The 285534-nt window shown below is 44.1% G+C and overlaps 2 protein-coding genes across 5 annotated transcripts; one reads left to right on the forward strand and one right to left on the reverse strand.

Moving 5' to 3' along the window:
• Window positions 1-93505: 93505 nt before the first annotated feature.
• LOC127572747 (transmembrane protein 151B-like) lies at window positions 93506-126288 on the reverse strand. The gene is made up of 3 exons (XM_052020338.1): window positions 125795-126288; window positions 95383-96752; window positions 93506-94860 (listed from the first exon to the last, which is right to left on the reverse strand). Exons 1-3 carry the CDS (start codon window positions 126116-126118, stop codon window positions 94809-94811), a joined length of 1746 nt encoding a protein of 581 aa, XP_051876298.1. The 5' UTR covers window positions 126119-126288; the 3' UTR covers window positions 93506-94808.
• Window positions 126289-131119: 4831 nt separating this feature from the next.
• On the forward strand, window positions 131120-237297 carry rpap1 (RNA polymerase II associated protein 1). Of its 4 annotated transcripts, none has more exons than XM_052016035.1 (26): window positions 131175-131205; window positions 134224-134328; window positions 139339-139547; window positions 140850-140998; window positions 141628-141720; window positions 145872-146052; window positions 146981-147136; window positions 150276-150461; window positions 168261-168376; window positions 169550-169648; window positions 178773-178874; window positions 186226-186393; window positions 190164-190367; window positions 195805-195939; window positions 197158-197337; window positions 200809-200966; window positions 201467-201649; window positions 210219-210417; window positions 213115-213224; window positions 214028-214223; window positions 219891-220037; window positions 220430-220572; window positions 220740-221529; window positions 223957-224136; window positions 232076-232132; window positions 234690-237297. In XM_052016035.1, exons 3-26 carry the CDS (start codon window positions 139361-139363, stop codon window positions 234843-234845), a joined length of 4275 nt encoding a protein of 1424 aa, XP_051871995.1. In that variant the 5' UTR covers window positions 131175-131205; window positions 134224-134328; window positions 139339-139360; the 3' UTR covers window positions 234846-237297. The 4 variants fall into 4 exon arrangements, with proteins under 4 accessions (XP_051872023.1, XP_051872003.1, XP_051871995.1 ...); XM_052016052.1 differs by having other exon boundaries at window positions 223960-224136; XM_052016063.1 differs by lacking the exon at window positions 134224-134328 and having other exon boundaries at window positions 131120-131205; window positions 223960-224136.
• Window positions 237298-285534: the final 48237 nt, after the last annotated feature.

Raw genomic sequence — 285534 nt, forward strand, 5'->3', positions numbered from 1 at the left:
CTCAATCACTTCATGGATGCATTGTTTAAATTGGAAAGATAAGTGGCATTGACGTATCGGAAGAGAATGTGTTGAATTGACGGTACAATGAACATAGAGACATGTCCATACTCTAAGTATTATGAATAAAATATAAAAATCAGCCCCACAGTGGGTTTTCAGCAGCAACTAAGCTACAGTTGGTTCAGTGATACTTGCAATTATGTACTGCTGTGAGAATTTTTGTTTTGGCATTTGAAGAAACAACTGTGCAGTCGGTGTCGTTGGCTGGTTAATGCAGGTAGGAGAGCAGTAAGCACTAAACTGAAGGCCCTCTCAGCTGGATGTAAACAATCCTAGCTGACAAACGGTTGAGTCCTTCCCATTATCTTACCCAATATTTATCCCATAACCAATTTCACAGAGATGATTTGGTCATATATTTCTTTGTCATTCATAGAACTGTGTGAGAACAAATTGGTTACCATGTTTTCTGTAGATCTACAGATGGGTACATTTAAAAAATAATTTATTGGTTGACCACTCCAAGATACTTTAAGGTCATGAAAGAATGATATAAATGCAATTTCCTTTTCTATAAATGGTACCTCGTAGTTGTATCCTTCATGTGTACAGCAGTTTGCAGATCATCATATAACAAAGAATAAATACAACTATTAATCTTAAATCTTTTAATGTTGTTCTTAACCAAGTATTCATTAGGTTTTTTTAAAATGGATTATACTTTGGGATATTGATCGCATAAACTGGGAAAAGCCTCTATTACTAATATTTCACTATCTGCAGTATTTGCATTTGTATTATTTACTAATATTTTAGTTGTGTCCCTTATGTGCTGAACACTCAATTTAAATTGAATCTATATCATCTACAGATCTCTCCATTTTAATCAGAGATGTTCTGTTCAATAAATCTCATCTTAAGTTGCAGAATCCTCCTTGCTTTCTTCATTGAACCACCTCCACTGAATCAATCTTTTTTGAAGGCAGGGTGATGTGCTGATTGTGAACAAATCATTCACCAGTTGAGGGACAAAATAGTCTGCTTCATCTTGTAAGTAAAATACCTCATAGTTTCCTTGATAACACACTGACCAGATTCTTATGTTAGTGATGTTTCATGACCAGTTAGTCATGTTCCTCTGCACTATCTTTGTGCGGTTGGTGAATTCAGGAGTCTATCTGTAACAAATGACTGTTTCTTTCCCTTCAGCTCTGCCTGATCTGCTGAATACTTTCCACATTTCCTGTTTTTCTGATGGAAGTATTTTAGTAAGCAATACAGATTAGCTTTTTTTTTGAAAAGAATCATCACAATTATTCCACCATAAATGAGTGACTGCATCTCCTGAACTTGTAACTCAGCATTTGGCACCAATGTCCCTGAGTAGAAATGTACTGGCATTCCCCAGGTATGTATGGATGCAGCTGGAGCCTTCTCCATGTGTATGACTCACTGTGACGGCCGTGTCCTCCAACCTATCTAACGTGCACACATAACTCAACATACCTAGCTCCTAAATAATAATTATGCGGAGGACATAACTATACAGACACCGCTCGTGCTTAATTTTATTTTATTCTTAGAGACAGGATTTATAAACATTTGGAGAAGCATAGGTTGATTAGGGACAGGCAGCATGGCTTTGTGAGGGGCAGGTCGTGCCTCATGAGCCTGATTGAATTCTTTGAGGATGTGACAAAGCACATTGATGAAGCTAGAGCAGTGGATGTGGTGTATGTGGATTTTAGTAAGGCATTTGATAAGGTTCCTCATGGAAGGCTCATTCAGAAAGTTAGGAGGCATGGGATCCAGTGAAACTTGGCTGTGTGGATTCAGAATTGGCTCACCCATAAAAGACAGAGGGTGGTGGCAGATGGAGCGTATTCTGCTTGGAGGTCAGTGACTAGTGGTGTTCCGCCGAGGGATCTGTTCTGGGACCCCTGCTCTTTGTGATTTTTTAATAAATGACTTGAATGAGGATGTGGAAGGGTGGGTTACTAAGTTTGCTGATGACGCAAAGGTTGGTGGTGTTGTGGATAGTGTGAAAGGTTGCTGTAGATTACAACAAGACATTGATAGAATGCAGAGCTGGGCTGAGAAGTGGCAAATGGAGTTCAACCTGGAAAAGTGTGAAGTGTGAAGTTGGAAGATCGAATCTGAAGGCAGAATACAAGATTAATGGCAGACTCTTAGCAATTGTGGAGGAACGGAGGGATCTTGGGGTCCACGTCCATAGATCCCCCAAGGTTGTGGCACAGGTTGATAGGGTTGTGAAGAAGGCGTATGGAGTGTTGGCGAGTCTTGGCCTTCATTAGTCGGGGGATTGAGTTCAAGAGCCACGAGGTAATGTTGCAGCTCTATAGAACTCTGGTTAGACCACATTTGGAGTACTGTGTTTGGTTCTGGTCGCCTCATTATTGGAAGGATGTGGAAGCTTTAGAGAGGGTGCAGAGGAGATTTACCAGGATGCTGTCTGGATTGGAGAACATATCTTATGAGCATAGGTTGAGTGAGCTTGGGCTTTTCTCTTTGGAGAGAAGGAGGATGAGCGGTGACTTGATAGAGGTGTACAAGATGATAAGAAGCATAGATCGAGTGGACAGTCAGAGACTTTTTCCCAGGGTGAAAATGGCTAACATGAGGGGACATAATCTTAAGGTGATTGCAGGAAGGTATAGGGGGGATGTTAGAGGTAGAAGCATAGAGAAACATAGAAAACCTACAGCACAATTCAGGCCCTTCGGCCCACAAAGCTGTGCCGAACATGTCCCTACCTTAAAGACCCATAGTCTTCTATTTTTCTCAGCTCCATGTACCTATCCAAAAGTCTCTTAAAAGACCCTATCGTATCCGCCTCCATCACCGTTGCCGGTAGCCCATTCCACGCACTCACCACTCTCTGAGTAAAAAACTTACCGCTGACATCTCCCCCATACCTACTCCCCAGCACCTTAAACCTATGTCCTCTTGTGGCAACCATTTCAGCTCTAGGAAAAAGCCTCTGACTATCTACCCAATCAATGCCTCTCATCATCTTATATACCTCTATCAGGTCCCCCCTCATCATCCGTCGCTCCAAGGAGAAAAGGCCAAGTTCCCTCAACCTGCTTTCATAACGCATGCTCTGCAATCCAGGCAGCATCGTTGTAAATCTCCTCTGCACCCTTTCTATGACTTCCACATCCTTCCTGTAGTGAGCACAGTACTCCAAGTGGGGTCTGACCAGGGTCCTATATAGCTGCAGCATTACCTCTTGGCTCCTAAATTCAATTCCATGGTTGATGAAGGATACTACACCAGATGCCTTTTTAATCACAGAGTCAACCTGTGCAGCTGCTTTGAGCGTCCTATGGACTCAGACCCCAAGATCCCTCTGATCCTCCACACTGCCTAGAGTCCTACCGTTAATACTATTCTCTGCCATCATATTTGACCTACCAAAATGAACCATTTCACACTTATCTGGGTTGAACTGCATCTGCCACTTCTCAGCCCAGCTTTGCATTCTATCTATGTCCCGCTGTAACCTCTGACAGCCCTCCACACTATCCACAACATCTGCAACCTTTGTGTCATCCGCAAACTTACTAACCCATCCCTCCACTTTCTCATCCAGGTCGTTTATAAAAATCACAAAGAGTAAGAGTCCCAGAACAGATCCCTGAGGTATACCACCAGTCACCGACCTCCATGCAGAATATGACCCTTCAACAACCACTCTTTGCCTTCTGTGGCCAGCTAGTTCTGGATCCACAATGCAATATCCCCTTGGATCCCATGCCTCCTTACTTTCTCAATAAGCCTTGCATGGGGTACCTTATCAAATGCCTTGCTGAAATCCATATACACTACATCTACTGCTCTCCCTTCGTCTATGTGTTTAGTCACATCCTCAAAAAAAAATTCAATCAGGCTCGTAAGGCAGGACATGCCCTTAACAAAGCCATGCTGACTATTCTTAATCATATTATACCTCTCCAAATGTTCATAAATCCTGCCTCTCAGGATCTTCTCCATCAGCTTACCAACCATTGAAGTAAGATTCACTGGTCTATAATTTCCTGGGCTATCTCTACTCCCTTTCTTGAATAAGGTAAGTTTTTTACACAGACAGTGGTGGATATATGGAACGCACTGCCGACAGAGGTTGTGGGGGCAGATACATTAGGGACATTTAAGAGACTCTGAGATAGCCACGTGAATGATAGAAAGATGGGAGGGCTCTGTGGGGGGGGGATGGGGGAGGATTAGATAGATCTTAGAATAGGATAAAATGTCAGCACAACATCATGGGCTGAAGGACCTGGACTGTGCTGTAATGTTCTATGTTCTGAAACATCATTGAGCTTTGGTGAAATTAAGGAAAGAGTGTCGAGTAACTTTAACCTCTGGAAACAGGGTGGGTGAAGATGCTGTGAATCACAGAGTCATACAGCATGTAAAGGGGTCCTTTGACCCACCAACTCTGCATCAACCATTTACAACAATCATAAAGTCATAGAGCTACACAGCATGGAAAACAGGCCCTTTGGCCCAACTTGTCCATGCTAACCAAGATGCCCATCTACGCTAATCCCATTTGCCCATGTTTGGCCCATATCCCTCTAAACCTTTCCTATCCATGTACCTGTCCAAATGTCTTTTAAATGTTGTAATTGTACCCGCCTCTACCACCTCCTCTGACAGCTCCTTCCCTATTAGCACCATCCTCTGTGGGAAAAAGTTACCCCTCAGATCCCTTTTAAATCTTTCCTCTCTCACTTTAAACCTATAACCTCTAGTTTTGGACTACCCTACCCTGGGGAGAACACTCTGGCTATTCAACCTGTCTCTGCCCCTCATCATTTTATAAACCTCTATAAGGTCACCCCTCAGCCTCCTGTGCTCCAGGGGGAGAAAGGTCGCAGCCTATCCACCCTCTCCTTTTTACTCAACCACTCCAGTTCTGGTAACATCATCATAAATCTTTTTTTGTACCCTTTCCAATCCTACATTAATCCCATTTTAATCTCCCTACATTCCTATCAACTCTTGCAGATTCTACCACTCACCTAAACACAGGGAACAATTCACAGTGGCCAAATAACCAACCAACCCCGTTCAAATTTAGTATGTTTTACCTTTAGCAGAGGTGTTGAAGGGAGTGGGTGAATGAGCTGTGCCGCTCCTATCTTGTTACAACTGTTCCAGCTTTAACACAGGACAGCTGAAGGAAGGTGGGGGCTGATCAATGGAAGGTGTGAGTGCCTTTCCAGTGCCTATGGTGCAAGAAGAACAGGCATACTTACCCAATCCATCAAGGTACCTTATTAACTTCACCTTAATTTCACCCCCCCCCCCCCCCCCCCCACGACACCCTTAATGGTTTTATTTGTGGCCAAAATATCTCTTTCTTGGACCAACCTCATGCTCTCCATGGATCCTGCCCCTGCTCACAATGCCCTCTACTCTACTCCCTATACACTCAGGACTGTGTGGCCAGATTCTGCTCTAACTCCATCTACAAGTTTGCAGATGATACCACCGTTGTAGGCCGTATCTCAGACAGTGATGAGTCAGAGTACAGGAAGGAGATAGAGAGCTTAGTGGAATGGTGTCATGACAACAACCTTTCCCTCAATGTCAACAAAACAAAAGAGCTGGTCATTGACTTCAGGAAAGGGGGCGTTGTACATGCACCTGTCTACATCAATGGTGCTGAGGTCGAGAGGGTTGAGAGCTTCAAGTTCCTGGGAGTGAACATCACCAACAGCCTGTCCTGGTCAAATCACGAAGAAGCCATGGCCAAGAAAGCTCACCAGTGCCTCTACTTCCTGAGGAGGCTAAAGAAATTTGGTTTGCCCCCTTTGACTCTCACCAACTTTTACAGATGCGCCATAGAAAGCATGCTATCTGGATGTATCACGGCTTGGTACGGCAACTGCTCTGCCCAGGACCACAAGAAACTGCAGAGAGTTGTGGACACAGCCCAGCGCATTATGGACACAGCCCAGCGCATTATGGACACCAGCCTCCCCTCCTTGGACTCTGTCTTCACCTCTTGCTGTCTTGATGAAGCAGCCAGCATAACCAAAGACCCCACCCTCCTGGGACTGGGCTGACAAGTGGCAGATGGAGTTCAATCCGGAGAAGTGTGAGGTGGTACACTTTGGAAGGACAAACTCCAGGGCAGAGTACTGGGTGAATGGCAAGGTACTTGGCAGTGTGGAGAAGCAGAGGGATCTGGGGGTTCATATTCACAGTTCATTGAAAGTTGCCTCACAGGTGGAAAGAGCAGTTAAGAAGGCCAATGGGATGTTGGCTTTCATAAGTCGCGGGATTGAGTTTAAGAGCCGCGAGGTGATGATGCAGCTTTACAAAACTCTAGTTAGGCCACACTTAGAGTACTGTGTTCAGTTCTGGTCGTCTCATTATAGGAAGGATGTGGAGGCATTGGAGAGGGTGCAGAGGAGATTTACCAGGATGCTGCCTGGATTGGAGAGTATTGAATATGAGGAGAGGCTTAAGGTGCTAGGGCTTTATTCACTGGAAAGGAGGAGGATAAGAGGAGACATGATAGAGGTATATAAAATATTGAGAGGAATAGATAGAGTAGACAGTCAGCGCCTCCTTCTCAGGGCACCAATGCTCAAGACGAGAGGTCATGGCTTTAAGGTTATGGGTGGGAGGTTCAGGGGAGATGTCAGAGGGAGGTTTTTCACCCAGAGAGTGGTTGGTGCATGGAATGCACTGCCTGGGGTGGTGGTGGAGGCAGATACATTGAACAGGTTCAAGAGCTTGTTGGATAGGCATATGGAGGAATGTGAGATAGAGGGATATGTGGGAGGAAGGGGTTAAGTAGTGTGAGGGTGGTCTGATGGACGGCACAACATGGTGGGCCGAAGGGCCTGTTTTGTGCTGTATGGTTCTATGGTTCTATGGTTCTCTCCTCTTCCATCGGGTAGAAGATACAGGAGCCTGAAGGCATGTACCACCAGACTTAAGGAGAGCTTCTACGCCACTGTGATAAGACTATTGAACAGTTCCCTTATACGATGAGATAGACTACGACCTCACGATCTACCTTGTTGTGACCTCACACCTTATTGCACTGCGCTTTCTCTGTAGCTGCGACACTTTACTCCGTACTGTTATTGTTTTTACCTGCACTACATCAATGCACTCTGTACTGACTCAATGTAACTGCACTATGTAATGAATTGACCTGTACAATCGGTTTGTAAGACAAGCTTTTCACTGTACCTTGGTACAAGTGACACTAATATACCAATACCAATGATATCCTTCATCCCAGTCTCGCATCTCATTCTTTCCCCAAATGACGTCTCCCTGACCCTCAGTTTCTCTCTCCTTTACACTCCTTGGCAGCCAGCTTCTTAATCATAGATTCACAGAATCATACAGCACAGAAACGGGCCCTTTAGCCTAGCATGTACATGATGCCCATCAAGTACTCAACTATACTCATTTCATTTACCAGTACTTGATCCATAGCCTACTATGCCTTGGCTAGTCAGATGCTCGTCCAGGTGCTGCTTACATTTTGTGAGATCCTTTGTCTTCACCGCTCTCAGAATCAGAAATCAGGTTTATTATCACTGACATGTCATGAAATTTGTTGTTTTTCTGTAGCAGTACGGTGCAAGGCATAAAAATTAATATAGTGAGAAAAATAAATAGTGGAAAAGAGGAATAACGAGGAAGTGTTCATGGGTTCATGGACCGTTCAGAAATCTGATGGCAGAGGGGAAGAAGCTGTTCCTAACATTGAGTGTGGGTCTTCAGGCTCCTGTACCTCCTCCCCGATGGTAGTAACACAAAGAGGGCATGTCCTGGGTGGTGAGGATCCGGATGGTGGGGGTCCTTAATGATGGATACTGCCTTCTTGAGGCAACCAGATGTTCCAATCAGGTAATATGCGAATGGGAAACAAAAGCCAAAAGTGTTGCATGAATCCCACGATTAAATTTGGCAAGAGCCAACAAATACTTGCTCTCCCAGGTTTCCTGAGCACAAAATGGTCCTCCAATTCTTTACTGCATATCCTTCCACTCCCCATTGCTACCTCCTCCATCACTTTTCAGCCCCATGCAGCATGGAAAACAGGCCCTTCGGCACATCTTGTCCATGCCAACCAAGTTGCCTAACTGAGCTACTCCCATTTGCCTGTGTTTGGCCCATATCCCTTTAAACCTTTCCTGTCCATGAACCTGTCCAAGCGCCTGTTAAGTGTCATAAAAGGCACTCTACCACCTCTACCCGCCTCTACTACTTCCTCTGGCAGCTCATTCCATTACTCACCACCCCCTGTGTGGAAATAATTGTCCCTCAGGTCCCTTTTAAATCTGTCCCCTCTCACTTTAAACCTATGCCCTCTAGTTTTGGACTCCCCTACCCTGGGGAAAAAAGACTGGGGCTATTTATGTGCAAGAGAGAGAAATGTTAAAACATGAGAATGTGTGCTTGAACAAAGAGGGGGCTAGGAGAGAGAGATGTGGTAACAGAGTGGAAGAGAAAAAGAAAGAAGAAAGACAAAGCTGGGAAGGAAAGAATGAGATACTGATGAAGACAGAATGGGGAGGGAGAGGGAGTGGGAATAGGTACTAAAATGGAAACAGGAATTTGGATTAAAAGCTAAAAAGAGAGAGAAACTTAAACAATACTTAAAGAGGGATTCTATGGAAGAAAACCCAACATATAGCTGAACAAGATGTGGTAAAGTTGAGAGGAAATGTTGACACAAACACACAACTTTGCTAATTAATAACTGTCTAGGATACACTTAATGTAATGCCACAGCACTAATCTGTCATTTTCTCTGGGCTGGAATGATCACTTTGTGATCTATTGCACAAATAATAGTTACAAAGCAAGTTCCTGTCATACGCTAAAAACAATAAATTAGGACAACATTAGGAGTCAAGAGTGCTGAGTTTCCTGTGTGATTAGAACCTGTGCAACTTGTATCTACTGAATGTAATCATGTAGAGTGAAAGGCAACAATACAAATTGACTTCTCTGTCAACAGATGTAATAAATCATAACACTTACGGTGATGTTTTTAAAATTTTTGACTCCAGGCTAAAATACAGCTTGTTTTGATAGCTTTCCTATTGATGCCCCTGGTTATATGTGACTTGTTAAAATTGATTTCCAATGTATTCTGAATGTTTAACTGAGGAAAAGTTGCAATGTAGGAGGCACCATCTTTTGGATGAGATTTTAACCTAAGGATCTGCCTGCCCTCTGAGGTAGATAGAAGATCTCATGCCTTTATATCAAATAAGGGTGAGAACGTTCTTCTTGCTGTGCTGTGTAACATTTAATCTGCACCCAGCATCGCTGTTTAGTTTTTAATCACATTGTGCAAACTTGCTGAGTGCAAATTGGTAGCTATGTTTCCAACATTCTGACTGTGGCTACATTTCAAGAGTGCTTTATTGGCTGTAAAGTGCGTGGACTCGAGGTTTGAAGCACTAGAGTGTGGCAGTAGACTACATGGTCAAGGAATGCCCTGAGCTTGATCTCCAATTTCTGCTGAGTTCTGATCTGACAGGTCTTGCTGTGAGGATGTTACAATGTGAATTCTATTTGTCCAGACCACACTGGCAGAAAACAAGATCTTAATTTCTTCTCACTCACTGAAGCATTGGTCATTGTTGGGAGTGTATATGTGGGAGCTTTGGGCAGGTCATCAGTGCTCTTCTCAAGTCCAGCTGCAGTTACATAAGATAAGGTATCTTTATTAGTCGCATGTACATCGAAACACACAGTGAAATGCATCTTTGCATAGATTGTTCTGGGGGCAGCCTGCAAGTGTCGCCACGTTTCCGGCAGCAACATAGCATGCCCACAACTTCCTAACCTGTACGTCTTTGGAATGTGGGAGGAAACTGGAGCACCCGGAGGAAACCCACACAGACACGGGAGAACGTACAAACTCCTTACAGACAGCGGCCGGAATTGAACCCGGGTCACTGGTGCTGAATAGCGTCATGCTAACCGCTACACTACCATGCTGTCCACACTATTTTCTACTGACCCCAGTGCCTCGGGTTCCATTGACTGTGAGCAAAAGCAAGATTAGCGCCTGGCAAAAGATGAAGCTTTGTTGGTCCATTTCAAAATCCAACAGATGGTATGATCTAGAGAATTGCTTGCTTTTATCTATATTCTCATTAAAATTTCACAAAGCAGACGGTGATTATGGTCTCTTTTACTAATATGCAGAAGTTAGGCTTGTCATTAGATTAGTTAATTTCTGTAAATTGTTGCCAATTCTTTACATAAATCATGCAAGAAGCTGCAAACAACTGGACACTTAATGCGTGATAACTTCACAATATCAGTCAAAAACTATAAAATCTGCCTTTTTTATTCTCTCTCTCTTTGGGTACATTTCCTTTCTCTTGTGTTTCCTTATATTATGTTGTTTCAAGGAATTCCTTGGGACAGAGAAAGCTTGTTTGGCCCAAAGTGCCAGTGCTGGGTCTTTGAAAATGTTTTCTCAATAGATTCCCTCCACCATTCATTCACCACAGCCCTGTAAGTACTTTCTCAAATATAATTAATAAGTTTCCCTTTTTTTAATATCCATTGTCTGTATCATTTCCAGATGATAACACCTGGTTTCTTTTAAGGATTATAGTAAATCTCTGTTCCTCGGCTACCAGCTTCACCGGCAGTCACCCCACCTTATCAGGTTTCTCCGTTCTAGTAAATCCCATCTGTCTCCTCTCCAAGGCCTCAACGTCCTTCCTAGAGGGTAAATTCCTAAACTGGCACAGTATTCCAGCTGATGTCTAACCAGTGATTTGGAAAATTTTAATTTCCCTTCCCTTTTTTCTTGCTCTGAACTTCTTAGTAAGCAGTCAGTGGTCTTAGCTCAACACTTTACCCTAGCAACACGGATGAGATTTTGGAACTTGGTGTATGGAAGATTCTGATATCCTGTCTATAGCTCACAAGTCCCTGGCACATGCAGTCGAATTTATGTGCACCATCCCCAGACAGCACCTTAACTGAATAAATACTCCAGGATATCTCTAGAGAAACCATATTGTGTACATTGGAAGAAAATAAATTGTATTCATTTTGCTATTTTATCACATGCTTTGAGCAAAATCCCAAGTTGCTTCATAAAATGAAGTACTTCAGAAAACAACAACTATTAAGTAAGCATAAATGTGGAAGCGATGGGAAATGAGGGTGTAGGTTTCATAGAATCATAGAAACAAATAGCACAGAAGCAGGGTCTCTGGGCCCACCTTGTGCATGCCCACCATGGTGCCTATCTATACTAATCTCATTCGCCTGTATTAAGCCTGTATTTGTTTCCTGTCCACATACCTGTCCAAATGCCTTTGAAACATTGTAATTGTATCTGCCTCCACTATCTCCTCTGGTAGTTTGTTCCGATATTGAGCACCCTAGTGTGAGGAACCTAGCCCTCAGATTTCCTTTAAATGCCTTCCCTCTCACCTTAAGCCTGTGCCCTCTAGTTCTATGCTCCCCTGCCCTGGGAAAAAGATTCTGACTATCCACCCAATCTATGCCCTTCATAATTTTATAAACTTCTACAAGGTCACTCCTCAGCCTCCTTCATTCCAGTGGGAATAAACCCAACTTATCCAACCTCTCCTTATAACTAACAGCTCTCCATTCCAGGCAACATCCAGGTGAATGTCTCCTGCAGGCTCTCTATTGCTGTCAACTCCTTCCTGCAGCATGGTGATCAGAAATGTACACTATACTCTTGCGTTTAACCAATGTTTTGTACAGCTGCAACATAACGTCACAACTCTTGTACTCAGTGCTTTGGCCTTTGAGGAAAAGCATACCAAATGCCGTTTTTCACCATCCTAACCACCTGTGTTGCCACTTTCAGGGAGCTACGGACATGCAATTTGTATGTATTGCTTGGGGAGCAACACAAGGATGAGACAGATAGGGTGATGGGGAGTGGAATTTTGCACAGGATGGCGTGACAGGGTTTGTGGACTCAATTGAAATTTTGGAACGAGGAGGATGGTGGAAAGGGCAAAGTTCCAAGGGCTTTCAGAGGTGCCAAGACAAGGAAAAACACAGAAAAATCTTATTTAGCACCTTCATTATATGTCAAGGTAATTTTCAGGCATTACAGGCATTTGGAAATAAGTACATCAAAGAATGATGCTGACAAACATCTCAATACACGTCTCTGCAAGAAGTGAGAAGATCCAACCTTATTACGTTGGAGACAACAGATAATCTCCTTAAGGAAGTTTCTCAGAATCAAGGATGATTTGCTTCCACTTTGGTTATGTGGGTTTTGAGGCGGCTGAGGAGGCCATGTTGGGAACAGCTGACTGTTCCCCAGATGGAGGAGGAGGTAGCTGAAAAGGTGGGCAGTTTGTGAGGGGGTACACTCCTGCTGCAGCTTGCGCAGTGCCTCTGTCTGGTCCCTGTGCATGGCCTCGAGGTACTCCATACCATCTCCACTTTGAGCAGTTACGGGCCAGAGGTTCTCGGGAGTCAGTGAAGATGACTACTTCCTTGAATCCTTTCCTCTGTCCACCCATTAATCACCTCCCACAGCAATCTTGGAGTTGAATGTCTGTTTCAGGAGGCTGTATGAGGAGCAGATTCAGACTATGGGTGTGAATATGATGTTGGTGCAGTGGTTAAGCTCCTGGAACAGTAATCCAGAGTCTTGGACTAACAACCCAGAGACCCAAGTTCAAATCCCATCATGCAGTTATGAAATTTAATTTAATAATGATGGCCACAAAACTACCCAACTGTCTTACCACCCATCTGGTTCACCTCCAGGGTGGAAATCTGCCATCCTTAATGAATGTGGTCTATATGTGACTCTACACCCATCAACGTGATTGACTCTTAATTACTCCTCTGAAATGGTCGAATAAATCACTCAGTTGGATCACAACTGCTACACTGAATCAGAGAAAGAATAAACCTAGATGGACCACCCACTATCGATTTTAGCACCAAATTCATAGACAGTGAAGTCGCTCCCACCCCATTTGATCTTGCAAGATACTAACGACAAACATCAGGGACAGGTGTCTGCATTAGAGAGCTGTCCCATCGTCAAGTCAAGCAATCAGCTTAATAGAGTCATGCTCACAGAGTCATAGTTTGTATACAACATGCCAAACTCCTCCGTCACAAACCGGGATACTTGTCCTAAACCCTTTGCCAGAACTGGGAAAGGAAGAATATAGAAGTTAGGTCTGGGATGGATGGCCAGAACAAAGCAAGTAGTTAACAGCCACTAACTGCCACTTTGAAGTCATTTGGTCTCACCATGGCAGAGTTATTCCCTTTGTTTTACCCATTCCCCCACTACCTTCCCTCCTACTGAAAACAAACTTGTTTTCTCCTTTCCCAGTTATAACAAAGAATCTTGGAACATTAACTATTTCTCTTTCCACAGATGCTGCCTGACCTGCTGAGTATTTCCGGTGTTTTCTGCTTTAGATTTCATTATCATTCTTTCAGATTTCCAGCATCTGCAATCTTTTCATTTACACACTTGTTCTCCCACAGGCAGCAGACGTGGTGGCACAGTAGTGGGAGGAAGCAGACCTGCAACTCCATCAAACTCCATGAGGTTTCCTGGCAGCATATCACACATAAGCAGGGAATATTTCTTCTGATTATAAACTGATGTCCTCACCATCACTCAGTGAAGAACAAAATCCCTCAGTGAGGAACTGACTCCCACTGACCGTCACTCGGTGAGGAACTCACTCCTGCTTGCTGTCGCTCGGTGAGGAACTCACTCCTGCTCACTTAGTGAAGAACTCACTCCTATAAACCATCACTCAGTGAAGAACTCACCCCTGCCCAACTTCACACAATCGGGAAGACAAAATCTTCTTCTGATTGAGGACCAAAATCCTGTTGACCACTCAGTGAGGAACACAATCTTGTTCAGACACTCTCAGTGATCCCCTCAGTCACTAAAGTACACAATTGTGCTTACTTTTGCTATGCAAGGACCACAATCTTGCTCTTTTTCACTGAATAGGAAACTCAATCCCTTTCCTCTTCACTCAGTGAATAATAAAACAGATAGGGAAGAAAGAACCAAGTGTAATAGCTGAAAATTGGGAAGCATGAGAGATTAACTGTATTAAATCTGAAAACACATTGGTAATGGGACAAGTAATAGAGCAAAAGCTGAAATTCAGAGATGTTAAAAGGATAATTGTAAAATCATCACTAGTAGCTGCAAAATTGTGTGGTTTTTAATAGGAGAAATTGATAATCACACTGATTCTGGTTGGCTAAATTTGATGTTGATTATTATAGCTGCTACAAAAATAATAAGAATAAAACCAGACATATCATAGAGGTTTGACCCAGGCATTGGAGCTGGGCTCTACACAAGAGTGTGCTCAGCCCAGCTGAGCTTGCAAAATCCCTGACACAAGCATCTGGCAGAATGCCTAAACTGGAAGAGCTGATAGGAATGTCCATTTTCCTTGCATTGCTACTACCGCTGTTTAAAGCAGATGGATTAGGATTTGACATGCATGAGATTCCCTACAGCATTAACAACTGTTGATCTGCATTCCACTATAATCTAACCTGGTGCATCCCCTGCTCCATCGTTACCTTCAAGTCAATTCTCGCTCAATGAGAAGGCAAGAGCATGTTGCGGTGTACCTGGAGGGCCTTGAAGCGACAGCAAGAGTTAGATCATGCTAGATAGCAGAAGCAGCATGCTTTAGGCAGTGTTTACCATCTATATCAACTTGCAAAGCCTTCTACACCACTGCCAAGTCTGCACGCCTTAACCATCTGAAAAGACAAGGACAAGTAGGCCATGGGAAAGTCTCCACCTCCACTGGTTTGGAGATATATTGCCGTTCCTTCATGTCATTTGGGTCAAATTCTCACATTGGGGGAATCCCTGCAGTAGCTGAACAAAGTGGCTCTTTCCCAAGGCAACTAAAACTTGGCATTGAACGCTAGCCTTGTCAGAAGTATCTACAAACTGTGAATGAATCAATCAAATAAATGAATAAATAAATTAAATACATGTACAAATAAAGATCTTGCAAAGTCTTGGTTTCCTGTTCATTTTAGATCAGGATTTCAAACCCCGCATCCTGTAAGTCATCAAGACTGCTTATATCTGCCCCCGCATTATAGCTCACCTCGACCCACAGCTCAGTGCCTTTGTAATCTATTACTTTATTATCTCTTTAGCATAGAAGGATTCAGGTTTACTTTGTATATTGTATTTGCAGATACAATTACAATATTTAAAAGGTGTTTGGACAGCTACTTCGATAGGAAAGGTATAGAGGGATACAGAACTAATGAGGGCAAATGGGGTTAATGTTGATAGGTCAGCAAGGATGAAATGAACTGAAAGGGCCCATTTCTGTGCTGTATGATTCTGTGAGTGAGGAGGAAACTTAAGCACAAGCCTCCAGAATTCACTGAGGACCAAGCCTGTCCTCCTTTAGGAGCAGTCCTTTAATATGTTCCTGGGCCTAACCTTCCTTGCTGTGGAGTCTCATGAGTTCAACAAACTCTTTTGTTCTTGCTGCATTCGGATAGTTTCCATTGCAAGACCCAGCTCCTTTTGACTATTATTTTGGAAACAGAACAATGAATGAAGTAGCATGTATCGTTGTTCACCATTTACCCCTGGCAATGCACAGCAAACAGTTTGGGATGCAGTCCACTGGTCTCTCTGAATGGTGGGAAATGCTAAATCAGTTTATATATTTCAACTAAAGCATGTTTACATTAATTGGAAATCAATTCATCATCATGGAGAAATCAAGTCTTAAACATGGATTGGTACTTTAATTTTGAAATTATAAATTTATTTAATCAAATATATAATCCGTGTCCTTTAACAACATGCTGAAAGAACATTACATTGGAAAACTTGAGACCCCTCTGCATAGAGTTCAGTAGGAAGGGGGGAAGGGGTAAATATTGCAAAGAACAAGTTTATATGTAGGGAGACCAAGTGAAAATAGAACTGGCCCAGGTAGCTTCTTACAACATGTAAAACAAGCAAATTTATTTTCTTTGGCATAAGGCTTGGAGAAAATCTCAGTGCTTTATCAATGGTTCAATGATCAGTGTTAATCCTATTGTATGGCAAACAAAATATACAACTTTGTCTACAGTCCCGTTTTGTGCAATGTCAGGTATTGGCAGTGGGGCCCATACACTACCATTTGGATCCATACTGAACATACAAAATGGGGCTGGTAAAGTAAGGTGGAGGCTGCATTTCATCCTTTAGGAAGTTCATCTGTTTTCTTTACGCCTGCTGAGTACACACGTTTGTAAGCACAGCCCTCACTGAGATCAACCAAACTGACATGTGCCAAAGATCAAAACAGTGACACAAGGTAAGCCCCCTAAAGTACTTCAACCCCTGCTGACTTGGAAGACAACAGCTATCAACTATATACATTACTACATACAGAGGTGGTGGGTATATACTGTATTACTGCATACAGAGTTAGTGGGGCTTACAGACTGCCAGAGGGGACAACAGTGGGAATTGTAGCCTGACAATGTGTGCCAGACATTGCCTGTAGGATGGCCAGACCGTCAGTGGAGACCCATGGTCAATAGGAATCACAGACTCCCAGTGAACCCCTCATTCTGCATGGGAAGAACATGAGAGTGCAAGGGTCACAGGGCAAAGAATGGAGAAATAGTAAGGAAGGCATCATCATAATTTTCCATCAACCTGAGCAGACTGCTACATCACAGGTGGCATACTGACTCTGCTAAAAGAGCTGCTGCCTCACAGCTCCGGCGACTCAAATTCAATCTTGTCCTTGGGTGCCGTCTGTGGGGAGTTTGCATATTCTCTCTATGACCGCACGGGGCTTCCTGTGTGTGGTCAGGTTTCCTCTCACACTCGAAAGAAATGCTGGTTGATGGGTTAATTGGGCACCATAGATTTCCCACAGCATGTAGATAAATGGTAGAACCTAGAGGAGAAATGTGGGAAAATACAATGGCTTAGGGTAGGATTAATGTAAAAGGGTGCTTGATAGTCAGTGCAGACTCAGTGGGCCAAAGGGACTATTTTCATGCTGGATTGCTCTATAGCTATGACTTAACTAAATAGTTGCGAAACCTAACAATGAATTGAACATACCTAATTACACTTGCATGATACAATGTCAGTGAAAGAAGCCAATAAAAAAGACTCAGCAGTGGATTCTTGAAACCACTTTTCGCCAAACCTGGTACCTCGGAAAAGTGTATCATGTAATAATGAACCAACTGTGTAAATATCCAACAACTGAGAGTTTCAAAGTGTTGCAGATCTTTGTCTCTTACACTATGCAGCAAGGCACAGGGACAATGCAGTTCCCTGTCACAGACTGTGATGCAGGTGGAGGGCAGCTCAATGCCATGCTATGTGTGCACACACTGAGACATTGTTTTTATTGCTGTGTCACCAGCAAGCCTAGTATTTATTATCCCCTTCCTCTTTGCCCTTGAACTGATTGCTTGCTGGGCCATTTCACTGGCCAATTAAGTGTCAACCACTGCGGGTCAGGAATGACAAGTTATCCAGGCAAGTGATGGTCAGGAGATTTCCATCCCTGAAGCCTGTGTGATAGTTTCACAGTCACTACTAATCACACAGTTTTGTATTTCAGATTTACTTAATTAATGAACGACTTTCTTAGTTTCTCACTCTCTGGATCATTTCCCCAGGATTCTGAATCATAAGTGTAGTGGTATTATTGTTATGCACCATGTCACCTTGTACAGGGCAGCACAACGTAACCCAGTGTGCACGCTGAGACATGGTTGTGGCTCAACTCATTGTATTAGCACTGCTGCCTTTGGATCTTCATTGCGTTAATGTTGGTGGAGAAAAATGCACTGCTTAGACCGAACTAACATTAAATATTATACAGGTGGCAACATGTGCTAATGTTATAAGAAGAGGTCAGCAATTCGTAACCATCCGTGGTTAACTATTAGGGTTGCCAATATTTTAAGACATTATGGAATAACAATTGAAGAATAGTCTGGCTTGATTTGCCTGGAGCCCAGTTCTGGACACTCAGCTAAAGTTTTATTGATGGGCCTATTAGGAGAGAGGGGAGGTGCTGGCAGGTTAGATACACACTACCAGATTTCCAACCCTGCTTCGGCTGTCCGGGAGGCTTAGTGGTTCTTCAATGAAAACCACCTAAACTACTGTGCCTGGACCAAATAATTGATAGGGACATCCACATCCACCTAATGCCAGACCTTGGGACAGAAATGCAAGGGGGGCGGAGGAGGAAGAGAAAGGGGTGGGGGGGGGGGGGAAGAAAGAGAGAGAGAGGGAGAGCGAGAGAGAGAGAGAGAGAATTGGGGAGGGGGAGCAGGAGAGTTAGAGGAGAGGGGGAGCAGGAAAGAGGGAGCGAGCTGGAGAGAGGGGGGAGGGGAAGAGGGGAAAGAGAGAGAGAGTTGGGGTAGAGAGAGAAGGTGAGGGGGAGAAGGAAGGAGAGAGAGGAAAAAAGAGCAGGACAGAGGGGAGAGGAGCAAGAGAGAGCAGCAAGGGAGAGGATTAGGACAGAATGAAGCATGTGTGCAGGGTATGGGAGATAGCTGAACAGGAGCAGGAGTGGGAAAGAATGGAGATAGAAAGGAAAATTGGGAGCAAAAGAGAGGAAGAGGAGAGAATAACAGGGAAGGAGAATCAGAGAACAGAAAGGAGCAGAAGTTGGTGTAGCATATTTTCTTACAACATAGAATGAGGCCATTCAGCCTACCAAGCCTGTGCTGTTCTCAGAGCAATCCCATCCGTCCCACTTCACCACTTATTACATGGTAACCCATTTATTCTGACATCTCCATCACCTCCCTGATTCCCCAATCACCCACAACCCAAGGGGTAATTTACAATGGCCAATGAACTTACCAACCAGCACTTCTTTGGGACTTTGGGGGAAATCAGACCAGCTGGGGGAAACCCATGTGATCACAGGGAGAACGTGCAAACTCCACACGGAAAGCTCTGGAGATCACCATATTGCACTGGAGTTGCTGGAGCTGTAAGCAGCAGCACCACCGTGCTACAGATGAGAGGAGCGCAACAAAGATGGTGGCAGAACAAAGAGGAACCAGGAGGGAGGGAGAGAAGGGAGTGAGGAACGGGAGATAGGAAGCAGCAGGGATGGGGAGTTGGTGAGAAGGGAAAAAAAGGAGAGGGAGGGGAGAGCAGGAAAGATTGGAGCTGCAGAGGCTGGAAGAGGAAAAGAGAAGAACAAAGGAAGGAAAAGGAGCAAAGAGGAGCTGGGGAGAGAAGGCAGCAGGTTGTGATACCTTACATTCCTTTCCATATAACCACTGCCCTCCACATCTTTTTGCCCCTCGTGCCCTGAAGCTGGTTCCCAGTCAGCAACCTACTAACCATTATGTCTCCCGATAGCAAGACCCAGACAACAGACCGACACTGATTAATGTTCACACTACTCATATATCAGGCAACATCTCCAGCAGGAAATGGTTTAACTGCTTTCCATGCCATTCATCACCATTACGGACATACACTCCACTGTCAACATCATGGGAACCACTATTTACCAGAAACTTTATTGATCAACCATGTAATTATTGAGACTACAGTCAGGGGCAGAATCTCTGCCAGAAAATGACTCACCTCACCTCAGCTTAACTCCAACACTTTTGGGAATGGTGATCGAATGCCCTCTACTTGCCTGGATGAGCACAGTGCCAATTACACTTGAAACTTGACACCATTGGCCCTCTTGCTTGGCACCCATCCACCATTCAGTGCTTCCAGCACCAGTGAACCCTGGCTGCTGTGTACACCACATGTACTAAGCACTGCAGCAACTCACCCAGGCTACTCTGACAGCACCTCCATCACCGTAACCTCTACCACCAACCTGCATATCCCCCTCAGCGTCACACACCATCCTGACTTGGAAATACATTTACATCCCGCCAACACTGAGTGGTGCAGCAACTAACCTTTGCATATCTCCCATCAATTCAGCTTTCCCCAGTTCCTGTGCATTGGAGTTTCCATACGAGGCCATGATGCAGCCAGTCAGAATGCTTTCCACTGTACATCTTTCCATCACGTACAGCTCTCCCCATCGTCGAGGACATTTACAAGAGCCAATGTCTCAGGAAGGCGATGTCCATCATTAAAGACCCCGACTATCTGGGCCATGCCCTCTTCCCGATGCTGCCTTCAAGCAGGAGGTAAAAAAGCCTGAAGACCTACACCTCAAGCTTCAACAACATCTTCTTCCCCACTCCCATCAGGTTCTTGAAATGACCTGAAAAACCCTAACACTACCTCAGACTACATTTCTTTTTTTTCTCTCTCACCTTGCACTAATGTCGTCATGTTTATTTTGTACATTTTTGTCATGTAAATTATGTATAATTTATGTTAATTTAAGTTTCAGTTAATTTATGTTTGTCATGTTTGTAATTGTACCCAGCTGCTGCTGCAAAAAGCTAATTTTCAAGGCATTTATACCCTGGGTATGTACGCCCGTGACAACAAACTTGAAGTTGAACCCAGTCATCATTAAGCAAATTACAAAGTGCCTTTGGATCCACCAACGAACAGTGGGCGAGAAGAGAAAATGCTTCAAATGAATTCATAGAAGGGTTCTGAAAGATGAACCTTCACAACGTAACATTGTCGAAAGCGCAAATATGTGCAAAACTGATTGTCTCTTCTCGACCTCTGACCACTTCTACACAGTGCAACTCATGAATTCAGCAGAGACAGGGTGCCTGGATTCTGCCCTGAGTGCTGGAGTCCATGAAAGCATCATCATCGCCAGCCTTGCCATTGGGAATTGAGGCATATTCCCCAGTACCGACTGGGCTTTTTGGGAACACTGGGGGATTGCAGGGGCAGTGCTGGTGGGATACGAGGATCAAGTAAGAGGGGAACTTCCCTCCTTCATGTCCACCTCCGCGATCCCCCTCATGGGTCCATTGCACATCACTGCACCAATGTTTAGGTGAACAGTTTGCTGCTCATCAGGAAGGTCCTATGAGGTCAGGCTGGAGCTACCTGTTGCCCTATTTATGACAGCACACACGTTTAGCATCCAGAGTCTGCAAGGCCATGATCGAGGGTTGCAAGGGCTCACTTGATTGCAACCTGTGTCATAACATAAGAACAGGAGTGAGGTTGCTCCAGTGAGCTTGCTCCACTAGTCAACAAGATCACAGCAGATCTTCTACCTCAGCACCATTTTCCTGCCCTATCCCCACGTCACTTGATTCCTCTAACATCCTGATATCTATTGATCTCAGTTTTGAATGCAATCAGTGACTCCACAACCCTCTGGGGTAAGGAGTTCCAAAGGTTCACCACCAACAGTGTGGAGAAATATCTCTTCAATTCAGTCTGAAATGGCCTACCCTTTATTTTGAGACTGTGACCTCTGGTTTTAGATTCCAGGGAAAACATCCTTTGCTTATCTACCCAGTCAAACCTGCAAGAATTCTGTATGTTTCAATGAGATCAACTCTCATTCTTCTATATTCTATAGAATAGAGGCCAAATCTACTCTATCTCTCCTCATGAGACAAATGCACCATCACTGGAGCAAATCTGATGAATTATAGAAAGTCATAGAGTCAGACAACAGGGAAACAGGCCCTTTGGCCCATCAAGTCTGTGCTGACCATCAAACACCCATTTACACTAATCTTACATTTATCCCTTTTTAAAAACATTTCCCCCAAACCTACCACTCAGCTACACACTTGGACCAATTAACCTACCAACCTACACGTCGTTGGGATATGGGAAGAATCCAGAGCGGCCGGAGGAAACCCACGTCATCACAGGGAGAATGTGCAAACTCCACACAGGCAGCACTGGAGGTCAGGATTGGAACCAGGTCACTGGAGTAGTGAGAGAGTGGCTCTACTAGATGCGCCAGCGAGCAGCCCTCTGTCTGTGGCAGGTATGTATATCTTTTTTTGGCTAGGGAGACTAAAATTGCACACAATATTCCAGGCGCAGTCTCACCAAGGCCCTAAATAACTGTGGTCAGATGCTTCAAGGAGCTGGACACCCTGTCGACGCAAGACATATCAGAACACTTTGCTGCATCTTCCCACTCGTGCCTGAGGCAGATTCCTACAGTTACCCTGCTGTGGCGGTAAGTGTGCTTGGAAGGCTGGCCAGTACTTCGCATGTTGCTTGCTGCTGTCGAACAGCCCCCAGATCCCAGCATCGGTGCCCAGCCAAGCAGAACTTCGGGTGGCCTGTGTCATCTGACGCAGGGTCTTCAGTGCAGCCCCTGAGTCCACCACCTGCCCCCCGCTGACTGAAGACTGAGTCACCAGGTGAAGCCTCAACCACGTATGAGTGTGTGAGCTGGTGCGTGGTTCACCGACTATAATGATGCACTCTCAGAGGAATTTTCAGCTGTGACCTCCGTAGCCCCTTGCTGGACAAATTAAAGCCCTGGAAAAGAGTTATAGTGTAGTACAGCATGGAAACAGGCTCAACTTGTCCACGCTGACCATGGTGCCCTCCAAACTGGTCCCATGTGCCTGCGTTTGGCCCGTATCCCTCTAAACCCCTCCTATTCCATGTAGTTATCCAAATACCTTTTAAATGTTGTTATTGTACCCACCTCAACTACTTCCTCTGGCAGCTCGTTCCATATACCCACCACCCTCTGCTTGAAGAAGTTGCCCCTCAGCTCCCTTTTAAATCTTTCCCCTCTCACCTTAAACCTAAGCCTCGAGTTTTAGTTCCCCTTCCCTAGGAAAAAGACTATGCACATTCACCCTATCTATTCCCATCAAGATTTTATACACCTCTATAAGGTCACCCCTCAATCTTCTACATTCCATTGAATAAAGTCCTAGCCTGCCCAACCTCTCCCTATGACTCAGGCCCTCAAGTCCTGGCAGCATCCTCGTAAATCTTCTCTGCATTCTTTCCAGTTCAATGACGTCTTTCCTATAACAGGGCGACTAAAACTGTACAAATACTCCGAGTGTGGTCTCACCAATGTCATTGTACCACTGCAACATAACGTCCCAACTCCAATACTTAGTGGCCTGACTGATGAAAACCAGCATGCCAAACACCACCTTCACCACCCTGTCTACCAGTCTCACAGATAGACAGGGAAAGTTATACTAGTCCCAGCAAAGCCAAGTATGTTATAGGTTAGAGTGGACTACAGAGTTAGGAAGAGAGGAATTGCATAAGACTGAGTTTTAAAATCAGACCATTGCTTAGTCCGAAGCTGGAGTAGGCCATAGTGAAGGGGTTGGTGCAGATGAGATGAGAATTTTTAATGGCCTCAGATTTACAGAGGGGAGGACAAGGGAGACCTGTCACAAAAACCTTGGAATAATAAAGTCTAGCCAATGCATGGAGGAGTGTTTCAGCAGCAATAGTGTGAGGTAGGGAAGCTTATTATCTTACAAAGTGATCAGTTTTCACTTTTTGTTGAAATCACCCACAGGTCTGGTGGCTGGATGACAAGGGGGCCAGTGATATCTAACTGTGTCGCTGAGTTCCCATCTTCATGTCTCTGATGCACACTGCTCTGCAGCACCTCGTCCTCTGCAGCTGGTAGGCGGAGTATTTTGCAGTGGGATACCACATCCCCTCCCCCTGCTCTCTGGTGAAAGGGACAACAGCAGACTGGTGAGTGACTCAAATGGGGGTGGGGGGAGGTATGGACCCTTGGATGTAATGCATTTGATGAGGATTGGTGGCAATTAAAATGCAGAAGGGTAAGGGACAGCGGTGGGTTGAATGGGGATGGGAGAAAGTGTGAAAAAAGATGAATGAGTGCAATAGCAAGGTGTGTAGGTTGGAGGAGTGAGGTGATGGTGTATGCATGACAAGGTGAAATGAGAGGGTGGGGTGATAAGCATAGCAGGATGCACAACAGGAAGGGGTTTAATCTGAAAGCAGTCTCCACACATACACAGATAACACTGAGCTTTATCATAGCATCACCTCTATTGACTTGTCCACCGTCACTAATTTGTCTTGATAAGCAGAAATTTCCTCCAATGAGGGAAGACCATTGTCTTAAGCCCCTGTAACAGACTCCATTCCTCAGGCACTGATTTATCCCTCTTCCTGGCAGTGTCTGAAACTGACACCAAGATGATGAAATTTCAGGTTCTTATCTAACCAGGAGGAGAACTCCTGATTTTATATGCACACCGTTACAAAGCCTACCTTTTCCCATGCGTAAAACATTGGCCAGCTCTGCCCTACCTCACAACATCTGCTGCTGAAGCATTTCTCCTTGCATTAGCTGGACTTTACTGGTCTCCCTGATCCTACCCACTGTGAACTTGAGGTCTTCCAAAACTCTGCTGCCTAACCTGCACCGACCCATTCACCATTGCCATTGGGAATTGGTTTATTATTGTCACATGTACCGAGGTACAGGGAAAAACTTTGTATTGCGTACCGTTTGTACAGATCATTTCACCACATCAATACATTGAAGTAGTACATGGGAAAAGCAATAACAGAATGCAGAATAAAGTGTTACAGTTACAGAGAAGGTGCAGTGCAGGCAGACAATAAGGTGCAAAGCCATGACGAGGTAGATTGTGAGGTCAAGAGTCCATCTTATTGTATGAGAGGTCCATTTAACAGTCTTATAACAGTGGAATAGAAGCTGTCCTTGAGCCTGGTGGTGCGTGCTTTCAGGCTTTTGCATCTTCTGCCTGATGGGAGGGGAGAGAAGATGGGCTCCAGGTTAAGCATTCATTCAATCTTAAAACCCACCATTGTTCAAATATCTCCATGTCACCCCCCCTCCCCCCTTCCCATCTCAGCCTATAGGCCTCTTAGATATCAGCGCTCCTCAGTTCTGGCCTCCTGATATCCCCAATTAATTTACCATTATTGGCTGTGCCTTCCAACCCTTTTTACTGCACCTTTTCTCTCTTCCTTTACCAAGATGGTTGTCTGACCCGTCATCTCGTGTTATATGGTATCCATTTTTCATTTGATGACATTCCTGTGAAGTTCCCTGGGGGTGTTTTTTCACTACTTTAAAGGAACTACATAAATGAAAGTTGCTGTAGGTGAATGTACAACTGAACTTACCTCACCTGAACTGGTCAGATCATTAAATAGTGCTTCCTTCACTGAATCCAGAAGTGTAGCAAAACCCTCCTGCTGCTGATATTCTGTGCATCTTCAACCACACCTTCTCAGAAGTTTCTTCCCACCAGTACAGGAGAAGAATGTCTCTCTTGTCTCCTTGCTGTCCCCTACAGCCAATCAAGGAGGTATCAGTGAAGAAGGGTGCAGCCTTTAAGTGCCCTGAGTCCACAGTCATAACTTGTCTTCACTGGGTCCCACTTTAAAGCTCCTCCAAATCCCATTGGTGGGTGGGCCCTTAAACTACCGGAACAGAGATCACACTGTGGGGGCTATGATATGTGTCCTCCCATGTAGTTGATACCAGATCTGATGATAAGTAGAGTTGCTTTAACTATAAAGCTACTGACAGAAATGGTGAACTTTTGGGTTTCCCTCTTTTGCACTCTCCACCCCACCCACTCCACTGCCAGGCTCCTTGTACACCTCCCAGTTAATGTCTGGGCCCATAACTCAATGACCTGGGTTTATTTTTTAAGCAGTTTCAACACCTTATCCTTCAAGTTCAAAAACAACAGCGTGGGTCCATGAGTTTTTATCATTAATATCAATCAAAGACCTCAAATCCAGTTTTGGCAGAAGAAATAACAAAATGCCATTTACTCAAGAGCTGTTAATGCAAATACATATGTCATAGAGTCATACAGGGCAGAAACAGGCCCTTCGGCCCAATTGGTCCATGCTGACCAAGATGGCAGTCCAAGATAGTCACAGTTGCTGGTGTTTGGCCCATATCCTTCCAAACCTTTCCTATCCATGTACCTGTCCAACTGTCTTTTAAATGTTATTATCGTACCTGTCTCAACCACTTCCTTTCATAAACGGATCACCCTCTGTGTAAAAAAAGTGGCCCCCCCAAGTTCCCATTAAATCTTTCCCCTTGCTGTGTTGCCTCTGGTACATGACTTTCAAACACTGGCTTTGCTGAATAGATATCCAGAAAGCACATCAAAAGGTGGTGAAAGATTATTTAAACAGAGCTGAGTAGTGAACCAAGACATTAGCTCAGAAATAAGTATAAACACTCAAGGGCCCCTTTAAATCCCTCTGCTCAGCCCTCGACATAAAATTCTCATTAATCTCAAGTGATGCCTGACATCCATCCTTATCATTTTACAGCCCAAAGCATGAGCGTGTACACTAGGCTTTCCTCACTCTAGACCTGCAGAACTCCCCCAGAATGTGAAAGTGGAAATATTCCTGTTAAATCACAACCAGAGTTGACCAAGGAAGCAATTAGCACTTGACTGCCAGGAAAACCTCTTGGCCTCCAAAACGCTCTCCAACATATTTCCCTCTCTATCTCACATCACGCCGCAAGGTAGATCACAGACATTTCTAAATGTTAATACCCTAAAATAGCATAAAATAAATCTATAGGGCAACAGAATAATTTAAAATAACAGATGAAAGATTTAAAAGGTCATAGAATCGTATGACACAGATGGACGTCATCATGTCAACACTGGCTCTTTGAAAGAGCTATCTAATTAGTTCCACTGTCCTATTCTTTCCCAGTATCCCTGCAAATCTATCCTTTTTATATACATATTTACTTTCTTCTGGAAACTTTGCACTAAATCTACTTCCATGAACCTTCCAGGTATTAAATTCCACTCACAACAAGGTGTGCAAGAATAAATATCTTTTTCTTTGACACTTACTTTAAATCTGTTTTCAATGATTATTCTTCTGCCAATGGAAACAAGTTCATGTTCAAAAGTCTTTGGATGGGGTGCATGTTTCACATGATGGGCCACATTTTGCTTCTCATTTCTCAGGGTTTGCATCAAACCCTGTGTGATCCCACAGGTCTCGGTGAGCTGGACATCCATGAGGTGGTCCAGAAGGTAGAGATGTGCGTGAGTGATGGTTTTGCCTCAGACGGCAGATCCCAAGGTCTTGCTTCAGGAATGCTCTGTCGGCCTGTAGACAACTTGACCTTTTCAACTGTTTCTAAATGTCTTTGGTAATTGGAGACAATAAGAAACTGTGAAATGGACTCAAAAAAATTAAAAATTATTAAAGATATTTTAATAAATTAATAAATCTATTTAAAACACATTTAACAGACATAATTTAATTTAAAGCATTAGTATTAATGAAAATAAAAAATATCTTCACTTTGCCATTTGTGGCAGTGACCCTATTCAAAGGAATGGGGCTCTGCTAGACGTAACAGCTATGGCTGCTGTGAAGCAGAATAGCCAAGTGCAAAGTATATCCAGCCTCTCAGTTCAGCACAACTGAGTTTAGCAATGGAGAAGGTCAGGTGTGCCTGACCTCTGGTCTTGTTGGAAGTCAGGAACTGGCTGATTCGCACACTGCTATTAACCAATGCTCCCTTCAGAACTAAATCAGAAAATGCTGGAAACACTCAGCAGATCAGGCAACATCTGTGGAAAGAGGAATAGAGTTTCAAAGACCTGAAACGTTAACTCAATTTGTCTGTCCATAGATGCTACCTGACCTTCTGAGGGTTCCAGCATTTTCAATTTTTTTTATCTCAGATTTGTAGTATCTGCAGGTTCCCCGATTTCTCTTCAGAACTGCCAGCTGCTGAGATGCACAATCTGAAGCTGCAACCACACTCACTATTATGTCACATTGAAACACACAGGTGAAATGTGTCTTTTTGCATTACTGAGGACGTGCTGGGGGCAGCCCACAAATGTCGCCACTCTTTCCAGCGCCAACATAGCATGCCCGCAACTTCCTAACCTGTACATCTTTGGAATGTGGGAGGAAACCAGAGCACTTGGAGGAAAACCACACAGACGCAGGGAGAACGTACAAACTCCTTACAGGCAGCGGCAGGAATTGAACCTGGGTCGCTGACGCTGCAATAGCGTTACGCTAACCGCTATGCTACCATGCCACCCTCATGGGACTTCACCTCATGGGATGTTCTGAATTTATGAGAGGACTGTAAAATTCAAGTCCTTTTCATTTACTTTCTTTCAACACCACTAATCAGTGCAGGAGTGGCCATTAGCACAAAGATGTCAACAATTTGAAGTGTGATATCTCCACTTATTCAAGTGATTCTGAAGTGCGTTTAGGGCAGCATTATATACTTTCCTTGCAACTCTTTATGAATTTTGGAACAGCAATGGAACTGGATGCATGGAGGTGCTGGTGGCAAAAGGCAAATTTATCCTCTTTGAGTTTTCAGAGTGCAGCACTTAGAAGGGTAGGGTAAGCTAATATTTCACCATTCTATCTAACCCAAACACTGGACCAGTTCTCCCAGTGACAGTGCAATACAAGAGATCTCATTGGTCTCCCAACCATCTTGGCTTGGAAGTTGGGCTTTGTCAGTCAAAAGTCAGAGCTTTGAAGGAACCACCTGATGTCCTGGAGAAGGGAGAAAAATAAGGGTGTGAGGGCAGGAGAATGAGAGAGAAAAAGAGAGAGGATAAATGGATATACTCTACAAGGCCAGTGGAAGTGGACTCCCTTGCTGATTTCCATTGAGTCCTCAGCATTCTGCCACAAACTTCATTTATCTGTTCACTTCTATCATGAAGTGCTTTGAGAGGTTGGTAATGGCACACATCAACTCCAACCTGCCAGACAACCTGGACCCATTGCAATTCGCCTATCGGCGAAACAGGTCTACAGCGGATGCCATCTCCCTGGCCCTACGCTCAGCTCTGGAGCATCTGGACAGTAAAGACACCTACGTTAGACTATTGTTTATTGAATACAGCTCTGCCTTCAATACAATAATTCCAAGCAAGCTTGTCACCAGACTCTGAGACCTAGGACTCAACACCTCCCTCTGTAACTGGATCCTTGACTTTCTAACAAACAGACCGCAATCAGTGAGGATAGCAGCAATACCTCCGGCATGATTATTCTCAACACCTGGTGCCCCGCAAGGCTGCGTCCTCAGCCCCCTACTCTACTCCCTATACACTCATGACTGTGTGGCCAGATTCTGCTCTAACTCCATCTACAAGTTTGCAGATGATACCACCGTTGTAGGCTGTATCTCAGACAGTGATGAGTTGGAGTACAGGAAGGAGATAGAGAGCTTAGTGGAATGTGTCATGACAACAACCTTTCCCTCAATGTCAACAAAACTAAAGAGCTGGTCATTGACTTCAGGACAGGGGGCGGTGTTCATGCACCTCTCTACAGCAACGGTGCTGAAGTCGATGGGGGTTGAGAGCTTCAAGTTCCTGGGAATGAACATCACCAACAGCCTGTCCTGGTCAAATCACGTGGATGCCACGGCAAGAAAGCTCACCAGTGCCTCTACTTCATCAGGAGGCTAAAGACACTTGTTTTGTCCCTTTGACTCTCACCAACCTTTACAGGTGCACCACAGAAAGCATTCTATCTGGATGTATCACGGCTTGGTACGGCAACTGCTCTGCCCATGACTTCAAGAAACTGCAGAGAGTTGTGGACACAGTCCAGCGCATCACGGACACCAGCCTCCCCTCCTTGAACTCTGTCTTTACCTCTTGTTGTCTTGGTGTAGCAGCCAGCATAATCAAAGACCCCACCCACCCGGGACATTCTCTCTTCTCTCCTCTTCCATCGGGTAGGAGATACAGGAGCCTGAGGGCACGTACCACAAGACTTAAGGACAGCTTCTACCCTACTGTGATAAGACTATTGAACAGTTCCCTTATACAATGAAATGGACTCTGACCTCACGATCTACCTTGTTGTGACCTTGCTCCTTATTGCACTGCACTTTCTCTGCAGCTGTGACACTTTACTCTGTACTGTTATTGTTTTTACCTGTACTACATCAATGCACTCTGTACTGACTCAATGTAACTGCACTATGTAATGAATTGACCTGTATGATCGGTTTGTAAGACAAGCTTTTCACTGTACCTTGGTACAAGTGACACTAATAAACCAATACCAATTTCAGTTTCAAAGATAACTTGGGGGACTGGGGAGAGCTATCACTAGCTGGGGAGGCCTTAAAAGATACCAGGTGACCTCCTGCCCCTACTTTCCACAGGTATTTAGGAGCTAGTGCTGAGGTTCTAATGCATGCTCTAGAACTTGCAGAGATGCAAGAGCCAACGCTGTACATGTTCATGTCAAAACATTTCCTGTTCAATGGTGTGTGATTGAATCACCAGTGGTGGTGCAGTAGATTAATGGATTTATAATCCAGAGACCCAATTTGAAATACAACCATGGCAGTTTTAATCTAGTTAATAAAAAGTAAAGTAAAAGTAAGTAAAAAGTAACGATGATTGTGAAATTACTAGTTCAGTAGGTGTCTTCAGGGTCTTCCATCTTTACCTAGTCTGGTCCATGTGGACACCAGACCCACAGCAATATACTGGAAGTATTCAGCAGGTCAGGGAGCATCTGTAGATGGAGAAGAGAGGATTAATGTTTCTGGTCGATGACCTTTCAACAGAACTAATTACAGTGAATCTAGTGATGTAAAGGGAGAATTTCCTGGTAAGCTGTTGCGAAAGATGCTGTCTGAACAGAAAGCTCACATTCTAGAGCTCTGAGAAGCATGGGATATAAAGGGAGGGTTTCAGTTTGGAGTTATTGTAAATCCAGTAATGTAAAGAGAGCATTCTCTGTCTTGTGTTACTGTGAAACGTACAGGGGGATTTTCCAGTTGGGAGGTACTATACAGAATATACTGAGCTCACTGTTCAGGGCTACTGTGAAACATGCAATGGAAAATGAAAATTTGCACCTCCAGAATCAAATATGCAATTTAAAGAGATTTTCCAGTTGGGAGATACAAGGAAACACAAAATAAAGGGAGAGTTTTCAGATGTATTTTTACTGTCAAACACACAATATGTGAAGAAATAAAAATGGAACCTACTGGAAATACACAGCAGGTCAGTCAGAAGGAAACAGAACTAATATTTCAGGTATAGACTCCGAAATATCTGCTGAAATATCTCAGCAAGCCATCCCGTTCAGGGGCAGTAAATGGTAGACATGCCAACAATCCTTTTATACCAGAAAATGAACCATCACTGTTTAAGTTGAACAGAAAATGAGACAGCAGTCTTTTGAAGCAAGATTCCTTCTCGGAATGAACTGAAAGTAAGCAGGCTGACACGGTCACGTTGTCCTTTTCTTTACCCACCAAATTGTTCTTGACTGCCTGAACGCCGGCAATAATTGGATTTCAAAGGGACCAGAAAGGGAAAATAGTTTGAAAGGCCATGGAAAAGTGGAGGCATAATAGGTGGAATAGGATGAAGAGCTGACAAGGGCAAAATGGGCCAAATGGTCACTTCCATGATTTAAAGCTCTTTGTGTTATTGTATACCTCCACCCTCCACCATTGTAAGCTTCTTATCAATAGTGGCCACACTTAGCCTTTCCTGAAAACCATACCATTACCTTCTGCTGTCATTGCTACAATGAAAACTCTGCTTAAGTAACAACCCCACCCCCGCCCCCACCCCCACCCCAGAATGCTGTCAGGCATGACCTTTAGTCAAATAGTCTCTAATAAGTTGTGTAATTGGATTGTTTATCATGATTAGCCTGTAACAAGTTAAATTGGATTTTTGACATTGCTCTGTGTTGCTGATGAATCATTTCTGACCCCACTAAGCCACGAGTGGCCTAGGGGCTCTTTACTGTCATCATTTGGTGTCTGTACCCATTTATTTTTGGTAAGGTCCACAAAAAGAGGGCACTACAAGCCGAGGTGAAGGACAGTGAGCGAAGAGCGAGAGAGAGAAGGGAAGCAGGACAGACTCTCTGGCCATCAACAAACTCCTACAAAGTTGCATTCTCCAGTCATCCCTGAACTTACTGGTGTAAACTGACTCCAGATGAGCAACACCACCATTTGAAATGTCTAACCTGTTTTTCAAACCCTTCATGGCCTCATCAGCACCCACACCCCTGTCCTCCCCCTCCATTCCCACCACTGTCTTTCAGCCCCACGATCTGATAACTGATCTCTCGCGTATCCTTGACTTTCTTTAGTCTGATAATTGTTAGCTTCAGTAGCCAAGCCCCCGCAGGCTCTGGAATTCCCTCCCAAAACCTCTTCAGCTCTCTTAGTTTCTTTCTTAAAAACACTCCTTAAAGCTTACCTCTTTTGGCACAGATTTAATCACCTACTGTAATATATATAGCTCAGTATCAAATTTTTTCTAATAAGGTCCTTGAGAAGTGGATTGGGTATATTTTGCTATATTAGTGATGCTACATAAATACATTTTTTTGTTGGTGTTGTTAAGAGAAGAGAATAAGAATGGTACAGAAAACGCCTGTCAGTGGGAGACGTGTATGCAATGGGGACGTGTATGCAATGGGGTCCCAAACACAAGAGCACTTGTTCTTCTATATTAGTGATCTGAATAAATGTTGGGTCAAGTTTGTATTTTGGCATCAAAGTTGGCAGTGTGGTTGATAGTGAGGAAAAGATTCCGGGCTGTAGGAAGGTATTAGCGGAATGGATATGTGACACAAAAGGAGCAACTGGAATTCAATCTGCTGCAGAGTGAGGTAATGTAATTGGGGAGGGCAAACTAGGCCAGGTACTGCACGATAATTGGTAGATTACTGAGACATATAGAGGGAAGGGGATATCTTGGGAGTGCCTGGCCACAGATCCCTGGCAGTAGTGGGACAAGTAGATAAGATTGTTAAGGTGTATGGAATGCTTATCTTATCAGCCAAAAACAGAATAAAAGATGGGGAACTCCTGGTAAGACTGTATGAATCAATTTTTAAGCCACAGCTGGAGTACTGCACACAGTTCTGGTCATCACAACATGGGAAAGGTATGAGAAAACTAGAGGTGATAAGGAAGAGATCTGTAAGGAATGGAGAATTATAGCCTGGACTGAAAATCTAAAAAAATACAGATGCTGGTAATCTTAAATAAAAACAGAAAATGCTGGAAATACTCAGCAGGTCAGGCCACATCTGTTGGAAGAGAAACAGAATTAATGCTTCAGGACAAAGACCCTTCGTCAGACAACCTGAAATGTTAACTCTGTTTCTGTTCGCGCAGATGCAGCCTGACCTGCTGAGTATTTCCAGCATTTTCTGCTTTTATTTTAGACTGTCTCAGTTGAGTTGTTTTCCTTGGAACAAAGATTAAGGGAAGATTTAATTGATGTATGAGGGCCTTAGACAGGGCAAACAGAAGGACCTGTTTGCATTGGCAGAGATTTCAATCACCAGTCAACAGAGATTGAAGTAAGTTGAAAGAAGGATTATAATAGGGTTGAGGAAAAATATTTTCATCCTACGAGCAGTGGTGGTCAGGAAATTACAGCCTTAAAGAGGCAGAACCTCTCATCACATTAAAAGATATCTGGATGAGCATGTGAACTGCCATAACTTGAAATGTTACAGACCAAGAGCATGTAAGCCAAGTGCCTCCAACTTTGGCGAGTATGGAGATGACGGGTCAAGTGTACCATCAATACCATTCATGTACCATCAATTTCAATGTGAGTTTGAATTGCATTTTTGACAGATCGTTTAAAGGTGAAGGAAAGATAGCAGGAAGAGGAGTACAAGGTTCCCCAAACATGGTCTGTTTAAAAATCACTGATTTGACAAGTCACTCTTTTGTCACCAGGAAGAATTGGTGAATCAATAACTCGAGGGCATTAGGTTACAAAAACGAGCAAAATGACAGACAGACCTGATGAAATGTTGCTTTACAAAGATAGCTGTTAGAATACTGAATGTCTATTGATACCTGACTATAGTGGGTCAAGTAGATAAGACAGTTAAGGCATATGGGATACTAATCTTAATTGGTCAGGGCACAGAACGAAAGACAAGGAAGTTATGCTAAAATTGTATAAAACTGGGGGTGGAAACAGAATCAAGAAAAGGTTTTAAGAAAACTTTTAAAATTGGTGTTGACGGTGGCTTAGTGTCAGCACTCTCAACTTTGAGTTAGAGGGCCATGGATTCAAAGACCACTTCAGGATTTGAACACAGAGATGCAGGCTGGCACTGCACTGCAACACCGAGGGAGAAAAGTGTACCATAATGAATTTGTATGCTGCATGATGGAATCTTATTAAAAGCCCAATCAAAGTCAAGGCGAGTTTATTGTCATGCGCACAAGTACATGTATGCACAGGTGCAGTGAAAAACTTACGCTGTGCATTCACCAAACGTCCTTCACCAAACTCTGCTGCAACATGAACACATATTAAAAGGGATTAATGCTAACATTAAAGCAACAATTATTGTCCTTGGACCAAAATTACATATGACAGGCAAGCAATCAACAGTTGGTGAAGGGGATGGTGGTGAGAGAGAGGGTGGGAAATGAAGGGAGTAAGAGGACTGGTGATCAGGTATGCAGTGTGCTGGGGGGGGGAGTCAGGATGTCAAAGTCAAGTTTATTGTCATATGCACAAGTTAATATCTGCACAGGCGCAATGAAAAACTTACCTGCAGCAGCATCACAGGCACGTAATAGGACAGCTTTCATGAAACATGCACAAAATTCTTTGGCACATTCTTGTGAGTGCTGTGACTGCTTGTGCTGAAGTATGCCTTAACCGGAGGGTTGAGGCCTTGGCATGAGTTAGAGTGGGCCCCTAACCTTACTTCATCTACTTCAATCACCAGTCTGATTCACCCTCTCCCCACCCCCCAACCAACACCACACTCCAACCTCGTCGCCTGTCTGCTCATTTCCACCACTCCTCCCCACTCCGTCTCTCAGTGCCTGCCTGGTGTATATATTTCTGCTCCATCGACAATAATTGTTGCTTTCATGCTATACCCGCTTTGTACTTTGTCATGTTGTGGCAAGAGTTTGGTGAAGAAAGTTCTGAAGGAGGAACTTCTGGAAGGAGAACTGGATAGCATCTCTTTTGCCAGTCACTGAAATATGGAATTTAGTTACTGTGCCTGAAACCCAGCAACGAACGCTGAGCCAGGCCACTTCGGATTGAGGCAATGGATTATTGCTGGATTAGTGTAAGTGGGTGGTTGATGGTTGGCATGGACTCAATGGGCTGAAGGGCCTTTCTCTCTGCGGTATCTCTCTATGACTCTATAATGGCAAGTGCAGTGCATGTAGAGTGCAGTGAGACAAAAGGCAAGGCAGAGAAAGAGCAGCAAAGGTGGCTCAGATGTTGCAGGTATTGTGGGCTACAATATGAGTGGCTGAGATAAATGCGGCCTGTTTGTGGGACAGTGAGTGATGTGGTTTGGAAAATTAATGTTACCAACACCGCACAGTGAAGGTAGCAGTGAGAGTCTGTGGGGTTGGGATGAATCATGCTGGGAGAGAGCCAGGATCAGATATAGACTGCCAGTGCAGATTTATGTTCCTATAAATTCAGAGACACGAACATCATCTCATTTATTTACGCTCAGTTGCTGGTGCAAGCATGCCATGGGACACTTCAACTTTGATTGGGAAGAATGAGTAATGTCCTACCAAACGAAACCACTTGTCTCAAGGCAATGAGGTCAAAACCAACAGGCCATGTGCTTTCACTGAACACGACCTAACTTTACTGTGGCAGGAGGCAGTGGTGACTCGATTATACGAGGCCATGACAAAGGAGACCATCCCACATCAGAGGAGGAGGTGCCCAATTAGGAAGACTGTCAAGGAGGCTCGTTTGATGGAGATACCAGAGGGCAACAGGCTGCTGGACAATCACATCCAGTGGGCATCAGTGGAGCAGCCAAAAATCTGGAGGATGTTGTTTAGTACACAGAGATTGGACAGTTATTTTGACATTTTGTTTATTTTTTGCTTTCATTTTGAAGAAGGGATATTCCATATATGCCACATGTAATTTCGGTCCATGGACGACAATTGTTCCTTTAATGCTGTCACCTCTTCATGTGTTTCACGTTACCAGCTGCCGGCGGGTGCAGCAATTGGATTTAGTGAGGAAAGATCCCGAAGAAGGCTGTTGCAAAACAGCTGGCAGATCAGCAACTGGCCCTGCAGCTGTTTCATGAATGAAGGACCTTTATTGAGTGTTTAAGTTACCGACTTATCCCAGTATCTTTGCGAGTGGCAGTCTGCCCATCCACTTTCCATCCCCTGGCCTGACCTCCTTCAATCTGTTCATCTATCATTTGCCCCGACTCTCTCCAGCCAGATAGACAACCCTTTCACCCCCGCACACAGACATCTCTCCCATCAATTGTCTGGTTGACCCCAGCCTGATCTGACACACCCTGTGGGGCCCAGTTCTCCCCTCCCCTTCCCCCAATTCTCCTGCCTGTCACTAGTCCTTCGTCCTTCCTTCCATCCATCCATCTGAACGTGTGCCCAACAGGTGGAGTTAAAATCTGCCCCTTCCCAATCACCCTCGCCCTCTCACCAAAACCTTCCATATGTAACCCTGTGTGAAAATAATATCAAGCAGAACATGATTGTCCTGATAGTCAAGGTCCTGACAGGTATACGGTCACCCAGTGATTCTTCACCAATATCAATTGTCGATCGATTGATAATTGCCAAGAGAAAGGATAACAAGTTAAGTTAGAGACTCTTCCTTGAGTGGTTACAATGTTAGTCAAGTCGAGTTTATTATCATGTGCACAAGTACGGTGAGGTACATGTACGAAGAAAAACTTGCTTGCAGCAGCATCACAGGCACGTAAGATAAGATAAGATATATTTACTAGTCACATGTACATTAAAACACACAGTGAAATATATCTTTTTGCGTAGTGTTCTGGGAGCAGCCCGCAAGTGTCGCCACTCTTCCAGCGCCAACATAGCGTGCCCACAACTCCCTAACCTGTACGTCTTCGGAATGTGGGAGGAAACCAGAGCACCCGGAGGAAACCCACACAGACACGGGGAGAATGTATAAACTCCTTACAGACAGTGGCCGGATTTGAACCCGGGTTGCTGGCGCTGTAAAGCGTAATGCTAACCGCTACACCACCGTGTCTGTAGGTACAGACAACACACAGAATATAAAGTATACATAAAATTATACCACACAGTAAAAACGGAATAAAAGACTGTGCAAATGCAAGACCTTAGTGCAAAAAAAAACAAAGACACAATCAAAGACAAGTCCATGAAAACAGGTCCAGGGTAGTGCAAGAGGTGGTCCGTAGTGTTCTGTTGCTGAAGTAGGGTTAGGGTTGTGTAGGTTGGTTCAAGAACCTGGTGGTTGTAAGAAAGTAGCTGTTTCTGAACCTGGCGGTGTGGGACTTCAGACTTCTGTACATCTTGTCTGACGAGGGCATGACCCGGATGGTTGGGATCCTTGATGATAGATGCCGCCTTCCTGAGGCAGCACCCCCTGTAGATGCTTTCAGTGCTGGGGAGAGCTGTGCCCATGATGGACCATGCTGTGTCCACTACTCTCTGCAGCCTCTTGCATTTTCCTGTGCATGGGAATTGCTGTACCAGGCAATGATGCAACCAGTCAGGATATTTTCAACAGTGCATCTTTAGAGGTTAGTTAGAGTATTTGGTGACATGCCAAATCTTCTTAAGCTTCTGAGAAAGTAGAGGCGCTGGTGTGCCTTCTTCATGATTGCATCAGTGTGCTGGGCCCAGGACAAGTCATCCAATATGTTAACACTCAGGAATTTGAAGCTGTTTACTCTCTCCACTTCTGACCCACCAATGAGAACTGGTGAGTGGTCTCCCGACTCTCCCTTTCTGAAGTCACTGCAAAGTCCACTGTCATTGTTCCGATGTCAGCATGGAAATGGCGAGTAGAAGGGCCATATTCTGTCCTGTATAACTTCATGACTGGAGAGTCCATATTCACTTCCTCTGAAGAGAGTTAGCAATTGCAGAAATATTATGGGTTGAAAATGGGCACAAATACTAATGATAGTTGGAGTAATGAAAGCAGTCCTGGGCAGAATGGCTTGTTCCTCTTTTTGTGACTTCCCAGAATCTCCGACAAGCAAATACAAAGTTGTGGAAGTCAAAAGGTACCCTTGGTTTTTGTCATGTGCTGCTGGTACCAGTGTGGCACATTGAATGGTCAAGGCAACACGAGCCCCTCTGGGCTGCCACTTAGTTCCCTGGAGGGTTGCTTAGAGACAGAAGAAGGAACCGAATGATTTTAGAAAACTGCTCGGTTGCTTGCAGAGTCACATTCTGCATTGAGATAAGCAAACACAAATTCCCGGCTTCAGGAAAACACCAGGAGAGCCGCTGCCTCACAGTGCAAGAGACTTGGGCTCAATCCTGACCCCCGGGGCTGTCTGTGCAGAGCTTGCATGTTCTCACTGTGGCTAAGTGTGCTTCCTCTGGGTGCTCCGGTTTCCTCTCACATCCCAAAGACATGCAGATTGGGAGGTTAATTGGCTGCCGTAAATGGTCCCCAGTGTGTGGGTGAGTGGTAGAATTGATGAGAATGTGGGGAGAATGAAAAAGTGAGATTAATGTAGCATTAGTGTAAATGGCTGATTGATGGTGCAGATTCAGTGTGCTGAAGGGCCTGTTTCCGTGCTGTATCTCTCTATGACTTTAATTCTATGATGTTGGACTCAACATGACAAACCTAATAACATGTAGTCAGGTTTGGGCCCAAGAAGGACTCAGCACACTGAGCAAAGCACGCAATCTGCACATTGCAGGAGAACTTAGCTCCTCACACCAGCCTGTGTGTCAACATGGATCACAGTTTAACCTTTTGACTCACTTGAGTTAGACTTAATGTGCTTTTGAAAGGTCTTCTCCAAAGTTTTTAATCCATTGTTCTGAAGCACTCATTAAACCCACCGTTCCCATTTATTCTTATGCCAAGCATGCCTCACATCTTTTGAAGGAACCCCAGCTCTCCCCACAGTGAAGCCTGTCTTTGCAAGGCTCACTTTTCTTCCCCTCTCCTTCTGTCTCTCTTACTCTCTCTCTCTCTCTCTCTCTCTCTCTCTTCTCTCTCTCTCTCTCTCTCTCTCTCTCTCTCTCTCTCTCTCTCTCTCTCCAAGAAAGGAACTGGACTGGTGCCAGTGAAGCCTGCCTCTGAAGGTCTCCTTTATTCTCCCTCAGTCTCTTTTTCACTCGGCTGAGCAAACTGGAGTGATGCCAGCATTTGGTGAGCTTGTGTCTGTCGATTTCTATACCTCCATACCAAGCTGGAGTTGTGCCAATGTGCCTGTTTCTTCAGGTTCAACTTACTCTCCTTTTCCCTCATCCATATCTGCCAGTTCCTATATAATTACATACAACTTGATCAAACAGTAGTTGCCAGCAAGGCTTATGTCTGCGGAGGCCAGTTATTCTCTCCCTGACTCCTACTTACGTAGCTTTTAAAGATAAGAGTCTCACCTGTGTTTTTGTTATTGTTGGACAGGACTACTGCAACATCCTTCTGACTCTGCTCCCATTTTCCATCCTCTGTCAACTTTAGCTCATTCTAAACTCAACTGCACTGAGATCCATCCAAACATCGAAATCTGTGCTTGTTGATCCATGTTGGCCCTTGGTTCACCAACATCACAAATTTCAAAATTGTCATCTTGCGTGCAAGTCCCTTCATGGATCCCCTGATCTCCGTCATTCCCTGCAGACCTGGGAGGCTACAGTCCTCTGGAATCTCTTCATTTCATGTTTGGGATCTTTTCAATAACCTCCACCCTTTGCTGCACCAATGCTGCCTGCTCTCTAGACTCTGTGAGTAGTGGAATTCCCATCATAAACCTCATAAAAACATAGTCACACAGCATGGAAATATGACCTTCAGCCCATCATGTCTATGCTGGCTATCAAGTACCTATCCCACTCTCCAGCGATTGGCCCAAGGCCTTCAATGCCATAGCATTTCAAGTGCACATTTAAGTACTTCACCATCCACTCTGGAAGTGTGTTCCAGATCTCAGCCACCCTCTGGGTGAAAAAGCTTTTCCTCAAATTCTCTCTGAATCTCCTGCCCTTACCTTAAGACTATGCCTCTGGTTATAGATACCTCTGCTATGTGGAAAAGTTTCCCACTTTCTCCCCAGTCGATGCCCCTCATAACTTTGTATATCTCAATCAGATACCCCCTCAATCTTTTCCACTCCAAAGAAAACAAACACAGTCTACCACTCATAACTGAAACGCTCCACCCCAGGGTGCATCCTGGTAAAATGGAGACACAAGCAACTGGTAAATTGGTAAACTATTATCCTTGTTTTGCATGCCATCCATACAGATCATTTCATCAAATCAGTACATTGAGGTAGTACAATGGAAAAGTAATAACAGAATGCAGAATAAAATGTTACAGTTACAGTGCAGGTAGACAATAAGGGGCAAGGCCATGACGAGGTACATTGTGAGGTCAAGAGTCCATCTTATCGTACAAGAGGTCCATTCAATAATCTTATAACAGCAGGATAGAAGCTGTCCTTAAGCATAGTGGTACGAGCTTTCAGGCTTTTGTATCTTCTGCTTGATGGGAGGGGAGAGAAAAGTGAATGTCCGGTGGGGGGGGGGGGGGGGGGGGAGAGGTCTTTGATTATGTTGGTTGCTTTACCAAGGCAGTGAGAAGTGTAGGCAGACACATGGAGGGGTGACTGGTTTTCATGATGTGATAAGCTGTGTCCACAACTCTCTGCTGTTTCTTGCTGTTTTGGACAGAGCAGTTGCCTGCAGATACTGGAATCAGTCCAGGTGAAGGGCCTCGACCCGAAAACTTGACTGTCCATTTCCCTCCACAGATGCTTCCTGACCCGCTGAGTTCCTTCAACATCTTGTTTGATACATCCCAGTAAATCCCTTATCCAGTGCAGTCACATCTTTCCAATAGCATGGCATCCAGATCTGCACACAGCATCTGGCTGTGGTCTAACTAATATTTTATATAGTTGTACATTAACCCACCTGCTTTTATTTTCTATGCCTTAACTCAATCCTCAATTCCTCCTTCTAGGGTGTCTTTAAAACCAATAACTTTGTCCATGATTTTTGGTCACTCCCAATATCTCATGTGGGCTGGTGAGAGTTTTCCTTGCCTGATTTTACTGTTGTGCCTTGTAGATGCCTTATAAGCTTGAAATGATCTTAGATGGTAGCTTAATATCCAGAAATCTGCATATCTCTACTTTTAATGAACTCAATGACTGAGCCTCCACAGCTAATTCCTCTACGATTTAGGGAAAAATTTAATAGCCATGGAGAAAATTCTCAACTACCTAATATCACAGAATGTGAGGAATAAGGCAGAAAGGCCCTGAAACAGTTGTGGTCTATATATTGGGCCCCCTCAATATTTAAGGACTCCTTCACAGTCCTTTCCCTTTCAGATCTATTTCAATCTGATAGTGGGTTCCCTAGAGTCACAAGGAATTAAAGAATGAAGTGTGGGATACCTCTGTGGTGAACTTCGTACAAAACAATAAATTGTGAGGGCAATGAGAAATTGCATTTTCATGAAGATTTAACTTGGAAGACTCATTACTCGTTATAAAATAATTAAAAACAGGAATAAAAAGTATCTGAGATGACTGTAGGGTTTGCTTTCCAACTGAGGGAAAAAGAATCAGGTGATGAAGAATATGCTTGCTTTCCAATTGGGAAGGCGGGAGTGGTGAAGATTGACATGCTTGATGACCAATGGCGAGAGCTTGGAGGCAGGAGGTAGCAAGTCATCCAAGATGGCTCCAGGAATACATCCAGTTGGCATTGACAACGCTGGGCTGGTGTGAAAGATGCCATTCCTGTAGTTGTGATGCTTAACTCCCAGGACCAGGTATGCCAAAGTGGGTGTGAATACCTTTTTCCTAATTCATTCATTTTTTAGACCCAGGGCTCTTTCATGAGGCCAGTATTTATAACTCATCCCTTACTGCCCTCGTGAGGGTAGTGGTGAGCTGCCTTCTTGAATCATTGCAATCATTTTGGCGAAGATACTCCCACAGTGCTGTTAGGTAGGGGGTCGAGGATTTAGAACTGAGAGGGAACAATATTTCCAAGGTGCTATATTTGCAAGTCAAGATGGTGTGTGACTTGGAGGGGAACCTGCAGGTGGTGGTGTAACCATGCACCTGCTGCCCTTGTCCTTCTTGGTGGTAAGGGTCATGACTTTGGAGTTCTGGGGTCAGCAATGCTCTTGGAGCAACCCGACATACTAAACTGATAAAAAGGGGGAATGGGATCTTGTACACTTGGATTGCTAGACCTTCAGGCTGTGATACTCCAGTACCTCCTAGCAGGAATATCAGAGCACATGAGTAATACCACCCCATTAAGTACCCATTGGGAATAATGATGCCCAATACCTGACGTTTCAATACTCCACAGTGAAGGGAACTAGCACCAAGTGTGCAGAAGGGCCACAGGGATTTCCTAACTATTAGCCATGACGTCAGATGTGGTTAGTTACTTCCCATCCCATGCCAAGACGGACATCTATCTGACGTCAATAACTACAATAAGTGATCCTTCATTTTCAGCCAAAGAAGATCCTTCAACAAAGATTCAGAAGTCAAAAAGGTAATGATTTTTAAAAAAGGAATTTCATTTATATCACACTTTTAACCACCTCTAAATGTTCCCTTGAGCTTCACACCCAATGGTTTACTTCTTGAAGAGATTGCTCAGTTTGTGTAGGCACATGTGGCATCTGGTATGTGCATCTCGAGGTCCCACAAAGAGCAAAGGGATCATCACAAGACAACAGTAGACAAGTTGAGAATGGGCACACAAACTGCAATACCCAATCACCCACATCCCTTCCTTGTGGCACAGGCAGAGTATCAGATTTGCTCTGCTTGCTTGTTTCCATGATGGCTGTGTGCTGCCAGCACCACTCTCACGCCAGTAGGGCTTCTGATCCCACAAGGGCCTAGCCCTACTTAAAGACAGTCTGCTCCTTTGAAAGGTTGGGTGTCTTCCAGCTGGAATACGTAATGGGAAGTTTTCAAAGTGTGTGCTGTAGAAGGTTCAACAGTGGTTTCCGTGGTAAAGAAAGTTCCAGAGACGAGAGCTCCTGGTAGAACAGGGGACTCATATTCTCTATCTCCATCCACTCATGAGACCTCTCCAAACTCCAGGTCAGAAGGCAGTGGGAAGAGGTAGAGGACATCAGAATACAGTTGCAGAAACCTTCTCTCTGTGATTTATCACTGCTATCTGCACTGCTTACAATGCAGACCTTGTGACATCAGCAAACTTGGATGTAAGGTTTTTATAAAAAGGTGAACAGCTGAGGCCCAGCAGGAACGAGCCACCAACACTCTGCCAGTCTTAAGTCCCAGCCCATTATCTCTGCTCTCCCACAGCTCAGCCAGTTTCCGAGCCAGGTCAGCCTGTCCATGAGCTACATTGCTAGCCTGAAGTCTCTTGTGAGGGCCTTTATTATTTGACTTTGGGAAGTATATCTAAAATCCACAGACATTTTACTTTCATCGACTTGAGCCACCTTTTCAAAAGTATCAAACTGCTTCGATGGGCTCAATCTACCTTTTACAAATTCATGCTGACTCTCTCTGGTCAACTCAGTGTTGTCGCTCAGTTTTTAATTACAGATTACTAAATTTCCCAGTCACAGATGTTAAGCCAGCAAGTTGGTAATTCATGGTTTGCCTCTCTCACCTTTATTGAATAGCAGAGTGTCATATTCCCATTCTGTAGTTTTACTGCCTGTTTTGTCACCATTACTATTCTTTGTATCTCTGCCAATGTTCAGAACTGCAAGCAACAGACCCTTGTCAATCTTACAGGACAGCAGGACCCCCAGATATAATATATGTGAGTGAGCCCACAGGGAGGTTCAAACACAATGCAATTTTCACATTTTATTACGGTTATGAAAACAAATTATTTTTCCATTTGGTCTTTCAAAAATACGGGTGTTCTATTGTGTTTACCAGTATAATTAAAACAACTATTAACTCAATCACACAAGCCTCACAGCTCCAGTGGCCCAGGTTTAATCCTGACCTTCTGTGCTGTCTGTGTGGAGTTTGCACATCCTCCCCATGATTGCATAGGTTTCCTCCAGGTGCTCCGGTTTCCTCCCACATCCCAGAGACGTGTGGGTTGGTAGGTTAATTGGCCACTATAAACTGCCCCTAGTATGCAGGTGAGTGGTAGAATTTGGCTGGGGGGGGGGGGGCACGGTGGAGGAGTTGGAGTTGATTGGAATGTGGGGAGAATAAAAAGGTATTAGTGTAACTGGGTGCTTGATGCTAGAAACTAAGGGCCAGTTACTGGACTTTATGACTCAATTAATCTTTTTCACCACTCATCAGCCCTAATACCTTTACATTTAGTATTACATAGTCTTTTACCTCTTTCATCATCCACGTTTTATTGACAACTAGAGCTACGGGCTATCAGCTGGTTGTGTCTTTCTACACCTCCTACCATTTTGCTATCATTTTACCCATTAGTAGGTTTCCTCAGCTCACAAGCATAATCTCTTTCTCCTTGCTACCTCATTGAAAACAGGAACTTTTGTAGCTGTTTTACAATTCCCTCTTTGGAATGGTCCATTCATCTCAATCACATTATATTTAATAGTAGGTAAATGTTCACACACCATTAAACTGCTGATTATATTTGGCACCTTTGGCCTGAACATACCATGTTTTAGCACCCCCACACTTCTGACAGAACACAGATGTGTTGAGTGCAAGGACCAGATGTGGTTCACATCTGGTCCGCCAGCTTGACTCCAGCTCTGGCTTGCTTGTAGTCAGGCAAACCCATTCAGGGATTTTTAACTGAACTTATTTTTTAATTATTTGTGTCAGTTTAAAATCTTTTAAAATGTCCCTACCCTTGATATCAGGTAGTATTTGATCAAGTTTGGTGTCAGAAGCCCCGGTAAAACTGAAGTCTGTGACCATCAAGGGGAAATGCTCTCGTGACTGGAATCATACCTTACACAATGGAAGGTGGTTGTAGTTTTTGGAGTTCAATCATTCCAGTTCTGGGACAGACTGAAGGAGTTCCTCAGGGCGATGTCCTAAGCCCAACCACCTTCAGCTGCTTCATCATATCATGAGGTCAGAAGAGGGGATATTCACGATGTTCAATTCCAAATGATTCATGTTGCACGACCAGACGACACTGAGGCATAATTTGATAAGTGGCAAGTAACATCCATGCAATAAAAGTGTCAGGCAATGACAATCTCCTATAAGAGAGGGTCTAACCACCCATCCTTGATGCTCAAAGGTATCAACATCACTGAATCTCCCATTTTCAACATCCTGGGGATCACCAATGACCAACTGGACCAGCCTTATAAATATTGTGGTTATAACTGTAGATCAGAGGCTGGGCATTCTGAGGCAAATGACTCACCCCCCTGACACCCTAAAGCATTTTCACCATCTACAAGGTAGGGGTCAGGGACACAATGGAATGCCAAACCACATGCAACAAACAGGGGTACAGGGGAAAAAGGAGAGGGAGATTGGAATAATGGGATAGATTACCTGGGAGCCAGTATGGACCCGATAGACAGAATGGTCTCCTTCCATTCCACGATAAGTATTGGATACTGCGTTATCAGGGTGTTCAAAGGCTCACAAGAAGAGAGAGAGCTGGAAATGATTCAGGAGGGAATTCCAGTGCAGGGGCCCCAGAACAATGTGCCAACCTTTCTGAATGAAGACCCAGCTTGTTCACATTGGGTAAAACACACCCCTTCCCCATAAACCTCCTGTTGACATCCCAAGCCGCTCCTAGTAAGGCACTGGGCCAGCATGCCAACAAAACTTTTGTCCTTTGTCTTGTGAACCATCGAACAAGATTATATTATTAAAGCCTTATGGCTGTCCTGTATTTCTCTGGTGCCCCCCCCCCCCCCCCACCAAAGAGTTCACGGAACACCAGGTTGGGAACCATCGACCTCGACAGTTAAAAACACAGCCGCTGTATCAGTGTCTTCCCCCATTTAGATACAGGAGATGAGCCAGTTACTGATGCCAACAATGAACGTACAGAGCCACGAGCACCATTTCCCTGCTGTGGGTCGACTCCAAGTTGGTCCCGGCAAATCCTACTCTAAACGTCATTGCAACATACACTTGCAGAGCAGTCAGTCACATGGTACAATTCTTAACGGGGTGCATGGACAACAAAACTCCAATAGTCTGACAACCGATTTTTGAGGAATCCTCATGGTCTGGCATCTGGCTCCATCAGCTGGGAATGTGAGCTGGGGATCTGGTTTGTGGCTGGGGCCAAGGTCCGGACTGTGGACTGGTGTGTGGCTGGAGCTCGGGTTGGGGTTTGGAACATCGGGGGTCAGGAATGTGGGTATGTTTGCGGCTGGAGCTGGGGTCTGGAGTACTTGTATATTTCCTGCTCCCTTTGAATTTATTATACTACTGTGTAAAATATGAAAAAAGCGAAAAAAAATTCTGTTTGAGTATTAAAATTACAAGATTTTCCAATAGTCTGGAAAATTAGCAAGTCTGGCACCACCAAAGTCCCAAAAGTGCTGGATTATCGGAGTTTTACTGTACATAACCTGTGTGTTGCATCCCTTTTTTAATAATGAAATGCAAAAGGAAAAACAAGCATATACAGTAACCTCCAGGAGCTGCGAGCTTTGTTTTGGTACAAAGTCTCCCAGACACTCGCGTGATTGGACTGAGTTTCCAGATCTGGCCTCAACTAATTCTCCCAGAGCCTATCACCAAGTTGTGGTGTTCTCACTCTGCTTGGTCTCCATAGCTGCTTCCTACAAGGAACTCAGCTCCGAGGCCTTCCTGCCATGGTACCCATTCCCACCATCATGTACGCCCTCCCTTCATGACCTCGTACCATCTGGCACGTGCTGTGTGCCAAGCCATGACTGCCTTCTGCTGCTGGGTCTTCACCTTGTAGCAGTGGCAGGTGTTTGAGTTCTGTACTGTAGTAGTGTGTCTGTCTTCTTTTGGTCCCCCTTCCCACCTTCTAGTTGTCTTCCTGCACCATTTTGTACTTCTGGTTTCCCTGTTCCATAAACATCATTTGTGAGTTATGCAGCTAAAGTGAATGTTTGGTTGGAGCAAGCTTAACAAACCCATCATGATAAACCTTCCTTGGTCCCACCTGTCCTACTGTACCAACTCCAGGTATACCTGTGACATATTTCTGGTCTCTACGATGAAACTCACATCATATCTCCACAAAGCAATCATCCAATCTGCATTAGGTTTCTTCTAGATTGGAAGAAGTGCAAGTAGATCACTGCTTTACCTGGAAGGATAGTTTGGGTCTCTGGATGGTGGGAAGGAAAGAAGTAAAAGGACAGGTTGCTTGGGAAAGTGCCACCTCAAGATTGTTGGCTTGTCTCGGGAGGGAATTATACATTGTCCTAGGTCAAGTTGAAATGTCATTGGTTGCCCTTGCACCAACATGCCCTTGTACATTCCTTGCACAGGATTAACCTCATCTGGCTCCACATTGAATTCGACTAGTACTCTGAATCTGATCTCGTCTGCATCCCTGTGCGGCTCACCTTGACTGGTTCTTTGGCAGTTGATGTCCCTTCACCATGCACTGTTTGGAGATTGAATTACTGAATCCACACTGCACACACATGCAGAGGTTCCCCTATGCAGAGGTTTCTGCATCAGCCACTTATGTTGTTGTCCACAATACTTGAAACATCTAAGCCACCCCGGCTAGCACTTTCCCACTCTTGTCTAACTTCTCACCGCACGTACTTCCTGCTGTTGGCCATTCCACATTTCCAGCCGGACCTTGGACATCTGTGTGTCTTTGTATGTCTGAATGCATCTTTTCATGAGCTAACTCTGTCTTATGTAGATGCAGATTCATTCCTCAGCCTGGGCTCCGAGCTTCCTCCCTGTCTCTCCAACATGCTCTCCTCCTTCAAGACTGTACTTCAAGCCTATCTCTGACCATGCCTTTGTGAGCTGTTCTAATAGCCTCCTCTGCGGCTCAGTGTCAAATCTCACCTGATAAAACCCCTGTGAAGATGTTTGGCTCATTTTTATCATGTCCTTTGCAGGTGGTTCTTGAGGATTGAAGGTGACTTGCTTCCACTCCACCTTTGTGAATTCTGAGGTGGCTGATGAGTCCAATGTGGGAACTGAAGACTCTTTCACAGGCAGGAGGTGACTGACAGGCCAGGCAGGTGCAGAGTTTGTTAGGTGGTGCACTCATTTTACCACTTCCGTGGGGCTTCCGTGTGCTCCCAATGCATGGCCTTGAGGTTCTTGATACCATCCTGAATGCTCCTTCTCCATTTTGAGTGGTTATGAGCCAGACGTTCCCAGGAGACAGTGTGAATGTCACACTTTTCTTAAGGAGGCTCCTATGTCCCCCTTAGAAGCTGTTCCTTCAGGCTAGACTGTGGATTTCATAAATAATTCCATTTCAGATGAGAGAATGCTTAAAATCTGGGAAATTGCAATCCCCACTAATAATTGTAGCTCTGTTAATTAAGTAGTAAAGGATTCTCCCTGCTCCTGGTTGTGAGTAGAGATCTGATGATGGCTCTGGGCAGGTTGCAACCTGCTTGCAATGCATCAGATGCACTTGCCAAGTCTCATCTGAGAACTTTGTGCTATGGTGTAACTCCCTGCATTTTTGCCCAGTGAGATACAATGGTGCAGTGGTTAGCTCATAGCTGGGGTATTGCATGCTGTTCCACTCATTACACTATCAGAAGGAGGTGATTGCACTGGAGAGTGTCCAGAGGAGGTTCACCAGGATGCTGCCTGGGATGGAGTGTTTCGGTTATGAGGAGAGACTGGATAGGCTGGGTTTGTAATCCTTGAGACAGGATGCTGAGGAGGGAGCTGATAGAGCATACAAGAGTACGGGAGGCACTGATAGGATAGACATTAAGAACTTTCCCCTGTGACAGAGGTGTCTAAGACCAGAGGGCTTGGATTAAAGTGAAGAGTAGGAGGTTTAGAGGGGATCTGAAGAAGAGGTTTTTCTTCCAGAGGGGGATTGCAATCTGGTATGCACTGCCTGAGAAGGTGGTGGAGGTGGAGACTCCAACACTTAAGAACACTTAAGGACTGAGCACTCGAATTGCCAAGAAACAGAAGGCTACAGACCAAGTGCTGGTACATGGGGTTAGTATAGATAGGTACTTGATGGTCGGCATGGACATGGTGGGTTGAAGGGCCTGTTTCTGTGCTGTATGAACACCTTTGCTTTCACTTCGTATGGTTTACGTGCCAACAACGCATATTTTAAACCCTACCCTCTATTCCTGGTAATCCGGTGGCTTGGGCGACTTTAATTGTTTCATTCTGAACCATCCCAATGGAATCACAGAGCCTGCAATCTCACGGCATCCATCTAGCAGTTAGCTCAATAGGGAGGGATTCCCCACCCCTTTGATGTTCGGTATCCCGGTTCTGGCCTGACCCAGTGTTATCAATCGGCACTCCGGGCGCCATATCTCAGTATCCTCTCCCATTCATTCAGTAAGATTCAGGAGGATAGTCAGTTACTTACTCCAACAAGATACGTTTTTTTAGACAAAAGAACCTACAGAGAGGCAGGTAGCGTTTCCCTACCCCGTGTCTGCTATCACAAAGGCCAAACTAGTTCCAGAAATTCTACCCTATTCTAACATTGCAGCAGAGAGAAGTTGGTCAAGTTGCAATCCTTAAAGGGGTAGACACCTAATATTACACGAATAGGAGGCAGCCAATTGGGGCAGTGTCAGTTGGGTTAACCAAGAGGCCAGAATTGCAGAGATCTCAGAGGGCTGGAGATTACAAGATGGTGCTGGAGCGTGGCGACTCATTGCAAGCTGCTCTCTACAGATCTACTCATTACCCTTACTATAGTCGTTTTACACTTTTAAGTTTAAACTCTATGTCCCTAACTATTACTAATAATGTTCTTTTAAATCTTCTTACAGGGCTGACGATCTTCCGACCTCCAGGATGATGAGATGGACTCTGACCTCACGATCTACCTTGTTGTGACCTTGCACCTTGTTGCGCTGCACTTTCTCTGTAGCTGTGACACTTTGTACTGATACTGTTCTTACCTGTACTACATTAAAGCACTCTGTACTAACTCAATGTAACTGCACTGTGTAATGAATTGACCTGTATGATCAGTATGCAAGACAAGTTTTTCACTGTATCTCAGTACAAGTGACAATAACAAACCAATACCAATACCAATACCAATACCAATACCAATACTGAGCAGGACTAGGACGAGGCCATGATCTGAAAACAAGGATGAGAGTTTTGAGACAAGGGAAAGGAGCTAATGTGGGTCAGGGGACACTGGTGTGTTGGTGAACAATAGGGTTTGTACTAGTGCCTTGACATGTGACAGGTCTTGTGAGAAGCTCTAGGCCATGGGTGTGGCTCCCGTGAGCATTGATTGGGGTTACGTATTACGTGGACTGAGGTGGATGCTGTGCTTTGGTGACGCTGATTCTGTTCCATATGAAGAATTTATGTACCTGTCTTCCTGGTGAGCCTGTTATGTCAGCATGGGTAGGTCATGGAGTCATAGAGTAATACAGCACAGAAACAGGCCCATCAGCCTAACTTGTCCACACTGACCAAGGTGCCCACCAAGCTAGTCCCATTTGCCCGCATTTGGCCCAAATCCCTCTAAGCCTTTCCTATCCATGTACTTATCCACATCTCTTTTAAAAGTTGTTATTGCTCAACCACTTCCTCTGGCAGCTCATTCCATATACACACCATCCTCTATGTGAACAAGTTGCCCCTCAGGTCCCTTTTAAACCTTTCACCTCTCACCTTAAACCTCCAGTTTTAGTTCCCCTTTTCCGGGAAAAAGACTGTGTGCATTCATCCTATCTATACCCCTCATGAGATCACGCCTTAATCTCCTATGTTCCAAAGAATTAGAGTCCTGGCCTGCCCAACCTCTCCCTATGACTCAGGCCCTCAAATCCTGGCAGCATCCTTGTAAATCTTCTATGCATTTTTTCTAGTTTAATTATGTCTTTCCTATAGCAGGGCAACCAAAACCGGTACACAATACTCTGAGTGCAGTCTCACCATGTTGTACAACTGTAATATAATGTCCCAACTCCTGTACTCACTGCCCTGACTGATGGAGGCCAGTGTGCCAAACGCCTTCTTCACCATCCTGTCTGTCTGCGATGCCGATTTCAGAAAACTATGTACTTGTACTTCTAGGCCTCTCTGTTCCACAACATTCCCCAGGACCTGACCATTACTGTATAAGTCTTACCCTGGTTTGACTTCCCAAAGTGCAACACTTCGCATTTATCCAAATTGAAAGCCATTTGCTAATCTTTGGCACACTTACCTTGCTGATCAAGATCCCCCTACAATTTCTGCTAACCTTCTTCACTGTTCATGATACCATCTATTTCAGTATTATCCACAGACTTACTAACCATGCCTTGTATATTCACATCCAAATCGTTTATATAAATAACGAACAACAAAGGTCCTAGCGCTGACCCCTGTGGCACACCATTAGTCACGGGCCTCCAGTCCGAGAAACAACCTTCAACCATCACTCTCTGCTTCTTATCATTGAGCCAATAACAAATCCAATTAACTCTCTCTGCATGGATCCCATGCAGTGTAACCTTCCACGTGGTCCTTTAAAGCAACAGGGGCTGCCACTATCTGCAAGGGGGAGCTCACGTACCAAATTGTGGAATTGTGTTAATTTAGAAAAATAAGTGTGGCTGAAGTAAACTCATGGGAATGGGCAATCATGAGAAGTTAGGGGACAGTGTGAATTGATTATTATTGGACATATATTTTCTGGGGAGAAGAAGCTTCTCATTTTAAAAGCCTCATTGTATTGTAACTATTGAATGCTAAGATTCTGTGCATCCGGCTGCCTTAGTAATGACGGAACATGCTAAGAATGTAAGAATTAAAAGCAGGAGGTCTGATGAAAGGTCATTGACCGTTTCTTTCTCTACAGATGTTGCCTGACCAGCTCCGCATTTCCAGCCTTAACTATTTTAGAGGTAACCCATGCAGCTACTCGTAAGATCTTAGCCACTGTGACAAATACAGTTTTGAGAGGAATGGATGAGGTAGATGTGAAGAGGCTGCTTCCTTGTGGCGGAGTCCAGAATGGGGGCAATGAAAATGAAAAAAAAAATCTGCAGATGCTAGAAATCTGAAATAAAAACACAAACTGCTGGAAACACTCATCAGGTCAGGCAGCATTTGTGGAAAGAGAAACGGTTAACATTTCAGGTCTGGGATATATTGGATTATTGTGTACAGTTTTGGTTGCCCTGTTGTAGGAAAGATTTTATTAAACTAGAAAGAGTGCAGAAAAGATTTACCAGGATGTTGCCTGGACTTGGGGGCCTGAATTACAAGGAGAGTTTGCATGGACTGGGACTTTATTCCCTGGAACGTAGGAGATTGAGGGGTGACCTGATAGAGGTATATAAGATCATGAGGGGCATAGACAGGGTGAAAGCACATAGTCTTTTTTCCAGGGAGGGGGTGCTAAAAACAAGAGGGCATTGGTTTAAGATCAGAGGCGAGAGATTTAAAAGGGACATCATGGGCAGCTTTATCACGCAAAGGGTGGTGCTTGGAATAAGCTGCCAGAAATAGTGGTTGAGGCGGGCACATTATCAATATTCAAAAGCCATCTAGATAAGTACATGGATAGGAGAGGTTTAGAGGGCTATGGGCCAAATGCGGGCAGATGGGACTAGCTCGCTGGGCAACACAGTCGGCGTGGATGTTTTCACTAGCGGGAGAGTCACAAACAAGGGAACATAACCACAACATAAGAGCTGTCATTTAAAACTGAGGTGCGTAGAAACTCTTTCACTCAGAGGGGGGTCAATTTCTGGAATTTTTGGTCCTTGAGGGTGATGGGGGTTGGATCATTAGATGTATTGAAGGTGGAGATAGATAATTATTTGAAAGATCAAGGAATTGAGGTCTTTGGGGAACTGGCACAAAAGAGGAGTTGAGGCCGGCGTACCTTGGCCACGATCATATTGAAGGTGGGACAGTGTTGAGGGGCCTGGTGCCTATTCCTGCTCCTATTTTATTGTGCTCTTGTCTTACTTCTTACACAGTTCCTTAAGATCAAGGACGACTTGCTTCCATTCTGGTTCTGTGTGTGCTGGGGTGGCTGATGAGGCTCATGTGAAAACCACAGCCTCTTCCACTGACAGGGTGGGAGGCTGAGTTGTTATTGAGGTGGTGTGCTCTTTCTGCCACTGACGCAGGCCTTCTGTGTGCTCAACACCATCCCAAACGGCCCTCCTCTGCTTGATCATGGGTCAGAAGTTCCTAGGCGATGTTATATTTCTTCTATGAGGCTTTGAGATTTTTTCTGCGAGGCTTTGAGATTTTTTCCTCTGTCTGCCTAGTAAACTCTTCCCCTGAAACTCTTCCCTTGGAACACAGTGCCTATTTCAGAAGTGTTGGGCATGCAAGCGATGTGAACTGCACAATGTAGCCAACCAAGTGTAACTAGGACCTCAGTACTGGGAATGTTGACCAAGGAGAGGACAATGATGTTGATTTGTTTATCTTTCCAGTAGATCTGGAGGATTTTATGGAGACAGTTGGTGCCAGGAGGTCCAATTGTTCAATTTACCTGCATGTTTATTAATGCTACCCAGAGGAACCATCTCACCCGAAGACCTCCTTACATAAACATTTACCAGTTTCTCACCATTTAAAACATATTGTGCTTTTCTATTCTCTAACCAAAAGGAGGAGTCTAGATTCTTCCCACAATGTTCCCTGTCTGTCACCTTCTCTCCCATTTGCTTGACCTGTCTATGTTCTTACAGAGAATCTTCACATCTCCTGACCGCTCACTTTCCCACTTGGCCTTGGACAATTTGCAAAGCTGGACAAGGTTACAGCAGAGCAATGCATGAAACTCAGGCTCAGCTGCGAGCCCCATGGCAAACCACTACCAGCATTTGGCCGACTTGTTCATTCTTACTCTTCATCGGGCTGCAACATCGGATCCCTGGACAGGGGGTTACGGTGTGACCCAGAGGGTGGGCGATCGCAGAAGCCCCTCAGCTATCAACAAGCCTTCCACCTACTTGCTTATCAGTGCATTGGCTCTCTCACCAGTCCCTCTGCATGCCACTGGGACTGCGAGTTCTTGGCCCCTGTGCAGGTGCAAGGGCATGGGCATGGGGTAGACCCACCCCAACCCCATTGATCCAGGCTCCCTTAAGACTCTTCAGTGTATGTGGCCAAGAGGCGAGAGAACTCACACAGATGCCGGGAAGTAAAGGGTCTCAGTCTGGGATAGGGGTGAGAGTAGGGGCTCTGTGAATGGGAAATAGGGTAGGGGAGGGTCATGTTTGGGTGGAGGTCTGAGGGGAAAGGTTTGGAAGAAGGATGTCTGGGAAGTGAATTGGGAAACAGGGTCTGGAATGGGAGTGTTTTGGGGGGAGGGAAGGGCTTGGAAATGGGGGTGGTGTCTGGGCATTAATGGGGGGTGGGGGAGTGGGAGGTTTCGGAATGGGGAAGGTGTCTGGGTGAGCATCAGGAATTGGGGGGGTATCTGGGGGATGTCTGGGACGGAAAGGCCTTGAACTTGGGTAACTGGAACTGTGAAGCAGTATCACTAACTGCTACACCACTGCACCATCCTGCTATCATTTTCTAAGCCTCGGCTAATAAAGGATTGTTGACTGTCAATTTAAAAGGCTGTGGGCTATTGGACTGTAGTTGAGCAAGTTTTAGGGTGATCAGACATCTCACTAAAGGTGAGCCATTGTGCACAGAATCACTTAATAGCAGGGTGGGAATATAGTATGTTCTGCAAAGTAAAACAGCTGCGCATACGCTATCTATTTTAATTGGGTTGAATGAAACAAAACAAGAACAGTCCTATAATTAATGGTTTATTTCATTTAGCAGAACAGCAATTATATGCATTCAAAGTAAAACTGTCATTAACGTACCAAAGCAAGGGGGTTGTATAGAACTGACAGCACTGGAACAGGCCATTTGGCCCCACAACTTCATGCCAGCATCTACGTTCCTCATGAGCCTCCTCCCAACCTTGTTCATCCAACCCCGGTAGGGTAGCACAGTGGTGTAGCTGGTAGAGCTGCTGTCTCACAGCTCCAGCAAACCATGTTCAATCCTGACCTCCGTACTATTGTGTGGAGTGCAAGGGTTTCCTCTGGTGCTCCAGTTTCTTCCAACATCCCTAAAAAAAAATTTTTCTAAAAAAAAATTGAGTTCAAGAGCCACAAGGTGATGTTGCATCTCTATTGAACTCTGGTTAGACCACACTTGGGGTATTATGTTCAGTTCTGGTCGCCTCTTTATAGGAAGGACGTGGAAGCTTTAAAGAGGTTACAGAGGAGATTTACCAGGATGCTGCCTGGATTGGAGAGCATGTCCTATGAGGATGGGTTGAGTGAGCTAGGGCTTTTCTCTTTGGAGAGAAGGAGAATAAGAGGTGACTTGACGGAAGAGTACAAGATGATGAGGCATAGATCTAGTCGACAGTCAGAGACTTTTTCCCAGGACGACAATGGTTAACATGACAGGACATAATTTTAAGGTGATTGGAGGAGGATATAAGGGGGACGTCAGGGGTAAGTTTTTTACACAGAGAGTAGTGGGTGTGTGGAACGCACTGCCTGCAGAGGTTGTGGGGGCAGATACATTAGGGATGTTTAAGAGACTCTTAGATAGCCACATCAATGATAGAACAATGGAGGGCTATGTGGGAGGGAAGGGTTAGCTAGATCTTAGAGCAGGATAAAAATGTCAGCACAACATTGTGGGCTGAAGGGCCTGTACTGTGCTGTAATGTTCTATGTTCTATATCCCAAAGAGTGCAGATTGATAAGTTAATTGGCTGCTGTAAATTGCCCCTTGGAATAGGGGAGAGAATAAAAAAGGATTAATGTAGGGTTAGTGTAAATGGATGGTTGAGGGTCATCCTGGATTGAGTGGGCCAGAGGGCCTGTTTCCATGCTATATATCTCTATGACTCTGTGAGAATCAGCATGATCTCTTTCACAATAGACTACAATGGAAAAAGAACTTGTTAAATCAAAAAATCTAACGTTATTGAAAAATGCCAATTAATGGCTCCAAGAATATGGTTGCATTTAATTTTTATTAATTGTTTAATGCCAAATTGTATTGATTGAACATGGACGGTTTCTTTTATTACTCACTTCTGGGATATGCCTCGCATTTAAGGCCCATCCTTAATGAGCCTTGAGAAGGCAGTGGTGAGTCATCTTCTTCAAACACTGAATCCTTGTGGTGATGATTCTCCCACTGGGAACTGGAACAAGGCAAAAGAATTGACAACAAATGGGAGCATACTGAGGGGTGTGGAGGAACAGAGAGTTCTCTGGGTGTATATTCACAGATCCTTAAAGGTAGCAAGACCTTAAGGTGGTTAGAAGTTATAAGGGATGCTCTCCTTTATGAGCCGAGGCTTAGAATGTAAGAGCAGGGAGGTGATGCTAAAACATGTGTAACGTGTACATGTTCTGATCACCACATTACAAGAAAGAAGTGATTGCACTGGAGAGGGTGCAGAGGAGATTTACGAGGATGTTATCTAGAAAATCGTAGATCGGAGGACAGACTGGATAGTCCAGGATTGTTTCGACGGAACAGAGTAAGCTGAGGAGAAACTTAATTGACATCTATAAAATGATGAAGGGCCTAAATAAATAGGAAGGACACCTCCTCGTAGCAGATAGGTCAAAAACAAGGGAAGGAGATTTAAAGTAATTGGTGAAATATTCTGAAGGGAGATTAAGATTTTTTTTGTCAGCCAGCAGTGGGGATCTGGAACTCTCTGTGTGGAAGGGTGGTGGAGACGGAAGACCACAGCACACTTAAACAGTACTCATGTGTGGATTTGAAGAGGCACGAGGTGTGGGGCTACACACCCTGTGCAGGGAGGTGGAGTAGAATGGCCTCTTTCTGTGATATAAACTTTCTCTGATTCTTGGTGCTGTTGGGGAGTTCCAGGATTTAGACCCGTGATGACGAAGGAATGGCAATATCTTTCCAAATCAGGACAATGTATGACTTGACGAAGAACCTGCAGATTCTGGTGTTCCTATGAGCCTGCTGCTCTTGTCCCTCTTAGGGTAGAGGATGCATTTTTGGGAGGTGCTGTATGAGTGGCCTGGGTGAGTAACTCCAGTGTATTTTGTGAATGGTACATACTGGCACTGTATGCTGGTGGTAGAGGGAATAGATGTTTAGGGCAGTGGATGGGGTGCCAGTGAACCAGCTTCTTTGTCCTGGATGGTGTCGAGATTCTTGAGAGTTTGTACTGTATTCTTTCAAGGAAGTGGAGAATATTCCATCCGTGCTCCTGAACTATGCCTTGTAGATAGACTATTCCAAGCTCTGTCCCAGCAAGAGATCACCAGGGGGACAGAGAAAACAGTTTGGATATGAACATACAGCACAGGAACAGGCTCATTGGCCCACAATGTCTGTGCTGAACATGATGCCAAATTAAACTAAATCTCTTCTGCCTGCACATGATCCATATCCCTCAATTCCCTGCATATTCAGGTGTCTACCTAAAAGCCCCTTAAACACCAGTATTGTATCTGCTTCCACCACCTCCCCTGGCAGCCCATTCCTGGCACCTACCACTCTCTGTGTGTAAAAAACCTTGTCCCACACATCTCCCTTAAACTTTCCCCCTCTCACCTTAACTGCATGTCCTCTAGTATTTGACATTTCTACCCTGAAGAAAAGATTTCAACTGTCTATCCTGTCTACACCTCTCATAATTTCATAAACTTCTATCAGGTCTCCCCTCAGCCTCCAATGCTCCAGAGAAAACAACCCAAGTTTGTCCAAACTCTCCTTTCAGCTCATACCCTCTAATCTAGGCTGCATCCTCTTCTGTACCCTTTCCAAAGCCTCCACATCCTTCCTGTAATGGGGCAACCAGAAATGCACATAATACTCCAAGTGTGGCCAAACCAAAGTTTTATACAGCTGCAACATGACTTCCTGACACTTATACTCAATGGTCCAACCTATGAAGGCAAGCACGCCATACGCCTTGTTTACCACCTATCTACCTGTGTGGCCAGTTTCATGGAGCTAAGGACTTGGACCCCAAGATCCCTTTGTGTGTTCTCAAAGCCTTGTTGAAAAGTTTTAACAATTCCACTGATACCTGGGAATACCTGACCTATGACTTCTCAAAGTGGAGAAGGAGAATTGAGGATGGTCCTGAGAACCTGAAGCCCATCAACTGGCAGCACACAGAGGCCCAGCGTAAATGGGAGAAGGAGCATAACAGCTTCCTCACCACCTACTTGTTTAAACAACACCTGCCCCACCTGTGACAGAGCCTGTAGTCTCACATCAGGCACCTCAGAACCTACAGAACCAGAGTGGAAGCAGATCATCCAAGGGAATCCCTGCGAGAGATGAAGACATATCCAGTGCGCCATTGCATCAACCAGATGCCCAGGTTTGAGCTACCAGATGCAGTCTTAGTCCTTGTCATTTAACATGAGGGTGCATGATCTCCATTGAGTTTGGACTCCACAACACTGTGCGATGGTCACACCCACTGATTCTTGGATGTCACGTCCGCGATCAGTAGACTGTGAGGATGTAGGTTACTCTATCACCCCCTGTCTGGTAACCCACCTCCAGGACTGAGGTAGCTCTCTTTGTGATTCTACCACCCACCCTCCTGGTGATGACTGTTAAAAGGCCCATTTGGTGCCTTTCCTACCTTAGTGCTTCTCAAGACAGAGGGGGAGCACTGGTCTATTGGCTGAGGAAGGTAATTTTGTCCACGCTTGATCTGATACCATGAGACCTCACAGATCAGTACCCCAACACCTCTCCCTGTTGAAGGCAGCCACACTCTCGGGCCTACCCAGCTGGTTTGCCAGGCAGTGCCCAGGGATTCTGATGGGATGGTGGCTGAAAGCCCTGAAACTGTGAGTATGAAAAGTCGGGAGACACTAGGTGTGAGGCAGCTCTCAAAGTTTTTGGTAAAAGTCCCCAACTACTAGTGAGGATTTGCAGGGTTGACTGGGGTTGGTACATCATTGTCCAGGTCACAGTTGAGAGGTGTCGGATCCGGTTATTTTTGAATCCACAGGTTCTTTCAGGAGTCCAGGAATGAGTTGAAAACAACTTGGTGCTTCACAAAGTTTTATTGGAAAAGTTTAAAACAAAGAAACAGTCACAGAGCACATGGCACTAGCTTTTGTCTCAGAGATGAGCCGAGACAAAAGGAACTAAAGATGAGCTAGGGCCGGGGGGTGGGGGGGTGCAGGGGGCGAAGAGAACAAGAGGAGGATTAACAAAAAGCGGCACCTTTTATACCTGAGATAAGAGACACTCCTTAGCTAACAATAGTCCAATCAGGAAACCTGTTAGATACCTGTGGCGAAACCAACCAATGGGAAACCACATATTCACCTGATGGACAAACCAATAAGCTAGGAAGCGGCCATTCCTTGTGCAGCCATTTGAGGTGTATTAAATATGATACATTTTTTTAAAAACTACTTAAAACAGTCGAATCCAACAGAGGCCTCTCTTCTTTTCCTCCTGCTTTTCTTTTTAGTGCTTTGATGCATTTGAATGACTGGCTGGGCCACAAGGAGATTTGAGCTGCAGCCTCTCCGGATCACCACTCGAGGGACATGATTGCAGTGGCACGCTGCCCTTTGGAGGATGGCATGCTGAAGCTTGTGTCGAGCTGCAGAGTTGCAGATACCTGAGGCTGCTAGTGTCGTTTCCTGAGTGCTGCACACTGCAGCTTCCTCTCTGATCAGCAGGTTCCCACGCCTCTGCCAGGCAATGGACCACGCTTCACCGCAAACTACTTGCAAGCGAGAAACCCACAGGCAAACGGAAGAAGAATCATCGAAGCTTTCAGTTGAGCTATGCTATGAAAGAAGTCTGGCAGTGATTGAAGGGGATGGGAGAACAGGACAGGAACCAGAAGGTGAGCTGTTTTTGGGCTAACTTTGAACAACACTGCTGACCACATCCCAGGGACTTGATGATAGGAGAGCCTGAAACTGGGTGCTAAATGCTGGCATGAAACAGCAGGCACCTCTCAGAGAAGGGGCTGGTAGGTTTCAGGGCTCCCACACAGGTAACTGGTACTGAGCTTAACAGCTCAGGATCGGGGATGCCCGACACATCATCCTGAACTATAGGACAAGAGTGGGAAGGGGAAGTCGAATAATCCTATCAATAATTCATGATTTTAAAAAGAGTTTTTAATGTTGTTCGTTGATTTATTACTTTGTTTTTTTAAAATAAAGGTTAACACTTTTTAACATTTTAATTCTAGATTTACCAGTTTTTAATTGGTTCTGATTGCTGGAGGCATTCAGGTGCATTTAAAGCCCATGACGGCATTGAAAGCAGGCTAAGTTGTGGATGCAAGCTGGCTTTGGTCTCTTGAGGGGTTCTGTGGGCAGCCGGTCATCACTCGAGGTCCCTTGGCCACCCAGGGGCTCACAGGTCAATATCAGGACCAAATGGACAGGCAGGACAGCTCTTGCGGATGTCAGGCATCAGGCCTGTGTCAGTGAAATCTGGGCTACTGAAAGGCAAAACCAGCCCCTCCAGAGAAGAGCCACTCCTCAGGATTGCCTAAAAGGGATCCTAAGATATGACATGATCCCTGAGTTTGAGGTAGAGCCCAAATGTAGGGCTGAGTGTCCTCAATGCTGGGTAATGGGCCCTGGGTGAAGAGAACATCCCTTATTATTGGGGAACAGGCCCTGAGTGAACATCCCCTCGAAACTGAGTAGGGCCCCCTCATGTGAGGGGAATATCCTTCATGCTGGTTCATGGGCTTCCAATTGAAGGGCACATCTCTCATTATTAAGTCATAGACCTTGGAAGGATCACATCCCTTCAATTCTTAGGGAATGAGCCTTCTATTGAGGGTGCATTTCTTGTCATTTCTGGGATAAAAGATGGTCATGAGGTGCCCACCTAGTGCCCAGCTGAGGGAAATATCTGCTCGTTACTGAGTCACAACCGCTCCCAGTGAAGGCCACAAACCACACTATTAGTAATAGACCCTCCTAGTGAGGGGGGGCACTTAACCTCAGTACTTGGTAATGAAGGCACGTACCACCAGACTTAAGGACAGCTTCTACCCCACTGTGATAAGACTATTGAACAATGAGATGGACTATGACCTCACGATCTACCTTGTTGTGACCTCGCACCTTATTGCACTGCACTTTCTCTGTAGCTGTGACACTTTACTCTGTACTGGTATTGTTTTTACCTGTACTACCTCAATGCACTCTGTACTGACTCAATGTAACTGCACTGTGTAATGAATTGACCTGTACAATCAGTTTGTAAGACAAGCTTTTCACTGTACCTTGGTACAAGTGACAATAACAAACCAATACCAATACCAACACCAATGTGCCCCCTAGTGAAGGGTACAATGCTTCATTACAGGGTAATGTGCCCCCTAGTCACAGGTACATTCCCCCATTACAAGGTAACGTGCCCCTTAGTGATGGGTACAATCCCTCATTACAGGGAACTACTCCCCATGGGTTCAGGTACAATCCCTCATTACAGGGAGAAGTGCCCCCTAGTGATGGGTACAACCCCTCATTACAGGGAGAATTGCCCCCTAAGTTAAGGTTATGTGCCCCCGACTCACAGGTATGTTTCCTCATTACAGGATAATCTGCCCCCTAGCGAAGGGTACAATCCCTCATCACAGTGTGATATGTCCCAAAGTGAAGACACAGTCCCTCATTACTGGGTAATGGGCCCTCTAGTGAAGGGCATGTCTCTTCTTAAGCAGGGCGTGAGTTTTGACATCACAGCACCTTGTTGATGATCACAACAGTGATCAACCATTGAGCAACAGTAATGTGCAGGTAGGGCTGGAAATGAACCCACACACCTCTTGCCACCCTTTGTATTCCAAGATTGGTGTGAGGCGGGTTAGGCCCACGAGGCTGATTGTCAGTCAAGAGGAAGCCAGCCGTTTCCTTTTGAGGTAAGGAGCCTTGCAGGATGTGGTCACAGCTCACTTCTGGAGAACTGACTGTAAGTGCTGCAGTAAATGCAGCACCTTAAACTTAGTCGGGCTAAAGGCTGACAGGATGTAACTCAGGGGTTATAAGGGGGAACAAGTAGGCATGGTGTTTTTGGATTTCCAGAAGGCATTTAGAAAGGTGCCACCTAAAAGGTGACTGCACAAGATAAAAACACATGGGATTGGGGGTAATCTATCAAAATGGATCAGAGGATAGCTAGCTAACATAAAACAGATTTGGGATAAATGGTTCATCTTTATATTGGCAAATCAGTAACTAGTGGGCAGCCACAGGAATCAGTTTTAGGGCCTTAACTATTTACAATCTAAAGGGCACTCGGGGACAATCTATTGTTAATGACTTGGGTGAAGGGAGTGAGATTTGTGTAAGCAAATGTTGTTGATGATACAAAGATAAATGGGTTAGTAAGTGGTGGAGGCCACAAAGATCCTGTAAAGGGATATAGATAAGGTAAATGTGTGGGCAGGAAGTCGGCAGGTGGAATATAATGTGAGAAAATGTGAGGTATCCATTTTGGAAGGAGAATGAAAAAGCAAATTATTATTTGAAGGGAGTTAGACTACAAATGTTGCAGTACAGAGGGATCTGGGTTCTCATATACAAAACACAAAGGATTGGCATGTCGGTACAGCATGTAATTAAGAATGTTAATGGAATATTGCAAGGAATATGGAATATAGAAAATAGGTAACTTTTGATGCAATTTAGAGGACAAAGTAGTGCAGCTAATAGAGCCATTGCCTTGTAGCACCTGAAACCCAGGTTTAATCCTGGCTGCAGGTGCCGTCTGTATGGAGTTTGCATCTTCTCCCTGTGACTGTGTGTGTTTCCTCCGGGTGCTCTGGTTTCCTCCCACATCCCAAAGAAGTACTGGTTGTTTGGTTAATTAGCGGCTGTATGTTACCCATTGTGTATAGCTGAGTGGTATAATCTGAGGGGAGATGATGAGAATGTGGGGAGAATGAACCTGATGTCGGATTAATGTAAATGGGTGGTTGATGGTCAGTGTGGACTCAATGGGCTGAAGGGCCTGTTTCTCTGCTGTATCTCTCTATGACTAACTTTACAGGGCACTGCTGAGACCACACTTGGAGGGCTGCAGACCGTTTTGGTTTCCTTATTTAAGGAAGGATGTGCTTGGGTGGAGGCAGGGCAGAGAAGATTCAATAGGTTGATTCCTGAGATGAAGGGGCTGATGTATGACGAGAGGTTGGGCAGGCTGGGCCTATACTCATCGGAGTTTAGAAGAATGAGAGGTGATCTTATTGAAACATATAAGATCCTGAGGGGAATGCTGAGAGATGTTTTCTGCAGGTGGGGGGCATCCAGAATTTGGGGACATAGTTTTAGAATAAGGGATCCCCTATTTAAGATGGAGATAAAGAGAATTTCTTCTTTCAAAGTGTTGCAAATCTCTGGAATTCTCTACCCCAGAGACCTAAGGAGGCAGAGTCATTGAATAGATTAATGACAGATGTCGACAGATAATTGAACAAGGGAGTAAAGGTGTATATGAGGAGAGTGGGGGTATGTGGTGTTGAGACCAAAAGTAAATGAGTCATGATCTTACTGAATGGCAGAGCAGCTTCCAGGGACCAATTGGTCAACATCTGCTCCTGTTTCTTACATTCATGTCTTCTTATGTAAGAAATAGCTGTGAGCACTGGTTATGGTAAAGGCAGTGGGACCAAGGAACATCCCAGCTACAGTACTAAAGACCTATGCTCCAGAACTAGCTGTACCTCTAGCCCAGCTGTTCCAGTGCAGTTAAGGCACTGGCATCTACCCAACAATATGGAACATGGCCCAGGTATGCCCTGTTCACAAAAAAAAAACAAGTCAAACCAGGTTCAACCTGGAAAAGTGTGAAGTGATACACTTTGGAAGATCGGATTTGAAGGCAGAATACAAGGTTAATGGCAGGACCCTTAGCAGTGTGGAGGAACAGAGGGAATTTGGGGTCCACATCCATAGATCCCTCAAGGTTGCTGCGCAGGTCGATAGGGCTGTTAAGAAGGTGTATGGTGTGTTGTCCTTCATTAGTCGGGTACTGAGTTCAAGAACTGTCAGGTAATGTTGCAAGCTCGAAAGAACTCTAGTTAGACCACACACTTGGAATATTGTGTTCAGTTCTGGTCGCCTCATTATAGGAAGGATGTGGAAGCTTTAGAGAGGGTGCAGAGGAGAAATTACCAAGATGCTGCCTGGATTGGAGAGCATGTCTTATGAGGATAGGTTGAGCGAGCTAGGGCTTTTCTCTTTGGAGAGAAGGAGGATGAGAGGTGACTTGATAGAGGTGTACAAGATGATAAGAGGCATAGATCGAGTGGACAGTCAGAGACTTTTTCCCAGGGCAAAATGGCTAACACGAGGGGGCATAATTTCAAGGTGATTGGAGGAAGATATAAGGGGGATGTCAGAGGTAATTTTTTTACACAGAGAGTGATGGGTGTGTGGAACACACTGCCGGCAGAGGTTGTGGGGGCAGATACATTAGGGACATTTAAAAGACCCCTAGATAACCACATGGAGGATAAAAAAAATGGAGGGCTATGTGGGAGGGAAGGGTTAGATAGATCTTAGAGCAGGATAAAATGTTGGCACAACGTCGTGGGCCTAAGGGCCTGTACTGTGTTGTAATGTTCTATGTTCTATGTTCTAAATCCAATTTGACCAATCAGTCTACCCTTAATCATCAGCAAAGCCATGGAAGGTGTGATTGACAATGTCATCAAATGGCACCTACTCACCAATACCTGCGCGCTAGTGGCTTGTTCGGGTTTCGACAGGATCACATCCACTCCAAAGCCTCATCACTGTCTTGCTTCAAACATGGACCAAAGAGCTGAATTCCAGAGGTGAGATGAAAGTGACTGAGTTCCTGGCAGCATTTGAGGGAATGCAGCATCAAGGAGCTGAAATTAATGGGTATCAAGGAGCTGAAATTAATGGGTATCAAGGAGAAAGCACCCCAGTGGTTGGAGTCAGACCTTGCAGAAAGGAAGATGGTTGGTGTTGTCTGGAGGTTGATCATCCCAGCCCCATGTCATCGCTGCAGGAGTTCATCAGAACATTGCCCTAGACTGAAGTATTTTCAGCGGTTCTATCAATCTTCAGCTGTTCTGTCCATCATAAAGACAGAAGATGAAGGTATTCGCTGATGATTGCATGATGTTCTATTCCATTTGCAGCCCCTCAGCACATGAAGTAGTCTGTGCCGGCATGCATTAAAACTAAAAACATTCAAGCATGACTCAGGTGCTGTCTGTGTGGAGTTTGCACGTTTTCCTTGTGAGCACATGAGTTTCTTCTTTTGGTACATGGACAAGAAAGGTTTAGAAGGTTCTGGTCCAAACACGAGCAAATGGGATTAGCTTAGATGGACACCTTGGTCGGCATGGACCAGTTGGGCTGAAGAGTCTGTTTTGGTGCTGTATGACTCTATGAATCAATGGGCTGATAAAGTCTGTCTCTTCCCTCCATTTCGCTGTGCGGCATCAAAGATTGAGCACGTGATTCTGGGAAGGAAAGGAATCTGTCTGGTTGGCAGGATGATGCAGCAGTTAATGCTGCTGCCTCATTGCTCCAGAGACCCAGGTTCAATCCTGACCTCTGGTGTTATCCGTGTGTGGAGTTTGCATGTTCTCCCAGTGATCATTTGGGTTTCTCCCGTGTGCTCCGGTTTCATTCCACATCCCACGTTGGGAGGTTAATTCACCACTCTAAGTTATCCCTAGAGTAGATAAGTGGAAAAGAATCAAAGAGGAGTTAATGGGCATGTGTGAGAGGGAATAAGTTGCAGGATACATAGGAGTAAAAAGAGAGGGGATGGTATTGATGGGATTGTTTGCTAGCATGGAGCCAATGGGCTGAACGGTCTACTTCTGTGTCACAGTCTGGTCTTTGTCTCCTGTTGCACCAAGTATAGAACTTGAATAGAATCTGCTAGCCGCAAGTGCTCTAATTGAGTCCCCATTGATTTCTGAGTGTGGTTTGCCACAACTATCAGCAGCCTGATTTCCCTGTCATACAGAGCAGTTGCATTCTTTGTCTCTCTCAGTGTCCTCAGCACTTCTCTGAACTGTATGCCCAGCAAGGCATTGCTCCTAAGTAAGTGAGATGGTGTAAGTTGGGCCTGTGAGTGTCCCAACAGTTTACTGAGCAGTCTTGCTGCAGTCTCATTATTCACTGCAATGCTCTGGCCTTTTATCTTGACCATAGTATTACGTGGCAGTCTTCACTCAAACCAGTATCTGCGCCATTAAATTTGTATTCTGCTGTTAATTTCTAGTATATTCAGTGAATGTATTTCTCTGTCTCTGGGAAAGATGTGAGCTACAGCTTTCCATGCTCCTGCAAGCCCAAGCAGGTTGTTCTGTTCCATTGCAATTCTACCATCAGACTGGTTTATATTGGCGAACAGGGGCTGTACGTCTTCCCTGACATCTACAGCAGGGCCTCTTGCCTTTTGCTATCTTGAGACATGCGGTTTTCCTACCTCTTGGATTCCTGTGGTTAGCTGGTTTCCTGCCACCCTTCCCCCTCACTTAACAGGTCTTGATGAAGAAGCCACTGACACTGCCATTACAGCCCCTCTTACACACACTATTTCTTGCTTTAGTGTTGAGGGATTCACTCTTTTCCTTTGCCGGGCCTTCATAAGTTGAAGACTCACCAGTTTCACTTGATCAATTCCAGTTCATAGCAGGTATCCATTCTCGTTGCCACTGTGGTGCATCATGAGTTCTTCCATGTAGTCAGGTTGAGAATCGCTGTAACTCACTTAGACAAGGGACACCAAGGAAATACAGTGGTTTATTGAGGTTGTCTAATCTTACTGGACCTGTAGCACAAACAATACTGCAACCAAGTTGGTAACCAAGTGATGTGTATCTTAACCTGCACCAACCACCAAATTTATGGTAATTGATGTACTTAGCAATTAGTAGACACACACCACAATGCCCTGAGATGAAGTTCAGTACCACCCCCTCTATTGTTGGGCTTGCAACATGCAAGTTAAAGATGTTCTAGTGAATTTACTTCAATAATTCTACACTATTGAATGGTCCCCTCTACCTCGTTATGGCCTTGAACCTTATTGTCTGTCTGCACTGCACTTTCTCTGTAACTGCAACACTTTATTCTGCATTCTGTTATTGTTTTTCCCTTGTACTATTTCAGTGCACTGATGTGATGAAATGATCTGTATGGGTGGCATGCAAAACAAAGTTTTTCACTGTACCTCATTACATGTGACAATAATAAAGCAACCTACCAATTTTCCTTCAATGGTCTGTACTCTGTTTACTGTCCCAGTTAACATTAGGGCCGTTGAAATCCCCTGCTATTGTGCCTGCTGCTTTTGCACTTCCCAGAAATTTGGCTGTGTAATTGCTCTTCTGCTTTCCTCTGATATTTTGGGGCCTATACTACACTCCCATCAATGTGATTGTCCATTCTCTATTCTTCAATTCAGCCTACACGGCTTTATTTGTTGATCTTCCTAGAATTTCAGCCTGCCTCATAGCTGCAATTATTTCCTTAACCATTGTTGCTTCACCTCTTCCTATTTTCACCCCCTCATCTATCATGACTAAAACCTTGTGACCATGAATGTTTTAGAGGCTGCTCCTGCCCTTTTTTTAGTCAGGCTTTAGCAATGGCTGCTGTATCATACTCATGACATTGCTCCAGCCACTTATTGTGGTGCACTGTTAAATTCACTGCAATTAACATTTATACCATCATCTGAGGCATAGATATATTGCTCTATTGCAGCATTAAGTTCTATAGATTTTTACAGCATTTTCATAGTACTTCCCAGTATTTGCATAATACCTCCCCATGTCTGACAAAGATGGGACAGGCATGGTAGTGTAGCGGTTAGCGTAACGCTTTACAGTGCCAGTGACCCGAGTTCAATGCCGGCTGCTGTCTGTTAGGAGTTTGTACGTCCTCCTTGTGTCTGCGTGGGTTTCCTCTGGGTGCTCCGGTTTCCTCCCACATTCCAAAAGACGTACGGGTTAGGAAGTTGTGGGCATGCTATGTTGGCGCCAGAAGCGTGGCGACACTTGTGGGCTGCCCCCAGAACACTCTACGCAAAAGGTGCATTTCACTGTGTGTTTTGATATACATGTGACTAATAAAGGTATCTTATCTTATGTTGGCTGCAATTTTCCATGTCTGATGCATTCCACCCTCCCTTGCAAGCCCATGCAAAGTGTCTTATTCTATTTCAATTATAGCAGCGAGCTGTTATAAATAGGCAAATAGAAGCCTTGTGGTTTCCCTGATAACAAAAGCAAGGCCTCCCATCTGCTTTACCTGCGTGCCTCTCTGCTGGTGGTCACCCATTTCCTCTCTGCAAGCCCTTCAGCTGTGAGATGAAAACTTCCAGCATCTGAAATACAGACCTTGATACTTCCTGCATGTGTTATTATCCAGGAAAGGAGAAGCATCTTGGATTTCCCACCTGGTAGAGGATATGCATTCAACAACATTGAAAGCCCTCCATGGCTCTGCTACTAGAATAAGAAAATAAAATCCAACCACCATCTCAGGTCAACTTAATATCTTACTGGTTAAATTGATTGAATGATTGTCTCCTTGCTAAGAATTTCCGCCTGTGAGGATCCAAAGGGTAGTGATGACACAGCCTCAGTCCTTGGACTTGTCCAGCAGGGTGTCAGGTCCTTTGCAGCCTGTGTGGGCAGAAGAGACTGTAGGGAGGATGAGCAAGCTGACTGCAGAACCATGGTACGGGGGGGGTGGGGTGCCATTCATGGTGGGGGAGTGAGGGTGAACATAGTGGTGATAGGGTACAGTATGGATTGGGGGGGGGGGGTAGATGCCTGTTGGTAGAGGGGTAGGTACCTGTTGGGAGGTACTCTGTTGTTGTGAGCATGAATCCCGAGAGCTGTGCTGCCTGCCCACTGCTTGGGTTAAGGATAGCTCCTTCGGGCCAGAGAGGAGCTTGGAGTGGGAGAGAAATGGTCCTGATGTTGTGGTCTGTGTGGGAATCAGTGACACTGTTAGGACAAAGAAGGCAGCTCTGCTGAAGGGATATAAGAAGTTGGTGTCCAAATTAAAAGGCAGAGCCACAAAGATAATAAACTCTGGATTTGCTACCTGAGTCAAGCGCAAACTGGCATAGGGTCAATAAGATCAGAGTTGAATGTGTGACACAGATTTGCATGAGAGAAATGGGTTTTGATTCATGGGGGACTGGAATCAGTCCTGTGAACTGTAATGGGCTTCACTTGAATTGGGTAGGAAATCAAATAACTGGGGCATAGATAAGGTTTCAAACTAAATATTGACTGATTAGTTCTGGTGAGGGGAAATTTAGCAAGTTGATGACAAAGGACAAGGATATTACAACAGTATTAGCCAGGAGCAGTGGAGAGTAGATTGGGAGCGGTTGTTATTGGGTAAGTCTGACATGTAGGAGTTATTTAAAGGCCATCTAGTCAGAATTCAGGACCAACAAACTCTTGTGAGGAAGTAAGACAAGGATGTCAAGGCTCAGGAACTTTGGATGACGAGAGAAGTTGTAAATTTAGACATAAAGAAAAAGGAAGTTTAGGAAACTGAAATCAGACAGGGCCTATGAGGAACATGAAGGAAGCAGGACAGAACTTAAACAGGAAATCAGGAGGACTTAAAGGGACCATGAAATGTCCTTGGTGAATAGAATTAAGAAAAATCCCAAGGCATTTTATACATACTTTCAAAAACAAAAGGGTAGCTAGGGAGTTAAGGACCTCTTAAGGATAAAGGATGGAATTTATGCATGGAGCCAGAGGAAGTGAGTGAGGTAGTAAACAGGTACTTCACATCACTATTCACCAAGGAGAAGGACATGGAGGATAGTGAGATCAGGGAGGGGTATGTGGACGTTCTAGGGCATGTTGACATGTTGAGGACGAAGTGTTGGGTCTTTTGAAGAACATTAAGGTGGATAAGTCCCCAGGGTCTGGATCAATCCCAGGTTACTGAGAGAAGCAAGAGAGGAGATTGCTGGGGACCTGCCAAAGATTTGTGTATTCTCTTCAGCCGCAAGTGAGGTCCCAGAGGACTGGAGAATAGTCAGTGTTGTTCCTTTGTTTAAGAAGGGCAATAGAGACAAACCGGGAAATTGTAGGCCATTGGGCCTTACATCAGTGGTATGGAAATTATTTGAGAAGATTCTTAGGGATAGGATTTGCTCACATCTAGAAAAGCATGGACTGGATAGTCATTATGGCTTTGTGCGGGGGAGGTTATGTTTTATAAACTTAATTGAGTTTTTTGAGGAGGTGACAAAGATGAGGGTAGGGCAGTGGATGTATAGCGGGATCTTAAGATGCAAGGCTAGAACTCCCTGAAAGTAGATAGGGAGGTAAAGAAGGCATATGGCATACTATTCTTCATAGGTGAAGGTGTTGAGTATAAAAGTTGGGAAGTCATGTTGCCAAATTTGGAGTACTGTGTGCAGTTCTAGTTGCCACGTTACAGGAAGGATGTGGAGACTTTGGAGAAGGTGTAAAGGAGGTTCACCAGGATATTGCCTGGATTAGAGTATTAGCTATAAGGAAAGGTTGGATAAACTTGAATTGTTTACTCTGGAGCATTGGGGTTGAGGGGCGACATGATAGAATTATGAAACGCATAGATAGGGTAGAAAGTCAGAGTCTTTTTCCCAGGGTGGAAATGTCTAATACTAGAAGGTTTAAAGTGAGAGGGGGAAGTTTGAAGGAGATTTATGAGGTAAGTTTTTTACACAGAGAGTGGTAGGTGCCTGTGTCACGCTGCCAGGGGTGGTGATGAAGCAGATACGATAGTAATGTTTAAAGAGGCATTTAGACAGGCACATGAACAGATGGGGAGCCATAGACCATGTGCAGGCAGATGGGATTAGTTTACATTGGCATTGTGGTCAGCACAGACATTGTGGGCCAAAGGGCCTGTTTCTGTGCTGTACTATTCTATTATCATATAGTGCAGTTAGCGAAATAGGAAATGCTAAATTGGAAGGGGCAGTGTACGCAAACGTAAAAGTATACCTGCAAATACATTCAGAGGAAAAAATGGTACAAAGACTGAAATGAAGGCTCTTTATAGCATGCACATAACATACATGATAATGTGTTTGAATTAATGGCACAAAGGGAAATAAATAGATATGATTTAATAACCATTACAGAAAGATGTGTTTGTAAAATGACCAAAGTTGTGAAATAAATATTCCAGGATACTTTTAGAAGAGACAGGGAAATTGGAAAAGTGTCTGGGGTAGCTCTGGTGTTAAAGAAAGGGATAAAAGCCACAGAGAGCAAGGAAATGGTAAGGATCTTTGAGTCCTCGTTGTCCACGGGGATGGTGCCAGAGGATTGGAGGGTTGTGAATGTTGTCCCCTTGTTCAAAAAAGGTAATAGGGATAGGCCAGGGAATTATAGACCGGTGAGTCTCACGTCTGTGGTGGGTAAGCTGTTAGAAAGGATTCTAAGGGATAGGATTTATGAACACCTAGAGAATCATGGACTGATTAGGGACAGCCAGCATGGCTTTGTGAAGGGAAGATCTTGCCTCACAAGCCTGATAGAGTTCTTTGAGGAGGTGACCAGGAAGATTGATGAGGGCAGTGCGGTGGATGTGGTTTACATGGATATTAGTAAGGAGTTTGATAAGGTTCCTCATGGTAGGCTTCTTCAGAAGGTCAGAGGCCAAGGGATCCAAGGAAGCTTGGCTGTGTGGATTAGGAATTGGCTTGCATGTAGAAACAGAGGGTTGTGGTGGAAGGAGTGCCCTCGGGTTGGAGGGCAGTGACTAGTGGTGTCCCGCAGGGATCGGTTCTGGGACCTCTACTTCTTGTGATATTTATAGATGACTTAGATGAGGGGGTGGAGGGCTGGGTTAGTAAGTTTGCGGATGACACTAAGATCGGCGGTGTTGTGGATAGTGTGGAGGGCTGTCGGAGCTTACAGAGGGATATTGATAGGATGCAGAGCTGGGCTGACAAGTGGCAGATGGAGTTCAATCCGGAGAAGTGTGAGGTGGTACACTTTGTAAGGACAAACTCCAGGGCAGAGTACTGGGTAAATGGCAAGGTACTTGGCAGTGTGGAGGAGCAGAGGGATCTGGGGGTTCATATTCACAGTTCAATGAAAGTTGCCTCACAGGTGGAAAGAGCAGTTAAGAAGGCCAATGGGATGTTGGCTTTCATAAGTCGCGGGATTGAGTTTAAGAGCCGCGAGGTGATGATGCAGCTTTACAAAACTCTAGTTAGGCCACACTTAGAGTACTGTGTTCAGTTCTGGTCGCCTCATTATAGGAAGGATGTGGAGGCGTTGGAGAGGGTGCAGAGGAGATTTACCAGGATGCTGCCTGGATTAGAGAGTATTGAATATGAGGAGAGGCTTAAGGAGCTAGGGCTTTATTCACTGGAAAGGAGGAGGATGAGAGGAGACATGATAGAGGTATATAAAATATTGAGAGGAATAGCTAGAGTAGACAGTCAGCGCGTCCTTCCCAGGGCACAATGCTCAAGATGAGAGGGCATGGCTTTAAGGTTACGGGTGGGAGGTTCAGGGGAGATGTCAGGGGGAGGTTTTTCACCCAGAGAGTGGTTGGTGCATGGTGCACTGTTGGTGCACTGCCTGGGGTGGTGGTGGAGGCAGATACATTGGACAGGTTCAAGAGCTTGTTGGATAGGCACATGGAGGAGTGTGGGATGGGGGGATATGCGGGAGGAAGGGGTTAGGTAGTGTGAAGGTGGTTTGATGGATGGCACAACATGGTGGGCTGAAGGGCCTGTTTTGTTCTGTATGGTTCTATGGTAACTTGGATCAGAAAGTCAGGAAGTAGAACCACTTTGGGTGGAGCTACAGGGATCACTCACTGATTCACAGGATCCAGAATGGGAAAACAGTGTTAACACCACTCTTGGTACAAACTGAACCTTAGCTTGGTACAGCTGATCATAATAAGAACCTCACTGGGCAGAAGACTCAAACAGTGATGTTAGAGTTAGAGGTTGGTGGTAAAGCTTGGCAGGAAAAGTTAATGAGTTACCAGTTCAGGACTTTAATCATTTGAGTGCTGGGGTGTTGAGTCCCTTTGATCAGAGATGGAACTTGGAATGAAAGGAAGGGACAAAGAGCTGGACTTTTTTGAACTGCAACATGATTGAGCAAAGATTTACTTTTGTCCAGATATTCATTTCACAGCCCACTCATTCAAGTGGTGCCAGTCCATAACGTTAATTATCAGACCTGTGGCTGCAGTTTGTGCACAGCAGGTTCTGTAACTGGGGCACAATGAGGTGATGAAACTGAAAGCAAGGGGACTAAGTCACCACACCCGTTACCCAGCTCTAGAATTAACTATTTATTGAAGAATGAGCCAGACCCTTTTAGGAATGCGTACTGATGAGACAGAAGGTAAATCCTGGACAAAACAAAGCAAAATAAATGGAATAGGCTTAAAAAAAATGACAACATCTCCATGAGAATGACAGCCAGTGTCAGAAACGTTATGAGATGAATAGATGAGAACATGGAGGTCAGGCTGCAATGAGAATTGCACTGGACCAGAATAAGATTTCTTAATAAAATTTATAACCAAACAAGGGTTTGAGTGAAAGGAAAGATCAACTTAGAAGTGAAACTGAAAAGAATAAGCAATAAACATTGCAAGAAAGAAACTGCTACATTATGGCCCCATAGTTATATAATTTCCATACCTGTCTTCATCATAACCCACAACATTCAAACTCTGAATAGCAGTGTTGTCCAGTGGAAATTGCTGATTAATTATTGGGTGATTTTTTTAAATTACCTGCACTAATCTTTGTGGAAAACACTTTGCAAACAACACTGGGTAGATGAAATTTGTGCATGGATACTTATTTAAGGAACATCTGCCATCATTAACTAACCAATGAACTGAAATAGCCAGGCCGATCAAAAAATTCTCACTCCTTTTTTTTGGTCTCACTAATTCATCACCATTTGCTGGATGTACAATCTCACATGACCCCTGGTGATATCTAATACTGTTTCACTTAATAAATCAGGAATAAAGTCTGCATCTGGATCTCAATTAACCACATCCAACTAGAGTGTAATGTATTGGCTCAATCCTGATGAAGTGGCACTCTGTGTCCCAAGGGACCTTTTTTTGGAAACAATGCCTATTTGTAAGATCAAGAGAGAAGACCAGAGCCCGAGAACCTCTTTTGCACATGAAAACATAAAATGACATTGAACAGGGGCCTCTGTCTGCTTGTCCTGGTGCTGCTGGTGAGAATGTTCAAATACCCACTGCCTGCAAAAAGCAGATCCCTGTCACCTCTGCCTTTTGGAGACCCTCAAAGTATTGTCTTTGAACAGACTATTTGGGTGTCGTTCCTGGGAGAGTCATGATGCCAGGCCTTGTGGTCATGGTCCTAGTCTTCCTCCTTCTTTGGCCTCCTTTTGCAAGAAAGCTTTGCCGCTGATTCCGCTCCAACATCTCCTGCCTGTGTTTGGGACCCAGTGCATCCTTAATGAAGGCACTCTTTTAATTAGGTTACAGGCAGTTGGCCTGTCTGTCAGATGGACAGATTTCAGCACCTCCACAAATGTGGATGCCTGGTGAAACAAGCTTAACTTCAATTGTTTCCCCAACATGGGCATAAATGTACTCAGTCCTCGTTTATCCATTGATTTGTTATTTGTGGATCTGCGATCTCACGATGTTGGCCCCAGGCCCTGTCTTGAATGTTTCTCTAACAATTATATCGATATGCAATGCATACATTGAGGAACCAATCATTGTTTAGATAAAAATGGCAATCAGGTTCCGGACCAGTTGTGTAAAGTGGCTCCCTGCTTTGTGACATTCTATTAGAAAAGTTGCAGCCACACCTTGTAATTTCAAAACCAATTCCTGCTTGTAAGTTTCACGAACTTCAATGGAAGTAGTTTGTTAGCTAATATCATTTTCTTTTTGATATTTAAATGTTTTAAAGGGTTATTAATGTATTGTAATGCTTTTAGAATATTATGGAGCATATTTGCATTTATTTGTGGGCTGTATTAGGTACGGTGGAGAGGGCCTGAATGGTTTCTGTATTTTTTGTTACCTGTGGGAAGTCCATGCTCCTATTCTTTGTGGATAATGAAGACAATGTAACAGTTGATCTATTTCAGCAGCATAGTGCAAGAGTTCTTCCTGCTGTTCAGGCCGTCCATGGCCCACAGTGGGATAATTACACACATGTGAATCAATTTCACAGCAGAGGTGTCTGTGGGTGCTGCAGGAAAATTGCCACCATGATCTGCATGCATCATGTGTGTGCATTATATGAATGAACAGTGCAATAGGAACTTGCATTATATGTACTGTCAGGTCACTATCGCATAAGTTGCTCGGTAGAATTCCATATCTCAGCTTTATGTATGAATTACTTGGCTTCGAGGTGAGCTCTTTGCTGGAGTCTTCATCCGTAAATCTAGGCTGGCAGCAAAAGAAGCAAACAATTCCAGTTCCGATGTTGCAATAAATCTGGAAAAGCATTGATGTGAAATGTGAACTATGTTTGTCTCTCTACAGAGGCCGACTGCCTGACTGAGTATAGTTAGCTTTTCTTGCTTTTGGCACAATTAGCAGCTGACAATCCTTCTTCATTTATTTCTGTCAGCTCTACTCTGAACCGATAGCCTGGAGACCTGACCCTGGACAGTCCATCCGTGACCCTATATTGAACAATCTGTCAGGCGACCCTCTGCTGAACATTCAGGTAGATTGTCTAATGCAGAAAAGTTGGACTGACTAAGCTTGTACGTGCTGGATTTTGGAAGAGTGAGAAAGGATGTGATTGAAACACAAAAAGATCCTGTGGGGTCCTGACAGGGTGGATGTGGAGAGGCTGTTTCTTCTTGTGGGAAAGTCTAGAAATAGGGGTTAACTGTTTGAAAGTAAGTTGTCATCCACAAATAAGGGGTCATCCACACAAAAATAAGGGTTCATCAAGACAATGAGATGAGCAGGCTACTTCTTGAGGCATTAGTCTTTGGAACTCTCTTCCTCAAAGGGTGGTGGAAACAAAGTCTCTAAATATTTTTAAGGCAGAGATAGATACATAGATCCTTGATAAATGGAGGGGTGGGGTGATGACAGGTTACTGGGGGTAGGTGGGAATCTGGAATTAAAACTTCAATTAGATCCACCTGAAGTCAGGATCGAACCTGGATCACTGGAGCTGTGCTGACCTTAAGGAGGTATGCATTCAGTTTATCATAAGCCACATATGATACAGGTACGTTCAAGACTGAGAACAACAGATTTTTGCTGGGCAAGGCTATGCAGAGATTGGAACAATAGTTCGATGATAGAGTTCAGCTACTGATGAGTGTGGTTGAGACTCGAGAGACCGATATCCCTCACATTACACCCATGCAAAACGGCAGTGTACTGGTGAGCTGCTGATCTTAGCTCTGCTTTTGGGATATTTATAGTTTCCATATTGACGATGTACAAATGATCAATTCACTTCAGAAGGAATTTATTTCCTAACCACAGTGAAAGAGTGTGCACTTTCACATGCCAAAGATTCAAAAGAAACATCAGTGTCTTGGGAAGGTTTCAGAGAGGGATTCCAATGCATTTGAAGATGAGAAAAGTTTTAAAGACATCAGATTGAACATTTAAATAGACTCACTCAATCCTCCAACATTGGTTTGGTGGAAGAAACTCCAGAGAAATTGGATAAGTGATACTAATGCCAATGTGTATGGATGTTCCTCTGTAGCCAAACAATATAATTGGGAGAATTCCTGTGGAAATTCAAATGCAATGAGTCATGGAATTAAACTTGTTTTTATTGGAGAAAAGACTGAGAGGTATTCAAAATTCAATTCTTTTAAAATGCTATGGGCTATATTTAATGTAAGAAAGCAGGTTGTTTAACTTTATAAGTGCAAAACTAGGCCAGAAGCATTGAGCAAGATTCAAGTTGAGAACTCTTTTTCCCCCAAGAGTGTGGCAGACATTTAGAAATACAACACCATAGAAGCAGTTAATGTTTCATCAATTAATCTCTTTTAACAATGCTAAGAAAATAGCTACACATGTGAGGAAGAAACAAACTAGCCTCAAGGAATGTGGGAACTGGTTCTTAAGTTCTGTGAAAAGGAACACAATTCAACACTCATGCTGTGTTAATTTATTTTTTGAAAAATTAGTACTGAGAAATGGAATTAACCATTTGAGAAATAAACACAGCCAGAGATGATGAAACTAATGGAACAAGGGAATGCTTATAATCTGGAGTTTATGTTGATACTTTAACACCTTAAAATTTAAATTGATGTACTGCAATTTGTATTGATGTAGTGTATATACTACACTGAAGTTGATATCAATTCACTGCAATTTGTACATATACAGTACATTGATTATTATTGAAGTGTCAGAGATGTCTGCCTTGCTGTGCTGGAATTTGTTTATCCATTAGTTGTTATATTGATTCATTGGAGTTTATATTGCTACATGAGAATTCATATTGATTCAATGAAGTTTATAGTGAATCATGTGTTGATATTGATATGAGAGAGCTTATATCACTACACTGCAGTTTATTTTGATATCCTGCAGGTGTTTAGCATTGTTTTGATACCCTGGAGTTTATATTCTACATGAGGGTTCTTGCTGACACATTTATATTAGAATTATAGAATCATAGAGAGCACCAAAACTGGCCTTTCAGCCCATCAGGTCCATGCCAACTATCAACCACCCATTTACACTAATCCTACATTAATCCCAGTGGTTTTTTCAAAACCATTCTCATCAATTCCCCCCAGATTCCACCACTCACTTACACAACAGGGGCAATTTACAGCGGCCATTTAACCTACCAACCTGCATGCCTTTAGGATGTGGGAAGAACTAGGAGCACCTGGAGGAACCCCACACGGTCACAGGAAGAACGTACAAAGAGAGAGGTCAGGATTGAACCTTATTCTCTGGTGCAGTAAGGCTGAGGCCCTACTAGTTGTCCTTATATTGTTGCATTGGTGTATATACTGATACATTAAAAATGATATTGATAAATATGCATTTCTTGAGTGCATCGAACAGCACAGAAAGAAGCCATTTTGTCCATCATGCTGCTGCTATCTCTTTGATAGATCCGTCAAACCAATATCATTCTCTCAAACTTTGCACATAGCCCTGACATGATTTCCTGAGTGCTCAACTCCAAATCTTTAACACATTTCAAAAGGAGCAGTGGTCCCATCACTAACTCCTGCAGGTAGTCACTACTGTACATTTTCCTTCAATCTGAAAACAACTATTCCCCACTTCTCTCTGCTTCTTATCCTTTAGCCAAAGTTGCATTGTTACTGACACTGCTCTCTGATCCCTTGACTTACATGTCTATTACATGACCTTAACGGACATTTTCCAGTGCACATCCAAGTATTGCTTAAATGCAACGAGGGTTTCTTTCTCTACCTCTGTTTCAGGCAGTAAGTTCCAAAGCCTATCACCTTCTGGGTGAAAAATATTTTCTTCATTTCCCCTTTAATACCTCCAGGGATACACTAAATCCTTTCTGAAACAGTGCTCAGAATTGGCCACTGCCTGGACCAGACTTATCCAGGGTACCTGGTCATGGAGCACCCATTGTTAAGGAGGTTGTGCAGTCTCATCCCTTTTCCAAAGGGAAAATGTTATTGTTCCTTGTCCAAGGATGGAACTGGCTCCCCCCAAAATGACACCTGAATCTCACTTTGGTTGTCAGCCCTGGCTGGACATAACCTTGGAGGTGTTGTTGCGTGACCTCCTGCCTTCCAATGTCTCTTCTGCCTTTGGCTACCCCATGTATCTCATTGGCCTTCCAAAGCCAATCACAGAACGAATGGACATTTATTGCTGTTTGATGCTATTCCTCATGCTTTAACATTTTTATAACCAATAAATTTATGGTAAGCAAACATGGCAAATAGAATGTGGTTTGATTGATTTCCCCGTCCAGGTTTGGTCTCCTGCAGCTTCCTGTTGATTATCCATAAAATACTGGAGGCAGTGGGGAGCCCCTGCAGAGTCAGACATCCCTCTCCAGAAATCTCTGCTTCAAACATTCACTTATACAAACTCATATGCACAAACACACATACTCTCACACAAACACACTCACATACACACAATCACTTTTATACACACCCACTTTCACACACACGTGCACACTCACTCTCACACACCCAAACAAACCCACAGGAACACATACACCTACTGAGACACAGACACAGCCACCTACCCACACAGACTCACTCACCTACTCACACATACGCAGATCCATTCACACCCACACATTCACATACACCCAAACACACACTCACAATTAATCTACACACACTCACAGAAGCACACATACCCACACAAACTTACACATTCACACACCCAGAGACACTGACAGACACAAACTCACACTTATTCACACACTCACTCACATGCACAATCAAAGCTATACACAAACTCACACACACACACACAAACACATGCACACACAAAAGCTCACACACAAGTTCATGCACACAGCCATTAACATGCATAATTAAACACACACACACAAAAGCTCATACACAAGTTCATACATGCACACACACATCCATCCACACACATAATTAAACATACACATACAAAAGTTCACATACACACAAAACATATGACAATTAACTTGACTTTGACACACAACACATGGGCACCATAGGGACTGGAGTGATGAAGGGGTTAATCTCCTCGCCTGCATTTTGGGACTTATTCCTGCCTCCCTTCCCACTCCGTCCTGCCACTTCTTCCTTCTCAGCCATCAGTGAGGTGACGCAGAATCACTGCCCTGCGAGGATTGTACATGTCAGTGCAGCCGTCCCGTGCAGACTGGACCGGCTCCGCACAGCCCCACAAACACCTGCCGGCCGAAGAATGACACAGTTAAAAAACAAACCGAGAGCCCTGTTTGTCCATTTGCCCCTCTGGAAATAAATCAGCACCATGCGACCCAGGGGGATGGGGAAAGCAATCTCCCTTGTTTGTTCAATAGATCTACAAAAAAATAAAATTAATCTCTTGGGAGGAGGGGGCGTTGACGCGCTGGCAAAGCTTGCAAGTAAACAAAGTTTGAGCTCGGCAGAGAAGAAACTGAAATATCTCTGGTAAAAGATGCAAACACATGTTCGCTGTCCTACTGGGCTCACCCAACTGCAACTGGGCAAATCCTTGAGGTCATGTCATGTGATTCATAGAGTCATACCGCACAGAAATAGGCCCTTTGGCCCGTTGAGTCCGGGCCAACCATCAGCCACCCAATTACATCAATCCCCTTTTATTCTCCCCGCACTCCCATCAACTCCCCCCAGATTCTACCCTCACTCACACACTAGGGGCAATTTACAGTGGCCAATTAACCCACCACGAGCACCCAACCAGCCAAACGGCACTCTTCCACCCTTTCCCGTACTTTTACATCTAATCAATAAACACGTTCAAGTAAATGAAGGTGCACATAATTCATTCCTACCCTGCTTTCTCTCCCAGACTCAACCAATGTTGTGTTCTGGGGTATTAACCTTCAGCTCCTGGAGACCCCCAGTCTGTCCCGAGGATTTGGCAGCCCACAGGTTTTGTAAGGGTGAGTGGAGTCCAGCCTTTTGAACTGAAGCAGATTGAACATCTGCCCTTGTACTCCAGGGGTTCAGGGCTCATTGCTCAAACATACAGGAGGCCATTCAGCCCATTGGGGCCATGCCACCTCGCAGCTGAGCAATCCCATCAGTCCCATTCCCTTTACTTCCCTGCAGGTTATTCTCTCTCTCACGTACCCATCAGGTCCCCTTCAGTATGACGGACAATTTACAGTGGCCTATTAACCCACCGGCACATCTTTGGGATGTGAGAGGAAACCGGAAGACCGAGGAAACCCACGTGGTCACAGGAAGAAAGTGCAAACTCCACACAGACAGCACCAGAGGTCAGGATTGAACCTGGATCACCGGAGCCATGAGGCAGCAGCTCTACCAGCTGCGCCACTGAACCACTCTGGTAGGTGCCAATTGATTTGCAACAGAATAGGCCCAGATTCAATCCTGGGCTCCTCAAGAAAAGGATGGGTCCTGGCAGAGGTAGAGTCAGGTTCGAGTGTGATTTCCCCCCCCAGAGCCAAATGACCCAGCAATAACCAAGACTAAATTTTCCTGTTTCACTTGTAATTTTAATCCAATGTGGGAGGAACGGTATTTTCTGTGGACCGACTCAAGGCATGGAATTGCTGCCTCACAGCTCCAGGGACTCAATCCTGACCTTCAGAGGCTCCTTGCTCTCTAACCAATATTCTGTCAGACTGATAGGGCAGAGAGTTCCCCTGGGTGAGTGCAGCCAGAGCCAAGGCTGTAGAACAACTGTACTGAGAGGGAGGAGAAACGTCAGGGATTCTGTAGTGATGGGAGCAAACAAGTGTTTCTACAATCACAGATATGATTCCAGGAAGGCAAAATCCATCATCAGGGACCCCCCACCATCTGGGCCATGCCCTCTTTTCGATGCTGCCATTAGGCAGGAAGTACTGGAGCCTGAAGACCCACACCTCAAGGTTCAACAACAGCTTCTTCCCCACTGCCATCAGGTTCTTGAACCATCCTGAAAGCCCCTAACACTACCTGATAAATAAGATAAATATTTCTTTTATCTCTCTCTCAACTTGCACTAATGTCGTAATGTTTATTTTGTACATTTCTGTTGTGTAAGTTGTGTAGTATTTCTCAATTTAAGTTTCCGTTACTTTATGTTTGTCATGTGCTGTGCTGCTGCTGCAAAAAGCTAACTTTCATGGCATTTATACCCTGGGTATGTACGCCCATGACAATAAAATTAAACCTGAAACTTGAAGCTTGAACTTTGCCTCCCTGGTGCCAGGATCAAGGATATGAACTGAGTGCTGGAAAATGGGATCAGTGCAGATGGGTACTTGACGGCCAGTATTGATGTGGTGGGCCGAAGAGCCTGCTTTAGGACTCTCTGACTGTACAATATCAGTTGGTGCAGCAGGATGCTCTGGAGGGAGGGCGGATGAACAGCTGGAGGTCTTGGGTCATAGCAGTACTAACAACACAGGTCATAGAAGGGGTGAGGTCTGACAGGCAGATTTTAAGGAATTAGAAAAGAGATTGAGAAGTGGAGCCTACATGGTAGTAAAAGTGAAAATGCCAGAAATGCTCAGTAGGTCAGGCAGCATCCGTGGAAAGAGAAACAGTTCAGATTCAAAGACCCTTCAGTTGATCTACCTAGATCCTCAAAGGTAGTAATTTCCAGATTACTTCCAATGCCAGGCACCAATGAGAAGAGAAATAGAAGGATAGTGCGGGTGCAGGAGAGAGAACTTCAGATCCCTGGGAAGTTATGACCATCTCCGGGGAAGATGGCTCCTGTACGGATCAGACAGGCTGTACTTCAACAGGGCTGGCACCAATATCCTTGGGGTAGGTCTGCTTCCGATGGTGGGAAGAGTTTAGACCAGCTTGGCAAAAGGATTGTAATGCCTGGGTATGGATCCAAAATGGATAGAAGCAGAACTAGAGATGGAAGGCAGAAAGTTAATGAGAGAGTTTGGAAGGCTGAACAAACAAAGGATGGAAGATAAACTAGAAAGGAGTCTGGCTGTACTTACTGGCATACAACTAAATGCAAGGAGTATAGTGAGGAAGGCAGATGAACCGAAGGAGACACAGGAGACCGCAGATGCTGGAATCTGGAGCAACAAACAATCTGCTGGAGGAACTCAGCGGGTCGAACAGCATCTATGGGAGCAAAAGAACTGTCGATGTTTTGGGTCGAAACCCTGCATCGCAACGATATTGGTCCTGATGCAGTGTTTTGACCTGAAACGTCAACAATTCATTTCCTCCCACAGATGCTGCTCGACCCGTTGAGTTCCTCCAGCAAATTGTTTGTTGCTTCAGATGAGCTGAAGGCACTGATAAACAAGAAGTACATATGATATTGTAGATGTCACTGAGATGTGGCTTAAAGCAGGGCAGAAATGACAATTAAATGTTCTTGGTTACATGGTATTTAGATGAGTGAGAGAAAGGGATAAACAAGGAGGTGGCAACATTGGTTAAAGCAGCAATCACCAGGGATGTGATGTTCGTTGAATCATCAGGTGAGATTTCCTGTGTTGAACTGAAGAACAAGGGGCAAAACACATAGCAGGGAGTGTACTACAAACCTCCAAGCAGGTCAAGGGAAATTTGCAGGTAAATTTCTGACAAGTACAAAAACACTCTGGCAGTTATTGTAGGGGATTTCAGTTCCCCGATAGTAACTGGGATAGAATCACTGATTTGTAGGTAGAGGGAACATATAATTCTAAAACAGAATCCAGCAGAACACCTGTAATGAGCACAGCAAGGGCCAGATGGTGGTGGGGAAGACAATTCGGACTCAGTGGGCCAAAGGACTTGTTTCTGTGCTGTATCTTATCTCTCTATGATTCCATGATGTTTGAGAGGCCAAGAAGTGGCTGGAAAGAATCACCTTGGTGTACTGGGAGTCTGTAGGTCAAAGCATGGAAGTGGAGAGTTTAAAAGGGCTACCGGAGACACAGATTAATCAGGGACAGTCAGCATGGATTTGTTCAGAGTAAGTTGTATAAATCATCCAAATAAACCATCTAAATCCCTCAATTAGATTCCATGCTGTAACTCTCTCCTAAAAGTGAAGAACAAGGGGCAATTGCACAGCAGGGAGTCTGTGTTAAAGCATTGCACTACGTTTCTTAAATAGCCTTGGTAAAATATGGCTTCAAGTCATAATGTTGCTTTCCACTTTGCTGCTTTACCTGCCATTTCCTGACTCAGTTCTAAGAACTTCCAGTTGGGAACATACCTTGCTTATGAGTCATTGCTGCCCTTTAAACTCCCTTCATGGGAAGTGTGATCGTTGTCTTGTTCTTAGTGTTAATAATTTTAATCACTCTGCCAATATGCTCTTTCAGCCTTGCACTTCAAAGAGTGTATGCCAGGCTTTGATTTTCCCAAGTGTAGATAACACAGCTTTGATCAAATGAAATCTACCTCCTATTAAATTGTGAATGAGAAAGCTGAACAGTATCCGTTCATTGAAATGAAGTTTCCCTTACTGTTTTAACATTTTATTATATATGCAGGTCCTCCCCAGGTTATGACAGGGTTCTGTTCATGTGAACTGTTCGTAACCCCAACATTTCGCAAGTCGGAAATGCGGCTGTGAACTGAGCTCCCACAGGGCAGAAGATGCCTGCAGCCCCGCAGCAGCCAGCAAATCCATCCTGCCAGTCTCCCAAACACTTGTTCATGTGTATGGGCTGTACATAAGTCAGGTGTTTGTAACCTAGGGAGGACTTGTATTGTTCCACATTTCACCCTGCAGTTGGTGGGTGGTCTTCTTCCAGGCATCAGTCAGTGCCGCTCCACATCATGTAATGAGGGATGATTAAGTTGCCCAATTTACACCTTTCCTTCAATATTAATTAACACAAGTGAGTCTTGCTAGGAGACACATGAAACTGCAGATGCTGGAATCTGGGGCAACGCACAAAAAGCTGGAGGAGCAGGCAGCATCTATGGAGGGAAAGGACAGCTGAAGTTTCAGGTCGAGGACCTTCATCTGGACTGAAATATTGAGGGGAGTTAGCCAGTATAAAGAGTTGGAGGGAAGGGGTGGAGCAAGAGGGAGCGGGTGATATGTGGATCCAGGTGAGGAGAGGTGATAGGCGGATGGGGGAGGTGACAAGTTTTGCTTGCTTCAGCTTGCAAGCCAGCATGCATCTTATCCTGCACCAAAAGCTGACGCCCACATATTGAAGTTGCTTGGCAGACGATGGCCTGGATTTTGCCATAGATCGAAGAGTGAGACCAGAGTAAATCAGAAGGTATTTTCCATTGGCCACATGTGCACGGTTAATACGCCAATCAGGAAGTAGGTCTGAGTTGCCCTACTTCTCTGGGAGTCCTGTCGCTTGGGTGCCGTGCCATTGATTCAGCACCAATGTTGGGGCAAGCATATGAAGCTGCTGTACTTGCCCGTAAATTAATTAAAAGGGACTTTGGGGGCAACTGCTTCACGCAATGGGTGGTGCGTATTTGGAATGAGCTGCCAGAAATAGTGGTTGAGGCGTGCACATTAGCAACATTTAAAAGCCATCCAGATATGTACATGGATAGGAGAGGTTTAGAGGGCTATGGGCCAAATGTGGGCAGATGGGACTAGCTCACTGGGCAACACAGTCGGCATGTACAAATTGGGCCTAAGGGCCTGTTTCCATCTTGTAACTCTATGACTCTATGACTCTACCCAGCAAGCAAACCATGAAAATTAGGTGTTGCCCATTGAAATGGAAGTAAATTTTTCGGGCTTACATATTATAGTCATTGCCAAACAACTTCTCTGGCACTGAAAATTAGCTTTCACAAACATGGAATCTCAATCCTTCAGATTTCAATTATTTTTAGATATATTTCAATGTTTTCTTCTGCCCATGGTATCCGTATCCTTGCCTTAACCCGGTCTACATTTCCCCCTCTTTATTTCACTTGCTGTGCTTTCTGGCTGTTCCCGCTTCAGGATCCACACACCACGTAACCTTCAGATAGGCGGTACACAGTCGCTTGTCCGCATCCACCCTCTCAGAAGAAGGGCACGGGACTGAGATTGCACAGCAGGATCTCACAGGCTGTGGCGTGACAAAGGCCTGCAATCTGCTTCAGTGAAGGGTATGTATTGGCTCTCTCTCTATTAAATTCCCTAGCTCTCATTTGAACAGTACCATGATTTCTCTCACCTCTAAGATAGAGGACAGACAGTGTCTTAGTTTAGCTATTCCACCTGGAATCGTTGCACTTCCTTTGGTCCTGCAGTGGTGATGGCACTGGATTTTGGCTCAGTGTTCTCAAGTGCCTTGACCTTCAACCTCAGAGGCATGAACAATAGCAATTAGTTCCAGTCAATGCCTCCAATTATCCATTGCTGCCAGTCTAAGTTCCCCGTGGCCATCTCACCTAATGCCAAAGTGGTTTATGCCTGGTAGGGTCCAAAGCAAGAGGACCCATTCCTTCTACCCTTGGAGGTGATGTACCATCTGTGACACTCCCCTGTCTCACCTGAAGCACTGATTCCCTGAAAAGTTAGGACTGGGAGCTGTGGGGAGTATTCCCTTGGCTGATATCAGCTAAATCAACACAGTTGTGAGTGCAAACTTGGGGCCTTTTGATCTCCAGTAGAAGGCGGTGAGTCCAGTTTCTGAGGGAGTGCTCTACTGTTCAACGGCTGCATCTTTCAGATGAGTTGCAAATCTGAGGCCCATCTGCCGTCTCAGATGGATGTTAATGATCCCATGACACCGTTTCCAAGGAAAGTTGCAGCTGTATGAGTGACCATTCTGGCTAATATTTATCCCTTAGCCACCAACACTAAAAATAGATGATTTGGTCATTAACAGAGAATGCTGGAAACACTCAGCAGGTCAGGCAGCATCTGCGGAGAAAGAAACAGATTTAAAATTTCAGGTCAATAACCATTCATCAACTTGAAACACATGGTTTCTAACCTTTCCCAGATCCAAAGGTTATTGAACTGAAGCGTTAACTCTGTTTCTTTTTCCCCACAGAGGCTGCCTGACAAGTGTTTCCAGCATTACTTTTTTTGTTTTTGTTTCAGATTTCCAGCATCTGCAGTTTTTCTTTTTGCTTTAGGATCTGCTCATTAATTCAATACTGTTTGTGGAAACTGCCTGAGTACAGATTGACCACAATACAGCTGTGACTACACTTTAAAAGTATGTAATTGCCTGTTAAGTTCTTAGGGAGAACCTGAGGTTATTACAGGGCATGTATAAATGTAAGTATGTCAGTCTTTTTATTTTCTGCTAATCCATCCTGCAGTGCTGGTAGAAACTGAGGTCACTTTTCCATTGCTTCTTAGTATCCGTGAGAATGTCAGTGCTGGGCATTGACAATCTCACGGATACTAAGAAACAATGCGGATAGGTCTTCTTGATGATCAGAAGGCTGCAAACCCCTTAGTCACCTTAGTGTCAAGCGTGTGCCCCATGTGTGTTGTGACTTCTTCTGCCACCTGGTGGCACCTAGTGTCAAACAAAGCTGTTAATCCGGTGACAAAATTCAGCAAAGAGAACAGCCTGCGTATTTATAGTCTCATGAACCCGTCAAAGATTGGGGCTGGGCCTCAGAATGAAGTAATGGGAAGGGTGCAGAACAGCTTAGTCAAGGAATACTGAATGTGGAGAAGATTTTAAGGGAGGAGTGGAGAAGCAGAGGGTTCCAGGAAAGAAAGGGCGAGGTGTTGGAATAAGGGAATGTACAAGAGATCAGACTGCGAGTTCTCAGAGGATTTTTGGGTTGAGGTTAGAGGGCCACGGAGAAAGACACATTTACAAAGCACCATTCACATTCTCAGTGCGTCAAAAAGCACTTTAAACATAGTTACCTGCTCTTGAGGCCTAGTCTGTGTTGTAGTGCAGGAAACACAACAATCTTTATGCACAGCAAGCCTCCCAAAATACAAGATGAACTAATCTTTCTTTTGGTTGAGGGATAATGATAGTGGTATGTTGGAGAGAACTTTTATGAAGGGCCCTAATTATGAATTCAACTTAGTACAGGTGTTGTTCTGACTCAGCTCTTTCATCCCGGGAGCCCCCTACGGATTCCTGCAGCTCAGTGCTGAAGCAATGCTGCCTTGCCAGTGGTGCCGTGCTCTCAATAGTTCAACCTTGTTAGAGTCCCCAAGGCACCACATGAGGAATAATGAGTTGCCTCTGCACCTGTGCTCCCTAACGTCGGCTGCTTATTCCTTAACTTGCTTGCTGATCTTTCTGTCTGGCTTCATGGAAGTGGTGCAGGACGTTGATGTGGAAGGCTGAATAGCATTGGGATGGAGAATTGAAGTGATAGGATCTCGAGGGTCATGCTTTACAGAGGTATTAGGAAAGAACAGTTTGGATAGAGGAGACAGCATCCTGAGCAGTGGATACAGTGTGCTGAATGCCAAATTGTGATTTCATCTGTCGAGAGTGTGTGAAGCCCTGGCAGAGGGGAGAAGACAAACAGGCCAGGGTTGTAACTTCTATAGCAACAAACAATCTGCTGGAAGAACTCAGCGGGTCAAGCAGCATCTGTGGGAGGAAAGGAGTTGTTGACATTTTGGGGTGAAATCCTGCATCAGGACTTGTATCTTCTGTGTTGGCAAAGGAAGATTCTGTGGGTGTTGGGCTGATTAAAAGGAAGTTCAGGGAAGGCCTGCTTGGCAGTGGTGAGTTCCTCATGACATGGAAGGAGGCCTTTTCAGTCTATGCCAGTTCTTAAATCAATCCTATTCACTCACTGATTGATAGAGGATTAACCACTCAATAGGGAATCTGGTGGAGTGAAAGGTGAAGGCAAAGGGCACTCCATCACACTTCCAAAATGGAATATGTCAAATGTTTGAGGGCCCTTTCAGTCAAGGTAGGGAACTCTTGGTTGAGGAGAAAGACAGGTATGTCCAAAGCACTGGTGTGGAAGGTTGTATTCTCAGAACAGCAGTACAGAAATCAGGAGAATCACTTCTAGTCTTCAAATCTCCACCTGTCCCAACACTCAGTTTTTAGAATCAGAATATAAAATTACAGCTCAGAAGGAAGTCATCCAATGCATTGTGTGTGTTCTGGCTCTTTATAAGACCTGTCATGATTAATCCCAGATCCTCACATTTTTCTTTGCAATTGCTCCTTTCCCTCAGGTCCCTGACCAACTGCCTTCTAAAATTATCCATAGAAACAGCTTCCACCACCTTATCCAGGAGAACATTCCAGCCAACTGGCAGGGTGGATGTTTCTCCTTTGGTCTCTTGGCTTTTTGCATCTAGGTATTGAGCCATTTGTAAGTGGGAGAATTTGGGAGAAATATCTTTTGACTTCCACCAACCTTTATTCGAAAAAGGAGCCTTGTGATGTCTTGGTTCTATTGTTAACATTATGCCCCAACTCCTCTTGATTTCCCCAGCAGGGGAAACGGTGTCTCTGACCCCTCTCCCTCCAATCAATTCCTTCCAACATTTTAATGCCCCAACTGGAATTCTTGACCATGGCTTGTCCTTCTGCATTCCCCTGCTGCCTCTGACCTTCCCTGTGGCATTAACATGGCTTTGCGTTCTTGAAGGCACTGCTGACTTTCCCTGCCTACTTACTCCAATCCTAACTGCAATTCACCCTGTAGTCCAGCTCTCCACAGGTCCTATAGAGGTGGCAAGTCTGCAAAGCATTCCACACCTACACTGCCACCCTACCCACACCTCCGATCTCTCCCCTGGGTCACCCACAAAATCAGTTCTGGCCATCTGCCTCCAGATGAAAACCCACTGTCCTTTTCCTCAGATCATTTCAACCCTCTCTTCCATGTCCAAGCATTGCTCTCTCCACCAGCCACCTACCCTCTTCCAGTGCCCCATCCCCACCCTTGCCACTGACCACAGCCATCCTACTCTATAATTCCCTCTTTCCTCTCTGACAATCTCCCTACCCATTGGGCACCTCTCTCCACTAGTCTTCCCATCTTCTCCTCATTGCCACTTCCCATTGGCCCTACCCCACCCTCTCCCCATTGGTCATACCCCACACTCTCCCCTTGATTACATCCACCTTCTCCAACTGGCTTCCCCACCTATTCTGCAGTTAACAGAACCCAACTATTATCCCCACCTATTCTCACTGACCCTCCCCCCCCCATCCTCTCATTGGCCACCTACACTTTCCCTTTGAGCAGCCCTGCCATCTGTCACTGACCACTCCCCACCACCCTCACCTTACTGAAACCCCCACACTGTCCTCACTGGGATCCCCTCGCTCTTTTCTCCCTGGCTCCCTCTTTCTCCTGGTCTCATCACTATCTCCCCACGGGCCAAGCTACCCCTCTCCTTCTAGCCACCCAATCTCCTCCTCTGGCCATTCCATCCCCCCCTCTCTCTGACCAGCCAACCAACTCCTTCCACTCTCCCACCACCTCCTCATCACCCCCTCCCCATTTCCATTCATACACAGTACTGCCTTCCTGTTAAATGGACTGTGAAGGTTATTGGAAGAAACTGGTATGCTTTCCAATGGCCTGGTTTTCTTTAATGATTTCTCTTTAACCCGCTTGCCTGCAGGTCAGTTCTGTAGAATAGGCAACCCTCCTGTAACTGTGTTGACACCACTCTCCACCCCTCCCTGCATGACTGTGACCCACAGATGAAAGGCGAGTCAAGAATTTTATTTCAAATTTTTTTTATTCCAACAGTATCAGAGTAAGAAAGTGACAGTCGTACGCCAAGGGTGAGGGAGGGTGGGAGGGGTTGAGCAGGAAGACAATAGACCCACCAGCCAGGGGCAGTTACTGAGGGACTGCAAGTCCACGCTGCGGACAAACACGAGACACAAAGCATTCGGATGCTCCGGCATCACTCTGCCTCCTTGGTCCCACCTCTGACATCCATGACTTTCCAAGGAACAAGTGTGGCAAGGTATTTTTTGCATAGTTAGTCCCAGTTCAATATTCCACAGTGTTAACAGTCAAAGGTATTAGGGCTTTGCAAATTTAAACAGGGCAGAATGGCCAAGGTCAGCCCAAAGCAGAGGAAGGAGGGGAAGGTGGCGGGGTGTAGAACTCGCTTCCCATGACTTCAAAGATTCAGAGTGTGACTGAAAAATCTCCAAAATCTTTGCCTCTATCTGCAAAGCACACAGACTCCAGATATAGCAGATTAAGATTTCTCAACTTGATGCTAATCGCTTCCCAGAGATCAAACTCCTTGCTGGAGTGTGGTTTGCCCCATGAGAAATGTGGCTTCCAACAGCCTTCAAAATATGAACCAGGGCTAGAGGCTGACTGTGGGCTCTTCAGCTACAAGCGCCATCACAGTCAAGCCTCATTCTGTTCTCATCTGACCTCCACACATTTGCAAGGACTGGGGTGGGGCAAGGTCATGGAAACTTGGTCCAATTATTACCTTCCTGAGGGCACCAGCCCAGAGAGCCAAACTCTTGGCCCTATGTCAGTTGCATTTCACTGCTCAATGTATAAAAGCACAGCAACCTTCCCTTGCATCCAGCTTCGATCAATCCCACTCCATGTCAGTCAGCATTTGCCTGACAGCCTATAAGTAGTTGTGGGGCTAGAGCCCAGGCAGTCAAAGGGTGGTTTCCTTTGACTGCCTGGGCTTTAGCGGGCTTAAAGCCCAGGCAGTCAAAGGAAACCACCCTCTGCACTTAGGGTGAAGCTTCCCTGTGACATTGGGTTCAAGATGACGTCTGGCACTTGAGCACAAAACCCAGGCTGGCATAAATGGAATGCTGCACAGTCAGAGGTACAGTTTCCCATGCAAGCTACGAAACTGAGGGGTTATCAAGTAAGCAGTGCAGGTGCCTTGGCATTACTCAGTTAAGAGGTGGGGAGTTCATCCTGGTCTTGAGGCTGATATTTAACCCTCAACTCAATATTTAACCCGGATACTGAAAGGCCTCGATAGAGTGGACATGGAGAGGATGTTTCCATTAGTAGGACAGTCTAGAATCTGAGGCTCCCTTTAAAACTGAGATGAGGAGGAATTTCTTCAGTCACAGGGTGGTGAATCTGTGGAATTCACTGCCACAGAGGGCTGTGGAGGCCAAGTCATTGGGTGTATTTAAGGCAGAGATCGGTACCAATCCCTTGATTTGAAAAGGGTTAAAGGTTACAGGGAGAAGGTGGGAGAATGGGGTTGAAAAAAAATCAGCCATGATTGAATGGCGGAGCAGACTCAATGGGCCAAATAGCCTAATTCTGCTCCTATATCTTTTGGTCTTATGGTCAACCATAAGTAGTGCAGTGATTAAGTTATTGGACTAACACCAGACATCGGGACTGACATCAGACGCCTGAACTATTGATCTTGAGAATTGAGTTTAAATCCCATCCCAGCAACTGCAGAATTGAATTCAAGTCATAAATAAATAAATAGATCTGGGATTGAAACAAAACTTGCATCAGTGATGGTTACCATGGAACTACCAGACTTTTGTTAAAAATTAAGCTGGCACACTAATGATAAAGGAAGGAACTCTATGATTTATGTACCCCCAACTGCTCTCTGAAGTGCCTGAATATGCCACTCATTTCAAGGGGTGGTTAGGGATGGGTAATAAATGCTGGTATTGACAGTGATATCCATATTCTGCAAAGAAAATGTATTTATCATGACTGTTTGGCCATCATCTCATTGTTACATAACTATAGGACATTTGCTTTCTCTCTTGGGTCCATGTGGTCAGGTGCAGAGTAAAGGCTCCCTTTACTCTGTTCACACCATAACCCCTTTCATTCCTTCGAGGGCCAATGCTCCCACAACTTTTTAGCAACATGTGGATGTTACTGGGACTGGAGGGCTTGAGTTATAAGGAGAGATTGGATAGGCTGGGATTTTTTTTCCTGGAACACAGAGGCACAGATAAGGTGAATAGTCACAGTCTTTTATCCAGGATCGGGGAGTCAAAAACTAGAGGGCATAGTTTTAAGGTGAGAGGGGAAAGATTTGAAAGGGATCTGAGGGGCAAGTTTTTCCACACAGAGGATGGTGAGTATATGGAACGAGCTGCCAGAAGAAGCTATAGAGGTGAGTACATAGACATTTATTCAGGTAGATGGACAGGAATGGTTTAGAGGGATGTGGGCCAAATGCAGGCAAATGGGACTAGCTCACGTAGACAACTTGGTTGGAGTGGATGAGTTGGGCCGAAGGGCCTGTTTTCATGCTGTATAACTCAATGACTATTTTCATTCCCACTGAACCAAGCAGATAAGGATGTGATGGGCAGTTTTACACACTGCTGTTTAATCCATTGCACTATAGGGTGTACTGAGTGATCTCCAGTTGAAACTAAAGCTGGTCAACATACTGGTGCAGGAAGGATTATTCCAACCTTTTCATAGAGGCTGTCAATGAAATCACTGCTGTAATGTAAGAAACTCCACAGCCAATGTGTGCACAACAGGATTCCATAAGAAGTAATGAAGGGAAAAATAATCTTGGGGTGATATTGGTTGAGGGCTAAATATTGACTGGGTTAACATGGAGAGCTTAAATCCTATTTCCAAAACAGTGCCCTGTGATTGTTTACATACAAATTCGGTTTACACTGCATGTGAAAGATGTCAGATTCAGGCAATGCAGCGCTGGATGTCCGCCAGTCGAGTCAAGAATATTTTTCTCCAGAGTTTGCTTTCAAGAGGTTAATCGATAATTCCAGGAGGCTCTAGGCAGACCTGTGCATGATTCCTGAGCAAGGCAGTGGGAAACCCAGTTAATATTTCACTCACCCTCCCTCCCACCCCCTCAAACCTCTGCAGGGATCCACTGTGCCAATACAGCACTCAACCTCACAACCACTCTGCCTGGAGAAAAATTATTGGTTAGTAAGGACAAGTTTCGCTTGTGTAAATGAGCAATGGCGCTATAAATGCAGCTGAAGGGATATTCCATAAACTTGCTCAGTGTTGTAAGGTTGACAACTGTTCTGCCACCTCTTGTTCTAGCTCTGGAACAGGGCAAGAAGGAGCTCCTCAAGATCTACATCTGCATTCCAAATGCACATTGGTTCCCTAAATATTCCAGTTTAACAGAAATCCAGACAGTCTGAGTTAACCCCAGCTTTTGTGAGATAGAATTCTCAATTTCTGCTTGTCCTGTGTGAACAATATTTAGAGCATATCCAAGAAACTTAGAACTGAGAGGAAGGCTATTTGCCTCATCATATCATCTCTAACAATCCATCCAACGAGCTCCACTCTCTCTGGGCTGACACCAAAGCCTGGGAAATTATTTCCTTTTCAAATACACGCCCAATTTATAAGCAGATGCCAATCTTACTTAATAGCTGAAGATTTACAAATTGAACCCAGTTAATGTGTTCCACTTTGCCACAAGCTCTAGAACCAGGAGTCAGGAGTAGAAGAGTGACAAGCCCAAGATTTAAGGCAGAGGGACATAATATGATGAGATCCAATAGAAGATGGGAATAGGAACTGGAGCTCTTGACGTTTGAGGCGGACCTTAGAATCTTTTCCAGTCCTGTGCTTAACTAAGCTGAATTGCTAATTGAAGAGGTCTCTTGTGTGAGGTCTTCCTTTACGATGTCCTGTTCTTGTGGTATTGTGAGTGAGCTGTGACCCCCATTCACGCAGGGTGAAACCATACCACGTTAAACCAGTGCTTCAATGCAGGCATTACAATGGTGGACAGAGGAACATTATAACAGTGTGACAACTCCCTCCCCCCCTCCCCCACCCTCCAAAGCCACATAAACAGATGAAGGAACAATGTGCAAAGTGACTGCTCCCAGTCTATCTTCAACAATCTGTTCTACAGCATGTGAGAAAGAACAAATGAGAGACATCAGTAGCTTCTCTATGTTCAATGTTACACCACCGACACTTTGGATTGAGTGTCCAGGACCTCAAGCTGTTTGGTGGGATACACACCCAAGTCAGATCAACAGCAGGCTGCTTGTTTGATTGTGTGTTGTTGAGTCCTGCAAATTGTCCATCCATTTCGACCAAAACTCTTAGTTCCTCTGACTGCAATAACATACAAACTGTAAGTCTGCAAATGAACTTACCTTGCCTTGTCTTCACCCATCTGTTGCTGAAAAGATTTTAACCAGAAAACTCCCGTTGGAACCTTTTGGGAGTTAGCATTTGGCCGCTTCTGAAAGAAATCCAGAAATATCTCCCAGTCTTGTAACTCCTGTTGGAGTTCAAATCTGTAGTTGAACCCTATCAACAAGGGGGCACAAACCACAAACCTAGCACTGACCAATCTCAGGGAGAACTAAAGAGATCAAGGATGGTGCACTGCAGAACTAGCTTGATCTTCCAAGGATTGTGATGGAAAACGAAATGACTCATTTTGATATGAGGGGCTTTGTAGACAGGAGGGGAGGTGAACATGAGGTTGGAATGAGCACCGTGAAGGGAGGGTTGGAAAAATTTGGAGAGAGGATCCCAGAATTTGGGAGCTCAGGCAGAAGACGTGATGGGATGAAGTGGGGGGGGGGGGGGGGCTGTAGGGAACGGGAGGGGTGCAGAGATCCCAGAGGACTGCAAGGGGTTGGAAGAGATTACAGAGATGGGGAGTGGGTGTTGTATTTGGGTGGGAGGAAGGGAGACAGGACCAAGCGCGGTGGGTCATAAGGATGTTTCCAGGCAGGAGTTCCGTCGGATATAATACCTGCGGCCGTCCCCCTCTCGGCCCTGGCAGGGCCGGTGGACGATGAGCACAGGGAAGAAGCGGGCGTCGTGGTAGTTGGGCGGGCTGTCGCTGATGGCCAGCTGGCTGGAGTAGGAGCGGCACTGGTCGTCGCGGGCGCGCTCGTTAAGGTTGCTGCTGCGGCTCCGCCAGAGGCCGGTGCGGCCGGAGCCGTGCACCCGGCACAGCGAGAAGCGGCTGGTGTCCAGCGAGAAGCGCGAGTGGCTGCGGCCCACGTTGCGGGAGAAGATGGAGGAGCTGCTGGAGCGGCCGTCGCAGTCGGCCCGCACGATGCCGCAGGTCGAGTAGCCGTTGCAGATGGAGAGCGAGGCCAGGTCCATCAGCACGGCCTCCGAGTAGCTGGGGATGAGCTGGCGGTTGGTGCGGATGTGCCACTCCAGCTCGGTGCTGTCCACCGTGCCCACCCGGGCCACCGGCGAGCACAGGCCCGCCTCGTCACTCGGCGTGGCCGCCGCGTACTCCAGGCCGAAGAGCTTCTCCACGTGGTAGTGCACGTAGGCGGTCCGGTACTCGACCAGCACCCGCAGCGGCCACGACAGCATGAGCAGGCCGGCCGCCCAGAAAGCGTAGTGGGAGATGTACCAGGGCAGGCGGTCGGGGTTGGCGTACACCATCATGTAGTCCTTGAAGTCCACGTTCTTCAGCTGCATGCCCTCCCGGGCCTCCATGTAGTCGTCCAGCCCCTCGATCTCGCTGAAGAAGTGCGCCCGCTGGTTCAGGTAGCAGTTCTCCGACTCGGTGTTGGCGAAGCTGAAGCACTTGGTGAAGCGCAGGCGGGTGGCCGGGTGGCGCTCTAGGCCCAGCAGCTGCTTGGAGACGTCGCGCACGCCGCAGCGGCCGTACTCGAACTCGGCCTCGGCCACATGCGTGTTGACCCGTTCGTGGTACACCTGCGTGGTGGTGTAGGCGTCGCCGTTGCGGTAGCGGGTCACTTGGCGGGTGCGCCGCACGAAGTGGTAGCTGATGGCCTTCCACCAGATGCAAGGGGTGGCCCGCTGCATGCGGCCGATGCGCTCGTACACGCTGTCGATGTCCGCCTTGTGCTGCAGCTCGCTGCGGGCGTGGCAGTGCCAGCACTCCACCAGGTAGACCATGTAGAGCATCGCCAGGAAAGCCAGCGGGATGTACACGTACCCGTTGGAGCAGGGGCTGTCATGGTAGATCATGGACTTGCCCTTCAGGGAGCTGTCGAAGCTGAGTTTGGTGACCCGGGTTAGCTGGCACCAGGCTACAGCCCCCAGGCAGCCATACATCAGGAGTGAGAGGATCAGACACTTCCAGTGTGACTCCCTGCACACAGAGGTACTCAGTGACTGCTTCGCCGGTCTCTGCTGCTCGTGGTCCATCCCAGGAAGCAAGGGGAAACAAGAAATGGAGAATTATTAACGCGGATGGGAGCAGGACACTCATCACCTCAAGCCCACATCCAATCTCTCCGGGCAGCTCTGGTACAATACATTCTATCACTCTACACCATCTGTTCTCCAACCATAGAGTGCCCTCTAACATCCTTACCCTCATTTTATCTCCTGCCTCTCTTGATGATCCTCCATTTCGTCTACCATACTTTGTCCCCATGTAACCCACTGCACTGTAGGCTCACAGGCCTTGCACGAACTACTACATTATGAACTCATTCCATTTACATCTTCTCCCACAGGCCAGGTGATGGCGTCTGTGTCAGGAACCTATCTGTTTGGTCATTACACTAGCTTCATGGATGGCCCATTTCCTGGAAACATTATACGTTTAGTCCCTAAGGTAGCATTAAAAAGCCCCAAACTCTGAACCCAAATTGTTTGTCCTAAACCAACTGCTTCTGAAAATTGCATTGTCTGAAAATTGAACTTTGCAAATATCATGTGTTGGAATTCAAACACAAAAATTGTAGGTGATAGACATCTATAAAAAAACCAGAAAATTCTGGAAACATTCAGCAAGTTAGGCAGCATCTGTGGAAAGAGAAACAGATAACGGTTAGATTCAGTGACACATTTCCTCTGATTATCTCTCCATAAATAAATTCATTTTTAAAAATGTATGCAGAAAAGGCCAGCATTTATTACTCATCCCTGACTGTTCACAAGCAGGTGGTGGTGAGCTGCCTACTTGAACTGCAGCAGTTATACTGGTGGAGGACCTCCCACAGAGCTGTTACACTGTTGGGAGTTCCAGAATTTAGACCTAGCAACAATGAAGGACTGGTTGTATACTTCCAGCTCAGGATGGTGCATGACTTGGAAGGGAACCTGCAGGTGGTGGTGCCCCATGCACCTGCGACCTCTGTTTCTCTTGGTGGTAGAGGTCATGGGTTTGGGAGGTGCTGGCAGAGTAGCCTGGGTGAGTAGTTGCAGCGTATTTTGTAGATGGATCACACTGCAGCCATTGTGCGCCAGTGGTGGAGGGAATGAATACATAGGGTGGTTGTCCAGAATGGTGCTTTTTATGGCACATTCATCCAAGCAACTGGAGAGTATTACATCAAACTCTTGATTTGTGTCTAGCAAATGGTGAAAGGGCTTTGGAGTGTCAGGAGATGAGTTGCCCACTACAGGGTAATTAGCATCTGACCAGCCTTTTAGCCATGGGATTTATGTGGCTGATCCAGTTTAGTTTCTGGTCGTTGGTGTTGATGGTGGGAAAGTTGGCGAAGATAGTGCAAAGGTAGATGGTTAGACTTTCTGGTTGGAGATGGTCATTGCCTGTCAAACGTTACTTCATAGAAGTTTATGAGATTATGAGAGGCACAGATAGACAGCCAGTGTCTTTTTCCCAGGATTGAAATGTGTAATACTAGAGGGCATACATTTAAGATGAGAGGGGTAATTTCAAAGGAGACGTGCAGGGAAAGTTTTTTATACAAGAAGTGGTGGGTGCCTGGGATAGTGGTGGAGGCAAATATGACAGAGGCATTTAAGAGGGTCTTAGATAGGCACATGAATATGTGGAGAATGGAGGGATGTGGACATTGTGTAGGCAGAATGTACTAGTTTAGTTAGGCTGTTAACTACTATTTTAATTAGTTCAGCAAAACATTGTGGGCCAAGGGGCCTGTTCCTGTACTGTACTGTTTTACGTTCTAGTTTGTCAAGGTAATCAAAGGAAACCTAGCACCTTTGTGGGGTCCCTGAGCTCCAGGCACCCACTAACAAAGGGAGACATGGTTAGGTTTTGAATAAGAATTATGTGGGTTGTCCTGTTTGGGATTGAGGTCTGGCTCAGGAACTAGAAGGTGGTATGTAATCCGATTCTGTTGGGTGTCCACTCCATGGGCTGACCAGGATTGATGTGCAACTGGGAGAGAACATGAGCTTCCTAGAAACCCACTGCCCGCACATCTGAACCTCAGTTTGGGGATTTGTTTACTCATGTTCTGGGAATCTCAACAGCAGGTAGCATAGACACTTGAGGTCAGGGGGGCACAGAACTCTTCCGGCCATGTGTGGCCCCACGAAGAGCAAACATCAGTCCTAGAGAGAAGTCGTCATTTACCTGATGACAAAGCATGTTGGACCTTGCCCAATGCATTACAATGATCAGATGTGTCGTGTCTGTGCTCTTGTGGGTTCTTATTGCAGTAACATGCAGAGAGAGCAGTGATATAGAACATTGAACACTATAGCACAGTACAGGCCCTTCGGCCCACAATGTTGTGCCGACATTTTATCCTGCCATAAGATCTATCTAACCCTTCCCTCCCACATAGCCCCCTATTTTTCTATCATTCACATGTCTATCTAAGAGTCTCTTAAATGTCCCTAATGTATCTTCCCCCACAACCTCTGCTGGCAGTGCGTTCCATGCACCCACCACTCTCTGTGTAAAAAACCTTACCCCTGACATCCTCCTTATACCTTCCTCCAATCACCTTAAAATTATGTCCCGTCGTGTTAGCCGTTGTCGCCCTGGGAAAAAGTCTCTGACTGTAGGAGTCAAAAAGAGCTCTAAGAGGTGAGTCTAGATATTTGAGCCTCCTCTTAGGAACTGTGCACTCTCATACACATATGTTCAAATACATCACAAATGATATCACACTTAGTTACATATACTGCACTGAATCCTAGTTTTAAAGAGTGAAACTAGCCATGTTTACAAATTTACAATTTAAATGATTCCCTGATCTTCAAATTCTTTTTGACCTTTATAAAGGAACTGTTGTGGCTTTTATTGATCCTGGAGACTGATAGATGTTGGTGCAGCATCCATCTCTGGACTCACTAAAGGTCAATTTCTTCGGTTGTGTTTTGAGTCTATATCAATAATTGTTAGAATCACTTCAGGAGTATATTCAAACTCACAATCATCCTCACTATACTATCTTGCACTGAGATCTAGTGTTCTAAGTGGAGGTCTCTGACTGTCTCACTGACTCTTACAAGATAATAAGATATCTTTATTAGTCACATGTACATCGAAACACACAGTGAAGTGCATCTTTTGCGTAGAATGTTCTGGGGGCAGCCCGCAAGTGTTGCCGCGCTTCCGGCGCCAACATAGCACGCCCTTAACTTCCTCACCCATACATCTTTAGAATGTGGGAGGAAACCGGAGCACCCAGAGGAAACCCACGCAGACACGGGGAGAACGTACAAACTCCTTACAGACTGTGGCTGGAATTGAACCTGGGTTGCTGGTGCTGTAATAGTGTTATGCTAACGGCTACACTATTGTGCTTGCCCATAGATAATTCTTGGAACGATACATCTCCACAATCTCGCAGGTATTCTACTTCCTCATTTCTGAACCGCCTAATGGTCAAGGTTCATGAACTTTATACTGGAACCTGAATCTCCATTGTTCATAGCCTTCCTTCCACCTTGCCTTCAAGATTCAGCTTAACCAGACTCAAATGTGTCCTAACGCTTCTAAATTAGTATTTCTGCAGGGATGTATTTGTACGTTCTCTGTAAGGATCTGTAAGGATGTATTCTGCAGGGAGTTGAGACATTGATCTATATCTCAGAAGAAAATCTGTGAGATGATACTGGATTTGTCTTCCATAACTTGCTTCCTTAGTGCCCCTTTCACTACATGTACTGATCTAGAGGCTAGATGTTAAGGAGAGGTGAAACAATGTTGATTCCATTTCATTTTAGAAACTGCTCGAATGAAAAATATCTAAATTATGGACTATTACCCAATATAAATTCCACAGGAAGACCAGGTGTTGAAAAAATGTATTTGAATTCTTCCGTAATCCTCAGTGATGGTGCAAGACCCATATGCTTTACCTCAATCTATTTTGAATAGGTGTCCACTCACACCAGGAAGTCAGCCACACCTTCTCATATTTCCTTTCACCACAGGAGGTCCTTTGGCCCATCATCAATATTGGCTCTCAGACCAATCCCATCAGTCCCTTCCTCCACTTATTTCCCTGTAACCGATTCTCTCTTACATGCCTATCAACTTCCCCCTTATTGTCCTGCCATCCCACCTGCACAAGGAGCAATTTACAATGGTCAATTAACATACATCTTTGGGATATGGGAGGAAACCGGAGCACCCACGGGGTCACAGGGAAATCTCACAAACTCCACACAAACAGTACCCATGGGTGGCACAGTAGTACTGCAGAGAGTGTAGCTGTCTCACAACTGCAGTAACATGGGTTCGATTTGAGGTTTTAATTCTTTGAGCCAATCTTTCCTGAACAGAGATGGTTTGTTTGCATAATTGGCCACTGCAACTGGTAACTTTACTTTCTGGCCATAATGTGAATCTCCACATTGATTTGAAGTTTTCAGTGTCTCACCAGAATATGTCTTCAGATTTAGTCTGTTTTTCCCTAATGGTACTTTTCTGCACCTCATAATGTACATATCTCTGCCCATAATCTAGCAGTCAGCAATTTTATTGATGTTCATATCGACATACTGGTCATTAACTTACATTCATTTTAAAATCACTACATTTTCTATTATTACTGCAAATAGTATGCATGCTATTTAACCTTTGTTCTTCAGGCTGACTCATCAGCTTCAGTGTAATACAAACCTCTCCTTTGTAACTCCCTGTTATCAGTGTTTCCCTTTTACTGAGAGCCTACTTGGTTGACATTATTCTGCCTTGCCATCCCAGTCTACCTTTGTACATGGTGGCTATGCGCCCTTTTTACACTCTAAGCAGTTTGTTACTCCAAAATGAGGGTACACTGGTGGTGCAGTGATTAAGTTATTCGACTGGCAATCCACAGCATGGGCTAACATTCCAGAGATTGGGGTTCAAATCCCATCATAATAGCTGTGGAATTTTAATTTAATTTATAGTTTGTTCTAAAGGCAGCACAGTGGTGCAGCTGGTAAAGCCACTGCTTCACAGCTCCAGCAATCAGGCTTCAATCCTGACCACCAGTGCTAGTTTGCACATTCTCCCTGTGACCACGTGGGTTTCCCCCAGGTGCTCTGGTTTCCCTCGTCATTCCAGGAGGTGCGGGCTGGTGGATTAATTGGCCACTGTAAGTTGCCACTAATGTGTCGGTGATCAGTAGAATCTGGGATAGTTGATGAGAATGTGGGGAGAATAAAAAGGGATCATTGTAGGATATACAGTATGTAAGTGGGTGCTTGATGATCGGCATAGACTCTGTGGGCTGAAGGGCCTCTTTCCGTGCTGTATCTCTCCAAGGACAGTCTCCTCTGTGTGGTCTGCATTACATCAGCAGCAAGTTTTCCCACCTATCGTTATGCCAAAGAAGTGGATTTACTGTTGGAGCTCCTGCCATTGAACCATGCACCACATTCACACTGATGTTAGGCACCAACTGAAATCCTGTCACTTTCTGAAGCCATTTCCAACGATTTTCCACAAATGCTCACATATTAAGTCTTGCATCTTGCATATTAAATAATTTAAATGAAACCTGCTGATCCGTTAATCTTGACCTGCAGCTCTTGGATCAGAAGTGTGTCAAAATTACACGAATTCTTTAACAGTACTTTACCAACACTAATGATCTCCCTGACCATTAGTTTCTGGTCCCAACTTTGTAATTTTTTATGATCTCTAAGGGAGCTGGTTCAAAAGTGATTCTGATAACTCCATCACCTCATCAAATGAAACATCTTTGGCCTTGTGTGCATCAGGAGCCCTGTTAAAATGGTGTATGTATCCTTGCCTTGTTCCATCAGTGTGATTACTATCCTACATTCTCGTATGAGTTCATTTTGAGCAGGCACCATTTCACCCTTGCCTTCAATTTCAATACTGTTTTCCCTGAAAAATCAGTTCCACGTAACTGAAGGGCTCTGTCACTTTATTATAAACTTCAAGGCCTGATGAAGCCAGACCAGGTCTGATTTTCCACAAATGCTCACATATTAAGTCTTGCATTTTGCATCTTAAGTAATCTTGACCTGCAGCTCTTGGATCAGAAGTGTGTCAAAATTACACAAATTCTTTAACAGTACTTTACCAACACTAATGATCCCCCTGACCTTTAGTTTCTGGTCCCAACTTTGTAACTTGGGAAAACTTGCTGCCATCTTGCACCATTGCCGTTTTAACAGCTGCAAGGCTTAACTCGACAATCTCAGGCACTTTTAATTCTCCCATGTCTGAGTCTAAACTTGAGTCCCGTCGCTTCCAGTCTGCCTGATGAATCAGTGTGACTGCCTTACCACCACAGGCATACAGTGCTTGATGCCGTCAACAATTTCTCTGTTTTGAGCTGCTTAAAATCTTCTTCAATCCTTACTTGTCACCAGGCAGTATTCCCCTTGTGATCTTGTGCAGTAACGTGTGGAGTGTAATGCACGGGAAACATGGAGACCTCTAAGAGGTGCGTTTAGGTTAGCTGGGGTTCTTAGAGTGTGTATATATATACACATGATCAAATATGTCACAATTGCCATATACTTTTTAAATATACTACATTGTTGGAACAATTTCCCAAACTCTTCTTCCAGTAAACAAGACTCAGCACAGTTGGGATAATTGGATGCCAACTGGATCACAATCTTGATCCGTTCATGGAGGATACTGAAACAAAATTTGGCACTGCCGCTGAAGTAGGTCCTGACGATAGATTACCAGAAGCTTGATCAAAATGAATGCCTTTTAAAATTCTCCCTAAAGGAGAACAGAACAGGGAAGAGAGGATTAGAAAGAGAATTCCGGATCTCAGGGCCTTGGCAGCAAAACGCAAGGCCTGCCGGTGGCGGAAGGATGAAAATCAGGAATACTGATGAGGAGGTAACTAGGTCGACTTAAGAGGCTGCAGGAAATTAGAGAGATGGAGAAGAGTAAGGCCATGGAAGGATCTATCATAAGGACAAGATTTTAAAGTCATTGCTGGGCCAGGGACAGGAGTAGGCTAGCTGGCATAGGGATAGACTGGTAAAAAAAGTTTGGAGTGATTTAAGATGCAGACGGCGTTTTCGAATGAGCAGAAGTTAATGTAACGTGGAAGATAGGAGGCTGGGCCGAGAAACACTGGGTTAGTTGCCTGGAAGTAACAAAGTGTGAGAGTTTCAGCAGCTGAATAGTTGAGACAGGGTGAAGTCTAGTGATGCTATAGAGATGGAATTAGGTGGCCTTGGATTTCACACAAGATCACAAGACAAAGGAGCAGAAGTAGGCCATTCGGCCCATCGAATCTGCTTCATGAGCTAAAATAAAACTATTCCTATCTAACCCCAATTTCCGGCCTTATCCCCATATCCCTTGATACCTTGACTAATTAGATACCTATCAATCTCGTCCCTAAACGCCCCCAATGATTGGGCCTCCACAGCTGTATGTGGCAAAGAATTCCATGATTTCACTACCCTCTGGCTAAAGAAATTTCTCCTCATTTCTGTTTTAAACAGGTACCCTCTAATTCTAAGATTGTGCCCTCTAGTCCTGGACTCACCCACCAGGGGAAACAGCTTAACCACATCTACTCTGTCCAGTCCTTTCAACATTCTAAATGTTTCCATGAGGTCCCCTCTCATTCTTCTATACTCCAATGATTACAGCCCAAGAGCCAACAAACGCTCATCATAAGTAAGCCCTTTCATTTCAGGTTGGGATCTCAACTTGGAGTCAATCACAACACCAAGGTTGTGAAGAGTTTGTTTCAGATGGATGTCTGGGAGAGGAAAAGGAACTAACCACTGTTCTGTTTATCTCCGAGCATCCAACATTACCATTACAATCATTGAAGCAATGAAGATAACAGACCTTACTCTAGAAAATGCTGGGAACAACCAAATCAAAATTGCCGATATTCACTCTTTGGCGTGGGTTCTTTGGTCTGGGTTCTGAGGCTGAGCCCTGCTTCACACACTTCTCCTGATATTTGATTTTGTTTATAACTCCAGTTAACAACTTTAATATTGTCATCTATTCCAAGACTACTCACGGCATCTTATATCAAGTGGCCTACCTCCAAGGGACATTAGGCAAGGCAAGACTAGAGATCCAAACCGATGCTGGTGCCTTTGTGGCCCTAGGTGACTGTGTGATAAGAGGGAGTGAGTGAGCCTGGTGTGAGTGGTGGCGATCGTGATTGGCTGGTGGGGGGCAGGTGGGGTGGGGAGAATGGTGGTGGTTTGCAACATCTTGCATTCTTTAATTGTGGTTGGGACTGAGCTTTTCTGTATCTGCTGGTTCCACATTCAGAGAAAAATTTTATTTATACAGCACAGTAACAGGCCCTTCTGGCCCAAAAAGCCCACACCGCCCAATTACACCCATGTTAACCTACCAACCCGTACGTGTTTGGAATGTGGGAGGAAACCAGACCACCCAGAGGAAACTCACGCAGTCACGGGGAGAACGTATACACTCCTTACAGACAGCAGCGGGAATTGAACCCCGATCGCTGGCGCTGTAATAGCGTTACGCTGACCGCTATGCCACCATGCCACCCAAAGTATATTTAAAGTATTAACAGAAGTATATTTAAAAATCTCATCTTGCGATCACGGCCCCATTATGGACCACCTACCAGAGCCTGTGTGCACCAAGTGTTCCCGATTGCCTCAGTTCCATGCAAAGCCTCGCACAGGCATTAGGTCCTCTTATATTCAAAGGAGCTAATACCTCTTCCTGGCTTGGGTGCTGCACAGTGATTCATAAGTGTCACAGAATTGTAGTTGGGGTACTTAATGAACACCTGCTTCCTGCCCACCATATTGGAGGCTCAGAGGAGGGAGATAAGTGCCAACAGCTGGGCTTTGTGCAGATGGATTTCTTGGCCATTATCTCTGCTTGCAGTGTGGTTGTTGAAACCTTCCACTAGTTGCTGGCTGGCCAGGTTTACTGATTTCTTGCTGAGAAATTTTGAGGTAAATGGTGCAGCTAAGATGTGATTATACCCTTGGAAGGCTCCACAAGGGGGGGCGGTGGGGGAGGGGGAACATCTGTTCTTATTTTCCCTTCATTTTGCTCCAGCTCTGGACATATTACAGTGATCTATGGTTTGTGACTTGTTGAACCTGCCATAGCGTAAATTTCTGCCTCCCAGCAGCTGAATTACTTACAAGACACTTCAGACATTTAGTTGATGGTTATTGACACCTTGCTAAGAATTAGGCCATAAGAACATAGAACAGTACAGCACAGGAACAGGCCCTTTGGCCCACAATGTTGTGCCAAACTAATTAAGCTAATGACATCTAACTAAATGATGATAGGGCAAAGATTTAATAGGAAACTGAGGGGCAACTTTTTCACCATAAGGGTGGTCCATATAAGGAATGAACTGTCAGAAGAAGTGGTTGAAGCAGGTACATTAACAACACTTAAAAGACACTTGGACAGGTACATGGATGGGAAAGGTTTGGAGGGATATGGGCCCAATGCTGGCAAATGGGACTAGCTTAGATGGGCATCTTGGTCAGCATGGACCAATTGGGCTGAAGGTCTTGTTTCCATGCTGTATGACTTTGTGACTCAAAACAAATCCCTTCTGCCTGCATATGGTCCATATCCCTCCATTCTCTGCATATTGATATTCCTATCAAAGAGCTTCTTAAATCCTGCTGTCGTATCTGCCTCCACCACCAACCCCGGCAGCACATTCCAGGTACCTACTACTCTCTCTGTGAAAAAAAAACTTGCCCCGCACATCTCCTTTGATCTTTCCCGCTCTCATCTTAAATGCATGCCCGCTAGTATTAGGCATTTAAACCCTGGGAAAAAGATACTGTCTGTTTGCTCTATCTAATACTTCTCATAATCTTATAAACTTCAGGCCTTCCCTCAGCCTTTTGCTGTTCCAGAGAAAATAACCCTAGTTTGTCCAACCTCTCCTTCTGGCACTAAATTGCAGAGAATTAATTGCCATGGATTGCTTTGTTCCATCTCACAGGGGACAGTGGTACAGTGGTTAAATTATTGGACTAGCATCCATGTTCCTGATTGTTTATCCAGAGATAGTTCAAATCCCATCATGGCAGCTGGAAGATTTAAAGTGATAGAGATTTCTAAAATTATGGGAGATATAGATAGGGTAGATAGAGTCTTTTTCCCAGGGCAGAAATGTCAAATACCAGAGGACATGCATTTAAGGTGAGAGGGTGAAGTTTAAAGGAGATGTGTGGTGCACGTTTTTCCTTTACACAAAGTGTGGTAGGTGCCTGGATTGCACTGCCAGGGATGTGGAGGAAGCAGATACAATAGTGACGGTTAAGAGGCATTTAGACAGGCACATGAACATTGGTAAATTGGTTTATTATTGCCACATGCACCGAGGTACAGTGAAAAACTTTGTTTTGCATACCACCCATACAGATCATTTCATTACCACAGTGCATTGAGGTTGTACAAGATAAAACAATAACAGAATGCAGAATAAAGTGTTACAGTTATAGAGAAAACATGCAGGGAATGGAGGGATATGGATCATGTGCAGGCAGATTGGTTTAATTTAATTTGGCATCATGGTCTGCACAGACATCGTGGACTGAAGGGCCTGTTCTTGTGCTGTACTGTCCTATGTTCTATGATAAAGTAAATCTGAATACAAAGCTAATGACTAATGAAACAACAGTATTTTTATTAAAACCCCATCTGGCTCACTCATGTCCTCCAGGGAAGGAAATCCACTATCTTTACCTGATCTGGCCTGTATGTGACTCTGAATCCATCAATGTGATTGAATCTTAATTGCCTCCTCAGTCCAGGGGCGATTAAGGATGGACAATAAATGCTGGCATTGCCACTGATACCCACCTCCTGTGAATAAAGGATAGAAAGAAACTTCCTGTCTTTTCTTCTGCTTTGCTTGTGATTGGTTTCCCAGGGCTCTTATGTTTCACCAAACTGAGTTGTTTCAAACTCAAACGTGCGTGTGCATCTCTCAAGAATTTTATTCCCATTGAACTCAGACTGCCAGTTCTACTGATCGTTGCACACCACGGAATATGGTTACATAGGAGCAGGAGAAAACCATTCAGCTCTTTAAACCCATTCTGTGATTTAACTGGATCATAACTGCACTGACCTTATACTAACTCTATGTATATTAACTCTGAAACACACCTCAATACCCTCATTCACTAAAAATCCATCACTCTAAGAACTGACAGCTCCATTTAACCCCAAACATCCTTAGCCCTTTTGCGGTTGAGAATTCCAAATGGTTACTTTTGAAAGGAAAGGTACGTTTGATTTTGCTCATAGTTCTAATTATATCACAATAGACAGGGATCTGAATCCTCGTGTTGGATGAAATATCTTTTTTTCCTGTTTACCCTGTTGCAACCCTTAAATATTTGAAGTCCTACCTATTGTAACAGGCCCAAGTTCCATCAACAATGAGGGAAGAGTGTCTCTGCACATTCCATGTGTTGAGACATTTCTAGACTGAACTGAAAACATCGATAAAGATTTTCTCTCATCGATTTATTTCAACTTTGGACATTCAAAGGGAAAACCATTGCAAATGGCAGAAAATGACAAGCTCCAAGAGAATAAAATCAGTCCCAGCTTGTTGTATTTGCAGAGTGCTTATAGCCTCATATATATGTAAAGAGAAGAATTTCAGAGTTATTGTGCTGTTGCCAGTTATATTGACTCTGCAATATCATGGAAAAACTGATGCAAAGTCTTAGCAGGCTAATGATGCTAAATGGTATTTTGTATTAAGTGTGAATTTAGTTAGTCCTGGACCAATGGAAGTTTGCATTTATGTAGCACAAGTGACCCCTACTTCAGAGTGCAACATCGGTGATCTCTTGGAACAAACAATCTGCTGGAGGAACTCAGCAGCATCTGTGGGGGGAAAGGAATAGTTGACGTTGTAGGTTAAAACCATGCATCAGGACTGAGAGTAGAGAGGGAAGATGGCCAGTATAAATCAGATAGTGGGAGTGTTGAGAAAGGGTCTAATAGGTGATCGGTGGACTGGGGGTGGTGGTGTGTGAAGGATGACAGGTGGATCGAGCCAGGTGGGGAGGGGTGGAGTTGGGAGAGAGAGGTAGGTGGATGATAGGTGGAGACAGACAAGGAGAGAATGGGAATCAGTGAGCTGTTCACCAGACCTGTGTAATAACAGAAGTTGCTATGTCACTGGTAGTGACAATAGTGACTGATATCAGTAGTGACAATAGTCACTGACAGTGGAACAATGTGTATTGGTACAGATCACGTTAGGAATTTCTCCATCTTCAGCTGCCACAGCCTTAAAATCTGGAATATCATCCATAAACCTTGTCTTCTTTCTGCTTCCTAACTGCATGGTGTGGCGTAAGACATAACCCTTTGACCAAGCTCTTGCTCACTTGTCAATATGCCTAGATATTGCACTATATGTTATGGATGCTGATTTTGTTGGAATTATGACTGCAAAGCGCCACAGAACTGGGATTAGACCACACTGCATGGAGCACTGAAGGTTACATTGGCCCTGAACTTTTTAACCTCTGGTTCACTTCAGGAGCCGATATTTTCCACATGATTCAAATAGTGGCCCATTCCTGCTTGAAGGTTTTCAAGAAGGCTTTTGGCTAATGAAAAGGGGTATCCATTTTCTTGAATAAAGGTGACTAGGTAGAGAGGCCATGTGGATAATGGAAGTGGTTCACTCAGAGGGAGTGTTTGGGTTCGTGGATGGAGGGATGAAGTAAAGGGCAGGCAGTGCATTTCCTCAGGTTGCAATGGGCAGGTGCAGTGAGAAGGGGAGTGAAAATTGCTGGAGATAGAAGAAAGAACCGGGGAGCTATGGAGGGAGCAGGTGACCCTGAGCTTTGAGATACCCGGATAATGGACTTCTCTGTAAAAATGGTAGGCTGACACTGTGGGTTCCACCAAGGCCCAGACCCTCAGCATCATCTTCACCCTGGGGACAACTAACGAGAAACTAACCAGGACCAGGTAATTATTTACTGTGACCATAGGGGTTCATTGGAGGCTGGGTATCCTACAGCAAGGGGATATCCAGCCTTGTCTCTTGACACTGCAAGACTTTTCAGCATCGAGGTAGGGTAGCAGAATGAGATCTCTGTTTGCTGGATGACTACAATTCCAATCATCAATCATACAGAAGAAATGTACTGAGAACAAAGGGACCTGCTTCATTGTCACCCTCATCAACTACCCTGAACATTCACAACACTCCACCTTTGATCTGTGAAATAGATGGCAGCAACTTGCCAAGGCTTCCCTCAGTATCTGAAACCTCATGGCCTCTGCCACATAGGGCAAGGGCAGCAATCAGAAAGGTACCTCACTCTCTGCATGATGGTATGTAAGTCTCATGCCATCCTGCACCGTTGCTGCATTGTAGTTCAAGAAAAACTCAACTAATGGAACAGTGAGAGTGCCCTCAGTACAAGAAGGGGGCTCCTTACTGCCTTCAACTTTGCAACAAGCAGCAGAAGATCATAGCCAGCAGGAGATCCTCATCACCTTTTCAAGAACGAGTACCAAATGTGGAGTTGCCAGAGATGTCTATATCCACGAACGAATGAAAATAAAGAACAATCTGATTGCCCATAGTAACACAGTGGCCATATTACCTTCTCTTTGTTGGCAATCACCTCAATATCACTTCTGCAAGATCCAACCAAATCAACATGCCACAAATGCTCATGGAACTTGGTGTTTTTTTAATTCATTTTTGGGATCTGGTCATGCCAGCAAGGTCCAGGATTTAGACCCAGTGACGATGAAGGACTGGCAATGTATTTCCAAGTCAGGATGGTGTGCGACTTGGATGGGAACTTGCAGGTGGTGGTGATCTTGTCCTTGTGGGTTTGGGAGGTGCTGTCTGAGCATCCTGGGCAAGTAACTACAGTGCATTTTGTCGATGGTCCACACTGTAGTCACTGTGTGCTGGTGGTGGAGGGAGTGAATGTTCAGGGTGTTGGATGGGGTGCCAATCAAGCGAGCTGTCTTGTCCTGATTGGTGTTGAGCTTCTTGATAGTTTTAGCACTGCACTTATCCAGGCAAGTGAAACATATTCCATCACACTCCTGGCTTGTGCCTTGTAGATGATGGGAATGTCTTGGGGTGCCAGGAGGTGAGTCACTGTGGAATATCCAGCCAATGACCTGCTCTTGTAGCAATGGTGCTTATGTGTCAATTAGTCCGGTTGAGTTTCTGGTCAATGGTGACCTCCAGGATATTGATGGTAGGGGGTGGGGGGGGGAAGCTTGGTGTTAGTAATTCCTGATTCAGTGCAAGTCAGGACACAGAGGGATGATGGATGTATGGACTTGCTGTGAGTTAGGACATGGGTGGCATAGTTTTAAACTACCTTAAGTTTAAGGATGGTGGAGCTTAGGTGAGTGGCCAGCAATAAGCAAGTCCTGAGGCAGTGAAGACACAAGTGAGGAGCCACTCCTTGATGACACATGAACTGAGGCAGACTCAAATGATAGAACTAAACAGTCTGAATAACGGTGTATCAATGTCAAATAGAAAGAGAGCATGAAAGAACCAGCTACATTGTATTAGGGTGACAGATTTCACCAGACTTCTCCGTGTTCCAACTTAAAAACAATTTCACGTGTAGAAGTACCACGTCTTTCATCTGTCATGTACTGAGTTGTTAAACAACGACTAAGTGCTTTCAGATGGTGAACTAATTTCATTGTGCTATTTTCCTAGTGTTCTGAATGCACTGGAATTGAATATTCATTGAATCCTAGAATCATAGCACAGGAGGTTGTCATTCAGTGCCAACTCTCAGAGAGCAGTGCTGCTGGTCCTGCTAATCTGCCTTTTTCTCTCAACCTTGCAGTCCTTTTCCTTCAGGTCCTGATCCAATCCCCTCTTGAAAGCCTGCCTCCATCACCTGGTCAGGCAATGTGTTTCACCCACTACACAAAAAGAAACATTTTTTCATGTCATCTCTGATTCTTTTGACAATTAGCATCCTCTGATTTTAGAATGTTCTACCAGTGAAATCAGTTTCTCTGTAACTTCTTTTTCCAAACTTCCTGTTAGTCTGAACACATCTATCACAACCCCTCACAATCTTCTTTGCTCCAAGGAGAACAAACCCAGCTTCAAAAACCTTGCATCATAAAGTTAACTCTCTCATCCCTAAAACCATCTGCGGAATTTTTTTCTGCACCCCCTCCAACTCCTTCACATCCTTCTACAAGTGTGTTGACCATAATTGAACTCCATAGTCTAGTTAAGGCCACACTATTATTTTATAATGGTCTATCATAACTTGCTGACTTTGGTGACTTTGCTGACTAGGGTGTATGATCAATATATAAAGATCAGGGTACCGTATGCATTGTAATCACTTTCTCAATGTGCCTAATCACTCTCAGACAATCATATACATGTATACTCGGTTCTCTGTAGTCCTCATCTAGAACTGTATCCTATAAAGAGAAAAGTGAAATCAGAGTATTGCTGTATTGCCTCTCCTTCATCTTCCTACCAAAATCTATCACTTTATCCTTTTCTGTATTTAATTTAATTTGGTGTATCTTGTTTACTGCACCTCCAAGATTCATATCATCTGCAAATTTTGAAATAGTCCCCTCTACATTCAAATCTAATAAATATCAGGGAAAACAGTGGTCCCAAGACCAATCCCCTTGGACTACAATGCTGTCTACCTTCCTCCTATCCGGAAAAAATCATTCACTGTTTATTGTCGCTAAGCAAAAGTCACACACATGCTGCTACTGCCCTTTTAATCCAAGGGCTTGAATTCTGCTGATAAGATTACATGGCACTGTGTGAAATTCGTCTTGGATGTCTACTTATACCACATTACCCTCTTCATCACTCTCTGTTGATCTCAAAGAACCCAATCAGGCTAATTAAATATGATTTGTCCTTTATAAATCTGTGCTGTCTTCCAGTGATCAACCCACTTGCATCCAAATGACTGTTAACTTTATCACAGATTATTGTTACTAAGAGCATCTCCACCACAGGGGATTGGCCTCCATTGGCTGGGTTTATCCTTAGTCCCTTTTTTGGACAAGGGTGTAATATTTGTAACCTTGTAAGGCATGACGTAACATAGCTCAACCACATCAGCAGCACAATGGCATAGCTAGTAGAGCTGCTGCCTCACATCTCCGGTGGCTCGGGTTCGATCCTGACAGCAGGCGCTGTCTGTGTGGAGTTTGCATGTTCTCCCTATGGCTGCGTAGCTATCCTCCGGATGCTCCAGTTTCCTGCCACATCCCAAAAACATGTACATTGGTAGGTTAATTGGCCACTGTAAATTCCAGCCTGGTGTGTAGGTGGGGAGAGTTGATGGGAATGTGGGGAAAATAAAATGGGATTAGTGTAGCATTAGTGTAAATGAATCCTCAATGACTCACATGGACTTAGTGGGTTGAAGGGCCTGTTTCTGTGCTGTATGTCTCTTTGACACATTACAACATCAAGAACCAGGTACAACACCAACTAATGAGTACAATCCTAAATATGAATACAATCCCAAAAAGTGGCTTACAATTCCCGATACCAGCTCCAATCTCAGATACAAGTTCAACACTAGTTAGCAAGTGTAATTCTAAGATAATAGGAGGCCAAGGAGAAATCTAAGAAAGAACTTCTTATTGAAGGAGGGCTGAATTCAGTGGGATGGGAAGGGATCTGGCCAGGATAGTGGAACCAAATAATGATAGGTAAAACTATTATAGAGCAATAGGTGAACTTAAAGAAGATATAGTTCAGGTAGAGGCTAAGAGGGAAAGTTAAATGAACCAAATCCTGAGCTCCCTGGATAATAACTGAGATGGAGTAGATGATGGAGATAGGAGTGTATGAACCACAATAGGTGAATAATTCAAGTGAGAACCAGATTGAATATAGGAAGCTGAGAGGAGAAGAGAAACGGAAAATAAGACAAAGAGAATGGCAGTGAAAATTTAAAAGGGAACTCAGAATTCTTCTTAAGCAACAAGGGGTGAAAACAAAATGATTGATGCATAGCAGCAAAGGCATTACTGGAATAGAAAGTGAGTGCTTTATATCACTCTTCATCAAGGAGGAAGATGCTGTCAAAATCTCAGCAGAAGAGGAGGTAGTAGCGAGAATAATGGAATTTCTACCAAAGGAAGAGTACAAAAACTGTAAGAATGAGAAGTATAAAAATGAAAAGTTGTCAGATATCAAAAGGGAGTCTCGTTTGACTAATCTTGTGGATTTTTTACAGAGTAGATAATGGAAATGCAGTAGATGTAATTTATCTATATTTTTAAAAGGCCTTTGACATGGTACTTTGGAATGAATGAGGTCAGAGAATGTGAAGTTAAGGGTCAAATAGCAGAATTGATTGCATGTGGGCTCCAAGGCAGAAAACAGATTAGGGGGAAGGAGGAGGGTAGGGGTGGTCCACACAGATCAGTGCTAGGACCACTGCTCATAATGCACAATGACAGTATAAACTTTGGAATCTAAGCCTCCACAGCTCTCTTGGGTAAAGAATTCCAAATGTCCACAATCCTCTGGCTGAAGATATTTTTTCTCATTTCTATCCTGAATGGCTGACCCCTTATCTTAAGACTGTAACCTCTGCCAAGAGAAGCACCTACATCACATCTACCTGGTCAAGACCCTTAAGGTTCTTGTAAGCTTCAATGAGATCACCTCCCATTCTTCTAAACTTTAGAGGCCCAGTTTGCTTAATCTCTCCTCATAGCATATGCTGTCCATCCCAGGAATCAATCTGGTGAATCTTTTCTACACTCTCCCCATTGCAAGTATATCCATCTTTATTTAGGGAGACCAGGCTTTACACAATATTTCAGATGCAGTCTCATCTAGGCTGTGTATAATTGAAGCAAGATGTCTCTACTCTTGTACTCAAATCCTCTTGCAATAAAGGCATCATTTCACTGGTCTTCCTAATCATCTACTATACCTGCATGTTAACTTTCAGGAATTCATCAACAAGGAGACCCAGGTCCCTCAGAACACCAACTCCTATCAAAATAAAAAAATATCAGCCTTCTCTTTTTCTGCCAAGGAAGATGGCCTCACATTTTTCTGCATTAGATTCCATCTGCCATGTCCTTGCCTATTTTCTTAACCTGTTCATATTCCCCTGAAACCTCTCTTTATCCTCCTCACTGTCCCCCCTGCTGTCTTGCTTTGTATGACCAGCAACTTAATTTTGGAGGGAAGGTAATTGACGAAACAGCTGAAGATGATTTCCCAAAACACAAGTATGATTTCAGATGAGATAGGTGTAGTAGTTTAGTCACCCATCAAGTAACCCAGAAGCCTAGACTAACAATCAAATCCCAGCAAAGGCAACTGTGCAATATTAATGTATTACTGAAATGTAAGCTGGAGTCAGGTATGGTTACCATGAAACCATTGAACTGGAATAAAAACTCACCTTATTCACTTTTTCTCTCTCTCAACTTGTACTGACGTCATTATGTTTATTTCGTTGTGTAGGTCATGTATATGTTAATTTAAGCTTGTGTTAGCTTATGTTTATAATGTACTGTAATGCAGCTGCAAAAACCTAATTTTCATGGTATTTATACCCTGGGTATGTATGCCTATGACAATAAACTTGAATTTGAACTAATATATCCCAGGGAAGGAAGCCTGGCCTATTTTGACTCCAGAGCCCAACAATACGGTTGACTCTTAACATGGCCCAGCAAGGTATTTAGTTATCTCATACCCATCAGTTTAAAGAAAATAATAAGAAAATTGATGGCTGACCTGCTTAATATTTTCATGACTTTTCTTTTTCAGAACTGGACAAAGCATATGGCATTGACATGGACACTGAATTCAGACACAGCAAATTCCTCTGCATGAACATCTTGTGACTGCTGTCTATATTGGCAGAGCTGTCGCACAGATGAGTCAAGAATCAGCTTAACACAGTCTTACTCACAGAAACTGGATTCTAGAGGCGAGGTGATAGTGAGTACTATTGACATCAAATGGCAATATTTGACTGAGTGTGGTATCAAACAGCCCTGGTAAAACTAAAATCAATGGGCATCAAGGAGCAAACTGTTCAGTGATAGAAGTCATACCTCACATAAAGTAACATATTTATGGTTCTTAGAGGACCATCATCCTGGTCTTAGGGCATCACTGCAGGAGTTCCTCAGAGCAGTGTCCTCGGTCCAACCATCTTACTTAATCAATGACCTTCCTTCCATCATAAGGTCAGAAATGGGGATATTTGTTGATGATTGCACATTGTTCAATGCCATTTGCAAGTCCTCAGCAAATGAAGCAACTCATGCCAACATCCAGCAAGATCTAGACAATGTTCAGGCATGGGTTGATAGATAGCAAGTAACATTTGTGACATGAAAATTCTCGCTGTCTCGATAAAGCGTCCAACATAATCAAAGACCCCTCCCACCCCAGACATTCTCTCTTCTCCCTCTACCCATCGGGCAGAAGATGAAGCCTAAAAGCATGTACCACCAGGCTCAAGGACAGCTTCTATCCCACTGTTGTAAGACTACTGAATGGACCTCTTGTATGATAAGATGGGCTCTCGATCTCACAATCTTTCTCGTCATGGCCTTGCACCTTATTGTCTGCCTGCACTGCATTTTCTCTGCAACTAACATTATAATCTTCATTCTATTACTGTTTTCCCTTGTACTACCTTGATGTACTGATGTGATGAAATGATCTGTATGGATGGCATGCAAAACCAAGTTTTTCACTGTACCTCAATAAACGTGATAATAATAAACCAATTTACTAATTTAAAATGCCAGGCAATGACCATCTCTGACCACCCACCCTGAACTTTCAATGACATTACCATTGTAAGATCTGCCATGGTCAACACCCCAAGTCAACAGTGACCAGAGCAAATACTTTGGGGGTGCAGCAGTTAGCACTGCCTCCTCACAGCTCCAGGGATTCCCATTTGATCAATACCTCAGGTGCCATCTGCATTAAATCTGCATGCGATCCCTATAAAAGCATGGGTTTCTCTTGAAAGCTCTGGTTTCCTCTCAAGAACATGTTGGTAGGTTAATTGGCTACTGCAAACAACCTCTTACAATGGGTAACTGACAGCAGAATTAAAAGGGAGTTGAGCATGTGAGAGAGAATAAACAAGGAAAATAAGGAGAAGTGGGACTGATGGGATGGACCTGATGGGCCAAATGATCTCTTCCTGTGTCATGACACAGAAGTCATAAGTTCAAATGGATCAGCCAGATAAGATAAGATAAGATATTTTTATTAGTCACATGTACATTTGAATACACAGTGAAATACATCTTTTGTGTAGAGTGTTCTGGGGCTAGAGTGCCATGGCAAGAATCCTGCAGGGAGTAATCCACCTCCTGATGTTCCAAGCTTTTCTGCCATCTACAAAATTGCCTGGATATGTGCAGCTCTAACTCTCAAGAGTCTCAACATCATCCAGGGCAAAGGAGCAACTTGACTGGCTTCCTAACCCCATCTCCTACCCTGAGTGTTCATTCCCTCCACCACTGGTGCACAGTGGCTGGAAGGAGAACCATCTACAAAATGCACAGCATTCACTCCTCCAGACTGATCTGACAGCACCTCCCAAACCTGTGACCTCAACCATCAAGGAGGACAGGAACCACCATCTTCAAGTTCCCCTCCAAGTTGTTCACCATTCTATTTCCAGTCCTTCATCGTCACTGGGTCTAAATCCTGGACCTTTCTCTCCAACAGCACTGTGGGTGTACCTTCCCCAGAAGAACTGCAGTAATTCAAGAAGGCAGCTCACCACTTTCTTCTCAAGGGCAATTAGGGATGGGCAATAAGTGCAGGGGAGATTTACGAGGATGTTGCTGGGACTCGAGTGACTGATTTATGGAGAGAGGTTGAGCAGTTTGGGACTGCTTTGATTGGAGCACAGGAGAATGAGGGGTGATCTTTTAGACATGTATAAAATCATGATTTTCCCCAGGGTTGGAGAATCATGAACTGGAGGGCATAGGTTTAAGGTGAGAGGGGAGAGATTTAGTAGGAACCTGAGGGGTAACTTTTTCACCCAGACGGTGGTCAGTATATGGAACGAGCTGCCAGAGGAAGTGGTTGAGGCAGGTACATTAACAACATTTAAAAGGTACTTGGACAGGTAAATGGATAGGAAAGTTTTAGAGGGATATGGGCCAAACACAGGTAAATGGGACTAGTTTAGGTGGGAATCTTGGTCAACATGGACCAGCTGGGCCGAAGGGCCTGTTTCCATGCTGTATGACTTTATGACCAGCTGCTGAAAAGGTACCAGGCACAATCCTGTATTAGCATAAATCCAAATACTGGATACATTCCCAGATACTGGGAACAGCACCAGATAGTCCCAAACATCAGGTAAAATTCCAGATTGATGAGATAATCTTACAGCCTGGGTACAGTCCCTGAGGGACAAACCAAGATGAGGAATATAATCCCAAATACTGGAAACAATTCTAACCGCTGGGTACATTGTGGATTATTGCATAATCCATAGTGAGAATAATCTCACATTATGGTCCAAACCTAGGTGAGAGACAATTCCAAATCCCAGATGTCCATGCAGTCCTAGGCAAGGGATAAAATCCCAATCAGGGTGCAATCCCAGATAATGGAACAAATAAGGCAAAGCATCAAACCCACTAAAGTGATAAAATCCCAGGAAGTGAAAGCAATCCCAGGGTAAAGGATAAAAATCCCAGTCAGCATGTACAGTCCCAGGTATGGTATCGAATCCAGGTTGTGAATGCAATCTTGGACATGGGATAAAATCCCAGAAAGTATTGCAACCACAGGAAATGGATAAAGATCCTCATTGAGAATGCAATCCCGGTAATGTATAAAGTCCCAGGCAATCACTGTAATCCCAGAGTAGGGAAAATAATCCCGGGAAGTGAGTGCTATTCCCGGTAAGAGATGAAAGCTCAGGTAGTGGGAACAATTCATGGATAAAATCTCAAGGAATGGATGAAAATAATGCTTGATTTTAGGTATAAAACCCAGGTGCATATTACAGTCCCAGATAATGTATAAAATTCCAGATGGAGACTGCAATCCAAATGAAGGGATAAAATTCTGAGATAATGGAAAAATCCCAGGTAGTGATTACAATCCCAGTTAATGGATCAAATCAGACAACGAGTTCAAGTCCATGTAAGGGACAAAATTGCAGGCACTAAAAGCAATTCCAGATAAAAACCTAGGACCAAGTAACTGGTAGAATCCCAGGCAGTAAACCCTGGATAACGGGAATATCTCAGGGAAAGAGTTCAACGTAGGTTAGGGTGAATGGATGTAATGGCAGGGAGTGGATAAAATCCAGAACAGTGAGTGTAATCCCAGGCAATGTATAAAATTCCAAGCAGAGTGTTCAATCCAGGTAAGGAATAAAATCCCAGGGAATAAGAATGATCCTAGATAAGGGATAAAAACCAATGGAATTAGCCCCAACTCGCGTATCAGCTAAATTCCCATGTGGTGATTCCAAGGGAATGTGTGCAATCCAAATTAACTGTTAAAATCCCAGGCAGTGAGAACATAAGTGCAAAACAAATGACCAGAAGAGTGCCTCTCATGTCTGTTCCGCCATTCATTGACATTGTCACTCATCTTCAACCTCAGCATCATTTTCCTGTACTAACCCCATATTTTTTGAGACAATGACAAAATATCCTTAGCCATCTCATGTAGAGAATTCACCACCCTCCTGAGTGAAGTAATTTCTCCTCGATACAGGCCTTATTTTGTGTCCTAATTCCAGACTTCTCAGCCAGGGAAGCATCTTGCCCATATCTACTCAGTAAGGCTTTGTGAAAACATTTTTATGTATCAACGAGGCCATCTCTCATTCTTCTACACTCTAGGCTTAGTCTACTCAATCTTTCCTCAGGTGACAAGCTGCCATCCCTGGAACCTGTCTAGTGAATCCTTGCTGTGCTTCCTCTATGCCAAATATATATATTTTTGTTAAGGAAGGAGACCAAAACTGTACACTACATGCCAGTTGTGGTGTCACCAAGATAACATATAATTGCAGTAAAAATTGTTTACTCTTATCCTCAAATCATCTTGCAGTGAAGACCAACATACCTATTTGCCATTCTAATTGCCTGCTTCACCTACAGGTTAGCTTTCAGTGACTTGTTTAGAAAGACATCCAGGTCCCTTTGAATGTGAACATTTCCCAATCTGTCACCATTTTGAAAAAGTCAGCATTTCTGATTCTTCTACTGAGTGGATTATCTCACATTTTCCCCCATGGTTCTTCATCTACTGTGTTGTTGCCCCCTCACTCAGCTTTCCTGCATCCCCTTAAACATCTTTGCATCCTCATCACTATACACATCCCCACTTAATTTCTGCTTGCAAAGAGTCTCCATGTTGTGGCACCATCTTGATAATGCACATTGTGAACATAGCCCAGTCTATCACGAAAACCAGCTTCCCCTCCATTGACTCTGTCTGTACTTCCCTCTGCCTTGGGAAAGCAGCCAGCATCATCAAAGACCCCACTCCAGTCATTCTCTCTTCTCCCCCATTCCATTGGGCAGAAGATGCAAAAACTTGGAAACACGTACCACCAGACTCAAGGACTGCTTCTGTCCCACTGTTATAAAATTCTTGAACAGACCTCTTGTACAATAAAGGTAAACTCTTGATCTCTCAATCTACCTCGTCATGGCCCTTGCACCTTATTTGTCTACTTGCACTGCACTTTCTCTGTAACTAACTGTAACACTATATTCTGCATTCTGTTATTTTCCTTTCTACTATCTCGATGTACTTATGTTTGGAATGGTGCCTGGATGGCATGCAAAACAAAGCTTTTCACAGAACTTGTGGCAATAATAAACCAATTATCAATTAATTAATTTTATGTCATAAAATTTGGAACATTACATTTGGCTCCCATATATATATATATATATTTTTTTTTTATTTTGCATAGTTTGGCTCCATTCATGAATTCTTGTAGTATGCCTTTAGTCACAGCCTACCATACTGAGCAGATTGCTACTTTCTGTTTATTCCTACTCCTTGTTTTCAATCTGTCACCCAACTCTCAATCCAGGGAGGTATATTAGCCCCAATTCCATATGCTCTAAACTTGTTCACCATCTTGCTGACTGGAAGCTTATCAAAAGCTTTCTGAAAGTACAAACACCACAGTTATAACACCTTAATTCAAAAACGGAAGGAGGCAGAAAGCAGGAAACCACAGGACAGTTAGATTAGCATTAGAAGAACTTTACTTCTTGTACTACCTGGACTTGTCTCTGAACGTGTTTTTGTTTGCACTAAGGTTTTGTTTTGCACAGCCTTTTTTTCCCCTTCACTGTCTGGTATAATTTATGTTTTGTGTGTTGTCTGAATCTACGTACTGTGATGCTGCTGCAAGCAAGTTTTTCATTGCAGCTTACCTCACCGTACCTGTGCACATGACAATAAACTCGACTTGACTTGAACTTTAGAAGGTATTATTAAAGATATTATAGGAGGGCACTTGGAAAACTTCTAGATAACCGGGCAAAGTCAACATGGTTTAGTGCAAAGAAAATCGTGTTTGGACAATGTACTGGAGACTTTGAAAAGTAACATGCTCTGGATAAAGGAGAACCAGTGGATGTTGTTAGACTTCCATGAGGCATTTGTTAAGCTGCCGCATCAAAGTTTATAGTGGAAATGAAATCTCATGGCAGATGAGGTAACATATTGGTGTGCATAGAAGACCGGCTGACTAACAGGAAACATGATTGGCATAAGTGTAGTTGGCAGGATGTGACAAGTAGCATGCCACAGGGATGGTTGCTGAGGCCTCCAACTTTTTTACACTTCAGCTCAATGACATGGATGAAGGCACCAAAGGTGTGGTTATTAAGCCTGCTGATAACACAAAAGGAGTTAAGAAAGTAAGTTGTGACGCGGACATAAGGAAGCAACAAAAGGATGTAGATAGGTTAAGTGAGAGGACAAAGATCTGGCAAATGGAGAATAATGTGGGAAAATGTAAAATGGTACATTTTAGCAGGAAAAAGAAATATATTAACTAAATGATGAGAGATTGCAGAATCTATGCTTCAGAGGGATCTGGATGTCTTAGTGTGCAATTCACAAAAGGCTAGAATTCAGATCCAACAAGTAATCAGAAAAACTAACAGCATATTATTGTCTCTGTTTGCAGTGAACCAACATTTGATCTTGCTCATGTTTTTCCTTTCCACGTACCCCTAGAGGTGCTGACAATCTACTTTTTATGTTTCTCACAGGTTTATTCCCATATTCTATTTTCCCTTTCTTTACAACTTCTTGATCATTCTCTGCTAATGTCTAAAATGCACCCAGTTCCCAAGCCTGCTGCTTTTTCTAGCAACTTTATAAACATTTGCTTATATTTGACACTGCCTATAATTCCTCCTGTGAACTACTGCTGTACAACTTTTCCTGTTGTGTCTTTGTGCCATAGAGGAATGTATATTTGCCGAAAATCAGGTAATTTTTTAAAGTGTGAGTCTTAATGTAATTTCCCAACCTGCCCTCATACCTTCATAATTTCCCTTGTTTTGATGGAATAACTTGGATTTACTTTGAACTATGTCACTTTGAAACTTAATGTAAACTTATCTTCCTAAGGACCCTGTCGAAAAGGGTTACTAAATTAGGCCTTACAGCACAATGCAAGATCTAACATAGCCTGTTCCTTACCCAAAACACTAATGACTGTAAGACTCAGCAAGGGGATGGTTGATGTATGGGGTCTCCACAACCTCTGGAGTATTCCAGAGATTCACCACGCTCTGTGAGAAGTTTCAATGCAACTCAGTTTTAAGTGACTACCCCCTAATCTTATAACTATGGACAAAATCCAAAGCAGGGAGTATAATCGAATGGAAGCAAAACAAAACAATTACAGAGCAGTATGCAATCCGAACTCCGAGACCTAGGACTCAACACCTCCCTCTGTAACTGGATCCTTGACTTTCTAACAAACAGACCTCAATCAGTGAGGATAGGCAGCAATTCCTCCAGCACGATTATTCTCAACACTGGTGCACCTCAAGGCTGCGTCCTCAGCCCTCTACTCTACTCCCTATACACTCATGGCCAGATTTTGCTCTAACTCCATCTACAAGTTTGCAGATGATACCACCGTTGTAGGCCGTATCTCAAACAACGATGAATCGGAGTACAGGAAGGAGATAGAGAGCTTAGTGGAATGGTGTCATGACAACAACCTTTCCCTCAATGTCAACAAAACTAAAGAGCTGGTCATTAACTTCAGGAAAGGGGGCGGTGTACATGCACCTGTCTACATCAATGGTGCTGAGGTCGAGAGGGTTGACAGCTTCAAGTTCCTGGGAGTGAACATCACCAACAACCTGTCCCGGACAAACCACGTGGATGCCATGGCCAAGAAAGCTCACCAGCACCTCTACTTCCTCAGGAGGCTAAAGAAATTTGGTTTGTCCCCTTTGACTCTCACCAACTTTTACCGATGCACCATAGAATGCATCCTATCTGGATGTATCATGGCTTGGTATGGCAACTGCTATGCCCAAGACCACAAGAAGGTGCAGAGAGTTGTGGACACAGCCCAGCACATCATGGACACCAGTCTCCCCTCCTTAGACTCTGTCTTTACCTCTTGTTGTCTTGGTGAAGCAGCTAGCATAATCAAAGACCCCACCCACCCGGGACATTCTCTCTTCTCTACTCTTCCATCGGGTAGAAGATACAGGTGCCTGAGGGCATGTACCACCAGACTTAAGGACAGCTTCTACCCCACTGTGATAAGACTATTGAAAAGTTCCCTTATACAATGAGATGGACTATGACCTATGACCTCACGATCTACCTTGTTGTGACCTTGCACCTTATTGCACTGCACTTTCTCTGTAGTTGTGACACTTTGTACTGTTGTTATTGTTTTTACCTGTACTACATCAATGCACTCTGTACTAACTTGATGTAACTGCACTGTGTAATGAATTGACCTGTAAGATCGGTTTGTAAGACAAGTTTTTCACTGTACCTCGGTACAAGTGACAATAATAAACCAATACCAATACCAAATGCAAGGCATTGAATCTCGTTCCCGGTCTCCCTGTTAGTGAAGGCAATGGTCAGTAAAATCCCAGGAACAAGTGCAATCCCAGTGTAAAGATGAAATTCCATATGGGTTGTGTGGTCAGGTTAACGGGTAATATCACAGACCGCGAAAATGACTGACAGTGATTTTAACATCAAGGAATGGGTAAACTAAAAGGAAGCGAGTGAAGCCCCAGAGGACTTATAAGATCTGAGGCGGAGATTGCAATTACATATGCAATAGAATGAAAGAATGCAAGACGGGGAATGGGATAAACGCCAGAGAACGAGTGCAGCCCCGGGTCAGGGGTAAACACCAGTGAACGAGTGCAGCCCCGGGTCAGGGGTAAACATCAGGGAATGAGTACAGTCCCAGGTAAGGGATCAAAAGGTGTGAAGGACGATGATAATTGAGGGCTAACATCGCAGTGAGTTAACACAATCCTAGTTATAGGAAAATAACGGCAGGGTTATCTGCATTATAAAATCCAATGCAGTCAGTGCAATCCTGGGTAAAATCCCAACGCGGTTGAGGAGCAGAAACGTGTGATCTGGTTTATGGATGACCTCATTGCTTTCTCCTGAAAACATCCCCAAGCAGCAGCAGCGGGCGGCACCGGCGGGTGAATGTCTTTGGGATGCGTTGTGATGGGAACAGCTGGTGGCGGCAGTTAGCAGATCCCGGTACATTAGCCGCTCCATTAGTTCACACGAGAGGCCCCTGCATCAAACTGCAGCGAGGAACACACTGCGGTGTTCACGTACAGTACACCCCAGCCATTGCACAGTGCAGGACCAACTGAACCACTCTCTCTCTCTCTCTCTCTCTCTCTATCTCTTGCACACCCAGGTGCTCCCTCGCTCTTGCCCCGTACCACTGGCTCGTCTTCCACACCAATTCCACAACACCAACCCGCTTTCTCTGCTCCATCGCACTCCCCGTCGGTGCCGCCTGAGAGGCTGGAGACTGCGGCGTCGCCGACTGCCCCACACTCCCCACCCTTCCACACCCCGCTACCATAGGATGGAGGGGGGGGGGGTGGGAGATAGGGCTAGATCTCCGGGCTGGGAGACACCCGGAGAGCGTGGGGCTCCCTCCTCTTCGCCCGCTTTTGTCTTTTTGCATCATTCTCCACCCCCACCCCCACCCCCCAACCTCCTTCCCTGTTCATCTGGCTCTCCCTCCCTGCTCCCGTCTCAAGATATTCCCACCCCAAACATCCCCTTCCCCTCACCACTCGCTGCTCCCGCTTCAGTCCCTCGCTATGGACGACTCGCTCTCTCTCTACCTGTGTCCCGATTTGCCCGGGGATATTGGCTTCGCTTCCCCTCCCCTCTCCTGACTTGCGATGCCTCAATGTGTTTTATCTATTTGTTCCACCTATCCCTGTCTCCCCCCCCTTACTCCGCGCGTGTGTGTGTGTGTGTGTGTGTGTGTGTGTGTTTGTATGTGTATCACACACTGTCTAAATGTCTTTTGCTCTGCTCCCTGTCTCTCAGCCCCTCTCACTCCTTGGCGTGGAGCCTCTTTCTTTCTAGGTATCTCCGCCGCTTCCTTCCTCCCCTCTCCCGAATAAAACCTCATCCCTCCCGCCCCCCCCCCGGTTTTTTCCATTCCACGTACAAATGCAGCGATCTGCCATCCACCCAAACCCGGCAATATATTGAAGAAAAGAACAAACTACCAATTGTCACCGCTCAAAATAAAATAAATCGAGCTCTAGTGAAACGGGGTGTTACAGGTCAAAGATGGGAGTTTCCTGTGTGCAGTCCTTTGGATGCACCTGTACTCAATGATGGGTTATGCCCATCTTCGCTCCCAGGGCTCGCTGTCTTTGGGGATTATTTGTATTCGATGATTTCCAAAATCTGCCCACTGCAACTTTTATTTCCCCAACCACCCAGCCCACCGCCCCCTCGCCACTGCCGGCGTACCTCCTCCCGGACCTCGGCCGATGCCTCCTCTCCCGGGCCCGGGACACCGTTGGCTGTGCTCGGCACCGTCGACGTCCTCTGCGGCTGCATTTGCGCTGGATTCAAGGCCAGCCCTGGCGGGCTAAACCTCCGCTGACTGCCGCACCGACGCCGCGCTCCCCGGAGCCGCCGTTCAGCTGCATGTTGCTGGGGTGTCGATGGGTGGGTGGGGGGGGGGGGGGGGGGAGGGGGGAGAGAAGGGGTGCTTGTCGGATGTGGGATCTCCTTTGCACCAAGTCTGCGGACGGTCCCAAGGTTTTCTTGGCGCTCCGGGGTCTTTCTCATTCAAGCTTCACCCTCCCTGGATGCTGGGTTGCGCCCAGCTCTCCATCCGCAGCTCGTACTCCCCCTCCCCCGCCGTAAACACACACAACACACACACACACACACACACACACACACACACACACACACACACACACAACACACACACAACACACACACACCTGGAAGTGGCTCAGCCTCTGAAGTACACAAGGAAACGAGGGAAAGCCGGAAAATAATACCTGAGGCAGGGAGGAGGGAGGGACTGAGTGATTAGACAGCAGGAAGAAGTGAGGAATAGGAGTGATGAGAAAAGCACCTGTAGAAAGAAAATGGAACCTGTGAAAAAGGAGAGAGGGAGAGAGCGCAGAGGAAGGAGGGGGAGAGGGAGAGAGTGCAGAGGGAGAGGAGAGGGAGAGAGCGCATAGGAAGGAGGGGGAGAGGGAGAGAGCGCAGAGGGAGAGGAGAGGGAGAGAGCGCAGAGGAAGAGGAGAGGGGGAGAGAGCGCAGAGGAAGGAGGGGGAGAGGGAGAGAGCACACAGGGAGAGGAGAGGGAGAGAGCGCAGAGGAAGAGGAGAGGGGGAGAGAGTGCAGAGGGAGAGGAGAGGGAGAGAGAGCACAGGGAGAGGAGAGGGAGAGAGCACAGGGAGAGGAGAGGGAGAGAGTGCAGAGGAAGAGGAGAGGGAGAGAGTGCAGAGGAAGAGGAGAGGGAGAGAGAGCAGAGGGAGAGGAGAGGGAGAGAGAGCACAGGGAGAGGAGAGGGAGAGAGAGCAGAGGAAGAGGAGAGGGAGAGAGAGCAGAGGGAGAGGAGAGGGAGAGAGAGCACAGGGAGAGAGAGCAGAGGAAGGGGAGAGGGAGAGAGTGGAGAGGTATGTTTGGTTCGGTTTATTATTGTCACATGGCCGAGGTACAGTGAAAAGTTTCTGTTTTGTCATCCAGACAGATCATGCCATACATAATTACATGGAGGTAGTGAAGAGAAAACAGAAGGCAGAAATATAGTGTTGCAGTTACAGAGAAAGTGCAGTGCAGGCAGACAGTGAGGTGCAAGGGCCAAGATGAGGTAGACTGGGAGATCAAGACTTCATCTTTAGCGTATGAAAGGTCCGTTCAAGAGTCTTATAACAGTGGGATAGAAGCTGTTCTTGAGTCTGGTGGTATGTACTTCCAAGCTTTTGTATCTTCTAGTCGATGAAAGAGGGGAGAAGAGAGAATGACTGGGGTGGGAGGGGTCCTTGATTACATTGGCTGCTTTCCTGAGGCAGCGGGAAGTGTAGACAGAGTCAGTGGAGGGGACATTGGTTTCGTGATGGACTGGGCTGCGTTCACAAGTCTCTGTAATTACTTGGTGTCTTGGGCAGAGCAGTTGCCATACCAAGCTGTGATGCATCTGGATAGGATGCTTTCGATTATACATATGTAAAAATTGGTGAGAGTCATCGGGGACATGCCGAGTTTCCTTGGCCTTCTGAGGAAGTAGTCAAAGTCGAGCTTATTGTTGAGCTTAAGTAGTGATTTTGGTGTGTCTTTTTGGTTGTGGTGTCTACATGATTGGAGCAGGACAAATTGTTGGTGATATTTACACCTAGAAACTTGAAGCAATTAAGCATCTCCACCTTAGCACCATCGATACAGACAGGGGCGTTTAGTCCACCCCACTTCTTGAAGTCAATGACCAGCTCCTTCACTTTGCTGACATTGAAGTTTGTTGTCTTGTTACCATGACACCAGGCTCTCTGTTTCCTTCCTGTACCCTACCTCATCATTGTTTGAGATCTGGCCCATCCACAAATGCATCATGGTGGTGTCATCCACAAACCTATAAACAGAGTTAGAGTGGAACTTGGCCACAGTTTTGAGTGTATAGGGTGCATAGTAAAGGGCTGAGGACACAGCCTTGCAGGATACTGGAGTTGACAGTAATTGTGGAGGAGGTGTTGTTGCCTATCCTTACTGACTGTGGTCTGTCGGTCGGGAAGTCAAGAATCCAGTTGCAGAGGGAGGTGCAGAGTCCTAGGTCGAGGAGTTTGGAGATGAATTTATTTGGAATTATGGTATTGAAGACAGGGCTGTAGTCAATAAACAATAGCCTGACATAGGTGTCCTGTTATCCAAATGTTACAGAGGTGAGTGTAGGGCCAGGGAGGTGGCGTCTGCTGTGGACCTGTTTCATCAGGGAGGGAAAGAGTGCAGAGGAGGGGAGAGGGAGAGAGCGCAGAGGAAGGGGTCGGGAGGGAGAGAGTGCACTAGAAGGACAGGAGTAGAGTGCAGGGGAAGGAGGGGAAAAGTAGAGAGTGCAGAGGAAGGAGGGGAGAAGTAGAGAGTGCAGAGGAAGGACGCAGAAAGCTAGAGGGTGCAAAGGAAGGAGAGGAGAGGTAGAAAATGCAGAAAGGGTAAGGTAGAGTGCAGAGGATGGAGGGGAGAGGTACAGGTACTGAGAGAAAAAGGTGATAATTAGAGGGTAAAGGAAGAAAGAGGCAAAGGAAGCATGGAGGAAATGGTGGACAAAGGCATGTAGAAAAGGGATGAAACGTGGGAGTTGGGCTTAGAAGAACATGTGGTGGAAATGAGGATGGTGAATAGAGAGAAGGAAAGGAAAATTAGAGCACAAAGTGGACCACATTGAAGGGACAAGTAAATTGAGAGGGAGATGTGGCAACTATAAAAGAGCAGGGACGAAGAGAGTGAGGAATGAAGATGAAAGTTAGAGTGGAGGGAAACATCAGACAGAAAAGGGGAAAAGAAGTGCAAGGTTGTAGGGAGAGGAGCGGAATTGTAGAAGGAGATTTATGAGAATGAAAGAAGAAAATTGCGGAAGAGTAATATGGATGAAGTTAAGATACAGTAACAGAATGAAGTATAGAGAAAATATTACACAGTAGTACAGAAATGTCTGTTCACAATGGTGCTAGGAGCATTGTTGTAATCCCACTGATCTGAACAACACTAACTGATCCTCACATAAACTTGTGTTAGGACCTGTTTACTAACTAGTCTTTAAACGGACCAGTGTTGGAGACCACTGACGAGTTGATCTCCATAGACACCACTGTTGAGGGATCAATCACTTACTGAATTCCAGATGGATCAATGTTAGAGACCAGGACTATTGATCATGATGGGGGTCAAGGTTAGGGACTTGCTACGAGTTGATTCCCACATAGAGTCAAGTCATAGGGTAATACAGCACAGAAACAGGCCCTTTGTCCCAACTCATCCATCACATGTCCTGGTATTGTGTCCAGTTATTAATTTGTCTCCACATGCATTAGTTTTGGGTACCAGTTACTCATTATTCATAATATGGATTGCTGTTAAGTGCTAGGTACTATTGATCCTAATAGGGATCAGTTTTGTCAAACAGATACTAATGATTCCTACATGGATCAGATTAAGCGACATGTGACCAACAATCCACATGATTCAGTCATGGATCTGTCACCTATTGGACCCGATACAATTTGGTTTAGGAACGTTAGTAGACTGTTTTCACTTGGATTTTGCTTTGAATTCAGCCACTGTTGATGCCAGTGCAGATCCAAGTGGGAATTCATTCGTTAGGGACTGATTACCAGTTGATTTACCGCAAGGATCTGTTTGATCGATGTTACATTCTGATAAAGGGTCTTCGATCTGAAACCTCTTTCCACAGAAACTGCCCGACTCGCTAAGTATTTCCAGCATTTTTCGTTTTAATTTAAACGTACTTCATTGCTTGCACCGTGGTTTTTAACGTGTTGGGATCAAGAAAATCAAACTATTCTTTCGTGCGCTTAGCCAATAGGGTGGAATCACCGAACCATTGAACATGTGGTCTGCTAGTTCAGCGAGTAGACATCTGTTGCAAATATCCATCGGGGACTCGATGAGTTCCAGTGTGTCCGATGTAGTTATTGCAAGATGGATATTCCAATAACATGTCACCCAGTCACTGTGATCTATTGACTGGTTGGAGAGAATTTCCAAGAGTCTTTTTTTTGCTTCGTTAATACTGCTGTGAAATGGTGATGTTAAAGTGCAGCAAGTGCTCGAAAACCCCGCACTGCTAACGTTCTGCTCGATTAATTGCATTTCCACAGCAAGTTTTATGTCAGCAAATAAACTGCAGCGGGTCGAGCAGCATCTATGGAGGCAAAGGGGTGGTCGACATTTCGGGTCGAGACTCTGCATATGACACTCTTTTCACGTCCCCCAAATTTCTTAGCACGCTCTGCAATTTGTTACTCCGTATGGTAAACAATACAGGATCGCATAAGCAGCGTGGTTATGATTCCTTGTGCTTATGGTTTAGGACAGCAACCGCGGAGAACTGTGTCCATAATGCACGATTTTCTCGACCACGATACTGTTTCCGTGTTGCAATAAGGAGCATTCAGGAAACAATTCCAGCATACGACGTCATTGTGATGGAGAAAACAAACTGATTCTAGCTCTTTCCTTTGAGGGTCCCGTGGGACAACCCGCGTGTTAAATTTCCAAAGTAACAACTGCTCACCAAGGGTGTTTCTTCAACTACGACCAGAAGTCTGGCCCGAGCAACATGGATGAAATCCCTTTAGCTGTTTACAGTGTTGTCGACTTAATGTTGGAACGTTATATCTTTAAAAGTAAACGACACACAAACCAGTCCTGACGAAGGGTTTCAGCCCGAAACGTTGACTTTTCATTTCCCTCCATAGATGCTGCCTGATCTGACCTGCTGAGTTCCTCCAGCAATTTTTTGTGTGTTGCTCCAGATTTCCAGTATCGGCAGTCTTTCTTGTATCTTTAAAAGTAAACTTAGTTTATGCCTCGGGCTGTACTTCATTTAGTTGCTGAGATTCCTTAGTGGGAACGTTTCTTTATTTTCTAAAGCAACATTATAACCAAACAATGATGGCTTTCAAGTTGCTCTTCTGTGCCATTTTGTTTGGCAAACTTGGAATACGTTCGATTTGGCCGCGGCATGCGAATGGTTTTCGGACGGAAGTTCATGGGACGAAGTTACTGATACACAGCTGAGAATAGGGTCTATGCGCGGTGCGTTCAGCGGACTATTATTGGTGTGACGCGGCGTCGGGCGGAAGTGATTGTTGGTGTGCGTTCCAGGTGCCGATTGTAGTGCGAGAGTAAGTGGGGGTGGCGGAGGGGAGAGAGAGGGGGCCAGGGGGAGACGGGGAGGGGGCCAGGGGGAGACGGGGAGAGGGTGTGGGGGGGGGGGAGAGGGTGTGGGGGGGGGGGAGAGGTGCAGGGTGAGGGGGGTATGGGGAAGATGGAGGGAGGTGGGGAGGAGGGAGGGGGGAGGGGAGGGAGGGGGGCAGGAAGGGGGGGAGGGGGGGGGGAGGGGGAGGAGGGGAAGTCGGGGGAGGGGGATGGAGGGAGGAGGGGGGAGGGGAGGAGGAGGGGGGAGAGTGGGGGGGGAGGGGGGGTGGGGGGGGGCAGGGGGGGGGAGAAGGGGGGAGGGGGGGGGGAGGGGGGGGGGGGGGGGTGTGTGGGGGGGGGGGGGGGGGGGGGGGGGGGGGGGGAGGGGGGGGGGTTGGGTGGGGGGGGGGGGGGGGGGGGGGGGGGGGGGGGGGGGGGGGGGGTGGGGGGGGTTGGGGGGGGGTGGGGGGGGGGGGGGGGGGGTGGGGGAAGAGGGGGGGAGGGGGAGGGAAGAGGGGGAGGGGGGGGGGGGAGGGGGGAGGGGGGAGGGGGGGAGGGGGGGGGGGGGGAGGGGGGGAGAGGGAGGGGGGAGGAGGAGGGGGGGGAGGGGGGAGGAGGGAGGAGGGGGGGGGAGGGGGAGGAGGGAGGAGGGGGGGGAGGGGGAGGAGGAGGAGGGGGGGGAGGGGGGAGGAGGGAGGGGGGAGGGGGGGAGGGGGGAGGGGGGGAGGAGGGAGGGGGGAGGGGGAGGGGGGGGGGGAGGAGGGGAGGGGGGGGAGGGGGGGGAGGGAGGGGGGGGGAGGGGGGGAGGGGGAGGAGGGAAGAGGGGGGAGGGGGGAGGGGGAGGGGGAAGAGGGGGGAGGGGGAGGAGGGGGAGGAGGGGAGGGGGAGGGGAGGAGAGGGGAGGGGGGGAGGGGGGGGAGGGGGAGGAGGGGAAGAGGGGGGAGGGGGGGAGGAGGGGGAGGAGGGGGGGGGAGGGGGGAAGAGGGGGGAGGGGGGGAGGGGGAAGAGGGGGGAGGGGGGGGAGGAGGGGGAGGAGGGGGGAGGGGGGAAGAGGGGGGAGGGGGGGGAGGAGGGGGGAGGGGGGAGGGGGGGGGAAGGGGGGGGGAGGGGGGAAGGGGGGGGAGGGGGGGGGAGGGGGAGGGGGGGGGAGGGGGAGGGGGAGGGGGGGGGAGGAGGGGGGGAGGGGGGAGGAGGGAGGAGGGAAGAGGGAAGAGAGAGGAGGAGACGAGGGGGGAGTGGTTGGGGAGGGCTAGTGGAGGGGAGGGGAGAGGAGAGGAGAGAAGCCCAGGGGGAGACGGGGAGTGGGTGCAGGGGAGGGGGAACGGGTGCAGGGGAGACGAGGGGGGAGTGGTTGGGGGAGGGAGAGGGGAGATGGGGAGACGGGGAGAGGGTGCAGGGGAGGGGGAGACGAGGGGGGAGTGGTTGGGGGAGGGCTAGTGGGGGGAGGGGAGGGAGATGGGGCAGGAGACGGGGAGGGGGAGATGGGGCAGGAGACGCGGAGGGTGGTGGGGGGATTGGTCGGGGGAGGGGAGGGTGTGGAGGGAGGGGGGTGGGGAGACGAGGAGGGGGGAGATGGAGTGGTTGGGAGAGGGCTAGTGGGGGGAGGGTGCAGGGGAGGGGGGAAATGGGGCAGGAGACGGGGAGGGTGGTGGGGGGAGTGGTTGGGGAGGGGAGGGTGTGGAGGGAGGGGGAGGGAGCTGGGGAGGGCTAGTGGGGGAGGGGGGAGGGTAGGGTGTGGAGGGGGGAGGGTAGGGTGTGGAGGGAGGGGGGTGGGGAGGAGGGAGACGGAGGGTGCACGGGAGGGGGCAGGAGAATGGGAGGGTGAAGAGGAGGAGTAGGAGACGCATAAGGCATGAAGGGGGAGGGGAAGGAAGGGCAAGAGAACAGAAGGGAGGGGAGCAGGAGACATGGGGAGGGAGAGATGTGGAGAAGAGGAAGGTGGGAGAGGGAGGTGACTGAGATGGGTGGATGATAGTGGCTGAGAAGGTGAAATTAAGGATGTCTCAGATGGTTGGGAGGCAATCAACGTTCATGGAGAAAGTTAGGAATCTGAGGAGTGTGCAGGCACTGATATGGGATGGTACTGGAAATAACAGGGAGGAAGGCAGGCAAAGAGGCATGGGAAAGTACTGCAGGGTATTGGATTATTATTGTCACATGTGTCGAGATACAGTGAAAGCTTTTGACACTAGAGAAGAGCACTAATGATATTGGTCAGGGAGAGAGGTGAGCAAAAGTACAGCAACTGGAGAAGTGCAATGGAGGAGTCTTGGGATGCAAGCCAGAGCAGTATATTGAGAAGGTTCATGGAGGGAAGCATGAATGAAGAAACAGGGTCAATAGGATGATTCACTGTCTGGCTGTGCCCTGGGTGAAAGCTGGAGGCAGTTTTGTTGACAGATGGGTGTATTTGTGTTGTTCTGAGGTTCTTTTCCTTTCTAGCCGAAGAACTGACCAGGTTTAGGTTCCCCTTTGAGGTTGTGAGCAATTGATGTTGGAGAAGTGGACTGCTTCCTGATTCAGTATTTTCAAAATAAAATGGCTTGTACAAGATGGCCATTATCACAAAGCTGTTCAGCATTAAACAGTATAATGACATGGGGCAACAGGTGCTTCAGTCTATTCCATCATTGAATGAAATTTTCTCTGACAATTACATCAAACAAGCTGTCAGCTGTGGCTCAGTGGTTATAATTTTAATTTGGACTCACAAAGGTCATGAATTCAAGTGCTACTCCTGAGACTAGAGTACATAATTCAGGCTGACACTCAAGTACAGTACTGAGGGAGAGCAGTCAGAACAAGAGTAGGTCATTTAGCATGTTTTGCCATTCATTGCAATGATGCTGACCTGTGACATGATCCATACACCTGCATTTTCCTCCATATCCCTGAATGTTTCTTATCAACATTCTATCAATCTTGCCTTTAAAACTGACAATTAATCCAGTATCATTACTACTTACAGAAGTGAGTTCTAATCTTCTATCACCCTTTGCTTGTAGGAGGTTTTCTAACTTGCCTTCTGAAAGGATGGCTGTATTTTTGGTTGATGCTTCATTGAACGAAATGGCTTTAAAAGGCAAACAACTTTACTTTATATGTTGAAGGTATGGTCAAATTACCCTTTAATCATCTTAATTCCAGACAATGCAACACTCAGTTCTTGGATAACTGATTCTGCTGTATCCTTCCTGACCTCATCTGCAGCCTTTGAGATGTTTTCCGTGCCATGCTTCTTCTCCAACTTTGTTGTATATTTGGGGTAGGACTGTATTTGACTTGTTTTCATCCAGTTGTAAGCAGGGAACTACCTGCAATTTTTCTCTTCTTTCATCCCTACTGTTGGCTCTGATCCCCAAGGACCAATCTCTTGTCTGTCCCTCCTTCCCGCCTCCATGCTGATGCTTGCTAACCTCCTCTGAAAACACCTTGTCTTTCCCCTACCGTGTGGTATGACACCTAGCTTGACTCACCACCTTTCTTGACCTCTGCACTGTAATTAAACTGTCATTCGGTATTGGACAAAGAAAGATTTCTGTGACTAAATATCAGAAAACCAAAGCCATTGTTATTGCTCCCCATAACAAGCTCTACTCCCTAGTCACCGACTCCAGCCCTCTCCATGGCAACTCTCTGAACCTGAAACAGAGGATTTGCAAACTTGATGACATATTTGACCACTGGATGAATTTCAGGCCATCACTAAAACTATCTATTTCCACCTCTGTAACCACCTAACTCCATCCATGTATCATCTTGGCTGCTGAAACTCTTATCGTAATTTTGTTACCTCTGGACTTGATTATTCCAATGCACTCCTGGCCTATCTTTCTCATGTTATCTTTTATAAACTTGAGGTAATCCAACACAAACTTGAGGTTATCCAACACTCTGCTGCCCGAGTACTAATGTGTACCATTCACCCATCTCTTCTGTCTTTCTGATCGACATTTGCTTCCCATTAAGCACTTTTTGTTTTTTAAATTCACATCTTTGTAATCTTCTGTAATCTTCAGCTGTGCTTCCACTTCTGGGCCTTTGATCATCCCAGAATTTAATCACTCTACTGTTGCAGTTGTCTTGGTCCTGAGCTCTGGATTTCCCTCCCTAAATCTCTCTGCTTCATCATCAGTTTTCCCATTTTGAAGCCACTTGTTAATTTACCTAGCATGACATCTCCTTTGTGGCTTGGCATCAGTTTTTATTTGGAAGCACTCCCGTGAAATGCCTTGAGACATATTGCTATATTAGAAGTACTACAGAAATGCAAATTGTTTGTCTACTACTTATACTACTGAATGGTACATGAACCCATGAATACGACCTTGTTATTCCTCTCTTGCAATATTTATTTATTTTTGTAACTTATGGTAATTTTTATGTCTTGCACTGTACTACTGCCGAAAAACAACAAATGTCATGACGTATGTCAGTGATAATAAACCTGATTCTGTTATCCAGACCCAAGGGTTGAATTACTGTTTTGGTAAATGTAAATCGCAGTCTTTCTGTGTCTAAGACATGGTTGCCCTGTAAGTGTCTTGGGGCATGTTGTGTTAAAAGAGCTATAAAGTACAGATTTTTGTTGTGGTTTGTGTAATATCTCCTTGTAATTCAACCATTTGGGTTAAGGTGTCATTCTAGCAAATTAGTCTCAACTACTAAATAATCTTTCTAAAATATGTGGCCAGAGCTGCACATGGTATGCCAGATAGGGTCTCACCAGTTTGCTTCTATAGTTATAATCAAACTTGTATTGTTTGCTTCTACTCCCTTGCACTCCCTTGAGATATAACAAAAGTGGAAGCATGTTGGTTACATTGCTGGCATTGTCATCAGTAATGATCCAGAGATGCAAGTTCCAATCCCACTGTCACAATTTGGGAATTTAAATTCAGTTTAAAATAAATAATATGGAATAAAAAGATAGCATCGATTATGGTGACCATGAAGGTACACATCCATTTCACAAATTTCTTATAGGGAAGTATCTCAGGACCTACAACAATATAGCCGATTTAATGATCTGCCTATCAACGCTGTGGAATGCCCTCGAGAACTGTAGTGATTCCAGAAGGTGCCCTGCCACCATCACCATTTCTGGGGTAATTACGGATGGAGATTTAACCGCTGGCTTTGCCAGCAATGCCCAGTCCTGCAATTGAATAAATCCTACTTCATTTTGATTATTGTTCTGCAGCTGATTGTATAACATTTTAATGATCTGTGTCCAGGGATTTCTTTAGACCTCCATTGTTTCAAGGTTTTCTTCATTTAGCAAGTATTCTGATCCATTTCTTTTGGAGCCAAGGTGCCTACTTTGAAAACCACTCGCCACAGTTTGGATATTTGTTCGATCTATTAATTTATTCGTACCTCACTTTGTACTCTACTGTCTTGAATGCCATTTTCCAGATGAGACATTTGGCCGAGGCTTTGTGTGCTTCTTGGATGAATGTACTTTAAAGAATGGAGTCCTAGTTACCTGGCCAATATTTGTACCCAATCAACCTATCCAAAGTAGATGATCTGGTCATTATCCATCACGTTACTGTTTATTGGGTCTCTCTGTGAGTGAATTTGGCTGCTGTGTTTCCTGTATTACTGTAGTGGCTACAATTCAAAAGTACTGGATTGATTTTAAGTGCCATGGGACATCCTGAGTTGCAAAAGGCATGATGTAAATTGATTTGGAATGCAAGTTGTATTTGAATAGCTTAGTGTTGACTTTGAGCCATGCAGAGTAGATGGCCCATACCTGTACTGACTTAGCTGATTTAAGGCAAAGTTGTTGTTGGACTTTCCATCTAAAGTTGGAAAAGGGAAAATAACCAGATTCCTTTCTCTTTTCAACCCAACCACAGTACGATCACAGGCCATCAGCCCTTCCTGGAAAGTTTGTGTTGACAGACAGTTGGAGGATGGGATCAAGCTTGGCAGTGGAACCTCCTGGTCAAAGCTTCTGCTGCCACTTGCTCACTGCATTGGCAAATGAATAGATGCTAATGGCTTGAGGGCTGCAACTGCCAGTGGACCAGTAGCCCAGCCAGACTCAAGGCTTTAGCAGGTTGACTGCTGATGATTTTGCTCTGTGACAAGTGGAAAAATTGGAACTACTGAGCCACTGAATAGGCCCCGGCCAGTGTTTATGTCGAATTCTGGGCTTGGTGTGAGGAGGAGATTTACTAAACTGATACTGGAACTGAGAGACCTCAGTTCACTGGAGGGACCTGAGAATGTGGGGTTGTTCTTCTTTGGGTGGTGTCCTTTAAAGGGTAATTTAATAGTGCCGAAAATTTTAAGGGCTTGTAATAGAATTCGTGGGGACCAGTGATCCATAAATTGTTGTGTTACTAACCATAGATTTATGATATTGGCAAAGGAACCAGAGGAGAGAGGTGAATTTTTCTACTCAGTTGTTCTGATCTTGAATGCACTGTGTGAAGAATCAATAGAAACAGGTTCAACAGTACCTTGAAAATGACCCAGATCATAATGTCCTAGGGATGGCTAAACATAGCATCATGAAACTGACAGCAAGGTCTGGAGTATGTACATGTGTAGGAAGCATAGGAACCCAGGGGTTGTTGTCAGTGATTCCCTGCTCCTCCAACTGCTCTGCCCAAGACTGCAAGAAATTGCAGACAGCTGTGAACGCAGCTCAGTCCATTACGCAATCCAATGTCCCTCCGTTGACTCTGATCACATTTCCTGCTGCCTTGGGAAAGCAGCTAATAGAATCTCTCTTCTCCCCTCTCCTGTTGGGCAGAAGATAAAAAATGTCTGAGAGCATGAACCACCAGGCTCAAGGACCGCTTCTATCCCACTGTTATCAGACTCTTGAACAGACCTCTTGTATGCTAAAGGTTGAACTCTTGATCTCCAAATTACCTCGTCGTGGCTCTTGCACTTTATTTGTCTCACACTGCAATTTCACTATAACACTATATTCAACATTCTGTTTTCTTTTTATGATCTCAATGTAATTATGTATGGCATGATCTGGATGGCAAAACAAAAGTTTTTCAGTATATCTCTGTACATGTGACAATAATATACCAATACCAGGGCTATGCTGTTTTGCAGCCTTCTCCAACACAATTTCCAGAAATTGTGAGCTGATGCAAACATCAGGTATTTACATACAGTTCTCACGGTACTATACCCTGGTCTTTGTTGTATGAGGTATGAGTGAGTTTTTAATGGCTTAATAAACCACAGTTACTCAAAGTAAACTATGCCACTTAAAAAAAACTGTAGTTTTACATTGGTGGATGTAGTTCCCTAAAATACAATGGATTTTTTAAAAAGTGTTTTATAAGAAACTAAAATATGCATGTTTTTGCTTTGATCTTTAATTTGCACAACCTAAAACATAAAATTCCAGTTGGAAAAATTGGTGTTTGTGCCATGGTTTACTGTTAATGAAAATTTTTCTATATTATTGGCTGCTAAGAATCATACACCGCAGAAACATGACCTTTGGGCCAACTGCTCCATGCTGACCAAGATGCCCATTAAACTAGTCCCATTTGCCCGTGTTTGGCCCATATCCCTCTAAACACTTCTGATCCAGCTCAGCTGACTTGACCATATCACTGTTGCTGGACTATAATGAAATCCATTGAACTGATGCTTGTCAGCAATTGACGTTGGAAAATCACACCACTAGACCTTCGTGGGTATCTTTTTCCAAGGTCAATGGTGAGTATCATTCCTTTGTCGTTCACTGTAAAATCCATGTTTGTAGCTGTGCAATGGTGAATAGAGCAAGGGTGTGGGATCAGTTCGATAGCACTTTTAAATGAGAGGCAGAGTCACAGTTGGGTAATTGGCCCCCTGAGCTGGGTGACCCCAATCAGCAACCAAAGCAAGGGAGGGGGTTGAGTGGCTATTGATGGTTTTTCTCCTTTGCTTATAATACTTGGGCAAACCTCACAACAGTATGGGGAAAAAACGCAGAGGGGGGAAATTAATTGAATAGCTGGTTACTTAAGAGCCAGTGCACAAAAGGGCAAGTGCCTTCCTGTGCACCAATATTCTAAGATCCCTTGATCTTGGTTGGATACGTGTCCTGAAATTGCAGTGATGTTGACTGATGCGTTGTCATTCACAAGGCACCATTACAGACCAAGGAAAATGCTGGGAAGGCCAAAACCTGGGGAATCCGAGGATGATCTCCTGCGGTTCCAGCAAAATTTCCTAGCCACGGGAATACTTCCAGCTGCCAAAGTAATAAAGAAGGCAGACAAGAGGAAAGTGGAATCGAAAGGTGCTGGTGGAAGTCAGGCCAGCGAAGGTTTAAGGGACATGGTTACTTTGGAAGGTTTGTATTTGCTTTTGTCATGAGGTGTTACTATAAGAGCGCTAGGTCTTATGTGAGGGGTGTGGTATGAGTGGGAACTTTGTACCCCCTCTTATTGGGCTTTGTGTGGATGATTAGTTTTAGTTTACTAATTGATGTCATTTGTGGATAAGAACATTGAGAATAGGCCACTCAGACCTCATTTGTTCCACCATCTGATTGTATCTTGGCAAATTGCATCTCAGATTTCTCCCTAGATACCTTTACACAACATAAATTTAGCTATTTTCGTCTTGAAACCTCCATCTGACTATCCATAAATGTTAAGGATAGAGAATTCCAAGCTCCTGCTGCCCTTTGAAGAAATGCTTCCTTGTATCCTGGAGGTCTGTCCTGGTGTAAATCCTGTACACAAGCCTCCTTCCACTCTATTTTCTTTATCTCACTCTTCTAACATACCCTTTATTTTTTTGTAATTATTTAACTTCTACTTTAATGGAAATAAGGTAAAAATGTATCATATTTGGGAAGGTTCCATTAAGCTCTGCCAAATGCTCCTAGCTAATAGGCAGTGTTGACATATTTCAATTCACCTGGAGTCTATTTCTGAGGCATTATTTCTCCACTTCTACCTTTCCTCCCTCAGTTTTCCTCCCTCAGTTTTCCTCTAAGATGCCCCTTAAAGCCAACCACTTCAACAAAGCTATTGGTCACCTGCACTAGAATCTCCTCCTTTGGGTTGGTGTACATTCACTCTTGTGCAGCATCTTTGTTTGCTTTTGCATGTCTTTGTGACCTTTTTTTAAAAATTTTATTTACAGCATGGTAACAGGCCCTTTCGGCCTAACGAGTCCGCGCCGCCCATTTTAAACCCAATTAACCTACCCGTACGTCTTTGCAATGTGGGAGGAAACCAGAGCACCCGGAGGAAACCCACGCAGACACGGGAGAACGTACAAACTCCTTACAGACAGTGACGGGAATCGAACCCCGATCGCTGGTGCTGTAATAGTGTCGCACTAACCGCTACGTTACCGTGCCACCCCTTTTCAGAAGATTGTGGGTTCAACTCATGCTCTGGGGACTTGAGTACGTGGTACACCAGTGTTGCACTGGTATAGTATCTTAGCTTGCATAAAGCATGAATCTGAAGCCTCTTGGTTGAATGTGCATAATCTCACGGCATTATTCAAAGAAGACAAAGGCTGTCTCTGGTGCCGAGACTGTTGTTTGACCCTCAATCAAGAAAACAGGTGATCTGATTATTGTAACAGTGTCATAGTGGGATCTTGCTGTTTAAAAAAAACATCTGTTATGTTTTAGCTCTTCCCGACCTTCCTCCGTCATTAATGCCAGTCCCGCCCAAGAAGTCCAAGGGTAAAGTAGAAAGTGTCAGATTCCAAGAGGATGATAGTGAGGAGCAGATGGATCTACAGGACAAACACATCACAGCTGTCCTTTCTAAGATTATTGTAAGTTACCTTACATTATGCAGTAAAACTCTGATAATCTGACTGTTTGAAAATCCCAGTGGTTCGTTATCTGACTCACCAGATGATGTTTGCTGTACTCCCTTCCCACTTATTGGGGCACTGGTTTCCAGCTCCATTTACACTAACAAGGACCCCTATCTGTGTGCTCCCTTCCCACTCATCAGGGTCCTGTTCTCATGCTCCCTTTAAACTTGCCTGGTTCACTGCAAAATTTATTATAGTGCTGTGTAACATCTGAAAAAGGGTGAATTAAATGTGTGCCAGGATATTAATAGAAATAACACAAAATAGTCGGGAAAATCTGTCAGTCTGGCACTGTCAAAGTCCTGAGGGTTCCAGTTTATCAGAGTTTTATTGTAGTTTTCTTCTGCAGTGCTTATGCCTCATAGTACATCTAATGGTTTTGGCCAGCTTCGGAGCCATATTCTCATTGCTAGTTCATTGTTACACCTACCAGACTAACCACACATGGTTTGCAATTGTTTGTATCCTGTTAAACATCTGTCTGCCTGCAGGTTGGAGAACCAGCTGTTGTGACAGTTCTACAAGAAACTATAAAGGTTAGATGTTAAAGTTTCAACAATTTCTTTTACGTTCTTTTCCTTCAGGAGAGAGACACCTCAGGGAGTCCCATAAACCCTCCAATATCAACAGGGCTAGCCTTCCCGAAGGTCTTTCACAGGTCGGAGATACAGAGCGAGGTAAACTATTGTAAATTTACTCTTTTTTTTCTTTGCAGATAACAGGACGTTAAACTCTGATGTTATGCAGATAATGTTAAGCTGGCACAAGAACCTAGTACAGGAAAAAGAATCAGAAAATGCTGGAAGTATTCAGCTGGTCTGGCAGCATCCGTACAGAAATTAACAGTTCAGGTCAACAATTTTTCAGCAGAGCTTGAAAAATTAAACATTTAATGGGTCTTAAGCAGCTACAAAGCAGGGAAAGGGCTGGGGAGGAATGAAAAAATGGGTATAAGAACACTAAATGCTGAACATGCTCAATAGATCACGCAGCATCTGTGGAAAGAGAATCCAAACCAAAGTTTCAGATCAGTAATCTTTCATTAGAGCGAGGTCTTTGTCAGGGTGGAAGGCAGGTTACATGAAATGACAAAAGAGATGATGGAGCAAGGTAAAAGGAATGATCAGTAAGTAATGAGTCTAGAAGGGCTGCAGATAAGAACAGCAGAATCATTATCAACAGCTGCTATCTGGGGAAAGAAAAAAATGGGAGTATTGGTTTCAAGTTATTGAACAATATTGAGTTGAGCTTCTTTCCCTCCACCATCAGATTTCTGAACAATCAATGAACCAATAAACACTACTTGATTATTCTTTTTTTTGCACTATTTATATTTGTAATTTATAGATTTTTATGTCCTTACACTGTACTGCTGCCGCAAAACAACAAATTTCCCGTCATATGTCAGTGATAATAAATCTGATTCTGAAAAGGCTTTAAAGTACCCACTATGAAAAGTAAGGGGAGATGATGTGCTTCCTTTAAATGATATTGGAAGCAGAGAAAACTGATCAGTGTGGAGATAGAAGTATCAAGTGACCAAGGGTTACTGTTATGAGATGTTTCACAAACTAGCCACCTAGTTTCCAATTCAGTGTGCACCAATTTAGAGGAACTGCATTGTTCACAGGGAATAAAGTCAATTAAGCCGAAAACAATGCAAATAGTCACTGTTTCACTTGGAAGGGGTGTTTGGAGCTCGACTGGTTGGAAGAGAGAAGGTGAAATGGCAGATGGAGTTCAAAACGGAAAAGTGTGAAGTGATACACTTTGGAAGATTGAACTTGAAGGCAGAATACAAGGTTAATGGCAGGACTCTTAGCAGTGTGGAGGAACAGAGGGATCTTGGGGTCCACGTCTATAGATGCTTCAAAGTTGCTACGCAGGTCGATAGGGTTGTTAAGAAAGCGCGTGGTGTGTTGGCCTTCATTAGGGTATTGAGTTCAAGAGCTGCGAGCTAATGTTGCAGCTTTACAGAACTCTGGTTAGACCACACTTGTATTGGGTTCAGTTCTGGTCTCTTCATTATAGGAAGGATGTGGAAGCTTTGGAGAGGGTGTAGAGGAGATTTACCAAGATGCTGCCTGGATTGGAGAGCATGTCTTATGAGGATAGGTTGAGTGAGCTAGGGCTGTTCTCTTTGGAAAGGAGGAGGATGAGAGGTGACTTGATAGAAGTGTACAGGATGATAAGAGGCATAGATCGAGTGGAGAGTCAGAGACTTTTTCCCGGGGTGAAATGGCTAACACGAGGGGGCATAATTTTCAGGTGGTTGGAGGAAGGTATAAGGGGGATTTCAGGGGTAAGTTTTCTACCACAGAGAGTGGTGGGTACCTGGAATGCACTGCCGGCAGAGGTTGTGGGGGCAGATACGTTAGGGACTTTTAAGAGACTCTTAGATAGCCACATCAATGATAGAACAATGGAGGGCTATTTTCAAGGGAAGGGTGAGATAGATCTTAGAGTAGGATAAAATGTCGGCACAACATCGTGGGCTGAAGGGCTTGTACTGTGCTGTAATGTTCTATGAAAAGGCAGGTGTTGCATCACGTGAGCAGATTCACCTGCATCATGACTGACAGGGCCCTCAACCTTGCCTGTTCCATTTCCCCCGTGTATCCTTCCTACATTCAGGGTAAGAAACCCCAGTCGCATCACATTCTCCTCCACCAACCCTGCAAGCTCATGGAGTGTAAGTATTGGCTAAAACAAATTAGGCTGAATGGGCTGTTTTCAGTGTTGTACTTTTTGTGTCATTATATGTGCTTTCATTTGAGTCATTAAAAAGTGCAATACAGCAGGAGTGTGTGCTGCAATTAGTCTTTTAATTCTGAGGCCTGAGCTCTGAGTAGTCTCGACTGTATAAAGAAATGTGCTTGGACAGTCTCAGTTCAGTTCTTAATGCGTCTGGGTCCACAATCGTAAAATCACTCCAATTTAGCACTATAATCTCCATAATTTACCCCAAATCAGACTTATTTACAGTAATTAACTAAGGATTTCGGCAGAAAGTATACTTAACTGTTTACTTGACACTATTATCTGAGGCATCCAGAGCACAGTGAATATGCACTTGTTTCTGCATCAGAAGATTGGGTGTCTGAGCCCCATTTCAGACAGTTCTGATGAAGGGTCCTGATCCTAAAATGATAAGTTTGTATTTCCAAAGATGCTGTCTGACTTGCTGAGTGTTTCCAGGCATTTTCTGCTTTTATCCCATTCTAGATAGTTGAATTCAAGATCTGGATGACATCCCACTGTGTTACCGAGAGAGAGCTGCACTATTGGTGCTGTTGACATTTGAATGGCAATGAACCCAATCCCCTTCTGATGATTCTAAAAGTTCAAACAGCATTGTTATTAGTGTAAGCAGAGAAGTACAATGGTTGGCATGGACATAGTGGGCTGAAGAGTCTATTTCTTTTCTTTTTCAATCTTTTTATTAGTTTTCAAATTAATACAGATTAATATATCAATGTTTATACATGTAATACAAAGAGATCAGGAGACCAATCATGACATGGATAATCATAAAGAACAATAAAATATAAAAAAAAATCTGTAGATCCAATGATCTGTTAGTGAATGAACATAATATAAAAGAAAAAGATTTATTATAAAATATAAAAGAAAGAAAAAAAACCCAAAACAATAAGAAAAATTATAAACAATATATCAAACCAAACTAAGCGAAAGAAAAATTCAAAAAAAAACCAAAAAAAAACTGGACTAAAATTTCTCAGTAGAAACAGAGCAATATTATGTCATCAACTCCGTTCCTCTAAATTGAAAGGTTATTATAAGGGTATCTATATCATGTGAAAATATTGAATAAATGGACTCTAAACTTCCTTAAATTTAAGCGAAGGATCAACAGTACCACTCCTAATTTTTTCCAAGTTTAAACATGATATAGTTTGAGAGAACCATTGAAAGAAGAGTCTGTTTCTGTGCTACATGTCTTTTTTCCCTAGCTTGGTCAGGAGTTATCCTTTGTGTAACATGACAAGTGTTTAGGAGGTCAGTATAGTGGGACATAGCTGTTCACAAATTAGCAACCAATATTTAACGTGCCCATAGTGAATGCAGGCTGTGAAGAAGCTGCTTCATTCACTGAAAACTGGCTTGGGACATCCTGAATATTTTTTGTAGTACAGCCTAACTTGCTTTCCACACTACTCATGAGCCTCCGATGAGATCAGTGGTTGCTTCTTTTCAGATGTATGGCACAAGATGTTTAGAGTTATATGGAGAAATACAGAAGCAGGCCCTTCAGCTCACCGAGTCCATGCCGGCCATCAAACACCGATTTTTGAACTAATCCTACCATAACCTGTTACTCTCCCCATATTCCCATCAACTCTTCCCAGATTCTACCACTCACCTATCCATTAGGGACAATTTACAGTAGTCAGTTCACTTGCTAACCCACACATCTTTGGGAAATGGGAGGAAACTGAAGCAACTGGAGGAAAATAAAACGAAGCAGCAGGAAGAATGTGCAAACTCCACATGACCAGCACCAGAGGTCGGGATTGCGCCCAGATCACTGGAGCTGTGAGGCAGTGACTCTACCAGCAGCGCCACTGTGCTGCCACTGATGGCTAGACTCTGCACATTTCCTGAGGTTTCCTGATGTGGTGGTGCTTCTTCTGGAATAATTGGGGCAAATTCCAGTGCATGGAATGGACTCCATGATAGATAAGTGGAGGGGCAACCCTGAAATTCTTTAAGAAACAATTAGATTTTTTGGTCTATTTGGATCATCCAAGTTAGTCCATTTCATTTTGCGTGCCTATCAATCATGTGTATATTTTTCTTTTACCAGTTGAAACCAGTTTCAGGAAAGAAAAGTATCTTTGCCCAGAAACTTGAGGCAAAAAGAGCAGCTGAAGCACGTCAGGCAGAGGCTTCTCAACCTGGAATCAGCCCATTGATCATGGGTACAGGGAAGCAGAGGTCAGCTCAGACTCAGACTACAGAAACATCGGAGAAGAGCCACTCGCCAGGTGAATGTATAGGAAAAACTTCTGTAGCTTTCGTCCATCAACCCCTCCTCACCTGGATCCACCTGTCACGCGCTAACTCCTGCCTCACCCCTCCCCCTCACCTCTGTGTACTGGCTACCTCCCCTTTACACTCCTAGCCCTGATGCAGGGTCTTGACCCAAAATGTCAACTATCCTACTGTCTCAACAAATGCTGCCTGACCCACTGAGTTTGTGTTTTGCTCCAGATCTCACCATCTGTAGTCCCTTGTGTCATCCTTTTGTAGCATAAGGATTGCTAAAAGTTTTTCCCTCAACACTGTGTGTATGATGTTCTGTTGCTGGATTGACAGGATAGTGAGGGTGGCTCCCTGGGGTATGTAAGTGCATAATATCTTTCTACTGGCTGCTTATCTATATGACTCAATTAGGCATACCTTGGGCTGCATTAGCAGGAGGGGAAGAGCAGAGAGCAATGTCCCTGATTGATGTTGGGCCAACAATATAATTAGCAATGGGAATGAAAGCAGAAAATGCTAGAGCACTCAGTACGTCGGGCAGCATCTGTGGAAAGAAAAACAGAGTCAATGTTTCATATTGAAGATCCTTTGCCAGAACTGAAATGTAGGTCTTCAATATGAAACCTGTTTCTCTCTCCACAGATGCTGCTTGACCTGCTGAGTGTTCCCAGCATTTTCTGTTTTTATTTCAGATTTTCTGCACCTGCAGTCTTTTTTGATTTTTCAGTTCTAATTAAATTGGGGGCAGGTTACCTTGTGAATAATCCCCTCATGTTAAGAAACAGATCACCCATGGTCTAATTGACTAATGCAAAGGAGATTGCTATCTCCTGTTACTCTGCCACGGTGTGTAATTGAGAGGGCTTTAGATTTCTAAATTCCACACCTTGTTTACACCCTAAGTTTTTATTTGCCTGATTTGGCACACAGTTTCAGATGATGGGAGATGGGCTTCAGGAGAAAAACTGGGTAAAGAGATAGACCGTCAAGAAGCTCAGAGGATTCACGAAGAGAATCTTGCCAGACTGCAGGCCATGTCTAAGGACGAGATTGAGGAAGAACGCAATAATCTCATGGCACGATTAGGTGAGTGAGTGTATTCAGTAACTAATTTCTTTATCTCAGTTTTTTTCCTCCAGCTCTGCTTTTCCTCCTGAACGCATCAACAGTGCAGGTGCTTCCACCTTGACAAGTCTAAACCAGTGGTTGTGCAGCGGACTGTGGCGGAACCCAATTCTGTCTTCCATCTGATATTTGCGCATGGATGATCAAAAGGAAGGTGCCCTTCTGGAGGATCTTCCTCTTACCTTTAGCCCTCTGGCACGTAAGAGAAGGCAACTGTGCTAATCGCTGCAAATAGTAAAGGAAGAAGAGTATCCTGTCCAAACGATATAATGAAACAGATACAGCCGTCATTATCTCAGTGCTGTTTGTAGGACCTTGCAGTGCACACAGTGGTTGCTGTTTTCCTATATCACAGTGGTGTCAAATGCTGGAAATACTCTGCAGTTCTGATGAATGGTCATTGACAGGAGGCATTAATTCTGTTTCTCTCTCCACGGATGCCTCCCAACCTGAATATTTTCATCACTTTATGTTTCTGTTTTTGGATTTTCAACATCTGCAGTTTTTTTGCTTTGCAAGAAATTAATTATGTATATAACACTTCTGGGTATTCTGGATTGTGAAAGGCATTGATGTGAACACAAATCTGACTACTTTTTTGACATTACCCTTAGCTAACTCGAAATTGGGAATTAAATCTGGTATCATTTGAAATATACTAAATGCAAATTACATGTGTGAGATGTCTTTGTCAAATCTGAACAACTTTAAATAGTGATTTTTGATCATCCTGTGTGATTTTGTAGGATAATGTGCTCCTAAGTGTCTGAAACAGGAGTGAAATGAGTGGTGAGGTACTTGTTTTGAATAGTGGTGATTGTTGAGTGAAGTGGTCCCAGCCAATGGAATACTTTGTTCATTTATTCATTTTTCAGAATCTGGAAATGTTGGCAGGGCCAGCATTTATTGGCATTCCCCAATTGTCCTTGAGGAAGTGTAGGTGAACTGCATCCTTGAACTGCTGCTGTCTTTCTGGTGAAAGTACTCTCACAGTGCTGTTAGGCAGGGAGTTCCAGGATTTAGATCCAATGGTGATGAAGAAACAGTGATATATTTTCAAGTCAGGATGGTGTGTGACTGGGGTGGGGGTGGAGGTGAACCTTGAAGCGGTTGTGGTCTTCCCATGTGCCTGTCTTTCGTGTTGGTAGAGGTTGTGCATTTGGGAGGTGCTGTCAGACTAGTGTAGGTGAATGACTTTTTTCTCTAGTTAGTGCTGGTAGTGGAGAGAATTAATGTTCAGGATCTTGGGCAGGGTACCAGTCAATTAGGCTACTTTGTTCGGGATGGTGTCGAACAACTTGAGTGCTGTTGGAAGTGGAGAGTAGTCCATCATGCTCGGACTTCTGCCTTGTAGATGGTGGAAAGGCTTTGAGGTATCAGGAGCTGAATCACTCACTGCAGGATACCCACTCTATGATCTTGTAGTCACAGTATTTATGCGGCTGATCCATTGGAGTTTCTGGTCATTGGTGACCTCCCATTGATAGTGGGGGTCTTGATGATTATTCATTGTCAAGCGTAGTTAAACTCTATCTTATGGGAGATGGTCAAAGCCTAGCACTTGTAATATGAGTGTTATTTGCCACTTAACAGCCCATGCCTGAGTGATGTCTTGGTCTTGTTGCATGCAAGTATGTGCTGCTTCATTTGCTGAGGAGTTGTGAATGGAATTGAACATTGTGCAATCATCAGCAACTTCCTCACTTCTGACCGTATGATAGAAGGAGGGACATTGATGAAGCAGCTTAAGGTGGTTGTGTCAAGGACACTATCCTGAAGAATTCCTGCAGTGATGACTTGGGGCCAGGTTGATTGATCTTCAACAACTCAGCCATTTTCTTTTGTGTGAGCTATGACTCCACTGCTGTCCTGGTAATATTTAGGTCTCTAGATTGTTCATTTGTAACTCTTTAAGATTACTAGTCCAGTAATTTAAATGTTGCAACACCACAATCCCTGTTGTAAATTCAGGAAACACAGCAGCTTATTTGCACACAGCAAGGCTTCAGAGACAGTAATGAGATTACAACAAGATAACTTGTTTTTAAGTGGAACAGCAGGGAGAATGCTGCTTCAAACATGGTCATGGGAGTAGATGTGGATTGCCTGAAAGATGACACCTCCAAAAGTACAGGATTCCCTCAGTATTGTGCCAAGTGGTAGTCGAGATCATGTGCTCAAGCTGTGCAAGTAGGTTTGATTTAGAGGTAAGGCTGCTGTTCTAGGCATACACTGAAACTGCCTCTTGCTGTTTCTAAGTGATTGTGAAAGCTTATTATTTGTTCAGTGGCCTTAACTATAGTGACAACTGATCACTCTGAGTGTAAACCTCCATCTACTACTTTTGGACCTAACATCCGGATTTCGTCCAGGTTACTCTGCACACAAGGGCAGCATGTTAGATGCTGTTCACATACCTTGGAATTGGAGTTTGGATTGTTTTGTAAAAGCCGACTACCACTCAAGGCCTGAGAAGGAGAATTTTAGATAGCTTGGGATGAATTGTTAAATCATTTGACATTTGTCTGAGGATTTCAAGGGCCTATTTACAAAATGTCAGTCCAGTAAAAAGTTAAAATGCACTCGTAGTTTTCCCCAAAGTTTTCGTTAAATTTAGCAATGCTCATGGTTATTGATGCATTCTAGGATTTTAAAAAGGCATCAATGGGTGTTGAAAGTTGATGCTGTCCATAGGTAGACTGTGTATGTTGGTGTGAACTGCTGCAGTGATAGTGAGTGCAGGTGGTGTGTGACTTAATCAAGGATGGCCTTTATAAATTGGTGTCATGTGTTGATTGTTGGGATTGGACACTGATTTGATTGTGGATGCATTTTACAGGCTCTTGCAATTTATTAATTGATGCGTGCATTTGAGCAATGCTACATCAATGGGCCTTCTCCATTGATGTGCTGCTATTGAGGAGCTTTAGCACAATGGTGGAAATCTTCAGAGGTTATGTATCTGTTTGATAATATTTGGGTGATGCTTTTACAAAATCTAACAATGGTTTGTTCTTCCCACCAAACATGTTAATGCATTTTTTTTCCTCTTTCTGCTAACCTTTCCCCCAAACCCTTTTCCAATTTCCTATTTATCTAGACCCAAGTTTGATTGCTTTTCTAAAATCAAGAAGATCGGGGGAAAGCTACATTGAAGTCTCCAGCAACAAAACCAATACACAAGGAGCAGAAAACAGTGACGAGGATAAGCAAAGTGATTCTCACTTGGAGGCAGAACTACAGTCCAATTCATTCAAGAAAGAGCCAATGGACCAAGAAACTACAGGTAAAATGCTCAGTGTGGGAGATTTAATTGCAGTGGTCAGAATCACAAGAGTTTTTAATAAACTAAAAATGAAGAAACTGTTTTCACTGGCAGAGGGGTTGGCAACCAGTGAATAGTTTCAAGGTAATTGGCACTGGAGCCAGAGAGATGAGAATTCCTTTCTGTAGCAAATTAATTAGATCAATAATGCATTTCCTGAAAGGGTGGAATAAGCAAGTTCAGTAGTCATTTTCAAAAAGGATTCAGATAAATACTTGGCTTGGAGCAAATTGCTATGCTATGAGGAAAGAAGTGGGTGGTGAATTAATGTGAATAGTTGGTTGGATCAGTCGACGTGCTGCCTTGGGCTTGAAGGTTTGGTTGGTATCATTCTCAAAGATTTGGAGCAAAAGACATTAGTTAGAAATGAGTTTAAATCCCCTCATAGTGTCTCTGTCTGTGCTAAACTACCTGTTCAACAACATTGCTACAAAGCTTTCTCACTTTTTGTCTCTGCCCTGATGAACACATCCCTTCATTCCTTCCTTTGGAAGTTGTACCTTTTCCTGCCTGGTCTACAAGTTCCAGAATTCCTTGCAGTGCCGCCCTGCCTCGCCACATTCTTAAAGACCCCTCTTAAAACACACTACTGTGATTATGCTTCTGTCTCCTGATTTAAGTTAATTCACAAAACTAGCATCAACTGCTATTGTGGGAGTGGGAGGAGGGTGCAGATGGGTGACGTAGCAGTGGGGGGGCGGTGTTGAGATAATTGGAGAATCCAGTTGTTCAGAAGATCGAGGGAAGGAGAATAAGGAACCTCTGACACCTTTTTGTGTGTGAAGTTAAAAGTTATAATGCGTATCCATTGGTAACTTCGTTCCTTATAAAATTACCAACTGACAATGGTAGGTTCTCTCCATTTGCCCTATAAGTTTTTGTTATTATCACAAACTTCGATAAATCCCTTCTTCTGCCCTTATGATTTAATGTTTATTAGAGTCCTGGGATAATTCTAGTTGATCTATATTGCCCCTCCTTCAAAGACAATATAGTAAGACTGATAATCTGGCACCATTGGGTCTCTGTTAGTGCTGGACAAGCAGATTTCCAGACTATTGGGTGTTACTCCCTCTAATACCTAAACACAGTTTAATTTCAGTTTTACATTCAGGTGAAGAACTTGTTTCTATATTGTATAACTGTATGGGAACATTGTCCTCCAACTGTTTGAGCTCCAAATAAGCAGAACAAAACTCTATCATTGGCCACTCTGAAATTGACATTATTGCAAATTGTTAGTTTTTTTCTTGCTATTTTACCCATGCTAATGACTGGTTAACTTAAATGTAGATTTTTTAAATGCTGCCCACCCCCCACCATAGCCAGACACACAATTTGGCTTGAGCAATGGCCTAGAAGTGTTTCTGTCATGATTTGAATAGTCTGGAGCCTGGGGAAATATCCTCTGGGTGTATGTGTTGGACTCAGTTTTTGTGTAGTGGAGCTGGTTGGACATAGTCTTTTAATCATTGGGACCTTTTTTGGGGGAGGCATGACCTAAACTCCAAAGGGTCCAATATCCTGGCGGGAATGTTTAATTTAGCTGTTGGGGAGGGTTTAAACTAATCTGGCAAGGGGATGGAAACCAGGATGTTAGGATACAAGATGTTAGCATAGAGGATGAGGTATATAGAAACATGTCTAAGGTAGCGTGCAGTGAGGATGGTAAGAAGGACAGGCAGGTGAAAAGTCAGGATAATTTGCTGAACAATAGAAGTACAACAAAATCAATAGCAGATACTGGACTAAATGTACTATATTTAAATGCACGTAGCATTAGGAATAAAGTAGATGACCTAGTGGCACAATTACAGGTTAGTAAATACGACATTGTGGCAATCACCGAGTCATGGCTTTATGATGGATGTGATTGGGAACTGAATGTCCAGGGGTACACAGTGTATAGGAGGGATAGGCGGGTAGGCAGAGTGGGATGTGTGGCCATGATGGTTAGTAATGGTATAAAATCAATAGAAAGGAAGGACATTGGGTCAGAAGAGGCGGAATCCTTATGGGTGGAGCTAAGAAATAGCAAGGGTAAAAGGACAATAGTAGCAGTTATATATAGGCCCCCTAATAGCAGTGAGGAAGTGGACCATAAGTTGCAGTTTGAAATAGAAAAAGCGTGCCAGAGTGACAACGTGAAGATAATTATGGGGGATTTTAACATGAAGGTGGACTGGGAAATCCAGCAAGGCAGTAGATCTCAGGAGAGTGAGTTTGTGGAATGTCTACAGGACGATTTTTGGAGCAACTTGTTGATGAGCCCACCAGGGGATCGGCTGTTTTGGATTGGGTGCTGTGCAACGAACCGGAGGTAATTAGGGAACTGAAGGTAAAGGAACCATTGGGAACTAGTGATCACAATATGATTGAGTTCAGTTTCAAATTTGAGAAGGAGAAGCTGATAACTGGTGTATCGATATTTCAGTGGAACAAAGGAAATTACAGTGGTGTGAGAGAGGAGTTGGCCCAAATTGATTGGAAGAGTAAGCTAGCTGGAGGGACGGTGGAGCAGAAATGGAAGGAATTTCTACAAGTAATAAGGAAAATGCAGGATATATATTCCAAGAAAAAAGGTTTTGAATGGAAAAAAGGCACAAATGTGGATAACGAGAGAGGTGAAGGCTAAAATAAAAGCAAAAGGGAGGGCATACAAGGAAGCAAAAATGAGTGGGAAAACAGAAGACTGGGAAACTTTTAAAAACCTGCAGAAAGAAACTAAGAAGGTCGTTAGGAAAGAAAAGATGAATTATGAAAAGAAGTTGGCAGATAACACTTGAAAGGATACTAAGAGTTTTTTTAAATATATAAGGAATAAAAGAGAGACACGGGTTGATATAGGACCAATTGATAACGGTGCAGGAGAGATTATAATGGATGATAAAGAGATGGCAGAAGAACTAAATGAGTATTTTGCATCGGTCTTCATTGTGGAGGACATCAGCAATATACCAGTTAGTCAGGGGTCTCACGGAATGGAACTGAGTTCAGTTAAGATTACTAGAGAGAAGGTGCTAGGAAAACTAAATGGGCTAAAGACTGATAAGTCTCCCAGACCGGATGAGTTGCATTCCCGGGTTATGAAGGAGGAGGTGGCTTTAGAGATAGCGGAGGCATTAGTGATAATTTTCCAGGAATTGATAGACTCCGGCATGGTTCCGGAGGACTGGAGGGTCGCAAATGTAGTTCCACTGTATAAGGAAGGTGGGAGGCAGCATAAAGGAAATTACAGACCTATTAGTCTGACGTCAGTGGTGGGAAAATTATTGGAATCGATCCTCAAGGATGAGGTTATGGAATACCTAGAGGTGCAAGGCAAGGTAGGTCCTAGCCAACATGGTTTTGTGAAGGGAAGATTCTGCCTGACCAACCTATTGGAGTTTTTTGAAGAAATCACAGGTAGGGTGGATAAGGGAGAGGCGGTAGATGTTGTGTATTTGGACTTTCACCAAGGCCTTCGACAAGGTGCCGCATAAGAGACTGATTAATAAGATGAGAGATTATGGAATTACGGGTAGGATAACAGAATGGGTGGAGCATTGGCTGGTTGGCAGGAAGCAAAGGGTGGAAATAAAAGGATCTTGTTTTGGTTGGCTACCGGTTACTAGTGGTGTTCCGCAGGGGTCGGTGTTGGGGCCGCTTCTTTTTACCTTGTACATTAATGATTTGGATGATGGAGTAAATGGTTTTGTGGCTAAGTTTGCAGATGACACCAAGATAGGTGGAGGAGTAGAGAGTATTAAGGAGACAGGAAGGTTGCAGAGAGACCTAGACAGTTTAGGAGAATGGGCAAGGAAATGGCAGATGAGATTCAATGTTGAGAAATGTGCTGTTGTACACTTTGGAAACAGAAATAAGCGGGCAGATTTTTATCTAGAAGGAGAGAAAATTCAAAGTACAGAAGTACAAAGGGACTTGGGGGTACTCGTGCAGGATACCTTAAAGGTTAACCACCAGGTCAGATCTGTGGTAAAGTAAGTGAATGCTATGTTGGCATTCATTTCGAGAGGTATAGTGTATAAAAGTAAGGAAGTGTTGATGAGGCTCTCTGGGGCACTAGTGAGGCCTCATTTGGAATACTGTGCACAGTTTTGTGCCCCATATCTTAGGAAAGATGTGCTGATGTTGGAGAGGGTTCAGAGGAGACCTACGAGGATGATTCCCGGAATGAAAGGGCTAACATATGATGAGCGTTTGTCGGCTCTTGGACTGTACTCACTGGAGTACAGAAGAATGAGAGGGGACCTCATAGAGACATTTAAAATGTTGAAAGGACTGGACAGAGTAGATGTGGCTCGGCTGTTTCCCTTGGTGGGTGAGTCCAGGACCAGAGGGCACAATCTTAGAATTAGAGGGTACAGGTTTAAAACAGAGATGAGGAGAAATTTCTTTAGCCAGAGGATGGTGAATTTGTGGAATTCCTTGCCAGGTACAGCAGTGGAGGCTAGATCATTGGAGGCGTTTAAGGAAGAGATAGATAGATATCTAAATAGTTGGGGTATCAAGGATATGGGGATAAGGCCGGAAATTGGGGTTAGAATAGTGTTTTTTTTTCCTCCCCCCCCCCCCCCCCCCCCCCCAAATTTCTCATTTCTTTTTCTTTTTTCCCTTTTCTTTGGAGCAGACTCGATGGGCTGAATGGCCTACTTCTGCTCCCTTGTCTTGTGACCTTGTGAACCAGTACTCCGACTCTGCTGAGTTACCTTCCAAGCCATGGCACCAGACAAGTTCAGTTAAGAGCAGTCACCCAATATTGAGCATCAAATCAGTCTTGGGATCAAGAGGGAAGGCTCTTCCAACCTTCTGACAGGTGGACAACACAACACCAAGATACTAGGGATAGCAAAAGACCTAAGGACCAATAGGCTTTGGTTGGATGGCTATCCACCCTTCTCAACTTAATCTTTCTTCTCTAATGGCTTTCCCTGGTACTGTACCTCAAGTCTCTTTCCTGATTCCTATATCCTCATAATTCCCTTACTGTCTAAAAATGTACCCACCTCACCGTTGAATATAGTCGATGCATAAAGAATTTTCACCTCACCTCTGTCTTAAATCGCTGACTCCTTATACTGAGAATATGACCCCTAGTTCTAAACTCCTCTCCATGTCTGCTCTCCCAATCCACCCTCAGATTTTTGTATGCCTTGTTATATTGCTCCCTATCTCTGCAGCTCGTTACATCTTCCAAAAAATCTCCATTAGGTTTGTCAAACACTACTCTTCCATGATAAAATTGTGACAGTCTACATTATGATTTTATAACTTGTGTCCTTCATAATGCATTCAGCATTTTGTGACAGATTTCAGACTAACTGGTCTATAGCTCACTGTATTTTTTCCTTCCTTTCTTGAAGAGCAATGTTACATTTGCTGCTTTTAAGTCCACTGAGTGATGATCAAAGTAAATGATAAAATTTACAGCTAATGTATTCACTATCTTTGTAGCCACTTGTATGAGAATCTTGGCATGCAGGTTATGTTCCAGAAGATTTTGGTTGTAGTCCCTTCAGTTTCTCAAATATTTTCTCTGCATTGTTAGAAATTACTCTCAAGTCCTTCATTGTCCATAGACCGTTGGTGCCCCTCCACTTCTGTTTTTTTTTATTGACATGGCTTTTGCCTATGGAGCTGTGTGGTTTGAGAAGTGGAGTGAAGGCAGAAGTTCCAAACTTCTGCTCATCTGATTAACACTCAGTCGAAAGGGCCTCATGATATCTCGCAAGGGCAGTCTAAACTTCTGCTGGGCTGGGAAATATGCCTGCTAGTCAGGTAAGTCCATTGATTTTAATGGGGAAAAATTTGCTGAGAGGAGAAGGATAAGTACAAGCTTGTTTTCTTTTAATTAATTTAAATAAGTTTAATTATGTTAATTGCTTCCTGTAATGTTGAAGTGTTTTCAATTTTGTTTAGGGACAATATTTTTGAGAGGTATCAGAAGGTTTGTGGATGTCGGAGATATTGATAAAATTCTTGCTCATATTGAATGTCTCTGACTCCTTGGGTAGTCAAGAAGCCTGGGGATGGGGTTTAGCCAGCTCTTGAAAGCAATTCTGAGGGTGGAGGCTGCAAGCGTTGATTGGAAGGGCTCTGTGCTGCACTGGCCCTTGCCAGTAAGCTGGTAGCTGGCTTCCCAGTGGGAGAGTGTGCTTGGGGGCATGTTTGGAGAACAAGTGACTGGCTCGTTGGTGAGGAGAAGATGTGGGCCACTCTATCTTGCATTGTGAAGATGGAATAAAATAAAAACACAATGCTTGCTGCCTCAGCCACTTTTTATTCTCTGTAATATTTTCTCCTTTCTTTGTCTGAATGGGACTTTGTCTTATTTTAGTTTCTCTCTGGGTAGAATCTTGGTTTGATCCTGACCTCGGGTGTTGTCTGTGTGAAGTTTGGATGTTCCCGTGGTGACTTGTGGGTTTCTTTCAAGTGTTCTAATTTCCTCCCACATCCCAAAGATATGTTGGTTAGTTTGCTAGTTGATGGGCATGTGAGAGAGAATAAGGGTTACAGGGAACAAGAAGAAATAATGGGACTGATGAGAGCCAGTATGGATCAGATGGGCAGAATAGCCTCCTAATAAGTTCCTTTTCCGTAATTTTAGGAACTTGTACAATATGTTCTTTATATTTCTTGCTAATTTACTTTCATAATCTATTTTCTCCCCTTTTATCAAATTTTAGCTTCACTTGATGCTGTTTTCTAAAACTCTTCCAATGCACAGTATTGCTATTCTTTTGGCAAGATTATAAGCATCATCTTTTAATTATCCTCAATCTGTTTCATTAGCCACTGATGGATCACTCGTCTTGTGAAGTTTTTATTTCTCAATAGAATAACATGATAAGGTCTGAAACTATCTGCTTTTTCCTGTAGTTAAAAAGTGTTTTACTTTGGATGTTGTCCCTTGAAGAAAGGAGAATTTATTTTTTTTAAACCTGCTGGCAAACCTCTTAAGTTGTCTATCTTAGCCAATATGAGCCTCATTTCTACATGGTTAGATTTATTTGCTCTAGTTTCTAACTAATCTGTATCTCTTTTGAACTGCATATAAAATTCAACCATATTGTGATTAATTTCCCCCGAGGATTTCTTACCACGAGATTAATAATTGATCATGTTTTTTTTTACACGGGGTAAGGTTTAAGGGAGCCTGTTTCCTTGCCCATTGCTTCAGAAAACTGTCCCGAATGCATTCTATGAACCAAACCACCCAATAACTTCTGGTCTTCATCTCCTGCTAATGTTTATATGGCTATGTCCATGTTTACTATTAACCTTGTAACTTTTAAATTACTAGCCTTTTTGAACAAATGACCTTCCTTGGTAATTTTAAACTGCAGCAATTTACAGCTGATAGCTTTTACCCTTTGTATTTATAAATAAAATATGTTCCATCTAACAACCAACTTTATTTATAATTTTCAGCATATTGTTCTCATGCACGTGAACCCTTCCTAATGGTTTGAGTTGTGTGATAGTTCAATTCGCCCCTCTCGCGGGCACAATACGAGCCCTACGGTTATACAAACAGAGCTGCACAGGGAAGATAAGATTTGAATGACGAAGAAATTGATGGCCATTTTAGATCTTCAAAAATGCAACCTTCTTCCCTTGCTGTGGTCTTGCAGATAATATCCCAATGCCGCAAGTGGCTCTGAAAGCTTTCATGTGAGATATTCGGAAAACTGCAAGGCTACTAAAGATGCAGTGCTTTGCCAGCATTTTCTTCAAGTCCAGAAACATCTGTGAAAAGAAAAATATTAATGTTTTCACAAAGAATCCTTAATGGAAACTGGCACTGAATAAAATAACCAGTACTGAAATATTAATCCATCTTCTCTCATATTTACAAACCCTGCTTGATACATCGTCCCATTCAGGTGATTCTGTTGAAACTTCATAAATTTGAGCACATACAAAACTCAACCATCATTATGCTACCTCATGCCACATTCTGCTGACCTATGCATTAATCTGGAATTTATCCTTGCCAGTGTGTCCAGATCCCTCCAATTTCAGCTCTCCCTAACTCTGAGCCACTTCAGAACTCTGTTCTTTGGCTTCTGGCCTCTTGTACAAGAGGGCGCGAGAGAGAGAGAGAGAGAAAAGGGGGCACGAGAGAGAGAGAAGGGGGCATGAGAGAGAGAGGGGTAAAAAGGGAGGAAAGGGATAAAATGAAGGACTAGAGAGAGAGATCCGAATACAAAGATGAAGCAATGGAAACTGAAATTGTGCAAGGGGCCAGAAGCCAAAGAACAGAGAGTTCTGAAGTGGCTCAGAGTTAGGGAGGGCTGAAATTGGAGGGACCTAGACACGCTGGCAAGGATAAATTCCAGATTAATGCATAGGTCAGCAGAATGTGGCATGAGGTAGCATAATGATGGTTGAGTTTTGTATGTGCTCAAGTTTATGGAGTTTCAACAGAATCACATGAATGGGACGATGTATCAAGTAGGTTTTGTAAATATGAGAGAAGATGGATTAAAGTTTCAGGTCTAGACATTTTCTTCAGTGCCAGTTTCCATTAAGGATTCTTTGTGAAAACACTAATATTCTTCTCTTCACAGATGCTTCTGGACTCAAAATGCTGGCAAAGCACTGCAGATGTTGTAGACTTGCAGTTTTCCGAATATCTCACACCTTTAAGCTGCAGTCCGTCAAACGCTTCTCTTAGGTCATGGGTTTGATTAACTTTCTGAATCTCTCTTTGAGTGCTTCAGTATCACCGTTTGTCCCTCATACTCTGGTAATTGTCAACATGATGTTTTCAGGCAAATCCTTACTCACCAACTTTTGGGGACCACAACAATGTTTTAACAGCAGCTACATTTGGTAGATCAATGCAAAATCCTCCTGTCGTTGGCATTGAGATCCTGATGCTGTGATGCTAACAGATATTGATTAAGCCGATCTTACTAACATCAGTCAGGATGAAGGATGTTGCCGAGGGGATTAAATGTTGTGTAAAAATGCTACTCAACATCCTGATAACTGCACGTCCAGCCAGTGAGCCCGCAGTCCTTTTTTTTTGATTTTAGAATATAGCCTCATCTCAGAGAGTATTCTTTGGTTTGGAGGTATTTTCTTCGTTTATTCAGCAATTCTTTTTGGCTTGTTTGAAGTATTGAGGTACTGCCAGAGGGCCAATGTGTGAATATAAACCAGAAAGATCTCAGATCATTCCATGCTGAACTTACGGTGGCCTAGCTATTGTAGCCATAGACTTGATGGACGAATATCCTCCCCGATGCCACAATGATCCTAGGCACTGGGAATGTTCATGTCCTTGGGTTGTTCCAAAGTTCTTTGCAGCCAATTAAGTATTATTTGAAGTCTGGTCAATGCTGTAATGTAGGGAATATTGTAGACGCTTTGAATATGGCAGGTTGCCACAAACAGCAGTGCGATAATGACCAGATAATCTGTTCTGGCGATGTTGTTTGAGGGATAATTTTTGATCAGGGCACCAGGGAATTTTTCTGTGCTACTCTTTGAATAGTGCAGCAGGAGCTTTTGCATTTGTCTGAGAAGGATGATGACCATCTCAGTGTGAAGTTTTATCTAAAAGATAGCACCTTCAGCAATGCTGCTCTTCCTCAATAATACCAAAGGACATAGAAGCAGTGATAGGTCATTAGGCGATTCACTCAGTAAGATCATGGCTGATCTTTTATCTCAGCAGCACCTGTATCTCTTGATTCCCTTAATGTCCAAAACCACTTAATCTCTTTCTTGAGTGCAGAGCGCCATTGTCCTCTGGAGCGTGAGGGGAGCTGTAGTGTGATTGGAAAACAAAGATGGGAGTTTGGAAATCAAGGTATTGTGTGTCTGGGAACCACATGAGTCAGGGCACAGGTGATAGGTGAACCGGATGTGGTGATTTAGGCTAATTGAGCAGAGGTTTTGATGAGTTCAAGTTTAAGGACGGTCCAGCAATCGGGACTTGAGTGTGGTTTACCTTTCTAGAGTAGTTCTTTGTGATAGTTGAAAGCTTGGATATGAATGACTCCATTTAATTAAGGGGTTATCAATTGCATACTATTGCTTCGCCAGCTGCACGCAGAGAAGATGGTTGGAGTTCTATCTGAGTGGTTGTTGTCCACTGAATTGACTAGTCCTAGTACAGATGAAAGCAAATGACTTATGCTGGGCAATTCCCCAGCATTTGATAGAGAGCTTGCTGACAGCTAGTGTAGTGTGGTATAGGAGTAGATGCACCCCAGAAAATAATCGTACAAATAGGGACAGGAAGGTGAAAGATCATTCTATTGTGTAGGTGTACAGAATTTAATCTTAATTTGAAAGCTTTGTCTGAGGTCCTTTTCTATTTCTGTCTTCCTCTATCCTTTGGTCTTGGTGAGACATTCTGCATAATTGTGTGCTGGACATCTTGGTCAATAACTGATCCACTTTGTGTCACTGTGTAACAGGCTTTACAAGATAGACAAGAGGGCCTTGAAGTATCTTGAGAAGAAAGCATTGTGAAAATGTATAAGTCATTCCCTGCCATCACATTACCAATGGGTATATAGAGGAAGAGAAAAGTTATTATAACCTAGTGTCTTTCACACCCTTGGGACATCCTAAAATGCCTTGTGTTGCTTTTAACCACTTCAGTAATGTAGGAATTATGACAACTGTTTGGATTGCACATAGACTGCTTCATGATTTTGACCAGGTAACCTATTTTAATGAGGTTGGTTTAGGATTAGGTTGGTGAGGGCTTCAGGTGAATTACTCTTCTTAAGAAAACAAATTAGTGCTTTGTGATCCATTCATCTACCTGTGAAAGCAGACAAGGTCTTGGGTTAATGTTCCATCTGAAAGCTGTGCCAGTGAGGACAGGACCCTCAATAGTGCTGTGCTCCCTTAAGTGTAAGAGTTCTTGGTAAAGTGTGCTACCAACTGATTCATAGTGGGCCTCCCGGTATAAATACTTGATATGTATATAAACACACACACACACATATATATGTATGCAGAGAGAGATATATATATATATATATATATATATATATATATATATATATATATTTTTGTGTGTGTGTGTATATATATATATTTGGCTGCCTCATTCATCTTCAGTGATCGTCCCTTGTATCTCTGCAGCTCAGCTAAATCATTAAGCATAGTCAATAATCTATTAAAAATAAATTCACTGGAGCAAAGATCTAAATCCACACTACATGCTAGTGAGGAGCAGCCCACCACCTGCATGAACATGTTACTTGAGGCACCCAAGAAAAGCTCCAGCCTATTTGTCTGGATTTTACAAATAACAGCTCATAAAGTCACGGGAAACAAACACAGGGCTTTCGTTGACCTTTAACGAATGGAGACTTAGGCAGTAGATTCACACTGACATGACGTATAAAGTGTTTGTACAGGGCTGCTGATTCTTAGGCCCTCTGTAGTTTCTTTCCTATGGGGCTGCAGAGCAACTCTTCCTGCATGGAATCAAATACTGTCCGGAAGGGAATCTTTCACTACCATCATCTCCCTGCCTAAAACCTCGCCATTGTCTGCGGGAACTCCTTTGGGCAATGTCCTGACGTGATCGTCTTCAACTAATTCATCAGTGATCTTACTTCTGTCTTTGGAGTTAGGATGTTTGTGGATGATTGCACAATGTTAACTTCCATTCACAGCTCCTTAGCAAATGAAGCAGCCTATGCAACATTCATGCAGGAGGTTGAGATGTGGCAAGTAATGTTGGTGCACAGAAATGCCAGGCAATGACAGTCTTCAATAAGACTGCTTAACCAATTACCCTTGACATTCAGTTGCTTTACTAAGACCATCAATATCCTGGGGTGGGGGGGGGGGGGGTGGGGGGTGTGTGGTCACTGTCGACTAGAAACTGGACCAGACACAAATTCAGTGGATATAAGAGCAGGTCAGAGGCTGGGCATCCTGCAGTGAGTGATGCGTTTCCTGATGTCACCAAGGTCCACAAAGCACGTTAGGAGCCTGATGGACACACTTCACTTTACAGAATGGGTGCAGCTGCAGCAATCTTGACAGCATTCAGAACAAAGCAACTGAGCTCAATGATTGGCACCCCATCAACTGTCCTAAACATTCATTTCCTCCACTGCTTGTGCACAGTGGCTGCAGTGTGTAACATCTACAAAGTACACTGCAGTCATTCGCCCAGCCTACTCCCAACAGCACTTCCCAATCCCACAACCTCTCTCACAATAAGGACACTCAATACTCCCTGCCCAACAGCACTGTGGGAATACTTCCACTAGTACCTGATCGAGGGATGGTCAATAAGTGCTGGCCTTGCCAGCAAAACTTAGATTCTGGAAATGAAAAAAAAATTATCCTTTCTCTGCTCAACTTGTACTCTTGCAGCATTATGTTCAGAATGTATGGATTTAATCAACGTAACCAAACTATATCAGAGTTAAATGCAGTATTTTGCAGAAAGATCAACATTATCCTGTAGAACAGGGGCTGCAGGACTAAACTGAAGTTAAACCAGGGAAGGGCAGTCTCTTTGGCTGTTGGAAGTCCTCTGGAGCTTATTTTGATGTTTTGTCCTTGGTACAGTTGTTGGCATTTGGGCCTTTCTCTTTAGCCATCTTTGTCCCAACAGTTTGGGATCATTGACTGCTGCTTGCCCACAACATGATGCTTGTGCCCAGTAAAACATGCACATCCTTTGTTTTCCTACTCCAGATATGTGTCAGGCACCCCAAATCTATGACGTGTTCTCTTAAGACTTTAACAGAATACCATTGTGGAGCAGCACTCCAAAACCTGTCAGTTTCTTTCATGAAATTGAAAGTTCTAAAGGAAAGGAAATAGTAACATTTATTTATTGTGTGCAATTCTGATTGCTCCTTTACAGGAAGGATGGGGAGGCTTTGGAAAGGGTGCAGAAGAGGTTTCTCAGGATGCTGCCTGGATTAGAGGGTATGAGCTATAAGGAGAGGTTGAACAAACTTGGGTTGTTTTCTGTGGACCGTTGGAGGCTGAGAAAAGACCTGACAGAAGTTTATAAAATTATGAGAGGCATAAGTAGGGAAGACGATCAGAATCTTTTTCCTGGGGTAGAAATGTCAAGCACTAGAGGACACGCATTTAAGGTGAGAGGGGGAGAATTTAAAGGAGATGTGCGGGGCAAGTTTTTTTACACAGAGAAAGATAGGTGCCCAGAATGGGCTGCCAGAGGTAGTGATGGAAGCAGATATGATAGCGATGTTTAAGAGGCTGATAGACACGTGAATGTGCAGGGAATGGAGGGATGATCCATATCCCTCCATTCCCTGCATATTCACTTGTCTAACAGCCTCATAAACGCCACTAAACATTCATTATATAGATCATGAATAGGCAAAAGATTTAGTTTAATTTGGCATCATGTTCGGCACAGACGTTGTGGGCCAAAGGGCTTGTTCCTGTGCTGTACTGTTCTATATTTTGCACTTTCTATGACCTCAGCATGCACCAGAGCACATTGCAACCAATGAAATGGCTCTAAAGTGTAGATGCTGTTGCAATGTAGGAAACAGAGCAACCAGCTGACACAAATAGAAATTAAGTAAACAGTATTATCTATGTTGACAGTACTGATTGAAACGTGAGTATTGGCCAGGACACTGGGCAAGCTCCTCACTCTTTCTATTAGTGCTAGGGGTTCTGTTACATGCCATTAAGCAGACACAAGGCCTCATGTGAAAGCTGGCACCTCTGACCATGCAGTGTTCAAACCGTTTCAACATTTGAACAGATCAAGCTTCTGTTTTCAAGGAACAAATGGCAAGTTTATGTAAACAGCTGCATAATTTATTGCATTGTCCCAGATGTAGTATAGTATCCCATGTATGTATGAAATAATTGGCATGTGTGACTATGTGCCAATACCAGCCCTAATTTATGAGGCAGAGTAAGCTTGATGGGCCAGTAAAGTGTTGCCAATCTTTAGAATTTACTTTGGCAACATCTTTGGAAGATAAAAGTTTCTGAGATTATTTGGTTGTGTAGAAGAACAAGTATGATGGTTGATGAGCCAATTGCTACCCTATTGACATCCACATTACAAATAGCACCCTTGGGTTAATGTGGCCATTAGCAAAGGGAGCAATGCACGCCCGGTGTGGTTCCTCCTGCATTTTTATGAGCATTGACCTACATTCTCTGATGACTTGTGCTGGAATGGATGTCATTCAGGGCGGCATAGTGGCGCAGCTTGAAGAACCACTGCATCACATCCCTAGTGTCCTGGGTTCAATCCTGACCTTTGGTGCTGACTGTGTGGTGTTTATGTGTTCTCTGTGTGACCATGTGGGCTTCCTCCCGCATCCTAAAGACGTTCAGGTTGGTAGTTTAATTAGCCGCTGCAAATTGCCCGTTGTGTGTAGGTGAGTGGTGGAACCCAAGGAGAGTTAATGGGAATGTGGGGAGAATAAAATGGGGTTAATGTGAATGGGTGCTTGATGGTCAGCAAGAACTCAGTGGGCTGAAGGGCCTATTTCTGTGCTGTATGATTCTATGACCCAATGACTGTTTTCGAAAGTCAGCTCCAGTAGGTCAAAGATTGAGGCACCCACTTCAATATAGAAGAGATACTGTTGCATAGAAGTCACTTTTATTATTGGAGAGCGAGTTGAGTGCTGCAATGTAATCCTTCACAGTTTCAAATCCGTGGCTGTGGTCAGACAGAAGCACTCTCTACCGATAGCATTGATTGATGAGGATCTGTGCAGTGGTGGCACTGTGCCATCAGCTGTTGGGTACTCCCCAAAGGGTTTGGGATATACAGTTGTGTCACAGCTGTAACTCTTCTGCCTGACTGGAACAGAAGCTGAACATTCACATTTTAACAGCAGCTGTTTGGCGTCACGATTTGCTCTATCACAGTATTGTATTGTAACTAGTACTTGCAATGTAATACCTCAAATCTTTTGCTGTCCTTGAACAACAGACAGAGCTTACTCTGCACCAAAGTCAGTAGTCTTTTGCCTTGGATCAAACTGTTTCTTCCAGTATTGTCCTGTGCACAGCCTTCCACAGTACGTCAGCATTGAGTTATACAGCACGGAAACAGGTCCATGCTGACCAAGGTACTGACCTGAACTAGTCCAATTTGCTGGTCTTTGGCCCATATCCCTCTTAACCTTTCCTATCGAAAGCATGGCTCTGTGTAATGCAGCACAGGGCCTTTCTCCATGCAAGTGGCTGTCTATGCTGATAGCAAAATTGCCCCACTCCTTAGCTCACTGCTTATCACTCTAATTGGATGTTTAAAAAGATCTTTAATATTCACATACAATCAAAGCCACTTGGGACCTGTTAAAAATATTGTTTACAATAATATAATACCTTATGTTCAAGTTAAATGACTTTCAAAAACACACACAATTAAAATGTTATAACAAAATGCTTTTCTTTCCCTTCTCACAGCAGTTAATTTCTCCCAGTGATTTTAATGAGGTTGATGACCTGGTGCAGGCTTAGAGGGTCAGAAATCCTAGCCAGAGAACTGGGCAAGCCTAGAAGTTTGTGCTGTCCCAGTGTCCTGGGGCCGTGGCTTTGCTGAACGCAAGTGTGCAAGAAATAGAAGTAAAAGTAAGCCATTCAGCCCCTTGTGCCTGTTCCAGCATTCAATAAGCTCATGGCTGATCTTTTACCTCAGTGCTGCTTTCCTGCACTAACCTCATATAATTTGATTCCATAATATCTAAAAATTTGTCTGTCTCTGCCTTGAATATCCATGATAGCTGAGCCCTCTCTGGTAGTGAATTCCAAAGATTTGCTGACCTCGGTGTATTGCACTGTACTGCTGCTGCAAAACAACAAATTTCACGATGTACAAGTCAGTGATAATAAACCTGATTCTGAAATATCTCCTCTTCCCTGTCCTGAATGAATGGAAGACTGTGCTGCAGCCTATGTTTGGGAATAGCCCAGTTAGCGGCTTCCCTGCTGTCAGATCCATCCCGAGTTTGGCAGATAATATGTCCTTGCGTGTTCTTCTGTTGAGACTACTGGAGAGGAGAAACACTCAGTGTCGAGTGTTAGTACAGACAGAAGGAACACTTTCCATTTCAGCTGCCTAAGCCATCAAACACTCCCAGTTCTGGTAACATATTATATGGACTGTGAAATAAAAACAGAAAATGTGGAACTATTCAACAGGTCCCTCAGCTTCCGTGGAGAGAGAAGCAGAGTTATCATCTCAGGCAGGTGACCTGTCGTCAGAACTGAGGCACAGTGCAGCACTTTCTACTCGGCTCCAATAATAGGATGAACTGGAAGCCTAAGCTTTGATTTACCTGGCCACATTCTCACCTTTTGAGTCAACATTTTTGTAGGTCTACTCCAGAGAGAGGAGCACAAAACCTAGATACACCTCATATTACTGAAAGAAAACAGCAATCCCTGAAATTTGGTTCCGATGTTAAACTGAGGCTCCATTTACCCCCTTGTAAAAGAAAATCTACTGACATTATTTGGAACTTGAGACGGGGGCAGAGGGTGGTGGAAGAGAGGTAGTTCTCCTTTGCTATCTGTATAAAACTGGCTGGATCATATTTGGAGTATTGTGTTCAGTTCTGGTCACCGCTTTATAGGAAGGATGTGGAGGCTTTGACGAGGGTGCAGAAGATGTTCACCAGGATGTGGCCTGGATTAGAGAGTATTAACTATAAGGAGAGGTTAGACAAACTTGAATTGTTTTCTCTTGAGCTTTGGAGGCTGAGGAAGACTTGATAGAAGGTTATAACATTAAGAGAGGCATAGATAGTCTTTTTCCCAGGATGGAAATATCAAATACCAGACTGCCTAGGTTTAAGGTGAGCGAGGGAAAGTTTAAAGGAGATTTATGAGGCAACATTTTTTTACACAGAGAAAGGTAGGTGCCTGGAACTCACTGACAGGGGAAGTGGTGGAAGCAGACATGATATCCATGTTTAAGAGGCATTTAGACAGGCAGGAAATGGCAGCTGGGATTAGTTAGATTGGCATCATGGTCACTGCAGACATGGTGGGCTGAAGGGCCTGTTCCTGTGCTGTACTTTTCTAAGTTCTATTTTGGCTAATTTTAACCCAACTAACATTGCTGATATGGATTTTATTACTTGTTGCATTTCCAGTAATACTACACTGACTAAAGTAAAGAATTGTATAGAGCATGAGGAGCCATTTGTCTTATTTTGCCTGTGCCAGCTCTGTGGTAGGGCTGTGTGCTCATTCTGTTCCTTAACCACAGTCCCTGGAGTTGTTTCCATTCACAAGTAACCAGGAGCGGAAGTAGCCACCAGGCCCCTCAGTGCCTAACCATTCAACATGATCGGTGCTGGCCTCAACTCTCTTCTGTGCCAGTTCCCCATGGCCCTTGATTCCCAAATCTTCCAAAAATCCTTCTACTCTCACCCTATGTATTTCTAATAGTCTAGTCACCGCAGCTCTCTGGGGCAGAGAATTCCAGAGATTCACCACCCTCTGAAAAGAAATTTCTGCACATCTCTGTTTTAATTGACACAACTCTTATCTTGTATCTATGCCCCCTCGTTCAAGCAAGTATCTAATTCCTGTTTGAGCGTTACCACTGAACTTGATTCCGCAAGCTTTTGGGAATTGTGTTCCAGATGGCAAGAACTCAGTGTTTTGAGGGAAAAGCTTTTTTGTGTTGCTTGGGTGTTCTTGGCAAGCCTTAAGTCTGGACCTTTTGGTTATTTACCCTTCTGCCACTGGGGGATAGGTTTATAGAGAAACTCTCATTATGTTACTATATCTTTACAGAACCTGATATTCCACTGAAACCTGACAAAGGATGGGTCCACATGGACGTGCTGGAGTATGAGAAGCTGGAATGGATGAAAGATCTGCCCAAGCCCAGAAGGCGGAAGACCAACAAGGTGACCTGTGGCCGTGTGGATACTGTGTAACAGGATCCCAGGGCCTTCCTAACTCAAGAGACTCTGGGACTGGGCAGCCCTTTATGGAGCAATGAGAGATCAGTGGGTGGCCCTGTAATGTGGATCAGTAGTAAACTATGGGAATTAAAGGCCCTGTGGAGGACCAGTAAATCTTTGGGAGTAAGCATTCCTGACATAGTTGTGGTTCTCGAGAGGACATGTCACAGAGCAGAGGAAAAGAAACCAAATGTACCTGTCGTGCAACAGAGGGATTGAGAAGCCCTCGGTAATGGAACATTGAGTCTGTAGATCAGGCAATCCTGTCACAGATAAGGGTGGAGGAGGGAGGGGAGGGATATAAGCTGTGTGAAGGCAACGAGAAAGGGATTGTGGGATTGAATGACACTGTGATGGCCTCAAGTCTGGAAAGTTTGTAAATGAGCATGGGCGATACCATAGAATTGAGCAGGTTATGGAACAGAGAGATACAGGTACTGTATGGGTGGGTTTGTGGTCAATCTGGACTCGGTGGGCTGAAGGGCCTATATCTCTCCATGACTCAATGAATGGTCTGCTCGAGAAGCAGATAGACTGTGGGGAGTGAGTTGTCCCAGTTGTGGAGCTACAGAGAGGGAAGGGACTGAGTGGTTGTTTCACAGAACAGTGAACAAGTCTATGGGACTGGCAGATCCTGAAGCCGGGAGAGATTGAGACCAGGTGGTCCTTTGGTGGACGAAGGGGACTGAGTGACCCATCATGGTGCAGTGAGAAACCCTGAGACCGAATAGCCCTGTCACACAACAGTGAGAAATGGCAGAAGTGACTGACCCAGTCTTGGACCAGGAGAAGACTCTGAGACTGTTGTGGAATAGAGAGAGACTGAGAGATTAAGTAGACTTGTTGGACTGACAGGCCTTTGTGCTAAAGAGAAAATGATTGACCTGAGCCTGAATGAGCTTACTGGAGAGGTTGGGTAAAAAGTGAAGCACTAATACACTTTTACAAATGTTTCTACACAGTCAAAGTTTCCATTATTTGAACTCAAATCAGTAAATCAGCTAAGCATTATAAACGAGAATCTACTGTTCATGTTGAATGAAAATGTGGCCCCACCCCTTTCTAACTAAATGTGCTTATATCAATTATATTTAATGTTTTCTTTTACATATTCAGGAGATGCAAGCAAGGTTCAGTTTCCATGGTGACTTAATACCCCCAGGTGTCGATGTTCCAACTCATCTGGGATTGCACCATCATGGGGAGCAGCCAGAGGTTAGACTTACTAATGACATATTTCCTCTTACGTCAGAATACTTTTAAGTTGCTTTTCCACATTTGTTACAGTGAGGGCTTTAATGCAAAGGGATGCACGTTAAGTTCCAGCTACAGAGCTTTGGTTAATCCCCACACCGAACATTGTATTCAGATCTGTGTGCCTCATGTTAAGAAGGTTCACTAGATTTGAAGAGAGTAAAGTGCCAATTACCAAAGTGATGTTTTGGTTGAATGGGTTAAACTGAGGACCTATTGCAAAATCTTGTATTCCCTTGAGTAGAAAGCTTATAGAGTTGTACATCATGGAAAAAGGCCCTTCAGCCCAGGGAGTCCATGGCAGCCATTTGGCACCCAATTACACTAATACGATACTAATCCCAATTTATTCTCTACATATTCCCATCAATTCCTCCAAGATTCTACCACTCATCTGCATCAGGCTAACTGCCAACCTGCACATCCTTGGGATGTGGGGGGGATCTGGAGCACCCGAGGGAAACCCTCATGGTCACAGGGAGAGCATGCAAACTTCACACAGCACCAGCGGTCAGGATTGAACCCGGGTTGCTCGACTTGTGAGGCAGCAGCTCTACCAGCTGTGCCACTGTGTCGCACGTAATTTTCCAATTGAGATATTTAAAATGATTATAGGTTTTGATAGGGTGGGTAGAGCAAAGCTGTTTCATGTGGTGGTGGAGTCCAGAAAAAGAACTCATAACTTTTAAATAAGAGCCAGGCCAGCCATGGGTAATGTCAGGAAGCACTTTTTCTACAGCAAGGGTGGTTAAAAACCTAGGGAATTTTCTTCTCTCCCGCACTCCACCCCACCCCCCAACCTCCCTCCCAGCGAAAGCTAACATGATTTGGGGGTCTATTGAAAACTGAGATCAATAAATTTTAGTTAGGGAAGGGCTATTAGGGGACATGGAACTAAGGTAGGTGAACAGAATTGCACAGAGTTTTCCTTTCCTCCAGTATTAAGGGCTATTCCACAATGGGATTGACCAGGCTTGCTGCAGTGTTGAATGCAAACACATGCTTTCTTCCCAAAGACTATTATTTTACACACCCCTCGTCAGGAGGGGAAGGGATAAAATAATAGCCTTTGAAGAATAATAAAAAGTGCTTCCCTTCCTGTATTGTTAGTTCAAGGTGAAAGTTCAGACCATACAGGACAAAATAACTTGGGTTTACAAATCACATTTCAAGCCCTCAGGACATTGAAAAACATTTTTCAGCTGAGGAATTTCTTTAGAAACATAGTCATCCTGTGACCTCCAACAGAGACGATGACGGCAGCAAATGCTTGGGCACACCACTGTCAGCAGGTTCTCCATCCCACGCCACCTTGACTTGGGAACATATTGCCGTTCCTTCATCGTCACTGAGACAAGATCCTGAAACTCCTTCCCAAGCAGCACTGTGGGAGTACCTTCATCAGAAGAACTGTAGTAGTTCAAGAGAGGCTCACCACCATCTCTCAAGGGCAGTAGGGTATGGCAATAAATACTGGTGTTGCTAGTGATGCAGAGGTCATGAAAGTGAATTTGAAAAAATTAATTTGCACTTTGTGAGGTCCCACTAACAGCACTTAGATAATATTCATGTTGTTTGTTTTCGTGATGTTGGCTGAGAACATAAGAGAAGAGGTAGGCCTATTCTGTCATTCAGTAAGATTATGGCGATCCTGTACCTTATCCACTTTGCCATCAGATTCTCATGTCCTCTGATATCCTTCTTTCTTTTTCAATCTTTTATTAGTTTCCAAATTAATACAGATTAATATATAAAATCATTGTTTGTACATGTAATACAAAGAGATCAGGAGAACAATCATGGCATAGATAATCATAAAGAATAGTAAAATATAAAAAAAATCTGTAGATCCCACGATCTCTTAGTAAATGAATATAATATAAAAGAAAGGAAAGAAAAAGATTTATTGTGTATATAAAAGAAAGGAAAAAAAATCCCCAAATCAATAAGAAAAATTATAAACAATATATCAAACCAAACTGAAAAAAGAAAGTTAAAAAAACAAGACAAAAAAAAGAAAAAGAAAGACTGGACTGAAATTTCTCAATAGAAACAGAGCAATATTATGTCGTCAACTCCATTCCTCTAAATTGGAAGGTTATTGAAAAGGGATCTATATCGTGAAAATATTGAATAAATGGACTCCAAATATCTTCAAATTTAAGTGAAGGATCAACAGTACCACTCCTAATTTTTTCCAAGTTTAAACATGATATAGTTTGAGAGAACCATTGAAAAGTAGTAGGGGGTATTGGATCCATCCATTTAAGCAAAATGGATCGTTTGGCCATTAATGTAACATTCCTCTGATATCTTTAGTGTCCCAAAATTCAATTAATCTCAGAGCAGGATATATTCAAAATCTCAGCACCAACAAGATGGAGAATAACCCTCGATGTAAAGAAATTACTCTTCATCTCAGTCTTACTCTTTATCCTGAGACTATCTACGGTGCTACGTTCTCATGATAGTGGAAAAAGCTATGCTGTATCAACTATAATGAAATTACATATTATTAATAACTGCTCCCTTGTCCCCTCTCAGTCTTTTTCTGGCGAGGTGCCCATCTCTGTTCAGGTTTCCCAGGTAGGTTGTAGCTTTTGGTCCCAGAATAATCCTTGTAAAGATGCTCTTCTGTGATTCTGACAGTCTGGGCCATGCTGTGCTGTGAGTAAGCATGAACTCCTGGTGCGCCAAATATCACTGAGACTGGAACTCAGTGCAACCTAACCAGATGGCGTTGAACAGATTTGTGTTCCTAATAAAAGAAAATGTTCCATTTCCTGGCTTTGGATCCAACTCAGGCGAGCTGGTGGAGGTGGGCACATGGCTATTTCCTTTTTGGTTGGGTGATTTGTATCATCTCATAGCAACGTAGGAAATGTCCCTTAAGCCCATCTGTCATAGGATGATTTCTAACAACTCCAACTACCTGCATTCAAGCCTTTCAAGGTAGAGAATCCCAAAGACCTATATCCCTCTGTGTAAAGGAATCTCTCCTTATTTCAATTCTAAATGGCTGACCCTTCACTTTAGTTGGTATCCATTCCTTCTATAATTATTAATCATAGTTTCAAAATTTTCAGTTGACACCCAGCATCCTGAACTTTTTATGGCCTGACTCTAACATTTAAGATTATTCTGAAGAAGAAGGCCCAGCGCCATTTTGTGGCTGGCCTATCTGCCGACGTGCGCACCAACTTTGGAGCCGGTTCGCTTGCGTCGAAGGTGGGTCACCACGTAACCCCCCCCCCCCCCCCAGAACCGGCGATAAACCCCCAAAGTCCACAGCCTGGATCAGTCACTGTTTGGGCAGTCTGCCTCTGCGCCACAGAGCCTGAACCTCGACAGGCTGCGCCAAGTCCACATGGGCTGGTTTGAGCTGGTTCTCCGTGAAAACCTCCTCTTTCCCCCCAATGTCTAGAACGTACATGGACCCATTGTTCCCGAGTACCTTGAACAGCTCCTCGTACGGCTGCTGTAGCGGTGTCCGGTATGCGCCCCTCCGTACAAATACAAACTTGCAGGTCTTTGGGTATGCAGGTGGGGATCTGTCCGTGCCATGAAGTCGGTACGGGGGCCAGGTTGCCGAGCCTCTCGCGTAGTCTGTGCAGGACTGCCGCGGGTTCTTCCTCTTGCCCCCTTAGGGCTGGTAGGAACTCTCCTGGGATGACCTGGGGTGCACCGTACACCAGCTCGGCCGACGAGGTGTGCAGGTCCTCTTTGGGTGCTGTGCGGATTCTGAGCAGGACCCAGGGGAGCTCGTCCACTCAGTTAGGCCCTTTCAGGTGGGCCATGAGAGCCGATTTCAAGTGACGGTGGAAACGTTCCACTCATCTATTCGACTGTGGGTGTTAGGCAGTAGTGTGTCGTAACCATGCTCCCAACAGGCTGGCCGCGGCCGACCACAAGCTGGAGGTGAACTGGGCGCCTCTGTCGGAGGTAATGTGGGGCGGTACCCCGAAGTGTGCTACCCAGGTTGCACACAGCGCTTGGGCGCAGGAATCTGCGGTGGTGTCAGTGAGCGGGGCTGCCTCTGGCCATCTCGTGAACCGATCTACCATAGTTAGGAGGTACCGCGCTCCTCTCGACACTTGCAGGGGCCCCACGATATCCACATGAATGTGGTCGAACCTCTGGTGGGTGGGTTCGAACTGCTGCGCGGGGCTTTGGTGAGCCACTGCACCTTGGCTGCTTGACACTGCACGCACGTTTTGGCCCACTCACTGACCTGTCTGTGAAGGCCGTGCCACACGAACCTGCTGGAGACCATCCGGATGGTTGTCCTGATGGATGGGTGCGCCAAACTGTGTATGGAGTCAAAAACTCGCCACTGCTGGGACGATGGGGTGAGGTTGGCTGGTAGCCATGTCACACAAGAGGGTCCTCCCACCTGGGCCTACTAGGAAGTCCTGCAGCTGCAAACCCGAGACTGCGGTCCTGTAGCTGGGCAACTTGTCGTCTGCCTGCTGGGCCTCCGCTGGCGCTGCATAGTCCACCCCCTGGGACGGCTTGGATAGCTGGTCTGGAGAGTGCGTCTGCCACGACGTTGTCCTTTCCCGAGACATGCTGGATGTCCGTCGTGTACTTGGAGATGTAGGACAGATGTCGCTGCTGGCGGGCCGACCAGGGATTGGACACCTTTGTGAATGTGAAGGTCAATGGTTTGTGGTCCATGAACGCGGTGAACGGCCTGTCCTCTAAGAAATACCTGAAATGTCGGATGGCCAGATATAGTGCTAACAGCTCCCAGTCGAAAACACTGTACTTGAGCTCGGGTTGCCGCAGGTGCCTACTGAAGAACGCCAGGGGTTGCCAGCGCCCTTCGATGAGTTGCTCCAGCACCCCACCGACTGCTGTGTTGGATGCGTCCACTGTGAGGGCGGTTGGAACGTCCGTTCTGGGGTGCACCAGCATCGCGGCGTCTGCCAAGGCTTCCTTGGCTTTGACAAAAGCAGCCGCAACCTCTTCGTCCCAAGTAGCTTCCTTGCCTTTACCCGACATCAGGGTGAGCAAAGGGCGTATGAAACCGGCTGCTGAGGGGAGGAAACGGCGGTAGAAGTCGACCATACCCACCAACTCCCGCAAGCCTTTGACTGTGTTGGGCTGGGCAAAGTGGTGGATTGTGTCTACCTTGGCGGGTAGGGGCGTTGCCCCATCTTTGGTAATCCTGTGGCCCAGGAAGTCAATGGTGTCGAGTCCGAACTGGCATTTGGCCGGGTTGATCATGAGGCCAAAATCATTCACGTGGGGGTTGAGCTGGCGGAGGTGAGACAGATGCTCCTGACGATTTCTGCTGGCTATGAGGATGTCGTCCAGATAGATGAACGTGAAGTCCAGGTCACATCCCACCGCATCCATTAGCCGCTGGAACATCTGTGCAGCATTCTTCAGGCCGAGCGGCATTCGGAGGAACTCGAACAGGCCGAATGGGGTAATGAGTGCTGTCTTGGGGATGTCTTCAGGGTGTACTGGGATTTGATGGTATTCCCGGACGAGGTCCACCTTGGAAAAGATGCTTGCCCTGTGCAGGTTTGCTGCAAAGTCGTTTATGTGTGGCACGGGGTAGCGGTCTGGGGTTGTAGCCTCGTTGAGTCGATGGTAGTCGCCGCATGGTCTCCAGCCCCCGACTGCTTTGGGCACCATGTGTAGGGGGGAAGCCCATGGGCTGTCTGACCTCCGTACGATTCCCAATTCCTCCATCCTCTTGAACTCCTCCTTCGCCAGGCGGAGCTTGTCCGGGGGAAGCTGTCGTGCGCGGGCGTGGAGGGGTGGTCTCTTGGTCGGAATGTGGTGCTGTACTCCGTGTCTGGGTATGGCTGCCGTGAACTGTGGTGCCAGAACCGATGGGAAGTCCGCAAGGATTCCGGTGAATTCGTTGTCCGACAGCGTGATGGAGTCCAGGTGTGGGGCCAGCAACTTGGCTTTGCCCAAAGAGCACGTCTGGAAAGTCTTGGCATGGACCAGCCTTCTCCCGTGCAAGTTGACCAGTAGGCTGTGAGGTCGCAAGAAGTAGCCCCCCCCCCCCCCAGGAGTGGTTGGGCCACGGCGGCCAGTGTGAAGTCCCACGTGAACTGGCTGGCGCCGAATTGCAGTTGCACTGTGCAGGTGCCATAAGTGTGTATCGTGCTGCCATTTGTGGCCCTCAGGGTGGGTCCTGGCTCCCTGTTGCAGGTGTTGTACCCCGTCGGGGGTAAGACGCTGATTTCTGCTCTGGTGTCGACCAAGAAGTGGCGTCCCAACTGTTTGTCCCAGACGTAAAAGAGGCTGTCCTGATGGCCAGCCGCTGTAGCCATTAGCGGCGGCTGGCCTTGGCGTTTCCTGAGAACTCGCAGGGCCAGTGATACTGGCGGGCTTCTGCGCCTCACTGCTGGTGGTAGAAACACCATTGTACAGTGGCCTCCTCACTCCTGCCTCTGGGTTGTGTGCGCTCCGTTGCCAGGCCTGATCTGTCCTGGCGTTGGGCACATGGCTTGGTAATCTGGCCGACGGACTGCCCGCTTTCCTTCTTGGCCTTCCACAGCACGTCTGCCCGGGCCGCTACCTTCTGGGGGTCACTGAAATCTGTGTCGGCCAGTAGCAGACGTATGTCCTTGGACATTTGCTCTGGGAACGCCTGCTCGAACATGAGGCAGGGCTTGTGTCCGTCAGCCAGGGCCAGCATCTTGTTCATTAATGCTGACAGTGACCGGTCCCCCAAACCGTCCAGGTGCAGCAAGCGGGCACCGCGCTCCCGTCGTGAGAGGCCGAAGGTCCGTATGAGCAGTGCTCTGAATGCTGCATACTTGCCTTCCTCCAGGGGCGACTGTATGAAATCGTCAACCTGGGCTGCTGTCTCCTGGTCAAGGGAGCTCACCACGTAATAGTAACGCGTAGAATCAAAAGATATCTGCCGAATCTGGAACTGGGCCTCTCCTTGGTCAAACCACAGGCGTGGTCACAGCATCCAGAAGGGTGGCAGTTTCAGCGAAACTGCATGAACGGATGAAGAGTCGATCATCTTCGGTCCAAATCCCGTTTGGACTGTCGGGGTCACCAATGTAGTGATGGGCTGCGCTCTGAGCTAGGAATAACGACACGTAGTCGGTGGGTTGAACTCGAGACTGGTTTATTTGAATCTTGCCGCGCTAGCTTTTAAGCAGTTAAGTTCCCATGCTCGACGCACGGCGATGACGTCAGAGGTGTGCCAACCAAACCTCTTCCCGTGCACAGGCTTTCTCCCCTCGCTGTTGAAGAAGAAGGCCCAGTGCCATTTTGTGGCTGGCCTGTCTGCCAAGACGCGCGCTGACTTCGGAGCCGGTTCGCTTGCGTCAAAGGTGGGTCGCCACAATTCCTCTTTGTAGATTCCTCTATGTGAACTTCATATTTCACCTCATCTACTGTTTTTGTGTACTTGCCTGTAGAGAAGGATGAATGTGGCAAAGTCCAAGGATTAGTGTACTCTTGCCACTGTTTTCTGGCTTAATGGATCGTAACATGTGATCCTCATGGCTGAAATACAAAGGAGTCTGTAAACTATCAGAATGCAGCTTAGGTTCTAAACCAGCAACTTTATATTTCAAATTCAGTAGGAAAATCGACAAGCAGTGTACTTGCATTTTATAAGTTTTATTATATTAAAACGGAAGAAATTGTTCGGTTTAAAGTTGATCATTGGAATGCAGGTGCTTGCTATTTTCACTTCTTATTTGGTAAAACAATTTCATGGATTGTTTGATTGGCAACGTACAAAAGGTGGACTCAGATTGCAATTCTGATGGTTTATACCCTTCTGTATTTCAAAACATGTGACAATCCTGAACAGTCCCACAATATGCAATCACTCAGTGCAAAGGGATTCCATTTGGCCCAATGTGGCTGTGCAGTCTCTTTAATAGCCTCATCTAATTAGTCTCACTCCCCCACTTGTAAAGTTACTATTGAATTTGTTCCCACCACCCTTTCCATCAGTGCATTTCAAGTCATAGCCTAATTTAAGAAAAAAAAAGGTCTGGCATAGTGGTGCAGCTAGTAAAGCCACTGCTTCACAGTGCCAGAGATCCAGCTTCCATCCTGACGTAGGGTGCTGTCTATGTGGAGTTTGCATGTTCTCCTTGTGACCGCACCGGTTTCCTCCTACATCCTAAAGATGTGTGGGTTGGTAGGTTAAATTGGCCACTGTAAATTGCTTCTAGTGTGTAGGTGAGTGGTAGAATCTGAACTGAATTGACAGGAGAATAAAATGGGATTGTGGATTAGTGTAAATGGGTGGTTGATGGTTGGTGTGGACTTAGTGGACCAAAAGGCCTGTTTTGTCCTATATCTCTCCATGACTCTTGCCGGTTCCCTTTAGTTAATGCCCTCTGGTTACTGACTCACCTACCAATGGAAAGTCCCTTGCCATCTACTCTGTTGAAACTTCATTTAAATCTCCCTTCAACTTTCATTGCTCTAAGGGAAACAATGGCAGGAGTTATGGTCTTGCTGTATTTTTAATTCCAATGTCTTCTGATGGAGTATGACAGCAAAGTCAGTCAAGTTACACAAGTTATTTAATTTGAGGTCAAACAGTGGCTCAGCAGGAGAGGTTTATGGAGTGTAAATTTCCTCAGATTTTGAGAAAGGGGTTTTGACTGTGGCGCTGTTATTCCAGGTTAGGGGGTGGGGATCTCAATTCTGCTCCAGAAACTTAAACATTTGCAGTACTGAGGGAGAGCTGCCCAGTTGAATGAGCTGTCTTTTAACCGAAACCAAGGCTCTGTCTTCCTACTGTGTGTGAAAGAGAAGAGCAAGGGTCTTTTGTCCAGTCTGATATTTATTCCTCAACTGATATCGCTGTAACAGACTGGTCAACATCTTATTATTGTTTGATGGAGCATGCTGTGTGCAAGTTAGCTGTTGCGTTTCCTCCATTACAAGGAGGTGATTACACTTTGGAGTACCTCACTGGCTGACTTGCAGTCATGAAAGATGCTAAAGCAAAACAAAGTCTTTTTATCTCTTAGTGCAGCAGAGTTGATGCACAGTGAGAAACTGGCAGACGGTCCGAAGTTTCTGGATCATTGTTTGCAGTGATCATCTTTAACAATTTGTTTGTCTCTTTTAGGAAGCTGGTTATTCGCTACAAGAGCTCTTCCATTTATCCCGCAGTCAGATAATTCAGCAGCGAACTCTTGCCCTTCAGATGTTGGCTCGAGTCATTCAAAAGGTGGGCTTGGCACACTTCAAAACTACATTTTGCAAAAAGATTTCTCACCGTAGTTAACCAGATGAAGATGTACTTTGGAGCCACGGTGCTCAGAACATAGAAATAAGAACAGCAGTAGATCATGTTGTTACTTAAGCCTTTCTTATTGTTCAGTGGGTAAAGTTCTACTTTGGCTTCACTATTTTGCCTGATCCTCCTTAATGCATGTCTCCTTTAGTTTCTAAAAGTTTACTGATCTCAGTCCCGAATGTACCCAGCAATCAACAAAAGAAAAAAACTATAGATACCAGAAATTTGAATTGAAATGGGTAATGCTGGAAATATTTAGCAGGTCAAGTCACAAGTGTGGAGACAGAAACAATTGTTGTCTCCAGTACAAAACCTGTCATCAGTACTTTAGAGTTCCTGATGGTCATCAAATGTAAGAATGCAAGATTTTTTTCCTATTTTCTATGCCATTTCAGTGCAGTAGAGCCAGCGCTCTGAGAAGCTGGCAGACCAACATTTCTTGACTGTTGTCAGATGACCCAGTCATTGATCTGAAATGTTATCCCTGTATCCTCTTCCATGGATACAGATAGTGCCTGACCTGCTGAGTACCTCCAGCCTTTCTGTTTTTATTTCAGAATATACTTAGCCCTTTAAGGTAGAAAATGTGAAAGATTCACAACTCTGACAAAAGAAATTCCCTTTCATTTGTGTCCTGACTGGATGATCCCTTTACCTGGTATTGTGGCCCCTGGTGCTATACCCTTAACTGAAGTTAAACTGCCGTTGGGATTTACCATGTCAAACAAGAATTTTATGTATTTCTCTGTGATCACCTGTCATTTTTTTAAAGACCAGTGAATTATAGGCCCCTTGTATTTGATTTCATCTAGGACAGTCCCTTGAACCCAGAACATAGTCATGGAGTCATACAGCACAGAAACGGGCCCTTCAGCCCAACTCATTCATCCCGACAAAGATGGCTATCTGAGTGAGTCCTGTATGCCTGCATTTGGCCCATATCCCTCTAGGCCTTTTCGTGTTCTTGTCCAAATGTCTTTCAAACATTGTAATTGTACCCTCCTCTACAGCTTCCTCTGGCAGCTCGTTCCATATATCCACCACCCTCTAAGTGGTAAAGCACCCCTCAGGTCCCTTTTAAATCGTTCCCCTCTCATTTTAAGTCTGTGCCCTCTAGTTTTAGACTCACCTCTCTTGGGGAAAAAAAGGACTGTGATCATCCACCTTATCTATGCCCCACATGATTTTATATATTTCTGTAAGGTCACCCCTCAGTCTCCTATTCTTGAGGGAAAAATGTCCTATTTTATCAAGCCTCTCCTCTTCAGTCCTGGTAACATCATTGTAAACCTTTTGTGCATACTTTCCAGCTTAATGCTGTCCTTCCCATAGCTGGGCGACCAGGCTGCACAGAACTGACCAGGATTTGGAATCCTCCAAGTGCGGTCTAACCAACATTTTGTACAGCTGTTAAATTTGGTACTTAATTTGTTATTTCTCTTTCTAAGGCAAGTAGCTCCTTCATTACATAAAGAGACCAAAATTGAACACAACACTCCAACACTTCAGAAGTCCAAATATCTTACATGCACAAGTTGTTCATTGCCTATTCTGCAAGTTACACCCTCACAAATCTATCTTCTAATAGATTTGTTAAATGTGATTTCCCTTTCATAAAAATGTGTGACCCAGCTCAAACCTGTGATTTTCCAAAGCCCTATTACCATTTCCATAATAATAAATGTGAGCAATATTTCCATTAGTTGTCAGGATAAATGACCTGTATTTTTTCTTCCTGCGTTATTGAATGGTGAGTTATACTTGCTCCCTCCCCATCCATAGAGGCTGTTCTGTCTAGAATGCTGGAAAATCAAGACCTATGTATCCACTATTTCAGCAGCTATTTCTGGTAAAATCCTCGGGCATTGACCATCAAGTCCAGGACATTTGTCACCTTTTAATCATTTACTTGAATTTTAACAAACATATAATACAAAACTGTTCACCATCCTTTGACAAACTCTTAACTGCCTCCTCAGTTCAGGATTATTAGAAATAGGCAAGTTCTGCCATTGCCAGCGACATCCACGTCTCATGAATGAATAAATAAAAACTACAGGAAAGATGTGCTAGCATGAGAAAGATTTGCCAGAATGTTAAAGGGCTGGACAACTATAATTATGAGGAGGGATACATTAGGCTGGGATTGTTTTGTTTGGGACAAAGGATACAAATGTGAGATGTAATTGGGGTGTATAAAATTATGAGAGATACAGTCAGGGTGAACATAGAGGGCAATGACTAGGGGGCATATGATTAAGTTCATTGCTAGAATGATTAGAGGAGATTTGAGGAAAAATGTTTACATTCAGAGCATTGGGGGGAGGGGTGTGGGGTTTGGAACTCATTGGGTGTGGGGAAAGGACAGCGGAAGCTGAAACTTCTACCATATTTACAAAGTACCTGTTTGAGTACTTGATGAGCCACAAATTGCAGAGCTATGGGCAAAGATGGGAATTAGAATAAACCAAAATCTATTTTTGGATGGCATGTAAATGATGAGCCAAATGGCTACCTTCTGTGCTGTAAATTTCTAATTCTAATACTTGTTTAATATTAATAATTTCCCAATGTAATTTACTTTGCCCAATGTCTTCCTTTTTACATACTTATAAGAGTTCTTAACTATTTTATATTCTCTACTAGTTTACTTTCATTGTATTTTCTCTTCTTGTATCAATATCTCGTTAGTCCTTTGATTTTTAAAACCCTCCCAATTTTCAGCCTAACCACTCTTTGGCAGCATTGCAAACACTTCATCCTTCTTCATTTAGCTGTGGCTTTCCCACTTTAGCATTGGAGATTTTTTTTACTGAATGGAGTGTTTAATCATTCAGAATTTCTTTAATGGTTCCCCATTGGTGAGCCGGTGTCATTGCGTTTAATTCATTTTTCTAATTTATCTCAGCCAACCTACATGGCACCTTGGTAATTTTGTTAAATTGAAGACTTTAATTGTGGATTTAGTGGTATTGCTTTCAAACTTAATATGAAGTTCTGTCATTATTAGAATGACTTTTCCCTAGCTGATCCTGTACTAGAAAATTGCTAATTAGCACTATCCGATTGCACAATTGTAAATCTCATAGGGCCTGTTATTTGGTTGGTTCCTCAACTTATGGTTCTAAGAAACAATCTTGAACATATTCCATGAATGCTTCCTTCAATCTACTTTTGCAAAGTTGTTTTGCCCTGTAGATATGAAAATGAAAGTCCCTTAAGACTATTGAATTACCCTCGTTGCATTCTCCTCTAATTTCCAGATTTGTATTCTGTCCAAAGTTATTTTTGTGTGTTTACTTGCTGCAGTCTTTTCTGGCCTTAGTTAATTGATAGCTCCAGCTCTCTTGATTCTGTACTTGATTTTGCTAAGCTTTTCCCTTTTACCTTTATCTCATCCTTTTTGAACAGAATTATGCCAACTCCTTTTTCATTTTGCTCGCCTTCTCTTTGAGTAAACTACCCTGGAATATGTTATTCCAAACACTGCTCTTTGCATTCCTTATCTCAGTAATGGCTACAAGATCAAACTATTTTCCCCTCTTTATAGAGTAATAAAGTCATACAGCACAGAAACGCACTCTTCGGCCTATCTGGTCTATATTCCTCTGAACCTTTCCTATCCATGTACCTTTTAAATATTGTTAATGTACCTCCCTCAACCTCTTCATCTTGCAGCTCATTCCATATACTGACCACCCTCTTGGTGAAAAAGTGGCCCCCCAGGTTCCTATTAAATTTCTTCCCTCTCACCTTAAACCTATGCCGTCTAGTTCTTGATTCCCCAGCCCTAGGAAAAAGACCGTGTGCACATTCACCCTATCTATTTATCCCATTTAATTATCTTTGTACCTAGAGAATAACCAGCACAAATTTATACTTTGTGTATTTAGATATAGAGCCATTAATTTTAACTATTTACACTGTTTACCTGAAGTAGCTTTAGTTGTTAACAGCTTATTACTTTTATTAAGCCCCCAGCCCTTCCTGATGCAATCTGCTTGATTTTACCCAAATCATTATTATGGTCTACAATCTTGACCTCTTACTTCACAAATTGATCCTGCCTTGTCTCATCCACCATTCAATTAGCTTAAAGACCAGTCTACATCTCCAATAATTCAATTCACTAGGCCATTCTGGATTGAGTCTATCCCATTGGAGCATCTCCCTCTTTCCCCAGTGCAGGTGCCTTTACCCCATAGCTTGAATCTCTGCCTCTCACATGGTTCTTTTAGTTGTATATTTAAACCTGTAACCTGTTTGTCCCTGTGCCATGTCAATATTGCAGTAATCCAGAGATCATCTCTTGAGGTCCTGCTTTTTGTACCCTAGCTTTTCAAACTCTCTTCTGATTTTTACATGCCACTGGGTCCTTTGGAACCATTCCAAATCATCTTTTCCCCCTCCTGGTGTGAAGGGCTCTCAACTCTGGCACCAGGCAGTCGATATATTCTTGGGAGTCAGTTGCAGAAAACCATATCTATTGCCCTGACAATGTTATGCCCTATCCCTAGCAAACTCCCTTTCTTCCCCACACATTGCACTTCCCCACTCAAATGCCTCAGGTACCATGTACTCCTTTGCTCAATTTTGTCTGTGCATTTTGGTTCTCATCCTCACTACTTGCAACCACCTTGAAGCTGTCTTGCGAAGCTGAGGTTTCTACACCTGCTATCATGCAGACTACATTCTTAGCTTCTCAAGTCACACCTACATCCTCTGTTCCTGATCATGAAACAAATCTAAAGTACCTGATCCAAGCCGAGTTACTTGTAGATTGTCTGGGAAGTTAAGGGTCTATGTAGGATGGATACCACACTTGTAAACCTAGAACTTATATCTAGGTAAATGAGAGCCGAGCATATCTATCCACCTATGGTACATGCTGTGTGATCCTGTAATGAGATAATAATTTAAATACTGGAGGACAGATGTGTGTTTGTGGGCTACTCAGTCATCAAAACTGCATCAATTTTTGTACTCTTCTGATGCATGTTATATGGTGCCTTTAATACAGAAAGCCATGAATTCATTCATTGCAGGGTAGAAGAAGGGTTGTTACGAGAGAAAGAGTCATGTTGATGGCTTTTATGGTGGATCTTAAAATCTGGGAAGCTGAACACTCCTCACTGTAATTTAGTGCAGGAATTTTGGAGCTCAGAGCCTAGATGGCTGAAGGCACACCCACAAATAGTGCAATGAAGGAAATTCAGAGTGATAGGGTGATGTTGCACTAGAGGTGATTACAGGTAAACGGGGAGGCAAAAAACAAGAATTTTAAATAGGAGTTTTTGGGGAACTGGGAACCAATTTCTAACTGAGTAAAGGTGTGTGTGAGATTTGGTGTGGCTTAGGATCTGAGTAGGATTTTGCATGAGAATAGAAGATTGGATGTTGAGCAAGAGAGCTTTGGACTAGTCAAAAGACATGGTGAAAGATTTCAGTGTAGATAAACTGAGTCAGATAGAGACTGATGATTTTATGGATGTGAACTTTGTGATGGTGGGAATGTAGGGGCCAGGATCTTCTCTCTGTCCAATAAAATGTTAAGATTAAGAAGAGCCTCAGACAGCCTAGGAGAGAGATGGTGAATAAAATGTAGTTTTGATTGGCACTGAAGGTAGTGACTCTTGAAGGAATGAGTACTAAATTAGCAGTGTGACTACAGAGGCAGTGGAGGAGGCAAGACAGATGGTAGGTAGACTGAGCTGGATGTTGTCAGAGAACATGTGAAAGCTGACGCCATTCCTGTTGGTGTGGCCAAGGAGATTGCATGTGGAACCAGAGAGAAATCCCTGGAAGTAATGGTGCAGGGAAGAGCTGCCTTCTCTTCTGATCTGAGAGGTAAGACCGATACTATCAAGCTGGGCATGGGAGAAGGATGCTGTGGTTGAACGTGCCAAAGTTTGTATCAGGTCAAGTTAGAATAACCTGCCTTTGTCTCAGTCACAGATGTTGTTGCTTGTGACTTTCCTTTGGGTTGTTTCAGTATTGTGGCAAGATGGAAAACAGTTTGAGAGCTTCAGGTATGCAATTGCGAGAAGCAAGGCCTTTTAATGGCAATATATACATAGAATTCAGTAAAGAAAGAGAATGTGGGGAAGAGATGATAGTATGGCAGAACAGGGATTGTGGGTGTGCTTTTTAAAGAGTGGGTGATAATAGCAGATCTGATGAGAGGCCCTGTGGAGAGGGGACCATTTGTAGAATCAGCTAACACAGGGCCAGGAAGGGATAGTGAGTGGTCAGCAGTTTGATAGCATCAAGAGAATGAGAGATGAGTCAGATAAGCACTGAAAGGGTATATTAGAGTTGTTAAAGAAACACAGAAAGAAATGGATTCAGGGATGGTTTGGGGGAGCTGGGATAGGTTCAGCCTGGTGGACAAGGTGAATGTCGGGGGTGGGATTGAACAGCTGGATGGAATTTACACTAGTTGAATATTAGCAAACAAATATTTAATTATTTGGAAATTTGCTATTTTATTGAGATTCATGGAAAGTGCCATTGTTGCTATTGGATACGGTGCAGCTTATTAATAAAAGTTATAGTCAGGCTTTTAATGTGATTGCCACTGTATGTCAGCTGGCATAATAGGTGGCTTGTCACAAGACTTGGGCTTGTCCTTTTCTCCCACATCCTGACCTCTGGGCTTGACTGCATTTCTTCTTTCCCCAGTACATGCCTGAACAGCTCCCTTTTTGTTCTTGTGTTGTTCCTTCCACTTTTGACAATAACTTTCACTGATTTCCACTTTTTCTGTCATGCCTTTTCTCTTGGTCTTTCCTACCTTTCTTAATATTTTCCCCACCCTTTCTTTTGCTGCTTTTCCTCCTCCTTGCGTGCTCTCTGTCTTGCACTGAGGATGTCAGTTGAATTGGAGAGAGGGTTCAATGAATTTGACAAAAGAATGGCAGACAGACAGCTTAAGAGCATTTTGCAGTAAATCACTTCAAGGTGCAACCACTTTTATATTATAGGTAATAAAACAGTCAGTTTATACATGGTAAGATTCTGCAAAAAGTAACTTTAGGAGAGTTTAGTTTTGCAGACATATGATCTGGTTATCAAACAGTACACTGATATAAATGACCAAAGTTCTCAAATGGCTCCATAGGAAGGTGCCATGGACTGCATCATGATCAATGTCCCCAGGGGAAGAGAAGAGAAAGCATTGGAAAGGCTATCTTGAACATGGTTCAGAGAGCTTGATGCTTCTCTTGATTATGGGATGTGTGGTGCACATAAGTGAACTCGTTTTCTTGTTGTTCTTTGCTAGGCTAAAGCTGGCGATTTCTCCTCCTCCCTTAAGCACAGTGTGTTGCGAATGCTGCTGGATGCTGGCTGTTTGTTTCTCCTTCGCTTTTCGCTGGACGATAGTGTTGAAAATGTAATTGCTGCCTGTGTTCAGGCCCTAAAGGCACTCTTAGTCTCTCCTTCTGATGAGGTAAGTCACCCTTCAAATGTTTCTTGGATTTGAGAATTGCTGCCTTTTACTTTGATTCAATGGATGTATTTTTACTGCCAGTGCTCAGTGAAGATTGGAGAAACAAAGGACTGCAGGTGCTGGAGTCTAGATGAATGGCACGGAAGTGTAGCGGTTAGCGTAATGTTATTACAGTGCCAGGGACGCGGGTTCAATTCTGGCCACTGTCTGTAAGGAGTTTGTACGTTCTCCCCGTGTCTGTGTGGGTTTCCTCTGGGTGCTCTGGTTTCCTCCCAAGACATACGGGTTAGGAACTTGTGGCGACACTTGTGGGCTGTCCTCAGAGCACTCTGTGCAAAAGATGCATTTCATGGTGTGTTTCGATGTACATGTGACTAATGAAGAAATCTTTAAAACACCATGATGCTGGAGAAACTCAGCAGGCCAGGCAGCATCCATGGAGAAAAAAAGGCAGTCAGCGTTTCGGGTCCGGACCCTTCAGGACTGAAGACAGGAAAAGGGGAAGCCCATACAGGGTGCTTTCCTTTATAAGCTGACACATAGAATATTGGAGCTGAGAGGTTATATGAGAATTGTTTTCAACAGTGGTTTACCATAGTTTGAGTATTGTGTTCTTAACATTTCCTCGGTGTTGAAGGTGACTTCCACCCCGGCTCTGTGGGTTGTGAGGAGGCCGGGAGACTCTGCAACAGGCGGAGTTGGAATGCTTGATGGGGCGAGCGAGTGGCAGGTTTGGGAAGTGATGTGCCCCTTCCATTGCTTTTGCTGTGCTCCTGAACAACCAAATCAGAAGTTGTCAGTGCCATCCCGAATGCTGCTTCTCAACTGTGAACAGTTACGGACCATGGTTCTCCATGAATCATTGGGCATGATGCACTTTTCAAAGAGGCTTGAGGAACATCCTTGAATCTTAACTGATTGATTGGTAATCTGATCCCAAGATGAAGTTTGGAGTAGAGTGCTTGTTTCAGAAGTCTGGTGATGGGCATGCAAATGATGTGGCTTGCCCAGCATAGCTGACTGGATATAGTTAGGGCCTCAATGCTGGGGATGTTGACCTGGGAGAGGATGTGTCTCTGGGTGGATGTAATCCACACTATGATTGAGGGGATAAGCTCTTTAGTTGAGAAGGACCACTGTGCTGACTTTCCTCTGTAAAAAATTGCAATCAGATTTATCTCATTTTGTGAAGATGGTAAATTAATTGGTTTATTGTCACATGCACTGAGGTACAGTGAAAAAATTGTTTTGCATGCCATCCATACAGATTATTTCATTAGAACAGTTCATTGTGGTAATACAAGAGAAAACAATAACAGAATGCAGAATAAAGTCTTACAGTTACAGAGAGAGTGCAGTGCAGGCAGACAATAAGGTGCAAGGCCATAAGGAGGTAGATTGTGAGGTTAAGAGTCCATTTTATCACACTAGGGGACCTTATGATTATGGCATCTTCTTCTCAGATGTAGTTGGCGAGGTTGTTGATTTGTGACTGAAGTTACTCACTGCCAAGGGTAAGAACTTCAGCAGGGGTATGATCTATTCCTGAGGCGTTGTTGCTTTTCACTTGGCTTTTTCTGCTTCTTGTCAGTCTGGGGTGATGCTGAAACTGTGGTATGAAAAAGAATGCTTGTGACAGGGACTAAATAAAGGTCGAGTTCTTTCAAGTGTTCCTTTCGATTGACACTGGCTGTCTCACTGTTCTTGATGAACTCTCCTCTGTTCTTGGCTCTTAGTAGGGTGGGCCCTTGGGTGTTTGAGGCAGAAATGGTCATGACAAGATGTTGCTGGGAGTGGAAAGTTGTAACCATGAGGAAAGATTGGATAAGCTGGGGTTTTTTCCTTGGGAACAGAGGAGGCTTAGGTCAGACTTAACTGAGACTTGGGTGAATCAAATATGATGGTCCTGTTTCTTTCAGCTGAGGGTTCAAAAATCAAGAGCCAGAAGCTGATGGAAGCATGGGATGGATAGGGTAAAAGCTCAGTAGGTGTTAAGGGTGAGAAACCTGCTGCCTAGAAGGAAGCCAGAAACTCTTATCACATTTGGGCTATACCTGGATGTGTACTTGAAAAGCTGTGTCCTGCAGGACAAAGCTCAAATGCTAGAAGGTTGGATTAGGCTGGCGAGCTCTTTATGTCCGCACAGACATGATGGGCTGAATGGCCAACTTAGTATCATACAAAATTTGCAATGCTACAGTCCCTCTGATAGGAGACCCACATTCACTGACCCCTCTGAAATTAATTCTCTGTACACTAACCCCTCCTCTGATATTGGTCACATGGCAACTAACCCCATTTCCCCAACCCCACCTCACTTGGATATTAGTTGCATGGTCACTGGCTCTCATGTATTATCCTCACAGTCATTGACCTTCAGGTGTTAGTCCCTGGATAGTTCTGAGTTCCTTGGGTGATGTTAGGAGTAGAGGCTTATAATATCACAATCCTGACCCATTCTCGATGATGAAACTGCTTTGGGGTACCTTCACTAACTTCTCTCTACTGGCATGGTTGATTCTGTGTTCTTTTCCCTCTGATTCCCTTGTGTGAATTGAAAAATGCTGCAGTCTCTTTGGCTGTTTGTGTTACAGGGCAATTAAATCCACTGCCTGACGTAGAGCCTCAGCATCTCTCAACCCTGAATGCCTGCATTGCTGGCATACTGCTCCATCTTCGCGTCTTATCAATCTGTGCCACTCTCGCTGCACAGTTAATGAGTTTTTCTTTTGAAGGTTAGCTGAATCACTCTATCACACCTGACAGATCCAAGCTCCCAGAATAGCAGCCACTTTATGTGCAGGCCAGCAGCCTGGAGATGCCAGTCCATCGGCACAAAATAGTTGTCTGGAGAAGGTCTATGCAACCAATACTGAGCTCTATCACCTACACACATACCACACAGCTGGCTGGCTATTAGATTGTGTTGCAGATCCTCCTGGAGATGCCCTGAAGTCTTGAGGAATTAAAGATTATTCTCATCGAACAGTTGAGGAAACAAGTTCCTATTAGCCTTCTGTTTGTATTAAGCAAGGGAGTTGGATAGTTGAGGATCATCCGATGTGTATGAAGCAGCTTTCTGGTTTGTGTGGGATGGCAGGGAACAACAAGCATGTACTTATGAAGCCATTGGTGGGGGTGTGGAGGAAGGAGGATGAAATCTCCAGGAATATGTCCAGTTCCAACATCTGAAACGTTAATTCTGTATCTTTTTTTGCTGTATCTGCTGAGTATGTCCAGCACTTTGTTTCAGATTTCCAGCATATGCAGTGTTTTGCTTTTCACTGTGTCCAATCATAATCAGAGAGTGAACAAGCAAAATATTGTGGTTTCTGGGAATGGGAAATGAGAACAGGTCCAGCAGTATCTACAGAGAGAGAGAGAGATTTGATGCTTCATATCAGTAATGTTTTATCAATAGGCTTTATCAGTATTTGTCGCCTTTATTGTTGAATTGTGGAGGGTTGTAAGGTGGTGAACTTCAGCTCCCTTCGCCAGCTGATCCTGAACTGCCCATGATGTATGTGTGAGTTTTTGTGTTAAATGGAGACCGCATTGCCTCTTCTTAGTTTCCTTAGCTATGACTTGTGTCATCCTTTCTGCGGTGGTCATTCACTCATCTTCCCACAGCCCTGCTGACGTGTGAAGTGGTCTGTGCCTGAAGTAAGATTGTCAACCAGTGACTATTATACATTATATTTCTCCAAACTATTCTTGGATGTAATGTATTGTAGAGAGACTGCTAGTAAACAGGAGCTTCCTTCCTGCAGGAATGTCTTGACAGGACCTTCTCCTGGTATTTGGGATCGTCAGTGTTCCCCCTTCGGCCCAACGAAACAGAGGAGGAGGATGACGATGATGAGGAGGAGGAGGATGATGATGAGGAAGAATCGAAAATGAAACGAAACGAGAAAGCCAAGTCCAAGGAAGAGAAGAAAGCTGATACAGATGTTGCCCGCATTGATGCTATCAAAGTAATGTCCTTAAGATAAGCCTTGGTTTGCAGTAGAGTTTACACATTTAATATAATATTGAAAAATACCGCTGTTTCACACTCCCCGCCACCCCCCCCCTCCCCCCCATCCAGGATCTTGATCCAGTCTTGTTGCTGTCTTATTTGTGTCTTTTCATTCATCTACAGTTGGTTGTGCTGACTTGTATGTTTAAACTTCTGTGGCACCTCGAGACCTATAAACTGCATCATGTTGTAAGTCAAAAACATTGCAGATGCTGGGAATCTGAAATAAGAACAGAAAATGCTGGAAACACTCAGCAGGTCAGGCAGCATCTGCGGAAAGGGAAATAATAAATGTTTCAGGTCTGACACCCTTCATCAGAACTGGCAATGAGAGAAAACAAGTTAGTTTTCAGAAGCAGCGAAGATGGGAGAGAAATGGGTAGAACAAAGGGGGTTTCACTGATAGGATGAGACCAAACGTGTTCATGAAGCAGTTAGAAGCATGTATATTAACTTGACCTTATCCTAACAGAGATGTTCCCTTTGTTCTACCCACCCCTCTCCACCTTCTGCTACTGAAAACCAACCAGTATTCTCTCGTTCCCAGTTCTGAAGAAGGGTCCTGGCCTTGAAACATTAACTGTTTCTCTCTCCAGAGATGCGGCCTGACCTTCTGAACGTTTCCAGCATTTTCTGTTTTTATTTCATGTTGAGATGTGTAGGGTTATGTCACAGCCAAGAGTTGGACTGCAGGCTGTAGGTGAAGGAGTGAGACTGGATTGCACTATGTAAACCATATCCCATTGAGATGCAAGGAAGCTGACATGCAAGGGAGCCAGCACCTTTCTTGGAACGGTAGGGATAACTTCTGGGTGGCCTTTTAATCACAGGCATATAACTCAGAGTTATGTGTTTAAATTATGCTTACTACATAAATAGGATGCACTTCTTGTGACTGTAGGGCTATAAAAAAGTGCTCAACAGGTAATCCAGAAGTTCTGAACTGCAGCCACTGTTATAATGTAGGAAAAATAGCAAGCAATTTATGCAAAGCAGGCTCCCACAGTACAGCAATGTGAAAATGACCAGATAATTGGTTTTAGTGATAGTGGTTGAGAGACATGTATTGGCTAGGACTCTGGAGCATACTCCCTGGTCATCTTTGAAAGGGTGGTATCACTAAGTATCATCTGACACACATGGTTATGTGCATGTGAAGTCAATCTTCTCCTTATCAGTCTAGGCATACTTGAGTGGGAAGTGATTGTTTTTGTTCCCTGGAGCAAATACTGCAAAGTAATTTCAAGATTATATTAATGTTCCCAATCCCTTTAGAAATGAACTCTTTTTAATTTCCTCCAAATCAAGGTCAAGCTTCTGTTGGATTTTGGACCGAGTTAAAGGTGTTCCTGGGTTTATGTTTGTGCAATATGGAGCTGACGCAATAAACAATGAAGTCCTGATGCTGAGTTTTTGCTTGTCCCAGGGTGACAGAGGGAAGGTTTAGGGGCATCATAAGTGGGCTACTAAAATGGAAAGTCCTTTGTTTCTGCTTCTGTTCTCCGTGAGCTCCTCTTTGTGGACAATGAGTGTATAGCATCAAGTGAGGTCAGAAGATCAATCAAGATGCTTCCTTATCAACAAATTGCTAATTGGCATATACCATAACATATTGGCTCAGGCCTAAGAAACAAACAATGTGCCAGAGGTTATTGGTACCCATGGTCCATTCTGATCTCAAGAGCAATGGCTTTTGTGTTAAAGGAAAGGGTGAGAAAAATTGGAATGCTGATGTTATTCTTGTGTTTTAATAATAAACATCTGGGATTCCTTCTAACCTTGGGGTGTTCTGTCACTTGTTATCTAGGAGACTATGGAAAAACTCCCAGCTATGCACTTGATGGAACATGGGAACAGGATTAGGGTATCTAGTTTCTAGAGCCTGTTCGGCCATTCACTGAGATTACTGAGGAAATCTATGACCCAAATCCAAGTACCCAATTATTGCTCCACATTATACATGGCTAACTAAAACTTTTCAGAGATTGTCTTCAAATTGTAGATTTTTCCGACTGCCATAAATCGTTTCTTTCTAAGTACCCTATCAGTTCCCCTTAATATTTTGGAAACATCAATTAAACCATTCTTTAATCAATGAAGTTCTGGAGCATATAAACACGGGTATGTGTAATCTTGTTGTAATTTAACACTTGGAGTCCAGGAATCATTTTGTTAAATCTGTGCTGCTCCTTTTCCAAGGCCTTCTTAAGACAGGTACTTGGAACTCCTTACAACATTACCAGCATGGCCGAACTGAAGCCTTGTATTGCTGATGCATAGCATCTGTCCCTTTGCACCTCAATCCTCAAGATAAAAAGCCAGCAATCCATTCGCCTTTTTTGAATTATTTTCTGTGTCTGTCAATGCAATTTTAATAACCTATGTACATGAGCTCCAAGTCTCTTTGGATCTCCCTGTTTCTAACTTTTCATTGTTGAAAAAGTATTGTTCTTTCCTTTCTCAGGTCTAAAATGGATGACCTCACAATTACCTTGATTGAAATCCATTTGCTTTAGCTTTCCCATTCCCTTAATTGATTAATATCTCTTTGCAGTGTAATAGTGTTTTCCATGTTGTTTGCAGTGTCGGCAATCTTTGTCATTGACACACCTGGTTATGCATCTCCTTGTCCCATAATCTGTCATAAGATTGTTAATTGCAGCTGAATACAGATCCTCATGAGTCACCACTAGTTGCATCCTGCTAATTTGTGTATCGGCCCATTACCTCTGCTCTGTCTCATGCTGCTCTGCTAATTTTGCAAATAGGTCAATATTTGGCCATTAACAGCCTCTCACAAGGAACTTTATGGAAGTCCACAGAAATAACACTGATAATCTCCTGTCCCCTATTTCAGTCACCTCTTCAAAAAATGAAGTCAGATTCATCAGGCATGCTGTAGCATTTACAAATTTTGGTTCTGTTTGATCAATCAACAATTTTCAAGATGTTCAGTGCTCTCTATCCTTAGTTATAGACTCCAGTAATTTCCCAACAATAGATAGTTGGCTAAATAATCTAGAGCATGCAATTTTCCCATCCAAATGAATGGATCCTGACTTGAGACAAGTTTGGAAGATCATAAAAGCATTGTGCTAAGGTTAATGGAAATCTGAAATATAAACTGTGTGTGTGAAATACTCAACAGGTCAGGCAGCATCTGTGTAAAGAGAAATAGCATTACCATTTTAGGTCAGTGGCCTTTTGATGAGAACTGTTTGTAGGGAAAGCCATTGACCTTTAAATGTTAACTACACTTCTCTTTCTGCAAATACTGCCTGAGTATTTGCAGCAGTTTCTGTTTTAATTTTGCAAGATTATACTTCTGCAATATTCTTAACTACTTCTGGACTGTGGAATTGAAAATATCCACTCCTGGAGATTTGTCATCCTTTTGTGCCAACATATTCTACTTTTCTGCTTTTTTTTTTGCCTTCTGACTATTTAGGCTGGTTTCAGTCAATTCAGTATTAGGTTTCCTCTTTCTCTGTCATGTATGTTGATGCCAAGTGTTTTCTTTCATTTTTTTTAAGGGGCTGGGCTTCCTGGCCACTTTTTTCTTAACCTAAGACATCTTTTGCAATTATATTGTTTTTGATGCACCTTTTTGTAGCTCTTACTGTGTTTTGTCACTTTTTACATTGCATTTCTTCCAATGACCACACTCCGTTTTTGGCTTTATATGTGTTTTTACTTTCAATTGTTTCGTGTTTGTTTTTTTTGGCAAGTAAAGTTCTTGCCCTTGGGGTAGAAATTGGTTCCATTTCACGTTATGAACTGCTCCACAGCTGTTTTATCCATTAGCAGAATTTGCCAGCTTACTGCGGACTTTCTCTATCTCAGTGTTTAGAAGTCAGCTTCATCTGAAACTGTCTGCTTTACTACTTCCTTTTGACCTCTCTTTTGAACTCAGTCTTATCATGATTGTTGTTAGATAAATGTCCATTCACCATTAACTAAATCTGGCTCTGTACTCAAATACATCTACTATAACTTATTCCCTTGTTGGCTCCTGATGGAAATGATTTCATCCACACATGAGCTGCTCTCTTCTAGTCCCTGTGTAATACTCCCTCTATGTGTTTTAATGAATTGATTCACTTCTCTTACCCTGTAGATTTTCAAAATTCCATAGTATTGCTTTGACATGCTTTTCCTTTCACCCACCTTTCCTTTCTTTATCCACATCCATTTGTTTATAAGTTTTAGCTTTTATGTTCACAGTCACGTGTGATCCTTCCTCAATCTCCTCTCTCTCTGTGACTCTTGTTCTGGAGTCAGCTTCACCATAGCAGTGTGTGATCAGAGAGGCTCATGCCGTTGTTATACCATTACAATGAATTCTGTCCCTTAAGAGCTGCCTTTTGCACTCTGTGGTTTAATTTTTGTTTAAATTTTTATCCGTTTTCCTCATTTCCCTCTGTGGTTTTCCCCATTCCTTTGCCCATCACAATAACTTCCTACAATCCTCCAAGGTTTCTGTGTCCTCCTAACCTTCAACTCACTTCTGATTTTCATTATGCCTGTGCCTTCAGCAGCCTACAATCCCAGCTGTGGAGTTCCATTCCTATGTTTATTTCCCTCGCTACCTCTCTGTCCTTCTGTCGATGTTGCTTAAAACATAGATCTTTGATCATGTCCAAATAACTCGTTCTTTGACTCAATGCCAAATGTGGCTAACTCTCTTGTGCATGATCTGAGACATTTCAGAATGTTAAAGGTGCTATATAAATGCAAGTTGCTGTAAAGCTGGGACCATCCAGGGGTTTCTTTTCCCATTCTGCCACCAAGAAGCCTCACTTATTCAGTTTAGATGCTTTTGCTTCTCAACTTTAATTTAGGACCACAACTTTAATTTAAGGATTGGGTAGAGTCTCCCAGCTGAATAAGTCTGTGATACTTAAAGGGAAATGTGAGCCAAGCAGCTTGCCTCTTAAGAATAACTTTGCAAACTGGCAACTGAGACCAAATGGCTCCTCACAGGAAGAAGAAATTCTAAGTTGCAGGATTGCATTCATTGTCCTTTCTCTTAGGAAGGAAGACTAAAATGAAAAGGCATTCAGCTCTTTGAGCATGTTGATCTGAGTCAATTCCAGTTTCCCATCCTGGTTTCATAACTCTTAAATCCCTAGTCTAATAAATAAGTATCAGTCCCACCTTTGAAGTTCTTGTTTGACTGCCAGCTTCGATAGCTACATAGATGAGTGAATTCCAGATTTCCAACGATCCTTTGAGTATAAGTGCTTTTTGACATCACTTCTGAAGGGCCTGGCTCTGAACTTCAGGTGACATCCTCTTGTTCACCATTAGATGAGATGGGATAGAAAGTGGGAAACTTTGATTGTGCTGTGCTTAATTGTCTCTGGTATTTCCCACTTACTCCATCACTGCAGGGTTTGCTGAAGATGAAAGTGCTTCACCGTTTGCGTTACATCCTCGAAGTTGTCCGACCTGTGCCCTCAGTCGTCCTTGACATTTTGGAGATCTTGATTCGGATAGCAAGACATTCGTCTGAGGCTTGTAATCAGGTAATTACAATACTGACAGTAATTATCATCTGATGTTAATTAGATAATTAGATAGATAATCTGCACACATCTATTACAGATAACTCATTTATCATCATATCATGTATTTCATATCCTCTGGATATTCCAGGATTCTATACAGTTAGTGAACTACTAAGTCACTGCTGTGATGTAGGAATTGCAACACTGATGAATAGTAAGGTCCTGTAAACAGCAGTGTGATGCTAAATGACCAAATATCTGGTTGAGAGCTACATACTGCTTAGAATTCTGGAGAGAAGCTCCCCTGCACTTTAAATAGTAATGTGGGATCTTTTGCATCTATCTATAAGTTTAACTGGTGCCTCCATTTAGTTCCTCAATAGAACAACAGCAATATTAGACTGGAGCATCAGTAGCAGTGGAGATAAGAGTGCTATCAGTGTTCCAAGATTTGCACTAGAACTAGGAGTCCACAGCGGGGTCAGCATACAGTACACTTGTAGCAGAGAAAAAGCTTGGTGGATTTCCTGGAAGTTGTGTGTCTTGGGAGAGAGAAAATAGTGGCAAAAGTGATGTGCATGAGGAGAGACAATTGTGGGTACTGCCCTGGAATGCTCGAGTAACTTTGTGATTTGAATTATTTAAAAAAAATTAAAAACAAAAGCTATGTACTCCTGCAAAATGATCATAAAAATAAAGAAGCAGGCATGAGGCAGAATATAAAGAGGGAGTAATCTTAATATTCCATGGTTGAATGGAACCCCCTCTTTTAAAGAACTGTGTCTGTGCCAGTACCATGAAACGACTGTACAGTTAATCACACCCAGTGTTGTTTACCCAAGCCATGCAAATTTTTCCTTTCCAGGTACACATCTTGAAAGTTCCAATTGAATTTGCTTCCAGAACCCTTTCTAGATTATCATGATCTATTACATTTAAAAGGCAACATAAATCCACTCAATAAAGCCTTCTGGTTTTCCCAGTTATCTTAAATCTGTATTTACTTGACTCTCCTGCCAGTGGAAACATGTTCTGCCTGTTTATTCTATTAAATCCTTTGTCCTAGTTTACAAGGAGGACTTGATAAGATTGCATGGGCAAGGACATTGGAATGGCCTTTTGGTGGCCATATGTTGTTTCTAGTGGTTTCGGCCTGACTGTTGGTGATGCTGGAGATGCTGAGTGTAAAAGACAGATAATTATTATAAGATTGCATCTTCTGTCTCTCTTACTCAGATTCTAGGATGCCCAAGGCTAATGGAGACAATTGTCTCAGAGTTCCTACCATCCACCTGGAGGATTCAGACTCTGAGAATGGGTGAACCGATGACCAACAGCTATGGTGTGCCAATTGCTGCTGCCATGAAATTGACTCGTGTCCTAGCATCTGCCGGAAGGAACATGTCGGCTATTTTGGTAACTGTCATCCAGGCCTATCCCATTCTTCATTTGCCAAACTTTGACTGTAAAGGGAATGAATGGACGATGTGCTTTTAAGGATGTTTGCTGTTCTTGTTGGGGTTTGCCTTTGTAGGTCTGCAGGTGGTCCAATCTTTTCTGTTTACCTTCCATACTATTTAATAATCATCATTCTCAAGTAACTAACTGGCTTTTTGAGATACAGGTGGCAGTGAATTCCACTTCATTATTACAGTATAAAAAAAAGTACAAAGCCTTCAAATTTTTGTTGCCATGCTCTTTACCCTCTCATCATTTCTACAGACACACTATCAACATTTCCCTTTTTTTAAAGGTAGAACATATGACACCAAAACAGGTCTTTAGGCCTAGCTAATCTTTGCTGATGTTTACACTTCACATGAACTGCCTCTCATCCCTCCTAACATTCCTTCCATATCTTTACCGTGTAGTTATCCAGCTTCCCCTTAAATGCATCTATGCTGTTTACTCTCTACCTCCTGTAGTCTACAGTCTAATTATTCTTTGTTTGAAGAAGTGACCCCTGATTCTTTATGGATTTATTAGTGACTACCCATGGTTTTGCTCTACTCACCAATGGAAGCATCTTCACTATGCTTACCATAACAAACCCTATTATAATCTCTAATTTCTCTATTGTTTCTTTTCAGAGGAAAGACACCCAGCCCATTCAATATTTCCTGATTGTTATGAGTCTGGTATTATCCTTATAAAAGCTTCTTTGTACCTTCTCTAATGCCTCTTTCATCCTTCTCCGTAAACCCCATTGAAGTTTTTTTTTGCTTTGCCACTCTTCAAACTTATCTCTCCAGTGAGAAAACATTTAAGTAGTCAAGTCTCTGTTTATAAAAATAAATTGGCCATTATCACATTTGCTGATACTGTTTTGTATCGATTGCACACTTCTCCATTATTCCTGTAGGATGTTATCGAAAAAGTGAGTGCAATCCTCCAGTTTAATTTGCCCTCCTGACATTTGAAGCCAAAATCAAGATTCCATTTGCCTTTTGTTATTATCTTATCGTATAGTTCCACTGCATTTATTCACACACCATACTGTAGAGTCATAGAGTTATACAGCACAGAAACAGGCTCTTTGGCCCAACTCAACCATGCTGTCCAAGATATCTATCCGAACTAGGCCCGATTGCCTGTGTTTGGCCCACACCCTTCTAAATCTTTTCTATCTTCTGCACCATTTAAAATCACACTACCAAAGTCCTGATTCTTTCCCTCTATTCTGATTCTTCAGTTTGTATTTGCTATATCTCTTCTCATATACTTCCTCTTAGTCTTTCACAGGTCTCATCACAAATGAGGGAATCATCCTTCTCCACAGATGCTGCCATACCTGTTAAATATCCAGCGTCTTCTACAATTTGTATCCAGCGTTTCCTAATTGTTTGGCATTCTGGACTAATAGAGTGTCATAGGCAAATATCAATACTGTACTATTTCCTCAATTCCAAAATCTGGACCTTTTATTGATATTGGAAATTAGCAAGCCCTGTCACAGAACACCATGCACCAAATCTTTCTAGACCAAGATTTTCTTTTTACCCCATTTAATTTTTTGCCTTTTGACCTTCTTTCCATTAATGTGGCCATGTTGCCACAAAGGTTAAGTTGACCTAAGAGTCTAAAACTAGAGGGTGCTGGTTTAAGGAGAGAGGGGACAAGTTTAAAGGAGATCTGAGGGGCAGGTTTTTCACATAGCGGGTGGTGAATATTTGGAACGAGCTGCCAGAGGAGGGAGTGGAGGCAGATATTATTACAATGTTTAAAAGGCATTTTGACAGGTACCTGGGTAGGAAAGGAGTAAAGGGATACAGGCCTAATGTAGGCAAATGGGATTAGCTTAGATAGGCATCATGGTCAGCATGGACGAGGTGGGCTGAAGGGCCCATTTCTGTGTTGTCCGTTTCTATGATTGATGAAATGAGCATATACACTGAGGTATATGCAAAAGCCCAGCTGTGTGGACATGATCAGCTCATTTCTTTTAATGGTATTTTATCCTATACTTTTGATTCTGATAGTTTAAGAAGGTGAGATAAGACTAGCTTAAACATTTTAGCTTATATCTATGTTTATCTCTGCCTCTTCTTTGAAGCAAGGTTTTCTCTACTTTCTTTTGGCAAAATTTACCACTCCAAAAAAATTTTGGAAAATTATATTAGGACGTATGCTATTTCTTCACCCAGAATCCCTGGGTATTTTTCTTTGCTTATTCAACTTAACATTGATTTTATTATTCTATTCTTGTTGCATAAGTTTCAAGGTGTTAGTTTCAAGATGTTTTCTGGATTTGTGTATTTTGATTCCATTCAAAAAAACTGAGCAACTTTTCCCAATTTATCAATACAGGTCTCCCCATACCGCCCCCCACCCCCCCCCCCCCCCCCCCCCAAAGCTTACAAATGCCTAACTTATGTACAGCCCGTACAAATTAACAAGCATTTCGGAGACCAGCGATATGGATTTGCCGGCTGCTGTAGGGCTGCAGTCATCTTCTGCCCTGTGGGAACTTGGTTGGCGGCTGCATTTCCAACTTGCTAACTGTTTGGGTTACAGTTTATAGGAACAAAACCCTGCCATAACTTGGGGACCACCTGTACACAGGAATCCCCACTTCAAACAACCACATAGGTCATGCACAACTATGGTTTAAACAAGAAAAACAGCAGAGAGAAATTAACTCCATATCTTGTATCATACACAGGAGGTAGTTTTACTCTGTGGGAATGCTTGGTGAGACAGGTTAAAAGGAGATTGACTCTGAAACTAATCCAGTCAGCACCTGATCTGCGGGTATTTGATCCTGTTATTGGATGGCTTTAATGGAACTGTGCTCCACTTCCCTTCTCTGATCCCAGACCTCCAATCAACATTAAATGCAAGTGAAATAGTGGTTTGAAAGAAGGAGAGGCACAAGAGACTGCAGATGCTGGAACCTGAGCAACACAAAAGGCACTAGAGGAACTTAGTGGGTCAGACAGCATCTATGGAGGGAAATGGAGAGTCAATGTTTTGTGTCGAGGCCCTTCATCTGGACTGGAAAGAAAGGGGCAGATGGCCAGTATAAAGAAGTTGGGGGGGGGGGTGGCGGTGGGGGTGGGAAGGTGGAGGAAGAGCTAGCAGGTGATAGATGGATCAACATGTGAAAAACTGCCTCACCTGGGAGGACTATTTAGAGCCCTGGATATTGGTGAGGGAGAAGGTGTAGGGGCAGGTGTTATACTTTGCATGGTTACAGGGGCGAGTGACTGGGGAGGGATGAGCGGATGAGGGAGTCATGGAGAGTGATCTCCATGATCTCCTTGAAAGAAGTAGCCCTTTGTTGTGAGCAATTTAAGGTGCACCTACCTTGGATTATGGTAATTCACAAATGACCAAATTGGCTTAATAATATGAATGGTTTGTGTTGTTGCTTCTGTTTTTAAACAGTTAAACAAATTCAATATGAAGGAGCGAATTGGGAGGTTCATAGCACAAGATCCTTGTGACCTGCACTTGGAGCAACAGGAAGCCTATGTATTAAGCATCGAGGCCTTGCGGCTATGGGCCGTAGCAGCCAACTATGGACAAGCATGCGACATGTACAAGTGAGTGTGCAGTGAGAAACAGAAGGTAGGCTCACGCAGGGTACATTTATCTGAGATGTACTGAATATGGGAAGTGTAAAGAGGAATGAGCTGTGTGTATGTTTAAGTGACTGGATAGAGTGGAAGAGGAAATTGTTGAAAGGCAGGAGCAGGCATGCTATGTGATTTGAAGGTTATGGTGTGTGAGTGCATTCCAGGGATTGTTATATATTTGGGCAGGAATTTTCAGAGTTTTCTTTTGTTTTGCCTCTGGAGATTTTTTTCATCTTCCCCAGAGGGATTGGGGTTGCTATTTGGTCATCGTGTTCCAGACTTGTGGGACCAGCAGGTCTTTGCTGGCCCATCATCTTCATTGCATTTAGGAAAAATGCCTTCCTGACCTCAGAACATCCCAAAATGATTTACAGCCAATGATGTACCTTTAGTGTGCATTTGCATTCAGAAAGATCTCTCAAGCAACAATGTGTTGATTGTTTATTGCTTCTTTTACCATCTCCCAGGGCCTTCTATCCTGCACTGATGAAGATTCTCCAGACCCTACCAAATCTGGTGTCCCAGCTGAAAAAAGAGGATCCATTGTTTGATTATTCCTTACAGAGAGCCGAGACATTGGTTTGCCTCCTGATCAACCTCACTCACAGTGTGGGCTGTGCTTTTGAACTGCAGGCCCAGTTCACCTCCAGGTACCTCTTTTCCTCTCCCTTTGATCTTATCCAATTGGGTCAAGTTCAATTTTCTGTAATATCTCTCCAGATTTATTGCCTAGATCAAACCCTTCATAATCCTGAGTCCAGAGTATTGTGCATTCACCATCTAATAATTTATGACTATTTTACTTTGGTTAGCTATGTGTCTGTGACTCGTGTGAAAACCATCTCTGTCTTCAAAGATGCTACTGAGAAGCAACTCGGAACACTCCCTTACGTGTCTGCTTCCCCAATTTCTCATTATTCATCTTCTTGTGGCGGCATTATACTCTGCATGTTTCCTTTCTGTGTATTACTTGGTGCTCTACAAAGGACTTGAAGGCATTTAGCATCTTTCACAAGATGTACCAACCAGTTTGGGCACAAAAAGAAGTATTCATATGAACAGATTATTTAATGATACAAATTTAAAAAAGCTGGAAATACTCAGCAGGTCAGGTAGCATCTGTGGAGGGGATGTTTTAGGTCCATGACCTTGCATCAGAACCGTTGGTTGAATATTGGGTAAGGAAATAAATATTGGCCACGCTACAGGGAAGAATTCCCTAGTTCTTTGAGTAATTGCCCGGGATCTCTTCCATTCTCCTTGGAGCAGTATCCTAGTCCCAACTATCTTCAGCAGCTTCATCAATGACCTTACTTCTGCTGATGATTGCACAGTGTTCAATTCCATTTGCACCTCCTCCATCCTCTGCTTAATGTCTCAGCTGTAAGAACCTTGAGGGGTACAAGAAACCTAACTGCCTTTGTAACAGAATGAGCTGGACTTCATCCCCAAAAGAGCACAGTGGTATAGGACATGGTCGAAGCTGAAGCTCCCATTTAAATCAGGAATGGGACTGATGACCCTTATGCTTTTTTATTCCCCCCGGTGTACACAGAACAAGTTCAGGCCCTTCAACCCATGATGTCTGTGCCGACCATGATGCCAATCCAAACTAATCCCATCTGCCTGCACATGGTCTATATCCCTCCATTCCCTGCCTGTTGATGTGCCTGTCCAACTGCTTCTTAAACATTCCTACTGTATCTACTCTCACCACCTCCCCTTGCAACATGTTCCAGGCACCTACTACTCTCTGTGGGGGAGGGGGGGGGAACTTGACTCATAAATCTCCCTTAAACTTTACTTCTCCACCTTAAGGCTATGCCCTCTAGAGTTTGCCATGGATAGCAATCAAAAGGAAGAGGGAACCATGTATACCCATATATACAAGTTTGCCAACAGCACTAGTACAGGTGAATCAGTTGAGAGCAAAGTAAAATTAATAAAGGGTGCTGAGAGAGTGAGTATGCAGAATTGTGGCTGATGAAGATTTATATGGGTGAGAATGGAGTCATCTACTTTGCATTTGAGAAACTTGTATCAAGCTATTTTCCCAATGCTGAGAATGTCAGAAGGGCAAAGAGTTTTGAAGCCATGGATAGCAATCTCTCAAACTGGAGAAGAGGAACAGAAAAGTAATGAAAAAGACTAGTGGCAGTTTAGTCTTTATCTCCAAAGGGCTGGAGAACAGAAGTGTTGGAAATTGCTTTTAACTCTGCTCATTGAGGTTGGATTGGGGTTGCAGTCCGATTTGAGTGACACACCCTGGAAACATTGAGGAGCTGCTGCGTGATCCCAGAGCTGAAAGAATGAATTTCTGAGGACAAGCTTCAATAGATTAGGCTTGCTTTCCCTTGGCTATAGAAGGTTAAGGGGTGTCCAAATTGAGATGAATAAAAGTTTGATGGGGTGGAGCGTTGTTCTTTTTTGGGGAGGTTTAGAATAAGATGGCAAAGTCTACAAAGGGATATAATCAAGTAAGTAGCGAATAAAGACTGCAGATGGAGTATAATGTGGAAATGTGAAATTATCCACTTCACTGGGAAAATTGGGGATTATTGAAATGGCGTGAGACTAATAGATGCTAGTGTTCAGTGAGATCTGCGCATCTGCTCCAATTACATTCTTAAGGGAGCGCAACCATGAAATACAAACTTTAAGATGGGAGTAAGCGCTTCATCACACAAAGCGCAATGGAAATCTGGAACTCATCCGCAAACATTGAAATTGAGGATTAATTAAATATTTTGTTATTAAGGTAAATAGTGTTGTTGAGAGGAGAAAATTAGAAAGGGGCACTGAGAGCTTGAGTATTAAGAATTGTGGCTGATGAAAATTTATGTGGGCAAGGATGAAGCTCCTCACAGCTCTCATGACCTGGGTTTGATCCTGACCTTGGGTGCTGTTCATGTGGAGTTTGCACATTCTTGTGGGTTTCCTCCTATGACCCAAAAGTGTGTGGGTTGGTAGGTTAATTGGGCATTGTAAGTTGTAATCCAGTCTCCTTATAACTCAAGCCCTTCAGTCTTGGCATCTTTGTGAATCTTTTATGGATCCGCTCCAACTTAATCACATCCTTCCTATGGTTTGGCAACCAGAAGTGTACTCTATATTCCAGGTGCAATCTCACCAACATGCTATACAGCTGCAACGTGACGTCCCAACTCTTGAGTTCATTGCCATGTCCGATGAAGGCAAGCATTCCATACGCCACCTTCACCACCTTGTCTACCTGTCTTGCCACTTTCAGGGAACTATGTCCATTCTACAACATTTCCCAGGGCCCTGCAATTCACTGTTTATGGTTTAACTGGCCTTCCCAAAATGCATCACTTCACACTTGTCTGAGTTAAATTCCATCTGCCATTGCTTTGCCCACTTCCCCAGTTCCTGTTGTAACCTTAGACAACCTTCTTTACTGTGAACACACCACCAATTTTTGGTGTCATCCACAAACTTCCTAATCATGCCACCTACAATCTCATCCAGATCAATAGATGGAGTTTAATCCTGATCAGTAGGAGGTGAAGCATTTTGGAGCTCTGATAAGGGTAGGACATATACCATAAATCACAAGATCACAAGACAAGGGAGCAGAAGCAGGCCGTTCGGCCCATCGAGTCTGCTCCAAGGAAAAGGGAAAAAAAGAAATGGGGGGGGGGGGATGCAAAGGGAAAGAAAAACCCTATTCTAATCCCAATTTCCGGCCTTATCCCCATATCCCTTGATACCCCTACTATTTAGATATCTATCTGTCTCTTCCTTGAACCCCCCCACTGATCTGGCCTCCACTGCTGTACGTGGCAAGGAGTTCCACAAATTCACCACCCTCTGGCTAAAGAAATTTCTCCTCATCTCTGTTTTGAAATTGTACCCTCTAATTCTAAGATTGTGCCCTCTGGTCCTGGACTCACCCACCAAGGGAAACAGCCGAGCCACATCTACTCTGTCCTTTCCTATCAACATTTTAAATGTCGCGATGAGGTCTCCTCTCATTCTTCTGTACTCCAGTGAGTACAGTCCAAGAGCCGACAAACGCTCATCATACGTAAGCCCTTTCATTCCTGGAATCGTCCTCATAAATCTCCTCTGAACCCTCTCCAATGTCAGCACATCCTTCCTAAGATGTGGGGCCCAGAACTGCGCACAGTATTCCAAATGAGGCCTCACCAGTGCCCCATAGAGCCTCATCAACACTTCCTTACATTTATACACTGTACCTCTCAAAATGAATGCCAACGTAGCATTCGCTTTCTTTACCACCGATCCGACCTGGTGGTTAACCTTTAAGGTATCCTGCACGAGTACCTCCAAGTCCCTTTGTAGTTCCATACTTTGAATTTTCTCTCCTTCTAGATAATAATCTGCCCGCTATTTCTGTTTTCCAAAGTGTACAACTGCACATTCTCAAACATTGAATCTCATCTGCCATTTCCTTGCCCATTCTCCTAAACTGTCTCCGGTCTCTCTGCAACCTTCCTATCTCCTTAATACTCCCCTACTCCTCCACCTATCTTGGTGTCATCCACAAACTTAGCCATGAAACCATTTATTCCATCATCCAAATCGTTAATGTACAAGGTAAAAAGGTGCGGCCCCAACACCGACCCCTGCGGAACACCACTAGTAACCGGTAGCCAACCAGAACAAGATCCTTTTATTTCTACCCTTTGCTTCCTGCCAACCAGCCAATGCTCCATCCATTCTGTTATTCTACCCGTAATTCCATAACCTCTCATCTTATTAATCAGTCTCTTATGTGGCACCTTGTCGAAGGCCTTTTGAAAGTCTAAATATGCAACATCTGCCGCCTCTCCCTTATCCACCCTACCTGTGATTTCTTCAAAAAACTCCAATAGGTTGGTCAGGCAGGATCTTCCCTTCACAAAACCATGTTGGCTAGGACCTATCTTACCTTGCACCTCTAGGTATTCCGTAACCCCATCCTTGAGGATAGATTCCAATAACTTTCCCACCACTGACGTCAGACTAATAGGTCTGTAATTTCCTTTATGCTGCCTCCCTCCTTTCTTATACAGCGGAACTACATTTGCAACCCTCCAGTCCTCCGGAACCATGCCGGAATCTATCGATTCCTGGAAAGTTATCACCAATGCCTCCGCTATCTCTAAAGCCACCTCCTTCAGAACCCGGCGATGCACCTCATCCAGTCCGGGAGACTTATCAGTCTCTAGCCCATTTAGTTTTCCTAGCACCTTCTCTCTAGTAATCTTAACTGAACTCAGTTCCATTTCGTGAGACTCCTGACTAACCAGCACATTGCTGATGTCCTCCACGGTGAAGACCGATGCAAAATATTCATTCAATTCCTCTGCCATCTCTCTATCGTCCATTATAATATCTCCTGCACCGTTATCAATTGGTCCTATATCAACCCGTGTCTCTCTTTTACTCCTTATATATTTAAATAAGCTCTTAGTATCCTTTCGAGTGTTATCCGCCAACTTCCTTTCATAATTCATCTTTTCTTTCCTAATGGCCTTCTTAGTTTCTCTCTGCAGGTTTTTAAAAGCTTCCCAGTCTTCTGTTTTCCCACTAATTTTTGCTTCTTTGTACGCCGCCCCTTTTGCTTTTATTTTAGCCTTCACCTCTCTCGTTATCCACATTTGTGCCTTTTTTCCATTCAAAACCTTTTTTCTTGGAATATATCTATCCTGCATTTTCCTTATTTCCTGTAGAAATTCCTTCCATTTCTCCTCCACCATCCCTCCAGCTAGCTTACTCTTCCAATCAATTTGGGCCAACTCTTCTCTCATACTATTGTAATTTCCTTTGCTCCACTGAAATATCGATACACCAGTTATCAGCTTCTCCTTCTCAAACTTGAAACTGAACTCAATCATATTGTGATCACTAGTTCCCAGTGGTTCTTTTACCTTTAGTTCCCTAATCACCTCCGGTTCATTACACAGCACCCAATCCAAAACAGCCGATCCCCTGGTGGGCTCAACAAGTTGCTCCAAAAATCGTCCTGTAGACATTCCACAAACTCACTCTCCTGAGTTCTACCGCCTTGCTGGATTTCCCAGTCCACCTTCATGTTAAAATCCCCCATAATTATCTTCACGTTGTCACTCTGGCATGCTTTTTCTATCTCAAACTGCAACTTATCGTCCACTTCCTGACTGCTATTTGGGGGCCTATATATGACTGCTACTATTGTCATTTTACCCTTGCTATTTCTTAGCTCCACCCATAAGGATTCCACCTCCTCTGACCCAATGTCCTTCCTTTCTATTGATTTTATATCACTACTAACCATCATGGCCACACTTCCCCCTCTGCCTACCCACCTATCCTTTCTATACACTGTGTCCCCCTGGACATTCAGTTCCCAATCACATCCATCGTGAAGCCATGACTCAGTGATTGCCACAATGTCGTATTTATTAACCTGTAGTTGTGCCACTAGGTCATCTACTTTATTCCTAATGCTACGTGCATTTAAATATAGTACGTTTAGTCCGGTGGGGCTCTAGGTGGTATTGAGGAACAAATGAACTCTGGTGTACAAGTTCAAAGATCCCTGGAGGTGGCAGCACAGGTAGGGTGGTCAAAGTCGAATTTATTGTCATATGCACAAGTATATGTATACACAGGTCCAATGAAAAAGTTGCCGCAGCATCACAGGCACATAAGCATCAGATACACAACATTTACAAGACACAACCTTCACAAGAAAAGCATAAATTAAACATAAATTATACACAATTTTCACAAGAAAGAACACAATTGGAACAAAAAGAAACAAAGTCCATTGCAGTGCAGAGTGGTCACAGTGTTGTTATACTGAGGTAGTGATTAGGGTTGTGCAGGTTGGTTCAGCAACTGAATGGTTGAAGAGAAGTAGCTGTTCTTGAACCTGGTAATGTGTTGGGCTGAGTCCACTACTCTCTGCAACTACTTGTGTTCCTGTACATCCGAATTGCTGTACCAGACCTTGATACTTGAACCGCCAAAGCATAGTAGGCTATGGACCAAGTGCTGCCAAATGGGATTGGTATAGATAGGTTTTACCCAGTGACTGGTGGAATGTGGAACTTGCTGAGAACGACATTTTAGAGGAAGCTGATTAAATACATTATCAGTAGGGTCAATAGTAATAGGTTAGAAGAAGCTCATTTAGAGCCAAAACGTAAACATGTTGGACTGAATGCTGTTAATTCTGCATAATTTCTGAAAGCCTCTCCTTTAACATATTTTCTTTCATTCCCTTTAATTCTGCTGATGCAAGTTGCTGGAATCTCCCTCTACCAGTAAAGCACCCTGTGACTTTGGCAGTGTGATGCGAACGTGCTGTAACAGTGTCATGATTGGAACTGGTACCTAATCTTGTACCATTTTCAATCTGCAGTGTAGTGTGATGCTCCTGGACAGCTAAGAGTGATTGCAGACTGATGCTGGGAGACTAGCATATAGGGTGGAGGAGGGGCAGCTGAGTTGTAATTGGTGACTGTTGCTAGGCGACTGTTATACACAAAAACAAAGGCTGATTTTGTTTCCCACACAAAACAGTATAAATTAATGCTTTGTATTTTTGATAGCTTTCATTCAGAACTGATTGCCATCGTGATGGAGGCTCCATTTTATCCTAGTGAAATACAGGAGGCTCAGAGGTACTGATTAAATGTCAGTAATGGGATTGCTGGTTATGGCAGAAGAGCATATTAATCAATCATATTAGATCAGCAGTGAAACAGAGTACTGGGCTTTGGTGACTTGCGCTGCAGCAATTCCCTCGTGTATTCTCGGAGCTTGTGACCAGACTGTTGCCACGGTTACCACAGCTGCACATTGTCATGAGGCGATGCTTGCTGTAATTTACAATCCACTGAAAGACTCATGCTGGCTGCTGTACTTAGTTGCGCTTGTGTCCACAATGCAGAAGGTGCTAAGTTCAAGTCCCAGTCATAGAGTAATGTAGCATGGAAGCAGGCCCTTCGGACCGACTGGTCCACGCCAACCAAGAGACCCATCTAAGCTCGTCCCATTTGCCTGTGTTTGGCCCATATCCCTCTAAAACTTTCCGATCCACGTAATGTATCTGTCCAAAGGTCTTTTAAATGTTGTTATTGTACCTGCATCAACCACTTCCTCTGGCAGCTCATTTCATATACCTACCACTGTCTGTGTGAAGAAGTTGCCCCTCAGATCCCTTTTAAACCTTTCACCTCTCACCTTAAACCTATGCCCTCTAGTTTTTGACTCCCTTTCCACAGATACTGCCTGACGTGTTGAATACTTCCAGCATTTTCTGTTTTTGTTTCAAATTTCCAACCTTGCTATTTTGCTTTTGTGTTATCTGGTTATTATCATTGTGTTGGTGGGAGCATACTGTGCACCTCTCGCAGAGGGTGGTGAATCTCTGGAATTCTCTGCCCTCGGGTTGTTGAGGCTAGATCATTGGAATTATTTAAAGAAGAGGTAGATACACTTTTGAAAGATCAGGGAATTGGGAACTATGGAGAACTGGCACAGAAGAGGAGATGAGGACTGGGCCAGATCAGTCCTGATAAAACTGAATGGCAGGGGAGGGGCTGAGTGGCCTATCCCCTCCTATTTTTGCGTTCTCACTGATTGGCTGCTGCACTACCTGCACTTCATCATAACTATGCTTCAGAAGTACTTCATTAACTGTAAGTGCTCTGGGAGATCTGGAGATGCAAGGATCTGTGTAAATGAAGGGTTTGATCAGGTAAATGAGAAACTTTATCCCATTGGATGGGAAAGTATGTACAGATTTAACAACTGGTAAAAGAGGATAAATTTTGTTTTTGCACAAGTTATGATCTGGAATTCACAGGCTGTAATAGGGTTATGAAGTTAAACAGCATGGAAATAGGCCCTTCAGCCTAACTCATCCATGCCAACCAAGTTGGAATCGATGCAGTTGCTGTAATAACTTTCAGAAAGGGCACTGGATCTGCACTCAAAGAAAAAAGTATGGAGCTGTTGGGGAAGAACGGGGGAGTGGGATTGATTGGATGGTTGGTTCAGGTACAATGGACCAAATGTTCCACGTTTCTGTATGTTTGCATTTCTTTCCTCTTTCTGGCCCTGGCCGTAATTGTACTAGGGTGGTCAATTTGTAGGTGCCAGCTAATCAAGTAGGGTAACCTGCAGAACTCCTTTTTCTCAAATGTACTTTCTGCTTAACAAACCAGAGCAGTCAGTAACTTTTCTGTTCACTCTCCTTAGTGCTGGGGACCAGGAGGAACACATTCCCCCTCTTCCGTTAGACTGGAGCCATGTGGCAGGTATCAAGCCACTACTGGAGGGCTGTGTCAAAAGATGCTTTAAGGAAGTCAGCTGTCCATCGACCTGGAATACAGTGAGGCAGCTAACTACAACGTATATCATCTACCTGGCGACATACTACAGCAAACTCAGTCAACAGGTACACAACTAATGTCTTGCACCTTGTCTGTGTGCATTTGTGCAACTGTTAATTCCTGTTAAATGTCACGACCTTCATGCTAGAGCTATAGTGTGGAAACAGGCCCTTCAGCCCACCGAGTTCACGCCAAACATCAAGCGTCTAATCACATTAATCCTGGACTGATCCCATTTTATTTCCCCCAAACTTTCCACTAACTCTCCTCAGATTCTATCACTCACCTACATACTAAGGGCAATTTGCAGTGGCCAATTAACCAAGTGACCTGCATGTCTTTGGGATGTTGAAGGAAACTTGAGCACCCAGAGGAACCCAGAGGGTCTCAGGGAGAATATGCACACTCCACCTTGGAGATCAGAATTGAACCTGGATTACTGGAGCTGTGAAGCAACAGCTCTACTAGCTGCACCACAATTTCACACGTTGTATGGCATCTATCCCATGTAACACTATTTCAGATTTTATTTTTCCTGTCCTGATTATAGCCATACGTGTTGAGCCATTCCCATCACTGATTTTTCACTATTAATTTCATGTAGGATGCATTAATCTGCTGGCTTTATTACTGGTGATTCCCTCAGGAACTATAATCAAGAATTCATATCTGACCATGGCTGTTGGAGAACTTGAATCCTGTTTCTAAAAGTTTTGGAATGCTGGTGTCTGTGAAAGTGCCGCTGTAGTTGTGGGATTGTTGTAAAAACCGACCTGCTTCACAGCTGTCCGTTGGGTTAGAAAACTTGCTGTCTGTAGTCAGCCAGGACACCATGCGACTCTAGTTCCATGCTAACCTGGTTTGATATTTCCTCTCTGAAGGGCCTACCAAGCCATTGTCAGGAAAGATTTTGAGAAGGAAATCTATTTCCAGGAATAACATTCATTTATATCAAGCTTTCCACGACCCAGGACATCCTGTAATGGTTAACAAATAATAAAGTTACATTTCGAATGCCCTTTTTACGCAGTCAATTTGTGCACCATCAGGTCCTGCAAACAGCAATGAGATAAATGACCAGAACTGCTTTTGGAATTGTAGGTCACGTGATGAATGTTGGCCATGATACTTCTATAAAATTACAAAGCTGTCTTTAAGTGTATCTGAGGGGGTATATAGGGCTTTGGTTTAATGTCATCCGAAGGATGGCACATCCGTTGTTGCAGCACTCTTGGGAATGACTGCCTGTATTGTGTGCTCAAGGCCTCAAAATAGACCTTGAATCTACAAGGAGTAGATTCTTCCTCTACCCTGGTCTATTGAATTGGTGCTTCCTTTGCTTACTGATGATTGATATCTACCTAGGTATCAATCTAGATGGCCCTATAGTAGCCAGCTGCTCGATTTCTTTTTTCTTTTGCTTCAGAATGATTTGATTTCCAGGTCCTCATTTTATTGAGTTATTTGTAATTCATTCATTCATGGAGTTGTACAGCGCAGAAACAAGCCCTTTGGCCCAATTCGTCTATCCTGACTAAGATGCTGATGTAAGCTAGTCTCATTGCCTGCATCTGGCCCGTATTCCTCTAAACCTTTCCTATCCATGTACCTGTCCAAATGTTTTTTTAAATGTTGTAATTGTACCTGCCTCAACCTCTCCTCTGGCAGCTCGGTCCATATACCCACTATCTTCTGTGTGGGGGAAAAACTTGACCCTCAGTTCCCCTTTAAATCTTTCCCCTCTCACCTTAAACCTATGCCCTCTAGTTTTAGACTCCCCTATCCCGGGAAAAGGATTCTGATTATCTACCCTATCTGTGACCTTCATAATTTTATAAACCTCTATAATGTCCCCCTTCAGCTTCCTTCACTTCAGGGAAAAGAGTCCCAGCCTATCCAATCTTTCCTTATAGTACAAGTCCTCCAGTCCAAGCAACATCCTTGTGAATCTGTTCCGCACCCTCTCAAGCTTAATCACATCCTTCCTATAGTGTGGCAACTACAACTGTACAAAATACTCCAGGTACAGTCTAACCAACATTTTGTAGAAATGTAACCTAACATCTCAAATCCAATACTCAGTGCCACATCTGATGAAGGCAAGCACGCCATACGCCCTCTTCACCATCCTGTCTACCTATGTTGCCACTTTCAGGGAACTATGTACTTGTAGCCCAAGGTCTCTCTATTCAACAACACTCCCTTATGGCCCTGGCATTTATTGTGTATGTCCTGGTCTGGTTTAACTTTCCAAAATGCATCACTTCGCACTGTCTGAGTTAAGTTATGAAATAACATTCTGGATCCCAGGGCTATGGTTTAGTTGGATCCTGCAGTCTCCAGACAGTTGCACACCAAGATGTCCTGAATGTCTTTGTGTTCTTTCTCTCCAAATGCCCTTTTTAATCTATCAACCAGATGATTTGGTTTGTCCCCATAGTAACCCTGATTTCACCTATCAAAGGTAGTCTCTGTTGTTCTTTCCATCCTTCCTCCTGCAACTGAAAACCAACTTGTTTTCTCTCTTTCCCAGTTCTGAGGAAGGGTCTTCGACTTGAAACCTTAACTCTTTTTCTCTTTCGACAGATGTTGACTGACTTGCTGAGTGTTTCTAGCATTTTCTGCTTTCATTTCTGAATATTTCTTTGTTTAGGTCTTTTATCCACTGACTTGTTTTGTCTGTCCTTGTGTGTTGCTCTGCCACGCGGCCATTTTTTCTGACCACGTCCTTCTAAAACTAACTTCCCTTGATTTTGCTGCAGCCTTCATATAAACCTGTTGAGTGCCTAGAAGAATTAGAGCAGTTGTGGATGGAATCCTTGTTTCCGCTACTTAATCAGCCTACATTAGAGAAGATGTTTGAGGATCTCAGGTAAGCCTTTGTTCACTGGAACTGTTAATGGCTAGTGACAAACTTTTAGTTTGAGACAAGTATGGGTATATTTATTATTCTTTATATAAATTTTTACATAAATCTTAATAAAATAATAATATGACTTTATACAGAACAGCTTCAGACCACTATAAAGAAAGCTGCTAAATGTGTGCATTGGACAATGCTGTCCTCAAAGGGTGTCTTCTTTAAGAAGTGATTCTCCTAGTTGTTGAAGCTAGTCCAGCATTCTGGCTCCAAGTTAACTCTGTTCAGGTATCTCAATTAAGATCCTCTCCTTCATCTGGTTGAATTTTGTAGCCTAAGGAGTGTCCAGGATGTTTTTGAGAGTCAAGGGCAATCATGAATGTATGGTTTTATTGAGTAGCTCTGTCTGCTAACTGATTGGTGTAGGGCTAATGTGATTATATGTTGTTATCTCTCTATGAATTGCAACCTCTACATGGTAGAGCAGCTTGTGTTGCAGCAATGAATGCAGAGTTGTCCAGAGTCTGGCACTCTTGGTAGGATTGCCCATGACTGTAAGGTCAAAGTGGAGGAACCAGCAAGTAATGATCCAACTCCAAGACCTTAGCGGCAAAGTAGGTGGATAGAAGGCATTGCTTCTCAATGGCTATGATTCAGGCTGAATCTCTAACTGTCTTGGTTTACCTTCACCATCAGATTCAGCTTAATTTTCCTCTTATGTTTTGGTGGTTGCTAATGTGCATTGGCTTCCCTGCACTAACAAAACTTGTGCACAAGCTTCTTCCATTTCTTTCCATGATGTTATCTTTCCTCAGGTCTTACTCAGCCCTGTGCAACCCCAAGTCCTGCTGTCCAGGTCCTGAGACGCTCCGCAGTCTTGTGTCACTGGGCTGCATTGGAGAAATGCATCCTCTCAGCCTGACGGCGTCCAAATCCCCTTTTGCGTTCATGACTGCGTTGCTTTATTTACTGGACACCATTTGTGATCTACACAAAGGCTTGGCAGAAAAGGTAAGGCGTTTTTGCATGAATTCAGTGTTACTGTCTTCAGAGCAGGAGGAAAGAATTTATTCAAGTCCTTTGCAGTATGGACAGGATGAGTTTGTGGGTGTCTCTTTTGTGGAGTAATGTGAAGCTTCCAGCCCTCCCCCTCGGTTTTAGAGATCAAGCTGTTTCTGCATCTTCACCCTGTGCCCCTTCTCGTGATTGAGGAATTTGTCAGCCAGAAGTTTGACCCTTGGATGTGCTGCCCTTGCTGATCCCAGTTGGGAGGAGGGAATGGGTCATAGAGTCATACAGCATGGAAGAAGGCACTTTAGCCCACCGAGTCTGTGCTGACCCATTTACACTAATTCTGCACAATCCCACTTAACTCTCCCCACATTCCCATCAACTCCTGCTAGGTTTTACCACTCACCTACACACTAGGGGCAACTTACAGTGAACAATTAACTACAACCTGCATGTCTTTGGGATGCGGAAGGAAACTGGAGCACCTGGGGGAAACCCACTCGGTCACAGGGAGAACATGCCAACTTCACACAAAGACAGTGCCGAGGTCAGGATTGAACCCAGGTTGCTGGAGCTGTGAGGCAGCAGCTCTACAAACTGCGGCACCCTGTGGGAGAGATAAAAACAGAAGTTCTGGAAGTACTCTGCAGGTTGGGCAGCATTTGTGATGAGGGAAACAAGAGTTGGCATTTCGGGTTGATGATTTATCATAAGGTGGGCTGGGGGCAGGGGGTTGGGCTGTCATCGACCTAAATATTGACTGTTTCTCTCTTACTGATGCTACCCAATCTAAGTATCTCCAGCCTTTCACTTTTGTTTTCAGATCTTCAGCATCTGTAGTCTTTTGCATTTCGATATGTGAAGATGATATTGGTTATGATGCACTTAATACGTCAGTTGCCTGCAACTGATTTTGTAAGAGAGGGAGATATCTTTATTAGTCACGTGTACATCAAAACACACAGTGAAATGCATCTTTTGCATAGTGTTCTGGGGGCAGCCCACAAGTGTCGCCATGCTTCCGGCACCAACATAGCATGCCTACAACTTCCTAGCTCATACGTCTTTGGAATGTGGGAGGAAACCGGAGCACCCGGAGGAAACCCACGCAGACACAGGGAGAACGTACAAACTCCTTACAGACAGTGGCCGGAATTGAACCCGAGTCGCTGGCGCTGTAATAGCGTTGCGTTAACCGCGATGCTACCGTGTATCTTTTAGCACAATCAAAGGTGACTTCTTGGGGAGGGAGCATGGTTTATGTAATGAGTCTTAAAGAAGGCACATAACTCAGTGCTAAGTAATGAACATCTTACTTTTAAACTATTAAGCCAGTATTGCACTATAGTTTTTTTTTGTATGGGCTAAGTCTCAAATCCAACCAGATCATCAGGCCAATAATACTTTGCTCTCTGGAGCTCATGTTGCAATTTTTTATTTATTTATGAAACTCGGGATGCATCGAATGGCAAAAGTGGGTCACAATTTCATGGTTGAAATCTTCTTTGCTGTTCTCAGTTCCAGTCATGTCACACCAGAGCAGGTCTAGGCAAGGATGAGATACAGGATTGAAGACCATCTTGTGAAATTTTTGGTGGTGTTGATAAAAGTTTGCACATTCTCCCCTTGACTGCATGGGTTTTCTCCCATGTCTCATGGTAATTGGTCACTGCAAATTTCCCCGAGTGCAGATGAGAGGCAGGAGAATCAGGGGCACGTTGATGGCCATGTGAGAGAGAGGGGTGAATGGGACTGACGGGAATGCCCTGAAAGCTGGCATAAACTCAATGGGCTGAATAGCTGCCTCCTATGTTGTAAGAATCTATGAGCTAAAGGTGCTCACTCTTAATGATATCCAACAGTCCCTGCTGGAGGTTTGCACCACCCCAAATACTTTCAGCTTTGTGCTTGCTGACCAACATTGCCTCCCTTCAGCTGATTTTAAAATTCTCACCAAACTGTAGTATTATAGAGTCATAGAATAATACAGCACAGAAACAAGCTCTCTGGCTCAAGTGGTCCACGCCGACCTAGATACCCATCTAAGCTAATCCTATTTGTTTGCGTTTTGCCCATATTCCTCAACCTTTTCCATCCGTGTACCTGTCCAAGTATCTTTTAAACGTTGTTATTGTACCTGCCTCAATCACTTCCTCTGGCAGCTCATTCCATTTACAGACCACCCTCTGGGTGAAGAAATTGCCCGTCAGATCCCTTTTAAATCTTTCGCCTCTCACCTTAAACATATGCTCTCTAGTTTTATTTTCCTTTTTTCCTGGGAAAAAGACTGTGTGCATTCACTCTTTATGCCCCTCATGATTTTATAAACTTCTATAAGGTCACCCCTCATTCCCCTACGCTCCAAGGAATAATGTCCTAGCCTGCCCAACCTTTCCCTATAACTCAGGGCCTCGAGTCCTGGCAACATTCTCGTAAATCTTCTTTGCACTCTTTCCAGCTTAATGACATCCTTCTCGTAATAGAGTAGCCAAACTGTACAAATACTCCAGGAGCAGCCTCACCAATGTCTTGTGCAACTGCAGTGTAAAGTCCCAACTCCTGTATTCATTGCCCTGACTGATGAAGGCCAGCATGCCAAGTGCCAGCTTCACCACCAGTCTACCTGTGATGCTACTTTCAGGGAACTATATACCTGTACTCCTAGATCCCTTTGTTCTACAACACTCCCTGGGACCCTACCATTCACTGTGAAAATCTCACCTAGGCTTGACTTCCCATGTATGCAGCATAGAAGGACATCATTTGATAGAACTAACTAATTAGTAATGTTCTCTTGTTTTTTTTTCCCCCATGGAGTTTTTTTCCACTTAGTCCTTATTTTCAGTCCTTCTGTGGCCTCATCCTTCTCTGCCTCTATACAGCCCTCACTCAGAATCCCTGTACTTCTCCACTTCCAACCTCTTGCACGTTCCGTAATCGTAGTTCCACTCTGGCAGCTGTGTCTTCAGCTACTCGGTCTTAAGCTCTGGAATTTCCTGCCTGAACTACTTCATCTTTCTCACTCTTCCACCAAGGTGTACTTTAAAATCTCCTCGGCTCAAGCTGTCTGAATATCTCCTTGTTGGGTTTGATGTCAAACTTTCCTTGATACAGGTCCTCCCTAGGTTACGGCAGGGTTCTGTTCCCGTGAACTGTTCACGACCTGGACCGTTCTCAAATCAGAACTGCGTTCGCACACCGAGTTCCCACAGGGCAGAAGATGCAGCAGCCGGCAAATCTATCCTACCAGTCTCCCAAACACTTGCTTATATGTACGGGCTGTACATAAATTGGGGTTTGTAACTGCGGGAGGACCTGTAACTTCCTCTTTCCTTAGGAATGTTTTAATACCTTCAAGGTGCTATATAACTGCAAATTGTTGGTGTTTTCAAGGCCTCCTGGTAGCCCTACGGTAGTGGCTCCAGTACCTGCTGTCATCACAGATAAAGGTCTGACTGTATCTTTGTTGTTCTGTGTACATTGGAGAGAGGGAGTGACCGCAATAGATGGTGACATCTACCTTGCTGAATATCATTATCACAACGCAAAGATTAATAACACGTGAGGCCAATGTTATCCAGCAACATGAGTAGTCATATTTAAATCAAACTCTAGGTGCTGGAAATCAGTGACAAGGACAGAAAATGTTGGTAGCACTCAGCAGGTCAGGAGGCATCTGTGGAGAGAGAAACAGTTAACGTTAAGGTTGAAGACAGATCTGAGGAAGGGTCTTTGACCTGAAACGTTAACTTTGCTTCTCTTTCCACGGATGCTGCTGGACCTGCTGAGTGTTTCCAGCATTTTCTGTTTTTATTTGAGTTTCTGTCCTTTGATCTGGAGATGAGTTAACAAGTTACTAAAATATTGAATGGTAAAGACTGCCAATTTACCAGTGGGGGGGAGGTCCCACTTTAGAACTTAAAACAGTACAGCACAGGAACAGTCCTTTCGGCCCACAGTGTTGTGCCGAACTAATTAAACGCTTAACTAGACTAATCCCTTCTGCCTACACAATGTTCATGTCCCTCCATTCTCTGCATATTCATGTGCCTATCTAAAAGCCTCTTAAATGCCTCTATCATATTTGCCTTCACTATCACCCCTGGCCACGCATTCCTGGCACCCACAACTCTCTGTGTAAATTGTCCTGCACATCTCCTTTGAATGTACCACTTCTCACCTCAAATGCATGCCCTTTAGTGTCAGACTTTCGACCCTGGGAAAAAGATACCAGCTGTCTACTGTCTGTGCCTTTCATAATCTATACACTTCTATCAGGTCTCCCCTCAGCCTGCGCCACTCCAGAGGAAACAGCCTAGTTTGTCCAACCTCTCCTTATAGCTCATACCCTCTAATCCAGGCAGCATCCTGGTAAACCTCTTCTGCACCCCCTCCAAAGCCTCTACATCCTTCCTAAAATGGGCCTACCGGAATTGAATGCAATGCTCTGGATGCGGCCTAACCAGAGTTAAATAAAACTGCAACATAACTTCCTGACTCTTGAACTCAATGCCTTAACTAATAAAGGCAAAGTGTCAATCACAATAAACCATGGCTTGAGCCATCCTGTGCTCTGTATTTAGCTGCCAAGCCAAAGGACTGCTAAAGAAGGTTTAATGTATCAGGGCCCACCAGTGTGGAGTATTGACCAGACCCTGAGTTATCACACCATTGCACAACTGGCTTTCTCATAATTTGTCCTTCAACTCTTCGTATCTATTGACTGTTCAGCAAAGTTTGGATTCTAAATTTAATATGCTTAATCAGTAAGTATTACTTATTAAAATTGCACTTAGATAAAGAGGCAACACTTGACTTTCTCCTTCTCTGCAATAGCATGATCAATACGGTAATTGATATTCGTTTGTAGACAACTTTCTTTCTCTTCCACCTATGAACATGTTTATTCCATCTTTTTCTTAACCAAAGTTATTAAGGGTTATGGAGAAAAGATGAGTATTTGGAGTTTGCCCACAGATTAGCCTCCATCTCACCGAATGGCCTTATGTTCTCTTTCCCATCCTCAACAATCAAACAAGGAATCCAGAGTAAGAGGCCAGAACCTTAGATTTTAGTACAAGGATTAGGAAACACACTAGGTATCTGGGATTAAGATAAAATTTAGCTGTGAGAGGTTGGACAAACTTGTGTTGTCTGCTTTGGAGTGTTGGAGACTGAGGGGGCGACCTGATAGTAGTATATAAAATTATGAGAGGCATAGATAGGGTAGATAGAGTTTTTTTTTCCCCAGGGTGGAGATGTCAAATACTTGAAAGGCATAGCTTTAAGGTGAGGGGGGAAAGTTTAAAGGAGATGTGCAGGGCAAGTTTTTTTACACAGAGAGTGGGAGATACCAGGAGGGCACTTCCAGGAGAGGTGGTGGAAGCAGGTAAATAATAAAGATTAAGAAGGAATTTAGTCAGGCACATGAACAGGCAGGGTATGGCAGGATGTGGACTGTGTGCAGGCAGATGGAAATAGTTAGGTTGGCACTGACATGGTAGGCCGAAGGGCCTGTACTGTTCTCAGTTCTATGTGATTACATAATTGAGCTGGACTCAATGGGATGATCAGCTCCCTATACTTATGTGGTGCCCTGATGAGCAGTGACTCCTTTTATTCCTGACACCAACTTTCACCTGTTTTTTCCTCCTGCTTTGTTTGTAGTGCTCTACCATTTTGCACAGCAAAGGTCTGAGGGATTACTTGGTCCACAGCTGTAAGGAGAGCCCACCGATAAACCACAGATCCGCCTGGTTGCTGCGACACGAATTCCACTTCCAGCACTTTGTGCTTAAACTGGCATCCAAGACGGTAGGTGGCTTTCTTCAGCAGGAGGTCCACTGCTGCATGGCTGCTGCAGACATGGGGTTTGCTGCACTGGGACTAGTGTTTTGTTTCCCCCGCAGCAGAAATTCCTGAATTCAAGTGGAGACCAGAGCTCATAATATGAGCTGCGCTGTACGTCCATCACTCAGTGAGTGTCACCTTTGCCTGGCTCCCCCTGCCCATCATTTTATCAATCAGCAGACTTGCTGCTTCTGAATGGATTGTCTGGACTCACCCCAACTTTTATGTCCCTTCATCTCCCCAGACTACCCAATGCTCAAATTCCCTCTCCCCTTTTCCCATCCCTCTCCCACTTTCAATAACAATGATCAGAATCGTTCGGAAAATAAAAATCTTATGCTATTTATCGATTTCAGGTTGCTGTCAGTCCTCAAGTTGCCCAGCAAGCTCCACTCTATCACTACATGGCGCTGACGTTGCTAAGCCTGCTGCTGCCAGGGAGTGAGTTCTTGGCCCGTGACCTCCTGTCTGGGGTGGCCTTTAACCAGGCTTTGATACCGTAAGTAACCCAACGCAAAACGGCCCATTATCTTTATTCAGTGACTTGCTTCTGAACCTGGGCTGCATGTTAAAAGCCTCCTCTCCCAGACGACAATAGCTCTGTAGGTTGTTAGCGTTAGGAGTGGGCAGCCCTGTTTGTCAGTGGTTTGTTTTTTGTGTTCACAGGGAAGGCAGGTCCGGTGGCCCTGAAGCAGAAGACCTTTCGAGCATCCTCCGGCTCGGATCCAAAGGGGACACTGCGGAGAAAGCTTGTGCGAACCCGACCCGTGGCACGTTACTGGGCGCAGCCTTCAGCCAGCTTCCCACCATCCGCGCCCGTTACCTCGCTCACTTCGCTCACCTCCAGGCTTCTGTCCGGCAGTCCCAGACCACCTACACAGGTCGGAACCACCTGATCCAATCTGTGCTGCTGCCTGAAATGACCGGTCCTCTCCTGCCGGCTGATTGGGCCTTCCTGCCCCTGATCAACTTGTACGACCAAGTGAACCGGGAGGAAACAAAGGGCAGGATGGTGGACTCTCTTCCCGAGAACCTGGTGGAAATGGTGAGCAGCAGTCTCCAGTGGGTGCTGCTGTTGGAGACCTGGCGAGGTGGGATCTTGCAGGGACTGCCACTGGCTGCCAAGCTGGCACGGCTCTGCTGCGTCTTCCTCACGGGCAGCAACCTCTTTCTGGAGCCGGCCATCCGTGACTATCTGTCCGCCCTCCTGTCCATCTACTGTCAGCGGAAGAGGTTGGACTCGCTGGACCTCAGCGCCCCGCTCCCAGGACTGGCCTCCTTCCACGATCTGTACATCAGCCTCCTTGAGCAGTTCGAGAGCGTCTCGTTTGGTGACCAGCTTTTTGGCTGCTTTCTCCTGCTGCCTCTGCAGAGGAAGTTTGATGCCCAGCTGCGCCAGGCTGTCTTCGGGGAGCACGTCAATGTGTTGCGGGCACTGGGAGTACCGCTGAAGCAGGTATATGATGTTTTCACACCACTCTCAATACTGGAGACTCCTAATGGGCTCCTCACAGGCCAATATTTGGATCCTTCATAAAAGAAAATAATACAAAATGCTGATGCTGGAAATCTGAAATAAAAGCATAAAATGTTGGAAACACTCAATATGTCAGGCAGCATCTGTGGAAAGAGAAACGGTGTTAATGTTTCAGGTCTGGTCCCTGTGTCAGAACTGACAAAGGGTCCTGGACTTGAAACCTTAACAGTTTTGCTTTCCACAGATGCTGCCTGACTTGCTGAGTGTTTCCAACATTTTATGCTTTTATTTTGGATCCTCGGCAAGTTCCAGAATGGGTAGAGAAGGTTGATAATAAAATCAATGATGGCTTAACAACGTATTACCACTATTAGCGATTGGATTCACTTGTCAGCACAGCACAGTGGACATGTCCCCTAGGAAACTAGGTTCCAATGCACTCCAAACAGAGATAGAAGTCTGGAGACACAAGAAAGACTGCAGATGCTGGAAATCTGGAGCAACACACAAAAAAAATGCTGGAGGAACTTAGCAGGTCAGGCAGCATCTACAGAGGAAAATGAACAGTGGATGTTCCGGGCCGAGACCCCTCATCAGGACTGGAAAGAAAGGGGACCAGAGCCAGAATAAAAGGCTGGGAGGAGGAGGAAGAGCACGAGCTGGCAAAAGTCGTCTTCTGCTTGCTAGCTCTGAATTCATGTGAAATGATTTTGAAGAGCTTCATCCTGAACACTAGTGGGCATGATGCTCCAGCACATAACTTTAATGCTCTTTGGAGGCGATTGGGGCATCGGCAAATTGTTCAGACAAAATGGAATGCTTGTGTATTTGTGTGTTCTTGCTGATATTGAGTGCTATTCTTCACTTAAATCGCCATAAAAATTATAAAGGGGAAAAGTCATCTTGCATGGGATCCATGATCACTTGGTAGATTGGATTCAAAATTGGCTTGGCCATAGAAGACAGAGGGTAGTGGTGAAGGGATGTTATTCTGTCTGAAGGTCTGCAACCAGAGGTGTTCCACAGGGATTAGTGCTGGGACCTCTGTTGTTTGTGATGTATATAAATGACTTGGACGAAAATGTAGATGGTCTGATTAGTAAGCTTGCAGACAATACAAACATTGGTGGAGTTGTGGATAATGAGAAAGCTTGTCAAAGGATACAGCAGGATATAGACCACTTGGAAATGTGGGGAGAGAAATGGCAGAAGAAGGAGTTTAATCTGAACCAGTGTGAGGTGTTGCACTTTGGGAGGTCAAATATAAGTATACAGTAAATGGCAGGACCCTTAGGAGCATTGATGTACAGAGGGATCTTGGGGTGCAAGTCTCCCTGAAAGTGGCAACACAAGTAGATAGGGTGGTCAAGAAGGCATATGGCATGCTTGCCTTCATCCCATGATTATTGTATTGCCATTGCTCCTAGTTTCTTGTTTAATACCCTCTCTAATTGTGTTGCCTTTAAACTCTTCCCACCAGTGTTTTCTCTCTTGTGATTTCCATCCTACCAAGTGACCTGCTGTTCTGAATCACCATTCCTCAAGCATGCAGTCTGAAAGCAGATTCAATATTGAGTTCTGAAGGGGAAAATAATTGTGAGGTAAAGACAGACATAAGAAACTGCAGATGCTGGAATCTGGAGCAAAAAAACAAGCTGCAGGAGGAACTCAGCAGGTCAAGCAGTATCTGGGGTGAGGGGGGTGGAAATGGACAGTCAACTCTTCATCTGTACTGAGTAGAGGGGAGGTGGCCAGTATAAAGAGGTGAGGGAAAGGGGTGGAGCAAGAGCTGGCAAGTGATAGGTGGATCCAGGTGATGAGGCAGATGTAGGAGGGAAGAGTGAAAATAGCAACAGAGGCTAGATTTGGGTCTAATTCAAAGATTTAGAATAGGCACAATAGGTTGAATAGCTCCTTTCTATTTTGTGTGGTTCTATATAAAGTGACAGAACAAATTGCATTAAAACATAAAATATCCCAAGGCACTTCACAGGAGTGTAATTTGACAAAGTTTACAGAAAACAATGTCAAGGTTTAACAGGTCAGGTGATAAAATGAGGCAGTTTTAAGGACTAATGCTGGAGAAGAGAAAGACAGAGCAACTGAGAGGAATAACTATGGAATTCCAGAACCTGGAGCCCAGGCATAGTTGGAGTGAAAAGGCAATTAAAAGCAGTGATATACTAGAGAACAACATTGATGAGCTTTAGGTTTTGAGAGGAGATTGCAGTGATGAGGGTGTGGAGGGATTTGAATAGTAAGATAAATTTTAAAATTGAGGTTCTTCTGACCAAGATCTGTGATAGGTCAGTGAGCTCTAAAGTGATAGGTGAAGCCTTTAAAGTCACTTAGGTTGAAGATATTCTGTCAGTGTTTTCACGCTTTGCAATCTTTTCTGTCTTGGAGCAGCTGCCGATCCCCTTGGAAAATTACACCCATCCCATGGAGTCTTCATTGGATCTGCTGCGCCAGTATTTCAAGACCTTGGTGACGTGCACCCTACGCCTCAGCTGGTGTCCCGTGCTCTACGTGGTGGCCGTTGCTCAAGTCAACAGCTTCATCTTCTCCCAGGAGGCTGTTGATGAGGTACAAAATCTTCTGGCTAAAAATCCCTTGCAGTTAGCACAATTGTTGGAAGGGGAATTGAAAATTTCAGAATTGAAATGGATAGATTTTTGTTTGTTTCACCCCTCCTATTTCTTAAGTACTTGCCCTTGTCTTTTTTGTCACCGGGCATAGCTTTTTCCCTGCTCTCCTGATTTTCCATTGCTCTACAATAGAGTCAAAGTCATACAGCACTGTAACAGATCCTTCGACCCAACTGGTCCATGCTGACCAAGATTCCCATCTGAGCTAGTCCCAGTTGCCCATGTTTGGCCCATATCCCTCTAAACCTTTCCTATCCATGTACCTGTCCAAGTCCCTTTTAAATGTTGTTAATGAACCTGCCTCAGCCACTTCCTCTGGCAGCTGATTCCATATACTGACCACCCTCTGGGTGAAAAAGTTGCCCCTCAGGTTCCTATTAAATCTCTCCCCTCTCACCTTAAAACTGTACCCTCTAGTTCTTGATTCCCCAACCTTGGGAAAAAGACTGAGTACATTCACCTTATCTACGCCCCTCATGATTTTATACACCTCTGAGATCACCCCTCATTCTCTTGCGCTCCAATGATAAAAGTTCCAACCTGCTCAACCTCTCTCCATAACTCAGTCCCTTGAGTCCTGGCAACATCCTTGTAAATCTCCTCTGCACTCTTTCCAGTTTAGTGGCATCTGTAGCTTGTACTAAATTCCATAGTCCTTAAACATGAAGTAAAGTCCTTACTGACTTCCTGCTTTCAGTTTATAATTACCCTTTTGTATAAATACCTCAACAAAGGTATTAAGGAATTTGAAACCAAGCAGGAAATGAGAGAAAGATAGCTGATCCAATTGAATAACAGACAAACCCGGAACTGAATGGCATATTACTTTGAAAGCTCCTTACACCACAGTGGATTAGAGATAACATATTGCGCAATTATTATGGCTTCTCAACATTCAGAGCATGGAGGTCGCAATCTTGATCTGCAGTTGCATAATTCCAGTCGCATCGTTTTTGGGCAGGGAAGGTTGTGTCGGATTGTGGAATGAGATGATGTCAGAGTTGGCAGAAATACCATTGCTACAGGGAAAGGAAAAAGTTGGGAGAGTGAGATTACACTTGATTATGGCGTTCCCACAGTAGAATAGTTGCTGATCAGAGTAAACTAGTGGTTGGTTGTTGTATCTCAGGGGACAGCAGCTTTGGCTCAAGGGGTTGGAGAAAGAAAATGCTGAATATAATCTGGCACTGAACAACTGCGCTCATCCCAACATCCCAGTGTCCTTAATCAAATGAACTCCAAGCTATGCTTCCATTGCAATAACATAATGAAGCTAAATTTAAAAGGGTTCTTTCTTCCTCAGAATATTTGGTGTAATTTTTATTTTTCCACACCTTTGGTTACAGACATACGTCTTAATCTAAATGTACCATTATGGTGATAATGACTTGCTGGAGTGTTGTTCTCAAGACAGTGAATGTGACAGAGAATAAAAACATAACTTGCATTCGTCTTATTCATATGACATGTTACATCAAGGCTCTATGTAACTGTGTTAGGTTGAGGGATCCCACAGCACTACCATAAAGGAAAGTCAAGTCACTGCCTCACTACAACCCTCTTTCTCCCCCCCCCCCCCCCCCCCCCCCCCCCCCCCCCCCCCCCCCCCCCCCCCCCCCCCCCCCCCCCCCCCCCCCCCCCCCCCCCCACTTCCGCCCCCAGCCTTACTCCTTGGTTCTGACCAATGGTTAGCACTTAGTTAACAACCCTGAAATAGATTATCCTGTCATTATCACATTGCTATTTGTGGGATCGTCCTGATGTAAATTGGCTGCAGTATTTCCTACAAAAATATAATGACTATATTTCAAAACTTCCATTAATTATGAAGGACTTTGTCCTGTGGAAAGTGCTTTATGAGTGCAAGTTTGCCTGTTATTTCTCTGCCTCACATGGAGCTGCTATTCTGAATTTGACTGCGGTTGACATTTACTTATAAACGCCTTGAGGATCTGTCAGAGCTGATCCTGATTGCACGTGTACACTTAAACACCTGTCTGATTAGTTTTCCTTCCAGTGTCCTGGGATGTATCTCCCTCTGTTATTCAGAGGTAGGTGGATGGCAAAGACAGTAAGTCTGTTCCAAGCTCATACTCAACAGGCCATTGTCCTGATACTGAAGCCACCAAGAAGTACAGCAAGACTTGGAAATGATACTATTTTGGGCTAAGTTTGTCATGTTATGACCTTACAATGGGGAGTCCAAATATGGTGAGGGTATGAGGATTGCAGTGGGTCCTTCCCAATCAGTAACAACAATAATCATTTATATAATATCTTGGTGAAACACCCTGCGAATGTCACTCAGCACAATTTGATGATGAGCTGCATAAAGATACTCAGAGGTGACCAAATGTTTCGTCCAACGAGTAGATTTGAATATCACCTCAGCGAAGAAGGTAGAGGTAGAAATGTTTATGGAAGGAACTCTAGAGCTCACAATTAGGCAGCAAGATGCATGGCCACCAATAGAGATGGAGGAGGAAGGACAGGGGGCCAAAGGTGGAAGAGGGCAGAGACCTTGGTAGGTGCCTGGGTTTGGAGGAGGTTAGAACAATCGAGAAGGTTGAGAAAATAGGTTTGATCATTTTAAATTGCAGACCCTTCTGGACTGCAAGTAATTGTGTGAGCATGAAGGCAAGGCATGAGCGGAACTAAAGTTTCCAGTCTGCCACCTGAGAATTAATGTTGGGCAGGGTACTGGTGGAAGGCTGATGATTGGGGCTCACTGCCTCAGCAGAGGTTAGTGCCATGGAACAAAACTGTGGTACAACTAGTGGAGTTGCTGGGTCACAGCTCCTGCCATCCAAGTTCAATCCTGAACTCCGTGCTGTCTGTGTGGAGTTGGCATGTTTTTTTTTCTGTGACCACATTTCCCCCCAGTGCTGTGGTTTCCAAGCACATTCCAAAGATGTGCTATTTGGTAGGTCAATTGGTTACTGTAAATTACCCCTCGAGTGGGTGGGTATTAGGAGAATTGTGACAGAGTTGATGGGCTTTTGAGAAGGAAAAGTTTACAGGGAAATACTTGGAGGAATGGGATTGATGGGCCTGCACTGGTGAGCCAGCATAGACTCTGGGCAGACTGGTCCCAAAAACCACAAAAAAGAACTGGTGTGTAAGTCTGCTTTGGGTATTTGAGAGGCACAGTGGCTTAGCTGATGCATAAGAAGAGTTTAACCTGGGGAAGATTACTTGAACAATCTGGGAGAAATTTGCCAGAGACTGCAATACACTGTTCACATTAGTGTCTGTGGTATTTTTCCAGAATCACAAACGTGCCTAATGGCATCACTATTTGTGCAAGATTCAGTTCTGTCCATACCCGAAATAAATTGAGGTTTTAGGTTGCAACCTTCAATCATTATGGAACAGTCTATGTGCAGCCAGCAGCACAAGCCTGAAAGCATGTACCACCAGGTTCAAGGACAGCTTCTATCCCGCTGTCGTAAGGCTATTGAACGGTTCCCTGAAACAATAGATGGACTCTTGACCTCACAATCTACCTCATTATGACCTTGCATCTTATTGTCTACCTGCATTGCACTTTCCCTGTAGCTGTGACATTTTACTCTGTATTCTGTATTGTTTTACCTTGTGCTGCCTCAATGCACTGTGTATGAACAGTATGCAAGACAGGTTTTTCTCTGTACCTCGGTACAATGTCAGTGGTAAGTCAATCAATGTAAATTGCTTCTAGTGTGCGGGTGAGTGGTAGAATCTGCGGGTGAGGAGGAGGATTTGATAAGAATGAGGGGAGAATAGTGCAGGATGAGTATAGATAGTTGCTTGATGGCATAGACTCAATAGTGCATGACCCTACCACTGAAAGGAGGGAGAAAATGTAATAAAATATGTAAGCGATACATTCTGTGGTGATTCAGCTACTCAAGTGTTAGTTTCTTTACAAACAGGGAGGTAATCAATCTTTCAATATGTGCTTCTGAAAGTCAATAAGGTTTTTATCACCTGCTGCCCCCAAGGTACAGTAGTACATTCACTTAAGTTGCTTGTTGATTACTTCTGAGTCATAAAGGTTGCTGGGAATCGAGGTGGCAGATAAGAGACAACCCTTCGATCCATCAAGTACCCCATGGTTGTGATACGTTGTGTTCTTACAATATATGCACATTCAAAAGCACATAATCTCAACCCAATATTGGAGATAATGTGCAGTTCCTCTTCGGCCCATCTAGATAATCGAAAGGAATCCAGGAAGTGGCCTTGACACTGAATTACTGACCTAAAAGGCGACCTCTGCCTCCCCTGGAAACCAGTCCAGCACTCACTCGAGGGAATTTAATGATTCAGCATCCATCATATAAGATTGCTGCCAATTCCTAATTTTCAAAAGGAACAGATTTACTTTCTGACAATCTGAGCAACACATAAACTGTTCTAATGGCCATCTTCAAATCACAGAAGACCCCACATGTTGCCCAGTGGTTTCTCACAAGAATATCCTGGAGATTAGATTTTAATCTTTGAAGGCTACAGGGCAACACTGGTGAGTTTGCATCCTTAATCGCATGGGAGCGCAAACCTTCAGGTTTCTCCTCCAGTTAGAGCTGTAGCCGCACCTCATCCACCTAGGTCCTCAACTCTGGAACTACCGCCCCCCCCCCCACCTCCCAAAAAGATCTATCCACCTTGATCAAGACTCGCCTTAATTTTTACCTCTTTGACCAAACGTTTTTGAACTAAGATCACTCGCTGTGGCTAGTGTCAGATTTTTTCTGATTAGGATGCACCTTGAAACATTTTACTTCATTAAAGCTGGTATATAAATGCAAATTTTTGTTTTATAATCTAAGTTTCCTGCAACATGAGGCCTGACTCTTTTCCAGTGATTCTCGCTTTAAAAATAATTTAATAAGATGAATGTAGAAACACTTTAGACTGAGCACATATGCCCTTGGTGAAGGAAGATAAAGGTTAGGATTTCCCTAATGGCCCCAGTGGATTTTAATTGCTCCCTCACACTTGCTTTATGTGGAACCTGGGCTACCATTTAAGGATTTGATCTCGTAGAGTTTAATTCAGTAACTATCTCAAGTCTGAATCAGAAAGATGTGGGTTCAGGGCTCAAGAAAATTGAGCACATAATCCTGTAGAACTGGGGAGTGTGGCTTTTGTTGATATAATGACATTTTTCAGTTGAGGTTTTAAACTCCCCTGTTATAAAAATTCACTCTGCCCCTTGGCCTATATTCATTCTTCTACCCACAAGATTGAAGTGGATTATCTGGCTGTTATTTTATTGCTTATCTAGGGCCTTTCTGTGCGTAAATTGGCTGCTGCACTTACATAGATTATAAAAATGGCTACACTTCAAAAATACTTCATTGGCCAGAAAGTTCTTTGGGACAACCTGCATTCGGGAAAGGTACTATATAAATGCACGCTATTGTTCCTGGTATCACCATGTTACAAATACAGTTCTTTCTTTCTTTGATCTATGCTGACCCCCTCACCATCTGTGCCATGGAAATGTAAATTCACAGATCACCCTACTGGAAAGAGAAAACCCTTGGCATATTTGGTAGGGCACAAACTTCTCATCTTCAATGCTTCGATTCGAACTGGAAGATGTAAGTTTTCTGTCACAGTGGCTTTAGGCATGTAATATGAAATAAATTTATGCAGTCCCAATTGGTAATTGGTTTGTTATTGTCACGTACTGAGATACATGAAAAATTGTTTTACATGGCATCTATACAGATCATTTCAAGACACAAGTACATCAAGGTATTACAAAGGAAAAACAATAACAGAATGAAACAATAACAGATTGGAGAATATAGTGTTACAGTTACAGAGAAAGTGCAGTGCAGGTAGACAATACGGTGAAAGGGCCACGATGAGGTAGATAGTGAGATCAAGGGGTCACCTTTATCATGCAAGAGGTCCACTCGAGTCCAATAACAGCAGGATAGAAACTGTCCTTTAGCCTGGTGATGCGTGTTTTCAAGCTTTCGAGTCTTCTGCCTGATGAGAGGGGGGAGAAGAGAGAATGACTGGGTTGGGAGGGGTCTTTGATGATGTTAGCTGCTTTCCCGAGGCGGCAGGAAGTGTAGACAGAGTCCATGGAAGGGAGGCTGGTTTTCGTGATGTACTGAGCTGTGCCCACAACTTTCTGCGATTTCTTGTGGTCTTTAATGGTTGTGTAGCAATGATCGAGGGTGTTTGGGCCCCTGGAGGGACAGGAGACGTGCTGACAGTACTTTTGTACAGTACAGAAGTTGGCCTGGTTGAAGTCACTGGCTATGATGAACAGGGCCTCAAGATACATCGTTTCAAGGCTGTTGATCGCAGAGAATAGCTCATTGAGTGCAGGCTTCATATCCACCTGTGGTAGGATATATACTCCTATCAGGATAGCTGAAGTAAACTCCTTTAGCAGGTAGTATGGGTGGCACTTCGCTGTTAGATATTCCGAGTCTGGTGAGCAGGAATTCCTCAGGACCGTCACGTCCGAGCACCACGAGGAGTTAATTTATCTGATTGAGTTTATAAGGTAGTGTGACTAAGATGGCCACACTGTTCAGAGAGGCTGAAGGGCAGTGGACGTGGAGAATCGTCATACCAGTGCTTCAGAGGTCCTTTGTTGAGTTTGGGATTTGAGGTATAGTTTTGGACACAGTTGAGATTTTTTCCCTGCATCTAACGGTGCTTGAGCTGGTAATTAGTGGTGCTGCTGATTGGGTGCCTGAAGCAGAAGACTTTCCATTCCCAAGTATGAGCATACGTTATATAATAAATAAGAAATAATTAATAGAGCTCTTTAAAAATTGAGGGCACTTAATGGGCTTGACATACCACCACCACATCTTGCATAAAGAGCCTTTAGTGCAGTAAAGTGTAAAATGCACTTGCTCCAAGACATGGGTTTAGAGCAGTGTTTTAAAGGAGGTGGCAAGGTTTAGGAAAAGAATTCCAGAACTTTAAGGTTTTAGCTTGGAGGTTATGACTGCCATGGTAGAGTGGGGATAAATAGAGATCATTAAAGTTGCCAGAATTGGGGAAGTACAGACTTGTTGGTTAGAGAATACAACAAAAATAGGTCAAGGATTGAAATTATCATCACAGGAGATGAGTGAGGGTGGTGGAGGTAGGTCAGTTTGTGGCCGTAAAGAACCTCTGATTAATCCCAAATGGAATTTGGGAGAAGTGAGTATACAAGAAGAACAGTGAGGATATGAAAGCTGTTGTTGCAAGAATTAGTTTAGGTTAGTGACATGGACTCTTAAGGGGAAAAGTTATAAATGCATGATGGAAAAAGAATTAGAATGATAAGTAGGTGCCTATTTTTGCACTGTGCATTCTGTGTAAACCCTCACTTTAACCATTTAAATGGTGAACAAATCTGAAATAAGGGACTAACTGGGACATTGGTTTGATTCACATGATTGTTAGACATTGGACTCTATGGAAAATGCTTGATTAACTGTGTTTCTGGTTATTGGACTTGACAGAAGTGGAGTTCTGATCCTTTGAGATTTTGTGCACAAGGTGGAAAAAGAGTATGGTTTAGCCCCTCCAACAACAAAAATGAATTTGCTTATAATGCAAGAGTTCTGCACTGGAATTGCTGTGAATTTTAGAATACATTATTTGAACTAACAGATCTTGTCTACACCAGTGGGCTACATTGTAATCACTGAACATTAAGTTACATTTGCTTAGCCAGTTTACAATGAGGATGAAAGTCCAAAAGACCAGCAGTTTAATTAAAATTTGACAAACTCTTCGATGTTTAGGTACAGTTAGCACCATGCAGTTCTGAGTGGGAACTCGTTACTTAATTTCAGATCAAAAAATAGTGTGCATCGTAATCATGTTTCCCAGCTTTTCTTTAATGATGTTTTGTTTTGCAGGAGTTTGATGCTGCCAGAAGGAGTATGCTGCGAAAATCATACTTATTAACCGATGAGGTGGGTATTAATCAAAAAATTCATATTAAACTTGATTTGAACTTCATTATGTATTCTATCAGTTAAAAGGTATAAGCTCATTTAAAAACTAGGTGGGATCAGGGAGAAAGTGAAAGCTTTAACTAACTTTGGGCGCTGTCATTCTGACTTCCATGTTGTAGATCGGGTGGTGAGGGACTGAGGAATGTGCAAAAAAGATTTCCTGGGATAATACAAGGATTGAGATGTTATAACTATCAAAAAAGCCTGACCAAGCTTGAAGTTCTTTTATCAAAAAAAGATTAGGCTGAGGGATTATAATTAAATTATGAAGGTCTTTGATGCTGGCAACACTGAACTAAATGAACCTTTCTTCATCTGCCCATTGCTGTGTTTCTATTTATGCCTGCTGTCCCCTCTGCTGCCAACATATATCCCTTCACCTATGTTCGCTGTCAGATGTACTGCCCTGCCTGTCTCTCATTCAAGCCTTTACCTGGCAGCCCTACGACCTCTCCCAACAGAGTCACTTGGAGCTCCTACTTCCAAGTAACACCCTGTCCTGACTTGGCAATATATTATCTTTTCCAGTCTTGGTCCTGGAACAGCACGGCGGTCAGTACCAGTGCAAGGAGATAACCCATTATCTCCACCTTGAGGATATCTAAAGATGGGCAATAAAAAGATATTCCTGTGATACCCACATCTGAAAATTAATATTCAAGCATATTTTCTCAACACTCAAAAAGATCCTTTTCACAATGATCCCCACGGTATCTTTTTCCTGTTTTCTCTGGATGGTGCTTATATTCAAGTTATTAGCTGCTTCCTCTGTGTGATGAAATGTGCAGACACCCTTATTGTTTTAGGGCTGTATGATCTGGGGAGTTTTCTTGTACAATGCAGGACATTTCTTATAATGGGCAAGCCATGCTCGTCTTAAATGCTTTTGACATTCACACACATTTAAAATATAAAAACACAACAGAAAATGATGCAACTCCTAAAATTTTTAAAGTTAAATCACTGGAAAATAATTAAACAGAGTTAATTGAATCTGGTCTTGAAGTTGCCTTTTCCTTTGTAGCCATTTCTTCCCTTTCAGGTGAATGAATTTGCTGTATACATGTCGGAGTTCCCTGCCAGAATGATGGTAAATGTGCAGAGGTTAATGCTCTCTGACAGGACTCCTGAGGAGTCAAACAGAGGAGCACAGTTGTCCAGAGAACAGCAATCAGATGTGTGGAAGTTCTGGACTTCCATCTTTGCTTGGGAGCCTCAAACTTCCACAGACTGAAGTAGACAAAGTACACAAGAATGCTGATTTGCCATTGTTGACCAGGTTGAATAGATGTCACGGTGTGGAGAGGTGATACTGGTGCTGACAGCTGTGAACTAAGAGGTTCTTGATCTCAAATGGTATAACTAAAATTGGAGAACTGTGGGAGTGAATGAATTTCTTCTAGATAAGTACAATTTTCTCCTTGTACAACTAACTCCTGAATCTTTGTTCATTTCTGGTTCCCTCACAAGGTGGGTGATATTGAGATTCTGGATAGGGCGCAGAGGACCTCTGCACTTCAAAGCTCCTGATTTCATGATATGATGAAGAGAATAGGCAGCTTGCTCCAATTAAATTGCTTAGGGAGGAGCAAGGTGTCACAATTTTAAATTGTGTAAAGACAGCTCTACATTGGATCCCAGTAGATGTTTCTTTCCTAGAGAATAGTGAACTCAGAGCCAGTTTATGCTGTAAATGCGCCTTTGTATTTGTGTGTTCACACTCTCTATTCTCTCACATAGCAGTGTGGTCTATCTCAGTATTGTGTGGAGTGGGCCTCTGCTCTTGACCTTTGGTCCGAATGTAAGAAAGACCAGTCCTCAAGTGTCCTTAAAGAGGCATTGATGAGAGAGTATTTCTCCATGTACCACTTAGTAAGTAGCTAAATTCAGCAATAGCACTTCTCCTCTGAGTCAGGTTATAGGTTCAAGTCCAAGACCTGATGTCACAATTTATTTGAAACTTTAGTGCATTGCTGAGAGAGCACCGCACTACTAGAAGTATGTTGGTAAACCAAGGCCCTGTGTACTCCCCTGAATGAATGTGAAAGATCCCTTGGCATTTTTCAAAGGAAGGACAAGGGAGTCATTTCCAGTGACCAAGCCAGCTTTTATCCATCAACCAGTATTACTGAGATGGTCAGAATGAGATTTATTGTCACTGACTTATATATGATGTGAAATTTGTTGTTTGGTGGCAGCAGTACAGTGCAAGGACATAAAATTACTTTAAGTTACAAAAATAAATAGTGCAACAAAAGAAGTAATAACGACATAGTGTTCTTGGACCATTCAGAAATCTGATGGTGGAGGGGCAGAAGCTGTTTCTGAATAGTTGAGAATTGGTTGTTATTGTATTGCTGTTTGTGCCTGCGTGTTGTGAGTAAACTGACGCTTGCATTTTTAACGTTACAGTTTTACTGCACTTCAGAGTTGGCTGAGAAGTGCTGTGAGGCAGTGAAGCTATGAAATGTGCTTATTTAACCATGGTTCTTTTCTCCCTCCCTCTCTCGATCAGGTGCTGAGGAGGCATCTGCTTCATTTCAAGCTGCCCAATGTGGAGTCGTCCACCGGGTTCGACATGTACGAGGAGCTGCCCCCTGTGAGGCGCAGGTGGCTGCAAAAAGTCCTTGGAGACCTTCTACATGTGGAGAAGGAGCAGAAGGCACAGTAACCAGAGAGACATGGACTCAATTCCCTTGAACTTGTATACGTGACCCCTGGACTCTCTGAGGAGTGATTCTGCATGGATCATTGATGGGAACAGGATCAGGAAACGGCTGGGGAAAAGCCAAGTGCCATTTTGTCAAACTGTGATTACTTCTTATCTGTCTGTGATGAGCAGGTTGTAATCAGACAAAATATTGTTCCTGCCTTTCATAAACTGATTCTCTGATCCCCTCAACAGTGCAGATTTCACTTCTTTGTGTGGACTACCCTCTTGTCCTGAACTGGTTCAAGCTTCCACTTGCAAAGTTCCAACAGCACCGTGGAATAGGAAGACTTCGTCCACGCTCACTCAGGGATGGAGGATTAGCCCAAAGAGTTCATTTTCTCTCCTGAAGTAAGTGAAGATTTCTGGGAAAGACGAATGAAATTTATTGCTCCAGTTTTACAGTCAAGAAATTAAGGATTCTTCAAACAGCCTGGCGTATTGTGAATTATGCAGACTAGACATTTACTCTTCCATGGATATAATTACTTGACATGTCAATTTACTTTGGTCGTAGTTTACATCAACTGTATGGACTGTGGGCCACAGGAATGAAGTACATTAAAAATGAAAGACCAATGTTATGTATTCTATTAATCTATGTGCATCAAGACTGGAGGATTGCTAATGTTATTCCTTCATTTAAGAAGGGCTGCAGACTTAAGCCAGATGACTATAGGCCGATGAGTTCTACGTCAATGGTTGGTAAATTACTGAAGAAAACTCTAAGGGATAGGATTTATTTGGAAAGGCAGGGACTGATTTGGGATAGTCAGCATGGCTTTGGGCAGAGGTAATCCTGTCTCTCTAATTTGATTGAGTTTATTGAGGAGGTAACCAAAAAGATTGATGAAGGCAGGTGGAAGGTGTTACCTTTATGGACTTTACTAAGGCATTTGACAAGGTCCCGCATGGTAGGCTGGTCTAGAAGGTTAAGGCACATGGGATCCAAGGCAAGCAGGATAATTGGTGGAGGGATGCTTTTCTGACTGGAAGTCTGTGGCTAGTGTTCACTCCTGATATCACCGCTGGGACCTTTGTTTGTGATATTAATGATTTTGTTATGAATGTCGGAGGTATGATTACTAAGTTTGTGACACGAATGTTGATGGTGTTGTGAATAGCAAAGAAGATTGTCTCAGGCTACAGATCAGATGGGAAGATGGGTGCTCCATTGGCAGATGGAATGTAATCTTGACTAGTCAGAGGTAATGCATTTTGGGAAGTCAGATCGGGATAGGACATGTACAGTAAATAGTAGGGCGCTGAGGAATGTTGATGAGCAGAAAGACCTTGGGGTTCAAGTCCATTGTTCCCCGAAAGTGGCAATAGGATGGTGAAGAAGGCATATGGCAAGTTTGCATAGAAAATCAAAGTTGGGGCATTATATGGCAACTTTAGAAAACACTGGTTAGACTGCCCTTGGAGTATTATGTGTGCATTTGTGGTTGTCGGACTATAGGAAGGATGTGGTTGTGCTGGACAGAGTGCAGAGGAGATTCACCAGGATGTTGCCTGAAATGGAGGACTCCAGTTATGGCGAGAGATTGGATAGGCTGGGCTTTTCCTCCCTGGAGCAAGGGAGGCTGAGGAGGTTGCATGAAGGAGGTACATAATATTAAGAGGCATAGATAGAGTAGGTGGTCAGAATTTTTCTCCCATGGTAGGAGTGTCAAAACCAAAAGGGCATGGGTTTAAGGTGAGAGGGTGGAGTTTTAAAGGGGATCTGAGGGGAATGTTTTTTTTACACAGAGAGTGGTTGATATCTATCTACAACGTACTGCCAGAGGAGGTGGTGGAATCAGATGCAATCATTATGTTTAAGAGGCATTTGGACGGACACTTGAATTGGCAAGGCACAGGAGGGTAGGGACCTGATGCAGAAAGCAGGATTAGTATAGATGGGCAAAAAGGTTGGTATGGACGTGGTGGGCCCAAGGGCCTGTTTCTTTGCTGTATGACTCTATGACTCTAAGATGATGTGATCTGGGAAAGGACTGGAGGCAGCTGATTGCAGGCTTTGAAGTTTCTACTGTCTTATTGGTTGTGTCTTAGCAGCAGCATTGTATCCATTTCTGGTCACCCTACCGCGGGAAGGATGTCATTGCTGCACAGAGGTTTTAAAAGAGATTTACTGGAATGGTTCTGGGGTGAGGAGCTTCAATTAAGTGAAGAGACGATAGAACTGGGAATGCCCTTAAAGCAAAGAAGGTTAATGGGAAACTTTAATGGACGGAGTAATCAGGAGAAGATGTTTCACAGCAGGATGGTCAATACCAATTTAAAATAATTGGCTTAGTAATTCAAAGGAGATGCTGTGATGACCTGGAAACCCATCTAATGACTTTAAATAGAGAATCGGATGTACACTTGAAATGAGAAGAAACTGAGGGCTGTAGCAAAGGTAGCTGGAATAAATTGTTCAGGACTGACTTGATGGGTTGTATGGCCTCTTATATTGTATATTCTATGAAGTACAACACAGTGGATGCCAGAGAATGGAGCTGCTGTGTTCATTTACAAACCCACAGCTGTTGTCAGGCACTGCAGTCTGGGTACTTGGAGGCAGCAAGAATGACCACCATTGCTTTAAACAAAAGTTGGGAATAGCTTGTTTCCTCTAAAGTTACAAAGTCATCCTGGAAGATCATTAAAAGGAGCTGCAAGTCACCAACAAGCTCTCGTCTACCAAACAACACAGCTTCCATTTACATTTCAACGTCGGTAAAAAGCCCTAAGGTACTTTAAGACGGAGAAGGAAAAAAAATTGCTCAAAACCTTAAAGCTATTTAAGGAGAGGGATTTCTGGAAAGCAAACATACAGCTTTTGATCGTGGTGGATCTGGTGAGGGATCCACAGGAGGCCAGAACTGGATGAGACCAGAGAATCCAAAGGGTTGAATGGCTGTAGCAGGTTACAGAGAGAGTGGGAGGAGGGGTCAGAGGGGGAAGGCCATGGGGGAATTTAAACAGATGGCTCCCAGCTTTCTGTCAGTGCCTTGAATATGGTGATAAGACAGCATCACAGTTTGTTTATTGCAGCCTGATTTTCATGTCTAGTGTTGGAAGGGAGAGTTTATTGTGCTTTCCCTGGAACCATACTTTACTCAGCAGCTCGAGTAAAACTTAATTAACATTTCTTATCAAAGATTAAAATGAAGATCTGACCTTGTCTATTAGTTTTTAAGGGAACAGTGTAAGACGATGCTTATTATCCTAGTCACACAGCACCAAGCTGTTTGAGTTCAGCTCTGATTTCTACTTCTTCCTATCTGACTCCTTACATTTTCTCTCTATCCTTCCGTTGTTGTGCATTACACCTTTTTCAATGCTATTGGCATAGTCTAAGCCAACTTAATTCATCCAGGATGAGAACCGTACTGATTGACACAACAGGCTGTGCCAGTGATGATAAGAGCAAGGGAAAGGACCTTGTGGTATATCATCATCTCAGCCAACTGGGCAAATCATAACCCCTAATGCATTCTATCCTGTGCCTCTCCTGTGTGTATCCTACCTGTAATGTGCAGATCAATTCTTGCTCTGTGCTTTGAGCAGGTCAGATTAATTTGTTTGATTAATGATCAGTTTGGATGTTCAGTTGTACCTCAATCAATGTAAATTGTGTACGGTAATGACTAGGGACTCTGATAAATTCTGCAGTAAGCTCAGTTTTTAACCAACATTCTTTTATTCAACCACAAGACCCAATGATTACTGTCAACACCACTATTTGACCGCAGGAGGCTTAACAGCTACTCAACAAGGCAACCATATGTAATTTTACGTCATATATCAGTGATAATAAATCTGATTCTGATTTAATTGCTAGCAGCCATTTCTGCACTGATTTATTGCATCAGGGAACATGGGCTGATTCTCAACTCTGATGTTGGATGCAAGAGGTTTGAATTTACGTAGCTCCAGGCACTGGCCATTCCACTGCTCTCCTTGTCCTTGTCTGGTGTCGCACCACTTGTAATCTTGAAGTCATCTGAAAAGTCCTGACTTTCATCAAATCCCTCTCACCAATTACCCTCGAGGATCCCTGCCCCACATTGGTCCCAGGCTGGCAACTCCTCCATTTTAAAAATCCTTATCCATGCGTTAGAATCCTTCTGTCGTCTCGCCAACCTCTCTCTCTGTAAACTCCTCCAGTCTTTCAAGCCTCTGAGCTCTCTGGGCTTCCTTGAATTGTGGCCTTTAGATTATCTGTGATATTATCACTCCACCATTGAGGATAGTGCCCTCAGCTGGCTAGGCTCTCTCAGGAATTCCCTTCCTAAAACCCTTTCAGTCTCTTTTTCCTTCTTAAAAACCACCTTTTTGGCTAATTATTTGGTCATTGCTCTAATATCTCTCAATTGCATCAGATTTGGTTTCATAATGTTTAGTTATTTCAAAATTAAACTTTTTCATAAAAATATACACAGAAATTACAATACAATCAGGAGACACGAGACTGCAGATGCTGGAAATCTGGAGCAACACACAAAGGAGCTGGAGGAACTTGGCGGGTCAGGCAGCATCTATGGAGGGAAACGGACAGTTGACGTTTCATCAGGTCCTGATGAAGGGTTTTGACCCAAAACATTCAACTGTCTATTTCCCTCCATAGATGCTGCCTGACCCGCTGAGTTCTTCCAGCTCCTGTGTGTTGCTACAATACAATCAGAATCAAGTTTATTATAACTGACTTATATGATGTGAAATTTGTTGTTCTGCGGTAGCAGTAAATCCGTACGTCTTTCCATTCATTGTGTCATCAAACCAGTACATTCTATTTACAATGAATCAATGTCGCTTGTGTTTCCTCTTTCAACGATGCACCCATGAAGAGACACAGGGACCAACCCTTCAGTGCCCAGTGGCAGCAGGACCTTAGATTATGGTCTTCATAATATGTTTGCTGCAGCAAGCTTCATTGCTCCCCTGAGCATATACTCTCGCAACCTGCAGTGTGCCAGTCGGCAGCATTCATTCTGGATGTCTCCTCACATTGGGAACCCAGCAAGTTTCGAGCAGACCAAAATGTGTCTTTCACAGAGTTGACCTCCCAGCAACACGTGATGTGTGTCTTATGTGGATCCCTGGGAACAGGCTGTAAATCAGAGTCCCCTGTTACGCAGCGACTTGGGACGAACTTCAAACGAGGACCCGTGCATCCTTTTCCAGACCTCAGTAAAACGACAGTCCACCAAAGGGTGGGCGATCATCTCATCCTCATCATAGCTGTCCTGAGGGCAGTGTATGTTGGGAGTGAAACTCTGACCATGCAGGGAGGATCTGATGAGGAGGGTCCCTCTCACTGCCAGCCCAGCAAGGCCTTGCGTCTGTTTGGAAACCGTACTACAGTGTCCATCATGTCCTTCTCCCACAGTACCTGCAGGATATTCTGTGCTGACAACTGCCTGATGCACTTGTGGTTAAAGGTGTTTTTCCACAGAACTTTACTATGAAGGACAGGCAACAAGGTCCAAATGAATGAAACATTGTGTGGTAACGAGGCTAGACCCATCCTTTGCAATGCTGGGGGCAGGTGGAACGTCAGCACGTAGTGGCACTTGGTGTTTGTGTACTTCGGTTCTACACAACTTGATGCAGCCACATACAAAGGTGCCATCGGGGCAAGGACAATGTTGGGTATGCTTTTCCCTGGTTGTCTGGAGTCCTGTATGTCGTGACCCGTCGGACACACTCCATCCTGGATCTCCGGATGAAGCAGAAGATGACTTGGGTGACTGCCATAGCATAGGAGCAGGGGATGGGCAACACCTGTGCCAAATCCAGCAACAATGAGAGCACCTTACACTTGATGACCAGGTTCCTGCCCACCATCAAGAGGGAGTGCTGCTCTCCCTGTCCCAATTTTTGTTTTACCTTGGCTATCCGCTCCAGCCAATTTTGGCCACGTCCCAGATCCTTCCAACCAGATTCCCAGCACTTCCAGATGTGGGATGTTTTTCCTCCGCTGAAGGGTCAACAACAGTGCAAAGTAATGAGGAAGGAGTCATTGAACAATGCCCTTTGTCTTGGGAGGCGGTATTCACTAGGGATACCAAAAGTGAAGTGTGACCTGTTTAGCACAGAGAGAATGGGTGACTTACATGATGCAAGCTTACTGCAGGTTAAACTGATGTGACAACCAAGGGGGTAACATCTTCCGGAATAACATATTGTTCATGCCAGGACTTACTGTTCTTAAATTTGCATGTAATTGGAGCTCGCTGCGTTGGCTGAGAGGATTTGAATGTTGGTCACTCATTTCTCTCAGCTTCTTCTACTGTTAGTGGCAGGTTTTATTCTCAGCAACCCTCAGAGACAGTCTAAGAGAAAACTCCAAGAGGGTGAGAGTCACATCACTGTCCTCCACTGTACCTCTTCCAAATCTGTGGTTTGAAATAAAGGCCTGCTCTAAACACAGGAGGCACCATCACTGAGTGGTGGAAATGCTAGAATGTCTTTCATTATCAATAGTTTGCTGACCTCTGGTGGTGTTTGGAGGGAGTTCCTTGGCAGCAATAATTTTGTTAGGTTAACGTTTATTTGTTACACCATTTTAAGTGACATGTCCTCAAGAATGAGATTGAATATTCCATATGCAAAGGTAACTGCAGTCCAATGAACAAAAATTGCCTCAGTCAGAAAGATTGGGCTTCATAATCCCATCTTGCCTCTCCTTATAATTCAAACCCTTCAGTCCCAGTATCATCCTCATAAATCCTTTTTTTGCACCCTTTCCAGTTTAATGACCTCTTTCCAGAACTGTGTGCAGTATTCCAAATGTGGTGCTACTAACGTCTTGTATAGCTGTAACATAATGTACCAACTCCTGTACTCAATATCCTGACCCCTGAAGGCAAGCGTGCCAAACACCTTCACCACTCTGAGTACCTATGACACCACTTTCAAGGAACAATGTACCTGCGCCCCTAGATCTCTCTGTTCTACAATAAATCTAAAACCTGCCTTATGATCGCTACTTTTAGACTTCCCTACCCTTAAAAAAAAGACTGTGATTATCTCTGCTATCTATGCCCCTCGTGATTTTATAAACCTCAATAAGATCACCCTTCAGCCTCCTTCACTTCAGGGAAAACAGCCCCAACCCATCCAGTCTCTCCTTATAACTCGAGCCCTCCAGTCCTGGCAACATTCCTGTAAATCTTTTCTGCACTGTCTCTAGCTTAATCACATCCTTTTTGTCAGTAACAAGGTCTTTCCTGTTAATCTAGATAGGTTCTCATCTGAAATACAGAATCCAGAGAGACCAAATCTCTGCATCCTCTTCAAGCCAGTGAGATACTATCCAGGAACTGCAAAAAAAAAACCCAGAAAATACTGGAAATACTCAGTAGGTCAGGCTGCATCTGCAGGAAGAGGATCAGTGATGGAGATCTCTGCACTTCTCCAACTTTGCAGTCTTGCACATCCCATTTTCATCACTAAACTATTAGAGGCTGTACCTTCAGCTGTCCATGGCTTAACCTTAGTTATTCCCTCCCTAACCTCTTAACCTCTCTGTTCTGCTTTCAGATGCTTCTATTATCTCAACGTTCATGTTATTTTTGATAATTGCTTCTGTGGATTGCCTTTACTACGTTAAAGGCACTGGTTTAGTTCAAATCGTGGTTTAGTGCTTCTATTCTTTTTGCATTTCTCCTTTATCCAAGGAAGAGCATGATGTGATCACTCGGGCATGACAACCAGGAGGGTTTAACGTTCACACCCAGCCTTCATGGTAAGTGACCACATTATTGGCCGGGTTATAAGAAATGACCGTTTGCCTCCAGAAATAGTCCAAGATAAAAACACGATGCGAGATAAAAGGTTCAGGGATGTGGTTAGTTGCAGGTACCCTGCAAAATGCTGCTTCTGGACACACTTGCCTCTGAGCCAGAAAGCAAGTCCTACTCAAGAAGTTTGAATACACTCTTCAAAATACTTTGTCACTCATATATTGTCACTGAATATATTTAAGAAAGGGAGAATTCTTAGGGAGAGGATTTATGAGCAATTGGAAAACCATGGCCTAATTAGGGACAGTCAGCATGGCTTTGTGCAGGGCAAGTCGTGTCTTACTAACTTGATTGAGTTTTTCGAGGATGTGAAGAAGGCGATTGATGAAGGTAGGGCTGTGGATGTTGTCTACATGGATTTTAGTAAGGCGTTTGACAAAGTCCCCCATAGGAGGCTTGTCCAGAAGACTAAGATGTATGGGATCCACAGTGAATTAACTGTTTGGATTCAGAATTAGCTTGCGCATTGAAATATACTGTGAACTGCTGGGGGAAAAGATGCAGCGGGATATAGATCAGTTACAGATATGGCCGGAGAAATGGCAGATGGCGTTTAACCTGGCCAAATGTAAAGAGACAGTACATTGTTAATGGCAAGACCCTTAACAGTGTTAATGTGCAGAGGGATCTTTGCATCCAAGTCCATAGCTCCCTGAAAGTGGCAACACGGGTTGATAGGGTGGTAAAGAAGGTGAGTTCAAGAGTTGGGACGTTATGTTGCAGCTTTATAAAACTCTAGTTAGGCTGGAGTATTGCATTAAGTTCTGGTCGCCCCATTATAGGAATGATCTCGAGGCTTTAGAGAGGGTGCAGAAGAGGTTTACCAGGATGCTCCCTGGACTAGAGGGTATGTGCTATAAGGAGAGGTTGGACAAAATTGAGTTGTTTTCTCTGGAGAGGTGGGGGCTGAGGGGAGATCTGATAGAGGTTCATAAGATTATAAGGGGCATAGATAGACAGCCAGTATCTTTTTCCCAGGGTTGAAATGTCAAATACCAGATGGCATGCATTTAAGGTGAAAGGGGATAAGTTCAAAGGAGATGTGCGAGGCAATTTTTTTTTACATGGAGAGTGGTGGGTGCCTGGAATGTGCTGCCGGTGGTGGTGGTGGAGGCAGGTACGATAGAGGCATTCAAGGGGCTCTTTGATAGGCACATGAATGTGCAGGAAATGGAAGGATGTGGACATTGTGTAGGCAGAAGGCATTAGTTCAGTTGGGCATTTGATTACTAATTTAATTAGTTCAGCACAACATTGTGGGGCGAAAAGCCTGTTCCTGTGCTGTACTATTCACGTTCATTTCTAGACAGTGTGGGGAGAGAGCAGGAATATGAAGATAAGCCATGAAGAACCAAATAGTGTTCTTCTGCTATTTTGTATGTTGCAAGAGTAATTAGGTATGTATCCAGAATCCTAGTCAACATTTATTCTTTGCTGAAACATATTATTTAATGGTTATCACATTAATGCAAATGAGAGCTTCCTCATGAATTCATAAATTATTTTCTATATTACTGCAGGTGCAATGTTCTAAATGTACTCACTGCATTGCCTTGTGAAATGCTGAGGTTGTAAATGATGCTATGCATATACAACTTCCTTGTAATATTAATTCCATAAAATTTCCCTCAAATTTCCACACTTTGTGCTTTCCGAAGCTGCTTCCCTCAAGTTAAGCAGCAGGTGGCACTGTTGAACAGACGGTCGGGAAGAGTTAAGTACAGAACTGTCACCCAGAACGTTCAGCAAAGCCAGCAACCTATGAGATCTGTTATACGAATGAAAAACAGAAAGTGCTGGCAATGCTCAGCAAGTGGCTTGCATTTGTCAGACAAGACTATAAAATTTAATATTTCAGTTCAATGACCTTACATTAGAACTGGGAAAAGTTAGAGACTTAACAGTTTTTTAGCGAGTCCGAAGCCAGTGTAAAGGGGAAGGGGTGGGTGAGGAAACAGATAAGCTGCTGACCAATATCCTCTGTGATAGAGTGGAAGGCAGTGAAGGTGAGGTGATGAAAGGGAGAATGGTATGAGGTTAAAAGGGAGCAATGACAAAATTATAGAAGTTTGCATTCATATGGACCTTTTTGCATCCTGGTCCTGTCTGGGTGCTTCACAGGTGTTATCCGAAGTAGGAGAGGTCTAAGGAAAGAATTCCAGAGCTTAAATCCTAACCATCTAAAGACAGAGTCTCCAGTGGTGGAGTGATTAAATCTGTAGATAATCAGGAGGGCCACATTTGGGGGTGGTGGATGAGGGCAGAGAGATATCTGAGGGTTGTAGGGCTGGTGGAGACTGTAGAGATAGGGAGTCTTGAGAACATGGAGGGACTCGAACCAGGATGGATCTTTCGTTAGTTGGGGAGCTACTGCAGGGCAGCGATGGGTGAATAGGATTTGGTGCAATTTGGGTACCAGCAGCAGTGAGTTTGGCATGTTCTGAATTTGTGGATGAAAGCAGGCACAAACGGTTACAGCCAAACCATTACCAATGTCCTTCACAGGAGGGCATCTGTTGTCCTTGCCAGTCTGACCTACAGACTCGCAACAATGTGGTTGAGTCTTAAATTCCTTCTGTAAAGCCCCAACAAGCCAGTTAGCTAAAGGGAAATTAATAATGGGCAAGAAATGGTGGCCTTGCCAATGATTTCCATATACCATAAAAGATAAAGCAAAATGTACATGCTGGCTAAGATGACAGTGCTGCTGATGATCCAGTTACTCTGCACTGGGCTGGTATTCCTGTGTGACAGAGTGCTGCACTGTTGGAGGTTCTGTCCTTCAAGTGCGATGTGAAACCTAGACCATGGCTGCCTTCTTGTAAGCGTGTGAAAGGTCCAACCTTGCAATTTTGAAGAAGAACCCAAATATTCTCAGCATCCTTGGCCAATATGAAGCAGCCAATCAACTTTATCCTGGCCAGTTAACTGCTCATTTACCTTCTTGCTGTTTGTGAGATCTTCTTCTGCCTGGCATCTCTGCATTACTGCAGGGATCATATTTCAGAAGTATTTCGTTAACAGTGAAGAGCTTTAGAATAGCTGGAGGTAATGAATGATGACAGAAGTATGATTTGTTTTAAATGATCTGTGTTGAGTAGCTTGGGATATTTTTCTATGTGAATAAACAATATGAACTAAAGTCATTATCTTACCATCATGTTACTCCTACTGAGCTGCTGTAAATAGGTGGTTGATACAGATTTAGTGGGCCAAAGAAATGTATCTCTCTAGACTCTGAACACTAATTTGTTCCTTTGCTTGTACCCTTTTTACTTAGTCAAATTTCTTTTGAAGCTGTCAGTGCTTAAGGCCATGCAGCTTGTGTTGGAAGTGCCTCCTGTTTCCAAGTGTTGAATGATCCCCAGCAATCCCTCCCCACTCTGTATCCCAGCCCTTGTCAACACAAAACTTTTCTGGTTCTTAGTATGGGCCACACAGTGACACAGCTTGTAGAGCCGCTCCCTCAGAGCACCAGAGACCTGGATTCAATCCTGACCTCAGGTGCTGTCTGTGTGGAGTTTGCATGTTCTCCCGGTGACCATGTGGGTTTCCTCTGGATGTTCTGGTTTCCTCCCACTTCCCAAAGATGTGCAGGTTAGTAGGTTAATTAGCCACTGTAAATTACCGTTGTGTAGGTGAGTGGTAGAATCTGGGGGGAGTTGATCGGAATGTGGGGTTAATAAAATGGGGTAGGGTAGGATTAGTATAGCTGGGTGGTTTGTGTTCAGCATGGACTCAGTGGGCCAAAGGGCCTGTTTCCATGCTGTGTCTCTCTATGACCTTCACTCTATGACTCATGGAGACTGAGGCAATCCTGGAAAATTGGCAAATCTAGACTAAACTCGTCAGACAGCATAGCAACCTCAGCTACATTTTGCAAGCATTTTCAAAGCACACGAGCACAAATAAGTAGCCAGAAAGCTTAGTGTTCATGGACGCGGACTTTGCAGCTATCAGAGCTGAGCATAATGGCTGTCAGCTCAGTTGCAGCATGGACACGGTGCATTTGCTTTATGAGAGATTTTAAAGCAATTGAAGTGCTAGTTCTCAGGTCTCGCTCTCGCATTGAAAGGTCCAGCATTAATTATATGGTGACGTAAGTTCATCAAATTACTGATTGGAATTATTTCAGCTGGAATGGGTTGTGCAAACTGCTAATGCTCAGACTCTGAATTCGTTGCCTTTACATTCGGAATTTGGAGCAGTGATGTAAACAGTGAGGCTGTCGCCGCTGAGGGTCCGCAGTGCACAAGCGCAGTTGTGGCACTGTGTTAAATCACAAGCACAGGTTGTAGATGTCATGGACGTGTTCAAGCTCATTCAAGGAATTGATAGGGAACACAGAACAGCACAGCACAGAAACAGGCCCTTCGGCCCACAAAGTTTCTGCCGAACGCAACACTGAATTAAACTAAATCTCTTCTGCCTGTACGTGATCCCTATCCCTCCATTCCCTGCATACTCGTGTCTATCTAACAGCCTCTTAAATGCCACTATCATATATGCTTCCACCACCACTCTTGGCAGCCCGTTCCAGGCACCTACCGCTTCCTGTGTAAACAAAAAACTTGTCCCGCACATCTCCTTTAAGCTTTTCCCCTCTCACCTTAAATACATGTCCTCTAGTACTTGACATTTCTACCCTGGGAAATGTCTACCCTATCTATGTCTCTCATAATTTTATAAACTTCTGTCAGGTCACCTGTCAGCCTCCTCCACTCTGGAGAAAACAACCCAAGTTTGTCCAGCCTCTTCTTACAGCTCATACCCTCTAGTCCAGGCAGCACCCTGGTAAACCTCTTCTGCACCCATTCCAAAGCCTCCACATCCTTCCTGTAATGGGGTGACCAGAATTGCTCACAATGCCATATGCCTCCTTTACCACCCTATCTACTCGCCTGGCCACTTTCAGTGAGTTCTGGACTTGGACCCCAAGATCCCTCTGTAGATAGGTAGGGAGGTGTGGGTCTTCAGTGCAAGGGGCTACGAGATTAAAATCAGAGGCAGGCTTTTCAGCTTGATGAAGAGCCATCCTTCTCAATAGCCTCACTTCCTGGAAAACCATGGTGATTGTTGGAGGGTTTAAAAACTGACGCTGCTGAGATTTTAGTTGTTAAGGGTATTAAGGCTGGCTGAACGAATTAAAGCATGCTTCAGTCACGGTCCATTTGAATGGTGGAACAGTTCCAAGGGAGTGGACAGCCTGCAATTATTCCCAACAATAAGATTTTCTCTGCACAAACTTCGGATTGCTTGCGTTAGGACATTCAAAAGTTGCAGACATATCTTTTTTGGACATCTGCCGTGCAGCCTTGTTCTTTAATACGCACGAAAGGTACTTCTTTGCAACTTGTGCACAGTACCACTGGGGTCTCTACAGGCATGGCAGGGACTGATGCATTCCCAGTGCCGTTGCTGCTCTCCCTCAGTCAGGATCTGCCTGAGGAATTTGTAGGATTTCAGATGCAGCTGGGTCTCAATCCTTGCACTCCTGCTGGGAAAACCCATTATATATATTCTATTTTCCAATCCCTTGAACCCATCAGCAACTCAGCTGTTTGTGAGAAAACAAAAACCAGATCTCTTCGTGTCATTTAACATCTGGTCATGGGCAGGATTCGGCCCATTGTGTCTCTGCCGATTTGTTCCACTTCCCCACACTTCCTCCGAAAACCTTTAAACCTTTGCTCTTTAAACATGCATCCAATTCCCATTTGAAGGGTATTATTAAATCTGCTTCTATCACCACTTCACCCAGAGCATTCCAAATTTATAAATATAGTACATCTTGTTTGTTCTGAATATTTCAGTGCCCTCTGATGTTTAATTTTACCTGTATTTATATAGTCTCTCCCTACTGCTACAGCCTTGTCTGTATTACTTCCCTGCACGCCTTACCTCAAGGACATTTCCCAGTGCTGTATGCACCCCACCCGGGTGCTTAATGTTTCACGTCCACTATCGTCACCTGTTCTCTATCTCAGTAATGAGGAATGAAAGTCACATCATTGAATCTACTTGCTTCAAACCAGGTGCTATCGATTCTGTTAACAGTTGTTTAATTTTAGAGAAGCTCAGGCCAATCTTGTTAAACCAGCAAGTTATGCTTCCTGAACAACATACCGGGAGCTGAGGCAGACATTGAGAGTGACTCCCTAAGTGCAAACAGAAGGCACAAAACAAGTTAATCCACTCCATCTAAGATCTGCTTGGAAATTGGATTTCACCCTTTTCTCATGAGCTAACCTGTTGATACATTTAATGATCACCCCAATTGGTTTCCAAAAATTTGCTAAAAAAGGTGTTTGGAAAAGTTATCTACTGTAGGGATTTAATTTAGCCTGAATTTATATAGCCTCGCTACTAGTACAGCCTCTTCTGCACCTCATCCTGATGATGCCCACTTCGAGGTTTATAAAATTATGAGCGGCATAGACAGGGTAGATCGTCACATGTTTTTCCCAGGGTAGGGGAGTCTAAAACTAGAGGGCATAGGTTTAAGGTGAAAGGGAAAAGGTTTAAAGGGGATCTGAGTGGGCAAGTTTTTCCACACAGTGTAGTGAGTATGCCAGAAGAGTATATAGAGGAAGGTACAATTACAACATTTAAAAGACATTTGGACAGATACATGGACAGGAAAGGTTCAGAGGGATATGGGATTAGTGTAGATAAGCACCTTGATCGACATGGGTGAGTTGGGCAGAAGGACCTGTTTCCGTGCTGTATAGCTCTATGAATCTAAGGTCACTTCCCAGGCGACTCAAGTGTCCTCGCATTATACAGGGCCCAGATGAGGTCATGCCTGGAATTAAGATTATGGGTCTGTTCTCCCTACCTCAGGAATGATATGCCTGTAATTGAAGGAGTGCACAAAGATTCACCAGATTGATTCCTGGGATGATGAGGTTTGCAGAATGAGCAGAGATAAAGCAAACGGGGCATTAACCTCTCCTAGACTTTAGCAAAATGAGAGGAAATCTCATTGAAACATGTAATTGGTTATTATCATCACATGTACTGAGAAATAGCAAAAAAAACTTTGTTTTGCATGCCATCTGCACAGATCATCTCAAAACACAAGTACAAATTCTCAAGAGGGCTTGACAGGTAGATGTGGAGTTGATATTTTGCTCTGACTGGGGTGTCTAGAATAAGGCCTCACAGCCTCAAAATAAGGAGTGTGCCATTTAAGGCTGGGATGAGAAGAAAGTTCTTTACGTGAAGGGTAGTGAAACTTTGGAATCCTTTGTCTAAGAGGGCTGTGGAGATTCAGTTGCTGAGCGTATTCAAAACAAATTGGGAGAGTTTGGATATTAACAGATATTGGAGTTAGTATAGGTAAGTGGAGCTGAGGTAAAGATCAGCCATGATCTTATTGAATGGTGGTGCAGGCTTTAGAGATTAAGTGGCCTACTCCTGCTATTTCTTATATTCTTATTAATCAGCCTTGGGGTGAATACATACCTTGCACCTCTTCTGGCTGGGACCTCAATTCCATTAAACATGGTCTCGTACTCTTTGCTGTATCCCAGTCAGAAAAAGAGGTCAGCCCTTTAAAGAGAACAGACAGACAGGTGCAGATGTGGACTGCAGTCCAGAACAGGTAGACTGCAGTCACATACGCAGTGGATGCCGTGGAGGAGAGAGATCCCCTAAAATAGTGAAAGAGATCTGACATTCTCATGGGTGAGATAAACACTAGGTCGAAGGTCCTGTTTGCTGAGATGAGGTTGATGGACAGACCCACTAGGGACAACGTAAGACGTCAGGCAGGAGATAGCTTCAGCTCTTTCCTCCGGTCGTGAGATTCCCCAACCGTTTGACCAATTGCAGACAAATTTCAGATCCTTGCCAGTAATGTCAGCGTGGGCTGTACAACACTGAAAATTGTTGTCAGCCATTCCCAGGGTAACGAATTCCAAAGGTTCGCCATGCTCTAAGTGAAGAAATCTTTCCTCATCTTGGTCCTAAATGACCGCCTCCTTAATCTGAGCCTGGTGTAAGACTCCACAGCCAGGGGAAACATCCTCCCTGCATCCACCTTGTTCAGCCAAAATAAATTTTGTTTGTGTTTCAATGTGATCTCCTCTCATTCTTCCAAACTCTGAGGAATACAGGTTTAGTCTACTCAATCTCTCCTCATAAGGCAAACCCACCATCCCAGGAACCAGTCCATTATTGACTGACTGCATTCCCTCTAAGGCAAGGATATCTATTTTATGTAAGGAAACTAAAAGTGTACACAGTACTCTAGATGCAGTCTCATCAAGGCCCTAAATAATTGTATTAATAAATCTTTATGTACCCGAATATACACAGCTTCTCATAATAAAAACCAACATACCATTTGCCTTCCTAGTTGTTCCTGCACCTGCATGTTTACTTTCAATGTGTGGAAAGACATTTAGATCCCTCTGAACATTATCATTTCCCAGTCCTTTACCAACTAAAGCTACTCTTTTTTTTCTCTTTTGTATACTGTATTGGATGCACATATTACTACATCTTCCATGTTCTCTTCCACTAACATAACATGTCTATATCCCCTCATTACTCTTTACTTTCTCCCCCCTCCTCTCTGCTGGGAGATGAGGCTGATGGTTTCCTGTTGGGACTTCTGATAGCTTGTTCATCCTCTGTACAGCCTTGGTTTTGTCCCCCACCCCTCGTACATCTAAGGTCACAGCTGCACACCTGTCTAGCTGGAACCTGCAAATGAAACGTGCTCCCTCCTTGCTGCCGCTGGGTTTAATGCAGGGCTTTATTGTAGGTGGGGCTATAGAAGGGCAGAGGACTGGAGGTGAGGGTTCTCGGAGGGTAGGGGAAGGAGAGATGATTGGTGGTGGAATGAGGTGAGGGGGTAGAATGGAGATGGAAGGAAAATATAGAAGAAGTATAGAAGAGTGTATTGGACAACGTAGGGGAGAACGTAGGAGTGGGCAGGAAATTAAGAGTTGGGGGAGAGGATGGGAGCTCAAAGTGGGGATGGCAATAGGAGAGAGGACAGAAGTTTGGATTACGAGAGAGGGAAGAAAGGACAGGGGAACTGGAGCTGGGGTGACAGGACAGAAGAAATTCCTACGAATACGTCAGTCTAGAATCCTGAATCCATGCATGCTGCCTGTCTCCTCTGCACTGATCCTGATGGGAATGAGCCTGAACAATATTTTATGATTTATAAATAGCACATTAATTGGCCTCAGTAATGTACAGAAAATATACGCAGCTTCTCTTTTACATTCGTAATGTATACATGGTAGATGCTTTTAACTGCACAACCTATGTTTTCCATCCTTGCTATTTTACTGTCTGAGTTGCTGAGGAGCCCAAATGTGCTCATTTGAGTTTGCTGATGATGCAAAGTCAGGTGCTAATCTAAGAAGCATGCAGAAAGACTTTGGGGGGGGGGGGGGGAGGGGGTGGAATTGACAGGTTAAGTGAACGGGCAAGGACATGGCTGGTTGGATATATTGTAAAAAGATGTGAGACCATTCACTTTAATAGGAAAAGTGGAAAAATTGAATAAGGATCTGGTGACCTTGTACACAAATCACTGAAAGCAGGTTCACTGAGCAATTAGGAAGGTAACTGGTACTTTGGCCTTTGTTGAAAGTGGATTTGAATACAAAAGCAGAGGTACCTTGCTCTAATTATGCAGACCTTTAGTGAGAGCCCATCTGGACTGTTGTTTGTAGGCCTTCCTGCCTGAGGAAGGATATATTCATGATGGAATGAATCAGCCAAAGTTCACCAGCTTGATTCTTGGGATGGTAGGTTTGTCGTATGAGGGGAGATTATGTCTCTTGACTTTTGAAGAATAAGAAGTGATCTCATGAAGGGCACAAAATTCTTATGCGGCTTAACTTGGTCGATGAGGAATTGGTATTTCCACTGGCTGGGGTATCTTAATCCAGGGGCTGCAGAATCAAAATAAGGGGTCAGCCATTGAGGGTGGAGATGAGAAAAAATTTTCTTCACCCAGAGGATAGTGAATCTTTGAAATTTTCACCTGTGGAGGCTCAGTCACTGAGTGTGTTCAAGAAAAGTAGCTAGTGTTTTAGATATTAAGGGAGTCAAAGGATAGCAGGTGAGTGCAGGAAAGTAGTCCTGAGAGAAGAGATCAGGCATGGTCATATAGAATGGCTGAGCAAGCATAAGGGGCTGAGTGGCTTACATCTGCTTCCATTTATTTTCTATAGAGTGATCTTCCAACTCCTGTTCCAAGATGCACTGTAGTGTATCAGAAATAGGCACACTCCAGAATGGTATTGCCTTTGTGTGTACTGTCAGAGGTTCCATGCATTGGATTGCAAACCAAACTGAAGCCCTATCTCACCTCCTAAAAAGAAATATAAAGTTCCATGCAGCTATTTGATAAAGGACAGGGGAGTCATCCCTGTGTCCTGATGGATATTCATCGCTCAACCAGCATCATCACAGTTAATCATTATCATATTGTGGGATCTAGCATTCAGATTAGCTGCCTTGTTTGGTTTGTTAAATCTATTTATTCTGCCAAGGCAAGGCTGCAAATACTGGTTACTGATCTGGGATACGTGCTGCTAACAATATGATTACCCTGAATGAAGTGATGGTGGCATGCATACCAATCTTTGCCCCAACTTCCCCATCCCCACGGCCAGCACAGCTATCAATGCTTTCTTCTCACACAGAAAGAGTCAGACAGCAAAGTCTGTCTCGCCACTTAGTAACAATGCCAGAAATATCAAATGCAAATTTATTGGCTGAAAAGATGTATTTACTCTCGCGTAATGTTACCACAAAATTGGTGCTGTTTATGCTTGAAGGATTAATTGTGCAACAATACTCTATTGGGATCTTAACTCAACAGATCTGGCAGTGATGTACACAGAAATATATTTTAGAAATGTTCCAGAACTAAAACAGGACCGTCATCTCCCATGAAAGATTGAATAGATTATCGGCAAAGCATTTAAAAACATTGAAACAGAACAGCACTCAAACTTGTAAAAAAGGCCGTGATTACATGCGGCATCAGGATATGATTAAAATGTTATTGGATTTAATACTGTAGAGTAGCGCTCTAAGCATTTAAATTCATAATGAAAGTTATAAAACATTTTACCGCGTTTGTAAAATGTGCACTGGTAGAACCCACAGGGAGGGTTTTTTTCCACGTTGAGTAATAATAAAGGGAATTCAAATGTCCTTTTTGCCTGCAAAGTTTAAAAAAAACAAGTTTTTGGGGGAAATATGCCTTTAACATTGGCATCACCAGCACATGCAAGGGCCACTCACTTGACCTCCCCTTGCATGTGTTGGTGATGCTAGGGTTAAAGGCACACTCCCCCAAAAACTTTCCCTCCAATGAGGCAAGTGTAACACCGGATTTGCCGGAGGGAGAGACGGTAGTACACTAGGTGTTGTGCAGGGTGGATGAGGCTTTGCTGAGTGGTGCTTACTAGAAAGAAGCAGGCAAGCCTTGGGTGGAAGGCAGTAGCTCCTTGCTCTTTACTATTGTAAACCATCTTTACAAACTTTATATCATCCCTTCAAATTTCAAAACACTCCATTAAATCAACCTGTAATTCCTTCTGCTGTGCCAAAAAATGGTCCTAAATTTTCAAGTCTTTGTATTTTCTCATACCTGGCACCATCCAAGTAAATCTACACTCTATCCTCTCTGCTGTCCCTCCATTCTTTCTATAACATGGTCAAACCTGCATCTAGTACCACAATGTAGACTTTCGTAGACTCATTGTTAACTTAAATTCTATTTTCTATGTCTCTTAATAAACTATTGCCTTAGTTTTCTTCTTAGCCAAGTCCATTGAGTTGCTGATTTTAATGCTTCCCTGGCCCAGAATCATAGCATTCCCTATTTTTCTGTAGACTCTTCCAAAGTGTTGCAGTTACTGATTTTTACTGGAAGGGACAAAATGCTTCACATTTGCTGTCAATGAACTTACCACTTTTTTGATCCTCCTTTCCTCCCTGCTTGAACTTTCCTCAGGACCTCAGTTACCTCCTACATTAAGGGCAAGTTTGAACTCCACTCCCTCTGGCTCCAAATCATTTGAACCAAAATAGCCCTGGAAATGTTCCGACCACTCATAAGCTGCCTATAACTCCTTTGTTTCCAGCCATTCAGGGCTTTGACGGGGAGAAGTTTCTTCACTCAGAGGGTGTCTTTGGATTGCTTTGTGGAGGCTCATTCAGTGAGTTTATGGGAAGCAGAGATTGATAGATTTCTGGATGTTGGAGGAATCAAAGCCAAAGTCGAGGTTATTGCCATATGCACAAGTATATGTATGCACAGGTGCAATGAAAAACACAGCATCACAGGCACATAGCATCAGATAAGCAGCATTCACAAGTTAAACATAAATTGAACACAATTTTTACAAGAAAGGACACAATTAGAACAAAAAAAAGTCTATTTTAGTGCAAAGTGATCAAAGTGGTCACAGTGTTGCTATACTGAGGTAGTGATTAGGGTTGTGCTGGTTGGTTCAAAAACTGAATGGCTGGAGGGAAGTAGCTGTTCCTTAACCTGATGGTGTGGGACTTCATGCTTCTGTACCCCCTGCCTGATGGTAGCTGTGAGAAGGTGGCATGGCCCAGATGGTAGAGATCTTTGATGGTAGATGTTGCCTTCTTGAGGTAGTGCCTCACGTAGAGACTACCCGATGGTGGGAAGGTTAGGATTGAGGAATGTGGGGATTGTGCTGAAAAATGGCGCTGAGGTAGAAGGCCAGTCATGATCTTGATGAATGGTAGAACTGGGTCAGGTGTCCTACTCCTATTCCTGGTTCTTATGTTTTCAATTCTATTTGCCATTTTCCCCTATTCCATTATCCTTGATCTTTTCATGTGTGTTCATGTATCTTGACAAAGCCAGTCTGAATGTCCACGTCCTCTGCTTTGGCATGTTGTCTTTTCTCATTCTTAGAGTCAAAGAGTTACAGAATTATTCAGCATGGAAACGGGTCCTTCAGCCCAGCTCGTCCATGCCAACCAAGAAGTCTATGCAAGCTAGTCCCATTTGCCTGTGTTTGGTCCATATCCCTCTAAACCTTTCCTATACATGTGCCTGTCTTGGGATGTGGGTGTTACTGAAAGTTCAACAGTTAGTGCCCATCTCTAGTTACTCCTTGATGCAACTAAAAAGCTTCTTCAATAAATTCAAAGGAAAACACAGAGTTAACAGTAGTCTGGGGCTGGAGTCATGTACAGACCACACCTGCCTGATTAGGAACTCCAAGTATCATTTGCTCGACACCAGTTAAATCTTAATGACAATCCAACTGTCATATTCCAGGTGCCTTGATTTCAGATTTCTAAACCAGCATGAGGCGTTTTTGAATTAGTGTTGCCTGGATTATTATTCCAAGCCTCTAAATCACCAGCCCTGCATCATAACAACTGCCCTAATATACTCACTAGGATTGCAGCTTAACCATAAGTCTCAGTTAAAGGAAAAGAACACCAAATTTGATATAATAGGATAAAGCTCAAAGTTGTATTAGATCCTCTGAACTCTATGAACTGGCCTTTTGCATATTTTCTGTCTGATTTCCAATAAACTGTTTGGATTGTGAAAATTGCTCTGTTCAATGGCACTTTGATTTAACAGACCATGAATTTAGATGTATGGCAGCTCATTCTAAAATACCTAACTTGTTTGTATGGTTGGTTGAATCCCATGATAAAACCAATTATATTAGATGCTTCATTGCACTGTATGTTTGTCTAAAAAAGTATTTTGTAGTTTTAAGCCTTCAAAGTTAAAAACACATGTTTAAACTAATTGAGAGGTTGATTAGAGGTGAGATGATGTAGGTAGGGGGTAATGTAGTCACTCAGAGTTTGGGAATAGCAAAAACCCTCATTGCATTTGCACTGCACTTAGAAGTGCATTTGAAGAACTGCGACCTACAGGGCTGCAGGTTAAATGCTGGATGGCGGGATAAGACTGGGCGGCTATTTTTACAACCATCATAGAAATGAATAGCTGAATCGCCTGCTTCTGTGCTCTAAATTTTCTGGGATTTGAACATGCATCACTTTGGCAAGGTTTTAGCATAAGGTAGAAGAAAAAGTTGTATTTCTACAGCATCTTTCACAACCATTTGAGCTTCCAAAGTCCTGGGCAACCAGTGATGTAATTTTGATGTGTTGTCACTGATGCAATACTGAAAAGAATATAGTTCTAGACTGCTTAACCCTACATACTTCCTCTGACTCTGATGCTCCAGAGAAAACAACCCAAGTTTGTCCAACCTCTTCTTATAACTAATGCTCTCGAATCCAGGCAACATCCTGGTGCATCTCTTCTGCACCCTTTCCAAAGTCTTCACATCCTTCCTGTAGTGCGGGACCTGAACATAATACTCCAAATGGGACCTCAGTTTTATACAGCTGATACATGACTTCCCAACATTTATAACTCAATGCCCCGACCAATGAAGGCTAGCATGCCGTACGCCTTCTTTACCACTCTATCCACTTGTGTTGCCACTTTCGGAGAGCTATTGACTTGCACTCCAAGATCCCTCTGTACATTAATGCTCCTGAGGGTTCTGCCATTTACTGTGTACTTTCCTCTTGCATTTGAACTCCCATAATACAACACCTCATTTTTTTCAGATTAAGCTTCATCTGTTGTTTCTCCATCCAAATTTCCAACTGATATATATCCTGCTGAATCCTTTGACAACCTTCCTCACTGTCCAGAACTCCATTTTCATGTCATCTGCAAACATACTAATCACACCACCTACACTTTCTTCCAGATCATTTATACATTTCGCAAACAACAGAGGTCCCAGCACTGATGCTTGCGGAACACGACTAGGTACAGGCCTCTCTTCAGAGAAACGCCCGTCTACTGCTACCCTCTTCTGTGACAAAGCCAAATTTGTATCCAATTTACCAACTCACTGTGAATTTCATGTGACTTAATCTTCTCGACCTGCCTACCATGAGGGACCAATAGATTCCAGCATTTTCCCTACTGATGTCAGGTTAATTAGTCTACAGTTCCCTGTTTCTTTTCTTTACTATTAGGACTACCCAGCATCTTTTTCTGTTTTGCCTTTCTCTTCAAAATGTTGCATCTTGGGATATTTAATTCTTGGCCTTGGTCATGTACAACTATATCTCTGTAATGGTTATTAACTTGGACCCATTTGCTTTCATTTGTGCCATTAATTCATCTGACTTGTGCTTGCTATCTTAATCCAGATAAAGAGACTTGGATCTAATCCATTTGTCATTTATCTCCTGGTTCTGATGAGAGGTATATTCTTATGTTTTTATGGGTACCAGCAAGATAACATGGTGTCACAACTTGGTGAATAATTCACTGGAGCAATATCCGGAAGCATGATCTATTGATCCAGAAATGTGTTTGATTCCCACCATGACAACTGAAGAATTTAAATCAAAGTAAATAAATCTGGAAATAAAATATAGTGTTATTTAATGATGGCCACTAAACCATCGGAATGTTATCATAGAGTCAGAGAGTAATACAGCACAGAAATAGGCTCTTCAGCCCAACTTGTCCATGCCAACCAAGATGTCTATCTAAGCTAGTCCCATTTGCCTACATTTGGCCCATATCCCTCCAATCCTTTTCAATCCATGTACCTGTCTAAATGGCTTGTAAAAATGTGTGTTGTGGCAAGGCCAGCAATTATTGTCCATCACTAATTGTCCGTCAGAGGTGATGGGGAGTTGTCATCTTGAACTGCCACAGAATTCTAGTGAGGGTGCTCTCACAATGCTGTTGAGGCAGGAGTTCCAGAATTTCAATCCACTAGCAAAGAAGGAGAAGAAACTATGGTTCCAAATCAGGATAGCACACTACTTGGAGGGGAACCTCAAGCATGCAGTGTTCCCTTGAGGCTGCTGCCCTTGTCCTTCTTGGTGGTGGAGGTTGGTATCAAATGGGGAATCTTCTGATTTGTGCCTTGCAGGTGGTGGAAAGGCTTTGGGATGTCAGAAATTGAATCACTCACTGCAGAATACCCAGCCTCTGACCTGATCTTGAAGCCTCAGTATATATTGGCAGGTCCAATTGAGTATCTGGTCAATAGTGACCCCCCTCAGGATATTGATGTTTGTGAACAAAGTAATGTTAATGCTATTAAATGTCAAGGGTAGGTCGTTAGACTCTCCCTTGTTGGAGATAGTCACTGAATGTCATTTGTGTGTGATGCAAATTTTACTTAATACTTATTGTCCTGGTTGTGCTGCTTGGGCTAGAAGACATGGGTTGGAAGAGATCTTGGAGTCACAGAGTCATACCGCACAGAAACAGGACATTCAGCCCACCATGTCCATGCTGCCCATCAAATAACAATCTATACTAATCCCATTTTCCAGCACCTGGTCTGTAGCTTTTTGTTTGCATGGTCTGCTTCATCACCTGTGGAATTGCAAATGGAAGGGAACATTGTTCTAATTCATTCACTAATATCCTTCAGGGAAGGAAGTCCACCATCTGTTGTGAGAAAGGTTCTTTTGGTATCTTAAAGATAAAGGTCTGGACACACAGCCTTTGTAATTTAAAAATGGTTTATTAACAAAGACAAACGCGGGGACAGAATGAATGGGAACAGATGCACACTCGCACATTCTCAAGCAGGAGCACGAATGTGGAGGGAAAATCGCGACAGAGGGTGAGGTGCGCGCGCGCGCACACACACACTCAAAATAACTGGGTACAAATGATCAAGGAATAAACAATACAATGTTTGGACACCCTGATTCTGGACAAACATTTGCTCTTTGGTCTTGGGAGTTCTTAACTAACTGCCCTCAAGTAGTGCACATCAACATCCTCGGAGACAGGAAGAGAAAGAGAAACCAAACATGCAGCACTTTTATGCTGCTGGGGGGCTGGGTGACCCAGCAAGGACAAAGGTGTTTTAAACGGGCCAATAGTAGATGTGCCCAGGAACAAAGGTGCTCGCACAGACTAATCCGAGTGGTCCAGCAAGACAAAGGTGTTTACCTAATGGGGCGGAGCCGGACCCCTGATTGACAGTGGTGTAGCTTCCGACCTGATAGGCAATGCTATTATCCGACCATGGGGGTCAGTAGTGTTGTCACTGTCATCTGACCCCTGGCCTTTCATACTACACCATCTGATCTGTGTCCAGATGCAAAGCAGTGCAATTGATTCTTGGCAGCCACCTGAGATGGCTAGTAAGCCGTTCAGTTTAGAGGCACTGGTTAAGAATGGGCAGTAACTATTTAGCCTAGTCAGTGACACCCATATCATGTGAAAGAAAAAAAATAGGAATGCTGTGCTTTAGATCCACTCCTGGAGATGATAAAGCAAGCTTATGAAAGGAGCAAGACCTTCTTCAGAAGTTTCAGTGATGTGGCACTATTGCGTAGAAGAGTAATGGAATATTCCCAGAAATCCTGGATAAATACTGGCTAAAAGCAGATTTTCTGGTCCATACCACCTTACTTTCTGCAGCCCAACAACGACAATACTTCAAAAGTATTCTATATCTTTAGTTATTTTGGGATGGCCTGTGTCTTAGAAAGATACTATGGAAATGCAAGTTCATTCTTCCCTTTCTGTAATTAATTTATAATTCCCTCTCGCGGAACACAGAAGCCTTTTTGAAAGCCGGGTTGTCAGTTCTGTTGAATAACCTTCATGGGTCACCAAGCAGTTAACTTGCAGGAGTCTGCCGATAATTCCGTTAGACAGCAGGGCTGTCAAGTTAATCAAAGCTCACACTGGATCCCAGTAATGAAGTTGAATGGAGTCCATTAATAGGAGCTGATGTGTCATGGAGCCAGCCATTAACCTGAGCAGTCACGGCTATCTGCTGAACAGGGCTTACCACACCACTGACACTGTACAGCTTGGCTCAGCAGTACATTGCTGCATTCTTGATTAGCAACCTCCATTTACCTAGATAAAGGGACATAAACTCTGTGTTATCAGGTGGTACAGGGAAGTCAATTCATTGTTAATTGAGAAAGCAGAATCTGAATGGGAATTTACTTTAAAAAGGAAGTGTGCTGTGCTAAAATATCAGGCTTAATTAAACACCAGCTGCTATACCCAGCATTGCTTAGGTTATTATGCTGGCATTCATGATATTTGCATTTATTTCCATGCAATTGGGTATTATAACACTTCTTGTAAATGAAATAAAATCTAACTTAAGTATATAATTATTCCATGAATAATGTGATGGGGGAATTAAAATGATATAATTTAACTAAAGTTACCAATAACAACAAGCGCACAAAGTAAATATGTACACCAAAATTATATTTAATGTGGTTGCCTTTAAGAAGGTATGTACCTATGCAGTGTGTAAACACACACTTGATTTCAATGTTGTAGTGCTTCAGAATACACTATACTTCCTTCTTTTGAATCCGGTGTAAAAATGTATAGAGAGACAAAAAATTGTGCAGATGCTGGAATCTGAAGCAATACACAAAAAGTGCTGGAGGAACCCAGCAGGTCAGGCAGCATCCATGGAGGGAAATAAACAGTGGACGTTTTGGTCCGAGACCCTTCATCAGGACTGGAAGAGGGAAAAATGTATAGATTATTTTTATCTCCAACTCAGAAGCAACCAAAATATAGGTGGTCACGGGGAAAGCATTGAGTTTTGATATTAAGGCCAACAACTTTTAGTGATTGTCCTTGCATCTTGTTAATGCACATAACAAAACTACATTGAACGGGGAACTGAAGTCACTTGAATTGAAAAGGTAGATTTGATGGGATAATTGGTATCCGAGGGATGAAGACATTTTCCCCAACAGCATTATGACTCATTATTGTAGCCTCAATTACATATGCCAGTAATTTTTGAAATGATAATCTTGTACCATTGCATAATATTGGTGGATCCAGATTCTTGAGTGGCATGACTGGAGCTCCCTCTTTTAGTTCAAGGTTATGTAATGGCACACCAGCTGGTAACAGAGTTTGAAAATTAAACAGTTTGGGATGTGCTGAGGCTGAGGAAGGGCCATGTATTGGCACAGTGGGAGTAGGGGGGACAACGGGATAGTGATCGGGAAGGAATGCAAATGGGTTGCAAGGAGTTGGAAAGACAACTGTAAATTGAGAAAGAGGAAGAGCATAACTGGAAATGAAAGGGAGAAACTTAGTGAGGGAGTTTGGAAGGCAGAGGAAACCAAGGTTGGGAAATAGACAAAAAAAGAAGTTTGGTTGTGGATATTGGTAGATACCTAAATGCAAGTAGTGGATGAAGCAGATGAGTGGAAGGCACGACAGACACATAGAAGAGTAACTGGGATTACTGCCTTACAGGTGCAGGGATGGAAGCTCAACATTGATGTTACAGGGTTTTCAGATGACTGGTGGCAACATCCATGAAACAGTCATAGCCACGAGGGGTGAGACATTGGAAGGATTGTCAAATGAGAGTTGAACTAAAGTAGAGATGATGGGCCATCAGACTGTTGGGAGTCTGAGGGAAATAGAAGAACAAACTTATAGTCAGATGAAAAGTTAACAGGCCAGTAAAAGTAGAGGACTCCAGTCACGCTGAAATTAACAAGGTTATAATCAATGTAGAAGACAGAGAGGGCACAAAATTCCTGAAATGCACTCAGTAGAACTTTGTTTAGCCAGTGTGTGGCAATCCCAGTGAGGGAGGTGGGTGTGGGCAGGTGGATCGATGGAAAGAGTATGAGTGGGAGAATGATTTTGTATCAGTGATCCTAATTTAGGTAGATTTAGTATTGTTATGGGAAAAGGCAAAGAATAAAAGTTTTTAAATTGTGAGAAGGCAATTTTTGCTGGGCTGAGAAGTGATTTACCAACGTGGACTGGGAACAGCTGCTCAAAGGTACGCGGGAGGCTTTCAAGAAGGAAGTTCAAGATAAAAACGTTTCCGTGAAAGCAAAAGGGGCAAGATGGTCAAAGCTGGAGCATCAGGTGAACAAGGTGCCCAGAGAATAAAACAAGGCAGAAAACAAGCCACAGCAGCAGAGCCGCTTCCTCACAACTCCAGCAACCCAGGATCAATTCTGACCTCCTAGTGCTGTCTGTGTGGAGTTTGCATGTTCTCCTTGTAACTGTGTGGGTTTCCCCAGGTGCTCCAGTTTCCTCCGACATCCCAAAGACGTGCAGGTTGGTAGGTTCATTGGCCACAATAAATTGTCTTCAATGTGCAGGGGCATGGCAGAATCAGAGAGGAAATGATGGGAATGAGGGGAGAATAAAATGGGATGAATGTAGGATTGGTCTAAATGGGTGATTGATGGTCAGCATAGACTTGGTGAGCCTGGAAGCATATAGAAAGTGTGGGGTGAAATTAAATGAGAAATTAAAAAAGCAAATTAAAAGGTCATGTAAGAGTTCTGGCAAATAAAATCAAAAAATCCACGGATGTTTCATAATTACATAAAGAGCGAAAGGATAACTAGGAAAGTATTGGGTCTGTTGTGAACCAGAATCATGTGAAGCAGAGGATGTGAGCAAGGTTCATTATGAATATTTTGCATTTTGCCTTCATAAAAGAGGGTAATGATGCATATGTTGTAGTTAAGTGTGAAAAATTGGATGGGTTAAACATAGCAAAGGGGAAGATGTTAGTAGGCCAAGAGCTTTAGTGGCAAGGGGTGAAAGAGCAGTTGGGGGAAACAAAGACTCTGGATAATGAGGCCTGATGCCTACTTGCCTCTCAGATTCCACTCAGGAACTAGGAAATGGTAAGTGTGGGTGGGCACCAAGGACCGCAGGTTGGGTCTAGCACAACCTTGCCTAGGGACTCTGCAGGTTTTCTGTCACCTGTCTAATTCCCCTGAAAAGCCTTGTTTCCCTCACCACTAGAGGTAGAGAGTTCCAGATCATAGCCTCTTTCTGTGTAAAACAGAAACTTTTTCCTTATATTCCCTCCTGTATTTCTGTCAAACTCTGCAGACTGCATGAAGACCAAAAAGCAAAGGGAGGTTTAGAGGTCCCTCAATTTTCAAGGCCTTTATTGTTGAAACAGACCAGCATGTCTTGAAAGACAAAATTATGGAGATGCTCAGCAAGTGAGGCAGTATCTGTGGAGGAAGAAACAGTATATTTGCTTTTGATGGCCTTTCATTGTAAGCAGGTCTTGAGTTCAACATGGGGACCAGTAATAGCATGGAATATTGTGATGAGCTCAGTAAGAAATAGCAAGGAGGTTACCTAGAAGCAATGACTCATTACCCAGTTATCTCAGTACATGTTAATAAGACCTGCTATTTAAACAAAAACATGGAAGAGCCTTGGTTTTATTAATTGAATCAGGTTAGGTCAAGTTTATTGTCATGTGCACAAGTACAGTGAGGTACAGGTACAATGAAAAACTTGCTTGCAGCAGCATCACAGGCACATAGGTGCAGACAACACACAGAATATAAACTATACATAAAATTATACCATACAATGAAAAAAAGACTGTGCAAAAGCAAGACGGTGTCAAAACAAAACAAAGACACAATCAAAGACAAGTCTGTGGTGTTCCGTTGCTGAGATAGCATTAGGTTGTGCAAGTAGGTTCAAGAACCTAACAGTTGTAGGTGTGCAGGTAGGTTCAAGAACATAAGATATAGAATACAACAGAAATGAACCTTCAAAGGACAGCTCTCACCTGAACTGTTGGAGATTTTCAAGGAAAGATGTCAAAGCCTAGAAGCAGAGGAAATTTACCAGTTTGACATTAGTTGCAAGGAGAGATTATTGAAGCTGAGAATGTTCTCCTTCGAGGAGAGAAGGTGATTGGGTGTTAAAATAATTGTTTACAATTTGTTTAAAAAGTAAAAAATCAAAGTTTTCTCTGATGGCAAGTGGTGATCAGGAAGCTGTGACTTAAGATAATAAAAAGGAGTGTGATGAATTTTATATAATGCCCACAGTTATTAATGACTTGAATTCTCTGCCTGAATGTGTGCAAGCAGATTCAATTGTAATTTTACAACAGTGAACTTGAAGAAAGCTTGAAAAGAAAAAAAAATACATGGCTATAGAGAGAGTGGAATAGAATGTAGGATTGCATCTTCAAAGAACCAGCAGAGCCACTTTGGGCTGAATGGCCTCTGTTCTATAAGATCATGTAGTTTTATTTTCTCACTTCTTCCATGCTTCCAAAATATTTAGAAATACCAGGCAAAACATTAAATTATGTTTTAACCTTTTTCAAATTAATATCACATCAAAGTTTATGATGATTGCGAGATAAACAGGACTAGCTTTCATATTCAAAGTTGCGTGAGATCATTTCTAAAGACTACGCTCATTATTAGAAATTATCTGCAAGTGGACTTGCTTTCCTACATGAGCCAAATGCATAACAGGCTTTTAATATAAGCAAGTTGTTGAGACATTTTAAAATGTCTAATCATATCTCCAGATTTTTTTAATATAAGCAAGTAGCTGAGACATTTGAAAGTGTATAGCCATATCTTGTTTTGAGAATCCTATAGGATTTCAGCCACATTCCTAAGATACGGGCTTAGTAGGCATCAAGAATGGGCAGGTAACCTGCTAGAGTTTATCTAAGCAAAACCCAGAACTTGCATTAAATGATTCTCTTCACAACCCCAGGACATCCAATAGCACTTAACAGTCAGTAAAGCATGTTTGAAATGTTGTCAAAGCAAGATCCCATATTTTGGAATATGATAACGACCAGATAATGTGCTTTAGCTGTTGGCTGAGGGGTTGCTGTTATCCAGGATGTCAGAGAAATGTGGAGACACAGGAGACTGCAGATGCTGGAATCTGGAGCAACAAACAATGTGCAAGTCCTGATGCAGGGGTTCGACCTGAGACGTCGATGATTTCTTTCCTCCCACAGATGCTGCTCAACCCGCTGAGTTCCTCTGCAGATTGTTTGTTGCTGCCAGAGAGATGTCCTGTGTTTTTATATGAATCATGCCAAGGGATCTTTTACATCCACCTGAGGCAGTTTCGTTCAACACCTGCCACCTGAAAGCTGGCATCTTCGAAGGTGTTAATGCTCCCTCAAGTAGCATTTCACCATTCTATTATGTACAATAAAGCCAGTTAGAACCACTTCACTCTTTATATAGGGAGGTGGTTGGTGAGGTTATCTGTAAAGTAGATCTTGGACACTTCTCCCTGCATTCCCCCCTCCCCATCCTCACCCCTAGCCCCATCCCCAGTGCCAGATCTGATCCTGCAGTTCCCATTTGTTGAGACAAACTGGTTGATTGGTCAATGCACACAAAAGCCCCGAAACACTGCAGGTCCTTCTGGATCTCTGATTGTGCCCCACATGGTCCACAGTACCCCCTGCCAGGGAGTCTCTTTGATACAGATCCCTGATCCCTCTCTACAATCACCAACTTGACAGCAGGAGATAGATCTTTAATTGGCATGAGGTACATTTCACCTGAATAACTAGGATCAAAAGGGCACCTTTAACAATCTCTACCCACTACACCACAACCCCCCCCCCCCCCCCCCCCCCCCACAAGGGTGAATTACAAGAATGTTATCAAGCAAAATTTGTTCTTGAGGCAGAGAGATATTAGGACAGATTCCCAAAAGCAAAGTCAAAGTGGCAAGTCTTTATGAATATCCTGATGGAGGGGAGAGAGACGGAAAGATTGCCAGGCATTATTTCATAGGAATCCAATGGTGAAGTAAATGAGCTGTGAAACTGAATCCTTCCCTTCATTCAAAGTATTCAATAAAGGGCCAGTGGAGGCGCTCCCTCCCTGGAGGACCTTCCACCTTATATCACAAACTCTCTTATTTGAAGGAAAAGTATTTGAGCACGCCATACTTCACATGCTAGGCCCAGCCTCCCCTCCATGGACTCTGGCTACATTTCTTATTGCTTCAGAAAAGAAGCCAGCATAATCAAAGACCCCTCCCACCCCGGACGTTCTCCCTTCTACCCTCTTCCATTGGGTACAATATACAAAAGCTTGAACACTTGCACCACCAGGCTCAAGGACAGCCTCTAATCTGCTGTTATAAGACACTTGAATGGACCTCTTGTGCGTTCAAGGTGAACTCCTGACCCCACAATCTACCTGGTTATAATCCTTGCACTTTATTGTCTGCCTGCACTGCACTTTCTCTGTAACTGTAACACTATATTCTGCATTCTGTTATTGCTTTTTCCTTGTACTACCTCAATGTACTTGTGTTTTGAAATGATTTGTATGGATGGCATGCAGAACTAAGTTTTTCACTGTATATCAGAACATGTGACAATAATAAAACCAATTGACTAAGAAAGACCCAGGTACTCTTCTTTGTGAGGTTACAGAGAACAATGTCCAGACAAATTTCAATGAACAATTGGAATGGTGCTCCTTGAATCTCCCTGAACAATACTTTCAACTCCTTTTAAATCACAATACCATGCTAGGAGGTAGCTATGTTGAAGATGACATATTGTGTGCATTAGTCCTTCAGGTGAATTATTCACAACAGTATCACCAGGAAGGCTGGAACAGAGCATCCCAGATCTCTCCTTATGATGCCACCAGCATCTCATGTTGAAGACCTCAAACTTGATGTGAAGAAATTTGTCTCTTTGAGAGATAAGTTAATGAATTTCTCCACTCTCTTTTCAAGGACTGTGAGTAGGCATCCCTGAGTAATGTCTGAGATTCAGCCACTGTCAGCTTTCAGGTACTTTCCCAAGCACCAGGAGGTAACAGACCATGCACCATGTAGAAAATTGATGGAAGTGATCATATTGAACAGAGAGCACAGAACGGTTCACTGGATCTAGCTGGGGTTTATATTTTACATGGGCATGTAACCACCTCCCTCAGTTATTGATTGAGATTCTCCTTCATTGTACCTATCCTCTTTGCCTCAACTACTCCTTGTAGTGGTGTGCTTCTCATTCAAACATTCTCCAAGTGAAGAGTCATAGAGTTATATAGCATGAAAACAGGCCCTTTGGCCCAACTGGTCCATGCCGACCAAGGTGCCCCATCCAAGCTAGTCCTATTTGCCAGTGTTTGGCCCATAACCTTCTAAACCTTTCCAATCCATGTACCTGTCCAACTGTCTTTTAAAAGTTACTGTTGTACCTGCCTCAACCACTTCCTCTGGTAGCTGATTCCACATACATACCAGCCTTTGTGTAAAACAAAATTGCCTCTTAAGTTCCTCTTAAATCTTTCCCATCTCATCTTTAACCTATGCCCTCTGGTTCTTGATTCCCCAACTCTGGGAAAAGGTCTGAATCATTCACCCTATCTATGCCCCTCATGATTTTATACACCTCTATAAGATCACCTCTCAGTCTCCTATGTTTGAAGAAATAAGGTCTTAGTCTGTCCAACCTCTCCCTATAACTCAGTCCCTCTAGTCCTGGCAGCATCCTTGTAAATCTTTTCTGCACTCTTTCCAGTTTAATAGCATCTTTCCTATAGTAGGGCGACCAAAACTGAACACAGTACTCCAAGAGTGGCCTCACCAGTGTCCTGTACAACTGCACCATGACCTCCCAACTTTTATATTCAATGCCCTGATTTATGAAGGTCAGCATGCCAAAAGCCTTCGTCACCACCCTGTCTACCTGTGACTCCACTTTCAGTGAACCATGTACTTGTACTCCAAGGTCCCTCTGTTCTACAACACTCCCCAGGGCCCTGCTGTTCACTGTGAAAGCCCTACGTGGATCCAACTTTCCAAAATGCAACACCTTGCACTAATCCGAATTAAATTTGTAATTTTTGATAACCTTCTTCATTGTCCACTATACCACCTATTTTAGTGTCATCTGCAAATTTAGTAATCTTGTACATTCTTATCCAAATCATTGATATAGGTGACAAACTACAGTGGGCCCAGCACCGACCCTTGAGACGCACCACCAGTCATGGGCTTCCAATCCGAGAAACAAACTTCCACCATCACTCTCTGCTTTCAACCATCAGGCCAATTGTGTGACCAATTAGCCAGCTATCCCTGGATTCCATGCAATCTAACCTTCCAGAGCAGCCCATCATGTGGAACCTTATCAAAGGCCTTACTGAAGTCCATATAAACCATGTCTACTGCCCTGCCATCATCAAGTTTCTTGGTCACCTTATCAAAAAACTCAATCAAGTTTGTAAGACATGATCTCCTACACACAAACCTGTGCTGACTACCCCTAATCAACTGCTGTCTTTTCAGATGTACGCATATCTCAGAATCCTCTCCAGCAACTTACCTACCACAGATGTTAGACTTGCTGGCCTGTAGTTCCCAGATTTTTCCTTGCCGCCCTTCTTAAACAAAGGCACGACATTCGCTACCCTCCAGTCTACTAGCACCTCACCCGTGGCTAAGGATGATGCAAATATCTCAGCCAGGGCTCCTGCAATTTCTTCTCTAGCCTCCCACAGTGTTGCTGGTCATAGCTGGTCAGGCCCTGGAGATTTATCTACCTTCATACCTTTTAAGACATCCTACACCTCCTCTACTGTAATGCAGACTTTTCCCAAGACCTGCCTATTTACTTTTCCTAGTTCCAAAGTCTTCATGTCTTTCTCCATGGTAAAAACAGAAGAGAAATATTAATTTAAGGACCTTGCCCATCTCCTGCGGCTCCGCACAAAGATGTTCCCTTTGTTCTTTGAGGGGCCTTATTCTCTCTCTAGTTACTCTCTTTCCCTTAATGTAGTTATAAAATCTCTGGATTTTCCTTAATCTTCTCTGCCAAAGATATCTCATGCCCCCTTTCTGCCCTCCTGATTTCCTTCTTGAGTACACTCCTGCATCCCCTATACTCCTTCAGGGATTCGCTTGATCCCAGCTGCCTGTACCTGACCCATGCTACCTCCTTTTTCCTGGCCAGGGCCTCAATATCCCTTGTCATCCAGGGTTCCCTACTCCTACCAGCCTTGCCCTTCACTCTAACAGAAACATGCAGACCTTGAGCTCTCGCTATCTCATCTTTAAAAGCCTCTCACTTGCCTGTGGTCCCTTTGCCCGTAAACAAACTACTCCAATCAATCTTTGCAAGCTCCTAGTCTCATACCATCAAAATTCACCTTGCCCCAATTTAGAACGTGAACCTGTGGACCAGTTCTGTCCCTTTCCACAACTATTTTAAAGCTAATAGAACTCTGGTCACTGGTCCCAAAGTACTCCCTCACTGCCACCTTAATCACCTGTCCCGCCCTATTACCCAAGAGTAGGTTGAGCTTTGCCCTCTCCCTAGTAGGGCCCTCTATATATTGCCCAAGGAAACTTTCCTGAACGCACATAACAAATTCCACCCCATGTAAGCCCTTAACAGAGTGGCAGTCCCAGTCTATGTTAGGAAAGTTAAAATCCCCTACTATGACAACTCTATTATTCTTAGAACTCTGCACTATCTCCCTGCATATTGTAGCTTCACCTGATTTCCCTACTGAACTTCTCTGTATGACTCCATGTTTTGGTTTCCCCCACAGGTGGAAGTTACTTCTCTAAGTTAACCCTATCAATTTATTCGTGATTTTAACTATCTCAATTCAATCATCCCTCAGCTTTTATCTATCCAGGGAAAAGAGACCCAGACCATTCAACTTCACTTGGGAAAAGATTTCCCTAAATTTCCATTTCGATTTATCAGTGCAATATTATGAACATGGCCACAATGCACCTCACACATTCCTGTCTTGAGCAATATTCTTTGCTGACTTGTTCTTCCGTCTATGTATAATGTGAGCTGCCACAGACCTAGAATGACTTAAAAAGTCATTGCTGCCCATAACCATCCTGAGTAGATTATGGCTTATTAAAGTTCCCACCTTGTTAGCAGGAAAACAGATCTATGCTCAAGAACAACAAAGGATAATTTGTAGTCACCAGTATAAGAGAAACAGATTCAGAGAGAGTCCGTGTCTCTTGTGATAGTTCTTCAAGACCATCCCTGTTCCTCCTCTGAGCATTCTCTTTAACAAGACCTCCCAAATTTCCATCATTTGGAAAGCCAACACAATAGGTGGAAAGTGGACATTGCCAGCAATGCCATTGTTTACTGCTCATCTCTAACTGTTCTCGACATGGTAGTGGTGAGCTGCCTCCTTGTGCCACTGCAGTCTTTCTGGTGAAGGTTGGGGGTGGAGTTGCAAGGTTTAGACCCAACGATGATGAACTGGCTCTGTATTACCAAATTAGGATGGTGTGTGATTTGTAAGGGAATTAGCAACATGGTGGTGTTCTCATACACCTGCTGCCCTTGTCCTTGGTGGTAGGGGTTTAAGAGGCATTGTCAGAATAACCTAGGCAAGTAACTGCGATGCATTCTGTAGGTCGTAAACGCTGCAACCACTTACGTATGTATTGGTTGTGGAGGAAATGAATGTTTAGAATGGTGGATGGCATGCCAATCAAGTTGGCTTCTCTGACCTTAATGGTGTTAAGCTCCTTGAGAGTTGTTGAAGTTGTGCACATCCAGGCAAGTGGAAGGACGCCATCGCAGTTGTGACTCATGCCTTGTGGATTGTGGAAAGGCTTTGGGATTTCAGGAGCTGAGTCATTCACTTCGGGCACCCAGTCTCTGACCTGCTCCTGTAGTCGCTGTATTTGTGCGGCTGGTCTGGTTGAGTTTCTGATCAGCGGTGACCCCCCCCAGGATGTTGAATGTGTTGGACTCAGCAATGATAATATCATTGAATGTCAAGGGTAGGTGGTTAGACTCTCTCTTGTTGGAGATGGTCATTTCCTGGCACTTTTGTTGTGCGAGTGTTACCTGCCACTTATCACTCCATGCCTGAATATCGTCGCAGTGTTGTTGCATGCAGGCATGGGCTGCTTCATTTGCTGAGGAGTCATGAATGGAATTGAACATTATGCAATCATCGGTGAACATCCCCACTTCTGACCTTGTGATGGAAGGAAAGTGATTGATGAAGCACCTGAGGGTGGTTGGGCCCAGGACACTGCCCTGAGGAACTCCTGCAGTGATGTTCTGGGACTGGGATGATTGACTTCTGATGACTATACCCATCTTTGTCTGAGGTATGACTCCAACCACCAGAGTGTTTCCTTTTGAATCCCATTGATGTCAGTTTTTCTAGGGAACCTTGATGCTGTACTTGGAGTAATGCTGCCTTGATTGTCAAGGTCAATCAAACTCGCCTTACCTCTGGAATTCAGCTCTTTGGTGCTTGTTTGGACTGAGGCAGAGATGAGGTCTGGAGCAGAGTGGTCCTGGTGGTGAAACGTGGGAAGATTGCAGATCTGACCCCAAGATCAGGACTGCCCAGTTTTACCTCTGGAGCATAGGCCTCCTCAGCCACTGAGATCCTCATTCATGTCCTTGTCACTCCTACAGTCCTTTATTACAGTCTCACTCGGCTGGTTGCCTGTACCGTCCTCATTTAAATGTCTGCTGTTTGTATCCGGTTCACCCCTCACCCCTGTCCTCAGTTATCCTAATTGGTCCAAGAGGGATGAAAAACATGATGCTGGAGGAACTCAGCAGGCCAGGCAGCATCTATGGAGAAAAGCAGGCGGTCAACATTTTGGGTCAGGACCCTTCTTCAGAGATCCAAGAGGGCTTCAGTTTAAAAATTCTTATCCTTGCATTCAAATTCTTCCCTGGTTTAGTTCCTCAATGCTTCATTGATGACCCTCCTATCTGTTTCATCTCCTTTGGCCCTATGATCTCTTGTATGACCCAGTTTTCATTGTGTCTCAAACTTTAAACTCCAGAATATCCCTAAACCTCTCTCTCTCTTTCTCTCGTTTTCTCCTTTCTCTTCTCTCTCCTAAGACTCCGTGGCCAAGTTTTTGGTCACACATGGGACATATCTGGTTATCTGCCATGGTGTCAGATCTTCTTTGATTACGCTCTTAGAAATTACTTGGGATGCTTTACGTTGCTATGGTTACTATGAAAAGATGTTGCTGTTGTTGCTCACACCCAGACTGTTAATTTGTCCATTTCCCTGCCTCCTTCACACGATGATGCTGGAGGAACTCAGCAGGCCAGGCAGCATCTGTAGAGAAAAGCAGGTGGTCAACTTTTCGGATCAGGACCCTTCTTCAGGACTGAAGATAGGAAAAGGGAAAGCCCACTATATAGAAGGGAAAAGCAGAGCAGTGATAGGTGGACAAAAGAGGGAAGGCGGGGTGGGCACAGGGTGATGATATCGTACCTGCATTTACTTATCACCACCCTGTGCCCACCCCGCCTCCCCTCTTTTGTCCACCTATCACTGCTCTGCTTTTCCCTCCTATATATTGGGCTTCCCCTTTTCCTATCTTCTGTGCTGAAGAAGGGTCCTGACCCGAAACGTTGACCACCTGCTTTTCTCCACAGATGCTGCCTGGCCTGCTGAGTTCCTCCAGTATCATAGTGTTTTTCATCTAGATTCCAGCATCTGCAGTCCTTTGTTTCTCTTTCACACAAGTGCTACCTAACCTGAAGAATGTTCTCAGTGCACACTGCCGTGGTTCTAGATTAGCAGCACCACAATGGTCCGCTGGTAACACAGGTTGAAGCATCACTCCCTGGCACTGCTGTTTCAGTTAGCACCACCCATTTTTTTCTGTTTCTGCCTGATTGAAGAATGTCTAATTAATTTATTTCTGATCACATGTAAACCTTGCTTGAGCACATCTGTGTACTTTAATCCCTAATCCCAGAGACATCCTAAATGGCTGAACTGTATTGTTGCCTCTATGGAGAGACACTAATTTTCTGATAACTGCGCTAAACTGCCTTATGATTTGCCGCTGTCTAATTAAACGGAGCCAGACGCTCTTTAAAATCTGACCTATATCAGATTATTTAGAATCAATTACAGCCAGTAGTTAATTGGCTGTTTCCTTGCAAAATCTAATTTAGATCTATTGAGTGCTTTTCCTGTTCAACAGATAACCACATTAAATGAATGAATAATTACTGGGTCGTCTTTAACCCTTCAATGTCTTCTTTTGTTATTCAACTGTGATAATGATACCATGTAGCATGAAAGGGATCATTGTCCGGATGTCATGAAGCTTGCAGCTAAAGCAGGAGGAAACGTAGTAAGTGCTTTACCCGAAATTTATTCTGTCCTGTCAATTGTGAAGGTGTTGACTCTTTATGGACATTTACCAGCACAATACCATCCACACCTCTGTCCCACCACATTCCACCTATTATTCACCTGTTACCTTAACAGCAAATGTGGAGCAGTGCCTACAGAGGATGGCAAATGTAACCCCACTATTTAAAAAGGAGGGAGAGGAATTGCAGACCAGGACACCTGATATCTTTTAGATGTTATAACAGAACACGTAGAAAGCATTAATAACATTGGGCAAAGTCAGCATGGGTTTATGGAAGGGAAATTATATTTAACGTATCTGTTGGAGTTTTTTGACTAATAGAATAGATAAGGGACAAGTGGATGTGGTTTATTTGGACTGGCATGGATTAAGAATTGGTTGAGAGAAAGGAAACTGAGTAAGAAAAAAAGGGGCTTTTTCTGGGTGCCAGGTCGTGACTATTGGCGTGCCACATCTTTCAATGCTTGGACCCCAGTTATTCACAATATATATCAATGGATGAGGGAGCTGAATGTAAGATCTCCAAGTATGCAGATGACAAAGAGATGTGGGGTGAGCTGTGAGGAGAATGCAAAGAGGATCCAGTGTGATTCAGACAAGTTGGGTGCATAGGCAAATACATGGCAGATGCAGTTTAACATGATGAACGTGAGGTTATCCACTTTTCTTTAAAAGCACAATGTTACCCACCTCCCTGTCCTTCTGTACTCCACCTATTATTTTCTGAACAGATGGGGAGAACAGAGTACCGAGTAGATGATCAGCAATGGTACATTGGGAAAGAGGGAGTTGTAATGAGACCTGGGTGTCCTTGAAAGCAAGTGTTCAGGTGCAGCAAGCGTTTAGGAAGGGAAACGGTTGTTGGCCTTCTTTGTTAGAGGATTTCAGTACAGGAACAACAATGTCTTACTGCACCTGTACCATGCTTTAGTGAGACACATTTGGACTCTTATATGCAGTTTTGGTCTCCTTATCTGAGGAAGGATGTCCTTGCAATGGAGGGAGTGCAAGGAAAGTTCAGATTGATTCCTACTGGCATCAAGAAATACGTCTACCACGTTCTTGAATATATCTAATGACTTGGCCTCCACAGCCTTCTGTGGTAGAGAACTCTACATTGCCACCACCATCTGGGTTAAGAAATTTCTCCTGATCTTGGTTCTAAACAGTGCTGGGCAGCATGGTGGTGCATCAGGTAGTGATGCTGCCTCATGGCGAATCGAGTTCAATCCTGACCTCCGGTGCTGTCTGTGTGGAGTTTGCGCAATTTCTCTGTGACTGATTAGATTTCTCCCAGATCCCCTGGTTTCCTCCCACATCCCAAAATCAGACAGATAAATTGATTGGCTGCTGTAAATTGTTCCCAGTGTAAGTGGGGAAAGTTGATGGGCATGTGAGAGACAATTGTTTGCAGGGAGATGTGTGTGCTCTGAGAGCCAGCAAAGAATCAATGGGCCAAATAACCTCCTTCTGCGTAATGGAATAAAGGAAAAAGTACCCCGTATCCTATGGCTGTGACACCTGGTTCTAGACTTGCCAGCCATCATGAACATCCTCCCTGTATCTCTCTCCATTCCTGTTAGGATTTTATCTCTCATTCATTTCCCTCTCATTCGTCTATATCCATTCATTACCCAGTCTCTCCTCATATGTCAATCCTGCCATCCCAGGAATCAATCTAAACCTTCCTTGCACTCTCTTCATCACAATAACATCCTTCCTCAGATAAGCTTTCAGGAACTTGGGTACCAGGACATGGAGAGAAGGCAGGAACAGAGTACTGAGTGGATGATCAGCCATAATCATGTTGAATGCTGGTGCAGTTCTGATGGGCTGAATGGCCTACTCCTCCTATTTTCTATGAACACCAATAGGATATTTGCAAACTGAGGTGTTGCAGCTGAGTTGGACATATTTAATGCTTCTTGGAGGTACGGGTCAAGGGAGTCATGGGAGTAATTGGGGCAGTAAAGCACGGTTGAGCTCCAAACTCTTCCCTTCCCTCCACCCCCCACAGTGTGGGTTTGGGAAGCAGTTACCTGATTGGAAGCAGGCAGCTCAAGGCAGAGACTGGGAATCAAATCTGGGGGCCTTGTTTGGTAGCGTTGGCTGAGCTTTCCAGGTAGAAAATGGGAAATACGTAAAAGGCGGGGGTGAGAGGTCAATAAGATGTATGGACACAGGGAAGTTTGATGATTCCATCAACTCCCTGCTGTTCCCAGAGCCATGTCGTCACACTTGCATCAGGTTCTTGCTTGAAGCTGGTGGCAAAATGACAGGGGCAAGAGTAACAAAGTAGGAGGCGGTGGTGAGAGATCACAAGACAAGGGAGCAGAAGTAGGCCATTCGGCCCATCGAGTCTGCTCCAAGGAAAAGGGAAAGGGGGGGGGGCAAAGAAAAAAACGCACTATTCTAATCCCATTTTCAGGCCTTATCCCCATATCCCTTGATACCCTGACTATTTAGATATCTATCTATCTCTTCCATAAACGCCTCCAATGATCTGGCCTTCACTGCTGTACCTGGCAAGGAATTCCACAAATTCACCACCATCTGGCTAAAGAAATTTCTCCTCATCTCTGTTTTAAACCTGTACCCTCTAATTCTAAGATTGTGCCCTCTGGTCCTGGACTCACCCACCAAGGGAAACAGCCTAGCCACATCTACTCTGTCCAGTCCTTTCAACAATTTAAATGTCTCTATGAGGTCCCCTCTCATTCTTCTGTACTCCAGTGAGTACAGTCCAAGAGCCGACAAACGCTCATCATACGTAAGCCCTTTCATCCCGGGAATCATCCTCGTAAATCTCCTCTGAACCCTCTCCAACATCAGCACATCCTTCCTAAGATATGGGGCCCAAAACTGTGCACAGTATTCCAAATGAGGCCTCACTAGTGCCCCATAGAGCCTCATCAACACTTCCTGACTTTTATATACTATACCTCTCGAAATGAATGCCAACATAGCATTCGCTTTCTTTACCACCGATCCAACCTGGTGGTTAACCTTTAAGGTATCCTGCACGAGTACCCCCAAGTCCCTTTGTACTTCTGTACCTTGAATTTCCTCTCCTTCTAGATAATAATCTGCCCGTTTATTTCTGTTTCCAAAGTGTACAACTGCACATTCTCAAGAGGCAATTGTCCTTAGGGGAGCAATAGGTTGGCTTTGGAGTCCGAGGTGAGTGGGGAAGGGAAACCAGTGTAGATCCCTTGTTGACGTCGCTGATCTCTTCCTAGCCCCTGAGGTAACCACAAGAAGAAACTCATTACTTATCCCCCCTTGACCTCCAGTTAGTGGTAGGAGACCCTGGCACACCTGATGCTCTGTGTATCACGAGTAGTTAGTCACCAAAGGCAGGAGGAAAGACAGTGGCGTCTGAGAGAACAACATGGGCCCAGTCTTCATTGGTGCATCACCGATGTGCCTCTAACCAAGACAAAAATGACCAGACAAAATTTGACACTGACAGTTGGGCAAAAACTTGAAGTGTTATCTTTGAAAGGAGCATTTTAAAAGAAGAGGAAGTTAGAGATGGAGTCAAGGGAAAGAACTGGAGTTTCACCACCCCTCTCCTGTCCCACACTCTCTCACCTCACTCATATATTCTCTCTTCTCCCCCGCTCCCATCAAGCAGAAGATACAAAAGCCTGTAAGTGCATACCACCAGGCTCAAGGACAGCTTCTACCCCGCTATTATAAGACTATTAAACGGTCCCCTATTACGATAAAGACGGACTCTTGATCCCACGGTCTACTTTGTTACGACCTTGCACCTTATTGACCACCTGCACTGCACTTTCTCTGTACCTGTAACACTTTATTCTGCATTCTCTTATTAATTTTCTCTTGTACTACTTCAATTAACATGTTTTGAAATGATCTGGATGATAAATTGGTTCATTATTGTCACATATACCGAAGTATAGTGAAAAACTTGTCTTGCATACCGTTCATACAGATCAATTCATTACACAGTGCAATGAGATAATACAAGGTAAAACAATAACAGAATGCAGAATAAAGTGTTACAGCTCCAGAGAAAGTGCAGTGCAGGTAGACAATATGTGCAGAATGGCTTGCAAAATTAAGTTTTTCACTGTATCTCAGAACATTGGTATTTGTACTGGTTTATTATTGTCACTTGTACCGAGGTACAGTGAAAAACTTGTCTTGCATACTGATCGTACAGGTCAATTCATTACACAGTGCAGTTACATTGAATTAGTGCAGAGTGTATTGAGGTAGTACAGGTAAAAACAATAACAGTACAGAGTAAAGTGTCACAGCTACAGAGAAAGTGCAGTGCAGGTAGACAAAACGTGCAAGGTCACAAGGTAGATAGCGAGGTCGGAGTCCATCTCATCATATAAGGGAACTGTTCAATAGTCTTATCACAGTGGGATAGAAGCTGTCCTTAAGCCTGGTGGTATGTGCCCTCGAGCTCCTCTGTCTTCTACCTGATGGAAGAGGAGAGAAGAGAGAATGACCCGGGTGGGTGGGGTCTTTGATTATGCTGGCTGCTTTGCCAAGGCAGCGAGAGGTAAAGACAGAGTCCAAGGAGGGGAGGCTGGTTTCCGTGAGGCACTGGGCTATGTCCATAATAAACCTATCTACCTCTCTCCTGTACTGTGTTCTCCCCCTCTCCCACTCTACTCTTATTTCGCTCATGCCTCTCTCCTGCTTTCACCTCTCTCCCGGTCTGCTCTCCTTCTCTCTCACTTCTCTCTTCTCTCCACAACCTCTCTCTCTGTGGCTACCATGGTGGTTAAAATCAGGGATGTAGGTGAACAGAAGAGCTGTGGAAAGTCACAAAGATAACAAAGGATTGGAAAAGATGGGTGAAGATGATAAAACTGAGGTGTGCCTGGCTGGACTGGCAGCCAAGGTGGGTGAGGAGAAGATGGGGTGAAGGGGCTAGAAAGGCAAATATAGTGTTGGTATCTGAATTAGCACACAATGCTTTGGAAAAGGAAGTTTTATCAATTGCTCTTTCACAGCCATGATTAAACTGACAATGTGCACAGCGTGTATTACTCAGTGGGATGCTTCTGAATCACAGACTGAACTTTGCAGGCCTAAATTGGATTAGATTTCTGATATGCCAAGTAAATAGAGGGAGAGTGAGGGCAGAGAAAGGTGATTTACCTACATTTGCAGTGTCGCAGGCAATTCATTTGAGTAAATAATTATTCTCTTTGATATTTTTAAAATACTGTGTAAGAATATTTACTCTTAATATCAAATTCGTTTGAACTTGGGGAACCATTTCCTCAAGTGGATTATTGATTGTCTTTGCACTCATTAACTCTGTGCAGTGTTGACAACTCTATGGTGTTCAAATAAAACAGAACCTTGGAAACAAACACTGTCTCGTTTCTTTGCCACTCCAGCTCTCCTGAGGTTCACTCTGCTTCCTGTGCTGTTTGGATTGGCTGTGAGATTCCAGGTGGTCAGATGGTAATTCCTGCCGATGTCCACAAGGTGTAACCGTGGTGGGGTGAAGTGTACCAGCCAGGGTGAGGCTGAGTCTGCCCAGAGCTCAGGCTGCATGTTAGATAGTAGTTTGCATACTTCTGCCTCCTCTCTTCTGTCCTGTTCTCTATTACTTTACTCGTGCTTCTCCCCCACTCTGTTTGCTCTCAGTGTCACCTCCCTCCTGCTCCACTCTCTCACCTCAGCCATTCCTCTCTCCTGCTCTGTGTTCTCTCTCCCACTCCATTCTTTCATGCCTCTCCCATTCCTTACTTTCTCTTGCTTTCACATCTCTCTTCTGACTGCTCTCCTCTCTTACTTCTCTTAATCACCTCTCTCTCTCATCCCTCTCTCTCATTGTTTCTCTCTTTTACTTCCCTGTCTCCTCTCACTTTCACACAATCACTCACAATCATCTCACCCCTTTCTCTCTCTCTCCCTCTCCCTCTCCGTCCCCTCCCCTCTCTCACCTCTTATGCCCTCTGTATTAATTTATTGGCTTTTCCACAGATCTCTCACCCCTTTCCCCCACCTCTCAGCCAACTTGCTATTTTTGCAACTTCCACCCCTACTTCCCTTCCACAGTTATCCCTCTTTTCTAACCCTACTTCTCCTCCTCCCCCTCTCTCATCACTCTCCTCTTCTTCTTGCCCCTCTCATTTCCTTCTCCTTTCTTTCTTTCCTTTGTGCACACTCTCCTTGTCCATCTTTTACTTCTCTCTGGGATCTGTCTCTGTCTCTCTTCCTCTCTCTCTCGCCTCACTCTCTCTCACCTCTGACTTGCTCTCTCACCTCTCCCTTACACTCTCACTTTTCTCTCTCTCTTCTTGTCTCGCACTCCCTCCTTCATTTACCTTGCCCCTGTTGTCTCTCACCTCGCAACTCTATAGAAACACACTCTATGGTAGGGCTGGCAAAGGATACAGAGGGGCACGGCCATGAAGGGATTGAAATGAAAGATTAGAATAGTAAACTTAAGATAATATTCATCCAGAAATAACAAAAGATGAGTCAAGTAAAGGTGCAAACTGGTGGTGGAATATGAATGCTGTTGGAATCTCACCCTGTGTCAGCATCAAGGTTAAGAGCAAGAAAGATGGAAAGAACTTTCATTTGTGTAGCACCTCTTTACAACTTCATGTCACCCCAAAGTGCTCTTCCTCCTCACCTCCTGTGATTTTACTTCTCTCCTTTGCCCTCCCTCGTGCTTTCCCCCTTGGCTCCTATCACCTGTCTCACCCCTCTTGTCCTTTCTGTTCAGCCTCAGGTTGTTGCCAGGGTGACCAGAGGCTGCAGGATGTTTTCCAATGTGCAGTTTCAGGAAATTTCTGCTAATCCACTAGTGGATGTTGGACAAGTATACCAGCGGTTTGCTGTCATACTTCTCTCGCTCTCTCCAGCTCTCACTCCACATTTTTTCCTCTTCTCTCCCCACTCCTTCATGTTTTCTCTCATTCTCATCCCCCTCTGCTGCCTCTTCCCATCCCCTCCCCTGCCTCTTCCCATCCCCCTCTCCTGCCTCTTCCCATCCCCCTCTCCTGCCTCTTCCCCCCCTCTCCTGCCTCTTCCCATCCCCCTCTGCTGCCTCTTCCCATCCCCCTCTCCTGCCTCTTCCCATCCCCCTCTCCTGCCTCTTCCCATCCCCCTCTCCTGCCTCTTCCCATCTCCCTCTCCTGCCTCTTCCCATCCCTCTCTCCCGCTTCCTATCCCCCTGCCTCTTCCTATCCCTCTCTCCTGCCTCTTCCTATCCCCCTCTGCTGCCTCTTCCCCCTCTCTCCTGCCTCTTCCCCCTCTATCCTGCCTCTTCCTATCCCCCTCTGCTGCCTCTTCCCCCCCCTCTACTTTCACTCCACCTGTCTCATCTCTTGCTTCACCTACCCACCCCACTCCTCTTGTCCTTCTCCCATGTCCCTTGCTCTCAGCTCTCACTCACTCCTCTCTCTTACCCCTCTCCCACCTGGCCTCTTTTACCATTCTCATATCTCTCACTTCCCTCTCACGGCTCCCTCTCTGCTCCCTCAGCACTCTCATGCTCTCCCACCTCCTATCTCTCTCGTCTTCCTCTCACCACCCCTTGCCCTCTCTCCCCCAACACGCTCACGCCACTTTCCGCCTCTCACCCCTTTCTGACATTTCTCTTTTCTCTCCTGCGCCCTCTGTCCATCTCTCGGCACGCCATTACAACTCATGCCCCTACTTGCTACAAACTTCCTGCTCCTTTCTTCCAAATTCTCATACATCCTGCCCTAGTTAATCATCTTCTCGATTCCTCACTGAACTGAGATCAAAGGTAAGAAATTTATCCCCATCCACTTCAGTTAAGCATGCAATGAAGTAACAGTGTCACGTTGTACTCTGCTTCAGTTCCATTGAAGTCTGTGCTGTGTACTTGTAATACAGATTAACTAAACTATACAGCATACACGGCCTACAGGTACTTTATAAAAGAAAAATGGCAGGAGCTTCCATGTATACAGTACCTTCACGACCTCAGGTCATGCCAAAGTGCTGCTGCTAGATCGTGCATTTAATGCAAGCGATCAAGGGTAAATTTCTACTCCTGAAACTCATTTTATAATTCCCTGCACCAGCTCACTCTTCCCAAGGCCATACAGCTGTTCATGTCCTCAACCTCCTTGTTCCTTTTTCATCACAACCTCCCTGTTATTTCAAATCCAACCCTGGCATCGTTTACAGTCCCCTGTCTCCCAGCGATGCCTTTTGAACGCTTATGTTCCCTGCGCTATGTAGTTTTGAATTTTCACTTCATCTCTAGGTTCACTTAATCACTTAATCTCTTTTAAATTAACACTTGCATCTTTTGTTTCTCTGCATTCCACAGATCCACTCAAGCAGCATCACATTACTATTTGTCGGAACTTGCTGTGAGCAAACTGGCTGCCTCACTTCTTGCATCACTTCAAAAGGAATTCAATGGCTCTGAAGCACTTGGTGACCTAAGATCGTTAAAGACGATGTATAAATGAAAGTTCTTTCCATCTTTTTTTTGTATAAGGTACCCAAATGTTATGCAAACAGTAGAGCATGGCTAACCTGTGTTACATATATACTCCATTATGTGGATATCCTATTATGCTGGTCAAACAGTGCTTTGTGCATACAGCTACTCCACACTCAATAGATTTTGGACACACAGACCCAGTCCTGACGCAGGGGCTTGACCCGAAATGTCGACTATCCCTTTGCCTCCACAGATGTTGCTTGACCTGCTGATTTCCTCCAGCAGTTTGTTTTTTGCACTAGATAGATTTTACTGGATATATAGCCAGAAGGACATATGCAAATTAACTTGCACTAGCCTTAACTTACCTCTCAGTACACATGGAGCTGCGCTGAAGCCTTATAGCAATGAGCTGTCAGCAAATAAATGCATTAAGTGCTTGCCTGTCATTACTATTGTTTTAATTACTTTTAACGATGGGCATGACGGCCATTAACTGCCATTAGTGGTTGTTTATTCAATGTTACTGTCAGTTTTACATCTGTCTACCCATAATTTAGTTACCCATATTGCCTCCCAACTCAGACTGTGACAGTGTTTCCAGCTAATCTGGACAGCTGTAGATGGTCCTCCCTGTTGACATGCCCTGCATTTTGCGCCCTTGTCCTTTATCTCTGCTCCAATTCAACTGTTGCAGCTCTTGCTGCTTTTATAGAGGTCTGACAGGCAAAGTCACTCTGCCTTTTGTGGTAAGATCAGAGAGGAAGAGCTTGCATTTCCATTGGTGACTTTTGCAACCTCAGCCCATCCCAAACACGATACAGACAATGAAATACTTTTAAAGTGGATCTGCAATTGTAATGTAGGATGGGTGGCAGACAGCTTGGTTGGCAAACTCCTGTAAGTAATGCCGACCCAATCATAGGGCATTGTCAGTGATATTGGTTAAGTGTAAACATTGGCCAGAAATTGGATATGGGGGATAGTCAAAGTCAAGTTTATTGCCATAAGTACAAGTACAAGGTGCAATGAAAATCTTACTTGCAGTAGCATCACAGCTACATAGCATCAGAGTCACAACATTCACAAGAAAAATATACAGTATATTTTAAACATAAATTATACAAAATTATACAAGTAAGAGCAAAACTGAAACAAAAAGAAACAAAGTCCATTTAGTGTAAAGTGGTCATAGTATTGCTATACTGAGATAGTGATTAGGGTTGTGCATGTTAGTTCAAGGACCGAATGGTTGAAGGGCAGTAGCTGTTCTTGAACCTGGTGGTGTGGGACTTCAGGCTACTGCACCTCCTGCCCGATGGTAGCTGCGAATAGGTGGCATGGCGTGGACGGTGGGGATCTTTGATGGTAGATGTTGCCTTCTTAAGGAGTAAGGGAGGCTCCCGTCCTCTCCAAAATAGTGCCACGGAATCACCTGTGAAGTCAAATGGGGCCTTAGTTTAAAATCTCATTGGAAAGACAGGACCTCCAGCAGCGCAGTAGTGGAAAATCAGCCCTTTTTCTGCATCAAATGTGCATCCAACCATGTGACCAGGCACTTATAAATTGTTTGAATGGGAATATTAATGGATCTCTGCATAGTTATTGCACTAGCTGTTTGCTGAAGTAAAAATGATCTGGAGTTTGTGTGCTATTTTAAATGTATCCTTGTAATGTCATGAGGTACATTACTTGCAGAGTACTCCATTAAAAGTGAAGTGACATCTGTAGATAACAGCATAAAATAAGATTGTATGTGCAACACTGAGACAAGAGAGTTAATCTATATTGATTCCATTAAAAGAATAATGACTCAAACATCCAGAGTACTTCCCATTCATGACTGCCCCTAACAAAGACACAAGACTGCCTTGGTATATTTGGGAAATGGATTGAATATCAGTGATGGAGATATCCAGGTGTGCAAAATTCTCGAGTCCTGAAGCAACCAGTCAATCTAAATCCAGGGTCTCATTAATCTACAACCATCCCAAGGGACTGGCATTAATGGATCATCCTGTTGTGGATTGGAACTCATCCACCAAGAGGGTAACCAGAGAATAAGAAGTATTTGTGCATGTTCATCAGCATCTGAGGGGAAATTTTTAGCCAGCTCACCAAATGGGCAACCCTTGGGATTGGGAGGAATGCCATTTTCAAGTCCGTTCAATCTCTATTGCAAACAAAAATCAATATTACTCTCTACTGTCAGTGACCTGAGAGCAGGCTGGGTTACAACCAGTCCTTGGGTGTTCAGGAGCTTCAGAAGGGGAGAAGCAGAGGACACGGCTACCAAGATAGATTCAAAGAGCTGAGTTTCTCTACTTAAGAGAACCATGGACTCAGGGCTGCTTTGATCAGGGTTTAGAAGAGAGTAAATGTATCAGACTGTGTTTGCTTCAGCTAAATTAGATAGGGAGGAACGGGAAGCAGCAGAGGTCTCCCTTATATTCTGACTGCATTTATTCTACAAAGCAGTCTACTTATCGGACTTCTTAGTGTCTGTTTTCTTTGGCTATGATATCTTTTGAGCCCTAAAATGGCATCCATGATACTCATGGGCACTGATTGTTACAAAAGTGCAAGTGTAAGTGTGCATACTAAATGCGCATCCAACATGTGTAGTTTGGACAAATCATGATCTCAGTCGGCATGCAACACTGATTGGACACCGCTAGTGCTATCTTGGAAATCAATGCGACAGCTAATACCTCCTCTGAACCGCACACAGCTGAACACATGCAGACAAATTGTTGCATGTTAATTGCTTGTTGAGTTCTCCAGGCACCTAGCATGAGTCTATAATTTTGAAGCAAGATGGCGCCGGACCGTGGTAACTCGTTGCAAGCTGCTCTCTGCAGATCTACTCATTACTTTTACTATAATCATTCTACTCTTTTAAATTTAAATTCTATGTCAAACCTTATTGTCTACCTGCAATGTACTTCCCTGTAGCTGTGACACTTTACTCTGTATTCTGTTATTGTCTTTACCCTGTACTACCTCAATGCACTGTGTAATGAATTGACCTGTATGAATGGTATGCAAGACAAGTTTTTTACCGTACCTCAGTGCAAGTGACAATAATAAACCAATACCACACCAATAAATCCCAGGTTCTTTCTATAGTTGTGCAGGTTGTTCCCCTTGGATTGCAGCATGACAAAGGAACATGATTGGGAGAATGAGGAGAAGGCTTGTAGCTGCTCGGAGTGGGAGGAAGGGGAACAAGGCAAGCAGAAGGACACCGCTGCCACTCAGCATGTTCAAGGAGCGATGCACTGACTTGAACCTCGATGCGCCACATCTCTCTGTTTCAGGAGAGAGTTCCTTGTTGAGATCTGCCACTTGCTACTATAGTGAGTGCAACTTCTGAGCAGGGCATGGACTGCATTGCAA

The sequence above is a fragment of the Pristis pectinata genome, chromosome 1 (genome assembly GCF_009764475.1).
Source record: "Pristis pectinata isolate sPriPec2 chromosome 1, sPriPec2.1.pri, whole genome shotgun sequence".
Taxonomy (NCBI): Eukaryota; Metazoa; Chordata; class Chondrichthyes; order Rhinopristiformes; family Pristidae; genus Pristis; species Pristis pectinata.

Excerpts from the sequence above, each read along its gene's own strand:
- LOC127572747 (XM_052020338.1), bottom strand. The coding sequence starts at position 126,118 with ATGAGAAAGACCCCGGAGCGCCAAGAAAACCTTGGGACCGTCCGCAGA. Across the intron at positions 96,753-125,794 it reads CGGCCGAGGTCCGGGAGGAG|CAGAGACCGGCGAAGCAGTC; the intron begins GTACGCCGGCAG and ends GACCACGAGCAG. Across the intron at positions 94,861-95,382 it reads CGAGAGGGGGACGGCCGCAG|AAGCGGCCAAATGCTAACTC; the intron begins GTATTATATCCG and ends GATTTCTTTCAG.
- rpap1 (XM_052016043.1), top strand. The coding sequence starts at position 139,361 with ATGCTGGGAAGGCCAAAACCTGGGGAATCCGAGGATGATCTCCTGCGG. Across the intron at positions 168,377-169,549 it reads GAAGGCGGAAGACCAACAAG|GAGATGCAAGCAAGGTTCAG; the intron begins GTGACCTGTGGC and ends TTACATATTCAG. Across the intron at positions 200,967-201,466 it reads CAAGCATGCGACATGTACAA|GGCCTTCTATCCTGCACTGA; the intron begins GTGAGTGTGCAG and ends ACCATCTCCCAG.